Below are 288358 nucleotides of genomic sequence, written 5' to 3'. Positions count from 1 at the left end.
ATCCCAGGTAATCAAGGAGAAGCCCTTGAACAACCAAAGTGGAGTTTGGGAGCAGGTAATATCTGTGTAGACAAAGTCTCAGTTCTTACTGTGCTGGTGGAGAACAAGGACTTGTTTTCCCTCATGCAGCACTAGTCTCTTATCCAGCAGTGGTTCCTTGTCCCAAGTAGTCTCTACACCTTCACCTAAAAATGCTAGTCTCCTTACCCCTTCCTAAGCTCCTCATTTATACCCATAGGACTAATTTTTATCCTGCTTGGCTACAAACTGCTCTTTTATAGGTAGGTTGGGCCTGGCAGTTGTGTTGTTTGGAGCACAGATGGGAGAAGTTTTCTTCCTTCATTCTTATTTCAAATGCTCAAGCTGCAGCTGGTGCTGATCTGCAGTGCTAAGAAAGGTCTTGTTCTGCCTCCAGATGAGCATCCTTGGCTTGAGTTGGTGCAGTCAGAGTTTTTGGGGAATGTAAATGCTAATACTGCATAAATTTCTGCTAGGAATTAAATTGCTGCACTGCTAGGAGGTGACCAACTTTGGGCAGTGCTTTTGTGTGAAAGACTGACAAACTACTTACCTCTTCATTCCCCGTCTCCAGATCTGAAGTATCTGCTCCAAAGCAGGAGCAGTTAAGCTTTTCAAATGAAAGACTCTGTTGGTTAAAACAATATTCCTAAATGCCTCCTCAGAAACTCAGTCAGTTGTTCTAAAATGTATTGAAAATAAAAGCAAAAATTCTATTCAAGATAAGTTAGACAAACAGGGCACACTAAAGTTTTAGCCTAGATCACTGAAATTAGGCAAAGTTAAGGTCAGGCAGAAGAAAGATTTGATGTCAGATGTGAAGAGGAACTTTAACAGTAAATTGTGCTTTGAACAGAGAATATGAGAGTAATGCATAAACAGGCAAAAGTGAGAAGTGCTAAGTGCATCCTATACTACTAGGAGTTGCTTTTTTTCTGGGTATAAAATAGCTAAGAAATGCCGAAAACATTATTGTTTGTTCTTCATCAAGTGCTGACAAAAAGTATTAAAAAATGGGGTGAGAGTCTAGCACACCAGATCTTTTGAAGGAATGAGGAGCAGGTATGGTCTGTGGAGGAGACAGGCTATAGTACAGAGTGGAATGTGTAGAAAAAAGCTGGAACACCTTGGCAGGTGGAAAAGCAGTGGCCCTTCTCCCTAGCTGACCATCCTCAGCTGCCAAAAACTTTTTTCAATCCCTTTTATGATTACATGTGCTCTGGATTTTCCTTTAAAGCTTTGCTGGGTTTTGACATGTAACAAGCTGGAGTTTCCCCTCTGCAAAATTTTTAGAGGGAGAGGTTAATATGGCTCAGTGCCACAATTCACTGGTCTCTCAGTGTGCATCAGATAATAGAAGGCAATAGTGTTGCATTGCTTACAAGTTTCTGGCACACATTAGGCAAAACTAACTCTCTCTGACAAAATTATTTTGTTTGGAAAACGTATCAAAGCAACCTGAACATCAGGAGCTATACAAAACTCTTAAAAACTCCTTTCAAGCTCTCCTGGGGCAACTCAGATTTATTCAGCTGACTTCAAGTACGGCGGAACAGCATCTGAGGTAAAAAGCACAGGCTGTTTGCATTCACTTTGCCATTGTGTGACTGTGGGGAGATCCTGTGCAGATAAACTGATTTGTGCAACAGAGAGTTTGCAAACAAGGTGCAAATCTGACATTTAAATGTGATTAATGACAAGAAAACAGCGATGTAATAGGGAGTGCCAAGAAGTTCCTATCTGGAGCTGATTGACTCTGTTGCTGATGAGTGATAGCCAGGAGGACTGTCACCTCTGGCTAAAAAACACAAACAAGGCTTTCAGGTTCTACAGTGCCACACTTGCACTGCACAGTGAGTTCACTCCTGAGGGTATCTTAAATGTCCCAGGGAGGGCAGAAGGCCCCCAACTGCTCCTCTTGGAAGCATGATAGAAAATCTCCTTTGTGCCTACACTGAGCAACAAGTACTGCTTCTCAGCTTGTGATGTACAGCCACTGGCTCTTGTTGCCCAGCAAGGCTTTTAGCCCATCTCCCCCTGCACTGGCCTATGGTCCCTTGTTGCCACTTCACCTCAGGGCTCTGCCCACCCATGACCACCAGCACAGGTACTGCAGAGGGTAGGCAGTGGGCTGGATGAGGAGTACTGCCTCCTGGGCAGGGTAGATATATATAGGATGACATCTATATCTTGCCTTCTCCCGAGAACAAAAGACACTTCCAGAGACTGAGCCCATTTCCAGAGATGTATGTTTGGAAGAGGAATGGGCAATGAGGAAGAAAAGCTTTTTGCCCTTTGTGTCTCTAGCAAGTTAGTTGGAGTAATAGGCAGTCTAAGGGCTCCCAAGACAGGAGAGTTTGAGGGAACACAGTCAATAACAGTGATGCTGAAAATTAATTGCTAAGGGCCAAACTGGAAGAGGCCAGTCCTTACCTGCTTTAGATTTTTTTAGCAGTGACAGAACTCTTTTCTCTATACTTCTAATTTCTTCATCCTTCCAGGTGTGTGTCTTGATGAACCATTTGTGGGAATGGCTAAGAAGCAGTATGAGGCAATTCAAGGCAAATAACAAATGACTGTTTTAATACTGGTGTTCTACCAGGACACTAACCATGCTGCTGTCCCGACCTGGGGTCAGCAACAGGAACAGTCTGGTCCCAAACAAAAGCTTTAAGCTTTTCTCTGCATGTGGGTCCTTTCAGGCTGCTAGTGGCATGAAGCCACCACTGAGAGCCCTGTGAGAACTACAGGATGGAGCATAGTCGAGGGACTGAGCCACAAGGATAGTTCTGGTGATGGTGGGAGATCACCAGGAACAATTTCCTTGTCTTTTCAGCCCCTGTTGTTGTATATTCAGACAAAATGCATATTCCTGTGAGATTTAACGTGCTGCACTTCTGAGACTGCAAATTCTGACAGCTGTAAAGCTCCACTGTAGGATGAAGAGATGTTGTTGACATGGATGGATTTAAAAGAAGATTAACTGAGAGCTGTTTTAAGAGCTGTATAATCTTTTTTTTTTTTGTTTTTGTTTTGTTTTGTTTTGTTTTTTTTTCTTTAATAGGGCTTTCAGTAGCAAAAGAAACCCCCAGAAAGGGCGGACATCTCATTGTCTCAGGCGTCATTCAAATACTTATTAAAGGGTTGCTTCATTCCAAAGAATTTACAGTCTAAGTAAGGCACACAAAGTGATGCAGGAAAGAAGACTACAGCTACACAAGAAAACAAAGTCCAAGAGGGCCTATTCTCTGGCCCTTCAGGCCAGTCATGGTGTGGGTTGTGTTCACGTGGCTAAGCACTCCCCCTCAGAGCCTGGGGAAGGGGGAACTCCTCCATCCAAGTTGACCACTGGGGCAGTCCCTGCTGCATGCTGTCTTCTGAACTGTGCATTGACATTGTTTGGGGGAAAACAAGTCAGCATGGGACAAAGCCATGTGAGAGAGTGTGCTAACAATTAAACAGTGCAGACAATCATGGGCCAGTACGTGAGTCCTTGCCTTAGCCTTGTTTTAATTACTATTTACATGAATCAATTTTTGACCAAGGGTTTGTGGGAAACCCATGACAAAGCCTGAAATCCCATCTATATCTGCTGAGTCTTTCTCTGGTGCTTCATATATAATTTCTTCCTTTCATTAATTAGCTTTTCATATTCTTTTTGTGCTACATTAGTGTTTGGAAACAAGTCCTGCTGAGCATATAAGATAGACATGATCAGTGGCATGGAAAACAATATCCCACTAGAAGTTAGCTCTAGAGTTAATAAGTAGTTTAATTTGGTAGCTAGTTTTACCATTTTAGGAAAACAGGAGATACCTTAACAAAGTAAGAGAGCATGTCAAGAGAATGTGTTCATTGACATCTGATTGCATTAATACATAGACCCTCTTCTTGATCCTCAGCTTGGATATAGCTACTCATGTCATATTTACAGATCATCTGTAACTACATTTGAAAACTCCAGTTTGAAATTATTTGTCTGTAAACTGAAAATTTGTCTCCAGACCATGTAGCTGAGATCTGACTGGGTTTTAGGATTGCCTCTTGAAAAAGCACAGAGAGCACACACCCCAACCCTTCCATTAAGCAGGTCAAATAGTGATGCAAAAGACCAGTTACAAAGTCTTTAGTCTCCAATTTTCCTGTGCAGATATTAAAGGGTGAATTGTCTGAAACACCTTAAGACAAGTGCTAGAGGATCTTTCTTAATGCTGGTCCAGGCTTGGGAATTAAGTTCTTTGCCCACTCTGAGGGCTGGTGACAGTAATTCAGAAGTTCAAGGTAACCTAGTTCAGAAGGCAACAACATCATCAGCAAGTTTCTGACCACGCAGGGCACACATGGAAATGTTGCTCTTGGAAAGAACTGTGTAGCCTTCTTGCAGTCTATGAAACTCCAAGCAAGCTTAGGGGAGTATGAGACAGTGACTGCAGTGGTTCTGAGGTATTTCATAGAAGGAGCAATCCTTTCATTTCCTGCATACATGGACTGTGACACTTCCTTGTCTTTGGTCAAGATAGAGAGGGGAGAAGAAAAGGATTATCCCCTTTCCCTGTTACATGAGTGTGTAAGGATCACTGAATGATGACTGGATTGTTCTCTGGAAGGTCAATAGTAATGTGCCCATTAACAGCTACGTGACTTTTCAAGCCTTCTGACCCATGAAATCTGCGTTCTACTCAAGAAACTGAAATAGAAGGACTGCTTTTACTAAAACGTGACATCTATCACATTACATTTAACATAGTTTCTGCAATATTTATATAATTATTGACCATCAGGAGAACAGGGTTCAGAGGAGAGGAACAAAGCAAATTACAAGACTTGTCTAAGGACATACATGAAATATATTGTTGAAGCAGGTACAATTGGCTGTCCCAAACTGTGTCTGGCATACACATCCCATAGAGAAAGAGTTGCCTTCTCCTGGCTTTCTGTGCTGACAGAGAGGGCAGTTGTAGGCACTCTTAGTACCAAAAAGTATTCAGCAAGGTCCAAGTGCAAGAATAGGATAACCTTATGCTAGAGGAGTAAAAGAGGATTCAGGGAATTAATTTGCTAAAGCAGAAAGGCTCCCCCTTGTGAAACACAATAATAAGATCTCCTTGGTCCCATCAGCAATTAGATATTAAACATTCTCACGTGTTTGTTGGATTAGTGCATAAGGTACAAACATGCAATAAGTAATTGCTTCTAACTTGGGAAGAAAGCTGCATTTTCTAAACTTGTTAACATCATTTGTTTCCAAAACCCACCCCATATTATCTAAATTTGCTTCTAGTTTACTAATTATAATCTAGCTTGCTAATTTTTCTCTTTCTGAACTGCAGAACAGCAACTTCTAGACTGCAGTCCCTAGTTAATATCACTGGCTGCTACTCCTGCTGCTGTTGTTTCATCTGCACAGACTTCTCCCAAACACTAATCATTTAATCAGTATTCAAAAAAGGCATTAAAGATGTGCACGTATAATTTTTTCTCCCTTTGTAAGAGGCAACAGTGGGGGTTACTCAAGGGAAAATCTTAAAATAAGGTCATTATTCAACTTCTATAGGCTGCTCTTTTCTTTCATCTTCAAGTTAATTTTCTAATATATTAATTGTTCATAGTAGAAAGTAGCAAGCAGACTGAAAACCAGTGGGATTGTTTCTTTGGTAAGTAGTAACATCACACTTGAAATTAATGAGACCTAGATAAGTGACTTGGAAAATATTTTTCCTTTTATTTATAGACAGAAATTAATTTTCTCCAGGAAAGACGTTCAGTGGAGGCAAGGATGCTCAGAAGATGTTCTATGAATGGGATCTCATGCTTATGCTTCATGAGTGTATATTCTGAAGATTATAGTTTTGTTCAGCTGATTCACACCCTCAGTCCATTACCTACAATATCAAGAGAGCCCTCTGCTAGAGAAGATAAACCACACTGAATACTCTGAGGCCATTCTGCCCTTCATCTCTCCACAGGAGCTAGTTAGTGCCCTGTGCCCATTGCTCTGTGTGCTTCAGGGTGAGCCCTCCTCATCCCCAACTTCTCTTCACAGGAGCACAAAAGGCATGCCCACTGCCCTTGGCCACCAATTCACCTGTGTCCAGCTGGGCAACTGCATCCTTCAGAAATGCTGTAGCAATATCATTTACAAATAGCTTGTGGGTTGTAGGCTGAGGAAATTTTAAAATACTATCTTAGCCCTTTCAGTCCATTTGTTGTCCAGGTTGCTCTCTTGCGAATTTAAGCAAGAAGCAGTAAGAGATGGGTATATTTTTCTTCCTTGCTTCTTTTTGTATGTGGAACTAAATTAGATCTCTATGCTGAGACCAGGCTATAAAAGGGGCTCCAATGTGGGCAGGGCAGGTGATTCAAAACAAAAGGCCTTGATTGAAGTGGTTACAATACACAGAACCACTAATGTTATTCTGGGCCACTCAGTGGTTTATAGCATTGTACAACAACAAACAAAGATGAAACTCAGTGTGCTTACTGACTCAAGAAATTTTTTCTTCAATTTATTTTTTCTCACTCATTTAAAGAATGTATTTTAAAGGTTTGGAACGTTTCTTTGACCCTTCAACACCCACCCACCCCAGCCCCCCCCCGGACCACTTTCCTGTTCCCAAAGCCCCTTTTATAAAAGATATCTTTGTAAATAACCTCTTTTTATTTCTGTACACTGGGTTGTCCTGCCAAATTAGCTGTGCTGCCATGGAGACATGGCATTAGCAATCCTTGTTCTTTTTCTGTAGGATTTCACTAGGCCCTTGTCTCAGGCCTTGCCTAAATTAGAAAAAAATAATGAGATATTGAATGTAAATGTTGTACACTTAACATTGTTGGTAACGGTGCTGTAAGAGTTGTAATATCTCATGATGTGTCAGCTTTTCTCTGAATACATGTATCTGTTGGGTTTAGTTTATCCCATGATTCAAGCAGAATATCAATACCCTTATTTAGCAAATAAGGGTGTTGGAGATATACTAACCTATATATGTCTGAACAGTGAAGAAAATAGATCAACCTTTTAGAAATGATGTAATCTGTTTATTTATTTTTCCTGTTTGACCTCTCTATAACAAATGCTTCAACATTTAGCAATGTAATAATCAAGGCCATTTATTTACAAAATGGACAAAACATTATCTCTGTTCTATCTATGGCTGGAAATAACACTTCTGTGAGACTTGCTGCACATACCCCATGAGATACATCCCATTGCCCATCCATATTTCTTGTATCCTGGGTACAGTCAGTCTTGCAGGAGATAGGTTGTTTCAGGAGCGTAAGAAAACCTTAATTTCTGCAGGAAAACTTTGACATTTCCTGACGGAAAAAGACAACTAAAACCAGCTCTGCCAAAACTTTTCTTGCAAGATCCAGAAGGGAGTTCTATAAGACAATGAAAAATGTTTTTATAAATATATTAGCAGCAAAAGGAGAGCTTGGAAGAATGTCCATCCTTTATTGGATACGGAAGGAAACATAGTGACAAAGGATGAGGAAAAACCTGAGGTACTCAATGCCTTCTTTGCATCAGTTTGTCATAGTAAAACAAGGTGTTCTCCAGGTTCTCCATCTCCCAAGTACACAGGAAAACACTCATGAGCAGCAGAATGAAGCACCCATAATCCAAGGGAAAAGGAACAGTAACCTACTACACCACTTAGGCACACACAAGTCTATGGGACCAGATGGGATCCACCCAAGGGTACTGAGGTAGCTGAAACAAGTTGGTCATCAAGCCACTTTCCTTCATTTGCCATCAGTCCTGACTCACAAGGGAGGTCCCAGTTGACTGGAATTTGACGGGAAAGTACAATGGTGTCAGCTTGACCTCAGTGCCAGGGAAGGTAACAGAGCAGATCATCCCAACTGCCATCATGTGGCATGTGCAGGACAACCAGGGGACCAGGGCCAGCCACCATGGGTTTATGAAAGGCAGGTGTTCCTTCACTACAGAATCACAGGACATGTTGAGTTGCAAGGGACCCACAAATATCATCAAATCCAACTCCTGGCCCTGCACAGGACCATCCCCAATAGCCACAACATGTGCATGAGAGTCCAAACGCTTCCTGAAATCTGTCAGGCTTGGTGCTGTGACCACTTCTCTGGGGAGCCTGTTTCAACAGGAAACCACCCTTTGGGTTAAGAACCTTTTCCTGATATCAAATCTAGTATCTAATATGTACTTTTTAGCTAATATTTAATTTTTTCTAATATCCAACCTGATGTCCTTCTATGCCAATGTGACCTGCCTGGTGGATGAGCGAAAGGCTGAGGATGTTATTTACCTTGGGTTGTTTTGGTTTTTTTCCCCCTGGAGGTTTTTAAGATGAGATTGGATGTGGCACTTAGTGCCATGATCACAGTAGTGTTGGATCAAGGGTTGGACTTGATGATGATCTCAGAGGTCTCTTCCAACCCAGTTTATTCCATGGTTCTATGAAAACCATTGGCTTGGACAGGTGCACCGTTCGCTGAATAAAAAACTGACTGAATAGTTGGCCCAGAGAGTGTTGGTGAATGGAGTTAAATTCAGCTGATGTCCAGTCACTGGTAGTGTTCCTCGGCTCAGTCCTGAGGCCAGTTCTTTTTAATATCTTCATCAATGATCCGGACGAGGATATTGAAGGCACCCTCAGTCAGTTCACAGATGACACTGAATGGGTGGGACTGTTGATCTACTGGAGGGTAGGAAGGCTCTACTGTCAGGTCTGGACAGGCTGGATTGATTGGCTGAGGTCAATTGTATTAGGTTCAATTGCCAGCTACTGCACTTGGATCAAAACAATGCCATGAACTACTATAGGCTTGGTGCAGAATGGCTGGAAATCTTCCTGGAATGAAAGAGGACCTGGAGGTGCTGGTTGACAGCAGCCAAGAAAGCCATAGTCATCCTGGCCTGTACCAGCAATAGTGTGGCCGGCAGGACCAGGGCAGTGATTGTACCTCTGTACTTGGCCCTGGTGAAGCCAAACCTCGAATCCTGTGTCCAGTTCTGGGCCCCTCACTACAAGAAGGACATTGAGATGTTGGAACATGCCCAGAGAAGGGCAACAGAGCTGGTGAAGGGTCTGGAGCACAAATCTTCTGAGGAGCAACTGAGGGAACTGGGGATGTTTAGCCTGGAAAAAAGGAGGCTCAGGGGCAATATACTGCTCTCTACAACTGCCTGAAAGGAGGTTGTAGCCAGATAGAGGCTGGTCTCTTCTCCCAAGTAACAAGACAAGAGGAAATGACCTCAAGTTTGCCAGGGGAGGTTTAGATTAGAAATTAGGAAAAGTTTCTTCATTGAAAAGGTAGTCAGACAGTGGAACAGGCTGCCCAGGGCAGTGGTTGAGTCACCATCCCTGGACTTATGTAGAAGATACGTAGATGTGGCACTTGGTGACATGGTATAGTGGTGGACTTGGCAGTGCTCAGTTAGTGGTTGGACTCGATGTACTGAAAGGTCTTTCCAATGTAATAAATCTATGATTCATGTGAAGGAGTCAGATTTTCAAGTAGATTTATACTTCATGTCTGGAGCATGGTTTTCTCAAGGTAGAACTTTATCTAGGAGACAGAGCAAGTACTACAGAAGGGATTCCTGTCCATGCATTACAGTAAAGTTAGATGAACTTCCTAGTCCAAAGTTACTCAAAGTTCATTGTTAAATGATGTACTTTCTCCTCTGAATCTGTACATCAGTGACAGAACTAATATTGAGCCATAGACGTTATCTTGAGAGTTGAAAAGTAGTTAAGCAACAATGGAGTTAGATAATGAGACTTTTTCCCCCCTAGTGTTTCCACTCCCCTGAGGGAGACTCAGGGGAATTTTTGCATGAATTAATAGGAGAAAGGAAAAAAAAAAAGTCAGAGCTGCATTTTGAAGTTTCAGTTTTCCAGAAATATTTTTTTTGCACTGCAGTGTCAGTTTCCTGTTCCTCCTCAAAAGATGCCAGATCAAAGGCTTTTTAGCAGAAATAAGCAACAGAAAATGAACAAAAATTCCCTAGGAAATTTCACCTCTCCTCCCCTCCCCACTGCTGACGCTGTATTTGCTAAATAGGTCAATGTTCACATTAAAGCCATTGAGTCTGCACAATCACTTCCCTTTTTGAAGATGTCACCTTATGGTATTGACCCCTTTCACAGCAGCTAGAAATTCCCTCAGTGTAACTACCTGCACAATGCCTGCATTACAGTGATCCTGACTGGAGACAAGATGACTTTGCTATGCAAATCATCATTCTTATTGCTAACAAGAACAATATAGAGAGTCTAGAATAGTAAAAGGTAAGAAAGTCCCTCTGAATGGTTTCTAGAGTAACTGTAATTTGTGTGTGAAGTTCCCTGTCTCAGTGGCACAATTCACAGATGGACCCTCCATGCACTGCTCTGGGGCATTACTTGAAAAAGTGCCTAAAATGGTTCCCAAAATGCCTAAAATAGCATTTGTTTTTGAATATCTGACAGACTTAAATGTACTGATTGGACACTAGTGCAAAGCTGATGTGTGTTAGCTGAAATCAGTGGTCTAGCACTAATGTGATGTTAAAAATTTTAAAGTCACAAACAGAAAAATTCCCAATAGTGAAGAGAATTTTCTAGTCCAAGACCTACTTTGCTGTTCAGTCAGCTTCTTCATGCTTCGATGGGTTCAGGATTCCCTGTTTCCTTCTTGCAGGTCTAACCACACATGACTCAAGCTCCACATTTGGGGTTGGACTTGCAGACACAGATCAAGCTCCAAGTTACTCTCAGGCTTGGAGGCTTGTTGGCCTTTCTGCTGCTCAGTAGCAACATCTGCTGGCTGTAAAGGACCAGCTGTTAGAAGTCCAGTTAGAGGCAACTGGAGAACTGTTAAAGAAACAGACTTCTCAACACAGAGATCTTGAGCAACATGTTGTCTGGAGGAAACAAGATGCTAGAAGTAATTATGGACCATTGGTTTGTTGGTCTGAGGTAAACCACTTTGTAGCAAAAAGGAGTCCAAGACTGCTGCAGTGGATGGGGTTCCTCCTCTGGCTGAGACAGCAAGGAGAGTAAAACACCACCTTTTGCTCCTCATTATTACATCCCTTGGTGGAGCCAGAGTTCGCGACTGTAACAAAGCAAAGTACTACTATTCTTAGTTTTAGAGGAAAGGATTTGTGAGACACAGGGGTGACACGAATCAGAACTGACTCCCTCACGTCTCAGCCAGACCACACCAGGTTATTCCAGGAGAAATGGCACGTTTCAGTACCATCCCCTTACCTGAGCAGCTTTTTTTGTACTCACAACTCAGCACTGACACAAGGCATGTGGCACAACTCTTCAGGTTGTCAGCGCTATAGTTATGTCCTTCTGTCTTTAGACTCCATGGTTTAGGAATCCCCCTTACTTTCAAGTGGTTGCTGCCTGTGTTGCTGCCTGTGTAATGGCAAGAGGGAGGAGCAAAATGTGCATCCCTCACCTCCTTGCAGAAATAGCCAACCAAATAATTACACATGGATATCTGAGACACTGTATAATTAAGCTGAGGTTTCCTGCTGCTAAATTATAGAACATCTGGAGGCGTTTGAGAAAAATTGAATATTAAATGCTTCATTGCATGTTCTTCCTACCCTCTGATGCTGGGTCAGAAAGTGATATTACATGACCCTAAGTCAGAAGTTGTTGACTGTATTACTGTTAATAGGACACAGTATCCATTCCCATCCTACATGGACCAGTTGAAAAAGCAAGGACTACCTTTCTTATGAAGCTGAAACAGTATTTCACCCACTCTCAAAAAAACCCAAAGGCAATATTTTCAGGGACATTTTAAGAAATGGTATTATTCTCAGCACAGCATTAAATTTTCTTTCAAAAGTATGTTTCTACAGCTGTTTAATTAAAATTATTATATATGTAAGCACATATTCACTATTTAAAGTGGTGATTATGAGAATTTTAAATATTCTAAAAGATTTTGGGAGTTTATATCAGTTCATGAATCACCTACTCTCCCAAGTTGTAGTTAACTTCAATATAAAACCAAAACTCTGCAACTGCAATATTTTGCAGTTTATTTTAATGTATTTAAATCTTGTTTACACAAGGGAGATATTCTTGCCTTAGTGCATTCAAGGTAAGAATAAACACAGTAAATACAACAGTTTTAAATAATCTGACACAACTATAATATGAAGATAAAATATTGGAATATTTTCTAATATTTGTCCTCTGAAGTGTGCACAAACATGGCTAAGTATCTCAGTATCTGACATTTCTTTAGATCCAAATAAGTCCCACTGCATTTTGCAATTCTCAGATCTCTAATAATATTTAAAATAGCCCAAAAAGTTGGCTTTCTTTCAACAAAAGAAGGCCTCAGTTTTCACCAGTAAGACAGGTGGCCCTCAAGACAACTGGCCTCTGGAGCTGGTGGAAAGGGAGAGGGAGCTGAATACCCCTCCTGTATTCCAGGAGGAAATAGTGACCGACTTACTGAGCCAGCTGGATCCTAACAAGTCTATGGGACCAGACGGGATCCATCCCAGGGTGATGAAGGAGCTGGCAGAAGAGCTTGCCAAACCTCTCTCCATCATCTTCCAACAGTCCTGGCTCTCTGGGGAGGTCCCAGATGATTGGAGGTTGGCGAATGTCACCCCAATCCACAAAAAGGGCTGTAAGCAGGACCCTGGCAACTACAGGCCTGTCAGCCTGACCTCCGTGCCTGGCAGGGTTATGGAGCAGTTCATCCTGAGTGCAATCACACAGCACCTTCAGGGTGGACAAGGGATTAGACCCAGCCAGCATGGGTTTAGGAGGGGCAGGTCCTGTCTGACCAACCTGATCTCTTTCTACGATCAGGTGACCCATCTGGTGGATGAGGGGAAGGCTGTGGATGTGGTCTATCTGGACTTCAGCAAGGCCTTTGACACTGTCTCCCATAATATACTCCTGGAAAAGCTGGTAGCCCATGGCCTGGACAAGTGTACCCTCTCCTGGATTAAGAGCTGGCTGGAGGGTCGGGCCCAGAGAGTGCTGGTGAATGGAGCTGCATCCAGCTGGCGGCCAGTCACCAGTGGTGTTCCCCAGGGGTCTGTATTGGGTCCAGTCCTGTTTAACATCTTTATTGATGATTTAGATGAGGGGATTGAGTCCATCATCAGCAAATTTGCTGATGACACCAAGTTGGGAGGGAGTGTCGACCTGCTGGAAGGCAGGAGGGCTCTGCAGAGGGATCTGGATAGACTTGAGAGATGGGCTGATTCCAATGGGATGAAGTTCAACAAGGCCAAGTGCTGGGTCCTGCACTTTGGCCACAACAACCCCCTGCAGCGCTACAGGCTGGGCACAGAGTGGCTGGAGAGCAGCCAGGCAGAAAGGGACCTTGGAGTACTAATTGACAGGAAGCTCAACATGAGCCAACAGTGTGCCCAGGTGGCCAAGAAGGCCAATGGGATCCTGTCCTGTATCAAAAATAGCGTGACCAGCAGGACCAGAGAAGTGATCCTTCCCCTGTACTCTGCATTGGTGAGGCCACATCTTGAGTACTGTGTTCAGTTCTGGGCCCCTCAGTTCAGAAAGGATATTGAGGTGCTGGAGCGGGTCCAGAGAAGAGCAACAAGGCTGGTGAAGAGACTGGAGCATAAGTCCTATGGGGAGAGGCTGAGGGAGCCTGGAGAAGAGGAGGCTCAGAGGTGACCTCATCACTGTCTATAACTACCTGAAGGGAAGTTCTAGCCAGGTGGGGGCTGGTGTCTTCTCCCAGGCACTCAGCAATAGGACAAGGGGGCACGGGCTTAAGCTCTGCCAGGGGAAATTTAAGTTGGAGATCAGAAAAAAATTCTTTCCAGAGAGAGTAATCAGGCATTGGAATGGGCTGCCCAGAGAGGTGGTGAATTCACCATCCCTAGAGATTTTTAAACACAGATTGGACGTGGCGCTGGGTGCCATGATCTAGTAAATGGACTAGAGTTGGACCAAGGGTTGGACTCGATGATCTTGGAGGTCTTTTCCAACCCAATCAATTCTATGATTCTATGATTCTAAGACAGTTTTGTCTCCTGAATTTGAAAGTTCAAGTAAAACTGGTTGCTATGTAGCAAATTCCCTTTCCTGTTCTTCTGTTTGGCATGACATGTTTTTATGAGTGAGTTACTTTAATGACAGGCATTGTCAGCTTGTAACTTATCTGTGCTTGAATGCATTATGTTATAAGCAGTTCTTTGTTCTAATTAAAGAATTAATTTTTAAAGTAACTTACCAGAATGTTGAAAACCCCTACAGATACTTCAGTCATTCTTTTTGATCTTTGTTATACAGTATTTTTACAGAGCTTAAAATTTCCAATTGGAGAGTCTGCTGAAGAAAAACAATTTTTAATAGTTCAACAATATTTTAAAATTCTTTCACTACATGGATAATCACTTTAGATTCACGGTACTCAGAATTTACATAAATTCAAGTCTGATGAAATGAAATGCCTGATACAGTTGGGGTTTTTTTTTGTTGGAGGAAGAAAACCGAAATGTTGGCTAATGGCCAAAAATTCAAGTGATAACTTATCTTTTCATATTTTGTTGTATTCTTTCAGCTACAAGTGAGTCATTAGCTTTAAGGAAATAGTCATGCTTCTGTTTGGAAACAAATTTCCACCAATTTGTTTCTGTTAACTTGGTGTGTACCTTGAAGTCAGCATCAGTTTCTCAGATAAGGATACCAATGTAAAAATTATGCCAAAATACAACCTGCTTGCTTTGTACTTTAAGAAATTTCTAAGGTAGCACATTCTGCTAGGAAATAAGGAGTTAATGAAATATGTGCTTTTCAGTTGTGTGTAGCAAACATCAAATAACTTTTGTAGGAGACAACAGTAACAACAGAGGAATAAAATACACTCTTTTAATCAAGTTCATAGTTGTTTTCTCAGTGAAAGAAGAACTAATGAATTGTTGATGAGACATAAAGATCTGTTTCTTCCAATATACATTTAACTGTGGGTGAATCTTGAAAAACATCATTTAATTACCTGTCATGGTCAAGGATCTGCATGAAAAGTGTAAATTGGAAATGATACATGGCTGTTTCTTTTGTAGCTTCTGCTTGAGTTTTTATCCATTTCCATCTTTCTTATGACCAAAAAAATGTTTTATGGAGTTTCTTACTATAAATCATATTGAAATTGTTATTAAAACCTTCTGTTAATAGTCCACCTCGAGTAAGTGGCAAATTTTGCACAAAATTCAGCAAGTTTAATGGTGAATATTATTGATTTTTCTGATCCATATGAAGCACACTTGTTGCTTGTCCTTGGACTGATCTCTTCTTCTTAGAGACTGGTTCTTGTTTTTCTGCTTTAGTGTTAAAATTGTATCTCCTTACAGAAAATACAAGCATAGTACGTCAGCACAGGCTTCGATCATGATCATTGTCTCTCCTGCCCCACCTCCAGTTGTCTATGGACAACTTTTCAAATATTGCTAGCATTTATCTTATCATAAACTTAAAAAATAAAAGCACCTTTAGACACCAAAATGTTAGATTTAAGAATAATCCTAGCCACAAGTCTTATGCATATTCAGATTACAGCTGAAATAATTTCTGCATAAAATTTTCCAAAATTATGGATTCTTTTGTTCTAAAGAAGTGACTTCATGTGATGGTTTGGGATATGATGCTTAAGACTGCATCTGAAAAAAATGTAGAGTTAGGGAAAAGGTTATTCTGAAAAAATAGCTCAGGTTGAGGGTGTGCAAGCACTCACAAAACTACATTTTATTTTCTAGTTTGTTGCCTTCCTTAGTCAAAGCTGTTTAATGCACCAGTGGAAGTTCCACTGCACATCCAGTGGGATTTCTACCTATTTTGAGGGATCTCTCCCCATATTCTTTATCTTTGTTGGACAAGGACACATTAGAGTAGGCCTGCCCTACCATCAGGGTGTCCATGTCTCTTCCAAACTCTCTCAAAAGTATAAATTTGTCCTCTTGGAATCCTTCAGACTTCCCAGCACCTCCAGTACAGGAGGATAGTTTGGCAAAGTTGCCTATGAACCCAACACCCCCTCTGAGCTCCCCCAAACCACTTCAAGGAAGCTTGGTTAAAGCTCATGTTTGGAAAAAGAACAACACTGCACAAAGGCTGTGTAGTGGTTGGAGTCACCACGCATTGAGCTTTTGCAAGAAAACATATTGCCAACTATCTACAATAGTTACATATTAGTCAAAGTCTCTTTCCAGAAGAAGATTTGTATCTTCTTTTCCTACGCGATGCAGAAGCAAAAAGCAGAGGACCAGGTTAAAAATGTGTTTTAATAGGCAAAGTCTCACATACAAACCCATATTGACAATTTTAGTTTCAGATGTGTAACTTAGTGCAGTCTTAGGACATCACAAAACAAAATCCCTTTTTTCTCCCTGCTTTGTGGTAAATGTTAGTTACAAGACTGTGACTTTAGGCTAAAATCTACACTGAAAAATGAGGTTTAACTAATGGTTATATTGTTAACTCTCACCCTGCTAAGGCTAGATTAATGGATTCACCCTTCTTGTTACTGGTATAACAAAACCAAGAAATACAGGCTGGTCCCTTCTAATTGCAGGCAAGTGGGATGTTCTGTGCCAGCCCTCCTCTGCCTTCCATAAGCCTGGAGCTCAGCTTGCCTTAGGAGCTCAACTTCCCTTACCCAGACCTAACATAGAGCAACCAAGGAAAGGAAAAATATTGCTTTCTCTATCACTGCTTTCCCAGCTGAAATGGGCACAACCTATCACTGAAGCAGCCTTATTCCAACAATTTAAAGCAAAACAAAATGCCTCAAAGAATCAAATTCTCCAAAATGAATGTTCAAGCACATTTTTCACAATGTTGTCTGGGACAAGTTCCCAATGTAAATTTAACAGCAAAAATCCTTTGTTGCCAGATTAAACCCTTGCACAATATATGTTTTTACTTTAGGAAAGTTCAAGCAAGGCTGAGAGGGAGGGTAGAGAGAGTTTGAAAGAATCCCAGACAGGTTGCATAGAAAAGGAAGGAGAAGCTGAGCATTTTATAAATGGGTTTGAAGGGGGAAGCCCAATGTTGTATTTAGTTGAAGAATCAACACATTAGAGTTGGAGCAAGTTTGAGAGCTGGTTAATGACTCCAGTATGAGTCCTTCAAAGCAGAGAGTCTTCTATGGATCAACCGAGATCGTCATCTGGTAGGGATGTACAAAATGCCCATGTGAAATCTAGTATGCTGTTGAAATCCTGAATCCTACCTTCTGACACTTTTCTGGTCCCTCTTGGGCATATTTCTTCCTGTTGCAGTCATGCTCCAAAGCTGACGTGATAACATGATACTAACCCTTTAAGACAATATCTGGAGAGTGTCACTGAAGACCACAAGATGTTTATAGCTAACTAATCAAAGTTCATAGCAGGGTAGAGCCTGCAGAGCCTCCAGCAGTGTCTTAGAATAACACTTGTCCTTCCTTCACAGACATGTTATTACTAATAAACCACCCACCTGTGTAATTCCACTAATTCGCCAATCTATTCTTAAAATGACTTCACCTGTGCTATGAGATTTGCATTGTTGCTGTAAGCCATTCCTTTTTTCATTCTTTTGACAATTATGATATGTCTCACTCCAGAAAGGAAATGAAGTGATAAAGAAACTTCTGCTAGTGTGAAGTATTTACTCGTTGGTCTTTCTATTAATCAGAAACTTTCAGGGTACAAATATTTCTGCTAGTCACTTTGGGTTCCTGTGAGCTTCTGTGTTTGATCTTTTGTCTGCGAAAGACACCAAGCTGCAATTTGTGCCTATCTCAGCTATATCGACTACTGCTTTCGCTGACCTTTGTTGTGGAGGAAGGTTTGTGAAAAGGAAATCAGGTCATGATTTCAGTTTCCCAGATAAATCCTGGCAACACAACTAACACTCTGAGCACTGTGAATTTCAGAAGGGCACTGGGAAGAAGAAAGCTGTTTGCAAAGGTGGGTGGGAAAAATGAGATAGACTGCAGGTTCACAACTGTTCTACTGCTATTTTATGACTGCTTTTTGTGTGTACCTTCAATATTAGTTTGTTGTCCATCTTTCAGGTTTGATCTGTGAATGATTTGACCAGTTCCTTCCATTGGTCTACATCTCATCTCTAGTGTCTGCTATGCTCTCGATGATGGAGGCGAGGCTTTGACGTGAACCTGCCTCCCCTTCCCCTCCTTGTCATGCCTTCCCCAGCTGCCACCAGGGTCTCACCCTGCTGCCTGCAGATGTTCTCACAGCTCCCCCGAGTCACACCAGCCCTCTCTGAGTGAAGTCAACACATGGACTGCCATTCCAGTAAGCTCAGGCCAGAGAGGCCTGGGAAAGGAGGGCCTAACACTGACCTCTGGGCCCCCAAGACTGCTCACTTGCCTCCTTCTTTAGGAGATGATGGCTTCCTTAGAGATGACCATAATTCACAGCTGTTATGTTGGCCCATTTCTCTTGAAAAGTTGTGAAAGATGCTCTTCAATTTCCATCAAGAACTTGTTCTGCTGACCACTGTCCAAATAGTGTTAAAATCCTATGTTTAGGATCCATCCAGCATTCATCTTCTACTCAGTTGTGAGGACTGAGTTTCTCTTCAAATCCAGTCTATGTCAGAGAAATGAGTAATGCATATTTAACCATATAACAAAACCTCCTTGAGTGTCCTTCCCGTATAAGTATGCTTTTTTCTGTCGCTCTGAATGTTTCCAGGAAGCCCATGAAAAAGTTTTAGCAGTATCACAGAATCCAATATTAGGACATTTTGCGGGACTTTCATCACAAATACTTGATTTTACTCAGTTTTGTAACATCATTCTTTAATCCTTTTTCTGTCAGTATGAATTATTCCTCTTTTGAAATTACAGCTCAAAGATGGCTATCAGCAGTCTCTCATGCACACAAAGGGATTCTCATCTTTCCCTCTCCGTAACATAGGCCTTCTACATAGGGAACATAAAAAAATTTAAGTTTCGTTTTCATTCTGTTATGCTACCAAAAGACACTGGTTTTATTATCTGATATTGCTATTAAGCACCTAGTAGCTCCTGCTGATGGTTCTGCTTTTTGTGCCCCTTTCCTTTGCGATATCTGCTCCTCTAAATGTTCAATGTATATTTAATGCAATTTACATTATTTCCGTTATGCACTCCACACATTTCAAACTCTTACAGGTTACATTTGGAGGTGTTTTTCTCTGCCTTCACTGCTGGTTTTGCCACCTCAAACTGGGTGTAACCTGTAGATGCAATGTGCAATTTATCTCATCCAGTCCTGGTGGCTTCCTGCTGGACCCGCTCTCAGCTCAGGACATTACCGTTTCTACTTTCCTGCTGTTTGTGTCATACAACCTATTCCTAGATTTTGGTGTTTACATCCAGGCTGGAATTAATTTGAATTTCACTTCTGCAGGCTAATTTTATAAGGCAAGGTATCAAAGGCTTAGGAAAATGCATCCACTGTACCACATTCCTTCTACTGTAATTAGATGTTAAAAACTACCAGCACTGCCAGGTATAATTGGATTTTTGGAAACCTAGTCAGAGAGGAGTGTGATCTGAGATGAGCTTTGAATGAAGTGCCAGTAACACTCACATGCTAATACCTGTTCTTACAAGTCACTCAACTTTCATACCTCTCTTTCCCTAAATGTGAAGAAATTGGAATTAAACTAAAATGAGACTTTCTGTGTTTACTTCTTTCTTCAAGGTACTAGAAGCTGATTAACACTCAAGAAATATGTAACATTGTTATTTTACTTCCTCAGCTTCTGTTGGAGCCAAGGTCCTTAATCTAGTGAATGCATTCATGTTTAAATGTCAGTCTTCAATAATGTTGAAGATTTCAGATCCTGGTTTTTGCTGCATTCTTATCATAAAACCCATTGGGATTAGTGAAAATAAAACTAAACTTTGAAGGTCATCACCAACCTCACCACTTTACTCTTTCTTTGAAAACAATTCTAATTCCCATTTCAACTTTTAGTTCAAAGTCTCTTTGAATTTGTGTACATATTTACTCAAGGTTCAGTCTAAGTTCATCAGGCTCCCTTAAAATTTGCAAACATTTCATCTTAGCTCACTGATCTGTGGATCTATAATTTTTCTTGTTGTTTTCCTACAATTGTTTTTACTCCACTGTTGCATAGGCAATTGTTTACCTGAAAGCTGCTGGGGTAAAATTACAGCAACACATGAGAATCCAGGAATTTTCTGGAGTTCATTGATGATAATTTTCTGATACAGGTGATGGAGGACCTGACAAGGGGGGCTGGACCTCTTACCTACAAACAAGAAAGAACTGTTATGAAGGATATGAAGGTTTGGGACAGCCTTAACTGCAATGATCATGGGATAATGAGGTTCAGGATTCTGAGGAGAGGGAGCAGGACCAAAGCAGCAGCATCACTACTGGCTTTAGGATAAGAGACTTTGGCCTCTTCGGGGGTCTGCTTGGAAGAAACCCATGGGAAACTGCACTTGAGAGAAGAGAGGTCCAGGAGATCTGGTTGGTTTCCAAGACTGATGGCCTCCAGGCTCAGGAATGGTCCATACCAATAGCGGAAAATAAAGCAAATATGGCAAGAGGCCTGCATGGATGGCCAAGGAGCTCCTAACAAAACTCAGACACAGAAATGGACTGTACAAGATGTAGAAGCACTACCAGGTGAACTAGCAGGAATATAGAGATGCTGTGGGTGTAGGGATGAGGTTAGAAAAACCAAAGGCCATCTAAAGTTGAAACTAGTGAGGTGTGTGAAGCAATATAGGACAGGCTTTTGTAGATACATTGGCTGCCAAAGGAAAAGGCTGACATCATCATGAGGCCAACCCTGACTGTCTTCAAGCTTTCCTGGTGGCTGGGGAAGGTTCCCAAGAATGGGAAGAAAGTAAATATCATTTGAAGAACAGCAAGGAGCAGAACCCAGAAACTAATGGTCAACTTTACTTTGATCTTGGAGAAGGTATAGTGAATATTCCTGGAAGTAATTTTCAAATATTAAGGATAAGTAGGCAACTAGGAAAGGTTAACATGGATTTGAAACAGGGTAACTGTGTTTGACCAATCTAATAACCTTCTATGATGAGATGTTTGGCTTGGTGAGTGAGGTAAGAGTGGTAAAAGTTGTTTATCTTGACATCAGTAAGGTGTTCAGCACCGACTGCTGTAAAATACTCATAGAAAAACTGATGAAATATGAAATAGTTAAATGGACAGTGAAGTGGATTGAAAACTGGCTGAATTTTTGGGCTCAGTATGTTGAGATTAGTGGCATGAAGCTACTGGAAGCTAGTCATGAATGGTGTAAATACAGAAGGTGATGCTGGAACCATTGGGGCTGCTCCCACTTTCAGCTATTCTGTGCTATTCTATAAAATGGATCTGTAGGATTCAATCATATGAGTTATTGCAAAGTGACAAGGTAAATCGTTTCACTCAGAAACCACATTTGTATCTTTTATGGCTATTTGTGTCCTACTCTGAATTTGTCTTGGTATCACATCTTCCCTTTGCTAAATGTGAATGTCCATAGAGTTTTGACCATCCACAGAACCTTGGCTCCAGTAAGTTGCTCATCCTTTATGCCCTTAAAGGGAAGGGATTTCTCTTGATTTTTTAGGGCAAAATCCAGAGAACTTCTATTGTTGATCTACTTCAATTTTGCTATTGTAATTATCGAATTTCCAAAAATCTCAACTCAGTTTATGCAAACATTTTGAATTATTTGAATTGTGTTCTCATGTCAGTATGTATCTCTACTGCCCCAAGAGACCCTCTGAGGAGTGTGCTGCTGCTGGTGCACTCTATCTCCTCCGATGTTTTGACATGACTTTGAAATGTTAGCAAAGAAACACAGGATTCTCTGCCTTCAATGTACTGTTTCCTATACTCAGCTGAACAAATTGATGTAGTGGAATAAATGACCCAGTTAGTACCAGTGATGAGGTCGATGGTTCAGCTGCACCATACTGTGACAGAGAAGCTGAAGAAATGAAGGCTGACACTGAAACTCCTGGCTTGGAGGCAATGCATCTGGCATTTGTAAGAGGTATGAAGTTAAGGAGGACACTGACATCTGGATAAAGCAGCTTCTTCATGGGAGCCTTGCTGTGGTAAAGCGGGGGAAACACCGCAGGTCTTCTGCTGTGAGCCTGTGCATAGCAAGCTGAGACCTGTCTTGTCCTCACACATCCCTCCTGGGTCCAGGCAACTTAATAAATACTTTGTGACACTCCCCTCATGTTCTATTTAGTAAGTGATGTTAGAGACTGTAACTGTGAACAGGACAGCCAGACCCTGTCATGTGCAGTTAGCAAGTTGATGGCCATCAGGATGTATGCATACCACATGGAGGGAAGTTAGGTATTACTTTTTTATGTTCTCAGAAACACTCAATGAGTTATCTTATGATCTGAGAGACCTTGAAGGGAGTTTCAGTTCTGTCATGAGTTGTTCAAGTCAGGCTGGTTCTAAATCTCCAGGAAAAGTCTGGAGTGAACCTGAATGCTGTGAAAAACATACACACACACTACACACTAGGGGTGGTTCTGTGGTGTAAAGGAGAGCACTCTGGACTCTGAATCCCAAGGTCCTGAGTTCGAGTCTCAGAGGGGACTGTCCCCTGGCAGTTCAATGCCTCCCTGCCATCCAATCCCATCAGATCTCGGATGCTTAGCAGCGTCATCCCCGGTTAGTACCGGGTGCTGTGACAGTCCCGAGGACTTCCCTGTCACTGTCCAAGCTCACTCGGCCGTGGCAAATGGACCTTAGGACTTAAACGGTGGGGCCAGTTCTGTGCACGCTGTGCCTCACCTAAAAAAAATCCACCGCACAGGCTGGAAGGGCACAGCCATGTGGGGAGAGCCCTGCCCAAATCTTTGTTCACAAAGTCTGGCCTTACATACACTACACACTCCCTCCCAGTGTATACTGACATACTGGTTTTCCCCTCTGCATTTCCCACTGGAGTTTAGGATTTTACAAGCATTGGAATACAAGAGGGGACAGGGGAAAACCAGCTCCTGCTGTGTTACTGTCTGTTGCCATTTCCTTTGCTAGCTTGCATATGTGTGCTGGTTCTTGTTTGGCATGTGGGATACTTTCCATTCTCTGGTATTTTTTGACTCACAGGCTTAAATGTTAGAAATAATGTTTGAAATGTGCTGATATGTTATATGAAGCATATCAGCATTACGCATCTAAAATGTGCCTGTGAGGGATCTGACGCTGCTTACCTTTGGCAGGGTGTTGAGACAGAACAGCCACAAACTGGTTGCAGCACAGTCAGGTGTGCTGTGGGGAGCCAAGAGCAGGGCAGGATGCCCCTCCAAGCACCAAAGAGGAAGTGCATTGCTGAGGGGGTGACACATTGCTGCTATAGTCTGAGTAATTGTGCCTTTGACAGTGAAAGGCAAATAAACCTCCTGAAGAAATATACATGGTTTACAGAGGTCATCACTTCCTCTTGAGCAAGATGCAGCCTCCAAATTCTGTTGTAACTTGTCAGGATTAAGTAAACCACATAGGTGGGCTTGGCATTACTTTTATTTCGCTCACTCCACAAGATCTCTAAGACTGTGTAGCAGGAAGGCAGCCACAGGAATAAGGGCAGGGTTTATCCCAATTGCAGGCAGAGAGGGGATCAGAAGGTACAAAGAAAAATTGCCATGGCTAAAACAAAAGTGTTAGAAGTAGCTGGAGACATGTCTCTACTGGTTCCCTTTTCTCTTGTTTGCATGGTTCGTGGCATAATCTTTCTTCTTGTCTTGATTGCTCCTTTTCTGAAAGGCCAAAAGAAAAGAGGTGGTGATAAGCAGCAACAGCAAGATAATATGGGAAGAGGCTACTGGTTCTTCCCAGCAGCTAGCAGCTACCTGAACATTTTAAATTTTCGGGTACTTTTCAGATGTGTGTATGTCTTTGGTATTGTCTCAAAACAGAAGTCTAAATTAACATTGACTAAAACACTGCCACTGATACTGACAGAGGCACAACTGCCTCTGCTGCCTTCTCTCTTCAAAGAGAGAAGAAACGAGAGTCAGAACTTACTAGGTTCCTTGTGTATCCAGGCTGTCTGGGGACACAGGAATATCAGATTATGCTGCGCCAAAGGTTCAAAGGTTATTATGTATCCCAAACAGGTCTGGTGCTGGCTGATAATAACAAATGTGACTTAGAGGAGGTAAGGACTTCACAAGTACTGATGACCTTCACTGCACAACAACATAGCTGAAGAAAACACAAGAATAACCTTTCTGAAGTATTCATTATTTTTTGATGCCCATTCAAGACAGCCAGGATTTGGCTAGCAAAGTGTGCAGAGCTGTATTTTTTGCAACACAACCAGGCACCTACTTTCTAGGCAGGACACTGCAAGAGCTTTGTAGCAACTGACCTCTTCCTGAAGAAGGTACCTAAAGTAAGTTAGATGATTCACTGTGTATAAAAGCATGTTTCCCTCCCTTGACTGTAAAAGGAGTTACTGTTCTTGGAAGAAGATGGGATGTCTGGAGTGATGTAACATTTAGTGCAGTTGTGAGGCCAGAGTGCAGCATGGGTTTTGCAAGCACAGATTGCAGTTCTCATCCAGCCATGCTCTCCTTGAACTCCTGCTCAGATCTCTGTCAGAGAACACGAAGACAGTCAGTGATCCCTGTGAATATTTGGATAGCAAGGCTCTTAGTAGGGCAGTAATCTTTTTTGTTGTGGTAATTCACTCTTTACCTTACTAGGGGGCTCTAACTCAGGTACTCATCAATCCCCACCTTCACAACACAGAATCCAGAGATTAAATCAGAAATGCCCATGGATCTACTGTGGATCTAAGCCTTTCATATGTATGGTGGAAAAGTTGAAGCAAAACAAATTGTTGAAGGCATCGAGTGGAGAAGTGTTCCCACAAACAGACTACCTGAGAGATTGGAGGCTGGCAGTAGCCCCTGACAAGAGAGGGATAGTGAGTGTTCCCAGAGGGGTTTACATCTGGCTCAGCTGAGCTGGGAAGAAGTCGTGCATCTGTGGCCTTTGGAGATGTAGCAGAGGAGTGGAAGGAAGGTCATAACCACCTTTTCTAGTGTCTTTCTCTTCTCAGACACAGTTGAAACGGAGCTGCCTTTTGAATGGCAGAGGAGACTGGCTGTGCTAACTGGGGTCCCTGGGTGGGCTAGAGGGTGTTTGATGCCAGCTGGGACAGGACAAGTACATGCCAGCTGCTTGCTGACTGTCAAGAAGTCCAGATTTTGTAGCAGCATGTTGCAGCTGTGCAATATTCTACCTAGAGTAAGTGTGTCTACAGATAACCTCTGTGTGCCCTTTCCCTCGCACTCAATGCACAAGCCCTTGGGAAGAGCGTGTGGAATTGTTTGTACCTGGTGTTCATCCCGCTGAGGGGCTTTGGAGAATGTCTGTCTCCAGCAATGGCCTCGGGGGATGCACCGGGGAGTTTGGCTTGCAGCAGAGAGCGGGAGCGGGAAGGAGCTGCCATCTGCTAACACTCTGAGGATAAACAGACTGTTTTTCCATTACCACACTGTTAGTGTTGCGGAAGTACCAGAGGACACATTTCCAGTCTACAGCCCGATCTGTTTACTTGTTGTGGAGGGGCTTGAAGGGGCAGCAAAGGCAGCGTGGCAAGATGATCCAAGGCGCTAACTGCTCCCATTAACTTTTACCTCGTCAGCTCCCAGAAGGACATGCAAACCCAGGGAAGCACGGAAAGGGCTCTGGAGCTGTACAGAAGAACACTGTCTCCTGCATTATCTCCTTACAGTCCAGCTTCCTCAACAGAGCCTTCCCTAAGCACTTAACTTACAGACGAACACCATGACAACATTTATGGCCCATCTTGTCTTGTTGAGTGACCATTTTCCTCTTAAAGCAGCTGTGGGAACCCAGGGAGAGGCTGGACCAGGCAGGACACACTCTCCATAGGTCCAGATATCCACTGGTGACACCTGACAGTTAAAAAAAACCCCAAACCCGCGATTCTTATTACATATTTTTTATGTGGGATGGGGACAGAAAGTGTTTGCAATGCAAATAACTTCTGAAGGGGAATAAATATATGTCACAAAGGCCCAATAGCAGTCACTTTCAAATCACAGCCTTCTCTTTTAAAACAGATGCTTATAAATCAGACAGGAAGTGTTTAGCTTTTTCTTCTTATTAAGTTTGTATCCCTTAGGTGGGTGACATGGATTTAAGGGATTTAAAAGAGATCAGAAAATCAAAATGGGCAGCAATAAAATTCGTTTATTTTCCCAATGCAGAAAATCAAATGTGAAAGTGTGTGTTAATATTGATTTCCTCTGGGTAAATTGCTAAAGTTTTGAGGTAAGTTAGATTTAGGGTTTTTTTTGATCTTTAAATGAGGCCTTATTTTGACTTTATACAACTTCTTGGTCTTCAAGGAAACATGACCCTGGGTTAGAAGGAGGAAAAGCCTCTGGAAATGCTCTGTGGTACTTCCTTTTACTTTGGAGCAGACCTTTCCCTCTGCATCACTGGGTGGTTGTTAGCACCAAAGGATTGCAAGATAAAGTTTGGGAAGATAAACGAAGTCAGGGAACAGAAAAAAGGGAAAACCTTCTGACTGTTGACAGCCATTTGAACTGTTTCTGTCAACAGCCAGTAAGTTTTTCTTTTTTTCTTTTCCTTCCTCTTCCCCCAAAGCGACCAAGCTAAAGTCTGGAAAAGGAAAGTCTTGCTATTTTTTTTTCTGTGAAGAGTCTCCACTGATATAACACTCAAGTGCAGCTAGAGGTACAAAGGGAGCTGTGTTAAGTCTGGCCCCAGAAGGAGGTTTCATGGGACTTTTATAAGGATCAGTTGATGCCACCACTCTTCTTAGGAGTCACCAAACCCTGGTCACTTGCTGTGAATGGTAGTTGCACCTCACATGTGATTGAGACCACAGGGAAGGAAACAGCTGTTCTCTTTGCACCTTTTGCTTTCTGTGGACACTAAAGTATCGTCACAGAGGCTTTTTATCAGGGGAGTAGATGGAAGCAGATTGGTCCAAGGTGATCTTTCAGAAGAAGGAAACCTCTGTTCCCTCCTGCACACCCACCACTGGATCATTCAGTGCTGATCAGCAGACTTGGGAGGAACCAGCCACAGTGGAGCATTCTCTTCCTGTTCACAATACTAGAGGAAGAGTACAGCTCTTAGTGCTGGCAGCATGTGCTTAGGAGGTGTGAATTCACTGACTCTTAGCTTGTCTACAATATAAAGGTGCGGCAGCAAAGGAGGAGAAGATCTCTGACCCAGCAGGATGTAAGAGAGTATTTTAAGATGGCAGAGTGCAATACCACATAATATGACCATGTTATGTTGCAACAGCAGGATGGACTCGACTATTGCCTTTGTGGCTAAGCATCCCTACTTCTCACCACATGCATTTTCTGCTTTTAGTTCAAGAGCAAACTGACTCAGAACTGGCTCAGGGATGATGACAATTTGGTGGTCAAGAAATACCAGCTTTCTGTCTGGTTACCTGTAAAAATGTATATATTGCTAATGAATCTAATGAAACCTCACACTTAGTTTTGTATGTGTCAGAATTCTGCTTTTAATTGGTAATCGCTGGATTTCTGTCACTTGATTATTAATACAAAGCTGGATTTATTTACTTGGCAGGCTAAACCAGTCTTAATAAAACAAGGCTTGGATGTAAACAATTACTAAAGTCCATCTAAATTCCAATTTATCATTAAAAACATATTCATTTTAGAATAATGCTTGTGTGGGACCCAACTATGCAACTTCTTAGTCATACAAATAAATGAACTCATACATGTAGTCTCAATTAATTCAGTGGGACTACTCATATGAGTAAGGATTGCTCAAATGAGTAAGAGCTGAGGGATCTAGCCCTTAGGGAAACATATTTATGACTTTGTTGTTAATTCTCATGACTTATGTTTTCAATAAGCAAATGGTATTAATTCCGCTCACAATAGCTTCTTAATTAACCTCCATACATCAGAGACATATTCAGGAATCTTAATTTAAAGCATTACTATCTAAGCATGTCATCATCCCTCCCATTCCTCAGGGTAACAATTGACTCTGTATACATGGCAAATGCTTATAGTGGGTTGACACAGTTCAAAGAGCTTCACATAATGAGTGGGAAAGACTCGGGGATGGTCTGCAAGGAGATACTGTATCAAACTGGTTATTTTTCTTAAAAATGTTCTGTGTCTACACAGGACACTTATTTAAACAAGTGTTTTGGCAAGTGCAATAATTAATTATTCCTATGACAGGAATATGTCTAGTTTTAGAGTGTTTGTCAACATCAGAATCTGGGTAGTCCCTTTTCTTTTAGTCTTCCACCCTCCATCTCAGTGCCCAGAGACCCTTGGCTTCAGCTGTCTTTGCTGTACGCCATCAAATCCTTTTCATGCAGGGTGGGTGTCCTCAGGGTACCCCCAGATCTCCACCTTGCCCCTAGGCAGTCTTTACTTGATTGAAGCCCAAACCCATATACAGGCCAGAGGGTCTATCCAGGGAAGATTTATGAGAGCAACCAAAACTGTGTGATCCATACATGTACCCTGAAAATGCAAACAATCAGTTCCTCCTAAAATTGGTGATAAGAAATTGGCTAAATAATCTCAAAAAAATTAGTTTCAATTCAGTAATCACAAAGGCAAGTAATTGTTATTTGAAAGGAATTATCTGCACAAATAGAAGCTGAGAGAAAAACATCTCTACAGCAGAAGACAGTACACAGTCCTGACTGATACAGAGTCAAGTATTGTAGATTGGACTTCAAGAAAGGTGTCAACTGTCTAAAAACCATCCAGAAAAACCCAAGGAGAATCTTGGAGAAAAATTTATTCTATCAGGAAAGATCAGTCAAAATGACTGGAGACTCAAAAGCAGTTGAGAAGACACAAATAAATAGAAGGCTGCCACAGAGGAAACACAGTTTTACAGTGCAGAGGATATAAAGTAATGAGGGCACATTACAGAAAAGAGATTTGTGTTCAAAATTAGGAAAAAATTTCAAATTGTACTGACAGAGAATCTCCACAAGCTATTGCAAAGACAGAGAAATATATAAATTTGAAACTATTGATTTACGACACTCAAAGTGGCTACACATATTTGTGTACACACAAGCCACACAGAGTGCAACTTAGTATCCATGGTTGTAGGAAAACAAGAGACAGGTTTGTGTTTACACCACAAGATGAAGTGAAAGGACTTTCTGGCATAATTTTTTTGTGTGCAGTGGGGTCAATTCCAACAAACAAAGTTTATACCAAGGAGAAACAAAATGAAAAGCCATAATGCTTGAAATAATAACTTCACCACCCAGGAGTACTCTAATATTTTCCTTTTAAAAAGTTTACTTTAAATACAGAGGAAAAATAGGAGCCAGAAATAAATGCTGTATTTAGCATTTTTATTGTAAAATGCAATTTGAAAAAGTGTTGTATTGATAATTGTATTATTCATCCCTCAAAGAATGGAGCCAACCTCACAAGTCTGGAATAATGAAGCAGAACCCCCCAGGTTCTCAGTCACTCTTCCACACAAAGCTTGTAGTTACCACAGCCTAGTTTTCCTTTTGTCCCTTTCTGGCTGGCTGTCTCACAGTGCTCCAGGTGCCTTATAGAGAAACTGTACAGAGTACTCATCCTGCTCATGTGTGAGTTGTAACTGAGACAGGACTCAGCTAAAAGTGGCCACACACGATACCATGAGATTGGAGCTCTCCAGGGAGTCTGGTGGGACAGAATATTATTATGAGACCCCAGAGGTACTCTTGAGAATTGTTTGCTTGCTCCATTAAATGTGTGATTTGAGAGGCAGATGGGGATGCAAATGCTTGCCTACCTTGGTACTACTTACACAGGGAGGCACTATGGCTCAGAAGCACAAAATATACCATGTGACATGTTATTTATCAACTCTATGAATTGCAAATATATTCAAATTGCAATTGACAGCTTGTAAACAATCTGCAAACCAAGAATTAGCCTCTCCAGGGCATCACGTCTCTTTCAGACTAACATATAAATATGAATATTTTACAATCTGGATGAAACAATTCACAAGTAGTTGAAACAGTAATGTGCATGAAACCCATCAAATAATGATGTATTTATTTTTGCTAATTACATGTTTGTCTTTCTTTAAGAGCACTTTTTTCCTTGTGTTTTCTGGTTCTCGTCTCTGGAAAAAAAAAGAAACAAAAAACTCACACACAACATGGTTGGCCTTAAATGCCTCTTCAGGGCAGAGAAGAGAGCTCTTGCTACATGCAACTGACAAATGTCAAAAAAGACAAAAGTCTTGCAAAGACATATTAGAAAGTGAGCCTTAATGACAAATAGAAACAATGCTTCTAAAAAAAAAAGCCAAAACAAAAAAAAGCAACAATTCCAGTCTCCCATCACACCAAACAATAACTGAGCATTATTGTATTTGTTTGAATAAAAGCTGTGCCCACTGAGTTAATCGAAGTGTTCAGAAAAAGCCAGTAAAATCTGGTAGGGGGCAAACCCAGAGCCCTGAGAGCATTCTCGCTCCCATCATCATCTAGTTAATAGATCCTCTCCTCGAATGAACATGCACACACACTAACCAGCCTTGCGTGCCAATGAAAAGAGCATAAGGAGATTCAGGTGGCTCTCCTCTCCTAGTCAGGCTGGAGTTGCTGGCCAGGCTGTGAGGACTCATGGTGCCCAGGTGGGAATATTTTTGAGCTGGAGTAGGGCTGCAGCTCTGACACTACTGCTTCTGAGCCCTACAGATTTCAGGCCATGCCCCTGTAGACCAGCCAAATTTCACCTCTGCAGCACAGTCAATGCTGGCCATTCTGGCTTGGTAGAGCCACCACCACAGAGATCTAATCTAGATGTCTCCAGAGAGAAAAATATTCCTGGTTTTCAATCCATGTTGTCAGGCATACCATACTGATGATTTATTTGCCTAGGAGATGCTGCGCGTTCTAAATCTGTAAGTTTCATGCATCAGTGAAAGTTGCTGTTTTGTGACAAAAATGTTGCATATATTTCATAGAATCCCAGAACATGCCAAGTTTTAAGAGACCCACAAGGATGATCAAGTCCAACCCTTAGCCCTCCACAGGACTATCCCCAAGAGTATTATGCCTGAGAGTATCATCCAAATGCTTCTTGAACTTTGTCAGGCTTGGTGCTGTGACCACTTTCCTGGGGAGCCTGTTCCAGTGTCCAACCACATGCTGGATGAAGAATCTTTTTCTAATATCCAACCTAAACCTCCCCTGACACAACTTCAGGCCATTTCCTCAGATCCTGTCATGGACACTGCACAATAGAAATCAGTGCCTGCCTCTCCTCTTTCTCTCATAAGGAGAGCCAGGAGTGGGCAGTACCGATGCAAGGCTTTGCTTGCTCTCTGTTACACCTCCAAGGTACAGCCCCAGATTTCAGCTAGTGTCCACATGGCTGAAGGTGAGGAAGAGGCCAGTTTTCCCTTCATGTATCTGATGAGAGCACAGGGTTTGGCAGCAGCATCCTTGGGCAGGGAGCTTAGGAAAGGCGAGGCACAATGTGCCTTCCTACATCCTCACTGGGTGCTGCACCTGGAAATGACAATTGAGGCCATCACAGGAAGCCTTTCCCCTGCCATTTCGCATGTCTCAGCAACATGTGAAGGACACTGCTTGTCACTGCAGGAGCTGACAGTGAAGTTGGGAGTTAAAGGAGTTCAGACAGAGGAAGGGAGGTGATAGCTATCTGACCTGATCCCAATCTGGAAATAGAATCGTATGATTTATTCCTTTATGCAATCTGCCCAAATGGGATTGGCTAATGCAAAGCACTTCCAAGGCTGTGAGTCTCCCTTAAACTCAAATGCTTAATAAGAAGATGAGCCAAGAATATAAAAAAATTTGAGATTTTCTAGTATGTATCTGAATTGATATAGTTAGATCAGTGACATGTATCATTCCAATGGTTGTGCCCTATGGCAGAAAGCTGCTGGCAGTTGTTCACTGTCTTCCTACAGACTTGGACTTTGACTCAATCTACCATTTAGTTTCATCTGCCATGAAGATGTTGCAGACCAGATCTTTACTACTCTGAAGTGTGTCAATGCATCCTAGGGCTTCATGTGAAGAATTGGATGATGCTATGGAGACCTCGAGAGACTTTGGAGCATCTGAAAAGGTTTTGAAACTTGGGCTTCATGCATAGAAGAATGTCATGTGCTTCATTAGGACTATGGACCTTCAAGGTGTTCCTGAGTACAAAGTCTGGGTTTTCAAGGCAGAAGCTTTGCTACCAAACCATGACAGTACATTGGTCCCACACGTGTTCTTTTAATTCATTGTACGTTTCAAGCATTTTGGCTCCAAGCTGGAAGCACTGACATTGATGTACGGCAGCCAAACAGCCACAGCCCTCACATAATTCTGGGCGAGAAATACCAATGGCAGTAGGATGATCTAGACCCCTTTTGCAGCAGCTATGCAACCAGAAAAGGACTGCCATAGCTCTTTCCTATCTTTTCCTTTGGCTTCAGAGCACCCTACAGTTGCAGTTCATGTGCTCTTCTGTGACAACTCACGTGGCATTGGCAAGGGGTGGCAGGACAGAGTCTGTCAAATGCAGATTTAATGGAGGATCCTTATTATCCCTTTTGTCCGTGCAAACTGGTATATGCTTGGGTGGATGAGATAGTTGTAAGCCGTCTCCATTTAGATGAGGGCTGTGTCAGCCCTGGAATTACAAGATGTAATTTCTACAGTGGGAAATTGAACTCAAGAGTGTGAATTTTGGTCCATTAGCATAACAGGCAGGAGCTCCCACATCTGTATATGAATCTCAGTCCATAAATGTCACAGGCAGGAGCCTCCACATCTGGAACAGCCTGGATACATTTCTTTTTTTTGCAATACAGGCACATTCTTTCTAGAGAGCTGGTAGCCCAAACACCAGACCTTAGAGAGGTTCAGACATGAAGGCCTGACCTCAGGCCATCCTGCTGAGCCCCAGACAGAGTGGGCACCACCAGCCAGAAAATTCAGCTGACCTTGGGCACCTTTCAGTGGAGACTGCCCTGCTCACAAAGCTTATTCTTACATGTTGGTGTTTGGACTTGGTGACAAAGAGCCTGTGTGTGCTTCTTATTATGTTTTCTTATTTGTTTTCTGAGATGAGTGTTTGGAGCTCTGGACAATGCTAAAGGTCTGGGCTGACCTCTCCTCTCCATCAGGGGCTGTCTTCTTGTGTGATCTTTGTCTGCTGAAGCAGGCAGGACTTCTCACCAGCTAAGAAACAACTCCATGGGATCATTGTTAGGCTCCAGGACCCCTCCACAGAACCAGGGAAGGGACAGCATTCACAGTGAAAGAGCATACGAGGCAATAAATTTGTGTGTGTGTGTAAGATGCCAAATTAAATCTGAGGAATTTGGAAAACCACAAGAATACTCCAAGGCCATGAACATTATTCCTGCTATATAACAAGAAAAACAGAAGATTCAACAGACCATAAAATGAAGGGGAAAATCATGTTTTCTTGCCTCAGGAGGGTTTGAAAATTCAGTGCTGCTGTTACTGCTGCTTACCACCACCACCATTAAGGATTTTTCATTGATGTCAGTCTGGGGACAAAGCTTAGGTGAACAATGGCTCAAGGGCATTTAACCCTCCAAGTGCTTCACAAGCATTAATTAATAAAGCTGGGCAAGTAATTTGCAGCAGATTATCCAATGAATTCAATGCCTGTCTCTGCTTGCAGAGAGCTAGTTTGTCCTCTGGTTTTGCTCTGCTGAGCAGAAAAATAATTCTCCTTTCCTCAGAATCACTCAACTTACATGTTATTTTGGGTTTAGTGTAGAGGGCAGACCCCTCCACCCAGGTGTTTTCCCTGTATGAGTGAGCAAATTGAGGGCAAAGATGTTGTCATACTCTCCTCATTTCTGTGGTCAAGCTAGATGCCACAGAAAAATAACAGTGCTGCTGGCCTCAGTGTGGACCAGACTGCTCCAAAGGGTGTCCCTTAGTGCAAGTGAAAAATATTGAGGCATACCAGAGCAAATATAATGAACACAAATAACTAATAAATAAGCACACAAGAGTGTGCTTAAAATTTATATTGTTTATGATTTCTAACCAGAAATCCTATGGAAAAAAAAAGAAAACCACAAATCCACAATTGTTTTCTGCAGGTATTTCTATTCACAAATGCATTTGTGATTGTGTTTGTGTGCACATACAGATGTGTATATGCCCCTTGGAAGTCTGTGAAGGCACTGCTGTACTGGAACAAAACTTAGCAGTGAGATAAACGGAACAAAAATGACCATGACAATAAATTTCATCTGCATTTCAGGACTATGATGTACAGCCCAAGAGACACCCACTATGTAACGTCCATGAGGGATTTGACGGAGATAAAAGCCATAGTGTGAGCTCAGCTCCCAGCAGACTTCAGAGAAGCCATGAGAGGGAGTGGGAGGCAGGCCTGATACTAATCCAAGGAGCCAGGAAAGCTTTGTTTGCAGCTGATATATGCCTAGTCACCAGTTTTAAACTACTGTGAGAAATATATCTGCAGAAAAACCTTTTCATGGAGGTTACAGGGAAGCATGGTTGCTGTGCACTCTCCATCCACAGAGGATTTCACAACTCAGCTAGAAGAGGCCCTGAGAGCTTAATCTAGTCTTGAAGTAAGTCCTGATTGGCCCTGGGAGTTGCAGTAGTGACCTCAAAAAGCCTCTTCTCACCTAGATTACTTTGTGATCCTATCAAACCAGGCTTCATTGGTAACTGTGTTCATGTAGCTCCATATTCAGCTCAGTGAGGAAAGCATCTAGTTAGTGTTTGTTGGTGTAAAGTTCCAGGCATGGCCTCAATAGAAGGCTAATATCACTCCAAGCAAGGCAAATCATGTAGATGAACTTACTAGTAGCTGATAAAATCATCTGTAACACCAGAAGTAGTGTGGGGGATTTTAATTTACTAGAAATTTCTTGGGAAAGGATGTGGAGCAGCCTAAAAGGTTTGGAAGTAATTAATGGCCTTTTCTTATTCAGAAAGTGGTGACAAACAGAATAGGGAACCTATTCTAGATTTAGTAAATGATGATTAATAAGAAGCATGTTAACTGTAAAAGGGAAACCAAGTAAATGTAGAATGATAATTTACCGGCAAACAATGGCAACAAAGTGTGTGCATTAAAGTCTCTTTTGTATGCACAAACAAAGAAAAATCAACTTTCAGGCAGTGAACACTACTATAAGCTTGAACTGGTGAAGGAATGGATGAGACAATACTTCGGTAAATTAATGCTTTCTATTTGGCTGAGGCTGCTCCAATTTATCCTCATATTTTGAAGTATTGGCTGCCTTAATGTGAGGGAGATTTCAGGTTTGTGAGCACCTGAACAAGACAGATGAGATATCAAATAACGGGAGAAAGGTTCTTCTGATAATAAAAGCAGGAGAAAAAAAGGTGATATAGACCAGTCATCTTGTCTTCAACTTCTTAAAGAGTACTGGAAGAAATAAATAAACAAACTTCTAAAACTTTAGGACAATATAAGATTCATAAAAGTCTACAGAAGGTCATAGCACACACTGTAGTCAGTAGATTGCATCTACCTTGGTTAAAAGGAAAAAAAAATATGCTGGCTTGTATAATTCCAATATGTGCAAAGACCTCTAGGGAATTGAGTATGGCTGCCAAGGGCTCAGAGAAGATTGTAATGTGAGCCAAAAATGAACAATAAACCCAGCTTTATTACAGACCATAAGACAAAGCTTCTGTCCTCAAGGACTGTAAATAAGCAGGAGGCAGTGATTTTGTGGGACAGGGAAGGGGGCTGGGCAGGCATGAGGGACAGAGCGTGGGGGACTGGGGGCAGGCTGCTCTCCATTGTGACTGGACCTGCAGTCCAAGATGGGCACGTCCACCCCCAGTGCCCGTCCTGATGGTCTCCCTTCTTCTTCTCCTGCTTTCAATTTAAAAACTAGTAGAGGCAGAGCAGCAGGTGAACAGTATCACGCTTTGCTCCTGCCAGGGAAAGAGAAAGTTTTTATATTTTTCAGAGTCACTCTGTAAACACATGGTCAAAAGAACAAGTCACCAGGCAAATGTGTGGAGTCAAGATTTGTCTTAAAAATTAATACATAAACCCCCCAACACGTGCCCAGTTATAATGTTTATCTGCTTCAATTACCCTGTTATACCTAGGGAAGACCTTTCCTCCTTGCCAACACCTTACCTTCTCTCTCCCTCTCTCTTCCCTTCCCACAGTCACTCAGAGATAGGCATGACATGGCAGATGGCACGAGGATGCTCCACATACCCCAAAGTGTAAAGCAGGTGAACACTTTTCTCCCAAACAGGATGTTGAGGGAGAGCATCTTTTTGAAAAGTCAGGTTAGCCAAGAGAGCAGGGAGAAGAGAGGGAAGAAGTTAGTTCCAAGGGTTCATCTTTATGGTAGCGACCCTCTGCCTTGGGCTGCATGCCAGGTAGAAGGGGGCACACAGGGATGAGTCTGGTGTGGTCAGGTGTTAGTGCTGGCAGTGCTGATACCCCTCCTGAGTGAGGTCTGGCCCCACAGCAGCTCTGCCTTATGAGATTGGAGCAACAAGGGACAGAAAAGTATTAGGGAGGTTTCAGACAGGGTCTTTGGCTTTTCAAAGACAGTTTTACAGGATATGCTATAGATTTGGATTTACTAAGTCCTTTGATACCACTGTCTCATGATGCAAGATTGCACACAAAAAGTAGTCCTGGTAGGCTTTGCACAGACAGAAATGAGGACTATATATTGTCAGGTGAGATTCAGGAAAGCAAGCATGGATGGTACAATCCCAGCATAGACAGCTGTAGGGAAGTATCTGTCAAGAGACTGCAATTGAAGAGATAATTCTGAGGACACATTTTGAGGTTTGATCTAGAATACATAAATATCAGTGAGAGATTTTATTTTGGCATGACTGAACTTCTGATCTTTATTCAAGGCATCTGTTAGTGACCCATGGAATTAATCAATTGCAGGTTAACAAATGAACAAATGATGTCTAACTGGAAGATACAAAAAATCCTGATGAGACCAAAGACATTACAAGGATTCAGAAAGCTGAAACTATGGGCAGAAAGGAATAAAATTACATTTTAGATGAGAGACAAATAAAAGGTAAACAAATTTAGAAAAATAATTCAAATGCTTAACCACATTGAAGTATGGAATATAGAGGTGTTGGAAAATAAACTGCAAATGTAATAATTCACCAGGTACTTTCACCAGCCATGTTTATTTAATGGTTGGACTCAATGATCTTAGAGATCTTTTTTCAAACTTAACAAATCTATGATTCTGTAATTTTTATTGCAGCTTTTTGGTTCAGACCTCACACTTGGGAGAGGGAAGATGAGGTTTTATCTCATCGGAGCCAATGACCAGCATGGAACATTCTGCCCTGATGTGGGGGCATCTCTGTGGGTACAGACAGAGAGCAGTGAGCCCATAAAGTCACAGCAGTGATCAGGGAGACAGGGGTGCTCCAGCACCCCCTTCTCAGCAATTGCCTGCAGAGCCTGTTAACCCAGAAGGGCCTCATCTGACAGGTTTGGGTTCTATTTTAAATCTTTACATCTTTTAGGTGTCGAATATAAAACTTCTGTATTTGATTTCATACATGTCTTCCCATACCCCTGCACTTGGGAGTGAAATATATAATGCACCTCTAGAAAACAGTCCTTTTTCTTATGTTGTTTCTTATCACAGACAGGTAATTTTCATTGTCCCTTCCCTTTGCCTAAAGAAATGAGATTGCTTCACACTTTGCCATCTGTATTTAGCTTCATATGCTTCTCCAATGAAGAGCAGAATTCTGAGGTCACATGAAGTGTCTCTGCTTTTGCCTTGGTTTGAGGGGAAAAAAACCCAAAATGTTTACCCACAAGCGGGGGAGGGGGCCTTCTCCACAATAATCACGCCACTCTTTATCAAATTTAAGAAAAAAGGAATTTTAATAGAAGAAGGAGAACTGTTCTTAACTGCTATATATAAACAGACTAGTGCAAACCGCTTCCCCAACACCACAAGAGAAAGAAAAAAAAAAACAAAACCAAAACCCAGCAGGTTTTCCTCCAGGAGGAAAGTTATACTTAAGCAGTGTCAAATGTCACAGTCCGGCTGGCTGCGGAGTGAGTTCCCAGTAATTCCCAGTCCCTCTCCAGCGAGACAGACGAGTGGTTAGCTCTCAGATGAACTCTGTGTCTCTTGTCCCAGATGAAGGAAAAAGAAAGCTGAAAGTGGGGAACCTCCACGTGTCCTGCAAAAGCAGCTGCAAACCTCTCTCTCTCCTGGGTCACTTCCCCAGCCGGGGCGGGCAGACTGTGACGGTGCAGGCGGTGGTCAGTGCAGGCGGTGGTCAGACTGCAAGAGGCCGGGATCCCAGATGCTGGAACCGAGAGAAACAGCCACGGCGAGGAAAAAAAAGCAGCAGCTCAGCCAGAAGCCCCAGCAGTGCCAGCAGAGCCATTTCTCTCCTCGGCAGCCACCGCTCCTGCCTTCCACGGAGCTAAGAAAAAAAGATGTCCCCAAAAAACAAAAGAGACAAACCTACCCCCATCCAAGTGATCAGTAGTTAACTGCTTCTTTTGTTAACTGCTGGCATGGGCAGTTAGTGGCAGGGGAGAGAATTTACATAATAATCCCAAACTACAACAGCTTTCAATGGTGGCATGGTGCTGATTATTCCCAGTTAGGATGCAGTCCCAAAAGCCTGCTTCATTTGGTGGCATTTTGGAGGTATTTTCCCATTTGTAGTGGCTGAAAGTGAGTCAGGTTCTGCAAGGATCCCATAAATGAGCAGCATGTTTGGAACTGCCTTTTTTTAACGTGGAACAAGGAATTTCATAAAAACAGAATAATCATGAAGTATCTCTGAGTTCTTAAGCTGCAGTTCCCTGAGGTCTCCCTACCTAGCTCCATGCTATAAATCTGAAAAAATAAAAATAGTGGAAGGCATGGAAATAAAATTGAACAGTGCAAATATTTAGTACAAATACAGAGAGAAAAATCACTGTATTTCCACTCAGCCCTCCCAAATGATACGCTTACTAACTTCTAGGTGGTTAGATCTAGACTGGTATGAAAATATAACTACCTTAGCCAAAAAATAGACTGTGTGATTTTTATTTTTCTAACATCCATGATATTAGCATGGTGACAAGAAACTTCCTAAAATCTTAGCTGTTACATTAAAGTCTTTGGGTTTATGTGTAACCATAAAGATCTGGGAGTACAATTTATTACAGGCATATTACAGGCATAACCAAGACATTTGAAAACAGAGGCAAAATAAGTTTTATGAGGAACTGCTGGAGGGTCAGTTTGAGTCTCAGTGACGGTAAATCGACTTATTATTTAGAACAGCAGAAACAGACGGGAACATCTTACCGTAGCAAACATTCCTAAGAGCACTGCATGAGCATGGGTAGGACTTTCTCTTTTTACTGCCTTCAGGAACTAGTGAGGACACTTGCATACGTAGAGTCAAGCGTGTGGATTTCCTCACTGATAACACGAGCATCCTGCTGCGTAAGTGCTGGCAGATCAGGGCTCTGGGTGGCCCCTCTCATTGGCAACTCTCAGAATTAATGAGTTATTTCTGGAGAGGCATACTCTGTCAGCAGCTCACACTGATTATAACAACAATAATAATATTAATAACAACACCACTAATAATATCATCACCTTATTCCATGGTTTCTGCCTGGAGTCAGGGACTACAGTCTTCATAATAGAGTTGTCACAAGGCAGTGAGTGCAGATGTCAGCTCTGTGAGCTGTGGTGCAGACCATAACCCCCTGCTTCAAATGCACCGAAAGGCGGAGGACACTGCTTCCCAAAACTGCTGCAGGGAGGGAGGAAAAGCATTGCTGAGGCAGCTTGCAGAGCTGGATGTGTAACCAGGTCACTTCACTTCTGGCAGCTTATAAAAGTGAGAGAGGAAATCTGCAGTGTACACTGATGTGAGGTAGAGGGAGAAACAGGGGTGAGAGAGAACAGCGGAAATGTGCACACACACATACAAATAGGAAAACAAGGAAGAGCCCTAATAGTGAAGTATGTAAGACCTCCTCATCTAAAGATGGATGAAGTAATTTCAAATTTAGGTCAGAAAGCAAGCACCTGTCAGCAGTGCTGACTTTCTTGCTATTTTATGCAGGTTTGCAGCCACTATATCCTCTTGCCTTTCGGTACTTGTATCTTGAAGTCTCTGAATACCTATGATCACAAATTCATGGGACATGCTGGCAACAAATTCAGACCAATGTCTGTAGGAAGGAGGGTAGAGCTCCCACATTAGGAAAAAGTTACCTGAAGGTTGAGTCTTCTCCTCAGGGGCTGGAGAAGATGATAGGTGTTGTTAGGCGTGGCATGTGCATAGAGAAGGGGTAAGCCCGGCTAGAGGTGACATCTGGCTGCATCAGCAGTTTTAACTCAGTGGAGGGCGTGTAACTCTTGCCATACTGGAGCACGGCCATGTCCACCGCAGCCAGCATCCTGCCACTGACCGGTGCAGGTGCCGGATGCTTCGGAGGAAGGTGACGCCCTTCCCTCTCACCTCAAATGATGAACACGTATGATGATTACACAATCCTCCACAGGGCTCAAGTGGGCCAGACAGTGACTTCAGCCCATAATGAGCTTCCAGCCTGGGACACAGATTAATGGCTGTTGCAGTATTTGTCCTGGTCAGCACAGCTGGAAAATGCCTCTTCACTGTATGAATATTTAACTATTCCTGAATCTCATCCCACTAATTAGCTAATAAGGCAAACAGAACACAGGCTGTCTTTGCCCCCTGCCTCCACCAAGTCAGGGTCTCAGCAAGGATGTAGGATGTCAGAGTTGCCACAGTGAGTCATAACAGAGCCCATTTGATGGGCCACCTCATCAAGCCCAAAGACACATGGGGTCTCATCAAGTATATCGGCAGCTGCACCTGGTGTGCCTGTCTGTGGTGTGGGCAGGAGAGCAGGGTGGCTGTGTTGGAAGCCTGACATTTCAGGTTGGCCAGCCCAAGGTGCAGACAGTTCTAGCCTCTCTGCTCAAGTTTTTAACACTTTGATTGGTTGAGGGGCAAACAGAGGGGAACAAAAGGAGTGAAAGTTCTGTGCTATTTAAGGAATAAGAAGCAATGCATTACAGGCTCTGTCCTACAGTGACAGGAAGCTTTCTCCTGTTTCTGATTTGGCATTTTGTGCTGTTGACTTAAAAATATATAGAAAATATTAAACTGAGCAATATAGTTTGCACTGAAATTGTTATCTTCTTGCCTGTTTTAGAAGAGTAAGAAATCAATATGCAGCATCTTTTCTGCTTACCTGCATTCAAGTGACAGTTATCTGCTTTTTCTCTGAGGAGTAACAACATGAAATGTGAGCACTTGGCAATCAGGGCTGCACCCTAAACAGTTTATCATTTACTTGCAACAGGTTACACATTGTAAAATGGTGGAACCAAGCCCTGTGTTAACATTTAACCAGATGTTAACTCCACCCTGGCAGCATTTGGAAAACACCTCTTGGACAGAACTGCAGGTGTGCTGCATTTCTGAACAGCTCTGATACTTCCGCTGTAGTGCACGACTATCCAGGAGGAAAAGAGGATACATTTACTTTTGCAAGGTATAGGATTAAGGCCTTAAAAAAGATAATTACAATAACACTATTTCCAAAGAGCACTTTTGCAACTAAATTTTAATTTCAACAGTAAAAATGAAATAATAGTCCTGACAGGAAGAATCCTGCTAGTTTTCAAAGAAATTTCATACTAATATAATATGCAATAGAGGCTTCTGTTTCAGAAGTACTGCTCTGCTTACAAATGGCACCAACACAGGTGGTCAGAACCAACCCATGATCAGCCCCAACCCCTTCTGACAGGGATTTCTGCTTTGGTTCAATATACTTTTAGTGTTCAAGCATACAGTGACTGCTACCCTTTTGGATTACAGCCAGCAGTGGAAAGAAAAAGCTTATGTGAAAGGCTGTTCTCCCAATATTTTTGAAGTCCTGACTTGAAACAGGATATACAAGATCAGAAGGTGTATAAGAGGTCTTTGACTCATAAGATTTCTGGCGCAATATCGCAGGTTTAGGGATGTTTAAATAGTTAAGTAATGTTAGGTCCACCACACCTAGATGCCATCTTCTGAGAATATGAATTGCTCTTTATTCACTTACACTACTTGCTACACTGATAAACTTTCTCTTAACGTATCTGTTGTATCAAGGGCTGCATCCATTGGAGAAAACTCTCGTCTTTCATAAGAAGTCTTCCAGGATGGATCCCATCCTAATCACATTCACTCTATGAGCAAGTATTTTCTGTGTCAGTCTTCTATTGTCTTTTACTTTTTGGTATTCTGAAAATTTATTCTTTAACCTTGATTTTTCATTCTGTGTATTTAGATATATGTACGATCACATTAACCCTGCCCATGAACAGGACAGCAAACATTTGTCTCTTTGTTCTTTTTCTTGGTATCAGGAGGATACCAGATGTGAGGGTGGGTTTTGGCTAAAATTAATGTCCTTTTCATCTGGGGAGAAGCAGAGTAGGATTTTCTTTACACATCACTAAGTTAAATGGAGGCTGGGAAAATTAATATGATACACATAATACTGGATCAAGCCTATCTAGGACCATCTGCGTCTGGTCTTCCATTTGTAAGATGCAGGTAACTCATTCTGCTTCTCAGGAATTTTGTGGTGAGAAAAAGATTTATTAAGTGTGTTCGGAGTTGAAAAAAGATATTTATTATTTTCAGACTGCAGAAGCACAAAAAGTCACCAGATCCATGTTTGGTGTATAGAAAATCCACAAAAATGCAATTTTGAAAGCTTTGGCTCACCTGAAGATGAACTTTTTCAGTGTGAAAGTCTTCAACATTTTGCCCTCTGTCTGGAGTTGAAGGAAAAATTCACAGCTCTTTGACTTGGCTAAACTATGCCAGAAAACTATATGGAGCACATGGATCTGCCTATGCCAAAACGCAGTGCAAAGATGCTGTAAGCAGCCACGTAAACAACGACAGCTTGTCTTGCGAACCATGCAGAGGCCAGAGTGGCAGGGTGGACACCTTGGCTTTCTCATTCCCTGGGCTTTCCCAGCATAGAAAACAGCAGCAACTCGGCCAAGTGCAATTTGTCACAACAGGATGGGTGAGAGGATGACCAACTTGCCCACTTTTTTATGAGGGCTAGATTTATATATACTTAAATATTTCCTACCACAGGGGCTCATGGGGCATTGCCAAAGGGGGTAAAGAGGAGGAGGAGAGCTGCAGCTATGTGGGAGAGGAAGCAGCAGTGGTGGCAGCCTGCTGAGGGCAGATTTTAGCAGGTACTTCAGAAACCAGTTGTGCTTTTAACAGCTGCTCTGCCTGCTGTACCAAGCACAACCCTGAAAGTGGCCAGCTTTTATGTTCGAGACATGTAAAGAGCTCTACAGCTTCAGCAAAATGGGATGTGGTGAGTGAGTTTATACTGGATATGTGTAGGAGGTAAGCAATCTACGGAGATGCAGCTGTCCTCCCTCAGCCCTGTGCAGAGAGCAGGGGGCAGACAGCAGCCCAGCAGAGTGACAGCTCTCTCTCCCAGTGTGATACCTCTTTATTGGTGCCAGCTGAGTCCTGAAATCTCTGCTTTGGAATGATGAAACACATGCTCATATATTGTGATGGGATAGCTCTAGGGCACAGTCACACTTGGCTCTGTTTATTTCATTATCTTTCATTTATTCTTTGGTGTTCACCCTACCAGAAATATAATAATAATCAGATAGATTAAATAAACAAGAATCTTTTCCTAAAGATTCAATAAAAATTGAGCTTAGCCATCTAGGAAGATTAAACAAGCAAAAAAGTCTTAATTAATTTTCCTTTTCATTTTCCATTTAATGAAATTAAAAAAAAATCTGGGTCCAGAAGTAGAGGATTTTTCCAAATCTTTTGGAAAAGACACACATTTCCAGCTCAAATAGAAAGAAGTTTGTGTTGTCTTGTGTGGGGACTCATGTTTTTGTAGCTTGCAGCCTGTTTTTGCTGTTACAAAGAGATGTCAGCAAGTGCCGACACCGGCAGAATTTCTGAAGCTCCCAAAGACTGTCTATTCCTATGAGGTTATTTTTGTTTAAAAATTGCAGTACAAATCCCCAAAATCCCCCCAAAAAGGAAAACAGAAGTGACCAAGCCACTCCTCCAAGCGGGATGCAGGAGCCCTGGCATGTCCTGGCATGCCAAGCTGCTGATGGACTGTGCACTCATTCCAATCAAATGAGTTCATTTAGTGAGTCTCTGTGTATGCAAGAGCATATATTAAAGCAAATTTATTTTGTTCACTATCACTGCAAAAACAGACCAGTCTGCCAACAAATAGCAGCATTGTCCAACAAAATTCACTTGCTCCTGTGACGTCCTGAACACAAAATCAGATGCCAGTGGTCAGAAGAGAGGCAGAGCAATGGCATGTTTTCTCCACATCACAAACCTGTGCCATCCATGCCATCTCAACCCCCTGGACATCCCAGACTTTTCTTTCTGGCAGTACTGATGTCCTTCAGGAAGGGGGCAGTCAGAGCATAAGGTGACAAGACAAGATCATGGGCAATGTAAAGTCTTCTTGTTCCCATCCTCCACTGCTTAACTCTTGCTGTTATAACAGGTACAATTAAGTCAAAGAAAAACCTTAACAGCTCAAAGCTGTATTCATGATTTCTGACACTGAAATGCTAAAGGCCAGTGAAAGGTATTTCTAGGAAAGCAATACCCCAGGATATCTCTAGGCAATAAATTATCCATTCCCCACTCCCCACCCCACTCATTTAATTTAAAACTGAAGGGTGCTGAGTTTTATTAGCCCCCCTCTTGTCATCACAGCCTGTGATTTGCAGTCCCAGGGCTAGACTTCTCTTCCTTTTTTCTCCTCAGCACCATGAGATCGCGTTACATTAGACAACAAGGTCTGCCAGGTCACAGCCCCGGTCACTGTCACCCACTTCCCATTTCCTGCAAAACCTATATGTGGGAACATTTTCCCTTCATTTATGTAACTAAGAAAAGAGAATGAAAAAAATAGTGGCCAGAAGGTTTTCCTGTGCAAAGGCTGGTAAACAAACACATTTGCTCTGTTTACGTGTGTATTGATGTAGAGGGCTCTACCCATGAGCTAGATGGAAAGAAATCCTGAAAGAGAAAGAAGGGAAAGGGGTTAAATCTGAGTATCTGGAAAACACATTTCCTACTCTTGTACCACTTGCCACCACCCCTCAAGCAAGCCATCACTGTGACAGAAATGTACTGCTGTTCAGCAGCATTCCCCTCACTGCCTGGGTACACAGCAAGTTGGTCCAGCTGCCACTTCAGGATTTGTCAATTATTAAACTCAAAGCAAAGTAAAACAAACTGACCAAAGTGTCAGGGACAGCAAGGAAGCAGAGTACACGCTTTCCAAAAAGCTTTATGATTTGAGACCCACAGGGACCAAGGAGAATAACATTTATGTCTATGCCTTTGCATGTATATGAGTAAATATTGTATTTATTTAAATTGTCAGACAGCACATACACCCAAGCCTTCAACCTGTGTGTATCAGCACATCTGGGCAGACAAAGAGCCAGGAGCTACCCAAGCCTGCATGTCTGTCTGTGGAGAAGCACTGTGTGGGTCCAGCAGAGGAACCATCAACTCCATGTCCTTCACTGAGCAAACACCTATGGCTGTGGAAACACTGGTGAGTGACAAAAAAGACCTTAGGGCTGGCCAGGAGAATCTGAAATTTTAGATGCTTTTGCTCCCAAGTGACTTTACCAACAAGTTATGAATTACAATCACTGCAGGGAGATCACCAAGGGTATCACTGCAGTTTTAGTTCTTAAAAACAAAGACAGTTCACCTCAGGAGAGTGGGAAAACCAAATAATTTTCTTTTTTCCTGTGTCTCTTGCATTAAACCTCTATGAACTGCCTGTTTTCTGTGCTAACATAGCCCACAGTCAGAGCTGAAATAGAGGGCTGACTTTATCAGACTCTGCAAGTTACCTCATTCTCCTTTATGGAATCAGTAATAGGAAGGAATTTTCTTTCTCTGTCTAGGAAGGGAACCTAAAGTTGCTTTTCCTCAGGCTTCTGTTTAGCTTAATGGTATTTGCCAGTAAGAAACACCAATTGTTAGCTGTACCAGAATGGGGTGCCTTTCCCTGGGAGGGCAATGGACATGGCTAACATCTGGATTGAAAAGATGGAAGTCACAGAAATCTTTCTCTTATGAACTATTTGCAGCACAAAATGGAGATGCAGGGGAGGTTGAATGATGTGTTTACCTACTATCTGAGGCAAAACCAAAATGGTGTAAATCTTCAATATGGCAATGTTGTGGTTTTGAATGTTTGACATTTACAGTGTAGGTCATACTGTATTCTGTAGTTTAGGTACTCTAAAAGTCTCTTTCATGAGGCAATATTAACAAGTAGGGATATTAGACTTCTTTGTGAAGGTAAGCTTCCAAGTCTTAAGACCAAAAGAAAATTTGAATATGTGAATCTCGAAGCTTCTCTAAGTACATGAAGCATAGAAGAATGTACTGGGCATGAGGACAGCCATGAGAAATCAGCCCTGAGCTATTCAAATGGGACAAGGAATGAGATGAAGCAAAAGCAAGGGAGTAGCCTGAAGGGAAAATATGTGGAACTTCAAGGAGAAAGAGAGACTTGACCTTACCCCATGGTGCCAGTGAGAGTCTGGGAGACTCACATGGGGAGTGATATGTCTGAGGAGAAGGAAAAGTTGGTGTTGTCAGAGAAAATCTGTGTGAAGAACTTCCAGTGCAGACAGGAGAAAGTGGCTAAAACCAAAGAAAGAGTTAATAGATGTCTGGGCAAGGGACATCACAGTAAGTGCAGGAAGGAAAGCAAATAAACTGTTGGAAAGGAAGAGAATACCCAATAGTTTTCAGTAGCAAGCCAGAGTGATGGAAAGAGAGGAATAAAATTGGACAGTGGAGATGCAAAAGGAGGTGACAGGAAAGTTAACATCAGTGACAGAGGCAAATGGAGCATTGCAGAAGAAAGCATTCAGTGATTGTCAGTCTGGCTCTGCACAGCTAGACTCAAGGGTGAAGGAACAGCCAGGAATGTCGAGTACAATACAAACTGAGAAACCCTGATAGGGCAGTGAATTGGTCAGCCTAGGTTTGGTTCTGCAGCTCAAGGTATAACTGAAGTCACCTTAGAGAAGGTTGAGAAATAAAAAAAAAGATCACAAGCAAAGGAGCTCAAAAAGCAAAAGCTAAGATGGTGCCTGCCAATAAGCAGCAAAAGGAAGAGGATATCCCTGGGAATGTAAAGATCTCAGGAGCTGAAGCCATGGTGTCCTGAAAAGAAATACTGAGCTAAATGGCCAAAAAAATAGTTTCTCTCAGCCAAATCTGTCACACAGTTGCAGAGCAGTTTCCCCTCACTACATAAAGACTCCAAACCAACATTAACTGCAAGAATAAAAAATAAAAATTTATGGAAGTATTCTGGCCTGAAACTCAGTTGAGAATGACTGGTTGGCATTTCACAAGTTCACAGTGTGAGGAAACTGCAGCTTTTCTCTTGTGGTGTGTGAAAAGAGAGATGAGGGTGTCTGACTTCTCCCTGGAAGAACAGGGCCTCTGTTGGCAGGACAGTCTCAGAAAACAGAACATGTCATGGAAGATAGAAAAGCAGCAAAGGTGGCCCAGGTGGACACTGAGAAATGACAGCAACACTTCAGATAGTGTGGAATTGTTAGGAAACAGCAGAGCTTTATACAGCTTGCTTGATGATCCTTGAGGGTTCTGTCCACCTCAGAATGATCTGTGATTTATCTGTGACAGCTTATAGCTTTTAGACCTGTCTACCCATGGTGAGCCACTTACATGTGTCTGATCAAGTATCATACAGTATCTTGACAGGAGACTTAGCTTGGACCTTCTCTGATTAAGAGTTACTAGCTGCAGCACTTTCCCAGTTACAGCAGATGAAGGAAAAGAAGGCAGTGCTTTGTTTCAACAGGCTCACCCTCAGCAGCCCTGCAATGGCAGCAAGAGGTTTTCCAGCCCACTTTATCATTTGGGCTTCTTTCACTCTTGCCACTTCTCCCTTCTCTGGTGTCTCAGCTCCTTCTCCTCCTGCCTGAACTTGACCCCACAGGACTGCTGATGAGCAGCAGCAGAGGCTGGCCAATGGGGAAAAGATGTTTGATCTGACAGGCCAGGGCAGAACACTGATTGCTTTCCTATTGTTATGCTCAAATAGCTAATGCAGCGAGTGAGAAAAGTCTTCGTGTAGGCTGCAAACAAGCATAAATGTATGGGGAGTTAAGTGGTGAGGAGCTGCCTCCTGGTGTGGCTTGTCTGCAGTGTTCAAGGTGCTTGAAGTTTGCTAGGAAGTGTCTTTGTGAGGTACCAGCACCACGCAGGTGATGGGCAGACACCGCAGGGAAAAGTAGTGCCTATTACAGGAGGTGTAAGCACACGGGGGCACCACAGCAGTGACACTGGCACAGCTGGTGATTTTGCCTTTCTCTTCACCATGGCACCAAGAAACCAGCTTGCAGTGGGACTCCCAGAGAGCTTTCCCTGGCTATCTGTGAGGAGGATTTATTCCAGGGTTTTGTTGCCTTTTCTGCAGCAGTTTTTCTGCTCTGACTGTATAAAGCATTTAAAGTGAGTCTGATTTCCCTGGCAGTCCCAAGGGGAGTGAGGGGAAGCCTCAAGGAGAGGCAGAAAATTGAAGATTTAATGACTTAGAGATACTCTGCTCAGCCCCCTCCTCTCTGGTAAGATTAAAAGTTTGATCTGCTTCCTATGTATCTCACTAGTGGATTTTTGTTTTATTTGAACAGAGCAATGCTGGCCCTGTAAGATCTGTGACTCTGTTTCTTCTGCTGGGAAATGCACCATAGGGAGTAAAGGTTCACAAGTCAGGCCTCTCTGTGTGTAAGAGGGCAAAGAAATGTGGACTAAATACTTTTAAAAGTAGACTTCAGAGTGGTAAATGAAACATTAAAATCTGATTGAAAATCATGTAAGCTGTGAATATCTCCTCTTCTGCACAAGCAAATGCTCTTGAGTCTCCAAAAAGTAGGACATGGGAAAAAGAATTCAGACTGATAAACTACCAGCAGACATATTTCTAAACAAATTTTCCCCAAACCCCTGTCAGGCTGGAGTGCCATTTGAGGAAACTTGTTTTCTTTCTCGTAATGAATTTCTTGAATACTAACCCTCCTTTCATTCTTTCCATTGCCCTGTAAAAGGCAAAGATATTGTTGGAAATTATTAGATCAAAACTTTTGGGTGAACTTTGAAGTTTAGACTCCCTAGTCTAGAATTCATATAAAACACCAGAACAACTGAAGTTGGTAAAACGTTTGGCCTAAAAACACACAACTCTCAGACAGAGCACTCTTGGACCTACTATATGTCTTTTGGATTAGTTGTGGACATCCTCCTGTCTCACACCAAAGCCCATTATTGAGGCTTTAGCCTTCATATTGGAAATACAGTCTTTTCACTCACATTCTGTCAAGTAAGTGAAGTCTAATTTCTCCACATAAAATTACCTCTAAATTTGAAAGCACATCTATAAAATTACAAGACATCAAACTTTAAAAAAGTTTTTACATGCACGAGTATTTAAAAGTCTTTCATAAAGGCTTCTTAAAACTCTTTCTTGAAGATTATTGCTCCTCCTAAAATTAAATTTTAATTTCTCACAGTAAACAGGGAAAAATTTTACCATAAGGATGGAACTTGGTTTGGTCTAGACTTTCACCCCAAATTAAACTGGATTCATAAACTTCTGAAATATGTACGGAACCTGTCCCAACTGTACAGTTTATGTTGTTATGAGATATTAGCAAAATTATACCTGTCTTCATTGTGAAAGGTAGCCCAATGTCTGATTTTTAAGCTTACAAGGCAGCAATAAACAGTAAAGCTAATGGTATTACTTAGAACTGACCATGACTCAAAACATGCTGAGCTGTTCATCTCTGAATTTAAAGTATACTTTAAGCACTTCATTATCTATGACTATTACTCTGTAGCTTGGTGTCCTTACAAAAAATCAAATTTACAAGAGAGTTAAAGAAATCAGCTATTTTTGCTTCTCAAAACAATGCCTGAGAGGGGATGTGACTGCTGAGTGTGAATACATCAAGGACCAGTAAACCTGGAGGAGGTGAAAAAAGCTGTTTAAGCTAAAAAGTAACCTTGGCACATGAACAAACAAATGCTAACTGACCATGAATAAAATTAGCAAAAGTAGAAGCAGGTTGCCAATGATCCAAACAATGAAGAAGAACCTTTCCAGGAGAAGTGCAAGAACAGTACTTAGTATTTTTTGAGGCGTTTAACTAGTTCCTGAAAGGAAATAAGGAGTTTCAACTTGTTGCTGTGGCTAAGCAGAAAGTCCTGGGATCACTTCCATGTCAGGTTGATATTCAAGTGAATACCTTCTTTCTCCTGTCTCCTTGCAACCTATTTGATATCAACAAAGCCTGCAAGTCCAGTAGTAGAAAACAAAGCAAGGAGGTGGCATAGTGTGACTCAGTCTTTTCCTTGAAATATAGGAACCTGAGAATTTAGTCAGTGCTACAGAGTGAGCCCTCATCCCAGCAACAGAAGGGAGCCTTTCTTTTTTTATCAGTTAATATTCTCTTGTTTTCTATATTTAGAAGATATTTAAACAAAAATGTCCCATGTTTCATATATAAAAAAAAGGCAAGATCTCTCAAACACTTTGTCCTCACAAAGCCAAACACACTAAGAAATACAGAATCATTGCAACACCTAAATAACTAATCTTTAAACTACTGTTGATAATTAAACCAAACACCTGTCTGCAAACCTTACAAGGATCTGCGTCTGTAGGACCTCTGACCCTTTGACTGGCACATGAGTATAACTTTTCATCTTTGAAGAGTGATTCCCTTTAACAGATTCAAATGTTGCTGAAGTGTTTGTTCTATTTCCTGATTTGACATTTATTCTTTCACTGTAAAAGCTCTTTAACCACTTTTTTGTTACATATAAAGAAGACAGCAACAACTTCCACTGTGTGGAATTGCATCAGGTAAAACTGAAAGACCTTCTAAAAAGTAGAGTTTGGAGTTTTGATATTTAATGTGACACATCTATTATTCATCTGCAGGCAATGCCATTCCACTTTTTTCCCCAAATTATGGACATAACCTGCTTGTACTGTAAAAAATAGTTAGATCTGAAATATGAAGATCAAACTGAATACACAAAGCTATTTTCTAGCTTTTTCAAAACTGCTAGATAGAGTTCTAAGTCTTAAATATTTCATAGACCATCTTGTACTTTCCTGTCAAACCTCTTGCAGGATGTTCCTTCATGTTCTTACCAAGAAGACTCAGAAACCATGTTCCCTAGCACTGGAGGATTCTACCATGAGAATGCTCGCTGCAACTTCTATGTGATGTCATTTTGTTTGCCTTTTTTCTGTCCCTCGTCTGAGTGAAAAGCCAGTTTTCCATTGGTCAATACAAGGCCTGAGTCTTCATTTCTTGGAGGAGCAACTCTCCTACCACCTTCAGACAAAATCTTGTGGAAGAGTCATGCAACACATTGCTTAGGTATTGGTGCACAGCCACTTGCCTCAGGCAACAAGTAGCAAAACAAAGTCTCACCATCATCATGAGGAAGATCTTTTCACTGTCCTTGTAAGCAGGTGTTGATTAACCTCATTTCCTGGGTGCAGAGTGTGCAGACAGCCTTTATTTCCTGGGAAGTGATCCGTGCACAATTCCCTCACTTTTCAGGGCCATTATCATCAACTCTTCCTCATTGCTGATCCTTTGAAAAGGGTATAATTTTTCCCAGGCTGTTCATTACTGTGAACAAGAGGAGGAGGGGCAGGAACAGCAGCCATAGTTTGACAAATGACCCTTAGTAACAGATTAAACAAATGGTAAAAATTAGCTGTTCTACAAACTCCCTTAACTCCCCCTCTGTTCGCTTCTGCACAAGCGCCTTCCTTCCCACCTGCATCCATATAATAGGCTGAAAGAGATCTTCTCAGGGTCCTTAATTAGCAGGAACACATTAATGGAGAGGAAGGATGACCAAAGCACACACAATTAGTCACTGAATATAATTGTAATTCAGGACAGATTCGGTGACTAATTGATTCTCAAGTCCAGCATTGCCCAGGTACTAATAGGAATGCCCAGCATGGAAGTGTTCTGCCCCCAGTAATCACTTTCACACTAAAAACTGTGTCACAATGAGTTATATCAACAAAAACAACCAGTGTGTGCAGCTGAGTCAATTGTTAACTTACCCTGCTCAATAGATCATCACATTCCCTAGAAAAGAAATGGTATTTGTGCAGACCTTCAGGCTCCCTTTTGGAGCTAAGAAGGTAGCTAGGGTTACAGCCTGATCAGTCAGTTTAGGAGCACAGATCTGACCAAATTCCTCCTAACTCTTTCAAAGCTTTTTGAAAGACTTCCTCTTGTAGCAGTATATTCATACCTGGAGCTTGAGTACAAAGATGGTATCTCCACATCTGTAAATCTCTAAGGTATAGAATAGTAGAGGCTGAGAAAACAGACCTGTGACCCTATCCAGTATGGTCATTCTTATGATCTGATTTTGGAGGCTGCAGAGACATCCTTGCCTTGCTGCTCAGCCTGTCCCATCATGTCTCCCATACAACCATCCAGCTGGTAGTGAAAGCGACCACTGTATCCTTTGCATGGTCATGCTGACTGAGGCTGTCAACAGGTTGCAGATAGCTGAGTAAGTTTGCTATAGTCGTGGTCAGAGATTTCTGTTGCTCTTCTGAGGTCAAGTCTACACTTAGAAGTGCTCCGGGGAAAGGAACTGCCTCAAAAAGGGCCAGGTTTCTGAAACAGTAAGAAACGAAGAACTGAGGCATTACGTGTTGCAAAGCCAAGTAACATTACTCCAAAGTTTTATCAGAACAAACACTTGGATTAATAGACTCATTTAGGATGGAAAAGACCCTTAAGATCATTCAGTCCAACACACACTGCCTTCTTTTTTACTTTAAAAGGGTGAAGCTGACACAAACACACTTATTTCATTGAATTAGCGTAAATTGTGATGCTCTTCAATCGTGCAAGCCAAGAAACTCACAAGGCTATTACTCAGTAAGACTTCCAAAACATTGTTCTTATATTTGAAATTTTGTGAGAATAGCCTTTTTTCCTGGCATATTGGTACTTTTTCTTCAAGTAAAAAGCAGAAGCACATAGGGCTCAAAATGAGAGGGAGAATTCCAGCAAAATTGGAGTCAAATGAGAACTTTCTAAAAGACTCAGTTTTGTATGAGTTTGTAGATGAAATGGTCAGAACTATCTTGTTTTTCACAGAACCCTATCCTAACTGGGTCTCTGTTCATGCTGGTCCAATGAGGATGGTGTGCAGAGTCCTATTCTGCCTCTTTACGAGGTCCTGTAGAGACAATCTCATTCTGTATGGAGAGACCAGCTGCTAACAGTTCTATGAGATCTGATCTTCAGAGACTTAACCTACAGCTCACCTCTGAATTTGACCCTGGGAAATAACACAGCAGCTTCCTTCAAACCCTTCTAGTATCTCTTTGATGATAATATTTTAAAACAAAGTATCAGAACGAAACTATGGTTAAAAACTAAGTGGTTTGCAGAGAGTTTGTCTACCCCTGCAAAACATGAAACTCTAAGTAAACATTTACAGTCTGCTTATTAGGAGTTTAGACAGCTCCCTTGTTTTTGACATAGCTGGCAGGTTGTTTTCTTAGCATAGTTGGAAAGTGAGGATGTTGTAGTCTGAAGCAGAATAATTTTGGGCAGTCATGAGTTAAGAATTAGTTAATACTAGTTAAACAGTGCTATTAGCTTTACCTTTCCAAAATGTGATAATAAAACAATAATGTAAGTCAGCAATTCCTGGCCTTTCTCCAATAGTCTGAAGTTTTGTTATGATTTACTGGATACAGCAATGTCAGGCAAATCTATTATCTTTCAGATGGCTGTTTATCTCAAGCCTGGTCTCCAGACCTGGCTTTTTTTGAAGGCATGCAGCTTTATCTTGAATTCACAGAGACTGACCTGTCTGACTTCTGCTAGAATATGCTGTGGTTACTTTCCAAACTATACACAAATATATATATATATATATATATATATATATATATATACATAAGCAAAAAAGAAGCATATGGTGATGCCAGAATTTTTGTTACATTTTTTGATTGGGCAAGTTTTCAATTTATTTTACTTTTTATCTCTCTGATGGAATGAAACTGGTGGTATACAATAGCATACCTACATCAAAACATTGTCAGATAATATTGAGTGATAACATTTTAGTCTCTGATTCCACTGACATAAACTCCAGAGTGGATCTCCTTCTCCTTTGTTACTCATTAAATGTTCCACTTTTGCTTTTTTTTTGCTGTGTTGATTTTTCATTTTGCTGTGTTTAAATCTGGGATTTGAACCTATTGCATCCAATGAAATGACACATCAGTAGGATTAGCTTCAGGCCCAATATATTAAAGGTGGGGTAACTGCAGTATGGGGTAACTTACATAAGGTGGGCAATAAGAGTGTGTGAAACCAGGCCTTGTGTAGATCAGTGTTCAGATGTCTAACTGAAAAGGACTCATTGCTAGATCTGAAAACGTTTATTGGAGGCTGTCTGGCTTCCAGTCTTCCTATCAGGTCTGACTATTCAGCTGTTATGCTTTCTCCTTCCTACTGCAGTGCCCAATGAATCCTTTCTGTCCATCACACGTTATTTCATGAAGCAGTTTATCACAGGATTGGCTGTTCAGTAAAAAAAAGAAAACATCTCCCCACAAGCTGCAGAATGGAAGGACTATTGTGTAGAAAAATTATGTTTTGCATTCTGTGGTGTAATTGCTTAGATATAAGCATGTCCACAGGAAAATAAAAAAGCTGGCAGCAAGCGGGAGAGTATTTAAAAGACTGGGTTCATGCGATACTCAGAATATGGCAAGGCTTTTTTGTTATTTTATTCTGCCAAGGGGTTGCTACTGCTTCCTGCAGCACAGAGGAACATTTTCTGCTTTCAGAACCAAAACTAAAACATAAGAGGGCAACAACCCCTCTGCTTCTTTGCAACACTTCAGCAAATTTGTTCTCAATCTAAAGCTGGGGTCATGTCTTTTCATCTCCTTTGATGTACCCTGCCACACACATATAGGAAAAAACTAGCTTCTGCAAAACTGCAATTATATTTTTATTTCATGACAACACATTGGGAACTGCTGATATGTCGGCCATGACAACGTAATTGTCTCATTCTTGACAGTGAAAATGTGAAGCAGGGTACTGAAAGGACATCTGTTTTGCGTTTATATTTACACCACTAAAACAGAGAGGAACTGTCCCAGAGAAGGTCTTGTGCTGTCTCCATGTTACACACACATGGTAGAGAACCATACTGAGTATGAACTCTGAATGAGTATGTCAATTTCTTCTCAATAGATTCACGACTTATTTCTTCTCAGGCAGAAAAAGTAAACACAATGATGAGGTTATAACTTGCTCTCTAAGAGAGATGTCAAACCATCCTCAGTAATTCATAGGAAACAGAGGTTACCCAGAGAATTTGTGAATGCTCCATACCTAGAAGTGTTGAAGGCCAGGCTGGATGGGGCTCTGAGCAACCTGTTCTGGTGAAAGATGTCCCTGCCCACAGCAGGGGGCTTGGAACCAGGTGATCTTTAAACAAAACCATTTTATCATTCTATGATTCGTAGCAGTGAGAGGCATAACCCAGAAGCTGACAAAAGGTATATCTGCTGCAGATGTTGCTCTTCTCAAGAACATCTGTTCTTCCCCAGCTCATTCAGTGGGGCTTCCCTTTAGCTCTGACCTGGCCAGTGAAAAATGAAATAGTCTGTTTGTAATGACATTGCCCAGTCATTTGTCCCACCATCTGTATTAAGCCAGAAATGTTACGGAAAATGTCAATATCATTACCTACTTTGCTCACCAGGCTCCCCTGGCCAGGAAAATGCAAGTCATTGAACATCCCAGACTGCACCTGAAGGTAGCTTCAACCTAGTCAGGAACCCCAGAGGCACTTCATCAAGTTCAACAGACACAACTGGCTGGTACTGAGGACCCAACCACTACCCTAACACAGAATTGTAGAATTATAGACTGTCTTGGGCTGGAAACAACCTCATCTCATTCCAAACCCACTGTCATGGTCAGGGACACCTTCAACTAAGCCTGAATATGTTCCATTAAAACCAGCAATAGATTCAAGATGAAGTATTACAATGGTTGTGGGAAGGACTCATAAAGAGATAGACATAAAGACATTTCCACTGATGCAGTCTTCCTTCAGTTCCTGAGTCCTGGTACTAGAACTAGTGTCACACTTGCATTGGGTGGTTTCTGGAGAACAACACAAAGCATTGCCTCTAGAAATGGAAAGGAGCCATAAATGGTATTTTGATAAAACTTGCTCTAAAGTACTACTAGCGGATTCTAAATTTTCAGGAAAAAGAAAATACTTGCCAGGCAATTAGGTTGGAGTTAAAAGTTCCCCTCTATTGTCATTACAAAGGTAATTTTCTCTAGTTTTCAATGAAGCCTCTGTTACCAACCCAGCAGCTTCCTGTCTTGCCTGTGAGATGCAAATGGCTGCCCTTGAACTCCAGTCTGACTACCCAGTGTTGGGTATCATGCTGCCATGTGCCTTTGCAAGACAGCTGACCCAGACTTACAACCATGTCTAGCTGTGGGTTCTGCACACCTGATCACACACCTTGAGGGGCATTCCTACTTCTGCTCCTTGAGCAGTTTACCTACAGCAAAGTAGCCCTGGATGAACTGCATTGGTTGCATCTTAGTCTATATTTTATTTTTTTTTTAACTGTCGTTCTCTAAACCAGTCAATATCATCTGGGAACGGCTGTGAACACCAACATTTTTTAATTATATGCACACATAATAGTGAACAAAGATTTGTCAGTGATCCTCCTGTTGGCACATCTCTGCTCTAAAGGAACGTCTGTTTTTTAACCATACCCCTCTAAGACTTTCTTTTATGAGGCATCCTGTTATGCAAGACCTTGGCTGCAATCCAAACCATATTGGGCCCCTTTTAAGCATCCCTTTTACAACCTATCCTTTACAGTAACACACCAGTCCCTTGTTTCCCAACAACAACTTTCTGTACAGAAAGCTTTCAGCACCAAAGAAGCCTTTAGACCCAGTGGTTGTGTGATTTCCACCATAAATAACAACTCTTATTAATCAGCAGCATTAATCTATAAAGGCATTATTCCAAAAACTAGCAGCTTTTCAGAATTTGCTGAGAATGTTACAAAAACAGTAACTCATAGAAAATCTCTTGGATTTAGTTAGTGTTGCATTTCTTTTGAGTTGTAGTGTTCAGTGCTGCTAAGATACTACCTCTCAGTCATCACTTCAGTTGACCTATAGACACTGTGTATATATTATCCATCTCTTGATCCCCAGAGAAATTCTCTTGAAGTAATCACCGAGCCTGTTATGGGTTTATTTCACAACAACTTAAGAACTGAGAACGAGCAGATCTCGATATTCTGTTACACACCCTCGTTGAGCTGCCATCTGGTTAACAAGTTGCTACCTAGGAAAAAATTCATCTCTCTGTAGGTCTCTATGAAGAAGGCAAAGAGAATGAATTTCTGAATAAAATCAAAACCAGGTTATTACTCAGATATAGAAGAAATCAGAAAAAAAAATAAACACCTTCAAAGGCTCAAATCTCTTGGTGTGGATTACACTGTAAAATTTAGCAGTCTACTAAAGACACATTTCTGTCCCATAGACAGAATGCCACCTGTTCATTACAGAGTAACCCACCTCTAAATAATGTGAATGAGTTTAAACTCTTAAAGTTTTGATTTTTCAAATCTTTAATTTTTGAAACACAATGCAGTAATAGGTGTATATATAGATGGTTTCCTAGGGAAATTATAGCTGCTGTCTTGCAAATTATGGCTCAAACATAAACTTGGAGGAATGGGTATTTTTGGCAGGAGTGTAAAATACTATTGGATTTTTACATTAGCATTAAGTATAAAGCTCAAACAGCATATTTTATGCCCGGGTTGGTAAATAATCAGGCCAATTTGAAAGCTGAATTACAGTACCTAGTACAGAAATTGTTTTTTGAATCCCACTAGTCCCGGTCCCAAGTGGAAATGTTAAGGTGTCTGTATTTAGGTACTGGGAAATAAACCATAATAGATTACTAGCAGCAAATGTGTTACAGTGAGAAGCAGAATGTCAATACCATGTTCACAGTCCTGTGACACACACACAAAAAATAAAATCCTTTGCTTGGACTTTTTTTTAGAGCTATGCTGGTATAATTTTGAGATGACAGGTTTGATGGGAAAAGAGAATCAGAATTAAACCTGACATTCCTTCCTCATACATGGCCACCTATACAAGTAGATTATGAATCACACTGATGCAGACATTCCTTTTGCTGAATCTCAGAATCACAGTATGAATCAGGTTGGAAGGCACCACAATGGGTCATCTGGTTCAACCTCCCTGCCCATCCTCAAGCACAATACATAGGTTGGTATCCAGGTGGTTCTTGAGTATCTCCAACGAGGGAGACTCCACAGCCTCTTTGGGCAATCTCTTTCAGGGCTCAGTCACCTGCACAGTGAAGAAGTTCTTCCTCACATTCAGGTGGAACTTCCTGTGCATAAGTTTCTGCCTGTTGCCTCTTGTCCTATTGGTTGGCATTACCAAGAAGAGCCTGGGTCCACCCTCTTGGAACCATCCCTTCAGATACTTATTTTCATTGACAAGGTCCCCTCTCAGTTGTCTCTTCTTGAGGCTGAACAGATCCAACTCCCTCAGCCTATCCCCTGTAGAATCACAGAAGATAAGGGGCTAATGTGTATGTCCCAAACACCGATAGTCAGATGGCTGTGGAGCCAGCAAAGGACTGTTGGTCATAACAGACAAGAATGGTTAGTAATAACCAAGAACTGTTGATATTAACATGCTGTGAGAAAGAGCAATTCCACTTACTCAGACAACCTCTCTGTATTAATTCCAAGTGGTCTGACTCTGCTTCAATTTCCTGTGTATTTCCTGCTTGAGCAATGAATTTACTTCATCTTCAATGTTGTTCAGAGCAGAATATCTCTTAGGTTTGGTTCTCTTCACCAAACTTAGCCGCTGGTATCTTCACACGCTGGGCCAAGGGCAGCTGAAGGGCTTGCCAAGGGCAAGGTGAAGAGGAACCTCCACTATCTTTAAAATGCAGATCTAGCGGGTAAATTGAGTTGGGCTCATTGATCCTACTTTAGGCATAGCCTCAGAAGAGTGAGACCCACAGCAGTGTGTAATGAGAAAAATTAAGCATTGCTTGTACACGCATTGTGCAACTCCAGGACCTGTTGCATTCCTCCCCAGACTCTTTACAGCCTCACCAAGAATGTGAAGTTTCTTAATTTGTGAGGCTAGCCTGGTCTGGCCAATGTATTCAGGGACAGTTTAAGTTAAATTATTAAATATATTTTTGGAAGGGAATGGGAAGAGAAACAAAGCATGGGCTTTTTTCCTATTAGTTCTTCATCTGAAGCTATCATTGTGCAAACATGACTGAAAAAAAAAACCCTGAAAGTAAATGAGTACATGACTTCAGTAGGGCTTTAATTCATTTGCTGTCAGGTATTAATTTAAGCCACAACTAAAACAATGGGCTGTTGGGCGCCATTGGTGCAGCTGAAAACCTGGTGCACATGACTTTTCCACTGGAATGCTTTCAAGGTCTTTTTCCTCTTCCTATCCTAGCTGTGAAACCTTTATGCAAACGGTCTTAGTCACAATTAGATTACATCAAAGAATGTTTGTCTTGGTTTCAAGCCTGCTTGGGATAAAACCAAGATAAATTGCAAATTGGCTAAAACCACCAACAAACACCCACTTTTTCTGGTCATTACAGATGAGGAATGTACAGTGTCATTAGGTCTTATATTTCCACCACCCTATCCTGTCCTTAGTCAGCAATTTGCTAGGTAATTGGAAAACAAAGTTCAATAGACTGTCTCAGAGTGGGTGGAGATTTTTTCTTTCCCCTTTTGGCTTTTGTGCGTCACAGAGTACTTACAAAGGAATGAACTCACAACCTGACCTGTGTAAAAGCAGCAACATGTGAAGCACAGAGAGGAGGCAAGCCTCAGTAAAACTTAATGTGACAAATGACAAGGGAAGTCAGTCTTTCTCTGCCTCCTCCTCTCCCTTCACAGTCACAACTGAGGAAAATAAAGAAATACCAATCAAACTTGTCCTCCTCTGGCACTAATATAAAATTACCACCCTCAAAATTGTTTATAGGCTAAAAAATGTAGACGAGGATCATTTCAGCAGCCACTTAAACAGAGATGCCTCTGAAGGCACACACCAGGACATGACACAGCAAAGCTGTGGAAGTGGAATTAAACACACTGCAAACAGTGAAGAAGGGATGTGAAGAACAGCTTTATGTTGACTCAACTGTTTTTCACAGGCCTTGCCACAAGATAGGCAATGGAGGAGGGAGTTATGGCTGACTCTGCCCTCCACATGCAGGAAGGAATGGAAAAGGCTTTACACCAGCAGTGACTCTTCAGTTAATGGGAATGAAAAGTCACTGCTGGAGTGAATGAAGATTTTGTTTCTGACAGCTGACGGGGCATGAAATCTCACCATCTCAGTGCTGCACTGCTCAGCACCTTGACAAATCTGCTATTTAAGTTTTAGTCAGTGTAGCTCAGTAGACTCTTATGCATTTATTCTGAACTTAGACCATCATTTTTTAATAGAAGAGGACAGAAAAAATAAATGAAACCCAGCTGAAAGTACAAAAATACTCCTGACTTGATATTCACCATGAGGAATATTTACTCCTTGACATTTGTGCCAGTCAGCCCAAAATAAGTTTTATAAGAAAACAGTTCCATGAACGTACATTTTCAGGGATATTTTTTGCAGATTGTTTCCCCTAAGTATTCCTGCCAGTGCTAAAGGTGGCTGTCATGGCTGCCATGGCTGCTAATGCCATGCTGAAATCCCTGCCATTTAATCATGTGATAGCATATAGGCTGTGCAGAAAATTTTTACAGCTGAAACTTCAGGATGTCAGACAGCAGTTGCAGCTGTGCTCTTCCACATGCAGACGATTAATGTACACCTCTTCAATGCAGAACAACCATAATTATCACTTAGTCCAAACTGGATGAAAAAAAGTGTTGTTGATAGTCAACTTCCCAGGTATCTGTAACTGTCTGCTTCTTCACCTTCCCTTTCTAAGCATTCTTCATCTCAGTTCCACATCCTTCAATGCAGAAGTTCCCCAGGTTTCAATTTTTCACACACCGCCATTCTTTTAATAGTAACAAGATTATTCTAAGAGTAATGCAATCCTTTACAGTCAAAGCAGAGATAGCAAGACAAGTCCCTTAGCTGGGATGGAAATTACAGTTTTAAGCATGACATAAAGAGACCCAGGTTTTAACAGATAAATGTGTTACTATGTTTTCATTGTGCATGAATGGTAACTGACATGCTAAAAATCACTTTGGACATTTCATGGTGCATTTATTCTAAGAGATTGTGGTTTACAAGGTGAAGTGATGCTGAGTTCAGAGAGGTAGAAAATGGCTCACACTGCTCCCAAGAGTAAATCTTCCAATAACTGTGCCAATATTGGCATACGACATGGCCTGGTCTGGAACAGTAACAAGAACTTCGAAATTGATGTTTTCATATTTATAGTCACTGAAGAGCTCACCAGAGACCAATCAAAAATGCAGTATGTCAAAAAAATCTCCAGAAGCATTTTTTGAAGATAAAATATTATTCCATCAGATTAACTGGATATTGGAGTCATTTACAATGAGTGTTGAACTACTCTGTATTGTCCCATTCAGATCTACTGTTCAACATGCAGCACAATGTTCCCAGGCATCTTGGCCACCTCCAGCTGTGTCGGGGACACAGTGGCGAAAGAAACCTGACAGAGGAGGACAGCTAGTGTGCAAATCTCAACTAAAAAACAGTAATTGAGGTGGGCTTAGTGCTGCATTGAGACTGGGAGACTGTCCTCCAGGTGTGAAAACACAGATGTGGTCTCGGACACCATGTATACATCTACTTGATGTGATACACACTTGAAGTGCAAGCTGATAGGTAACCAATCCCAGTGCATTACTTTTGATGGAAAAAAGATTTTCAGATTAATTCAGTGTCTTCTACAGATTTTGAAGGCCTTCATGATTTACTAACCACATGGCTTTTTCTCCAAAATCTTGAAGTAAGAGAAAAATGAAAGTAGCTCTTTAAAAAATACAACTAACATTTAAAAAACCCAATTGTTGCTATTATGAGGTGTTCTGTTTCTAAGGATGTTGGCAAATGCTTCTTCCCTAATGCTTTGATATTGAAGTAGAAAGTCAGATTTTCAAAAAGTATGGGTGGTTTGGGCTGAGTTGTGTCTGTGTGTGAGATTGGTGTCTGATTTCAGGCCTGATTTTCAGAAATGTTGAGAAATGCAGCTCTGAAAAACAAGCCATCTAATGCTGTTGAAACATCTTAGTGAGAGTTCAGATCCAAACATAGTTAAAAATTTCAGGAGTGATTAAGTCAGTGGCCTGTTTTTTATCCTTTACAATTATTGTGATGACTTATGAGGTTAGGATCTGGTTCCAGATTTCCCGAAAGCAGTGACAGTTCTGATCTGGCATGTCCTAAGGTCAAGTGCCCATTTAAATTACTCACTTGACTGAAAAGTGTGGATTAAAATAACATACTAGCTTTTTTTAAAAAAAGGCATTGGCAGGCTCCTGCAGCCTAGGCACATATGAAATTGCCAACCAGCAAAATGTTTTAGGACTCACAGACAAAGCAATTTGAAGGGTTTCTTATGATCGTTCAGTAAGAAATCTTAGAGAGCTCTCCAGGGTGAAAAGTTTTCACATTAATTTATGCATTGGACACATAGCTTCTGTCACACAAATATTTCCTGTTGCTAATGTGTCATTAAGTGATTTTATGGCCAGAACAGGGACCACATGGTTTTACTGCTGTGCTCTGCCCACACTTGCCTTCTACACACCATATAGCAGGGTATGCCTTCCTGTTCTGTGGCTGCAGCACACAGCGGTCTCATTCTGTGATCATATGCTTACGTACAGTGAAAGACAAACAAATGCATGTCTGGTATTCACTAGCAATTTCGGATGCTAATAAATGCATTGATCTCATCTAACACAACAGCTTGAGTCAGGTGTCATACAACATTCCCCATTTTGTAACCATACAGCTAACCTGGTTAAGCTGGTTGTGGTTGGGTCTCCTACACATAGCAAGGGCTGGTCAGGGAGTTTCTGGATGTTACTCTTGCCTAGAAATGCCTTGATGGGGATGAAACAAGCTCTCCTTGTCCTCTCTTGAGGGTATAATCCAAAACTCAAGGCAGTGGCAGTTTCTTCTGAGATTTACATCAGACAAGGTTTAAAATGCATATGTAAATCACAAGTTCATTGGAGTATTTCTGTGATAGACTCCTAACTCTAGGATGTCCCTGCCTACAGAATATATTTAGTAAGGCAAAGAAAACAAAATAGACCTAGTGAATATAGAACACATCATATTAGAAATAAAAGTAAAAGCCAGAAAATAATTCTGTTCAAAAAGTTGAACCAAAAAATTTCTGAACCATTTGACTTTTAGTGTACCTGATTTCTCCTTCCTCATGATACAGACCGATGAACCAACTAGATCTTCTAAAGAGGAAATGTTGACGATTAAGTGTTGAGTAAAAGATTATTAAGAGCTTAAAAATTAAGTTCAGTGTATTCAGCTACATTCAAATTTAAGCCTGAAACACAGTCAGTGGGCTACTGGGACAGTCCAGAACAATGATCAGTGATTCAGTCACTGGTTTGAGGACATTGTGGGAAAACTCTGCATTATTTGCTTTTTGTAAAGAATCATTAGTCTTTCTAATATCCAGCCAATAGCATTTGTTGTCAGAAGTAGAAAGAACCTTACCTGGGAGCATTTGCAGGTCTCCCAGGTCCTCTATATCCTGCAAGTGTGACCTGCATGCTGTTGCATGTTGCAACCCAAACATAATCCAGGAAGAAGAGAATGATCAAAGCACTTTTCCCTCCAACCTCTGTGTTACATCCACTTCCAGAGCTGTAAGAGCAGCAAAAGAGGCAGCTGCTGTTAATACTACACCGAATGGTGCGATTAGAAAGGGGGAAGTGATGGGGAAATGTTGGTCCGCGGTGGCTGTAGGAAGGCATCCAAGATTGAATTCCTGGCAGAATTGGGGTGTTTTTATAATTGTCTTACAGGTTGCCAGGGGGTTGTTTTTAATTCCTTTTCTTTTATTTTTTAAGGCACATTCCTCAGAGGGATTTTTTGTTCCTCTCCCTCACTTCTCTGCTAGCTCACTCATGCATCACTGCATGAATTTTCTGCCTTGCTTGGTGGTGTAATGGGGAGGGAAGGTGTAAGGGGCAGACAAGTCACCGCTCGTGACCCAACAGTGTGGCAGCTGTTGTGGCTGGTGGAGAACAGAGGGAAGGTTCTCAACAGAGCCATTGCTGAAGTTGGTTTTAATCAATTTAATTGTTAACGTTCTGTGGATAGAGGGAGGAAGCAGACCACAGACTAACACAGTGGGTTTAATGGAAAAAGAAGTGATAAAATATAACCTTACAGCCTGCTGTGCAGCAAGTCTATGAGAGATTAGAAAGTTATCAAGCGAGAGAACAATTAAACTGATTTGTAATTAACTCTGCAGAGAGTAAAACCAGCAGAGTTAATGGAAGGCAAAATATTGCTTGCTGAGTTTGTCCCTAAAAATCATTCCAGTCTATGACGCTTTTTCTCTGTCTCCCTTAGCAATCCCGAAAAGCTGTCCAGGGGGCTTGGGGTGAGCTCACCCTGGGTGGTTGCATGCTGGTGCTGTTGGGCTTGCTGCAAGCCTGGGACAGTGTTTGGCTTGTCGCCACTGCCCAGTGCTGAAGAGGATCAGAGGAACAGGGAGGCAGTTATCCCTGATGCTTTAGGCAGCTGCAAAAATGCCCACCACAGGCCTGGCAGGTGCAAGCCATGGCCTGCAGGTGAGGGCAGGGAGGAGGCAGCAAGCCCCTGTCCCACACCGGTGTGTGTGAGCAGAGCTGAATGGGCATCCTCCACTGAGCAGCCATGGCACTGAGGTGGACTGACAAACAGCAATGCCCTGTTAGTGATCCACAGGGGCTGTGAGGGCATGGGCAGTGTAAGGCAGATATATGGCCAGCATCTGCTCAGGATGGCTGTCCTGGCTTCCACCCTGGAAAGGATCTTTTGCTGCTTCCCTGTCTTCACAGTCACATTCCCTAGGCCTCACACTCATGGCTGAGTTTATTGGAGCACCAGTGTCCCGATTGCTTGTGAAAACATTAGTTTCTCTGGCTTAATGGGGATTTGAGAATAATCTTGCTCAGAGAGCAATGCCTCCTCTTGGAGATCTATGTTTCAGGATGAACCCTGGCTTACTTTAACCCAGCTCCCATCCGTGCCAAAAATCCCCTAACTCAAGACTACCTGTGCATTAAGTTAAGACAGTCATCCTGTCTTTGGTAATAAACTAAAACATCACTCAAAGCCTGTTTACTTTGTAGTGTGGCTATAACCTAAACCCCTAAACGCTGCCCCAGCATGTTCCTGCCTTGCCATAATTAGTCGGGTGAAGTCACTGCAACCACACGGCGGCTCTGTGGTGTGTCTCTCCTCCCCAGGGCACCATGTGTGTGGTGCTCACCACCGTGGCTGTCTGCAGGGAAGCCGTGCCATTTGTCTCAAGCTTCCCACTTATCTCTGTGCTCCTGGCTTACATGGCTACTTGGGCCATGGTGGTGGAGGAAGATACCCAGGTGGGGGGACAGGTGGGACAAATGGGATCATCAAGTAATTTGGATGGATGAGAGAGAATCCCACCTAACAGATCTTTGTTTAGTAGCCCTCAGTTTCTCCAGGGTGCATGCCTGTGCTTTGCTGTGCTTTGGGGCATGCTGTGTTTTTCAGTTGCAGTTTATTGCTCTAAAGCTGCAAATAAACTAAGAAAATAGAGGGTGAAGTTTTTTTGGTTTTTGAAATAATAATGTAACATGGGAGGAAACAAGGGAAGAAACACAGGAAAAGAGATGATGTGAGGAGACAGTTAAAATAGAGGGGAAGGGGGAAGTTAATGAACTTGCTCTGTCTAATAAACCGTTTCCTTCTCTCTCCCCCATGAATGCTGTTGTTTCACCATTCTGTGCCAGTTTCCCAGTGCTCCACGCCCTGGCCACTGGAGAATATGGTCCATCCACCACACACCGCTCGAGCTTTCCCCCTGCCTCAGCAATGCCAGAGGCAGAGGAGCTACCTTGAAGAAGTGAGTGGGGAAGCTGGTCTTCGCAGCCAGACAAACCCCGGTTTCTTTTTTCAGTGTGCCAACAGGGATGACAATTAATGCCAAGAGGGGTGGTGGCTTTAATGATGCGGACACCTGTTCCCTGAGAAATGGCCTCAGCTCTCTTTGGCACGAGTCACTGCCGGGGCTCCTAAGCCACAAATTGCTTTTCCATAAAGGCAAAGCAGATTTGTTTATAAACTGCTGTAGATAGGCTGGAGTTTTCATGATGAGAGCACAGAAGCAACAGTCATTACTGCCGTATAAATGAGTTTATTTATTCAGCAAGAGCACATCTGCCAGGCTGTCGTGAGGTAATCTGCTGCCGCTACAGCCCACAATTAATGGCTGCTGGGGACAAATGAGACGGGAGAGCAACTTGCCTGCGGGGAGGGGGGGCTCCACCAGTTTCACAAGGGAGCCTGTGCTGCCTGCCCAGGCACTGGCACCTCGTGGTGGCAAGGGTTTTCCCAGGGAACACGAGAGGAACCAGAGTGGCAGATCTGGCCCCAACCTTGACTCGGGCATGCACAGCATGCCTGAAAGAGGAAGGTGCTGGGAATGCAGACACAGCAGTTGAACCCCAAAATGATCAGCCTGAAGGGTAGGGCTGTCCCTGCTATTCCACTGGATGCTAAAACATGAAGTATGAAAAAATCTGGGCTGGAAATGGAGGATGAATTCAAGATTAAGATTTCAGATCCAGACTGTAAAAATGGTATTCTTCAGGGACCATTTGGATTCATAGCTTTGACTTGAGTCACCAAAAACATTGGAACAGTTTCTTGACTCTGTATCAGTTTCTTGGCTCTGATTTTGGGGTGGGGGCGAGTGTAAAAGAGGTGTTAATCCAATGGTTTGGTTTGGCCTCTTGCTTAGCTGGAAACAAATACCCTGCCTGTGGCACAGCTCCTGCGGGCAAGTTGCAGGGGATTAGTTGGCTGTCATCTGTTTGACCCAATGAGGCCTGAAGAATTTGCTTGCAATGCCACTAGACTGGTAAGATGCTGAAACATGAAGGACAGATGGAAATAACTGTAAAATGCTGTAACCTGGCATGTCACCAACACTTCACAGCTTTCATACTGACTGCCAGCAGTGGCAGAAAAAGGCATTAACAGGAAAAGTAAAAACCTACTGAGAGAGGTTGTGAGCTGTTCTGCACAGCCAGGTCTGTAATCTTCTGAATGGCTGAAGAAACATGGCAAAATAAGAGATGTCACATGCAAAGCCCAGATGGAATTCCCCCATCCTTTCACTTCCACCTCCAAGGTAAGGTAGAAGTGACTGACAGTCCCAGCTGATACTGCTGCTGCTTGTCTGGTCTCATCCAATGGTCCTGACAGATGTTTTAATCTACTGTTTGAAGAATGACTTCTGCACAGCTCTGCTGTTCAAACATCTGTTTCTGTTTAGATAGACAGAGGCATTTCAAACTGCACTGGCCATGCCACACACTGGGAATTGTTTAAAAGGCAACCCAAGTTGCTTACATTACTCAGTTACAGCATGAGGAGGATTTACTGCAGAAAACCTTGACATATTTTTAAGCCCTGTAAAACAGATCATTCACGAAAAGGGAACTGCTTTGCTTCCTAAATACATCCTTTAAAAATGGGTATTTACAGTTATAAACCCATAAAGGCATTGCTAAAAAGCTAAGACTTTTCTACTTGCATGCCTCTTCCCATGTCAAGGGAAGAAATGCTTGTTTAGTCATGATTTTGCCATCCTTAGCTTTGCCAGCTTTTGTAGTTGAGTGTGTGTGTGTTTTTGCTGTACCACTTCTTGCCTTGCTGCTGTCAACACCCTCTGATTACTCCTACTCCAAACAACCCATGACACACTACATGTCAGAAGATTCCTATGCTAAGCTTCCCAGTTTCTCAGCAGAAACAAGAAGCAGCTACATTTCAGACAAAGATGAGAACTCAGTATCACTAAGCCAGTAAAATTTAAATGACTCCTTGCATTCTGAGGTTCTGTGTACCTACCATCCTACCCTTGAAATTAAAGAATATGCTAACACCTCTCTTCTTTTCCTCTGACTTGCCTAGTTGTTCAAGAAATACAAAGCAGATGGCAAGATTTTCAGCTGGTCAAAAATCACTGTATATCACATGTGAAGAATGTCCTGATTGCTGACCATCAAGTGAGAGCTGCCATCATCCAGCCGTTTGCCTGCATTCTTGTAACAGGTGGAGAACTTCATTAATGCATTTGGCTGACTTTCAATGGTGAAATATCCCCCCAGGGTTCTGGTTTTAAAAATAGTAGAAATCAGAGCTTTGTCTAAAAAGTAATAGAAGGAGCACACTATGAGCTTTTGCCTCTTTTGTCCTACTGGGAATTGCTGGGATAAAACCACACGTTGAAGGATCATGCTGCTTGTTTTCTTTAGTGTCTTTCTCCCTTGTCTGTGACTTTTCAGATCTGCAAGTCAAGGAGCTGAGGTAGGAGTCTCCCTGGTTAGCTTTTCTTTTCTATTTGTGGGCTCCATTGACAAGCACCTCTCAAAATCAAATATACAACAATACTTTTGTCCTTATACACTGTTTCTATTCTCTGTGAGCAAAAGAATAGGTTAAAAGGAAACCCTTACATAAACATGAACATGCTGGTCTTGGCTGGCTGTGTCTGTGCACGAATGGTACGTGTGTGCTATGCAATACTGAAGGGATTTATTTTCTTTTTAGTGTTTGGTTATACAACACACCCTCATCAAAGTCCTCAATTACTTGTGCAACTCTAAGCTTGTAAATAATCCCAAGCTGGATGAGCGGCTCACCTTCTCTAAATTAGGCCTTCTCCCAGACGCTCCTCATTTGCGTCCTGCAGTAATTAGCCTGGAAACACCAAATAGCCAGTTGCATTGAGCTGAACTTTTCTTTCAAAGAAGTGCCAAAAACGATGGAAAGAGACTAATGATATTTCCTGAGATCCACCTGTTGCTTAGTTTCCCTTCAATTAGGCGACAGAGGGGAGGTGCAGGAACCATTTCTTGTTATAAACACAAATTACTATCTGGACAAATGAAGCTGGGAAGAGAAAGGCAAAGGCAAAAAGAAACAATGAGAGAAAAGCAGCCTCAGCTTTATCATGGGCTGACCATGTGCAGGGGTGCTCAGGAAGAGGCGCATTCCAATGCAGTGCAAAGGCTGGAAGAACAATGTGGTCCTTCCTCAATAAGGCATTTGAACAGGCTAAATGATCCCTCTGGACATTATATGGAAGTGAAATAAATCAAAATAAGAAAGGAGGAAGAAACACATTTTTGCCTTGATGAAGCACAGCCCATGATTTGCTGAGGCATGACAATGGACTTCTAGTAAAAACACCAAACAGAAGGTGAAGGTTTTTTTGGGGCGGTAATTGCCAGCCTGTGCTCTGCCACTGTGTGAATGTGCCTTGGGGGCACCAAGGTTTTGGACAGCTGTCTCTTCTCATGCTCCACTCCTGACTGCCTCCACATCCTTGTCCTCCACCCTGCAGTTCCTTGACACTGTTCCCTTCTCCATTTTAAGAGTCTTTGACACCTACGATCATAATACAGGTTTAAAGAGCTACAGCCCCACTTCAGCACTATAACTTTAATGCTTTTAGGCACAAAGCAGAAGATGACTAATTTATTAGTCTTCAGGAACTACCCAGCACCAAAGGGCACCTGTACAGTGTCCTGTTCTCAAAGTTACCCCTTCTATGAAGCCACTGCTCTGTTAAGCAGAGGCTATGCCTCTTCTCACTGCACATCTCTCCCCATGGCATGAGCACCGTAGTGCCTGTCAGGCAATTATGATCCCTGCTAGCACAATTGAGGAACCATATATTTACTGATAGCTGGCAGTGGGGGTTTAATGCCCTGTTTCAGCAAGGACATGCCCAAGGGCTCCCCTACCAGTTCCCTCTGTCCTGCTTGTGACTGAGAATGATGATTATGGAGGTGGTCCTCAGTCATCTCTCTGGTGAGCCAGAATAAGTCTCCTCTGGTTCAATGGCCCTTGCTTTTCCTTGGGTAAGGTGTCCAGCTCTGGTCTTAGACCTTGTAGGGAAAGCGATCCCTTGCTGGCTTCCCTGTTGCCATATAGGATATCCCAAGACCCCTCTGAGCAAGAACCAGGAGTCAGAAGGGATTTTGCAGGTACCCAGGATATTGGGAAAGAAGAAAAAATCCTTCAAGATGCCATCTTGTATCTTCTCCATTGCTGTACATCACCTGGACTTTGCAGAAGGCTTGACACTGTAGTTTTGACACAGTTATTCTCCTCATACTCCCTGATAGTACTTTCACATTGCTGCCAGCAGCATCACTGAGAAGCATTCTAAGTGTTTCCTGAACAGCAGGAGACCTGTGTCTGCAGTCCTGCCAGGGTGCCACATGCAGCATTCTCGCATCCTTAACCCTGCACATTCTCATCTACAGAAGCCTAGGTCTACTGTACCTCCTGCTTGACATCTGAGCAACCACTTCTGTGCTGTGCTCTGAAAAACACAGTCCCCCACTGTCATCACAGCCAGGATAAGCCATCCTGACATTTCTCCAAAGGTGTTATTTAGGACATATTTCATACCACAAGGTCATATATCTTCCAGAATCAGGTGACATATAGATGCTGTTGTGGGAACGCATCAAATTGGTAGAAAGACCATTTATGACCTTTGTCTGGGAACCATGACAACACTTGTTAGTGGTCTCCTCAAGAAATTCACTTATTCCTGAGTGGTTTGTAAATTCAGATAACCTATGTAAGGTCCAAAATATCCCTTCCTTCACTCCAGTTATCATCCCAGCACTCGGGAGACACAACAGCCAGGTACTTTCCCAATAGATCAGGTAAAGGAGCAAGTAAAGGACACTTCAGAGGAGGCTATTCTGCTTTCAATTAAGTTGTGATGAAATTACACTGGCGTCAATGCCTGTGAAGCATTCAGCCTTATTTAGCAGATGCCTCTCCTGGTCAGGTCCATTTAGGCAACTGTATCCTGCTTTGACATGAAAGAAGTTGCTGTCTAGGTGAATGTTCAATAACAAGGAAAATTAAAAACCCAACCCTGTCTTGTGATAAACTAAGGATCATGCAGGCTAGTCTAATTTGATCATGTTAATACCTGACTCAGCTGGGGTGGGTATGGTGGTGACAAGGACCTGGTGATGAGGCATTCCTGCGATGACTGTGAGCTGGGATAAAGTTACTTGATACAATATCTGCTAAAGTTGTAGCTCTGGCATCATGTTACCCAGAGAGAAAGTTTTTGGTATGTGTAATGTTTGTGCGTTTACATCCATTTGCATCATCAGACTGCACAAACGTTGTTTGTACCACTCTCAGGGCCTGTTGGCATCGTGTTTTCACAAGTCTGCAAAGTGTGGGCCAGCTCCTTCTCTGACCTTGGAGCAATTTGTGAAGTTCTTTCTTCAGAAGCAAAGCTTAATTTAAAACTGTGGTTTCTTGATTAAATGCACTTCAAGGCAGTTCCCAATTTTGCATGAAGGTGGAACACCACAGAACTATTGCTACAGAAAAAAAGATAAAGCTCAGACTGGATTACATTGATAAGCATATGCAAAAATGCCAACATTTATAGAGAATACAAATACCCTTGAAAAATGCCCATCACTCCAATTCTTACATTTGGGTCCTTTTTTTGTGTACACATACAAATATCATTTTGCTCAGGAAGAAAAAGCACCTGAGATAGACAGTTGATTTTGTCACTCATTCTGTAAATGACTATAATTTTAGCATGGGATTGGGACTAACATATGATTAGGAACAAACTGTTGATAAAGTCACAGTGTAACACCTTCACTTTTTTTTTTTTTTTTATGTTGTATAAAGCATGGCAGAGAACCGTGAGCGCTGGGTTGGGTTTGTCTAAGTGCCTGGTACCTGTTGTCCAGAATAAAGATCTTAATGTAGAGGCAACCTATGTTTTCAGCAAGATACACTGGTGACCTCTGCTTAGGAAGCAATGCACATCTTTTGCCTAGATACATACATACTGTTTATTCAATGGTGTTATGGAAGATATTTATTCCATCTGATTGCTGGAAGCAGAGCAGAGGAGCTATCTGCCAGGGGAGACTGCAAGGGGTCTGTGAGATGTACAGTCCTTTGTGGGGCTACATCAGGAATCTCTTTGCTGTGCCTCACACAGTCTTAAATCCCATATAAACTCAAAAAAGCCAAAGAGGTGTGTAAGTCTGGGACTGGAAAAATGGGAACCTTCCAATCTTCCCATCTTACCTTGGCTCAGTTTGACATTATTTCTACCCAAGTAAAAGCAACAGCTGATTATATATAATAAAGATAAATGCTACATTACAGTACTGTGTTTATTAAATCACTGCATTTGTAGGGGAGTTCCTTGGCATTGTTTGTCCGGGATATAAATATTTTAAGTCTGTGTTGGTAAGTGAGGCTGGCGTGTGTACATTACATAGTGTACTCTCTTATCCGGTTAAAAAAAGCAACAGATGCAAATTGTCCAAACAAACATTTTGTTTCTCTCCACAGCTGGCTTGATTGTCATCATTCCTTTCAGCCTCAGGCTCCTTCTCTGCTCTGGGTCAAACATGTTACTTTTACAGGTGTGGACTACACTGGTGAGGGAGAATCTGAGCCATGGATTTCCCCCTTTTCCCATTACTCAGATAGTCTCCCACAAATTCAGCACACAGCTCCACCAGAAAGTCAAGGCTGTATCCATCTGCAGCTCTCCAGTACAGCCCATTTTTCTTTTCCAGTCCACAGTCAATACAGAGAAGAGTTTATTTCCTCTCTTTGCAGCAACCACTTACATAACTGCATTTATGTTATTGCATGTCCTCTTAGTCCTGTCTTTATTCTAAACAACTGCAGTTCTTTCAGCCCTCCTTCATAGGTTATGTTTTTAAGCTCTCTTATTGCTATTCCTGGACTGATTCCACATTGCTCTTAAAGTGCGGTGCCCCAGCCTGGATACAGCACTCCAGCTGAGACCTTCAGGCACAGAGGAGTTCCTTTTCTTGCCTTATTATATTCAGCCCTCCCATTATACTTCATATTTCACGCTGCAAAAACATGGAAAAATTATTGACTGCTGAGGGGAAGGCAGACTTTCTTTGTGTCAGAACTGACTGTTTCCTTACAGAAAGCCAAAAGATTATACCAATTGCATCTGGACTAAATTGTCATGCTCTGCTATGGCTTACTTTAAGGTTCTGAGCACTACACAACTCTTAGCAAGCCACTTTCTGATGAAACTGGGGTTTGAGCTTGGCAGTTGGGTCTTATCCTGCTCTACAAGCAGGATAAGATGGCATTTCTGAATCCCTCCTCAGCTTAGATAGAGGTACCAATGGTACAGCTGAGAAGTAAAATCAGGGCTACCAAAATGATTGGCAAGTTCAGCAGAGATGGCTATGGGCAGTGGGTGGTGGCACCACAGCAGCTACCAGGACATCCAATTTCTGAAATAGACCAGAAAGAAATGAAAGAAATGTAAATTTCACTTGGCATCAAAGCAAATGCCTAAGAAAGGGTTATTTCTGATTTTGCCCATTATTGCACAGACATCATCCCTGTAAATATATATGGTAGAGTTACAGAAACCCTCCACCGGAGACTGACACAGAGTCCAGCATCACTGATGGATCCTTGTGCTTCCACATTATAATAATGTTCAATTCAACAGAAGAGATTTCGTGTTATCAAGAGAGGAAAAAAATAGTGGTACTGGAGGGATTTAAGGGTCTGAATGAAATGCATGTATGTACAGTCAAGGAAAGAGGGATGGAATCATATTTTTAATGGGTCAGTAAAGATGAGCAAAAACAGATGATTGGCCTGTGACACTGAAAAAAGTATTAGAACATTTTCTGTGCGTAAGACAAGACTAACATGGGGGCTGTAAGATGAGGAGTGTTCCTGGTGAGTAGCAGTGAGGGGCTCAGGGTCTGGGGTTCTGGAACCCACAACTGGGTCAATTGTCTCAGAATCAGCTCCCACAGCACACTGCAGCACTGCTGCACCAAGAGTACATATAGATAGTACATATTTTAACAGTGTTATTTGTTTTACAAATTGAAGGGCACCTGAAATAATTTGGGGCAAAGATGAGGAAGTGAATATTATTTAAAATTTAAAAAGGTAGCTGCCTTTCTAGCTGCTGAAAACATATTCTCCTTCATAATCCAAGCAACTGAGAATGCTCCTCAACAAATTTAGAAGTTAATTGCAACATGTTTTGCCATCTTATGTTATTAAAAAGCAAATTATTTTGGTAAAAAGCCAGCTGATATATTTACATGAATTTCTAAACCAGAATGTTTTCTATATTACAAGGGTGATTAAAAAAACTATTTGGCAGTGGCTACTACAGTTAGAGGCACAGATAGATTCAAGAGTTGCCAAAGGAGTGGACCAGGATCACTTTACTTAATTCACTATGATTTTTATAAAATAATCTTGATGCACAGGTGACACTCTGATGTATTAGGAAAGAACTGCATGCTGCTTCCATATTAAAAATCTAAACTGGATAACCTGGTGCAAGATAATGGAGTGGTTCATATAAGACGCAAACAAGAGCTGAAACTTCATGGCTGTTATTAACACAATCAACATGGGCTCATAGGAGACAGGTTTTACCTAACTAATTAACTTTTTAAACATCAAAGTTTAAGTAGCCAACTAAGGACTTTTAAGCAACCATTCTGATTGCTTAACAACCAAGGATAAAAGCGTTAATGAAATTAGCAATTAATTTCCTCATTTTATGATATCATTTTGAAGGAAGAAAAGTCACCCATCACATACGGATGGGTTTAGGTCTGTTTCCTTTTTCGTGTTACCAACTCATCTTATTTTACAACCTTCAGGAGACCCTGCTTTATTTCTTTGGCTGTGTTACAGTCTGCAATATCCAGCCGGGGCATAGAGGCTCAAATTGTTCTTTCTGCCTCATGAGAACATTATAGCTGCATTTGTAATGTGCTTTTGAAGTTTTCTGAGTAATAGTTTCCAAGGTAAACATACTACTGGCATCTTCAACCAGCCTTGACTCCTTGAAGGCAGAAATGTGGAGGGGTGGTGACGGGTACCCTGTGCACATAACAGTGCCTGCTTAACTGGGGCCAGTGTCCTAGAAACACAGAATTAAAAAACCCAAAACAAACCATAACATTTTAGAAAAACCAGAATGCTAAACTAGTCAGTCATTTCCGAAGTATTTTTCAGCAGATGCAATGTTCAGTGGATTAAAAGAAAGTAAGGCTAAAAATCAACTAAAAAATAAATATTTTCTTGGAAGGGGTAAATAAACTAATCCATCACCTTACACTTCCTTCTGAGAGTGACAAAAATACCAGTGATTAATAATCCAACACAGGATCACAAGACATCATCTCTACAGTAGGACTTACCATATGTATAATAGCATGTTGTCATTTGTCAGACCCTGAGATAATCTCATGGCTTTTGGTACTCATGCTTTTGGCAGTGACTGTGCTTCCTTTGAAATTTTGCCACTAAAGAGACAGAAAAAAATCAGATCGTGAAATTAAAAATATAGAGGTATGCTAGAAATAGATATGATGATGCTTTAGTCATGCTCATTATCCCAACTGTTAAAATCACTTTGGATACAATGTCTGTGTACAGCATTTGCTTAAAGGAGGAGGCAACACAACTTCACTGGTGAGAAGTGAGTGACTGCTTTGGGCATAACCTCTGTGAAATGTGTACCTGTGTGTTATAGCTTCTCTTTTTGAGAATTACCCTGGACCTGAATAATGCACAGTGTTAATGCACAAACTTAATGCATCATAAGCCAAAACAGCTGCACTATAATAGCAACTTAAAAGTTGCTGGGACCATGATCCTGAGGCCATATAATGCAGTGTAGCAAAGTCCACCCAGCTAAACTCTTGAGTTGCTGAAAGCTGTCAGCTGCATCTGAGCTGAAGGCTGGCAATGGCCTGTCTTCCCCACAGAGCCCAGGGCTGTGCCTGGCATCTGTCTGTCACTCCCAGCTGGACTGGGTCAACACCTTGCCAGGAGACATACTAAATATTTATCAATGCAGGTAGTTGTGTTCCAGTGGACCTACACCCTGAGTTGTTTAATTTAGTGGCATTGCTACCTAAGATCGTGGAAATATATATATGTATACAAATTTATAAAGTCCTAAGCCATCAATATAGATGCAGACTAATCCCAAACCCTAATGTAATTACTGTTGTGACTCGGAGCACTGGGGGAATGCAGGGATGGACAGTCCAGCAGCAAATGCAGCAACCCTCAGGATGGCACTGGTGTGAGGTGTTGCACTGTCAGCCCTTTCCTGTGGGAATGGCTGTGGAAGGAGAGGCTAAGTTAGTTGAAATGTAGTGAGGGAGAAAGGAAAAAGGGAGGACTAGAAACAGAGTGGGGAAGCACAGGCAGTCTAGGGGGATAAGGATGAGAGGGGACAGCAAAGAGGGTACCAAGACAAATAATCCCATGATGCTGGAGGCTGGTAGGAAAAGGGAAAAAAGTCAAAGAGACAGGTAACACACAGCAAAACACTTTGGGGTGTCCATTAATTTCAATGGCTCTCTGCAACGGTTCTGCTCACTTTGACTTAGTGTGATCCAGTCGGAAGTACATAACTAGATCCATTTTAACAGGGTGCAGACACTTTTTCATAAGGTTTTCAGGCCAGGCATCAATTGTACCAAGTCCCATGGAAAGATGAGTTGAGATCTGAAGAAAGGAAGGGATGTAAGGTAGCACTGGAAAGCCAGACCCATATGTGGTGAGATAGTTGCACTCTTGTTTAGTAAATAATTTGTCTGAGGAAAGTCAGTTTAGTCTTAGTGTGACTGAGTTCTCCAGTGTTGTTTCTCAGTTTGTAATACATTTATCACTGGTATTGCTGGTAAAACTGTTCTTTGCTTAATAGAAATTACAATGTTTAACAAACACTCTGATTTTTGTATATTTACTGCTGTTCTTCAGCTGATTTTATCCCCAGCCTATGTCAAGTCAAAAGAGATAGCTGATTTTAGGTCCACAATTTACATTTGTATGTCCAGTGTGAATTCCTGTATGTTGTTCTTGGCTCCTGGTATGACTCATGTGAAGAGTGTTGGAAAAGGTAGCCCAACCCATGCCCATGCCTATGGCTATGGCACAGAGATGGAAAGTTTGCTCCTCAGCCTCACCTTGAGCAGGATTTGGCCTGGTGTAACACCATAGGCATTTGCCAGAAGATTGGAGGAGGGGCATTCCATTTGCAGCTTGCCAGGAGGGTGAGGGCAGATCCTTTCAGCTCTAAGCCCTCCGGTGTTTCACTTAAACTCTTTAGGGCAGGAATGGTGATGAACAGAAAAGCTCCTTCAACAAGACCTCTAGCAGAAAATATAACTAATCATTTTTGATTTACATTTTCTATACATTTTGCATAAATTATGGTATTACCTAACACAGCCTTACATATGTGCAAATGCTGGTTGTGCAATATTTACATAGTTTTTCACTTTGTTAGCCAACCACGGTTTCTGAATCGATTTGAACACCTCCTATCCTGTGTCATTCTGTGGGATTCTTCAAGTTTTTAGATGAAAAAGAAAGACAGAGTAAAGGTAGAATATGATCAGGATCTCACACAAAGCTGCAACAACTGTAAATGTAAATAATCTGCTTCTACTCTCCTCCTCTGAGCAGTATTGATGTTACTCAAGCAGGTTGTGTATGCTGGAAAACTATCTTAGAGATAGTTTATTCTAACTTGGGTCTCACTCAGCTGCCTACCTGGGGAACATTAAATACCATGCAGAACTGCACAGTGTCTCCTTGAAGGGAAATGAGTGACATGTGCAGCCACTGCTTTTCTTGCTCACAAGAAATTTTAGCATTAGAGGTATCCAGTGTAGCAAGGAATGCACATCTCACCAGGCATTTTTCAAGAATATATTTTGTTCTCAGTGGATGGCTTATTAACAAGCAGAAAGCAGCTCAACAAATTTTGCATTCACATAAATAGACATAGGATTGTAACAGATGGGGTCTGTTTAGGTTTGGCTTTATTTAACAGCACGAAGAAGGGTTCTCAACCAAACTGCATTAGATGATCCATCAGCAAGAGGGTTCAGTCAAAAGGACTGAAAAGGAAAAAAAGAGTCCCATTCATTTACGTCTACAGACATCCAAGTTAAAGCCTCTCTCGCCTGACAGCAGCAAGTGGCAAACTTAGGGGACCAATGGGTCATGGGAAAGGTCCCATTAGATCAGTGGGACAACACACTAAACAAATACAGTCACATGGATGCACACATTTAAATACTGCCCAAGGGAATATGTGGACATATGTTCAATGTGGCAGCCTCTGGGCCTCAAGAAAGCTATGTTTAAAAAAAAAAAAGAATTCCATCAATCAGTCCCTGGGTCCTGTGAAGTATGAAGATGAAAACTGCAAAGGAAACATGTGCTCAGCTCTCTCCACCAGCTGCCCCATTAAGCAGCACTGCTCTGCAGTACTGCCCTGGAGACCCTGCAACTTCAATTCCACTCTCCGTTTAAGCCCGGATGTGTGTGTGTGTGTGTGTGTGTGAGAGAGAGAGAGAGAGGGAGAGGGAGAAAAAAAGAAAGAATTAAAAAGATAGACTATCATCATTTAGCTTTTTCTGTGACCCTTCCTTTCTGCCACTCATAATGAAATTTACTTTTTATGTTGGTCTCTGTCCTTTTGAATGAGCTGACTGAGGCTTATATGGTAATACAAATGCTATTAGCACAGCAAAGCAAGAAAAAAAAAAACAGACACAAACTTGAACATGATAATCTGACTGTGCCAACTCAGTTGGTGCCAGCCAGGGCTTTGTGATGCCATCTGTGGTGATATTGTCATTGGGGCATTTCCCTGCTTAGGAAAATAAGACCAAAATCAAACTAAAAGAAACAGCTCTTCTTCCCACAGCACTTGCAGATGATAATTAAACAGTTGATTGAGCTCCCTTGCTTCACACTACCCAGGCACATCACCCCAGTGTGTGCACAAAGCCTCCTTCAGCATCTGCCCTGAGGCAGGCAGGTTGGGATGGCCATGTCCAGGTGAAGGGTGGAAGGGGTGGCTGTGCCCTTGGGGCAGGTAGGGCAAGGTGGCTGTGCCCAGTAGTGCAGGGACAGTGTGGCAGTATCCACAGGTATGTGCTGGCCTCAGCCGTGGTGTACAGACATTGCTCGTTCCCATAATGAAGTGTCAGAGTGGCTTGGTTTGGAATAGCCCTAAACAGTTGGACCATCCAGTTCTGTATCCTCGCTGGTGCCTTTGGAAAAGTCATAGCAAGGACCTGGGATGTATCAGCATTGGTTTTTAGCAGTAGTTTCAAGAGCAGCCAGGAAACCTTGTTCTTAGCTAGCCTTGCTACACAAACTGGATTTAGTTTCTTAGCTTGTGCTGGAAGGAACACCACCACTGTAGCAGCATTTGCAGGATGATGACTGAGAATGCTTAAGCCACCAGGCAGCCGCCAGAGAGCAAAGGAACACTTCCAAAGGCTGTCCTCTTGCTTAATGACTCACCCACTCCCATGTGCCGAGGCTATTTTCCTTAGGAAAAGGAGCACTCTACCCTCTCTTTCCGGACCAGCCTTCTTGGTGGCTGTGAAATATTTCTTTCAAGAGTCATGCTCCACATCAGAGCAGGAACTGGGCACAGGCAAAGCTGGCTCTTAGGTCAGCACAGTGTTAGAAGCAGCAAAGTAACCTGTTGATCCATTTGTACCTGCCAGAATCTGCTGGCCCTGAGGTCACTGGGAAAAAGCAGGATACCTGCCAGGGCAGTGCTGCAGGGAAATTTTCTTTTCATGTCTCATAGGAAGAGAAAACCTTAACTTTATGTGGATATCCTGCAGCCTTTCAGATCCCTTAGAAAGCCGTGAGGAGTAATGCTGTAGAGTTATCCAACAGGCTCAGCCCACTGTGTACAATGTTGTCACGGGCCCTGACAAAAATAATCTTATCCTCTATGTCACATTTTCTTGCTCTCTGTACTGTGGACCATTGGGTATAAGGGCCAGATTTCTAGTTTTACTAGGTGGGAGCTTGTAAAGGTTGTGGGAGGTGGGAAGGCATTTTAAATGACAAAAAAACCTAGACCATGAAGATCAATGCAGTTTCCCTCTCCATGTGCTCAATGCTCCCTGCCAAAGAGACCTCAAAAACCTTCTTTCTGGGAGTGGCGGCTGGAAGCTGGTTAGAGGGTGAAGGAGGGAGAAGAGAGGTGTTTGGTAAGGAAGGTTTGGGCAGGTTAAAATTTGTCACTTGTCTTTATGCTGAAATCCCAAAAGGTTCCATCCCATCCTTCCCCTAGACTGGCCCCAGCTGCTCAGTGTCAGGGATCATCCAGAACTGCAGCCACTCCAGGCAGCCTCATGCAGAATGGACAAGGAGGGAGACAGCCCCAGTCCCTTCCATAGTGCTGGGTATCTATCTGCTCACTTTGGGAGTATCTAAAATCCCAGCCTAAGATTTCCCACTACTTGACATTTTCCTTTTGAAAGACAAGACCTTATATATTGAGAAGAAGAAATACACTGGCATCTACTAGACTGTAAGCTGAAATATGCACCTCACCTCACTACAGACTTGATAAAAATTTAAAAGAAATCAGTGATTTTAAATCTATCTATCTATCTATCTATCTATCTATCTATCTATCTATCTATCTATCTATCTATCTATCTATCTAGCTTTCTAGCTATCTAGCTAGCTATCAGCTCAATATATACTTAGAAAACTGCTTACAGATAATTATCACTCCCATTACGGATACAAAAGTGTTCCCCCCTCCCTCTCCCCATGCACAGAGCCCATCACACACAACAAAGAGGGAGGCAGAAGCCTGCATTTTATGTCCCTTTTGACCTACAACATGGATCTGTTCCAATCTAGCAGGTAATTAAGTGATGAGGCATCCTTTTAATCCACATTTTATGTTCACAATCAGGTCTTTGGGGTATCGATATAATTAAATCATGTGATCTCCTATAATGAAATCCTTAATTAGGGAAAATATAATTAAACTGGATTTCTTAAAAACTGAATGTCACAGTGCCTAAGTGTGTTTTTCTTTTAAACATGCACAGCAATCAGGCTAAATCTCCTGCTGATGCTTTACTCAATTTTCTGTTTAAAACAGCACTATCTATATTTATAAGTTTAAATAGCACAAAAGAATTTGAAACTAATGTTTAAATACAGCTTTTAAAATTAGCTCTTAATGCAAGATTACCAGATTCCAGACATTTTACTTAGCATAACAAGAAAAAATCCTACCAAAGCTGAGACCTGTGTTTGGCAAATCTCATGCTCGTAGTGTTCAAGATTTCAATCATGAAACACTGAAAATGAGACATATTTTTGGCTTTGTTTATTTTTTAGCATCAAACCATTTCTTTTTAAAAGTTTCCATGCAGAGGGGTGCTGGAGACCTCAAAGAGCTATTCCTTCCCTGGTCCTAACCTGTCACTGCAACATTGTTCAGCAGGTTTTTAGATGGGGGCAGAGGAAGAGACAGAGCAGGGGACACAGTCCACCTTTGACTCTTTTCTGTCTGCTCCTGTATGCTGCTACTTGTCAGAGTTTCAGTCTTCTGGGGGTAGAGTGGCCTTTTTGCCCTCTTTTGGTTCAGGCACCAGCACAGCACCACCCTGCTTTGTACTTAGGCTTTGTGGTTTTTCAGGTAGTGGAATCAGTGAGATTCAGACAGGATGAGGATCAACAGTCCCCATAACAGCAAACTGAAATTTTTGGTGTGTGCACACCTGACACACAGCAGATCTGCACTAGCAGGTGTGGAGACCTGAGGATGAGGTTCCCAGCATTTGTGCATAGCTGGCATGAGAGTACAGAGACATCCCTTCATGGTACCTGGCATGTTCATCTACTGTGCTTTCCTGAGAGGACAGCAGGAAGAGATCCCATTGTTTTCCATTTATGCTAATAGATGGTAGATTAATTAGAAAAAAGTTTTGAATATTGAAGACCCTCAGTGTCAGCACCTCTTAGCTGCTCAGGACTGCAGCATTGGCTCAGAGCCACTGATGCCAGGGAGGGGTTCGGGTACCACCTCAGCAACAGGCAAACAAAAAGGCTGTCCTGCCCGGATGCCATCAGGCCTTTGCTGCCAGTTCCTCCTCTGGGGGCTCTTGGCTGGTATGACGCTGTGGCTCCCTTAGAGTTGAACAATATCTTGTGCTGATTTAGGCAGGAGTGAAGAAGGAATGGAGGAACTGAGAAGGCAGAGTGTCTGAAACTGCTGGAAAACAGTCTTTCAAATGAGAGACAATTTAATGTATGGTTGTGCAGAAATCAAAGAAAGTTCTCTCTGTTTCTATTGCAGCAAAATCAGCAGTAGCAACTTTGGTAATGAATGACATAAAACATATTCTGTTTTAGTTTGATACCCAGTGAAATGCTTTCTCTTTTAAAATAATTTGTAACTGAAATGCTTTGCCACTTTAAGGCAGTGTTTGCCTTGCTGTTTGGGTGCAAGTCAATCTGTGAGAGGATAAACACCACATCTTAGACTTGCCATTGACATTTCCTGAGGAACTGAGTTAGAAGTTTCTTATCACTGATAGATTTTCAGGGTTCACATTATTCCTGACTCCTGGAGACAAGCATACAAAATGTTTGCATTATTTCTGGAAATAACTAACTCCCTAAGTGAGCACAAACTTCTGACTAGTCTCTAGAGGGAAGTGGTGAATGCAAAATTGGTAGCTGATTGAACCCAAAAATGGTGGCTGATGCTGACACTCCAAGAAACATTTTGTATTTTAAGATTCATTTTGCAGGAAAACATTAACAGTTCTGAAAATCAAAAAACTTAGCAGGACGTGTGATTTTACCCCTAATTACTTCTTCGCTGGAACTGGCAGTGAGATTGGCATTTCACCTATGTTTCCCTCCTCCCACAGATGGGTTACTTGGTTTTCCACTAACCTCCAAAACCACTGTACTCTACACCACCTGCTGTGTGTCTGGGTACTGTTACTATTTCTTAAGGAGCCTTTGCTAAGGGGTGGTGTTCAAGCACGTTCCCAACACCTAATAACCTTTGCAGGGCAACTGTAATGAGTCAGTTTTCCTAGCTGTCTGTCTGAGCCTCAGCTTCTCTTTGATGAAACAAGCATATAAAAGACCCAGTCTAAGGTGTCTAAGGTGTGTTCACATTTGTGTTTCCATTCTGTAGTGTAATTCTGAAGTGAATTTTGTGGTATTCCTCACTTACTAGGCTTCAGCTTGCACCAGAGAGCAGTCCCAGAGATCCCAAACTGGATTCTTTCTGTGCAAAATTATGCCACAAAAGCTCAACCTAATTTGCTCTGGTCATGAGTGGACATTCAGTCCATGGGATTGGGTGAAGGCTAGGGTCAAGAGAAACCTAAAAATGCACCCAGAGAGCCAACCATATCCTGGGCTGCATCGAGAATTGTGACCAGTAGGTTGAGGGAAATGATTCTCCCTGTCTACTCCATTCTTGTGAGACCCCACCTTGAGTACTAAGTCCAGCTCTGAGTTCCCCAATATAGGAAGGACATGGAACTGCTGGAGCAAGTCCAGAGGAGGACCACAAAAATGATCAGAAGGCTGGACCACATCTGCTATCAAGACAGGCTGAAAGAGTTGGGATTTTTCAGCCTAAAGATGTGCAGGTTCCTAGGAGACCATATAGCAGCCTTCCAGTACCAGAAGGAGGCCTACAAGAAGGCTGGAGAGGGAGTTTTTACAAGGACATGTATTGACAGGATAAGTGGAAATTGCTTTAAACTGAAAGAGAACAGGTTTAGATTACATATTAAGAGGAAATTCTTTACTGTGAGGGAGGTGAGGCCTTGGAACAGGTTGCCCAGAGAAGTTGTGGATGCCCTGTCCCTGGAAGTGTTGAAGACAGTGTTGGACAGGGCTTTGAGCAGCCTGGTCTCCTAGAAGGTGTTCCTGTCCATGGCAGGGGATTTGAAACTAGGTGGTCTTCAAGGTCCCTTCCAACCCAAGCCATTCTATAATTCTGTTATTCTGTGTATAGGGCAGTGAGTGGATGGGTCCTCAGCACCAGCCAGCTATGTCTGTTGGTGCACTTGACGAGGTGTCTCTCAGTTTCCTGAGCAAGCTGAAACTGCAGACAGTTCTTTCTCCTAGCCCTGAAACACTGAGCCATTCGTGCATCAGGAGTGACTGAGTGGGACAGAGCTGGCCCTGAAACTTCTGCAGTAATCACAGACATGGCACAAGGGTGCCCAGGACTGGGGAGGGACCTGCACTTATGGGATCTTGGCAATATATTCTTAGGAGGCTTGAGAGAAGGCAGGAGTGCAAGCCCAACATCACAGCATGATCTCCTGCCTGGCAATTGCATTACTTGCAGCAAAACCTCAGGAATCTGTGGTTTAATCTCTGAACCACAGGAAAAAAATTCTCTCATGGTTATATCTGCCTCTTAACACATTGTGTCTTGCCTGTAGTCCATAATAAGAGAGAAAAGTGCCTTCTCTACACACATAGATACAGCTGCCAGCATGAAAACAGACTCGTGATGCCAACTTTACCTTAGCACTGGCTCAGAATGGAGGCAAATAGCACACAGTAACATAACGAGGAAAAAGCCAAACACTACAAGGCCAGCACAGCTGAGTACCTGCTGCACACACAGCCTTCAGGCTCCCAGACATGAACCTGGGTCAGGGAGGAGCAGGAGGGCTAGCACCCTGCTCCAGCCCGACAGGGCAGCTGAGGCTTTCCACATCTTACTGAATGTCAGCAAGAGCTGGAAACCATGGCCACAGACCAGGCATGCAGCCCACACAGCCCTTCCCATGTGACAGCCCTGATTTCCCACTAAAACCAGAACTGCAGTGGGTAATTGCTGCTGGTGTCATTGTAAATCAGGATGCAAAATGCGGTTATTAAAAGGAGGTGAGGGCTAGCCTGCTTTGGCTTATGTGAACCACATGTCAGCTCCTCCCATAATGGCCTTGTCATGCTGTCTGCTGGAAACAGGAAAGAAAATTATTCAAGTGCACATATTGGGTAAGCAGTAGCATTGCTCAAAACACCTGGTAATTACAGCAGCCCCCAAACTGAGCAAGAAGCACCATGATGCCTTTGAGATTTTTTTCCCAGAAAGTGAAAAAACAGAACCTTCACAAGACAACACTTTCATTCTATGACAACCATTGAAAATATTTATTTCAAATGCTTCTGAGGTCTCAGGTAGGGTAGTGAGCTTGATACTAGATACTAGAAAGCAGACCAAAAATACAGAGTTGACGCACCATGAAAGGCTTCAGTGAGAGATTGGCAGAAATGGTCCTTCCTTCCCAGGAAGGAGGGAAAGTAAAAAGGACTGCAAGGAGAATATCCCATTGTATAAAGGGATGCTGTTTTAATGAGTAGGATAGGTCATTTCTCATCTCCTCTTCTGCTTTGACAAGATTAACTACATTATGAAGTAAGAAAGGAGATACAAGTAATGCAAAGAGAAAATAGGATCGTTAGGTACACTAGATTGTTGCTCATAACACTGGAGCAGGGGAGTTCATGAGACTGAAATTCCCCCCACTAATGTTTAAGCACAGGGTCAGGCAAACCCACAGTCTCAGGACACCAGAAGTGGAACCACTGCCAGGGATTCCAAAGGTCCTTTCTGACAACATTTCAACAGTACTGTTAAAATAAAACTGTACCACAACAACATCTAGACCATTTTTGTTGTCATGGAAAATGGTGTTGAGACAGCCATCTTAGATAGTGTACACCATCATGTATTAAATTAAACTACTTTCAAGCATACACTGTTGTTTGTCTATCTCACTGTAATTGTTTATGTTTAGCAAGAGGCAATTTGAAGGCTGTTTATCTTCAGTTCTGATTTGCAGTCTGAAAGAAGCAAAAAGGAGGACTCCTTTGGTTTTATATTAGCTTAGAAATCAACTATAAATGATAGTAAGTTAAGTAAGTGATTCAGCATGTTTCTCTGCTTCATAAATAGCGCTTTTAGCTGATATAACCAAAGAGAAATTGTTGCAATGTTCCTCTGTTCATTCTACTTTCCTTGGAAAATGAGTTTGCCTCAATATTAGGAAAATGTATTTTCACACAGCAATATTGTTGACTGTGGTTCCGCTAAGGTGCTCCACCTGCAGATAAATATAGTATCTGCTAGATTTAGGAGGAGTTTTTTGGAATTTTTGGGAGGATTGAGGGGTTTTGGTTTTTTTTTTCGTGATTTTTTGGGGATTTTTTGATTGGGTTTTTTGCAAATAATATCTCTATGAACAATTTTTTATTTTATTTGTTTTTTTACTGTTGACTTCTTTATGATTTCTCACATTTCTGAGGGTGATTTTAAGCATCTTCACTTTTCAGATATTTTATGTCATTCTTTCAAAGTAAGAAAATCAACTTTATTGTCCTCATTACTGTGTACATGCTGTGTTGCATTCAGGTTAATGAAAGAACTCTCAGACCATGTGCGTGTTTCACAACAGCAGCATCCTCCATACAGACATCAAAATGAAGCCTCTTGTTGTTTGCACATTTAAAGATTGTACAGAAAAGAGGAAGCCTTTTTTTCCCCAGTCTACATTTTCTGCCTTAGTACCATGAGATGAAAAGAGCATGAGACACCCAATAAGCTGAAATGAACGTGACTCCTAATGTTCACTTATATGATACTGAATTGTTGCTGATGTGCATTGTTTTCCCAGTGAGTGTATATCTCCCCAGATTGCTGTTTAACAGTGGGCCACAAACTGATGTTTCCATTGAATCCACACTTCAGACATTGGAGCACAGTTCCTACACTTAACAAATTTTGTGCAAAAACATTAACAGACAAGGCGGTCCCAGTGTCAGGCTTCCTGTTCTATCCTCAAGCTTCTTCAACAACCAGAGAATAATGGAAACTTTGCAAACTGTCAACTACTTGTTTGATAACTGTTATATGCTTCAGGAAGATGTATTGTCAATAGTTGTCATCTCAGAAGAAATGTTTAACAAGAATGTGTGTTTGTTTAGCAAAACTAATGAAGACTTGAAAATTGAGCCTTCTCATAACACACATCACACATGGAGTCCCACAGGACCTCACACACCAGATTTGTTTCACTATATGTATGTCTCAAGAACAGTGCTTTCAAGTTTTATGAAGTTTTTTCTCAGGGCTTAATTTGAAGCAACTAGAAGCTAATTTTTTTAACTCCCCAGAAATTGCTTGCTTTACAATTTGCTTCACTGCTACAATGTTTGTGGCTTGAAATCTTAATATCCACACTGTTCCTTTTCTTCAAACATTTGCTTCCAGCTCTTTACACTCTGTGTGATGCTGTTTAGTGGCTTCTCCACATGTTTCATTCTCACAAACTAGCTTCGTATTTAATTAAATGTACATATTTTTTGCATCTAAACATCAGGCTTTTATTGACAAGTTTGTTTTGGCAGAGAGGGAGCATGGTAGAGGAAAGCTAAGTACAAATTGCTTCTTAAGCTAGGAAAAAAAAAAAGCCACCACAATCCACCAGTGTCTTCTAGCTAGGAAGAATGGAAGGGAAGAGGATTGCATCAACGGAAAACACAGAGAAGCTTTTACTGGATAGTGTTTATGTTGGTCTTTCTCCTGGAGCACCCACAGTAATAGACTACATTACAGTACACTCAACTAATCTTATCTCATCTCGCCAATAGCCCTTTCTTCTAACCAGCAAGAAAACATCAAGAATGAAAGAGCTAAAGAGAGGATGTTGTAGGAACTCACCTTCACTGGCTATGGAGAAGGAAGAACACATTATTTGAAAGTTTGGCAGAATATGTCCCCTTCTATTCTCTCTTCTCCCGTTTTCTAAGCACACCCACTTTTCCATTGTGCTTCTTTTATCTTGTGGACTTTTCCATTCCAGGGAAGAAACACTAGTTAATTTGGTGAGCTAGAGCTATCTCTGTCAAGAAAGCAGATGTTGCCCATCCCTAAGCATCTTCCAACACCCAAACAACTCTAATTTTAAGCCTCATAGTTTTTTTCAAGATCCCTAAAAACAACTCACTTCTATTCTTTGGCAAGCTTGCAAGCTCTGGTCCCACAGCCTTTGCCTCCCCTAAACCTTTGCTACCCAATATGGTCCTCCAGCATGCAGACCTCTTTCCTTATTACTAAAGCCAACAACCTTGTTCTACTGATTACATGAAGATAACATCACAGATAAAAACAGGCGCATCTTTCTACTGCAGCATTGCCCTCCCTGGCATGGAACTTTTTTCACTTGCCAGGACATGGAGCCTTCCTGTCCTCTACTTACTTCCACCTGTCTGATTATTGCCTCACTAGGAAATGCATCTGCAGTGGCTTTACTTCCACCCAGCACACTGTAAGTAACCATTAACTTTCTATGGTATGTTACAAGGACAGCATCATCTGCTCCAAAGTCCCTGAGATTTTTTTCTTGCTTGTTTTTAGCTCTTATTTGAAAATTAACTTAGTCTGAGACTCACACTGTTATAAATACCTGGTAAGTCAAATTCACACCTGAGTAACAATGGAAATTCTTGCTTGTGTCCATCTGGCACTATGGGCTGTTTTGTGACTTGTGTGTATCTAGAACACAAACTATCCTAGTGCCATGTTGCTGGAAAGGAAGGAGGGATGCCATGTGGAGGACAAAAATGCAGGCACCTTTAGATAGAGCAGTGTGAAATTTCTTTTCCTTTGGACTATTTTCTAAGAGACAGCACTACTTTAAATTCACAGGCAACTGGAAAGGACAACAGTCCTGTATGATTAATCTCACAGGCAAAAAATAATTAAGATATTCTCTCTGTACTGCTAAGAACATGTAAGTAGAGTTGTCTCTGATCTTTATTTTGTTTTATGTTTTTTTCTAGTATAGCCTCTGAGAGGCAACAGCCAAGGGAATTCATAAGAGTAAAACTTGTGCCAGATCACATCACAGCTGACATCGTACCTCCAGCAGCGGCCTCCCGCTAGATGCTCCGGGCAAAGACAACAACAGAAAGTGCCAAACCAAACCTTGCTCCCTGTGGGCAGTCCCTCATCCTTTAGCTGCAAAAATACCAGGATCACAAAGAAATCAAGGGCACCACTATATAAAACTGTATGAGGACTGAGCTGATTGAAATTCTTAATAAAACTCCTGGTGTCTTTTATGAAGCAGACTTAGGCTAAGCTCCCAGTTAACTGAAGCAAGCTTCTCCTGCCTCTCAAGGAATTCATAGAGTGCACATCACTCTTTCTACACTACCTGCGGGAGAAATTTCTTTCATATCTTCTAGCAATTGATCTGTGCCCTAAGGCAAGTTCGGCTTATTGTGCAGATGAGCACAGGATCTTCTGCTTTTCTTTTACTGGGATCTAATTCTCAGAAATTAACTGCGTATTAATTGTTTTGTCCTTTACATAGAGAATTTTGCAGGCTGATCATCCCTGCATTAATGAGTGTCTTCTTATTTTGGGCCCAATTTTTCTCATTTATTTAACATGATGTTATCATTGTTTTAGAAATACATGTAAAAGGAATGAATTAACCCTCCTTCCATATTTATTTAGTATCCAATAATTATTTTATGATAAAGAAAACTGAAATAAGCCAAAGATAATTCAGTTTTTCTTTTGTTAAATTCTTTTTCTGATCAAACATATTCATAGGTTATAAAGCCAACACTACTGTGAACATCCTACCTGATCTTCCTTGTAACACAGCAAGTTCAAGTAGAACAAGTAAATTGAGTAAAGTATCTCTTTTTTTTTAGGGATGTGGAGGAAGAGATGAGAAAACTATGTAATTTAAAATCTCCAGTGATAGATAATCCATCATGACCCTCAGTAAGTCTTTTCAGTGGTTCATTGTCCTCTCTTACAAACCTACCCTTTAGCTTACATCTGCCTAATTTCAATTTCTTGCTCTAGATTTGTTGTATTCTGCCAGACTGAGGGCTGATATATTACCAGATTCACTTTCTCAGGGTAGGTGCTTGGGCAGGGCAGGAGCCCTTACTGTTACACTGGAGTTAGACATGTTTCCTTGTTTTTCCCTTCAGACTGCAGTTCTCCCTATTTATCTTCCCTGAAGCCTGTTCTTCCTTAAATACCTCCCTGGAAAACTTTGCTCCCTGACAGTCTTTGTACATAACATGGCTTTTATTTTTCTTCCAGATCACTGACAAAAGTGTTAAAGAACTTGGTTCAAGCAGACGTCCATTTAGAGCCACTAGAAAGATATTTTCTTCTTCCTATTAACTTTGGAGATGTACCAGTTTATTCCTGTCCAATTCTTTTACTGTGTTTCATATCTTTCTAAGCCTCTTCATTAACAAACCTTGCAAAGCCAAGGCTTCCATGAACAGCCCAAGTGCCTAATTCATCCAAATATATAAATTAATTTAAAGGAAGAGAAAAATCACATTGCTTGGATAAAATCTACTTCCTTACTTCCTAATTTACTGGCAGAAACGATATAACTGCCTTTTAATTCCCCATTAAGTAAATCTCACATTAGCAATTGACTCAATATTATTTGTTTGTTGTCACAAGAAAGCAACACGAAAAAATTTAAAGATCTAATGTATATAGGAGGCTGTGTAGAAGAACATCTCTTTGCATTAAAAGCATCAGTCTATTGCATAGCATTGATTGCTGGTACCAGGACAATACAGCAGTACTTCAGAGTGTAACCACCCAATGCTCCAACATTTTAACATCAGCACAAGCCTTTTAAACTGCTGTCAACAAAATGAAAGTGCTCATGATTCTCTTTGCCTGTGTGAATAACATTTCCTAGCAATGCACCTAATGCGGAAAGCAAGGGTGACTTCTCTTGGAAATTAGAGGAAAAAATAACCTTTTTCCAAAAATCACCCAGCACAGTCTTTTTCTTTTTTTCTTTTCTTTTTTTTAAATTTTCTTTTAAGGGGAGAGGGAAGCTGGGAGAAGGCTCAAGCAGAGACAAAAGATTTGTCTTCAAATAGCAGCACTTAAATGCTAAGCCCCAGCTACAGCAGGTGTTTCAATCCCTGATGAGCAGGTGCAGCAAACTGGCTATTGGGTCTTGCAATTCCCTCCAGCCAGATTAAACCATTCATTCACAGAAAGAAAAGGAATGTGCAAAGCCACTGGGGATCTGGCCAAACGCTGGGTGACTCTCAAGACCGCCAAGCTCCAAAAGTGCCCAAGGCCAAAATAATGGGAGCCTCCACTCTTGGTGCCTGCCTTGCATCTGTTGCTCTGTCTACCCGAGAAAGGGACAGCATGAGCCCAGCAGAGCGGCTGCCAGCCACCCTGAACCTGCACCGTGCATGGCCTCATCCTGCAGACTATCCCTTGCTAACAACACCATCTCCCCCTGTCCTGAGGGGGGAAGACTAGCAGGAGGGCAATGACGGAGGCATTGCTGGAATGCTTTCCTTCCCCCTTTGGGGGTGAGGGATGGGAGTTGGTAGGCCCAGAGGGTACCCCACATCTCCTACCCCATTGGAGGTGCGTATGGGCAGCAAGAGGAGCTGTACATGGGTCACTGGTGTGTGCAGGGCTGCACACACAGCTTGGCTCAACCTCTGCAACTTGCACATCTCAGTCCACCTGGAATTTTGCTGAGTTTCTCTTGGTTTGCTTCAAGCTTACAGTTTATACTGGAACAGAATCCCACCAGTGAGTGGAGTGCTGAAGGCACCCCCTGATGCAATGGTCATCCAGCCAGGGTGAGCACCAGGACAGGGGCTTCCCAGCAGCACCCCATCATCAGGCAGCTGGGTCCCATACCCCATGTGGTTGTGCTTGTGTCAGATGGCAGTGATGGGAGAGACACATGTTTCTCCTTAAACACTCTGCAAAATGTAAAACAGCTGAGTGCCTTCTGTGTGGGGTGGCCATGTCGCTGGCAGCTGGCCATACCCCACACAGCCCCATGGCTGCCAGTGAAGGGGTAGTGTGCCATATGCTTTCCTGGGAGGACACAGTGCCTCTATGCAGGTAAGGGGGCTGCTGGGAGACCATCACTCCAGGTGGGGCAGGTTGCTCTCGGTCATATCTGTGGACACACCTTTCATCCCTTCACCTCATCCTCAGCTACTGGCCCCCACACAGCCTTTCACTTCCCCATACCCTGCCAAAATGAGGTGACAGCAGGTGTGCTTTGGGCAGATCCCACAATCATTTGTCATTTGTGGATGGGGTATGTGGCTGCCCAAAAACCAGTAAAGAAATTGTATCTATTGGCAAAGGGAAGGGGTCTTCCACCTCCTGCTTACTGGCTCCATGGCTACTATTAAAACAGATACCTCATCAGTGGCTTGTAATGAGCACCAATAAACCACGTGCTGGTAAATAATAAGTATATGTGGTTATTTGATACAGCAGTTACAAGTGTAACTGATGCTATTGGATGACTCTGCTCTGGAATATTATGGTTGGGCAGGATTGCACCAGCTAGTCATAGTTTGGTCAGAAGGAGCCAGCAGTTTTACCAGGCCTTCCTCCCTGACAAAGAGTGCTGCTGGAACTCCTTCCATTCTCACACACAGCTCAGTGGTGTGATATACAGCACATTCTCTGATGCATAGTTGTGCAGAGAATCTTACTGCCTGTAATCCGAACCATGCCAACATATACCTGTAGAAACAATTTGTGCAAAGAGTCAAGCTACATGGCCAGGATCTGGGAAAGCTCTTGGAAACGTGATGAATTTTAGGCTCAATTGGAATGAGTATAGAAGTCAGTATAGTCTAAGTGTTTGCAGAACAGAGTTTGAGACTGCAGAAACACTCTGAAGCACAACCTAAGGTCCTGAACCCATAGGTATATAAAAATGGTGCTACTTTTTGTTCAGAAAAAGAACACAGGGAACTGGAGGAACTGAGGAACTGAACCACAAAAACCATAATGCATGGTATCTCAGCAGGGCTGAGCATGGCAATCAGTGATGGGGAGCGGGCAGGCAGCAGCATGGCTGCTTCCTGTGCTTGAGAGGCAGTCTACTGATGTTGTCTCCTCCCTATCTATTTCTTACCCTTATGGTGTAGCTCCCAGAGGTTTATTTAAAATTCAGCATAAACTCCTACAGTGTAATATGTGAAGTGTTGTTGTGACTGTGACTACACAGCAGAAGGAAACCCAAAAGACAATCTTATTCTGTAAAGGAACTCTCATGAGCCCCTTGCAAAGCAGCCACCAGCTGTGTGTCTGGCTGCCCTGATGTCACATGTTTCAGGCCTGTTGGCTTCACCAGGGACCAGAGCATCCTGCCATGTCTGCACAGCTGGAGAGCAACCCCAGGGGCTGAGCAAACCCAGGGCAAGGGTAAGCTCAGAGATGGCTTTGGACAGAAGCTGTTCCCCAAAACAGAGGTTTTGGATAATAGCAGTGGGAGCCTGGGAGGACTAATAAAACACTCCCACTGAAGCAATCAAGACAAGCACCTTCATGAAGGAGCATCTTACGCAGACCCAACTCCCTCCAGGCATCTGTGTGCTGTGAAGACTGCCCCTGGACAAGGCTCTGATGGGTGTGGAAGAGACAACCTATATGCAAGCTTCAATTTACCAAGACCTTGCCTCCACCTGACTAAATTACACCCATTCTGTCACCCATGAGATTACTGGCATAGAAAAGGGGTCTGAATTTGTCCCAAATGGTCAAAATGCTATTAAAAAAGCTCAGCGCTAGAAAAAACTCAGTGCTAGAAATCCCTAAAGAGCCTGAAGAACTGAAGTTTTTTGAAACTAGCTCATCAAAGGAAAGGCTTAAAAAAATTAATCATGGGCAAAGTGACCTACCTTATTCCCTCACATGCAAGGGACAGGAAACAAGGAATACTGGTTATTCTTGCAGCTGCCCTCCCAGACTGACCCCCAAGTTTGGATGGCCCCCTGGAAAAGTGGGCATGGGGCACGGGCAGTTCAGGTTGACATGCATGGCACAGCAGTGATTTACTTTGCAATCATAATAAGCATTAGGGGAAAGAGAGGAAATGGAAGATCAACAAGCTTTCATACAGCAAACATACACCCCACTCTGGCAGCAATGCATCACAGCCATTCTCTCTCAGGCTCTTTGGGTGGGCATGTTTACAGCACAGAGCACTGAGCACTAGCAGGGGCATGAGGAAAGCATCACAGCTGCAGCAAAAAAAAGTTTGGTTAGACCTCCTCAGTTCATCAGAGCATTCCTAATTTTGGGAGGCAGACGACACCTCCTATCTACAGCAGGCAACTCCTTGTACTTACAGGCTTTGGCAGAGTGTGGTCCTCCTTGTGTCCTGCACACATCAGCATCACCAAATTTGCCATCCTGATATGCTGGCTCTTCTGCCTTGATACATGGTCTAATGCACATCTCAAAAAGCTTTTCAAATGAGCTGCCTTGTTTCTGACACAGCAATGAATGAAAGGTGCAAGGCAACGTGTTTTCCCTGATTTTTCATGTTATGTAGATTATTTCATGGTTTACATTTTGGAGGCATCTTTATCATGTTTTCCACCCCTTTCACCTAAACAACTTTTCATCTCTAAGAAATCATTATTCAAAACTTCAAGAGTTTTTGTAGCTGTCCTTGTCCAGCCAGGCTGTGCTGGGGACAGGATGGGGCTAGGGAGAGAAAGGGGGAAACTCCCATACCGTCAAGTCACTCTGTCCCAGTCAGGACCATGGGGTGGATGAACACTGTCTTGCACATCTACAACATGCTGGCAGGCTGTGGGTCCAAGTGCATGATGCTATGGGTCATTTTGCATGATCAAAAGATGGCTCCCAAGAATGAGCTTGGATTCTTTTGGGGCTGGCTTGTATACTTTCACGCTGTTTCCTTATAAGCACTTTTTTGCCTCCAAAATGCCATGTCTAGAAAGTGAGACTAAAGCAACCTGAGGCTTGAAAAATCCTGACACACTACCATTTTCTCTACCAGTGCTGTGAGTGCCTCCTTTGATACATTCCAGACAGATGCATTATTCTGGCTATAATTTGGCATGGATTTTGCTCCCCTATTTGTACAGTGTGCCAGGTGTCTTGCTGCTCATGAACCCAACCTCACTGCTACTAAGCAGCCAGGAAAGCAAACAAGCAGTGGTGACATGCCAGTGGTACAAAACGCTCTCATCTCCAAAAGCCAGCAGTGAGGATAGGGGTGTAAGGCATGAGCTAATACCCGAATGGCAGCCAAGAGGTTGAATGTGCTTTCTCATTTCCTCTGCTTCAGGAGGTTAAAGGTGGGCCTTTCATGTTCCTTAAGTGTAAGCTTTGCTTTTGATGACTCAAACTAATCACACATGATTGGACACTATATTTATAGTAGATTGTGCCTTCTGGTAGCTCTCCCACCACTGTGGCCCACTCTACACTTTTAAGGAGGAGCTGTGACTTACCACTGAGTTGGTACTCATTTTGAATTCGATACTAATTTCAAAAGCTTCATCCCTTTTCCTCCATGTCTGCTTGTTGCTGAGCTCCCAGGACCACTAACTTCCTTATCTTCCATGCCCTGTTTACTTGTATGCTCTCACCAGCTTTTTTTATCAGCAAGCTCTGCCGACATAGGACTTGTCCAAGTCCTCCTCCCAGCTCTCCCAGTAACCCTTGCAGGAAGAAGTGTCCCATTAAATGTGAGGTGTTAACTGCTTTGCTGCTTACATATTCCAAGATGTTTCCTGCTCATATTTCAGGAGCGGTCTGCAATGTTGCAACCCCCACTGGGGCCGTTCTGTCAGTCCAAGCATTTAATTAGCTAATTACAACCTGCTGACATGAATACACAGAATATGGTGTTCGAAGACCAATTTTTTTTTCAATTCATTTATTATTAACCCCCAGTAAACATCTGATATGCTCTTCCCCGAGGGGACAGAGTGGTAATTGGTCCCTTGAACACTGAGTTCCCTTTCTAATCTGCCTGAGCTGGAGCCGAGTGTCACCATCTGTCAGTGTTTGCATATACAGCCCACTGTGCGTTTCACGTGGTGAAAGGGGAGAAAGAGAAAAAGAAAGCAGAAAAATCTCAGGGAAGGATTTTGAATGTAGTCAGGTCCCAGCTCCTCTGCCTGTCACCACTCACACATCTGCACCCGTCCCGGCAGGCGGTACAGAGGGCCCAGATAAAATGCCCTGCCCAGGGTTCTGCACTAATTGGGCTGGCTGCCATTAGTCCTGCTTTCTTCCCTGCTTCATCAAGCATCTGTATCATGTCTGAAGTAGCAGTGGAAATTACTCTCCCCTCCAGCATTCTGACCAAAGAGCCACAAAGCAGCAATAGCTGGGCTACAATTCTGGAGGGGACAAGGATGCCTTACAAACGTAAAATGGTATGGGCACCCGATCCTGGCTGAAGCACCATAGGGGATACTCTCTGGTAAGCACAAGATCTGTCAAAAAAGGCTTGGTTGATCCACTTGGTGCTCCTGGAAGGAAAGACACTGATGTATGAGTCCAAACAGCTACTCCAGGCCCCCTCGATGCTGTTTCATTTGGAGATATGAAAGTGTGAGTAGGGATGGAGAGAGACAATCCTTGCCTCAAAGAGCCAGGAAGGGCATGGGTAGCAACAGGGGAATGGAAAAGGGAAGCAAGAGGCAGGGCAGCCCCAGTAGGGCAGGGTGGCTGCTGCAACATGCCCAGCACACACAGCACAGCTTTCCCCTCCAGCTCAGCTGCCTTACTCCCTTCACACATAGCTGCCTCCCCAGCAGTGTTGTAAAGGCTTAAACCAAACACTTAAGTGTTTACATAAAAAACCCCACCCACCCAACCAACCAAAAATCCTCAGAAAAACTCCAGAAGATTTGTTTATGGCATTTTATAGCATCTGGACATCAATGGCATCCATGTTTCTCCAGTACCTTCTTTCTATGAATACAGCATTGATTGCCAAAATGTAGTAAATGCCAGGAAACATCTAGAAAAAGGAAAATTTTAGACTTTGATTTTCCCAGGAAAGATATTTATGCTTAATATGATGAGTGTCTCCAGTGGGTACTTTCTCTGTGGTATTTTCAGGATCCCACAGTGAGACAGCAAAAGCATGGTGGAAATACAGAAATCCGGAAAAACACAGGAGTAAGGGATCTTCGGTTGTAAGGAACAAAAACTACCTTATATTCTCACAAATGTTTTCAAGATTTCAACAACAAAAAATATGCATCTGTCTATAAAAATTTGATTTGCCCAAATGTATCTTGGGGAAAAAAGCAGCAGAATCCAGAGGAAACAGAAACATAAATAAATTAATAGATAGAGTTGAAAAAGAAATAGGATTTGTGTCAGGGGGTGATGGGGGAACACAGAGTACCTTGAGCTAGTTGGTTCAAAGTCAGATGTCTGACCCTAGACAGCTTGTCTCTGTGCCGTTCTGCACAGATGGGGAAAGCTGGTGGTTATCCAGAACTTTTCCTATGCAGGGTGAATCAAGCATGGGCAGGTATCATCATTGAGCCTACGACCCATGTGCTCAACCCTGTGAGGAGAAAAAAATTACAATGCAACGTCTGGATGGTTTAGACAGAGACTAACTTCTGGACAGACTTCTGTCTCCAAAAATTGACTTTTTCAGTGCTCTGAGTCTGACCTAATCATGGCTTTTTTTGTATGCAGACGTAACACTGAACCCATCACAAAGCCAGTTAACAGCATCCTCTACAGCAATGTATCAATTTCTCATTATTTCTAATATAAACAATATTAAAAAAATCTGCTTTAGGAGATGCTGGGGAGTCCTTGTTCTTTAGAAAGCCTTGAGTTGCAGTTCAGGTACAAGCTAGTGACATTTTGGCATCCTGAAGGATCATTCAAAGCTGCTAAGGGAAAAGTCTGTGCTATGCACAGATCAGAATTAGAAGGTCAGAAATGTTGGGTTTACAAGGTGCAAAAGAAGAGTTCATTTCAGTCTTTACATCTGGGAACCAAGCATGAACTTCATCTTGCTTCATAGACATTTGGTTGTTGGATCTGATTCCTTTCCTCCTGCAAAATAAAGATTCCACTCTGATACAATTTTTTTGTGTGTGGTCCAGTACACCACAGGTGTGTGCCTGTCTCCTTTTGGGAAATGTTTTTTCTCCAGATTCCTGGGGATGTGTAGAATGAGTCTCAGTGAGCAAACTGACAGCAGCATCTCCTGAGAGGAACCCTGTAAAACATCCTTTTGTACTTTCAGGGCATCCCCTTGCAGGTGCCCCATTTTGCCCTCCAGCAAAGCCTAATAGGACACCATTCCATGGGAAGAGGGAAAGCCTTGTGTTTCTGCCTTGAGGGGGTGACATGGCTGTTACAGTGGGTGAGGGCACAGGGCTGCTGGTGGTGATGCTCCAGAAAGTAACTGCTTTTTGTAATTCATCTAAACCTGCCCAAGGTGGGGAGACATCCCCAACATGGTCCCAGCTCCCTGCTACTGCTCTCTCTTATGTGCAGCTGCCCCTGTAGCTCCACTGCCCCTCAGAGCAAGGCTCTGGCAGGGACCAGGCACTTCCAGCTCACATATTTAAGCCTTCCTTCCATGGATTGGGGATTTTCATGCATGACCCTGGTCATTCTGGAGGAGCAGAAGACAGAGTCCTTGTCGTGGGCCTTGGAGCATTTATGTTAAGCAGGTTTTGGGTAGATGCCATGTGCAGATGGATACAGGACATTTCAGCTGTTCCCTTGTTTGCGGCAACAAAAGGACACAATAATTTCACTGAACCCTGCTGATAGTATAGAAAATGTTTCTCTTCTCTTTTAGCAGCCGTGATCTTTTCTGTGTTTTTTTCTTTTTTTTTCCTTTTTTTCCAATGCGATATTATTCAAACAGGTTGGCTACTGACAACTGAGATCAAGATGGCAAAGACAGTTTAAAAAAATATCATGAATTAATTATTTTTGCCTATGCCTGGCTGTATCACTTATCAGGCCTTCAATGGGAAAACTGGCCCAGCTCCCTTACCACGTGCACACTAATGGCTTGCTCCTCTATTATCCCTTTTGATCAGACACAGGTGGACAACAAGGCCTCGTCCTTGTCTGTTGAAAAAGGTGCACACTGTTGTCAGGGTGATTATATCTAATTACATCCTAGTTAATTATCAGACCTGAATAATTATGGCAGAGCTACTCTCCTCCAGAGATAGGTGCATCTTCCAGATGTCACACCACAGTCTCCACAGGGCAAGACCTTTAGTTGAGATGTGCTGTCTGCAGGAAGGGGCTGAGGGGGAACTGCAGAGACCCATTGGGAACCAAACAGTTCAGTGGTCTTCACTTGCCCTCCCTGACCTCACAACTAACTGGGCTGGATTGCTTTCTGTCATACTGCTAACAGAGTCATACATCCCTAGAGCCACGTTCAGTGCCCAAGGCGGGGCAGATGCATGAAAAAAATGCCTCCCTGCTGCCGTGCATATACTGGCATGCTGTTGGGTTCACTACCACCAGTGGCTTGGGCACAGTCACATCCCATCTCTGATGCCCCAGTGGCATTGCCCAACTGAGCCAATCACAAGAGCTCCCAGGCCTTCCTCAGAGTGGAAACCTTTCATTTCCCATCAGAGTCCTTACATGGGTCTAAAGATCCAACAAGACTTCTTGTAATCTGAAATATTGTGCTGGCTTGGCTATCAGAGCTGAGACACTTCTTGTCTCTCTTGGTTGCACTTACTGGTTGATAGCTGATAGCTGCTACATAGTTTCAGAGTATTATTTAGGCAAAACCTAAATAAGAAACAAATAGATACCATATAAATGAATATTAGCAATGCCTACCTCCAGTTAAAAAAGTTTAAGGTTGGGAGAGCTGTCACTGCCTGAACTTGTGAGGTTAACTGAAATGCAACCAGTTCGCTTTAAAACACAAACCTGTCTTCAAATGTGTTGCAGAGCCACCTACGGTGCAGAAACTGAGGTGCCTGTTGTGCTGCAGGTATTCAGGACACAGCATCGCTCCCACTCTAGTGACACTTGCAAGATGTATTGGGTTTACATAGCAACATTTGCGGGGGGGGGGGGGGGTGCTTCCCCTCTGTCTGACACTGCTAATGCCAGCTGGCTCCAAGATGAATCCATTGCTGGCCAAGGCCTTCAGGAGCAGTGGTAGTACCTCTGGGATAACATAGTTAAGAAGTGGGAGGGGAAGATGTGTTTTTGAATTTTTTCTCCCTGTGATACTCTTATATCACACTTTGGTTCACAGGGTGGAGTGATCATTTCTATCCAGTGCCTTTCCAGTGGATAAAAATAAACGACAGTAGGCACTCAAGGAGCACCACTGACAAGTTGCTGCCACTGAATGTTTGACCTGTTGGATCAGAGCAGGTCTAGTCATGTGTAAAAGCCCTGAAGACATATAGCATGGGTGGTGGGTCCCCAGCATCAGCCATTCACTCCACAAGCCCACTCCTATCTTGACAAACCATTTGCTGGTTCAGGCTTAACAACAGATGCCTGGTGGCACTGAGGCCAATGCTACATATGCTGAACAGTTTCTGTTCTTAATCAGCTCTGAAATTACTATTTTTTCACTTCACTCACTCCTCTCTCACTCCTAAATTGTAACACAGGTCAAGTAGGGTTTCTAATTGCTAGGTGTGGATCACAACCTACCTTTATGATGTTTATACAATATCACAACTTTTTTTGCCTTTTTTAAAAAGTGAACTATCCACTCTTTTCAGTCTTTTCTCAGTTGGGAAATTTCACATGCTCTTTTCCATTTCTGTCACCTTTCTCTGAACTCTGTCTTGCTTTGGTGCAGGTTTCTTGTGAAACTTGTCAGTATTGGGTCTCCAGTCCTTCATATGTTATTCCAAATGTAAATGCATCATGTACTTACATTATTAATTGCTTATATTTTATACATATTCTCTATTCTGTTCCTTTTGCAGTCTAACATCTTGCCTGACCAATAAATCAGAGCTGCGGTCTGCATCCAAATGATCACTGAGATATCCACTGTGACACTCAGCTGTCTTTCTCAAGCCAAGCCCTGTAAGGCATATGAGCAGATCCATTTTTCCTCCCCTTCAATGTGTAACACTTTGTCTGAATGGAGCCAAACATTTTATGACACTGTGACACCCATTCATCTAGTTGGATAAGGTGCCTCTAAAGTTTCTCACAGCATTTTCAGAATTTGGTTAATTCTGTATTCTTTGCAGTTTTGGTGGGTGCACAACCACCTTTTTTCAGATCTTTCCTGAATATCCTGAGCAACCCAGGAGGCCATATGGATCCTTAAATAACCTGAAAGACAAATTTTTGCCATGATGAAACATATATATATATAAACCTACTTTCTCTTTTTCCGACTTTACAGTTAAATAAAACTCTTCCATGAGCAAACATATGGGATTTTTTTTCTCTCCTCTCTCAGTACCCAGGGCTGTCTCACCCATATAGGTGAAAGTAGAAAAAACAAGAGTCCATTAAGGTCAGCAAGAGGAGGAATCTTGCCCTAAGACCACTCCAAAACACTAATGAGGGTTATGGTTCCCAGTGGTATCCACTAACAGCTCTGTGCCTCCTAGGAGTACTTTTCCTCTATTCTATTGCAATTAAAATAATACCACCATTTTCCTTTATTCTTGTGTCAGCCCATATTTGTCTGAGGTTTCAGGAGCATTGTGTATCTCTCTCTATTTTTATTTCAGTTTTATTTTGAGGGAAGAACAGTGCACGATATGGCATTGCCCAAGATTGGCAGATTCAAACACGGCATGGAGGAGAGGGACAGGAAAGGTGCCAAGCATGAATTAAGTCTGCATGCTGCCAGAACAATGCCGCATCATACAGACATGTCCTGAAGCACACAGCACCCTAGTGATAATTTCACAGAATTAATTTTCCCAAAATGACAAAAAAGGCAACAGTACAGAAAGGATGAGGCAAATTACCAACACTAATCAGTCTCTCTCTCTCTCTCTCTCCCCTTTCTCCTTGTATGATAATTATGATAATTAACAAGCTAACAAGCTTGTAGTAAAAACAGTTCCAGAATTTCAATGTATAATTAATATTTACATCCATAACAAGTTGTCATTTATGGTGCATGTTGATTTTCTTTTTTCAAAAGAAATTGCACTTTATACTCAGAAAAGCAAAATCTTTCAAGAACATGCACTAAAAAGGCATCCTAAATTCAGAAGTCTTGTTCTAATTTGTTATTTATTTATGCAGGGATATGCAAGTGTTTTAACATCTGGGTTTCTACAAATTATGAGCTCACAGATGTAAACAGAAGTTTCCTTCTTTTTTTTTCACAGAATGGCACAAATCTACCACCATACTCCAAATCACTTGTGTTTCAGATGGGTCCTCGCACATTAACCTTGAATCATCATTTAGTGATCTGTAAAATCAATTTCAGGTGGCCAGTCATTGGCAGAAATTATGGGTTCTTATTATGCAGAGCTACTGCTTGTTCCTATATATTTTCTTCAAAAGGGCTGGATCTGTAGTTTTTCACCTGCTGGAGAATATAGAACAGAAAGCAAATTCTTCACTAAAACAGGCTCAAACTTTGCAATGCTCATGATGAGGTGGTAGCCATGATCAGATATCACAGTGACAATGCTCAAGAGCTGCATAGAGAAATAACAGTTAACAGCCACTTCTCTTGGAGTATAAAAGCATCGCCCATGTGCGGCTGGATAAACTGGCCACAGCAAACACCTTAAAAGTGTAGCTTTTGTGTTACAGCTGAAAGATGTTATAACCTGAGAAGTAAGCATGGTACTATCTCCAGGACAGGAATTGACTGAGTTCCTTTTAACCCATTCATATGTGATGATTCTTGTCTCACCTTACAGCAGATGACTGTCCTCAGACTCTCACAACACACCGTTACAAGGAGTAATGAAAGGAGAAGGGGCAATGATTTACTTGGCATCAAAATCGAGGTTAAAGTTTGAAACAAATCTCTCCAGATATACAGAGAAGAGAAGCAATGGGAGACATAGCCAAGAAAAATTCTGGGAAGAATTACTGTTCTTATTCATTAATATTTGATCCAACAACACACATTCTTTGGTCAGTTGTTCTTCAGATTTTGTCTTCTCCACAAGTGCAATAACAAAAAAGAAGCATGGGTGGTGGGAATGAAGGGTTTGTTCCAACAGTCCAGCCCAACCGGAAGGACTATGCTGCTGTAGGATGGCAGCCAGCTCATCCTCCAGCTCCCTCCGGTGGAGACCACAACCCATGCTCCCAACGCTTGACGCAAGGGCTGGAAATCGGGAAGAAAAGGAAGAAAACGGGAGGGAATACACGCCTGGGAAAGTAGGGTGGCTTTGAGTCTCTTTAAGACACATGTATCCTAGAAAAGGAAAAGCACTACAAATATCCACGGCCTACAAAGAAACTCATAGAAGTAGCCAATTTCAGAAGGAAGTCAATACTTGATATTTAAGTTGGAACCAAAGACAGATTTATCTGAAAGTGAAGTTGGACCTGAATTCTGGCATTACTTCTTTACTAGATGAGATGAAAAATGTGATCAAGATACACAGTTAAGTCTACAGAACCTGAACTAATTTAAACATTTAATTAATCAGTCGCTCACATCCCAGCTGTGGAGCATAAGCATTCATCTACACAAGTCATCATTTTTTATAATATTTTCAAGGGGGAAAAAAAAGAGTCATGACCTTGTGCCTTGTGTCTCTTCCAAATTACTACACAGTCAGATCCCTGTAAATGTTGATAGTGAAATCATCTTGTGTCTGTTTCCCAAGCAACTGGCAAACTTCGAAGGAATTCTCTACAAAGGTAGGACACTCACCTTGGTTGGATACTTGCACAAAATTGATTAAGCATTGACACAAAAATTCAGAACAGAAATAGGCCTAGTGTCAAACCTAGAAATGCCTTCTAAGCCCTGACTCTTGTAGTTATTTCAAGCCTGAAGGTGGGTACTATGAAATATAGAAAAAGCATTGCACACAGGATGCTCAACAGCTGTTGGACCGTACGTTTGATTAATAAGGGCAAAATAATGACACAGGAGATTTAGATTTCTTCCACAAAGCATTTCACCTGGTACCATATGGCATTTAATTAAGAAACTAGGACATTGCACGATAAAAGCTCCTAGATTAAATTTATTAAAAATTAACTGATAGTTCTCAAAGTGCATTCTTTGAAATGGGAAATCTTTATGGTGGACTTCAATCTCCAGTAAGTGGGTGTGACTTTTATACATATAACATATATATATATATATATATATATATATATATATATATTTTATCAGTGGGACAAAAATGAGTTTTAGCATTGCAGGTGGCATGAGATAACACTTCTATTTATCTATGTGCAATTTAAGAATTATGGTAGAAGTTAGGCAGTTCAGATGACCTTCTTAAGCCATAAAATATTGTAATGGAAAGAAATCCCTCTTTTACTGTGGAAACCAAAGAATTTCTCTGCTGGAGAGTCAGCCACTTACTAAATGTGCACTTATCCAAAAGAGGGTTTATTTAGAGGTTGCTTAGCCTAGGAAATAAGTCAACAGCACACAGCTCCATAGAGGGAAATTAACAGCAGTAAAACTACTGTCAGTAAGAAGGATTAAGAATGACTAATTAATAAGCTTCAGATAAAAAGAAAAAAAATGGAAATAGGAGGGACACATTTTTGCAGGGGTTTCAGTTGAATCAAGAAATCCTTTAGGAACAGATAGAACAAGTCTATCTAGACATGATTCTGAATGAAAGCTACCCACTGAAAGAAGTTGAATAATTTAGAGAGCTTAGCTCCTTACCAGTTCTTCAAATGTTAAGAAATAAAAATAGGACAAATATATGCATGTTTGCCTGTCTGTGCCTCTGTATGCTTGTACAGGGCCTCTCTGCAGCCCCAAAGTAGCCCTAAGGATGCAGCTTTGAAAAGGGCTGGATGTGCAGCAGAGGGCAGTCCACAGCTCACAGTGCAAAGGCAAGACCCTTTCCTGAGGTTTCACACTGAGCTGTGAGAGATCCCATGATAAGAAAATTCTGCTTAAAGACTGTTTTGGCTCACTTTGGACTGATGCTGAACCTCAAACATAGAAACATTTCTCATCGGTGGGAAACATTGCTTCTTACTCAGTGGTGAAGTAAAAATTTAGCATGGTGTTCATCATATCTTGGGAGGATGCCCCAACAAATCTCCTCTTCGTAGACATGCATCTTTATTCTTAGCACAGACAACTCAGTTTTACCAGGGGAAAGACCACTGGCTGCTTTATTCACTTAGCGTCTTTTTGATAGCCTGGATTCAGGCTACGGGGAGATGACTTAGATCTTAAAATCAAAAGCTGTCACTATGCTGAGCATCCAGATTTTCAAAGGACCCCTGTTTGACTGAGTGCATTTTTAATTAGAGAAGAAAACGAATCTAGTCACATAATAAATAAAAGCCTTGACATTGGGTGCACAATGCAAGACTTGGAGTACCAAGAAGCTTTACTCATCTCAGAACATGGCTGCATTGGGGAAATAGTTCTAAGTGCCTACTCTGTGTTAACTTCCTGCTTGTACATATTCATTTTTCTACTGAGTACTGCCTATGTTTATTTGGTTCTGGAGGTGAGTTAAGAGGAGCAACCAATAGGGATTCTTTTGTGACAAACAAAGGCATCCGTTCAAGATGATTCAGAGCATCACTTTAAAATCACCCCCTCACACACATACTGATTTTGCAACAGCCTCCTCATGAGGACAGGTGCTAAGCCTATAGAAATGTAGGTGCTAAAGGAGATACTTTCACTGGGGAAAAACACGTAACTTTTCATCATGGTAGATGCACCAATGCTCTCCATTTTTCTCTTTTATTGATGTAATTTCATCAGATGTGTCCTCAGAAATAGGAGTATTGTTTCCATTAGTCCCTTTATGTCATTCTATGAAAACACTAGAGCACAAGGCTGTGTGAGTCAGGGCAGAATGGTTTTCCAGAATGAAGGAGGTGGGTGCACTCCAGCATGCCATCCTTCAGCCCCCAGAATGGCTACAGTGTATAGCTCAGAACTCCCGGCTTATGCCAGCACAATCCACTATCTCACAGCCTCGATGGCTAAAGCAGTAGGCAGCTGGAGAAGACTGGAAGATGTAGCAAGGTTTGCCCAGCCGTGCCAAAAGGTGAGTTGGGCAGAAACTGTTGGCAGTCAAGGAGAATGAATGGGCTTGACCCCCAGTCAATCTCAAACACTTCTGAAGCAATTGCATGAACTCTTGTGCCTGCTCATGGATGGCAATACCTGTAATGGGCATAGGATGCAAATGCATCACCACGCAGCTCTACCTCTAGACAGGATAACACAGTCTCCTTTGTGGACAATTCCCAGAACCTAGAGTGAGCTAGGAAAAGCCAGCAGCTCTTTATGATCTTGCTCTGCGTGGGATTTCAAGGCAATAACTCCCTGGAACTTCCCTTTTATTCCCAGGAAAACTTGACTCAGCCCAGGACCAACAGTCATCCTTTATTCTCCACCAGAGAGTCCTTAAGAATCAACATAAGTTTTTCATGTAAACGTGGGGCCTGTTGTGCTGGTTTAAAGGTGAACCAGCAGGGGAAATGAACTCACCACGAGAGAGATTATAAGTCAGACCTAAAATTTAATAATAATATTACAATAGCAACACTGATACACAAGGGAAATTGCTTTCAACTCACAAAACCCCAGCAGTATAACCCAGTGTCCTGGGGCACAAACCCAAGGGGGTTTGTTTGCCCTTGTGCTGAGACCCCTGTGGTTCCCCCAAGTCCAGAGCAAAAGGAAAAGAAAAACCTGTTGGTGCAGGCGAGGGCCGTGGTCTGTGCGAGAGCGGGGATCTCCTCCTGTCAAGGTCCTGCTGCTGCTCTGGATCCGACGAGAAGTACCCGAGGTCTTCTTACCCACCCCTTATGTACCCTCAGGGAGCTCTCAGTCCCTCCCCCTGGGCGGGGACTCACACAATGGGTGATTAACTCTGGGAGCCAGGGGGTGTTGAGCTGTTGATGGCCCATTGGCAGCTCCGCCCCCCTCAGGCTGGGTGTGAAGGTGATAATGGCTCCCTGGGCAGCTGCTGCTAATGGCCCATTGACCTTGGGGAATGAATAGAGGGGGTAGAATACACAGCTTTGATCACCCCCACACAGGGTTAGCTGGTCCCTCCTGCTGAACTAGGACACCTGTATACAACAGAAGAGGGAGAGATGCGGAGAAGAAATGAGGAGAAGTAAGTAAGCCCATACCAAGCATCAGGATCCTTGACTATACCCATCACAAAACATAACGACAGGGACAATTCTTCTCATTTTATTCACGAGAAAGTGAGGCCCTCCCTCAAATACTCTTTTTTTTCTGTCTCTTTTCTGAATCTTCTCAGAGACTTCTCTCTTCAGTCAGTCATCCTTGCTGTACATTTCTTTAAATTGGATAATTTTCCAGATTCCGGGGTGCCCTTTGTCACAGGAATTTCTTGATGTACAGCCCCTGTTTGGTGAAGATAAGAATTGGTAAATTAACAAAGGACCAACTAAAGACATGATTTTTTGTTCATAATAGAAATTCTATTTTAGCAGCACCTACTTTCAAGGAACTCTAAGAAAAAGTCATAGAATCATAGAATGGTTTGGATTGGAAGGAATGTTAAAGAACATTTAGTTCCAACCCCATTGACATGGGCAGGGACACCTCCCACTAGACCAGGTAGCTCAGAATCACATCTAACCTGGCCTTGAACACTTCTGTGATGGTTTAAAGGTGAACCAGCAAGGAAAATGAACTCACCACGAGAGAGATTATAAGTCAGAGGCTAAAATTTAATAATATTAAAATAAATAGACTGACACAAAGAGAAATTGCTTTTAACTCATAAAACCTAGCAGTATAACCCAGTATCCTGGGGCACAAACCCAAAGGGGTTTGTTAGCCCTTGTGCTGAGACCCGCGTGGTTCCCCCCCAAGTCCAAAGCAAAAAGAAGTGAGAAATCTGTTGGTGCAGGCGATGGCTGTAGCCTGGTCGAGAGCGGCAGTCGTAGTCCGGTTGAGAGCGGTGATCTCCTCCTGTCGAGGTCCTGCTGCTCCTCTGGATCCAACGAGAAGTTCCCGAGGTCTTCTTACCCACCACTTATGTACCCTCAGGGAGCACCCAGTCCCTCCTCCTGGGCGGGGACTCACACAATGAGTGATTAACTCTGGAGCCAGGGGGTATTGTTGAACTGTTGATGGCCAATTAGCAGCCACACCCCCTCAGGCTGGGTGTGAAGTTGATAATGACTCCCTGGGCAGCTGCTGCTAATTGCCCATTGTTCTTGGGAAATGAATAGAGGGGGTAGAATACACAGCTTTGATCATCCCCACACAGTGTTAGCTGGTCCCTCCTGCTGAACTAGGACAACTTCCAATAATGGGACATCCACAACTCCTCTGGGCAACCTGTTGCTGTGCCTTACCACTCTCATAGTAAAGATTTTCTTCCTAATATTTAATCTAAACCTGTTCTCTTTCAGTTTGAAGCCATTCTGCCTTGTCTTGTCACTATGTGGTTTTATAATGCTTGTACATACATGTTACTGTATTTCACTTTGTCAAACAAGAATCTGAATTTATGATTATCATGACCTGTCCATGTCTCTCATTGGAAATTTGAACCTTAGGCTGTATGCTTGCTACCCTCAAACCCAAAGAGTCCAAATGTGTAGGTACTGTTGGAACTGATTTTCCCAAATGTCTTCCATTTTTACACTCTGAGTATACACATGACTCTCAGTCACATGTAAAAAGCTCCATACAAAACAAGTGAGCTTCCACCACAAAGGGAGCACAGAGAGGTGCTGACATCATGGCCACAGCCCCCAATTCCATGGCTGCATTCCTCTGAGTAGGAGCATGGGCTAACTCTCTGCTTCTCCCTCTGGAGCAGGTTGTGCCTGCTGGCCTGTTCTTTGCACTTGCATGGAAGGAAAATGTCATCACCTTGCCTTCTTGCAGGCCATTCACATAAGGGAAAATCAGGAGCTTTGCCTTAGTCAGAACATGCCAGCATTTGAGTCAATGGCAAACTTGATTTATTTTTTCTCTCAGTAGGTAAGTATGTGCTTCTGTGCAGAGTAACAGAAGATATCCCCCACCACTTCCTCCTCACTGCCTACTTGTTTTCTCCCAGTTAAGTCTATGAGGAAATCCTCGTGGTAAAGCCAGTTAATAAGATTAGATAAATGTCTTTGAAACCAAAATGCTGATATAAAAATCAGCACAACAGAGCACCAGCTGGCTTTTCTTTTGTTCATTCAAATGCAGCTGGAATGCCACAACCAGTAACGTGCAAACTGGGAGTGATAATCAATAAGCAGTGAAATAGGAGCAAGATGCCTGCTGAGGAATTTTCCCTTGGTGAGAAATATGGATTAACTCTAATTCTCAAGGCAACTGAACAAAAAACATTTGCCTAAATTCAGTCATAGTTTAAATACTGCTCCAGAGACCTGTGACAGCCTGAAATAGCACTGAAACAAGATCTCCAGTCACAGCCAATGATGATATTTAATGTAAGCACTGGCATTTTTAATATAAGGTAGCTGCTGCATTGTATAATAAGGAACATATAATAACAATGTACAATGATTAAAGGCTGTTTAGTTAAGGACACAAGGTGAGAGAATGATATTGCTGACAATTATAGTTCTGTGCATACAGAGGCATGCAGTTCTGGGCAGCTTATCCAGCAGGGTGCTGTGTACACAGCAGGCTAAAGACAGAAACGTTAACTAAATCACAAGATTCGGATCATTTATCTTATTGTTGCATGGGGGAAGAGTTTATCTTTCAAGCAGGCACACCTGCTTTCCTTGTAAAACTTTACTCATGCCATTACTAACTGTGTTCTTTTTTCTTGTTCAAACATGCTGCTGCATGAGCGAGGTGGAGACAAAGGTGGGTGTCCATCCCTCTTGAAGTGAACACTCTCTGCAACTGCACATCCTGACTCGCACAGGAACACCTTCCCCATCTCGGGGCATTGCGCATGGCAGCAGCAGACAGGCTCCCTTACCCACTCACATTACCTCCAAGGGGGTTGCTGAGCTGAAATTGAAAATACATTAGAGGTTTTTTGCAGAAAAAACACAAACTTCTCATTTGTGCTTCTGCCCTATGGAATAAAGTGAAAGCAATTAAATTTGGGAAATTAATTGAATTTGAGAATTTCATGGGATGTGTTAGTCTGGTGAACTGAGTTGAAAATCTCATTGACCTGGATTTCAGATGAGACCTGTAATGTTTTCCAAGAAAATTTTATGTGAAATGTCAAACCTCTGGCCAAAGGGAGAACTCTTTAAGGGTGGCATCAAACTCTTGTGGATGAATGAACACCCTTAAAAATGCATTGAATTACATAAAGAACACATAAATACTGCAAATCTGGACCAGGATCTGAAGAAGTCATGTTAGGACAGAAAAAGTATGCCACTGAAGTTGAAACTGTTTCAGTTAATCTGACCTCAACCTTACACAACAAAAAGAAGTAAAATAAAAAATCAGGCACTAAATATAATGGAACCACAGAAAATTAGGATCTTCTGACATTAAAGATATCACAAATGTTTCATCATAACCTGAAATCTAGATGCAGGCTTCACCACCACGCCTTGAATAAATGCATAGTATTGTTCTAGAGGTAAAAACCCACCCAACCAACCAAAAAAAATACCCCAAAAACCAAAAACCCAAACCAAACTCTGCATGCTTACTTAAGAAGGCCATGAGAAAAAAGACCTTTATTTGTTAGATGATCATAGAATGACCGGGACCCATCAACGGGAGATGTTGCAAAGGCAGATGTCCTAGTGTGTAGCATGTGAAATAAAGCCAGAGCAGGCAGCAGGTATTTCTGCCATTTTGCTAGATGGTGGTGCAACCTTCTCTGCCAGACAGAGAGTTAGGCAAGACCTATGGATGAGGAACTAAAACAAGAACAGGTGCAAGGAAAAGTTATGGGTAGAGCAATGGAATAACAAACCAATTTTATGAGTGAACACTAAAAAAGCTGGGCTTGTTTAACATAAAATTATGAAGTCTGATAAAGGATATGGTTCCTTATTAGAAATACACTGAAGTGATATGCAAACACTACAGAGAGAAGAGCCATCCAATTAGGGGACAATATTGGCACACTAACAAACTAATATGAATGGGCTGTGAAATAAAACCTTGGATACTAGAAAAGGGTTTCTAAGCAACCTGAACAAGATTCTGGTGCAGCAGTACAGCAAACAGATAAGTAGGAGAGACAAATTATTTCCGATATTTGATAGAGCTGAAAAAGATAGTGTGCAATCTGCTTGACTGTACCACTAGCATACAGCACCTAGGAGGTCCCTTCTAGTCCTATTCTTGACATTTTTAAATGGTTTTCACTAATTGGAGGGGAAACTACATACACAAAGGTCAAACTCAGGATCTTTGGAAAATTTGTATAAAAACACCTGAATAAATAGAACTTATATTAGGCCAGTTTGTAAAAGTCAAAAGGAAATGATAGCTTCCTCTTGATTGCTACCAGCTGCAATCCCTGCCATCCAGCAAGGCTGTTGTGAATCCCCACAGATCCACTGACATATATGACCAGTGCACTTGCGTTGACACCCTTTTTGCCATGAGCCTGCAGAAGTCACAGCTATGGATCATCACGCTGCAGATGCTGGGCTGCAGGGCTCCCTCCACCATGCTTCCTTCTTTCCCACAGTCAGGACTTCACCTTGCTCAAATGTTAATAGAAAGAAACTCTCAAAATATCCATAGCATAGCTTTGACACGGTACAGGTTAATTAAAACTCTATGAATTGAGTACACATATTTGCAGATGTGGTTGCTTTTTCCTGAGATCAGTGATATCTCTCTTGCCTCAGTACATTCACCTGCTTTAAAGTAGGGAATGCTAAGAATCTCTGTTGGGCATTATCTCATATTACTTGGTACAGATAATCAACCAAAAAATCCTCAAACCCCATGGCAACAATAATTTCACCCCACCTCCTTTACCCTCTGGCTTTATACATATGCAAATCACATGGGAGACTTCAGCCAAGATTTAAAAAAAAAAAAAAAGAAAAAAAGAAAGGTTACAAATCAGGTTAAATTGATCAGTATTTCCAGCATGAATAATAGACTGTAAATAAATAAACAATGGTGTGCAGTAAAGCTTTAAAGCTCACAATGTGATTCCTCATGCCAAGCAACTACTGATTAATTTGAATAGAAATTAACAGCAAACTGGAAGATAATTGTGTAGAAGCTCTATATCCTGGATCCAGGGCGCAGGTGCTGGGCCACATCTACCCCCGAGGATAGCAGAGAGACCATTATTCTTAACAAGAAAACACCCTGTCCCACTTTTACAGCAAAAGACTCAGGAGGACAGAGAAATGCTATCAATTTGATAGCCATCAATTCTGTAATCATCCCACAGCCATCTCCCCAGAGATGTATTTGGTATCACATGCATTTTCAACCAAATAAATATTCCAGACTTCAGTGTTAATACACCATTAAAATGACACCATCATGTTACTATGGAATGGAATACTATAAATTAGACCTTGAATATTACAGGCGAGACAGAAATAGCTATTACTCTCTCCACTGACCCTTTCTCCGTCACTGCCTACCCTCCCAAAGGAAAATATTTGTAAAGGAAACAAAAAAATTGCTTGCTTGAAACAATGCCTATGTCTTTGAGGCACTCTTTCTCTGCTGATGCCGGTTCCTAAATATCAAGACGAGCACTGAGAGGGTCAGCCACAGCATATTTTCAGTTCAGAGCATGCTGCTGAAGAGGTGAGCTGGATTTGCTTTATCTTCTCTTCTGTCTCTTTTTCTCCTCCCTCTTCCTTCACCTCGTCTCTCCCTACCCCTTCCCTTTGGCACTATATAAACCAGAGGGCAGGCCATCCAGCTGCTTCCACAGCAGAACAATGTTTGGGCAGAGTCCATGTTGACACAAGTGCATTATATCCTGAAGGGTCAACTGCAGATTTTTTTTTGTTACTTTTTTTTTTTATCAACCGTGTAAAACTAACCTTCAGCTTTTGCACAGATGCCATTAGTCCAAAATGTATGAGGTCATCTAATTGCCATTGCCTATCATTGTACTATCCTGCCAGTTTAAGAGTAATATTATTTTCCCATTAAAACTATTAGAAACCCTCCCCTTCCTTAACATTTCCTAAAAGGTGCCTGTAGAACTGGTTAGACAACCAAGACTCCATTCTCCCATCTTGGGTTTTTCTGAACAAGGAGTATTAGGAGAGAATAAATAGAGCGAAGTATTAGTTGCTCTTTACAACTACCTGAAAGGAAGTTGTAGGCAGGTAGAGGTCAGTCTTTTCTACCAAGTGAAAACCAATAGGACTAGAGAAACTCAAGTTGCACAGGATGAGGTTTAGGTTGGACATCAGGAAAAATTTATTCACAAAACTGGTGGTCAGGCATTATAACAGGCTGCCCAGGAAAGTGGTGAAATCACCATCCCTGGAACTGTTCAAAAAATGCATGGATATGGCACTCGAGGATATGGTTTTGTGGTGAACAGGGTGGTGTTAGGTTAGCAGTTGGACTCAATCACAGAGGTCTTACTAGCTTTGATGACTTTGCGATTCTCTCACCCAAAAGTCAAACACAAACCTACAGTATAGCAGCCCACGGTCCAAATGCTGGCTTACTTGGTACCTCAACATCTACCCCATGTGCAGTGAAGAGTTGTCCAAGGGCTTGGCCTGCTGTACATAAATCCTCTCCACAGCACACCTATGGTTCTCGGCCTTATGGTTCTTTAGGAATGGTAACCTTGACATGGGAGAGCCTACAATGTACATCCAGTTCAAGAAGTACCTTAGTAAATGCACAATCCTGCGGTTCTGAAGGGGCAAAACAGCTTTGGCCGCCCAGAGGCAGCACACAGCCCAGCAAAAACACTCTGACTGCTGGTTTTGGGAAGCAGAATTGTTACTCACCTTTTCAGAAAACACCCCAATTCCACAAAACACTCTTAAAATTAAGTTCAGCCAGTGGAGTTGCTTGCAGAGAGGAGTATCTGACACAATTCCATTTATTACACAAAGAAGAGGCATTACAAGTAAACTTCCTCACAGATTAGAGACTGACATTATCAGGACAAGCAGTCTGATTCTTCTAGCTATTCCAGGCACATTTTCTGCATGTATTAAGTTTTTTTCTTGGTGGGAATATACTCCACAATCTATGAGAAATGGACTATCTGATGGTGCTTGAGTTTTCCTTCTTTAATGGGATCTTTACTAAAATCAGCACAACGGAACATATCCCTACTCACCCCACTTCTAAATATTGACTGCAAGTCAATAGTTCAACATCCAAATATATTTCAAATACAAAACAATCAAGCAAATTAAAGAATTTTTTTTAAGGAAACTTACACCATTATTTTTTCTGGGCAAAGCCTTTGTGTGTTCACTCTTCCAAAACACAATGATGTGGTACCTCAGAGTTTCTGAAGTGGCAGTGTAGGCACTGTACTCTTATGTTTCATTGAGTACTCGTTCAAAACAGCTGTATGTTCTATATAAAACATGTTTACATAGTAAATGTACTTCCTGTAGACACAAAGAAATGTTAATGAATAACCATTCCTGCATTTCAAATTTTGCAGGGCTGTGGGAAGGATCAGTGCATGACAAAATAGTTAATGTTCACCCACTTTCTGGCACATGAAATCTGTTACTACAACTAATCCCTTAGAGAGAAAAGAAAACATGAAAAACAAACTGGTGCTGGCTGGTTATACTATGCCTTTTTTTTCCTTTTCCTTGTGGAGAAACTGTGAGATGCATATACATGGGAGAGGAACAGAGGAGGTATTCAGTGGAGAATGCCAGAAGGCATGGACTCCTTTTGGTAGGCAAGGCTGTTGGCTTTAATTGTATATATTGTCTTGGATTCTCACCTTCAGAAAGAATGCCAGTTTGATCTCACACAATGTTCAGTTCCCATATTTACATCCTATTGCCTGGGGCCCAGGGGAAGACAAACAACCCGCATTTTCCTTTCAATTTCTATCTGAAAATCTATATGGATTAAAAGACTTCTTAAATAATAGATCTCCTATCCTTGAAAATTTTTGAAAAGCAAGAATTAGGTGTTCTAACCTATAGCACAGTCCTAAAAAAACCTAAAAAAAGAAAATTTACTTCTCTTCTAGGCAAAATTCTTCCTGAAACACAAAAACATTAAAGAATAAAGATTTTTGTTTGTAACGCTGAAGTCCCACATGATCCCTACTTCCCTACAAAATAAGTCACTAAATTAATTAGACTTTGCTATACAAAATATTATCTGAAATACATACCTCTTTCTTCTAATCTCCTGAAAATAGACAAGCCTGAAAAAGATGCACAGATAGAAACCAACCCTCTTCAACGGAAATCCAAACAGCATGGGGTAGATCCTTACCAGAGTAAAGGATCTGCACTGAAGAAGATGGGACAGGAGTAGTTTACACCAGCTAGCAATCTGCTCTGCATCTGCATACCAATTTATGAAAATTAGGTGATATATCATACACAGACCATGTAATGTAAGGCAAAAACAAGTTCTGCTGGGGATGTTCCAACATTTCTACACAAGATTTCAGAGTGTACAAAAGAATGAAAATATTTTCTGACTGCAACCTCTCCGTATGGTTTCAAAGTGCTACTGTGAACAAGGTTTTCAAAGGCCACCCAATAAGCAATGCTCAACTAGATCTTCTTTGCGGGGTGGCATACGAATAGCACATTTCAAGTTCGACAGCCTAAAAAAGCATTACCACAGCAATAAGGCTGAGACCTTAATGCAATCTTCTCAATAAACACATCTCTTGACAATTATTATTTTTGTTCAAAAGATATATATTCCTTTTGAGATGAGATTTTCTTTTTGTGATACCACAGCAATTAATAAAGGACAATCTGAAATTTTTCTTTTAGTAATATCAATACTTATTTTAGTAAAAACCCAATAATTTGTTAAACTACTTTTTAAATTCAAAGAAGTAATTCTCTTAAACTGCATAAGGAGAGGGGGAGTTGATGGAACTCTGGCAAATTTGAAATGCCCTCAGCAAGAAGTGTGGTAAAAGTGATGAACTTCCACCTAATTATTAAAATGGTTGCAAAACTTTTTTTTCAAAGGTGTTCAATTTCTCCAAAAGTGATCTGATGATGACAAGAGAAAAAAGTTTCCCCAGAACATACAATTAGAGACACATATAAACAAAGCTGAGGAAATCAGAAGAAAACTTGATTTCTTTATACACATCCTAAGAAAAGAGGTAAGAAAGTGAATGTCAGCATGGAATGCTACTTTGAATTACCAAACACTGCCATCATGTGTTTGCTTCAAAGGCTATCACGCTGCTTCAAAACAACTAAATGGAAATTATTAAAAGATAAAATAAATTAAATTTCTTGCTCTATCTCTTACATTAATATTTCCATATAATGCAAATAGTGATGACAACCCCAAGAAGGTTTAAATTACTTTTAGCCAGTGGTTTCACATTTGTATAAGAACACATGGTTCTGTTTCTAACTCCTCCTTATTGTCATTGTGGAGAGGACCAACTAGAGAATGACAGAAAGAACATAAAAGACAAGCTTTGTTTCTACACACAGATGTTTCATTGTATTTGTGCAGTGCTTGCCCCAGTAAACTTCTATTTGATCTTGATGATCCTTAGACGGTACCAAAAGTCCAGTTCACACAACTACAATTTAATTATTTCAGAGATCAATTTTTCTTCAAATATTTATGCATATTGAATAAAAATATTTATGTAATGATGCAGACAGTGGATTCAGAAGACTTCCGACAACATTAATTTTCACTAATTCTAAGCAAAAAAGGATCTCTACCTTTACTTGAAAACTACATCCATGCCAATTTGAATTAAGAGTACTCAATTTCTTATTATTTAGTAAAAGCTCCTGCCTGAAAACTTCCTTTGAGATGGAAGGCAGGTAGAGGAACTATGTCTCACTACTGTAAAGCTAAAATGATTAGAGATGTTCCTCTTCTGATTTAGATGAGACATTCAAGAAGATGCAAAGGAATTCCAATGACACAGGCAAGAAGATGAATACCTGATTTTCTTCCACATTTTCCGAACTTCTGTCATAAATTCTTTGAGTTGGGATGGGACCAGGAAGTATTGGACAAAATTCTAAGTTATTTTTAACGAATACACAAACATACTACATATATATATATTAACTGAACTCAGAAGTACTGACAGGAATCATCAGTCCCTCATCAGCATTATCCAGATAATTGAAATATTTCAACAACTTTCCAGCTTTCCTCAGATTCCACATCTATGCCTGTATAGATACACTGAGTGAATACCTCAAGGAAAACATAGACCTCAGGGAGCAAGGCCAACAATTAAAGCAGATCCAAGTAATACTTGGATTAAATGCCACATTTGCAAGAAAATATTCTTTGGTACAATTTTAGATATTTGAAATTTCCAGAATTTTGACAAAAGACTGAACAACTACTTGAATGCCTAATGGATGACTATGCAGTCTTGGACAACTCAAATACTGAATTAATTCCCTTTAGGACAACAAAATCAGATACTTGCATTTAAATGTGCTGTGTTTTGTCAGCATTACTCGTGCATGTACCCACTGCATGTCTTAGGTTATTCCAAGATTGCTTTGCTCTCAGGAATACTGAGTGTTCAGAGTTAAGACTCATTCTAATATCTTAAAACTCAAAAGGGACTCCAGAGAGATGGCAAAGATGAGTAACTGAAGTGCAAAAGTAACTAATTGATAAAGAACAAATCCAATGATCTCTACCATATCTCTTGCCATTTGTTCTTCAATGCACATTATAGAATATACATTTATTCTACAGCTGTATTCCACAAGTCTTTTAACAGCAGGAAGAATCCATAAACCCTGCATGCATAAGACCTACTGGAAAATGATAGCATTAAGTCAGAACAAATAACTGATTGTCCCAGCCTGTTCTGGATTTGATAACAATAGACAGTAGTAGTGTTCCCATCAGAAAGGTTTAGAGGTAGGAAAACAAACTGGAAAAGCATCTTCAACAAAATTGCACTGGAAAGGTGCCTGCCTTTCTTCCTGTTCTGCCCCAGTCCCTGAGTCCCTATTGGTCAGTTCTCCTGTCATTTGACAAATGTTTCCCCATTGGCTATCCAGTTTGTAGTTGTCCACTCTGCCCCTCCCCCTCACCCAATCGTGTCCAAGTTCCAAATGCCTCCCCCCAGAATTCCTTCCTCTTTCCAGGACCCTGTTCTTGTTGGATATTTAATGGTTGCCAACACAACTTTCACCCAATCCTCTTTAAGTTTCCACCCAGTTCTGAGTACCTCCCCTAACCGACCCTTTACAGGTCAGCTTTTTCATTAATAAAGCGCTTCTTGGTTCATCCCATGCTGAGTGCGGAGTGTTTACTGGGGAGCTGTTTTTCTCTTGGTCAGCAACCGTTATAAATCTTAAATATTTTTTGCCTTACAATACTTAACACCATCAAAGCAAGTGTCATCATAATGTCACTACTGAGCCGTTCTTACCCGAAGTTAACACATCTGAGCAAAGTCAAACTACTTCACAGACTTTAGTTTCATATCAGTAAAAGAACCCTTGGCAAGTGACATAGCTAAATTTCAAACACCCATAGCATTTCAAGAGTAGCATAAAGGAAGCAATATGACCTTAGTGTATATCAATCCACCACACAGAATAAACCAAACTAGTAATTCTCTCACTGTGACTTCCAGTCAAGAAATATTACAAAGAAGCTTATTAAAATGTAATTTGAATCTCTAATCCTTTGTGGAGCCAAACATTCTCCAGAGATGACCCTCTGGTTTTACTCTCCATAGGAGAAAACAAATGGATAGACACTGGTGGTCTGCTATGAATCTGTTCTTCAACTTGCGTGTCTTTGAAATTCTACACTTCGGTGATTTAAAAAAAAATAGATTATTCAAATTAATGTTGTGTGGAACGAGAGGATAACTTTCTGAACCACAATAAATATGTGATTCTGAGCATGTGCATTTGAGTGTTCAATAATGTTATGGGTTCACCTAGGTGGGCCTAGATTTGGGCTCTGAAGTCTGGACTAGGCCGAAGCTGTCAGCTGACTTGAGCTGGGCTGAGCTGACAGCTGACCTCTTCTAGCCAGTAATTTTGTATTCCATACCACATTATGACATCATCTCCAGGGAAGTAGGAACCAGTGTGGGAGTGGTTAAGGCAGTCGCTTCTCAGCCCTCCTCTTGGGAGGACGCACGATGCTGTCCCAGGGGGGATGGAGAGGACCAGGCCCACCACTGGCTCACAGGGTACCTCAGGAAAGTAAAATGTGTTGTTCTGGGTCTTTCCTTTCTGCTTGGGTTTGTCTCCCTGGGGAATAAGCTTCTTCTTAAGTAATGTGTAGTTAGGACAGTAGAATTTGTGTGTTCGTTAAGAAGTTGAGGTGGGGAACTTGTTGTTGCAGACTTGTGTGAGTGTATATTTGTACTCTCTTCTAATTGTTATTGTCTCTTTCTTTCTGTGAAAAATATATGTAGATTTAGTATAAATGCAGTTTGAAGTGTTTTTTTTCTTTCCCCTCTCTTTTCCTCCCTTTCCCTGGTGTTAGGAGGGAGGCTTTTCTCTCTGTGCTTGGGGGGGTTGGCAGTTGCTTATCTCAAACCAAGACAAATAACTAACTAACTAATATGTGTTGGGAATGAACAGATGAAATTAAACAAAAACACATGTTGTGCAAAAGTTATTTCACCTTGTATCCTTTAAATCCTGATATATAAACAACTGGTTGCTGTGTGATCAGCTCTACATCAGTGCAAGATCAGACTGTTTAGAACTCATACCAACAACCACAGCTGGCAAGGAGCACTATTTTATGCTGAAAGTTCATCGTTTCCTAACCCATTGAACAGCATCTGACATAATTTCCAGTGTCTTGCAAAGCAAAAAATTACTTCTTGAATTTAAAAATTTCAGATATTTTATTCATACTCTTCTCTTAGATATTTTTCAGTACAACAGAAAACTACAAAAAAATCCCAACAATGTACAAAACACAAAATATACTTACAGTAGAACCCATATCATCCTAATTTAGTTCACAGTGAATTTTTTCAGTGAACTTGGAAATCAATTCATTCCATGAAAGCTTGACCATTTAGTCTCAACAGTTACCTTCTAATAAAAAGACTAAATTTTGCATCTAAACTTTGACAATGGCTGATGAAGTTTGTCTTTGAATTAGACTTGTCAAATATGAGGACTCCAGACATCTTCAGATATAACAATGCCCAAACAATCTTAAGCCCGTTTAATTCATGTAGCTAGATGCATTAACATTAGCTTTCTGTCACTGATTTTTCTTATTTTTATCAAAGTATTGTGTGTAAGTTCCATGGCTTCATCCCACTTGTTTTTCTCAGCACTTGTGTACGTCACCAAATTTTCAGTGTACTGCAAGACTGACTTCAAAAACCTATGAGAACACCAAAGAAGAAAAACTCTTTAAAGGATTTAAAAAGAAAGAAAGAAAACAAGAAAAATATCTTAGTGCCTAATTTAAAGCTGCTAATGTCTTCAAATATCCAAATCTCCCTCAAGATGATCCATACATTACACCTTGTTCTACTTCTGTAAAAATATCACTCCCTCACTCTTACAGTAGGATGCAAAGATTTTTCAAACTGCAATTAACACTGCCATGAAAGAATATAGTGACAAAATGTGATAGAATTTTCCCCAAATGTCTTCCTTTCTTTTCTCAGTCAAATATTTCACAATGTGTATGATACTCAACCATATGTTAATTGACACATGGAGTAAAATCACCCACACCTTAAATACAGCTTTTATGAATTTGAGTGTATGATCATTTTCTATATAAGGTAAAGTCTAATAAAAATTAAAACTGTGAATAACTGGACCATATAATTTCAACTAAGTTATTTTAGTTCAGGAGAGAACATTGTCTGTGGTATAATTATGATTGCAATGATAGAAAATCTCTACAGGATTTGTATTACAGATCAAAAAGGAATATGTACAATTCCTGTTTTTATAAAGTAAAGTTTAGATACTCACTTTAGATACTGCTGATAATCAAAAGAATTCTTCTTACAAACTGAATGAACACTAACTAGTTCCAGAGTAATCAATATTAAGATGAGCCGCAACACTGGAGACAAAAATTTAATGCTAGAAATAAAAAAAAAAAGGAAAATTAAAATAAACAAACTAAAACCAAAATAAAAAGAAATCACTAACATAAGGATATTTCCAGACTTCTGCACCCATCCTAAATGGCTGGATATTGCATAGTGGAGGAAAGAAAAAAAAAAGACAAAAAAAAGACTATGAAAAATCCTTCAGCAAAAAAGCAGTGCAAGTAGCAGAACAAGAAACAAAGACTATAAATGATGAAACATTAAAGGCGGGGTGGGGGCGGAAGAATTGAAAGATTCCAAAGAAAATCTCATGGGCATCCATTATTCCACAGATAATAAAGCAGGGTTCAACTGAATTGCAAATGTGTATCATCAGTTTCAGTTTAAGCTATGTTTCTTAAAAAACATGATTAACAGTTTTAGGAACATAATCTGGCCAACAATGTAATATTTACAGTTTTCCCCATTTTTAAAGTAGATTCATAAAACCCTGGAAAGCACTTATGAATAGGAACAAAAATTCTAGAATATTAAACAATCTCTCTTCTATCTACAAAGATGCTGACTCAGTTATAATGATAAAACCCCAAAAAGCTAAAGTAGATAAAGTCTTCAAATCAGTTAAACCTATTGCATTCAGATAAACCTTGAATGGCATTTATATGCTTAAATAGGAAAAGCTAGCAACTAAAAAACCGACACAGTCTAACATTTAAATGATATCTAATTTGTAAGTCTATAATTTAAAGTGAAGCAATCTAGCAATGCTAAAAATACCCATTAAATTATTCTCCAGTTTGAGATTTTCTTGTTATTTCAATATTGCTGCTTAACAGAAATCTGGGTTGACACTTAACTCTCAAATTTTTAACAAGAACATGTGAGCACTGTTAACTTTAAGCTCTTAAGACAAACCACTGAAAGCCAGCAGCAGCAGCAGCATGCCACCAATCTCTCATAAGTGTAACCAAAGAGCAAAGGAAAACCATCAGGCAACCTGTTCAACATCCGTAGATAGTTATGCCTCTGGCGAGAACGTAGGGTCTTGTTCATCCACTGCATGTATCTCACCTCAGCGCTGGCAATAACTTGTTCGGACACTTGATGGCACTGTGTGCTTATTTTGCGGAGTATCACCACTATTTCCAGCACAGGTCGTGGAGAATAAAGTGTGCAAATACGTGTATCGCAAAGTCCAACCAACAACCTCCAAAAAAGGAAGGGATTTTTAATGTCAATCTTTCATTAGCTGGATTTAACTTGAGATACATTTCATATTCAGTGTGGTTTGATTCATAACGTTTTAAGTCAGAAAACCTGGAAACAAACGGCCCTTACCTCATAACTGAAAAAAAACCAAGGACCTGTGGTAGCAGGAGTAGTGATTGTGTTCTCTATTACTCTACTGAATATAAATGCAAAACTGCTGGTGATGAATATGTTTCCTATTTCAGATCAAAGAAACAAAACCACAATAAACAAAACTGCCTGGCTGAAATGATATACTGAAGACATCAAATCACAGCAGGACTGTGGTTGAAGCCTCCCACCGTAGTTCAACTCATAACATATTAACATTCATAATAAAACTCACTGAAACAAATGGTATTAATTAGCAGTCCCATTAGTGTGTGGTCCTTCTGGGCATAACAAGAAGCAGACTTAACATTTTGTAAAATGCAGGTGCTGAGGCCATTTTTTTATCAACACCACACCAAATCATGCTTTGATAAAGCACACAAATATATTTCTGCTGTCATATTCTAGTCTGCTACCCTAATATGTCACACATCACTTTAAACGTTGTTTTTATAGAAGTGTTTCTTAATTTCCCTCATGCTCAAATTATCTCTGAGACAGCAAAACAACAATGACTAAAAGTGATAAAGGCAGAAAACTCCAGAATAAAGTTTAACACTTTAGTAATTATGCTTCTTTTTCATAAATGAGAAAATTGCAGATTGGTGGGTAGGAAACAGCAGGCCCACACATTATGGAAGTAAAGCAATAGGTAAAATCATCTTTGCACTATCCTGCTCATGCCTAACGGGTTTGATTAGGAGTGTTTTCTTCTGACATTCATTCAATCATGGAGTCTTAAGGCTGCCTAAGACTGGCAATTAAAAGTCATTGTTTTGAATGATTGGAAGTAACGCACCTTGAAGTCTAACACCAAATATTACAAGATATCTTATATTTCTGAATCTTGATATTAAAGCAGGTAAGAAAGAATTATTTAGTGGTGTATTACCATTTTGAATGCCACACACAGCTAGAACACCAAGCACATTGAAACAAACTTCTGAAGCAATTTTAGCACACAAATGAGATTAAAAGCAACCTAATCTAGTCAGTACATAAACATTTAAAATATTTTGCTTTCCCAGTCTGAAAGAAAAATGGTTATTTTTTCATGTTCATTTCTAAGTAAAATTGCTACTGTAATTCCCAAATCTACAATGTCCCATCTTAATTTTGAAGAAGATGCTCAGATGCAATACTAAAATTTTCAGATTAAATCAAAAGCAACATTAGAAAAGTGCATGTAACATTTCACATATTGTTCTGAAAACAGGGAAGTTAGTAACTTAGCTTTGAGAATTCTTATGTCGGGCTGCATGTAGAAGCTGACAGCAGGAACCAGGAGGACGTCAAACTCACCTCTCTGTTAGGACACTGTTGATTGGGTCATCTGAACTACAGTAATTCTGGGGTATATATTGCAGTAACTGAGATGCAATTTCAGATAACATCAAAATTAAAGTACTAGCTTCAGCATTTTCTTCCAACCTTAAAAAAGAAAACAATTAACATTTGAGATGATAAAACTGTGTAGTACTTATTATTTCTCAAACAGCATAGATCAAGATGCAGATTTGCTTTGGATAGCAGTGTATTCAGTTTTCATTCTCTGATATTGTGGTTATTTTCCCTCCATCTTATAAGCATAATTTTATTTCTCCAACTAAATCTAACCTTTTCTCAGTCTCAGCAATCTTCAGAACGCCTCAATCAATTCTCAATTCATCAAAATCCTGTAGTACACTGAATACATGATAGATGCATTGTATGTTCATCTCTCAGCTCTAAACAAGTACAATTTTCTCCAGTGATATTAATGACTTCCTCTTTTTCAAATAAGAAGAGTGTTACATTATTTTTTTAACTAATATCTTATGTAAAGTCTTCTACTGTTTTGGTTACCAAGTGCTTTTCAGAATAAGGCATTATTTTCTGTTTTACATTTGGTGACCATTTCTTCTGAAACAGAATGTGGAGTCACTAACACCTCTGTGTTTCAGGTATCTTCTCATTCCTTCCAATTAGCACACTGTTTGTAGATTTTACAGTATCTGTACTAATGTGCACAGTACAGATTTAGCTAAAGAGAACAAAGGGGTCTTCTCATAACTCCTCTAGTGTCTGTCATCTTTCTGGTAAAGTATTTGGAGAGATATTTCACCATCTCAAATCCCATTCTTCATAACTATCTAGAGAATTATCTTATATAGCATATACATACCCTTTGATTGTTTGAACTTGTTCCTCAGGCACTGTTAGCAATTTAGACCATGAGTGAATGCTCTTCATACATTCCAGCACCTCAAAAACACATCATGAAAAATGTTTTGTAAAGTGTTGCCTTTGACAGACAGGCTAGTGTATTTCACTATTCTTGGCCATTTTAGAAAAAAATAAGTAGTCATAATTGCATAAGCCAACATCAGTTGTTAAGGTTTATCTTAGGGGAGAAAGTCTTGATTACATTTTTGTGCTAAAATATTATCTGAATAAACTAATTTACATTTATTTCTACTGTATTTAAAAAAAATTTAACGAACATGACTTTGAAACATTCTGTTTGAATGCTGTTGAAAAGTAAAAGTACTGCAAACTCCAATCAAGAGAGGAACATCCTCAAGCAGTTCATTACACTGATTGGCAGAGAACTACCATAACAATGCAAAGCAGGTTTTGAAAGATAAAGCAAAAAATCATTAAAAATATGTAAGATTTAACATTTTTTAGGATAATCAAAGCTCAAGAAAACAATCAGACTAATTTTAAGGATTCACAATTTTAACAATGAAAATGCTTTCACAGATGGAAGTACCTACCTGTTTCTTGAGTCGTGAAATTGGATGAAATCGAGACTGGTAGCAACTTGCACAGTCCATCAGTGGGTTTATGACCATGTGTTCCTGATTTACAAAATCACAGACAATACACAGCAGTTTCTTTAAAGTGTTCTAATCATACACAGACCTAGACTTATACTTCATTTTATGCAAGCCACCTATAGCACTGACATCAATAAAGACTTCCAAATGTGTGACAATCACTGACTACTTTAGTCTTCCAAATGCAGACAGAAGTAATCAGCACAGTGAGTGGTTACAGCTTAATTTCACACATTTTAACTATGAAACCTGCCAGCAGCTGACAGAAAAGCAACAAAGTAGTCTCAATGTAGCAGCATGCAGTACATCTTGAGAAACTAAAAAGAGCTGCAATTTCTGAATGAAAGATTTATCTCACAGGTAGCTGTATGCTATTGAAACAAGTAATCCCAAATATAAATAGGGAAATGGGGAGAGCAAATATAATAATTGCTAATGTTGAGAAATATATTGCTAGACAAAATGTGTTTAGAAATTTACAGTATAAGTATGGATACAAATAACATTTGTGAGCCACCACTATTTACAGTGTCTCAGAAAAAGCTCTCAATAACTATGTATCTCAGTGGATAAACTGCAGCTGTTACATGTACCTTTGGGATAAGTCCGCAGATAAACAGGATACCACATTTTGACAACATTAAGTGGAATGACTATAATTTATGGATTAGCCATGTGACTAAGGACTGGTTAAGCTAACAAATTAAGGTACAGCAAGAAAGGGTAATCTTTTGGAAAACTTTCAGTACTTACTTCACTACAAAACTAGGCAAAACATACTTTCAGAACTTTTTACTTGGATGAATACTTCATCTCAACAAAAAGCAGCTGCCAATAAAGATTGAGTCATAAAACTTTCAAATCATATTTGGTATCCAAAAGAACTGAAAAAAATAATCTTTTGAGAACATAGTACTGGTCCCTACCTTAAAAGATAACATATCCTCATCTGAGAATCTGCAGAGAAGAGTAATTGCAAATGCAACTATCTGATTAGCTACTGCTCTGGGAAATGCTTGTAGATTGATTTCTCCATGGCTTAAACGATCTCTTATACGTGGGCCCTCCTGGTGGTTCAAGAAATCCCAAAGAAATTCCTGTGGAAACACACATCAAGTGTACAGAATGATATTCTATATGTATTCACAGAGAATTGAATATATTCAGGGTATAGACTATCCCTGAAAGACAAACATATGATCATATCTATAGGAAAGGGGCTTTCAGATATTCAGAACAAAAATGCAAACTATACTTTTAACATAAAACAAAAGCGCAACTAATCCATCTTGGTAGCTTCTGAGGAAATTCAAACCCAACATACATGCTATATTCTGAGAGATAATAACAGATTTCCTTGTCCCAAGCCCTCCACAGCCCCACTGCCTCTAGCAACAGCCCAGTAACCTCAGATGTCCCCTACACTTCCAAAAGATCTCTAAATTCAACACCCCTAGTTTTCTTGTTCACTGTCTCTGGGCAGTAAGATGGAGAATGTGCTCTGGTAAGTCTGAGCTACGGTTTTGTGCCGTCTGCCCAGAGAATGCAAAATGTGTCCCAGAAGCAATCAGAAATAAGTTTGAAATTGCACTGTGTGTGGTAACAGTTCTTCTTCTGCTCCATTCAGCTTAACTTTATAATTCTAAAGAAAAGTACTTCTGGGACACCTATACTTCAAAAAGAAAGGTAGTCTTATATTCTAACTCAACATAGCTTGTACTTCCCAATGAAAACAGCTAACAATCTTCTGGTTCTAAGATGTTGGACAAAAGCTATATGAAATAAATAAATATTAGGCATGATCATAAAGATATTATTAAATTAAAAAACAAACTAACCCAAAAACCCATGAAAAACGGACAAAACACAAACCACAAAAACCACACAAAACTTTCAAAACACTTGCCATGGCAGGCTCCCCAAGAACTACAGGGAGCTGGTTGATTTCTTCACTATCCAAATACTTTGCTAGCATCTAGGAAAAAAAGCAATTTGAATAGAAACTTATTATATGATGAAAGCCAAATAATTAAAGAAGAAACACCAACTAAAGTTTTCCTAATTTTATGCAATTACTTCTCCCACTCTAAAATCAAGGTCCCTAATTATTACTGAAAAACCCTTTGAGATAATTCAAAAGACTTGAAAAATTGAGGATTTCTGCTTGCAATATATTTTTGTATTTGTTTTTGATAACTGAATCTAGGAAAAATGACAGAATGTTTTGTTTCTGTGGAGTGAAGAATTTCAAGGAAAAAACATTTAGAAGAAAATAGTCTATATATTACAATTTGCATTAATTTTTATATTTTCTGGATGATTCAAAATTTAAAATGTTTACTGTCCATCGTCTTTTATTTTGAAAAAAGTTAAAAATAATATCTTATCCAACACAAGAAAGTGCATTCTGAACTCTAGTAATGGGAAACATGCATGTGCTTAAATTCTGATGGTGATATATATTAAAAAATAAAAGTCACAGTACCTCATCAAAAGTAGTGTAGAGAGCAGAGGACTAGAACAAAAGATAATTACTGTAATTTGATTTCAAACAAAAATATATTAACCACACATGTATATGAAACTTCTATTTATTCATTTGCATGAAATACCAGAGGTGCATCAATAGCAATAAAGCCCCCTTAGGAATGAAAAAAAGGACTTTTGGATTTTGTGCTGAGCTTTTTAAAATAAATATATCATAGTCTACTTTCAAACCTAAACTACTGTTCCTGAACACTAACCTTCAACTACGTTTTCAGTCCCTTTTCCTGGCAGACATTTAAAAAAAAATTAAAGGCATTTGTGAATCTCAACTGCAAACTTGTAAATAATGTTCCACAATTGACTGAAACTTTTTGGGGGCATATCTGCAAATGTTTATAGACACTATGCTTCTAGAATAACTACTTTGCAAGTATTGTAAGCATTAAATCATAATTGACTTCAGACAGAACTTTTACCTCAGCTGTTAGCAAACGATTTGGACATTTATTAGTTGTAGTGAAGAGCAATCTAAGTCCAGCTTCCAGCTGAGGAAGTAAGAGAATCACACTGTCAGCATACCTGAAAAATTACAGAGATATCTGCAAGGTTTTTTTCTCCTTTTTAAATAAAATCCATTCAACTGTTTCTCAGTTACAGTCTCATGCCAAATGATCCAGAAAAAAATTTGTTTATAATGCACATTGTAAACAAACAATAAATGACTACCTGTGCCAGACAGACACTGACCACTGAATTCAAGCTCAGAGACTAGAATAACTTACAGAAAGGTGGAGCATGGGAGAGAAAAACAAAACAACACACTTTTTCCTTTTTTAATAAAAAATGTTAACATGTGGAGGTTTATTTTCCCCTTCTTTTTTTGCTCCATCTCTAACAGGTTTCATTGGGTTTCAAAATACACTCAGTTGGCACAAAACAAAGTTGTAAGTAGAGAAATTTTCTGAGACATCACCATAACAGTGCATAACTATATGTCATTAAGTAGCAGATTCAGTAAAAAGCTTTGGAATATGCAAATGCAGATATATAAACATAGAATATATTAATTTTATATTCCATTAGAAAATAACTTGAAGTTTGACTTACCTGCTTTGCTTGAAAGCTGTTAAAGCAGAAATCCAAAATGGTAACATTGTTTTTAATACAAAACTGGACAGTTTTACAAGTTCTTCAGCTAAGGAAACTGTTTCATTATTAAGATCTACAAGTTAACAAAACAACATCGACTTAAAAGTTATTCAATTTATTTTAACTATCCAAGTACAACAGTAGCCATATTTAGGATCAGAATTTGAGTACGTAAGATTGCATTTGTGGTGATAATAGAGAATCACAGAGTAAAAACAGTTAAAAAGTCATGTTTGGTTTTAATTGAGATTAAAAGACTAGACAGTAATTGGACCCAGCTTCTGTTGCCTTGTTCTCCACCTATTTCAAATACTTTAAAAAAGTGTAATATTAATTAACAATTAATATTCAGTCAAAATCTGTACAGTAGGATGAACATTTGGACATAGGCACATTGTTCCTACTTCATCAGTTTTCTGTGTTGACTCAGCATGATACATTAACACTTCATACCTCAGTGCTACTACGTAATGAAACTCACGAGTTCACATCCAAAAGAAAGCTTAAAATGTACGTGTGACTTTATTGCAGTATGTGTTTTTTTCAAAGCAAATCGACAGCTTAAGCATTTATACTACATAATTATCTGAATGTTATCAGCTTGATTTGGTTCCCAAAAGCCCTGTCTCAGTTCCATGGACAGATGTTCCACTGGCAAACTCATTATGTAGCACAAATTGACCATGACCACCACTAACATCAAGATCCCCCATACGGTGCTGTTGCTTTAAAAATAGTAGAAATAAATCAAATAAGTTCTGCAGACAGAGAGATGAGACAGTTTTAATGTGACTTCAAGCCCTTCCCTGAGAAAAGCATTAGCATACTGAAAGATTATCACCATCCTTTACTCTGTTTCAACACTACCTTCCCTGTAAGACTCAGAGCATTTTTGCTGGGAACCTTGCAGCTGGAACACATTGATTCTGGAAGAAGTTGGATTTTAAAAGGCAACTCTCATAATAAAAAAAAAAGGAGCATAGAATTGAAGTCTTTTAGAAGCAGTCATGTTTCACATTTCAACATGATACAATTATTTTAGAACACTGTATTTTTTGATTCAATAGTCAGTGGAACTGCCTATCTTACTAATGTTTAAATACTTGCCTGGAAATACATCAAGCTCCTCTAAGCTAATGAAGATCACATAAGGTCGATGGACTAAAATGCATTCAGTTTGCAGAAGATAAGTCTGCAATAACTGGCCCAATCCTGCAGTTAAAAACAGCAGCATAGCAGAATATCTAGGGAGAATACCATAATATATTAGAAAAGCTTATACAAAGAAACCTTCTACAAAGAATCAACATTTGTGAATTAGGGAGAAAGGGTTTTTTCACTCTTTGGAAGAACAACCAAACCCTACATTTCTCATCTAAGCAGGGACACTTAATAATTAACTGCATTCACAAGCATGAAAGAAAGAGTGGAATTAGGAAAAAAGCATCACTATATTTCATATAGGCTACTGTTGTTTCTCCTTCTACCCCATTCCTCTGTCTGTTTTTCCAAGCTATTCCTCACTGAAGTGACAGGACTTCAAAAAAAGTTAAGCTTTCTTGTTTCCCTGATAGTACAAAAGCATCTGGTCCTGGTAATGGCTGAACTGTTCTATAGAAATCCATTTCCAAAAGAAGAAACAGCAGCAGGGGAAATCTACCAGGATACTGACAGAGACCTTTGGACAATTTTTTTGTTTTCCCCACGACAGAAGCAAGTTTTACTAATGATTTTTCAAGCACTCACAGGTCTAACTGGTAGGAAAATGAGATTCTTTTTGGTAACTTACTTGGTAGGAATTTCTTGTGGGGATGCAAATCCATGCCACAAAACATTACGAAGATTCAGACCATATGGAGATCCAATGAATATTCTAAGCACATTCATCTAATTAACAAACAAAGTGATTACTGCATGAAGAAATCTATTAGTTATTATCTTTCTTACTTTGATTATCTTTTCCTGACAGAAAACTTAAGAAGTTACTGAAAAACTACAATGTCTACTGTCAAGATGACTGGCCACAGTTTGTCACAGTAACAGAAAGTCACTATTTGCAATTCCCAGCATTCTCTGAAAGGAAATCATTCAGCTTACTTGTACAGGCTATAGAATATAATGTGGAATGAACAAAATTAGTTATTGAACATTCCAAACAATTATAACAGGCAAACAAATGAGAACAAGTTTAGCTCTTACTTCTTGCAGTATAAATCCACCGTAAGTGAATGCAAATTCACATGAAATACAGAATTTGCATTCAAAGCTGTATTCCCAGACCACCATCAAACAAAATGGGAAAATTTGGTTTATTTTTCAATTGTTTGAATTTAAATATTCCACATGCAATCAAAATTCAAGAAATAATCCTTATGACACTAGTAGACTGGCTAGCAGCACAACTTCACACCCAATATTTTGTCCTAACAAAGAATGAGCACTTGTAAAAATGCGTGTGCAAGATCCACCAACTTTGTTTACACAACAGTGTAAATGTCACCAATATTTTTGGGCTTTCTTGTTTGGTTTTATTTTTTTTTAAATTAGTTTCCTCCCTTTTGAAAAATTCCAATATAGTAAGTGTTATAAAGCATCTTACTACATTGGTGGTGAAGAGGAACACAGCTTATTAGAAACAGCCAGTGCAGGGTGTGTATTTTTGAGCAGGGCAACTAAGAATGAGGCAGGTGAACTCTGCAGCTTGCTCGTCACCTTGGCAGATATGTGAAGTTTTACATATGTACGTTTTTCATATGGAAAGGTAAATAAGAACTTATGACCTTGCCTTTAAAACTATTTCCTCTACAATATTCACTATTTTTTTTAATCATATACCCACCACACCCCCTCTCAGATTGTGATATTTATAAAGCACATACAGAATTTGCAAACTCTTCTTCAGTACAAGTAAAGGCTATGCTTGGTAACTTTCCATTTTGCAAGAAGTAAACCAGCTTGGTATATATTATTTATTTCAAAACTATGCACTTACTACAGGTTGTCCAAAGACAACTGCGAGCTGCTCAGATGCAAGCAAGTCCCTTAGAAGGAAGGGGCAATCATTACCCTTAAGTAAATATACCTATTTAAAAAAGAGGGCAAAACAGATAACATAAATAATTTAGTATACTTCTTCATATTTGAAACATATAACTTGACTACTTCACCCGTTAACTATTTTCATTATTGTAAAAACACTAATCAAACACAACCCATTAAATCCTTAAAAAGTCTTTAAATTCTGTCATTTCATGACAAATTAAAATTTAGGCAACATAGCAGAAAAGAGTAGATATCCTACTTAATGTTCCTATGGTTAGGCTTTTCACAGTGTCTGTACATGTAATGTTCTACACTTCCAAAAAAAACCCAACCTATAAAAAACAGTAAAACACAACAAGAGCATGTAATTATGGGAACAAACTCTACTGTAAAGGACACCATATTTCATTCTTACGCTAGAAATCTATAGGGTTTGTCATTGTTAAAGGAAGGAGACTTGTGCTTTGTCTTCTGATGCAGGCTGTTCCTTAAACTAAATTTTATCCTTATTGGGCAATCTCAGCATCTCTAGTTTCAACTGCTATCATGCCTTCTATTCTTTTTATTCTCCCTGACAGTTTTTTTCCAATCTTTGGTAGTTTTTTGATACTTCAAATTTACCATGCCCCATACTTGAGCAAACTTGTTTGTGAGTTAGTTCATTTCTCTTTCTGTCCTTCTCCAAAGCTCCTCATAGGTATCTAACAACCAGCTATTTTAACTAATCTGTGCATAATATAGCCCAGCAGCAAATACTCTTTGAGTAGCTGTTGCTCCCTCCTGCCTAGGAAGAAGGCCATTTTTTCAGCGGCATGCCTCTCCTCACTGAAGTCACTACATCATCAGATCTTCTGTGGAAGCTAAGTTGCTCTCTGTTTCAGTTAAATAAATCAAAGTAGCAAAGATCTACTGATCTGCTGATTAATCAAACTCTCCTCTTTTTTTAAATAAAGTAGTTAGTACCAGCACTCACAAAAGCAACTCTACCAGGACAGGTGAAGGATCCCCAGATGATGCTTTGATTAGTACAACTGGATCCAGAAAAGAACCTCTGTTCAACTCAAAATGCACCTGGGCTATTAGCATGCTACTGCAGTAAAGGCTAATTTCACTTTGTCAATATGCAATTAAATCCAAGAGCTCACTCCCATCTTATAAAGCCAGATCTGCAAGAGACTCTTCATCCCAGCACTTACATCACCCAAGGCTCGCTCCAAGCATGACGTCAGTTTCATTAAACCAAGAGCAACTTCTGTAGTTTGAGTATATTGTAGAACATCAAATACTTCAAGAAATACCTGTATGATGGGGAGAGGAAGAATGTTGTGTTAAATATTCAGAAGGAAAAATCAAATGGTCAAAACCACAGAGAAACCCAAATATTTCTCCATGAGAGTTGCTATGAAAATGTAGGAAGAAAACTGCGCCAAGGAGATAAAAAACCAGATACCTGGAGACAAATTTCCCAGAGCATCTCTTGATATTTAATGCCCTACATCTAAAAAAATTATCCACAACACCTTTATAAGGTAAAACTTGATACTAGGCACACATTATAAGAAAAAAAAAATTCCTACAATCTTAGTTTAGAACAGGCCCAAAGCATCTTATGTTCTCCAATATGGAATCTAGTTACAAAGTCAGGAAAACTACAAGCAACTAAGTATCAGAGAAAAACAGTTAGTTATTGTTGTAGTTTGGGATTATTATGTAAATTCTCTCCCCTGCCACTTAACTGCCCAGGCCAGCGGTTGACAAAAGAAGCAGTTAACTGTGATCGCTGGGGTGGGGGCAGGTTTGTCTCTTTTGGTTTTTTTTGGATATTCTCCTCAGTCTTGGCTCGGCGGAACGGGGGAGTGGGGGCTCCAAGGAGGCAGGCTGCCCTGCTGGTTACTGCTGGGGTTTTCCCTGGCTGTCTTGCCGCTGCCTACTTCGGATTACTTTTTCCTGCCGTGCTGCTACCTGCCTTGGATTTGCTGCTGGTTGCTCGTACCTGTCTGCTTCTTGGACGGGGAACACAGGGGAAAGAGACTGAGTCCATCTGAAAGCCCACTGCTCGTCTGTTTCGCTGGAGAGGGACTGAAACTCACTCTGCAGCCAGCGGGCTGTGACAAGGACACTTAAGTATAACCTTTTCTCCCGGAGGAAAACCTGCTGGGTTTTGTTGTTGTTGTTTTTTTTTTCCTCTTATGGTGTTGGGGAAGTGGGTTGCACTAGTCTGTTTACATATATATATATATATATATAGCAGTTATCCTTCTTGTATTAAAATTCCTTTTCTTAAATTTGATAAAGAGTGGTGTGATTATTGAGGAGGAGGCCCCTCCCCTGCTTGTGGGTAAAAACATTTTGGTTTTTCCCCTCAAACTGAGACATTTCTTGGCGCCCAACGTGTGGGGCTTGTAAACAAAGAAGGATAACTGCTATTTTGTGGCACCATGTGGGTCTTGAGCTTAGGGTTCATCAGGACCATCCTGTATAATATATTGGCTTTTTGTTGGTACAAATTCATGCCAAAAGGAGCGGCAGGTTTAAGTCTTATCAACAAATCAATGAGCAAAACTCAAATAGCCGCAATTATTATTGAGTTCTTACTCTGGATTTATGGTGCCATGAATTCGATGCCTTTGGATGTCATGTGGGTGGTGCTCTCCAGGCTGTTTTCCTGCCGCAACCTAAGCTGCTACCTCTGGGGATTCAGTGATAATAGTACGGACCCTTGGGAAGGAACAAAGGGGAATCTCTTCTCCCAACCCTTTGTCCATTCCCCATTCAAGTCTGCTACAACAGCTTTTGAGATGTTTAAATTCTCCCTGGATGCCAGAGATATCTTGCTCTTTATGGTTTTTCTGCAGGGTTGTATCCCTGCAGCTTACAGAATGTTTGAAGGTAGGGCCAGGGTTTTTTCCAGAATGCATTCAGAAACCTAGCCCAGTGAAGGGGGAAAAGCGAGAGAATAAAACCCCTGATGCCACAGTGAAGGGAGAAAAGGATGAGGCTAAACCAGGAGGACAGGCCAAGCCTATGGAAGTTGCCCCTATTCAGAAAAGGAAATATAAGACCAAATTAGACCATCCAGCAGACGATGAGGGGGCTGCTGCACCTCCACAGCAAGCAGACCCAGAGCCTGAGATCATCACTGAGTCATTGTCATTTGATAATCTCCGTAGTTTGCGGAAAGACATTGCTCGACACCCGGGTGAGCCCATCCTGACTTGGCTGATCCGAGTTTGGGACCTTATGGGTGAAACCTTACAACTGGATGGTGCTGAAGCCAGGTTTTTGGGGGCTCTGGCCCAGGACGTGGCTATTGAACAGGTGTTCGTGAGGGAATCAAAGCCCCTTTCACTCTGGGCACGACTTCTAACGAGTGTAAGAGAGAAGTTTGTTTATAGAGAAATCCTGCAGGAACATCATATTAGGAAGACTTGGAAGACGATGGAAGAAGGAATTTTACGTCTGAGGGAGATGGCAATGATGGACGTGCTTTTTGGAAGAGGTGGGCAAGCCAATAATGACCCTGACAAGGTCAGATGCACACCACATATGTGGTGGGACCTTTCACGCTCGGGGCCAGCTGAATACACCGATTTCCTGGCATCCATGTATAGGGAAGAGAACCATGAAACAGTGGGCGCAGTAGCAAATAAGCTCCGGATATATGAAAGCATGACCCACAGCCCAATGCAGGCCCGTATTTCTGCTGTAGAGACATTGGTTGAGAGTCTCAAGACGCTGCCTGCAGAGGTAAAAGCGATCAGAGAGGAAATTAGGGAAAGTCTCCAAGTGGCACCAGTGCGAATGAGAACCTCTGAAGTCAGAGCCAGACGCCCCCCAGCCAGAGGAAGTGGACAGACCTCACGAACTGAGATGTGGTACTTCCTGGCCAAACATGGAGAAGACATGGGACGGTGGGATGGGAAACCCACCCGTGCCCTTGCAGCCCGAGTACAAGAACTGAAGGAGAATGGAAGAAGGTCAGTGAGAGTAAGTGCAGTCCCAGTTTCCCACGGGCAAGAATCTGACCCACAGGAGGGCACCTCCCAGGTGTACTCATCGAGAAAAGGTTCTGACCGCTATGACCAGGATCAGTGTTAGAGGGGCCCTGCCTCTAGCCAGGTAGAGGCACGGGACAACCGTGTCTATTGGACTGTGTGGATTCGATGGCCTGGTACATCAGACCCACAAAAGTATAAGGCTTTGGTTGATACTGGCGCTCAATGCACATTAATGCCATCAGGACATGTGGGCTCAGAAACTATTTCTATTTCTGGGGTGACAGGGGGATCTCAAGAGTTGACTGTGCTAGAAGCTGAAGTGAGCTTGACAGGGAGAGATTGGCAGAAACACCCCATTGTGACTGGTCCAGCCGCCCCATGTATCCTGGGCATTGACTACCTCAGGAATGGATATTTTAAGGACCCAAAGGGGCATAGATGGGCTTTTGGAATAGCCACTGTACAGACAGAAGGGATTGAACAATTGAACTCATTGCCAGGTCTCTCAGAAAGTCCTTCTGCTGTTGGACTGTTGAAAGTTGAGGAACAGCAAGTGCCAATTGCCACCACGACAGTGCACCGTCGGCAATACCGAACGAACCGTGATGCTGTGATCCCCATCCATAAGATGATCCGTGAACTGGAGAGCCAAGGGGTGGTCAGCAAAACCCACTCACCCTTCAACAGCCCCATCTGGCCTGTGCATAAGTCTGATGGAGAATGGAGATTGACTGTGGACTATCGTGGCTTGAATGAAGTTACCCCACCGCTGAGTGCCGCTGTGCCGGACATGCTGGAGCTCCAGTATGAACTGGAGTCCAGGGCAGCAAAGTGGTATGCCACTATTGACATTGCTAATGCGTTCTTCTCCATTCCTCTGGCACCAGAGTGCAGGCCACAGTTTGCTTTCACCTGGAGGGGCGTGCAGTACACCTGGAACCGACTACCCCAGGGGTGGAAACACAGTCCCACCATCTGTCATGGACTGATCCAGACTGCACTGGAGAAGGGTGAGGCTCCAGAACACCTGCAATACATTGATGACATCATTGTGTGGGGGGACACAGCAGAAGAGGTTTTTCAGAAAGGAGAGAAAATCATCCAGATCCTTTTGGGAGCTGGCTTTGCCATCAAACGGAGTAAGGTTAAGGGACCAGCCCAAGAGATCCAGTTCCTGGGAGTGAAGTGGCAGGATGGACGCCGTCAGATTCCAACAGAAGTCATCAATAAGATCACAGCAATGTCTCCACCTACCAGCAAAAAGGAAACACAAGCCTTCCTGGGTGCCATAGGGTTCTGGAGGATGCATATCCCAGCATACAGTCAGATCGTAAGCCCTCTCTACTTGGTAACCCGTAAGAAGAATGATTTCCACTGGGGCCCTGAGCAGCAACAAGCCTTTGACCAGATCAAGCATGAGATTGCTCAGGCTGTAGCCCTTGGACCAGTCAGGACAGGACCAGACATACAGAACATGCTCTACTCCGCCGCCGGGAATAATGGCCTGTCTTGGAGCCTTTGGCAGAAGGTGCCTGGTGAGACTCGAGGCCGACCACTTGGATTCTGGAGCCGAGGCTACAGAGGATCTGAAGCCAACTATACCCCCACAGAGAAAGAGATCCTAGCCGCCTATGAAGGAGTCCAAGCCGCCTCAGAGGTGATTGGCACAGAAGCACAGCTGTTTCTGGCACCTCGACTACCAGTGCTGAAGTGGATGTTGTCAGGACAGGCTGCCTCTACACATCACGCCACTGATGCTACCTGGAGCAAGTGGATTGCCCTGATTACGCAGCGCGCCCGTATAGGAAAATCAAATCGCCCTGGGATCCTGGAAATCATCACAAACTGGCCTGAAGGTGAAAATTTTGGTCTAGCAGATGAAGAGGAAGAGCAGGTGACACGTGCGGAAGAAGCTCCACCATACAATCAATTGCCAAAAGAGGAAATACGCTACGCCCTCTTCACCGATGGCTCCTGTCGCATTGTAGGGACTAATCGCAAATGGAAAGCAGCTGTATGGAGTCCCACACGACAAGTTGCAGAAGCTACTGAAGGAGAAGGTGGGTCGAGTCAGTTTGCAGAGCTTAAAGCCGTGCAGTTGGCCCTGGACATTGCTGAACGAGAGAAATGGCCAAAGCTTTACCTCTACACCGACTCATGGATGGTGGCCAATGCTCTCTGGGGATGGTTAGACCGATGGAAGAAAACCAATTGGAAACGCAGAGGGAAACCCATCTGGGCTGCCGATATATGGCAAGATATTGCCACCCGAGTAGAGAAGCTGATTGTGAGAGTCCGCCACGTAGACGCACACGTGCCCAAAAATCGGGCCAATGAGGAACATCTCAACAACCAACAGGCAGACCGAGCTGCGCAAGTGAAAGTATCACAGACAGATCTGGACTGGCAGCACAAGGGAGAGCTGTTCTTGGCTCGATGGGCCCATGATGCCTCGGGCCATCAGGGCAGAGATGCCACTTATAAATGGGCACGAGACCGAGGGGTGGATTTAACCATGGACATTATCTCTCAGGTTATCCACGACTGTGAGACATGTGCTGCCATTAAGCAGGCTAAGAGAGTGAAGCCCCTGTGGTATGGTGGACGCTGGGATAAGTATAAGTACGGGGAGGCCTGGCAGGTTGACTACATCACACTGCCACAGACCCGCCAAGGCAAGCGCTATGTGCTCACCGTGGTGGAAGCAACCACAGGGTGGCTGGAGACACACCCAGTGCCTCACGCCACTGCTCGGAACACCATCCTAGGCCTGGAAAAACAAGTGCTGTGGCGACATGGCACCCCAGAACGAATTGAGTCAGATAATGGAACTCATTTCAAAAACAGCTTAGTTGCTACCTGGGCGAGAGAACATGGCATTGAGTGGGTGTATCATATCCCCTACCATGCACCAGCTGCCGGGAAAGTTGAGCGGTGTAATGGACTGTTGAAAACCACTTTGAAGGCGTTGGGTGGAGGGACTTTCAAACACTGGGATCAACACTTAGCAAAGGCTACATGGCTAGTCAACACTAGAGGCTCTGTCAATCGAGCCGGCCCTGCCCAATCAGAACCCCTTCACACTGTAGATGGAGACAAAGTCCCTGTAATACACCTGAGAGGTATGCTAGGGAAAACAGTCTGGATCAACCCTGCCTCAGGCAAAGGCAAACCCATTCGTGGGGTTGTCTTTGCTCAAGGATCTGGTTCCACCTGGTGGGTGATGCAGGAAGATGGAGAGACACGATGTGTACCTCAAGGGGAACTTATCTCTGGGTAAACGACTCATATTACTGTATTTGTAAACACTTAATTATTTGAAAGAAAATTTAAGTTTAATGTAGAGTATCGGCATGGAAGAGAATTTAGGGGTGGATAATGTTGTAGTTTGGGATTATTATGTAAATTCTCTCCCCTGCCACTTAACTGCCCAGGCCAGCGGTTAACAAAAGAAGTAGTTAACTGTGATCGCTGGGGTGGGGGCAGGTTTGTCTCTTTTGGTTTTTTTTTTGGATATTCTCCTCAGTCTTGGCTCGGCGGAACGGGGGAGTGGGGGCTCCAAGGAGGCAGGCTGCCCTGCTGGTTACTGCTGGGGTTTTCCCTGGCTGTCTTGCCGCTGCCTACTTCGGATTACTTTTTCCTGCCGTGCTGCTACCTGCCTTGGATTTGCTGCTGGTTGCTCGTACCTGTCTGCTTCTTGGACGGGGAACACAGGGGAAAGAGACTGAGTCCATCTGAAAGCCCACTGCTCGTCTGTTTCGCTGGAGAGGGACTGAAACTCACTCTGCAGCCAGCGGGCTGTGACAAGGACACTTAAGTATAACCTTTTCTCCCGGAGGAAAACCTGCTGGGTTTTGTTGTTGTTGGTTTTTTTTTCCTCTTATGGTGTTGGGGAAGTGGGTTGCACTAGTCTGTTTACATATATATATATATATATATAGCAGTTATCCTTCTTGTATTAAAATTCCTTTTCTTAAATTTGATAAAGAGTGGTGTGATTATTGAGGAGGAGGCCCCTCCCCTGCTTGTGGGTAAAACATTTTGGTTTTTCCCCTCAAACTGAGACAGTTATGAACACTTCAGTTCACGGATATCTCTTTCTTGTTCTTACATTAGACTTTCAGAAAGGGTTCGTGTGCCAAAATACAAATTGTTAACAGAGACTTCTATACCTCTGTGCAGTTTGTCCAGTGGAACCACGATGCATACTGAATTATGAATTGCTCCTTGGTCAGAGATCTGAAGTGCAAATTAACAGATTCACATACAGGTCCTAATGATCGAATACTTTTGATATAATCCACACTTTGATCTTAAATTGAAAAACAGAAGGAGATTAGGATACCAACTTTCCCAAAGGTCCAATATTTTAAATCTAATGAGGAATAAAACCTGCTACAGCTTATGTATATATTTAGCACAGCGAATTTTGCCCAGTTTATTTTAGCATAACAATACACCACAATTTACTGTCTAAAACACCACACAGATATTGAAAAGTAAAACTGCAGTGCAAAATCACATAAGATCAACCACCATCTCCAAATAAAACAAAACCAAACCAATCAAACAAAATAAAAAAACCAACAAAATTCTAACACAAGAAAATATGGAAATAAATAGGTTAATTATGTTCTGCTTTTGTTGAAATGGAAAGAACCTACTAGAATTTCTACAGAAATTCTCCATAATCAAGCTGGAAGCTAATGCAGGCTCAGCAAGACCAGTCAAGTAGCACCACTTACACCCTTTAAAGAATGCAGATGGATGTGGTGGTACCTTACAGAGTGGTATCACTATTTCTTTTTGATGTGACACTTTTCATAGAAAAATAAATTCTTCTGGTTTACTGAAAGATAGTCCTTGAAGCAGAAACATGTACCCTTTTTACCATGTCTGTAAATTAATAACAAAGCTTGCATGATACAATTTGGAAAATTAAAATTCAATGAGTTCATTAGGACATAAATGCTTTATTTGGTTAAAAAAACCCTATAAACTATTCTACATACAGAAGAGAAACCAAATGGTGCTTCTGTACAAGCTAAAGTTGGGGAAACAAAACCAGAAGCAGCAGTAGGAATAGTGTTTTAAATTTACTGCAAAAGGAATATAAAGAACACAGAAGAAGCCATCTATGAGGTTGGAGAGAAGCAGAACTGAAACCTTATCTTACAGACACATTCAGCTGGGAACCAAGATGAAGGCAAAGTAACAGCTACAGACTACACAAACCTTAGGAGCCAGCAAAAGCCAAATAACAAATGTGGATTAAAAATTAAAGCTCTTTACAGATATTAACTGTATATACTCTAAACCACCAACAAAGCTAACACTGTACTGTAACAAAATATAACTAAGCTAGACTTGCTATGAACTGTACTGAAATTCTGCATTGGTCTTAAATGTATCATCAGTACTGGAGCAGGTGAACACCAACCTGATTCAAGGTAACACACATGTTCTGTAATAGCTTGCCAACACACTTCACCATTTCCAGATAAAATATTATTAATATCATAGGAGTCTTTCTTCTCAAATCCAAGTTTGCAAATTGCATAGTGCACAGGTTGAGAAAGACAAGTAGTGACTGAGTTTGACAATGCCATCTAGAACTAACACACAAAAAAAGAATCCCTGTATCAAGAAAGCACACGACAAGAAAGAAAATTATTAAAACATATCCATAAGCACAGATACACAGATGCATCTGTAAACACGCTGTTAAGGTAGGAAATGCAGGTTTCATCTATGCAAATGATGAAAGGAATTCTTGACCAGAACCACCCTGGGAAAGCTGAGGGGAAGAAGCACTCTGTTTTTATACTGTCAGGATGGTATACTTCAGAGTGGCTATATCTACCAAACTGATAACAAGATGGACTGAATCAAAAGATACCAGTTTATCTATAAGTGTTCTGTCTAACCTCTGAGCTTGCAGGAAAACTGATGCTAACTCAAATACAACCAAGAACTTCAGTCCTTATGACCAGCAAAGATCCTTGGAGGGGTTAGGGGAGGAACATGTGAATTCTGTAGTTACAATCTAAGCATTTATGTTAATTCCAGGTTAGTCTAAACAGAAAGATGGACTGTTTCAGAAGCACACATTTGAACTAAAAAAATTGCAAGGATAGAACTGCCAATGTTAATAGGGAAGAAAATGCTTCTGATTTAGTAAAAAAAAACCAACAAAAAAACGCCCCCTCAAAGTCTCATGCTTCCTCCCTAATCAGACAAGAAAATGCTTGATAATGAAATACCTCAACAAATAAAAAATATTCCATTAAAGTTAAATTAAAACCATTATTTCCTCTTTAATTAAGTGGCAGAATTGACTCTCACAGTACATAATTTCTGAATTCATGGATTCAAGGAGAGATGACATATTTACATGAGTATCAGCACTGAGCACGGGTAACAGTTCCTATCGGGAACTGGTATTAGCTGCCACCAGGAGTACCTACCCGCTATTTAAAAGAAAAAAAAAATCTAAAATGTTTATAAGGCATCATTCAGACCTTCACCTTAATTTGCCTCTTAGCTTCACCCCTCTGTCCCTGTCACCATCAGGGACAGGATGCCAGAGCAAGTCCTGCACTACCGCAGCCACCCTTTATTATCATCATTATTACTGTATGTGTATGGCCAGACTTCATGAACGAAGATTTGGGAAGGGCTCTCCCCACGTGGGTGTGCGCTTCCAGCGTGCGCAGAACTGGCCCCACCGTTTAAGTCCTGAGGTCCATCTGCCACGGCCGAGCGAGCTTGGACAGTGACAGTGAAGTCCTCGGGACTGTCACAGCACCCAGTACTAACTGGGGCTGACCCTGCTGAGCATCCGAGATCTGACTGGATGGGATGGCAGGGAGGCATTTAACTGCCAGAGGACGGTCCCCACCGAGAATCGAACTCAGGTCCTTGGGATTCAGAGTCCAGAGTGCTCTCCTTTACACCACGGGACCGCCCATTATTACTATTATCTATCTAAAACAGGCCAGGCACAGGGGCTTGGTGACCTTTGGAGGGAGAGGTCACCAAGCCCCGGGTTCCACTGGCAGCCGCTGGGCAGAACTGCCCGCTCTGCTCCCCTCCCCTTCTCTGCCCTCCCCGCCGCCCTCGGGCCGCAGAGTTTCCCCAGGCCCAGCGGGGCCCGCGGCGGCAGCCAAGGCGCCCATCGGCAGCCCGGGGCCCCCGTCGGCAGCCCGGGGCCGCGGCCCCGCTGCCGGAGCGGCCTCGTTAGCGCCGGTACCTCCGTTCCCGCCGGTACCTCCGTTGGCGCCGGCGCGGCCCGCGCTGCGTCACGCGCGGTGTCGCGGGAGGGCGCCGAGACCGCTCCGCTCCCGGGAGCGCGGCGGGGCAGCCGCGGGGCAGCGCTCCGAGCGGCCGAGGCGTTCCGCCCCCGCGGAGGGAGGAGAGCAGCCCTAGGACTTGGCCAATGAAGACACAGTGAGCGTCGGCAGGGCGAGAGGCGGCGCCGGGGGGTTGAGCCGGCGGGGCCCGTGGCGGTGCGAGGGCAGCGGGCGCGGGCGCGGGCGCGGGCCCGGCCCAGCGGGGCGATGCCCGACTGAGGCGATGCCCGACTGAGGCGGGGGCGCCGGTCCGGGACTGCAGCAGCGCTTCGGCTGGGAAGGAAGGAAGGAAGGGGCTTGGTGTCCTTAGGAAGGGGGTACAGTGCGTGGAAGAACGTGGGGCTCGGTGTGAGATTAAAAGGTGCGTCTGATCTTGCGAAAATTTGTATCAGGAATATTGTTCCCGCTGGATTTGTGTGTGGTTTGGAGTATCTCATCCTCTTTCTGCTTGGTCAGGTGTCATGTGCACACTCGCCTTGCAGCTGGCGTGCTGGCTCAGGCACCGGCAGGCCGAGCTGCTGCGAAGGTAAAGGGAAGGGGAGGGTGGTCCTCCTTTCAGTGGTTCAGTCCTTCCAATGGAGGGCACGCCTACTAACTTAGAGCAGCGCCCCTTTTGAAGAAACAAACAAGAACTGTTGTTTAATAGCTACTGTTTTGGGTTTTTTAGAAGCTTATCAACAAAGAGCATTTCTTTCAAAAAGCAAAAGCTTTTTTTCTCTTGGCATACTTACTTCCAAATATCCGAGGTTAAGCCACAGTAGTAGAGTCTAGTAACATAAGAACAGGCTTTTGTTAGTCAAAAGGTCAAAAGTAAAGTCAACTCATGAATTTTTGAGATTTTCTTTTCACAGAGGGTGCAAATATACAGAAATGTAACTGCAATGTCATGCTAAAACTTGGAATCGCAGTGTTTTTATTGTGGTATGCAGAAGTAGGCCTATTTACTAGCCGTTTGTGTAGAGAAATCAATAAGGTCTTTGGCTACCTCATTAGTAAATTTCTTCTTGCAAATGATTATGAAAACTTCTGTCTCTAATAACAGCAGATAAATTTTTAAGTAGCAGCATTGTTAGAAGTTGTGTGCTATAGACATGGATTTTCTTCTATCCCTAATTCAAGTGGCAGAAAGTGCTGTGACTTAAGCTGAACGATGTTAGCAAAGAATTGCTGTTTGGATTACGACCCTTTTCACAGCCTCTTTTCTACTCACATTAATTGGGGTGCTCATTTGAGCAGTTCAGCTGGAAACGAGGTGGGTTTTTTTTTTGGTTAGGTGACCTGTGATGAGCACGTCAGGGCTGTAGTCCTTTGAGATCTAAGTTTGCAGTTAGAAGACAGTAAGTGTCCACAGCCTAATGTGTTTGCTTCTAGCATTTTTCGAGTACTGTTTGCAGTTGGCGTGGTAGCGACAAACACCTACAGGCAATTTGCACTAGGGCTGCCAAGATCACTGGTTTTAAGGAACTGGAGGAGACATGTAGGTAATGTCCTTGGTGTTGACAGGGCTAATGTGTATGTGATTTTATAGAGAAGAAACTGCATTTCTTCCCTTACTCTTAAACTCCTCAGACTGAAAGTTTTGAGCCCCTAAGTAGCACATCTCTTCAAATGATTCCCATTAGACTTTTATATTATCCATAAGTGTATGGGGTTTTTTTCTGTACTTCTCACTGTTATGTGATGTTATTTCACCTTTGAACTGTTTTCTGCCCATTTGGGAAGGAACTGATGATCTTCTCCCATCTATGTTCTAGCTGTAGTCAGGAAGTGGAGCAAGAGACTGAAAAGTTTGCAAAACTTGAAAGTGGTTCATTAGGAGGTAGCTGGTATGGAAGCTCAGTGCCTCTAGTGTTTATTTTGGTCTCTTCGGTTCCCTGTGCTTTTCTGTCTCTGTCTTGTTTTGCTATCATTTTACAGTTCTCTTTTAAGCCAGCCTTGGAGAACAGCAGGTGACGTCTTTTGTCTGCAGCATCAGAATTGTTGCTTGTGTTCACAGAGGAACAAATTTTGTTATGTCTGTTGAAGAGAGAATACACGGCTGGATGGGGAGAAAACTGGGTCTTCAGAGATCTGTGTTTAAGTTCCAAGAAAAATTACAATGATTTGCAGATTGGAGCTAACTTTTTGTTTTCTTTTTTTTTTCTTATTTTCTTTTTTTTTTTTTTTAAAGCAAATAAAGTCATCAATGCATGAGCCATTTGTTTATTCATTTCACAAGGAATGAGGATAAATAAAATGAAAGGTGAATGAACCAAGTTCATATTTTGGTTGTTGTGTAGGCTATTTGTCGAAAAAGCTTGAACTTGTGATTAACAGTCTTGGATGGATATGTTAATATCTGTGTATTTTTACTTGGAAGATGAAATGGATTCAGGGTACTAGTATGGTGTGTCTAATTGAGTTTAAATGCAAATTTCAGTTGGATTTTGCTGGAAAAGAAGTCAAAAGTGAGTGGAAGTCAACCACTTCTTTTTTTCAGGCAAAGCAGTAGTGTTAGAACAGCCAGAAGATGATAACCAGTTTACAGCTTTCTATGGTTTTTTTGTTAATGTATTCCTAGACTTATTGTTTTTTCCCTCTTGACTGTACACCATAAGGCATTATTTAGAGACTGTTAAATTGTAAAATATTGACACGCGATGTGGACTTTTTTTATTATTTTGTACAGATGAAAGGAAGACGGTCACGATCACAATCCGAAACTTTAAGTGTGGCTCCAGTGGAAGAACAGGCAAAGACAATATCCATTAACACTTACAGACTAGAGTCACGTAATAAATTTCGGGATTGTTTAGTAAGAGACAAAGCTCAAGAAATACTAATGGTATAGTATTTTCTAAAAATTGTCTCATTTTATTGCAAAAGTAGGTTGTCTTGCAAAGGTATTTATGGAACTTTAACATATGCATAAATCTCTGCAGTCTTTGAGTTTTGGCAAATACAAATGTCATGTGAATGTGCTCCGTTTGGGTGAAGTGCAGAAGGGCCTATGCAAGGTCACTGCTGAGTTTGTTACGTGCTGTTTAGGTGGAGCTGAATCTTCTTAAGCTCTTGTCTTTTTTTAAATCAAATTGAGCTACAGTAGAGTTCAAAGTACCCTAACCTGCAAAATAGTCTGTTAGTCAAAGATCATCACCTCAAAATTTGAGGAATTCTATTAGTTCTGCTAATATCACATAAAACATACTTGGGGTCCATAATGGTCAGACAGCTACATGCATAAATTAGGTAAAAATAAAGGAAAACAGTCTGTTGAGATAATACATAGTTGTTAGTGATCCTTTGAATAGTTATAACCATCTCTTTTTAATTTTGTTTTCTGGAAGACATGCCTTGTATACTTGGAACTATTATTTGTAGCACTATTTTCCTGTGAACTGAACCCAGATGATGGAGAAGAATACACTCTTCATTGTTAAATGGGGATTGGCTGGATATGTGTGTCACTTTCAAAAAACAAGATAAAACAGAGTAAAAGTAGCACATCCTTTGCTGTTGGCAAACATTGTCAATATTGACTATTCTACTTGTTCTTTTCATGTTCTTCTAATGAAAACGACTGAAAAAAATATTTTTCTTTCTAAAAGACTACCAGAATGAAAACTAAGATCTTTCAAAATTGTTTTTTATAGAATAAACTGCAACAAGACAAATACGATGGAGTTTCTAGTCCCTTCTTGTGTGCTTCAATCTCAGAAGAAATATTAAAGGCTGTGAAGGAATTTGGCTTTGACCGCTATAAATATGTGGTATCAGTGCTAATTGTGGAAAAGGCAGATCAGGCAATGATTGTAAGCAAACATTATTTGTAATATGTTTTGAAAATGGAAAATAATATGGTGCAAACAGATTAGTGAAGTGGTCTGAGTCACCTTTTTTCTCCCTATGAATATGTTTATTCCCACAATCAGTTCACACAGTTTAGCTTTGAAAACAACTGTCAAAAAAGCTGAGAGCCCAGTAAATAAATGGTCACAAGTCACAGGACTAAGATGGAGGTGGAGGAGTGGGGGGACGTGACTTCTTAGTTGTATATGTTCCCAAAACTAATGTCTATTCACACAGACATGTTCTACTACTTTTTAAGAGGTGCTAAAGTGTAACAAGTAAACATGAGAGAGAATTGGAGGTTTGGTGTAGAGATTTTTGGATCTGTCAGGGTGGAAGCTTTACTTTGAAGAACATGTATTTAGCATCAAATAGGAATTAGTTGTTACTCAACTTTTGCATTGTTGTTACTAGTTGTAACTTTCATAATATCATTAGATTATCATTTAGATAATGTCATGTGTTCTTGGAAAAATAAACAGTAAACCTGTGCTGTCTATAGGTTCACAAATAGCTTTTTCTCTTTTTTCCCTTTAGGTTGCCAGCAGATGCCTCTGGGATGTTCAGAGAGACACTTGGATTTCAGCAAAATGTGAAACTGACACATTTATTGCTCTGGCTTTGGTAATGGCTTGTTATTACGACTAATACTTTGAAAGCCACAGATGGAGTCATGCATCACTGTACATGGTACATTTGAAAATTTTCAGAGCATCGTTATTTTAGTATTCATTGTTGTCCTGTTGCTGTTGGCACATTGAAACTGACATACAGTTAAGATAATTTTGCTCATCTTTTCTCTGTTAAAGAAAAAAAACAACCCCCCAAAAATGGTTTGGAATTGTTAATGGTTGAGTCCATATGGGTTTCATCTGTTGTAATGCTCTGCTGTGGAAGTGGAAGCAGCTGGTGTAAGGCCAAACATTTGAAAATTTTGAATGGTGCTTCTCTGTTGTATGCCTAGGACTGTTAACCAATGTTTACATGAAATTGCAGGTGTAGGTTTTCTTAAAACCATGCTGTTTGTAAGAAAAGACAGTGTTCATTTTTTTACCTAGTTTTATCTAGGATCAGATGCCAGTCTGCCTAGAAGCCTCGCTGGAAGGGAAGCTGCATTTTGCAGACCTAGAAACTTGTGTAAATTTTCAGTCCTTTGCCTTGAATGAAATGAAAATGAAGTCAATAGGTTCCCCGGGCCTTAAGCTTGGGTTTAAATGTCACCAGGGTTCGGGTTGGTGAACAAGTATGGAATTGAGAGTTTGGTCACTTCGGTACAAGGGCTTCAAGTGGCATTGGCAGGAGGACGATGGGGTCATTAATAAGTGGGCTATAATAACTGGCAAGGGCAGCAGTGATTGTATTTTGAGAAATAAGACACTGGCAGATCTGTGAAGTCTGTAAATACCAGCTTTTGGATCTGCCGCGTGTGGAAATCGAGCGCCGGTGTCTCTTCCACGTCCGTTGTATTGCCGGGAGTTGAAAACAAACGCGGACGGGGCGGCGGTGCTTCCCCGCGCCCCTTGGCCCGCTGGGGTCCGAGCGCGTCTGGAGCCGCGGACGGTGCTCCGCGAGGGGCGAAGAGCGGCGCGGGGTCTATGTGTGCGCCCACCCGCGGCGCGGGGAGCGGCTGTGCGGGGGCGGCGCCGGCTGCGGCCGTGCGCTTTGTTCGCCGGCGTGGGGGCCGTGCGCGCCCACGGGGCCCGGCTGGCGCGCGCACGAGGGAGTGGGCGGGCGCGCGCGCTCCACCCCGGCCCCCGCGCCGGCGGGACGAGGGTCTTTCCCGGCGGCAGGGCGGGAATGCTGCGCTCCGGCTCCGCTAGGCGGGAGCGGGACCGGGAGGGGGGCGCGGCGCTGCCGGCTTGGCGCGACCGCGCAGCGGCGGGAGCGGCCACGCGCCCTCTCTCCCTCCCTCCCTCCTCGTAGGGGCGAGCGCGCTCGTGGCGGCTCCTCCGAGTGCGCCCCCCGCCCCCCGAACCCCCCTCCTGCGGGGGCTGATGGTTCACAAACGTAGCTCGTCCCCGGCTGACGTTCCCAGAGACGGGAGTCTGGCGGCGGAGCGGAGCAGCCCGGCCCTGCAGGGTGCCGGCTCCCGCGCTCGGCGCTGACCGCCTCCGGGGCGATGCTGCCCCTCCGCGCCGCGCTGCTGCCCAAGCGCTACCGCGGCGGTTCGGCTCCGCGCTCGCGGCCGGGCCGCGCGGCCGCCCGAGCGGCGGCAGCGGCAGCGGCAGGAGGAGGGCGTGGCGGCAGCGGCGGCGGCAGCAGCGGCGGAGGCGGGTGCCCGGCGGCGGCCCCGCGCGGCGGCGCGGGCGGCTCGGGGCCGGTGCGGGTGCCGGTGCGGGTGCCGGTCCGGCGGCGCGGGCCGGGGTCGCCGCGGGCTGCCCGGAGCGGGGCGGAGCAGGAGCAGGAGCCGCCGCACCCGTCCGCGCGCTGGCCGGTAGGGGCCGCTGTGGCCCCCCGCAGGGCGCGGGGGGGCGGGGCCGGCGGGCGCGGCGCGAGGCCCGGGCGCGCGGCGGCGGCGGCGTCGCTCCTCCTGGCCCAGCCGGCGGCGGCCATGGCGGCCGTGCTGTCCCCGCGCCTCTGCGACAGCGACCCCGCCACGCCCGGCGCGCAGTCCCTCAAGGTGAGAGCGGGCGGCGGCGGCCGCGGGACTGCGGCGCAACAACCGCCCCGGCGGGAGGCCTCGCGCCGCTCCCCCGCCTGGACGTCGTAGCCTCCCCTTCCCGCCCTCCCCGGGCTCGCCTGCAGCCCGCCGGGGCAGCCGGGCGGCCTCCCGTGCATCGGCCGAACTTCAGGCGCGGGGCCAGGGCCGGGTGCCCGGGGCCGCCCAGCTAACGAAAAGCTGGTGCCCTGCGGGCGGCGGCGCGGACGCGAAAGTTTGGGTTCGGTCGCGGCAGTGTCGCGCTGTCCCCGCCGGGTTGTCCCCGCGTCCCGCGCACCGCGACACTTGTGGCACCAGCGTCTCGCGGAACAGACCGGCAGGCGCTCTCTGAAACTCATCTCGGGGAGTTCAGGCTTCCCGATCGCGTAATAAAGCATCCTGGCGTCGGTCTTACAGTTAATAGACTTCCCAGGAGTTCGTAACGTCACCGTGTTTCCTAAAGAAATTCAGGGCAGGAAGAGGCCGTTTTTTGGCCGTGTTTTGACTTCTCACGCAAAGTAAACCACAGAACTGTCGGCTTTTTTTTTTTTTTTTTTTTTTTTTAGGTTCTTGGTGTTTTTTCTTTTTTTTTTTGGGAACAGTAGGAGTGGTTGAACAGCAGTGTATCTTAGATTGCAGCACAAATGTTTCCACTTCTGCTCCGTCCTCTGCAACAAACTTACTCGTGAGAAAAATCACAAAGCGAAAGTAGAAACTGATAGGAGGCACTTCCACGAAACTGTCAGGTTGAGAGCTGTCTTGTAAAGATGTTTTGAAATCTCTTGTTAGCTTAAGTATACCAGAGCAGTGCTTTGGACTTGCTAGTGGTTCGGAAGGTTTGGAGTGCATTAATATTCTGTGTGGGAAGCAGAGATGAACTACTGGTGAGACATGGCTGTGTCAGAAACTACTCTAGTGCAGTACTGTTTTGTTTAGAGACTACTGCTTGGTTTATCTACCTGAGTTTGTGCAGCAATACTAGGAAATGGCATCACTAGTAATACGAGTGGAGATGCTGCATACCTGATTCTTTAAGGATGGCTGCATTACGAAAACTGTTTTATTAAATTCTGCTATTCAGTTTTTATTATTGCCTGAAAGATATTTTTCTTTCTCATTAACAAGAAAAAAAATTTGTGAAGAATTGTGAAAAACAAGGAATAAACCAAAAATACAGGAAACAAATGCTTTTTCCTCATGGCCTGTCTTGATTATAGCATTGTGAAATGTTATGTAACCAAAGTAATGTATTCTCATTTGCTGGAATATTTTTAAATTGATATTTCAAGTCATATGATATGTGAAACCTGCTAGAGTGAAAGACACTAGCAAATGTAGACCTAATAATCATTCTTGTCATTATTAATAAGTATAATTGGGCTTGATCCATTTATTTCTGAGAGGTTAATTCTTTTTCATAGAAGTCATGAAATGTGATTCCTTCATATTGCTTCACTTAAGAGATTCAATTACTTAAAGCCCTGTCTTGTTCTTGAGTCTACTACCTGTTACAGTAGGCAATTTACTAGAAACTTTCTGCTCTCTGTGTCTCAGTTATGATCAGACAGGACTGGTCACTAAATGATTTGAGAGTTGTTGATGATGCAGGTAGGAGTTGTATAACATTTTGGGACAACAAAGCAGGTGAAAAATGCAAGATCAACTGAGTCACTGGTTTTACAGATTTTTCAGAACTTTTTATTTTGGTCTTTTTTCCTCCTCTTTTGCCCTTCATTCTGTTTCTTTGTATATAGATCACATGAAATCTGAATAGTGACACCTGTAAGTTGACTTCTGAGTGCTTCCTTGTAATAGCTTTGTTCTCCTCTCTGTTTGTTGCAATATGTAGTTGGGTTCTTTCTTTCATTTATTGTTTCCTCACAAAAGACAAGTCTTTGCTACTTGCTGTAATGATACTTTTGTAAACTGTGTACCATTCCTTTAATTTTAGCTGTATGCCCATAAATTCTTGTGTTGCTTTAAGCATCAAGTCTCAGCAAGGTCTTGGTGTTATGCTCTGCACTTGCCTTTGTTTTTGAGAGTTAGTCTGATTAAGTTCCAGAGGTAGTTTACATCAGGAATTATCAACTTGCTGGGCAGAGCTACAGCTCTGTCTGTTCAGTCCACCTATGCAACAGGAGAGAAACCACCCAACTCTCCTTGTGTGCCACCATGTCTCATGCAGCTGGTTTATAGTAAAGAATAATTTGCTGTGTAAACTGTTCTATGAGTTATTAGTTAAGTGTCATACAACAGCTCAGTAGTTCAGGTATATTTAAATTGTGGATTGCAATATTTTTGGTGTTTTACATCATCTGCTGAATACTCTTAATTTTTTTAATATTTACCTTAATTTTCATTTCAGGATGACACAGAAGAAAATTCCAATGATGGAAGCCAGCCATCCAAAAGACGGCGTATGGGCTCAGGGGACAGCTCTCGAAGCTGTGAAACTTCGAGTCAAGACCTTGGGTAATACCATTTTTTACAGTTCCCACTTTTTTTATTGCAAGTGTTACTGTATTGTTCAGTATGTGTAAGTATAGCTCTTTTTTCTTTACTTGCATATTCTTCATACGTCTTGCTTACTTGAGGCGATGCCCTATGAATAACGAGCTGTCTTTTGCTCCAAGCATATTTTAAGGCATTTTATTTTAGAATGCTATAAAAAGTGCTACATCTGCTACAAAATCAGAAACACAGCTCACATGTTTTTTAAACATTGCATACTTCTTGAATGAAATTTGATGCTGTAGTAGTTGCTTTTCCTGGTGTTCTCATCACTATCATGAATATCACTTTCTTGTCTTCTGCCCTTAGCATGCTGATGAATGGTGATTTGGATATTTGGATATTTAAATTGATGATTTGGATGAATAGTGATATGTGAAGTTTGGTGTAACAAAGAGACAGGTTAGCAGGATACAGTGTTCTAAAGTGCTTGTCCAGCTTCATAGTTACTGTTCATTGATGTAAGTCCTATGGGGAGAGGCTGAGGGAGCTGGGGTTGTTTAGCCTGGAGAAGAGGAGGCTCAGGGGTGACCTCAGCACTCTCCACAACTACCTGAAGGGATGTTGTAGCCAGGTGGGGGTTGGTCTCTTCTCCCAGGCAACCAGCAGTAGAACAAGAGGGCACAGGCTTAAGGTCTGCCAGGGGGGATTTAGGTTGGATATTAGAAAGAAATTCTTTACAGAGAGAGTAATTGGGCATTGGAATGGGCTGCCCAGAGAGGTGGTGGATTCACCAACCCTGGAGGTTTTTAAGATGAGACTGGACGTGGCACTGAGTGCCATGATCTAGTAGTCACAGTGGTATTGGATCAAGGGTTGGACTTGGTGATCTCGAAGGTCTCTTCCAACTCAGTTCATTTTATGATATAAATAGGAATTATTGAAGTCTTAGAAATGTAAGTATTGCTTTTAAGGATTCTTGTGATTTGTTCTAACATTATTCTCATACTCAGATATAGTTATTTTCCTGCTGAAAATTTGATAGAATACAAATGGCCACCAGATGAAACAGGAGAATACTATATGCTTCAGGAGCAAGTCAGTGAATATTTGGGTGTGACTTCCTTTAAAAGAAAATATCCAGGTATTTATTTTTAAAGTTTTTCTTGTACAGACCTGTGTCTTTAAACAATTTGGATGTACTCTGTGTCTCTTTGATTATAGCAGGAGCCAACTGTTTGAGAAAAGACCTGACAAAAGCAGGCCTGGATTATATGTGTTGTACTTTTAATTTCTGTTACTGGCACGTTGAAAATGTATCCTATGGTTTTTAAAGGAGTATAAGACTTTTTAGTGTTGCCACTGAAAATTTGTAAAGGAGTTTGATTTGGGGGTTAGATCAGCAAGTACCTTTGAAAACTGACTTCAATTTTATATTTAAGCATTTTGTTGGTGATTTCTTACTGTATAACTATATATCTCTATATTCTGTTTTCTGAATTAGGGCAACATTTCTACACTGTGGAGGAATTTTAAAAAACTTAATTGTGAAGGTTCTAGTATTTGAGCCTTCATTATTCCGAATTGTCAAATCTAGTTCTGTCATGTATTTTGTTTTTAAAAGGCATACTAAAACTAAGAAAGACTGTACTTTCAGTGCTTGATAAAAATTTCTGCATCTGAATTTATATAAGAAGGTTTCTTTAGTGTTTCTGTAAATCATAACTATGGGCAGGATACTCAAGAGAATTGACCACATCCCTACATTGTGTATTAAATTTAAAATTAATTTATAAAATTGTGATGTTTGTTGATATAGTAGTATAATACAGGCTAGCTGCCTGGAAATACTTTGATACTGTTTGTGAGGAAATTTGAATAACTTCACATGTTTTTATTGCTCTTTCTTGTTTTCTCTGGAGATTTAGAAAGGCGAGATCTATCTCACAAGGAAAAGCTCTACCTCAGAGAACTAAATGTTATCACAGAGACTCAATGCACACTAGGTAAGAAAACAAATGGTTAGATTCCTTGTTACAGTATAACAACTATGATATGCTGAAAAAGTGGGTTCAGTTTGGTGGAGAACAATTGCATCGCTACCAACTGAAAGCATAAAATCTGAATTTAAAACTGATTTATTATTAATTTGGTAAATTGGTCATGAAGTATCGGTATTTCAGATTTATTATTAAAAATATATTTTGGATGCTAGTTACGTGTCTTCTAACTTAAATTCTAGAATCTTTTTCTCCAAGAAAGGAGACGACCATAATTTTTCAAATAAAAAGGTACATTGGTATTGTTTTGCTGCATTGGTTGGAGCTCAGCAAACATCAGTGTATCTTAAATGGTTCTGCTTCTACGTTGGAAATTAGAAGAGTGTATATTAAAGCACTTTAATGTACTTGGAATGGAATGATGTAGTTGATGAGACTTATGTTGAAAGAGCTTGTAGGATATTTCCCTTACTCTGCTAATATATGTGACTTGGACATGTTAGAGTTTAAATTATGCCTGCCACAGGTTTTTTTCGTATGTCATGGGTCTGTGTAAATGTAATGTCATTTTGTATACTAGCAGTCTTTGGGGTACTGCCTTTATTTCTCACCTGCCAGCTCTCTGTTTATTTTTTTTAACTTAACTATACAGAGGAAAACAATATCCTAATTTTATTAATAGAAGTAAAATGTTACATTATGTGTCACATATCCAATAGATATGTGGGCTGAATTAACTATCCATATTTTTAAGGTTATTTTGGTAATTCGTGGTAGTAACTTAAGTCATTACGTTCTGTTGTCTGTGTTTGGAGATTAGTTGTGTTGGAACATTAAAGGAGGAGTTCTGCACTGTAGCTGCAAACAGACATTCTAACTTCTGAACTCCAAATGCTTTAATTGGGAGTCAGGGGTTTGCGTGCAGTTTGCTGCTCTGAATTGTCCTCACAGTGTTTCTTTCTTGATTTGTAGGAGGCGTTATGTAAACCTCATAATTTCAGTTAAAGTTCTACAGGTTAATGGCACTAAGACTGGAAGCTGAAACTAAAGAGTTTATCAGGTCCCACCTAAAACAAAGGTTCTGCCCCACTTTATGGTTTAAAGTGGGTGGTCAGTCAATGTGAAGGGATCTAGCTGTAAGGAAGACATGACATGAGCCTTGGCTCCTTGGGTACAAGCAAACTCCTAATCAGACTTGAAAGATAAATGGCACAAGCTCACTCTCAGTTGAGAAGAGAAGCATTTTGCACAGCAGGTTGTTTTCCTTAGGTGCTCAAAAACTTGGGTTGGTCATTGTGGGATATAAATAACCTATGGTTACTTTTGCCAAATATCATCATTATTGCTTTTATCTATTTTAGGTCTAACAGCTTTGCGTAGTGATGAAGTAATTGATCTTATGATTAAAGAATACCCTGCCAAACATGCTGAGTATTCTGTTATACTGCAAGAGAAAGAACGTCAGCGAATAACAGATCATTATAAAGAGTACTCTGTAAGTAATTAGCATATAAGAGAACCACGTCTGTTACACCGAGTGTGAGAAAGGGCTGTTCTCAAACTGATAGTGAAATGTATGCGAATTAATAAAATTGTTTTTATTCCAGCAAATGCAGCAGCAGAACACACAGAAAGTAGAAGCCAGTAAAGTTCCAGAATATATTAAAAAAGCTGCCAAGAAAGCTGCAGAATTCAACAGCAATTTAAACCGAGAGCGGATGGAAGAAAGAAGAGCCTATTTTGATTTACAGACACATGTAGGCAGATTTAAATTTCTTACCAATGTTGACAAGTAGCTCCTTGCTTGTTCTAGTAAAGTTCTTTTTGATACCATTTTAATTTTTATCAAGGGTTTTGATTATTGTTTCAGTCATGTAGGGACTTACCCATTTGGCAGCAAAACTATGTAATACTGAAAAAAATAATTTCAAATATATTTAATCTGAAAACTTTTTTAACTTAAAAATACTTGTCTCAGAAAGCTCTAAAAATTTAATTGTTGTTTGTCTTTAATCTGATGGTAGGAGAATGAAACTAAGAGGATTGTTTAGACTACTAAGAAGCTTCTGTTGCTATTATATGTAGGCATATAACTAGCTCATTCTTTGGAATACCTCCAAAATTTTGCTGGGACAATACCTCAAGTAAAAAAGAAAACTTACTTATTCTCTAAAAGAGAATGTTATGTCAATGGTATGCTCTTTTTTTTGTTAGGTGTTACATTATTTTTACATTGTATATATTACATGCCTCCATGCTTGACTAAAAACAAAAAATAGCTGGCATTTTGACACAGTACTGTTCTGCTTTGTTCTGCTTCTATAAAGACAGTAAAGCAAAAATTTTCTCTAGAAATTGTTACATGGCAGTCTATTATGAAAAGTTTACATCTTTATGTTATTGATCCATATTAGAGGCAAGACAGTGGATGATTAGTTTTATTTCCTTCAAAGGGAAGGAAGGCTTCTATGTAAGCTTCTCCTTTCCACGTGTTTGTATTATTAATGAAGTTTTTTTATACTGCAGTCTGGTTTCAGACTAAGATGGACGTGTTCTTTCTACTGTCAACCCATATGGACCAACAGTGATAATTCATGCTAAGGATGCCACATACAAAAGTTTATGTTTACTGTTTCAATTGCTAAATTTTAATTTTAAAATTATTTTTCCTAATACACCGTTTCAAGTAGTCTTACCTGATGTTCTTTCAGTTCACTAGATACTTAGTAGTTGAATTTAATCCATAATAATATTTTGTGAGGAGGGAATCTTTTCCATTTTAATGAATTGAATTTCTCATGGGAGAAGTCGGGTGGCTCTCCCAGTTCATTAAAACTGGCTAGGTAAAAAATATTTGGGGGAATAGGTGGGGAGAAGGGCTCAACAGTTTGTATGTGAAACAAAAATTTCATTTGTTTTATATTAAACAATGCAGATTATCCAGGTGCCTCAAGGAAAATACAAAATCTTACCTACAGAGAGGACAAAGGTTAGTCCTTATCCAGTGGCTCTCATACCCGGCCAGTTCCAGGAGTACTATAAAAGGTATTTTAAAAGCATCCCAACTGCCAATTCTATTGCACTGATGTCTTTTCTCTACATGTAGCAGATGAAAAACATTTCATTGTCTTTACTGTAAGATTTTGAATTAATTTTATGTTTGAGACAGTTGCTAATCTTCAAGGATGCATTGTGTGACAGCTTCTGTCAACAAAACAGTACTGACTGCAAGAGTACTGTCTCCCCTGATGTATTGCAGTGCCTAAGATTTAGCCTGCTCAGATATTTACCATGGTAAAAGGAAACACTGATTTCAGTCCTGCCACTTTCGTGTTTACTTATCATCTGTCTCTGCACATCTACCAAGATTAATGTTTCTGTATCAAAGTGTTGTAATCTTGGCTTGTGATCACGTGTTTTCTGTGTGACAGTTTTTCTGTCCTTTCTTAAATTTTTAGAAACTCCTTAATTTAAAAAAAATTTGATTGGTCTTGTGGACTAAATTGTATATTGGATTTGTAAGTTAGAGACAAAGACATTACGAGCTCAATCTTAATATTTAATGAAAAATGTGTACTTCATTGTTTACATAAATTTAAGACTTTACTAGTGGCACACTATCATTGAACAAATATGTACTAATTTGAAGATTTTGTCAATGTGTTACAATTGTACAGGAGAGACAGCGTTCATCCTGTATATGCTTGGTGTTCCTTAGAGAGGCTCTTCATCTGCACGTGCCTTGCTTGTTCCACTGTGTGTTTGTACAGCCCAAGCCAAATTTACATGTTACAGAACATTCTTGAGGGGCTTCAATTTTATTAAATTAATTGAATTAAAATTATTACTTATTATGTTTATTTTGCACTGTTAAGCTGCAAGTGAAACTGCTTATCTATCTCAGTGAAAGACACAACCTTTCAAAATATGCATCAAAATAGTATCCCATTTCTTACAATGCTTGTCATCAGCAGTAAGAGGACTTTCACGTTTTTCTTAGTCTTTAAATAAGGGTTGAAAAAAAGGTAGGTTACAGATGTTAAGCTGTATCTTGCTATAAGCAATGCAATTAGATCTTTGCACTCTTCTGAAATTATATTTTTATATGTATTTTTTTGTTCTTCTTCAGTAATCAGGGAATTCAGATGTACAGCTGTATTCTTTGCTTACTTTGCTTTGGATGTATTTGTGTGCCCTGGCTTAGAATTGTACACAGGCTGTGTGGGCACTGTACCTTTATAAACAAAATGTACATCTGTTTGGCATAGTAACGTGGGTTAAAAATTTGTAGGGGTTCCATGGCCTCATGATTATGTAGTTATGGAACTTTGCAAATACACTCTCCTCTGTTCCATGAATATCTGCTTTACAAAGACAAGTACTAGGCAGTATCACATTTGGGAGGAGAAATTAGCATGTTTCCTTTGTTCTCAGAGCTGCATGTTTTTGTGTGCCTTCTTGTGTTTCTTACTCTTTATCATTCAAGTCCCTGTGTACTGTGTGACTTAATATTTCTGCATCAAGCACAGATGAATGAATTAATTTTATTTATTTAACTTCAGATACTCTCCAGATGAACTTCGTTACTTGCCATTAAACACAGCTCTTTATGAACCTCCTTTGGACCCGGAGCTGCCTGCATTGGACAGTGATGGAGATTCAGATGATGCAGAGGAAGGGCGAGGTGATGAAAAACGGAAAACCAAAGGCAATTCGGTGAGACAAACTGAAAATATTATGGAACAAAAAAATAATTTCCCTTCACTTCTGTTAGTTTCACTAGTTTCTTAGTAGAATCTTTTAACATTTGCAAAATGAAGGGAGGACGATTTTTAGTACTTTTCTTTATTTTGCCACATTGCCCTCCAGCTTTCCATTTTTAAAGTAGGTGGAACAAATATTTGAAATTTCAGGCCCTTTCTTCCTTCTTTTTTTTTTTTTAAGAAATCTTTAAGAAACTTCCTGATGCAGCTCTTCATTGTGCCCTTTTCCCCAAGGGGAAGTTGCTATCATTTCTGAGGTGAATGAACCCTGTAGTTCAGGGCAGAGTATATTCTGCTGCTTAGAATCCCACAGAATCTGTCCCTAAAGCAATGCTGTTAGTAACCTCATAACTTTCTTTTTGTGACATAGAAGCGGGAAGTACTCAGTACAGAAACAATGACTTTATTTCAATTTAAAAAGAAGGTAAAAAGCACTAGGTTCTTTTTTGCTTAGCAATACGTCTTTATAAAGAAATTTATATTCTCGCTACTTACACAAATGCAAAATTAACTGTTAGCTGAAAGGTAAGAGAAACTTTCACATACCTACTTTGACAGTGTTCAAGAGCAGCTGAGCTTCAAATGAGTTGAGTACAACTGAACCATTGGTTTATTGGTGTAGTTTGCATGTAGGTGACAGCCAGTTTCCAGAGGTCTAACCCTAATTTTAACACTATGGAATGTTACAGGTGCATTTAACAATTTCTAGCTTGCTTGATTGTCTTGGGTTGAGCTGGCAAAATGCCAACTGCCCAACACAGAGAGAAAGGGTTCCTCCCCCCCAGCTAAGGGAAAAGGAGGGAGAGGAAAAAGCCCCCAAAACCTGAAGTAGCAAGCTTCTTATATTATACAAAAGAAAGACAATTGAAAACAGAATATGATATAATATATATATATATATACAGATGTGAGAAAAGTAAACCAGACTAACAACAATAACTACTGAGTCACCCAACCAAACAGTACAGATTCCAGCCACCTAAACATCACAAAACCTCCCAAAAACTTTTCCAGAGAAACCTTCCAGCAAGAGAGGAGAAAATTAACATGAAAATGTTCACCTCTCTAGATAACACAAGTGCGGAGGGCAGCAAGGCCTAATCTCGGCAGAGCAGGGCAGTGTGTTCTCACCCTTCTGAGGCAAAACCCAAAAGAGACAGAAGTTCCTCCTCTCTCTCTCTTTATACCTCTTGACACTTCTTGATGATGTCAGATGATATGAAATACCTCTTTGGTTGCTTAAGTCAGGTGATGCTTGTCCCTTCTGATCTATGTCACATCCTTTGGGCCTGCTAAATTTAGGCCTAAGTGAGGCCTAAAGCCAAAACTACCGCATTGATGAACAAGTTTAATGGTGGGTATGTATCATTTTAAATTTTGCTATGTAAATATTTATTTTGTTTGAATTCGTAAGATACTCATAACTAAAGAAGAAAGGAAGAGGTCAGCTTGTAGGTTAACAAAGGAGGGCAAGCTGTTAATACACTGTTTCTGCTTGCATTTGTTTTGAGAAGAAATCATATAAACTCAGCATGCTAAATGTCAACTCAAAATTTCAATTTAATCGCACTCATGCTTATTTACAATTGGTCTTTAACCATTTTTTCCTGGTTCCCTATTCCACTGACAGTCATTATCATTAATGGTAAGGAAAAGTAACTGAACCAAGCAGGCTATTCTTTGATTTTTCAGGGAAGTTCAAGAGCCTTTTTTGGTGACAGAATGCAGCAGGAAAAATGTTCTTGAGTTTGAAAAGTGTAGAAAAATGTGGAAAGTTGATAATCAGATTCCTGTGGAGTGGACTTGGCTTGGCTGTGGAAGCAGGGATTCTTTGCTAGTCACTGAGAATAAGCACATAGTTCAGGAGAAAAGGTAGGCCATTGTCAGGCCTCTGTTTCTACATTTTGGGCTACCTACCATTTGTCAGATCTCCCTGGTGAGTCCTACAGTATGCTTTGTACTTTCTCCTTTTTCACCCTCCCCATTGTTTGGAGGCGGTAGCAGTTTTCTGTAATGTTGCAATGGGTCTGTTCTAAGTAATGATTAAACATAGAATTTCTTGTTGCCACATAGTTTGATTAGATTTTGTGTTACAGTCCTCCATTTGCCCTGTGTCTGTTTTGTCTGTTTTGGTTTTAGGCTCTGGGGCAGATGCTGATTGCTATTATGTTTGCACAAAACGTGTTTTAGTGTAGGGCACCATTGTTATTTGGCCTCTTGGGTTTTATTTTAATAAATGTGAATAATCATACTGCTTCCTTCTGGAGCTTTTTGGAAGCCTTTATTAACACTTTTCTGAGAAAAGTCTTGTGCTGCTGCTCTTAATTACGCTTGCATTGATCTCTCACCCTCTTTGAACATCTTCCCCTCTTTCTTGCCTCCTCATTTCTCAAAAAAACAAAAGCTTTAACTGCAACATAAATCCTGTGGTTTTGTTCTGTATTAAATATGAAAATGTGTTTTGCCATTGATGGCATTCTTCTGCTGCAGTTCAAATTAAATATTTAGATTGCTCCTGGTGAAAATAGTAGATGAGGGTGGCAGAAAAAACCTTCACATGTTTAATTCAAGGCAATGCTGTTTCACAGTATGCTTTAAATGCATGACAAGGGCACTTTTAACTTTTTGCTGGCCCTTTACTTTGTAAACAGCATTTCACATAAAATGGATTTCTTGCTGACTTTTAATGGAAAATGGTTCAAAGAATTATACTGTTGTGCTCCCCACTCTGGTGCCAAGACCAGCTGGAAAACATGACTGGTGTTGCTGATGGCAATATCTTAGCATGACAAAAAATAGATAATGAATGTTGTGAGCAAAGGTGTTCTAGATTGTGATAAAGCCCATGCTTTTGCAGAAGGAATGGTATCTCCTTCTCTTGCCTTTGTTGGCTCTAAGGGGCATACGAAACACTTGTCTGTCTATCCAAAAGAAAAATATAGCTATGGTATTTTTATTATAGGACAATTCGTCTGGCAATGTATCTGAAGGTGATTGCGCCACAGACAACCAGGAGGATTCTTTTCAGGGAAGACAAAAAACAAGAGACAAAAGTGCTACTCCGAGAAAAGATGGTTCCAAACGTTCTGTATTACCCAAATCAGTTCCTGGGTACAAGGTAGAAGAAAAGAGCCCCTGACTGAACTTTACTCACCAGCCTCTCCCTGAAGTATTTGGTTTTTTCAATAATATGGAACTTCTGCTTGCTGTACTTCACTAGCTGTTCTCCTGTTGTGTGCTCCATCTGTTTGCTTCTTTATTTCCTTTTTGCTTGTATTTTGTGTGGGGCTTTTCTTTACTCTAGCTGTACAGTGGCCTCTGTTCCTGTTAACTTCTTTGATTCCTAGGCAGTAACACTAGAAAAATCCATTGTAGATTTATCATTGAAAATCTAAATCTTTCTGTCTGCCTTAATATAGCAGTCAGAAGTATGTGCCAGTTTAAAACTATCATTCACTATCAGTTTGTTTTTTTCTACTATTTAGTATGGCAGCATACCAAGAGACCAGTGCTATAAAGTGCAGCTATATGGCTGAGCATATTGTTGTGAAATTCATTTTAAATACAGCCTTTTATCCTGCGATGTTACAATGCATAGGTTGGAAGGCAAAAAGCTTACTACAGTTGTATAGGCAACACTACATAGCCACTTTAACAGTACATGGAAAATAGCTTTTTATGTAGTTCATACTATGTAGAAACATTTGTGGGCAATATGCTTTTATCTGAGCTAAAACCTTGGTGGGGACGTTAAGACATTTCAGCTGTCAAACAGTGATTGCTTAACCTAAGACTCAAGTCTTAAGTATTCCTCGATAATAATTTTTAAAATTAAGATAAAAATAAGATCAAGATAAAATTCTTTTCAGAAGAAATGGGAATTGACATATGTTACTTATGTGTTTATTCAGTATTTTGCATACTGAGAGAGGATCTGAATATCCTGTAATACTTTGGAAACACGTAATTGTCTAGTCCTGTTCCACTGAGAGAAGTAAGAGTTTTCTATGAACTTACGTGGGAGCAGGAATAGCCCTTTAGAGAGGGAAAACACTATGTTAAGATAGGGTTGAGTATGTAACAATCAGGAATACTTGTTGAGAACTAAAGAACAAGGAGCACTTTTGTCAGTGAAAAGTTTGTACCTGCTGAGAAACTGTCTCAGCAAAAGTGAGCTGTTGATGGCTTGCATTTTATATTCACGAATATTTACCATCTGTATTTACCAAATTAATAGTAAATAAAATATCACTTATATCAAGAAGCTGATATCCAGGAAGAATTGGACAGCTTTGATAAATTTCTTCTACAGGCAGTATCTGTACAAGTTCATAACCACAGCAAGCTCCAGTTGCATCTTTTCTTTTCAGGAACTTACTAAGAAATATGTGAACTAAGGAGATTTAGACTGTGGTTACCACATGTATATTTTTATATGTAACTTTGCAAGATGCTGTAGACACAGAATGCATATTCATATTCATATTCCCATGAATATCAAATCCAAAGATGGAGCCTGAAATTTTGCTTTAGCTTTGTTTAACTTGACATTGGAGATTGTGTGCCACTAGTTTACAGAAGTTTTACTTAGCTGTGAGATGCCCAAATGTTTAGTCCAGTCTATTTAATGGCATTATAAATGCATAAAGAGAGAATCAATGGAGGGGAACTTTCATTAAACTTTTGAACTTCTAATTGCAGAAGAGCAATGTTAGTATACAGCATTGCATTTTGAAAATGGATTCCCATAGGAATTATTTATTGGTTCAAAATCACCAGTTCTGTTAGTAACAAGGTCTTGCTGTGTACTTAGTGCCACGTCTTTGTAATGTCAGCATGCCCTGCCTGCTTCAGCCATCTGATTAGTCAGAGGTGGTGATGTTGTGTGGGGAGGGTGAGAGGAATGGCTTTCTTGTTTGTGGGAATGTTTGAAAGCTTGCAATAAGCCAAATTATATGAGCTGTTTTTACTGATAAGACAGAATGATTCTTGTTTGTGAGTTTTTAAAAACACCAGATAACTATATGTCTACCATACGTGCCTAAATGTTAAGGCACTTTGAGCTGAAGGCTTAACTGATTTAAAATGTTTTCCCTGTGAATTCTAAATCTTTATAATCCTTTTTTTCTGTATTGTTCTCTAATATTGGGCTATTTTTGTAGAACAGTAATCTTTTGGTTACATGTAGTTAAAATTGAAGGATAATTGCTATGGCATCAGCATACATATACATAGTTATAGCCACATTATGAGTATTACAGGATTCCGTACATTTCCACTGAGTTATTTTTGAGTAAAAGAAATATCGTATTTTATATGGGGTCTTTTTTTACTGTCAGTTCTTTAACAAAGAACGATTAGCATGTTTTACGTTTTGTCATGTTACAAGATGCAAGTCTTTGTTGCTGCAGGACTGACTACTACAATTGCACACACAGGGTACTCTTAAAAGTACAGATTTTTTGCACATAAAACTGAAACGTATTGAGAATCTATATTTTGCAACACTTCTGTTTCAGGTCACTATATGAAAATGTAACATTTTGTATTCAGAATAGGACGTTATAAAATTGGTGTAATTTGGAAAGCTGAATTTGAGAGCTGCAGCATAGCAGCATGGAAATGAAAACTTACAGAACAGGCAGTCATTGTTTTGACCTTGCATTCATTTTCTTTCACATCCTTATCCCAATAAGATGAAGTCACAGAAAGCAAAATTTACTTCCAATGAGGTGGGGTGTTGAGACTTCCCATTTGAATTTGACAGACTTTTAAAATAGCCTTTCTGAAAGCCATTTATGATGGTAGAATTAAGCTAGTTTGAAATGTGAATAGCCTTGTTTTTTGTTTTTTTCCCATTTTTGTAAAAATACTTCCACACTGTTGGAACTTCATTATTGATAGGCTATGATTCTCACCCCACCTAACATGCACAGTTTCTAATGAATATACTTTGGTGAAGTAAACTAAGGGGAAGCATTGTTAATAAATGCATCTATATCAATGTCTGTCTTGAGAGTTATGTGTATCAGAGTGTGAACTGCACATACCCTAACACAGGTACAGAGCTGACTTTTAATTTGGCTCGAGTACCAGGGAGTGTGCTGTTGTATATTAAAGGCAGTAAAATACAAATCTAGAAAAATACAAAGGTAGAAGTCTGATTAGAAAAGTGCAATTGCTGTTCTAGAAAGGTTTGGTTTTCCTAGAAATAGATTGAAACAGAGTTAAAAAAAAATAGAATATAGCCTAAACAATAGAAGGGTAAATGCTGCCCCACTGACGAGGTTAAAGCATGTGCCACTTTTGTTGGGAGGAGCAGGGTATAAAGGTATACATGTAGGACATGTAGTATAGTTAACCGTAAAACAGTTTGTGTGGTTTTGCTTCCATTATATTTATTATTTTGTAGAGATGTTTGTGAATGTTAGACTTCTTTTATTGTTTTATTATATTTATGTATAAACCAGGTTGACTTTGCTTTTTTTTTAAATAAATAAGCAAAATAAAGTGAATGCCTCTGTCATCTTTTGAAGGAAGTTACCTTTAAACATCTCGTGTGGTGGTTTGCTTTCTTGAATAAAACTCTTTAGTTCAATCAATTTGAAGCAAGCTGTAGCCATGTTTTGACATAAAAAGCAGATTGAAAACTTCAGAAAAAAACTTGAAGCAATGTATCCTGACTAATCTAAAAATGAGTCAAGATTTTAATTACCTCACTAGGTGCTAGAAAAAACTGTCTTGGGAAATAAACACACTTAAAGATAAGTTGTATTGTAAAAGGTCTTGGTAATTATTTTTAAATATATATATATTTGCATTTTTGCTTTTCCATTTATTTTAGAATTAAATCACATTCTTCTTCCCATATGTGTTTGGGAGTTGACTGGGATTCTTCTTGCTTACTGACAAGCTGTTTAGAAGAGGATACGCCTTCAGCTCCCGCTACTTGCTGTCTTTGGAGCATCATTCTTAAAACTCTGGCACTAGTCAGTTTTATGTCAGTGAGCACTACGTTAATTGTCAACTACGTTTCTTACTAATTTCGTTATGCAGTTGTCAAAGCTCAACAGTACAATGACTACAGTGTTTCTGAAATTCATAATGCCTTATTTCTTCCTCAGTCCTCATTGGGATAAAACTATTGGTGTATCTCTGGAGTTGGGACACAGAATAGACACGCATAGACAACTGTTGCACTGCTATTTCTCTTATCCTTTAAATGGGTCTCCTGGACCCAGACACACTCCACATGATCACTTAGTAAAATTATGAAGGTAAATCTGTAGTTAAATGTAAAGCTGTTTCTTACAGTGATTATGACTGGATACAAGAAGGAATGGTAAGAAGGAATTAATATACCCTGTATGGTTGGCATAGCTAACCAGATCATTTGAAACTAGATAGAAAAAAGTCAACTTTATTGCTTAGCTAACCAGATAATTTGAAACTAGATAGAAAAAAGTCAACTTTATTGCTTTTGTAACTGATTTTTAATATTTAGAAGCAAATGTAGTGCAATTAGAAAAATTGTATATCATTTCCTCCATAAACAGGAAATCCACATGGAAGTTCATAATGTAGTATTCTATATTGAAAAAAACTGACTGAAATTTTTCATCCTTTGTCATGTTTAGTTTACATCGAGGAGAATGTTGGCTGATTAATTCATGGGAAGAAGAAAGTACATGCTTTTGATCCAATTTGATCTACATGTAACTCACTATGTATGACAAATGCCATATTTTATGTCGTTAATCTACAATTTTTTTCAGTGCTGCTTGTCAGTTTTTGTCACATACTTTAAGGTTCACACATCCTAACAGATAGTTTATTAATTTTAATAGTTAAGGAGATAGATGACATTTCCTGTTGAATCTGTAAATTCTTCTGGAATGAATTTATAGCCCTCTTCTACCCTTCCAGCCAAAGGTCATTCCAAATGCTATATGTGGAATTTGTCTGAAGGGTAAGGAGTCCAACAAGAAAGGAAAAGCTGAAGCTCTTATACATTGCTCCCAGTGTGACAACAGTGGTGAGTATCTACATACACTAAGTGGATTCCTAAGGGAGTTTGTTTGACAGATCTTTTTGTGGACATATTCAGTGTCCTACACACGTGCAGCAACAGTTCAGTTGCCTTTTCTATCCTTCGTTAAGACTCCATCTCTCTTTCATGTTGTATGTACTGGCACTCTTGGTGCACTGTGGGATCTCACGAGGAGGTGAGCTAAGCTTCAGCTTCAGTAAAAGCAAACAGTCTAACTAATTTTTAATTTCATTTCAGACATAAAAGTAATAATACTGGTTTTAATCTAGGCCACCCTTCTTGCCTTGATATGACCCCGGAACTTGTTGCTATGATTAAGACTTATCCTTGGCAATGTATGGAGTGTAAAACATGCATTATATGCGGGCAGCCTCACCATGAAGAGGAAATGATGTTCTGTGATGTATGTGACCGTGGTTATCACACTTTTTGTGTGGGGCTTGACGCTATCCCTTCAGGTAATAAAGTAAGAGTTACTTGTTCTCTTTCCCACCTCCTCTCAGTTCTGGGTGCTCTCTTTCAGAATTAATACATGGATTGCTTTGAGAGAATAGCAGAAATACTGTAGGAAAGCATTCACGCTGTAGGACCTGATTTTTTAATAAGCTTTATTTCTGTATATTTGGTTGTGCACAGTTTAACCTGGCAATTCCTGTATAGGAAATATAATTGGCTTTTACAGTATAATCCAAACAGGCTCACTCAGAACTCTTCTTTTCCCATGTCCACAGAATACTGAGGGTAATTACCTCTTTTCATAAAAGAAGCTTGTAAAAGAGACTGTATTGCTGCATATTGCTAGAGTATAGCTTTCACATTAATTGTTGGTGCAGCTATTTCAGCTTCTAAATTCAAAAGTAGTTTCAGTATTTGTAAACACCTCTTTCAACCCTTTTCTTCCCTTTTTTACTTAAACATCAAAGCCGTTAACTGAAGTACCTCTATGAAGGCAGGTGGCCTGTACCTTTAAATTACCCAGTCAGTCATATCATCTGGCCAGCTCAGGGCTGTGGAAAGAAAATAACAGGTGCTACTGTTGCTTTGCATTTAATACTAAATCCATGGTAAGTAAGTTCATGAATAAGTATTCAATGACAGTGACAGTATTCCCTGTACAGTACTTCAAACTTGCTGTACAGTCCCATTTTGAGCAGTGCTGCTAGCTGTCACTTTAGAACACGTTCTGTGGCCGATTTCACTCTCAGGTTGACCTAAGAATGTAAACAAAACAGATTATATGTCTACAAAACTATAAAATTACCAAAGCGGCCTTTATAATTCCTGCTGTTTTAATATAAACAGCTACATGCTTCCCCACCTGCCATTTTTGTTTTGGGTAACTTCCCATAACCTTGAACTATAGTCACTCACCTGAAATATAACTGGCAAACTCGAGCATTGTTTGTCAAGTTCTTATCTAATAGCCACCTCCTTAGTGGTGCTGGCCCTTCTTGAGGTCTGTGAAGATTTGTGTAGCCAGCGGTTACATGAACTGTCTATGCTGCTTCAGAAAAAAGATGCTTAAAGAAAAGCACTGATTTTTTGCATTAAAGATTGTTTGCAAATAGGTAAGCACCTATTAGAATGGTGAAAGGTGCGTAACTAGATGAGTAATAAACTTAGTTTCCCAATAATTGATAACTTTCTTTTCTTAGGTCGCTGGATTTGTGATTGTTGTCAGAAAGACCCTCCTGTACCCAGAAGAGGAGGAAGAAGGGGGAAAAACAGCAAGGAGGGCTAAAAAAACCAAAAAAACTTGCTGTCCAAAACTTAAATGCAAAAAATTAAAGTGATACTTTGGTGCTTTTTAACCAACCACTCTAAGGGGAACAATACCACTTTTTTTCCTTTCTACCAATAAAATTAAATTTGTCTATATAATGATTTTTTTGCAATGCAAGTCACTAATCATGTCCTGTCAGATGCTGAGATAGACAAAATAATTTCCCACATATAAGCCGAAGTCTTTTAGTAATGGAATTTAAATTGTACATCCACCATTTGTATGAAATTATAGTAATGTACTTGTTTATTTTAGTGCACTGATCAGTAAGCTCCGTGAAAAGAAAATTACAGAGCAGTTTAAATATACTCTATTTGCATAGCAACTGGTTATTTTGAAAGACTCTACCAAAACAAAAAATATTCCTGGGAAAAGTAACTTTATGGGAAGAGTGCGCATGACATGGCCTTCTTACAAGGTACTGCAAATTCCTTTCAGCAGAGATTTTCTTTGCAAGCTAATGGCTTATGCATAGGGATGTGCTAAAAAAAAATCAATCACAAAAAGCTATTAAGGGAAGTGTAAGAAAGCGCCCCTCAGGTTTGAGCTACTACATGCTGTGTTGTTTTTAACAAGATGAAAATGCCATATTGACAAGTAACAACAGCTGAAGGCTCCCTTTCCCTGCAGCAATAGCATAGAAGCAACATGCACTTGATTCAGGTCATGGATTTGCAGTGGTAATGAGTGACTGGACAGACCTCTCCTTGACAGATGGTTGATGTGATGTAGAGCACACACAGTCAAAATATAGACCATCTATTCCCTTACATGATTGATTGTTTTCTCCTTCCTTTCCCCTAGGCTCCTCAACTTTATGAATACTCTCAAAACCATTGCTAATTAGTTTTACTGGAGATACTTCCTTGAAAAGAAGGAGGTTTTGTTTTAAATATGCTCTGAATTGAGAGGGGAACTGAAGTGCAGGAGTTTATTTCATTTTTCTTTATAAAAACAATGGAAAATACTGAATTGGAGTTGATTTTCCTAAGCACCTATTTAAAGTGAATTTAACAACATCCCAACTATACATTCATTTTTAAACCCTGATCTCTGAAGAGCACTGCAACTACTGTGCTTGCTGCTCATTTTACATATAGAGGAGGATTTACAATATAAAATTAAATATGGCTTTTTCTCCCCACCACCTGTCTGGTTTAGGAATTGCAACCTGAATACCTCTTCAGGAAACATAGATTATTAAATAGTACAGCAAGTCATTCATACTCAATTTCACAGGCTGAAGTGTGACTTAGTCCAGTGTGTATCAATTTAAAAAAGAATTTCAAGTATTAATTTCAAGATTCCAATAAGTATAGTCCAGAAAACAGACTCCTCATCCTGAGATTCATCTTCTGTAGACTGTGAGTATTTCTGGTTTGCCTCCATCTCCTCAGGGTTATAAGAAGCTTCACCAAAGGGGTACTGTACAACTGTTCGATCATAGTACACTTTCATTTCAAACTCACTCTCCAGGTGAGAGGGGTGGCCGTAGATCCCTATTCCCACGGGGCGGCGGAAGTGCGCAGGCACATGGACGATGTCTTGGCCACAGGTTACAGACTGCAACTCATACTCGTCGAAGCTGGGGTGAAGTGTCACATCAGATACATACAAGTCTGCGTCACCTTTTAAACTCCGCATGTGAAGGATTATCTTTCCCTCATGATTTAGTCTCAAATAGCTGTAGTTTCCTGCTCCAATCTGACCTTGGACAACATGAAGAAGAATCCATTCCTCAGGTACATCCTCTTCCTCAAAGGCATTTACCACAAGTAGTACTTGAGCTGTGACAAATATTATCAGCACTTTTCTCCAGTGTGTCGCCATGGTCTTAAGCTGTATTTGGACTCTCTATGTTCTGTGCGCTACCTTGTGAATAGAAAACACAAACCAGATTTCAGTATATTCCTTCTTGGAAGGAATAATTTTTTTTTAATTTCATAATTTTTATAAATCGTCTCAAGACCATACAAAGTTAAACAACTTCGATTAAGTGTGTTCGTTAACTTTTATTTTTTAATAGTAACAAAAACCAGTGCTAAGATTCAGAGTTCTGTCAGATTGAAATGTCCTAAATTCCCTAAAGGTAAACAGAAATTAATCAAGCTGGTGTTCTTTCATACAGAACCAATGCAGAGACTTTAGTTTCCTTCTACCTGCATACCTGACAAATTTGACAGGAACCAGGAGGGATGAAACACAATAATTATTTTAGCTTCAGTTTGAAAAAAAAGCAAACAGAACCAGTTAAAAGGAAAGCTTTTGCATGCTTGGAGAAGCTTAACTTTGTATGAGGTATTTAGGATATCTTATTTATTTCTCCCATCCACTCATCTCACCGTCAAAAGACAGTAAAGGTGCTAATCTGGATGTGCGTATGAAGCAGTAGGCATTCTGACTTGCACTGAGAATGGAGTTAATAAGAAAAACAGATTATCTAATGAGGTAGTACATTAATTTATGATTCTGCTGTGTGGCTTGTTTCTTTGGCCAAATTTCAGGGAAAATGCCCTGAAAAAATGCATTTACTTTCAAGAAGATTTAGTTACTGTACAAATGTGCAGCCTTTTACAAGACTTGCTTACAAAAGAGAAGGCTGAAGCTACCAGGGCAAGGGGGAAATGGAAAGAGCTGCTGCAGGATCAAGGCTCTTATGCCCTTTTCCCTCCTTGCTGCACGGTCCCAGCTGGGCAGCCTAAGCGTGCCTACCATGCTCAAGTCCTCTAACACCTGCAATAAGCCTGCGTGTGCAAAGCAGCAACCTCTGAACCTTGCTGAAGGCTTCCAAAGGATACAGCTGACTGAATTTGACATGCAGATCACAGGAACCACAAGACTAAACACCTTCACGTTTAAGAGGAAGATCCTCATCCCCTCATTCCTTCCGTAAGGACACTATAGTTATCTTAAACATGAAAGCTGCCTGTAAGTTTTTTTGCACCCTGCTACCATCCAAACAAACGGCATTACTTCCACTGAGATGTAACTTAAACCTTAGAGGTCTTACAATTAAACAGATCTAGGGGGAAAAAATGTGCAACTCTTTCTGTAGTTCCAAGTTTTCTGCCCCAGAGGCCTCTCTAGTGCAAGGCCACAATTCTGCAAAGCCAGCATAAAAGAGGCGCAGCATTCGCAGACCCTGCCAGACTGACAAAACTCCCTGAACAGCGACAGAAAAAGACGGTCTTTTGTCTCTCCATAACGCGGAGCTGACTCTCTGCCACTTTTACATCGAAGTAGTGATGGAATACCTGAGCGGAGGCACAGGAGGACCTCCACAAGTTATGTAGGGACGAGCGAAAGCGTCCTGGCGCTGGCGCAGCGCTCGGAAGGAGTGAAGATTTCAAGAGACCTTGGACAGAGCCAGGCTCGAGCCCCTCTCCCGGCCCGGCTCTCCCCCGCCTGCCCGCGGGCGGGACAGCGGCCGTACGCAGCGGCGGCTCCGGGAGCGCAGGGCGGGCCCGGCATCCCCCGCCGGCCGGGGGCTGGGGCTCGGCTCACCTCCGACCTGCCGCGGGGATCCGGCGACGGCGAGGCCGCGGCCACGGCGAGGAAGAGCGGCGGGGACTCCGCGGACGTGCGGCAGCGCAGCGCGGCCGGGGCGCCGCGAGGAAGCCCCTCCCCGGGGCGGGCCCGGGACAGCGCGGCAGCCGAGACGCGGCCGGGCCTGAGGAGTCGGCGGGCAGGGCGGGACGGCGCTCCCCCTGCGCGCCCCGGGGGCCGCTCGGGTGCGCCCCGGAGAGCGCAGCCCGGGGGGCGGCGGGCGGGGATCGCTGGGGCGGGGGGGCCTCGGCGCCGCCCCCCGATCGCCGTCGGGACCGCCAGCGCTGTCGCCCCGCCCCGGCGCGGCCCTGATATCGCGAGAGCGCGGGCGGGGGCGGGGCCGCGCCGGGCCCGAGTGAGGCGGGCGGAGGCGGAGCGGCAGCGGGGCGGGCGGGGGCGGGCCCTGAGCGGCACTGGGGCGGGACGTGTGCAGGGGCGGGCCCTGAGCGGCACCGGGGCGGGACGTGTGCAGGGGCGGGCCCTGAGCGGCACCGGGGCGGGACGTGTGCAGGGGCGGAGCGGCACCGGGGCAGGCGCGGCACTGGCGCAGGACGTGTGTGGAGCCCGAGCAACATCCGGGGCGGGACGTGTGCGGGGGCGGAGCGGCACCCAGGGCAAGATGTGTGCGGGGCCTGGGAGGCGCTGCACAGCCACAGCCTTCAGCCAAAGAGACCCGACTTCAGCCGTGCTGAAAGGGGGTGTAATGGGCTTGCTGCGGGATGCGTGTCCCCTTCAAGAATTAGTGGCCGTTTTTTTGGCTGTCGGCATAAGCCTGGCCAAAGATCACAGAACGAAAGAACGCAGCCAAGAGAGGAAAAGGAAACAAAACTTTGCTTGTCACAGAATGGGTAATGTTGGAAGGGACCACAGTGGGTCATTTGGTCCAACCTCCCTGCTCAGGCAGGGTCATCCAAGAGCACATTCCACAGGATTGCAGCCAGGGGGTTCTAGAATGTCTCCAGTGAGAGGAACTCCACATTTTCTCTGGGCAATCTGTTCCTATGTGCAGTCACCTGAATGGTAAAGTTCTTCCTCACATCCAAGTAGAACTCCCTGTGCATAAGCTTCTTGCCCCTTGTCCTGAATACCCATTAATTTCAACAGTTACTTCAACTTGACTGAAGTCTTTAAAATCGTAAGCAAGACTGAAGGATTGAAATAAAAAAAAATATCTGCATGGAGTGCATTGTGTCCTAGGAGATTGCAGAGTCTGCGTATGTACCCCAAGGGCCCTGCATTAACTGAGTTAATGTTGTGCCTTCAAAGCCCTGTAATTTCATAAACCCCATATAACTTGTTTTGTTCATTCCTGCTTCAAACAAACTGGCTGCATAATCCTGTCAGATGAATATTCTGATAAATTGGAGCTTTTTTAAAATCAATCTCAATCCTATGAACAGACTACTGCTTAAAACATTAAAATATTAAAGCTGCTAAACCTCAGTGTTAAAGTTCTTAAAATGATTGAATATTGAGATCAATAGAAATATAATGTTGGCCACAAAAGCATGATATGATATATGATATGATATGATATGATTGCTATGATATGATATGGAACAACTATTTACCTAAAATGCCCTAAAGTTGGAACAGTCTCCCATTTTCCACATGGCTGTCAGTTCCATTTGACATGGGTGGATACCCAGGATGTGGGAACATGCTGGAGCCAAGGTCTTTTGGGGATTGTGGTGCACAGAAACAGGACATTGCCAGGTGTTTCATAGGGGTGTGGTGAGCTATAAAATTCTCCCTGCACACTTACATATTCTCATAAAACTGTTGTCTTGTCCCAACAGGCAGAAATCTGCTGCCTGTCGTGGTGCTGGATGCATGGTATCTCAGCCACTGAGAAGCAACAGCACCTATTGGAAGGGCAAAAAGCAGTGATGATCTGAGTTGGTCTTCATCACATTGACTCTACTGGCTCAGAGTGCACCTGCAGGAAAGGAATTGGTGTTCTAATTCCTGTTGGATCAGTCAAGAAATCAATCCAAGATCTCTGATACTTCCTTGGATTGCCACTAGTTCGCTAGTTGTTATGGGCAGTAGGTTGTTGGAAGTATTGTAGCTACACACATCGGAAGATGAAAATGAACTGTGGTGAAAATTGTACAAAAGCACATTAAACTGCCTAGAAGCAGAGAGACCCAATGTGTTTCAGAACAAGCTCTCTAAGACTCATGGGGGTTGTTTGCCTATCAGAACACCACCTTTTTTTCTGTGTCAGCATTTATCTTTCTTTACTGATTGCTAAACTGTCATAACACGTTCATGACTGTATCACTCATGAGAATTCTCACCAGCAATAAAATTTTCTCCTCTATTCCCAGCCATGAGTCACAGTTCAGAAAAACAGTGTAATGTGCAGTGCATTGAGTTACCTCTGTGAAGCTGATGCTCAGTACAGTGGCTTTAATCCAATTCACATGCACGCACAAAAGAGAAATTGCACTGGTACTTTGTCCACGCAAAACTAACAAAAGGAGATTGTGTTCTCAAGGATAATAGATGCTCATATAGGGCAAAAATGCTTGTATTCTTAATTACAGACACAGTAAAGATATTCCTATATAAAGTATCTGTTTGAAATGCAGTTGAGGCAGAACATTGAGTCCACAGACTGATCTGTATCAAAATGGTTTAAGTTGTCACACATTTAATCATAAGATCACAACCTGAGTTGAAAGGGGCCTCTAGACTTCTCCAGTCTAACCTCCTGTTCAAGAGAGTTCTAATTAAATCAGGTTGCTCAGGACCATGACATTTGACTCCTGGACAATTCCAGGGATAGCGACTCTTCAGAAACTTGTTCTGATTTTAGCCACCACTGTGATATGAAAAAAAGATGCTGACATCTAATTGGGTTTTTACAGGTTCCAGCTTATCACTGAGTGCCTCAGAGTAAAGTCAATCTCTGTCTTCCCTATATCCTACAGTTTTGTAGTGATAGGCAACAATAAGGTCTCAACTGTCTCTTCTCCAGGCTGCAAAGGCCCAGTTCTCTCAGCCTGTCTGTGTACATCACCTTCTCCAGCCCTCAATCATCCTTCTTGCCCTCTACTAAAATTGCTCTACTATGTCAATATCTTTCTTGTACCAACCCCCCCCAAACTGGACACAGCACTGCAGATCTGGCCTTACAGATGCCAAATAGAGGGGAGGAGTCACTCCTAGGACCTGCTGGCTACTCTCTATTGCTAATACAGCCCAAGCTGAGTTTGGCTGCCTCTGCTGCAAGGACGCAGTGGTGGCTCATATTCTGCTTGTCAAGCAGGATCTCTGGATCCTTTTTTGTGGAGCCCCTTTCCAGGAGGCCATCCTTCAGCCTGTCCTTTTGCATGGAGTTACTGTGTGACAAATGCCGGACTTCATTTACTCATGTTGGACTCCATGAAATTCTCATCAACTGGTTTCTGACTGCTCCCTCCAATTTGGCATCATCCATAAACTTAGTGAGAGCAGAAGGTTTGTTTTTTTTCTTGGTGATGCTGCTTCATGTGCTGTCATGGGCTAGTTTGTGCCATGCCCTCTGCATCACAGGACCATCAAATGGTTTGGGTTGGAAAGGACCCTTAAGAATCACTTAGTCCAACTCCCCTGTCATGGGCAGGGATACCTTCTAGTAGACCAGATTGCTCAAAGCTTCATCCAGCCTGGCCTTGAACATTTCCAATGGCAGGGCATCCACAGCTTCTCTGGAAAATCTGTTCCAGTGCCTCACCACTTGCACTGTAAAAAATTTGCCTCTTATATACAATCCAAATCGACCCTCTCTTTAACACCACTGGCCCTTGTCCTGACACTACAGACCTTAGCAAAAAGTTCCTCTCCATTGTTTTTATAGGCCACCTGTATATATTCAGGGACTTCTGTAAGGTGTCCCTGGAACTTTCGCTTTTCCAGGCTGAAAAGTTTCCACCTGAATATGAGGAAGAACTCCTTTACTGTGTGTGTGACTTTGCACTGGAACAGATTGCCTGGAGAGGTTGTGGAATCTTCCTCATTGGAGATATTCAAGAACCATCTGGACACAATCCTGTGCCATGTGCTCTCAGATGATGCTGCTTCAGCAGGGAGCTTGGACCAGATAGATGACCACTGTTTCACAGACTAGTGAGAAATTCACAGACTATTCTGAGTTGGAAGGGACCCACAAGGATCATCGAGTCCAACTCTTAAGTCAATGGCCCACATAGGGGATTGAACCCATGACCTTGGCATTATTACAACAAAGTTTTTTTAACAAACTGAGCTAATCTCTGTGGTCCCTTCCAGCTTGACCTATTTTCTAATTGATTCTGTGCAAAACCCCAAGTCTCTCAGCCTGTCTTGTGATAGGAGAGATGTTGGTATCCATCCTTAAGGACCATTCCGACAGGTCCCTCTGTCCGTCCCGCTCTGGCCGCAGCGCTCCCGCTGGATGAGAGGGGCAATGGCCTGCCTGGCCCTGCTGCCCCACTGCCTTCTGCGCTGCCAGGGAGGGGCACGGCCGCAGAGCAGTGTGAAAAAAGAGAAGATCTTAATGCTGTGCAAACAGTGATTATAAAATCCCAAAACATTGCTGTGTTATCATCACTGTGTGCAGGAGCGGGAGGAGCAGCGCGGGCGGCGCGGCCGTGGCGCGGCCGATGCCCGTGCCAGGGCACACCGCGCTCCGCGGCCAGCGGGGGCTGTCCCGCCCGGCACCCGTCGGCGCCGCCGCTGCCCTGGTGACGGGCCGGGGCGGGCAGGGCTCTCCCGGCTCCCCGCGGCAGGGTCCGCCACCCCGCGCCGTGTGAGCCCCGGCCCCCGCTCCAGGACGCAGCCCGTGGTCCGGCTCTGCTGGGAGGCCGCTCCCAGCCGCGGGATGGAAAGCGCCGGGGCCCGATGTTCCTCTGGAGGAAGCCGCGATCCCGTGGTCGTCCGCGAAAAGCACTTGTTTAAAGGCGAGCTGCCAGAGCCCCTTGTTCAGCTGGCGTGCAGCCACCGCCACTGTGCTTTCCCTGTGAAGGGCAACGAGTTATGCGTCTGGGACACAGACACCACTCAGGTAAAGCCAGAACATAGCCCTTCACAGGCTGCCGCTTCTAACTAAGAAAGGTATAAATAAAATATTTGAGGGGAATGTAGAAGTGTCAGGTTTAGCTTTAATGCTGGAAAAGTTACTAGCACTTGTAAGATTTATTGTATGTATGGCCAGATTTCGTGAACGCAGATTTGGGCAGGGCTCTCCCCACGTGGGTGTGCCCTTCCAGCCTGTGCAGTGAATGTTTTAGGTGAGGCACAGCGTGCACAGAACTGGCCCCACTGTTTAAGTCCTGAGGTCCATCTGCCACGGCCGAGTGAGCTTGGACAGTGACAGTGAAGTCCTCGGGACTGTCCCAGCACCCAGTACTAACCGAGGGTGACCCTGCTGAGCATCCAAGATGTGACGGGATGGGATGGCAGGGGGGCATTGAGCTACCCAGGGGAGAGTCCCCACTGAGACTTGAACTCAGGTCCTTGGGATTCAGAGTCCAGAGTGCTCTCCTTTACACCATGGGACCATCCCGTGATCTTTATTATTGTGATAGGAATAATATAAGCTGCTGTGGTGTGTTGCCCCTGGCTGGCAGTGTCCTGCTTGCTCCTTCCGAGCGAGGGGGCAGAGAATGGGATGGGTAAAAGTGAGGATGAGTCAAAGGCCAAGTTAAAGATAGTTTAAGGAGTGAAGGGAAGACAAAGAAGAAGCCATATGAAGACAGTCACTTACCACCCCCTACAAGCAGACCAGTCCCGGTACAGGCTTTGAGCAACAACTAGTTTGGAAGAGAATCCCCCTCAGGCCCTCAACATCATCTTCATGCAATACCCCAGTTTTGTTGCTGAGCATATTATAGGGTAGGGAATATCCTTTTGCTGGTTCAACAAACTAACAAAGTTGTCCCAACTGTCTCCTCTCCCAAGCCTCTTGTGCATCTTCAGCGTATTATTGAGATGGGGAACTGAGAAAAAGTGTGAAAAATGAGAAGACCTGGTTTTGTCACAAAATCCAAAGCACTGTGCTGCTATGAAAAAAGTTATTTCCATCCCAGCCAAGCCCCGTACAGCTACATTATAGTTGGTTAAGTGATTTTGAAACAATAAATAAAAACCAGTTATTGTTTTGTTAATTGCATGTACATTATCCATTTGTAGTTTTGTATTGTTCATAATCTTTGTTTGAAGAGATTCATTTAACTTTTCTCTATCTACATTTGCCAGCCATTATTTTTGTCAGGGCATTGTTACTCAATCTCTGCATTGTCATTTGGAAGTAACATCAATCCACTTCTTGTCTGCTCTGCCTCTCATGAACGTGTGATAGTGTGGAACCTTGATGAATGTACACAGAAGGTGCAAGAAGGTAGAGTGTTATTTATATAATATATATCCGTAAGAATAGCTGAAGAATCACAGAATATTCTGAGTTGGAAGGGAGCTACAAGTGAATGGCCCGAATGGGGATCAAACCCACAACTTTGGGGTTATGAGCCACATGCTCTAACCAACTGAGCTAGTGGTTAGTGTCAGGGTCTATGTGTGTGTGTATGTGTATATATATATATATATGTATATATATGCACACATATATATGTATGGCTCGGCTTCACAAAGGTTTGGGAAGGGCTTTCCCCACGTGGGTGTGCCCTTTGAGCCTGCACAGTGGATTTTTTAGGTGAGGCACAGTGTGCGCAGAACTGGCCCCATCGTTTAACTCCTAAGGTTCATCTGCCACGGCCAAACGAGCTTGGACAGTGACAGTGAAGTCCTCGGGATTAGAACCTACAGCCCCTGGTATTGCCAGGAAGTCTCCCATCCAAGTATTAACCGGGACTGACCCTGCTTAGCTCCCAAGATCTGATGGAATTGGATGACAGGGAGGCATTTAACTGCCTATATACATATATATACGCACATATATATATAAACACACACACGTATATATAAAAGGGAGTGATGCAAAGGGAATCGTTCACCATGTCACTCAGACCAATGCCTGGTCAGACTCTTAGCAATGGCCACCTTGGAAGACCACCCTCAGCACCTCCTTCCACCACTCCTTCTATCACAAGATTGTTGTTTTTGAGAAGCACACCTCAGCCACTCAAACTCAGCAGCCCTAACAGCGATATTAGTTCTTTATTTCCCTGTCGCCCTTTTTCCGCGGCGATGCTGTGCTGGGGCGGCCCCGGGAGCTGACCGAGGTGCTGTGCGGGAACAGGAGCCTGCCGTCAGCCTCGGGGGAAACGCAGGGAAGCACTGCCACTGCACTTCTGCCACTGTGGAATAAAATGGACAGAAAAAAAAATTAATCATAGCAGCACTGCATGCTTAAATATGCAATGCTGAAATAAATAAATGCTACCTTTTCTGGAATATCTGTGGAACTAGTGTTTTGCATCCTCCTCTTTCTCATCCTGCCTGTCTTGTCTCTGGAACGCTGTTGTCATGTGTGTGTGTGAGCAGTGGTTTGGGAGGAAAGTGCATGGGTGAAAGAGAGTTACGGTGACATAATGAACATAAATCAGGAGTTTTAGTATCCTGACCACCATCTTGATTTGGAGACTCAACCAATGGAATTAGATTCTAGGGAGGAGTTCCAACTTCTTTACAAGATTAAACAGATTGGAAAGTAGAGGAATAAGGAAAGAAAGAAAAAAAAAAGAAAGGAGCAGGACCCCCATAGTTATGATTCTCTGAAATCCCAGTTACACCCTGTCCAAAATATGTTGTTGTGGCATAATAACTGAGAGACATTACAGTCCCTCTTTGGTGTCAATATTTAAAGTTGCACGGCATTGTCCAACCCTATTAAAAGTTTCCTCTTTCTTACCTGTGTTGGAGATTTGCCTATGACTTAACATGACCTGTTCTCAAAGCTCGTCTTGTCTGACTCTCTAACACTATTTAACTTCCTATTTCAGCTCTTTGCCACTGATGAATTAAAAGTAGAGAAGGGAAATCTCCCTTACTTGTTGGCTGAGTGGCTGGCATATTCTCACAGATGTATTTTTCAAAGCCCTGTTTTGCTGGACTTCAGTCAGTATTTCTTTCCTCCAAAAGGAATGTGGCTCTGCCGGGTTTGATAGGCACATCACCCTATTCTAAAAATCCTGTCTGTGGCAATCTTCAATGGAAGCATGACTTGATGGGAATTATTAATATCTCAAAGAGTACCAGATCATGTCTGGGCAACAAGGCAAATGGAGGAATTCGGCTGGTGCATAGTTCTATGCTCTGGTGTAATTGAACAGTGTGATGTTCTGTGTATCTTCTTGAGAGAAAGTGGGACAGCACTGTGGTTAGATAACTGCTATGCAAGGTTTCCAAACATCTTACTGCACAAGAATCTTATATTTCATTTGCTCTCATTAACAATACAATTGCTGCAGGTCTTACACCTCATGGAATTGTCATAGGAACTCTTTTGGGAATGGTGCTTCATGTAAGGTTTAGCCCAGATGAGCAACAAGTGGCAGTATGTGCTGGAAATCAGATCTACATGTTAAGTGCAAAGGTGAGATACCATTCTCTGTAGCCATGGTACTGGTATTTCTTTAACTGATTCACTTTTAAATAAAATCATGATATAGAAATGTTAGTCTAATTAAGCAAAACCATTCATTTTATCTCATAAAATAAGTATTAATTTGTGCTTGACAATGGAACATATATGATATAGAAGACTAGATTAAAAAAAAGTTGAAATGAAGCAATATCTCAGTAACTTAGAAGTAGAAAACATTCTTAGGTCATCTGAAGAATTATTCCTGTATCATTCATTCTGAAGAAGCAAATGTAACGTGTAGCAACTTTGCCAGTAGGATGATATACAGGGCTTGAGTTTCAATAACAATCTTATTTCTTACTTTGAAAACTAATCTGACAATGGTTAGCAACAGTTATTGTTAAAACATTTACTTAATAGTCAATTTTAGTTTGAAATCTAATCTGTTTTTATTTTTGACTTGACTAATCACAGAACGAAGCTATACTAGCTGAATTGGATGGCCACTTGGCTCCAGTAACTGCTGCTGAGTTTTGCACATGGGAGAAAAGTATGCTCATATCAGTGTCAGAAGACAGAACCTTTAAGGCAAGGAAATTGTAGAGATAAACTTAAAAAAGAATAATTTAGTGAATATTTGAAGTAACCTTTTTTTTCCTTTAAATATTTTCTGAGGATGAAGCAGAAAACTTCTTTGACTTTATAGAGAAAAGGACAATGTTCTTAGAGTTGCTTGGGAAATTATTGTAAAAATTAATTTCTCTCTTTTGAAAGAACAATGCAGGTTTTGTATATTGAAAAATTTCCACAGGGAATTGTTAACTTGGTGATTATTATCATCTGGCAAATAAAAGTAAAATATTTTGATCAGTTTGGCTTTAACTGAATTGAATGAAAATGTTTCACTTTTAGTCTGCTGACATTGATTTGAGTCTTCCCTTTTGGGAATACTGGCTTGAGTTATTGTATACAATGGCTGGGTTATTGCTTATTGGTAGGATTTTTTCCAGACAATATTTTAAATGATGACACCATGGATTGCTGCTGCTTTGCATGATGACAATTGAAGACACCATAGACAGTAACAGGAAACAAGGAATCTGAGTGAACCCAGATGTATCTTCTAGGAGATATTGGGATAGATACCTTGATTAGATGCAGTGTAATCTACTACTGATTGCCCCCAATAGGATTCTAAATGTAGCCCAACATTTGGTTCTACAAGCTAAAATAAATATCAAAGGTTGTAGGTCCCTTCCACTCTCCTCCCTCCTCTTCCCACTCCATTTCCCCATGAACCATTTCTGGTTCATGTATGTTTTTTCATTAATTTAACTAAAACCACTAAGGTGTCAACCTAAACAGAGATGATAAGTACTTCTAATTACTTTGTGTATCTCTATCATGTGAGTTTCACCTTTTTCACCATGGATGCTTACCAAATAAGCAAAACCCTTTGTAGCTGGAAACAAGAGTTTCAAAAAATTCTTACCTAAGGACACTGCTTTCAATGGCTACATTTCTCTATTTCCACCATGTAATGGCTGTTAAAAGATGTGTTTGTTTTTTTTATTTAAAGGTGTGGGACTATTCTACCAGCCAATTAATATATCAGTCAGGAATAATAACTGGTGAGTTTTCTATTTTTATGTGTATTTTTTTCATAGCAAAAACCTCCTCTCTCTAAACAATGGTCTGTAATTATTATAGAAGTTTTTAGTTGATTTAATGAAAACAATTCTGGAAGACTAGGTAATAAACATATTATCCTTTAAAGCCAAGAGCAAATGTATTTTCCTTTAAAGGGTACTTCTCAGTGGATAGTTGTGAGAGTACACAGTAGGTCGTGGCGGCCAAAGACAAAGAGGGCACAGCTCACAGGTGTCACACACAAGAGATAGTTTATTAAATCACTCCCTGAAGAAAGGAAAAAGGAAAAAATAGGTAAAAGTTAAAGCTAACACTAACTTAAAGTTACACAATATATAACGTAAAATCTGACCCATGGCCACCTCCCATTGGTTGAATAGCCATGTCCATAAACTTTATTACAGCTTCCAATTGGATGCCACTCTTTGTCCAGATGTTCTTTCTCCGGTGAGAAGCTTATCTTTTCAACATTCTTTCTCATGGCAACTTGACCCAAAACCTCCTTATCTCATTTTTGTTTTTGCTAACTTGCTGTTTTTTTCTCACAGAACTAATTGGATTCTAAGTGTTCACATCCCTGTACCAAAAGGCACCGTCAGGTCTCTGACACTGCCAAAGGCCCTTTCTCAACTCAGAAAATCTTTTTTATCCTTACAGATCGTTTTAGTGTACTTTCATAAGCAACTCTTTTTGTGCAGGGTGTGCAGGTAACTTGCCACTTACTGAGATAACCAAATGGAGCTCTCATTTTGTAGGTAGAATTTCACCATCTGAGTACTGTGTGCTTGTTTTCCTTCAAGTTTTGTGCATGACTTGAAAGGAAGTACTACACCATATGCAGGTTTATTACCAGCATCTGCAACTGATGGCACATGTTGACTTTAAACATGAAAGCTATTTTTGTGGGAAAACAAGAGCAAAAGGAGGGAATAGGAAGAGGGCAAGCATTGTCTCCAGTGTAGCAGGGACTCCTCCTTCAGTGAACTTACATACAGTTTTCAACAGAGCCTGCTCAAAACTCCCCTTTTGTTGTTCTTGTTTGTGGTGCTGTTAGTAGTGATTGGAGCACACTCTGGGGACATAAGTTGTGTGAAGATGGTTGTTCAGCTTAGTGCATAATGTTTTGCGTGATGACCTCATGTATGTATGTATGTATGGCCAGACTTTGCGAACGAAGATTTGGGCAGGGCTCTCTCCGCGTGGGTGTGCCCTTCCAGCCTGCACAGTGTTTTTTTTAGGTGAGGCTCAGTGTGCGCAGAACTGGCCCCATTGTTTAAGTCCTAAGGTCCATTTGCCACAGCCGAGCGAGCTTGGACAGTGACAGTGAAGTCCTCGGGACTGTCACAGCACCCGGTACTAACCGGGACTGACCTGGCTGAGCATCCCAGATCTGACGGGATGGGATGGCAAGGGAGGCATTGAACTGCCAGGGGACGGTCCCCACTGAGACTTGAACTCAGGACCTTGGGATTCAGAGTCCAGAGTGCTCTCCATTACACCACAGGACTGCCCCTGACCTCATGTAAACTAAAAGATAAAAACTCATGTTTAGGAAAGGAGAGGAAGAAATAGCAAATCCCTCCATTTTCCTGTGGCAATTGTTTCTCTGGAAAACCTGTCATAGCAAAAAGATTTGTAGCTGTAAGGCCGTGAGAATAACTCCATGGGCTCCACAAGAGAAAGCTACTGCCACAGGGACTCAGAAAACCATGCCACAGCAGCTTAGGTAAAAAGCAGTCCACAGACCTGAAAGTGGGAAAACCCCCAGCAGCACAAAGACTAAGGCACACAAATCACTGTGCAACTGTAAGAACTGTAGTAAGGGTTTTCTTCACTGTCTTTATGAACAGAAGGATTGAATTATAAATAATTTATTTTAATTAAATGTATTTTATTACATATCTGATTTGTGTCTAGTCTGGAAATATTTGGGGGTTTTTTGTGTTTTGTTTTTTTTTTTAAACAGCATTTCCTTTGCTAAGTCTGCTAATTGATGAAGAAAACAAACAACTTATCACTGGGTGTGCTGAGGGACAGGTAAGAATTGGCTATTAAACTATGTCAAAACAGTCAAATATTATTGTTTCTGTCTATGAAAAACCTTCACAGACTGCATAAGAGTTTTGAACTTTTACAACAGTTATTTTAGCAATCCTAATTCAATGCTTTGAGCATAAATAATATATGGTATATAAGTCCTCTATTACAAAATTGAAACTTTTTCCTGAAAACTAGAAAGTTTTAAAGAGCACAATCAATGATTATGTAATAAGAGTACACTGAGAGGCTATAAACATACCTGTTTTAAAGCAAAAAAGATGAAAAATAGGACTATGGTTTCAGCATGCTGAAATTCTAATAAAAATGTGATGTGTGAATATGTATTTCACCTCTTCTTTAATTTAAAGTATACATTTTTATGAGATTTCCCAGCTGTTTTCCTTCAGTATTACAGTTCAGTAAATTCTGAGGAAAATTAAAAATTTAACTATGCCTTTGTCTGAAAAGATAAAGCTATAAATGAAATTCATATACATGACCCAGTGAGTCACCATGCAGGTTACCTCTGATTTTTAATTGTGGGAAATAGTCTATGAGGAGTTTTTTTTAAAGACATAAACATGTGGGAATTTGATGTGCAGTTCCAATAAGTTCATTAGTTACATCAAAAGTTTTAAATACTGGATCTTAATTTGTATTAATGTAAGCTTTATATTTAGTATCAAAGGATCATTGCAATTGCCTTTTCTTTTTCTTGCAGCTTTGGATCTTCAGTTTAATCCGTGATCATAATTATCGTTGTGTAACACATATCAACTTAAAGAAAGAGCAAGAGAAATTCTGTAATAAACTGTGGAAATCTGGAAAAGAAATAGGTAGCACAGTGCTTGTAGAATGCTGTTTGTAGTATATTCTAGTAGTTAGTGGCTACTGAGTGTGTGCTTTTTATGCCATGAGATTTTATTGTAAGTGACAGTTAGGAATCTCAAACTGTGGCATGGAATTCTTACTGAGGCTGGTATGTAGTTGAGTATTGGCCTATCTGGAAAGAATTATGCATGTATGTCTGTAATAAAATCTTGGCCAATGCATTTGCTTATAAAACATTGGATGATGTGCACTATTAAGTAATTTGTTTTTTACTAAACTCATTGCCAAAGACTTCAGTGAAAACAGAACCAGTGCCTAAAAATTAATCCTTTGTCTACATGGAATACCATTTCTCAGTTACCTTTGAAGTGTTTCAGAATCTCTTTATTTTTCTTACTTTTTGTTTTCCTTTTTCCCCTTTATCCATACCACTGCCTCCGTGATATCATATTTCTCTCGCTGTGGTATTTCTTGTGTTATAACCCAGAGTACTTACAAGTCTTTAAAGACTGCACTTTAAAGATATCAGACTGGTTTGAAAGTTCTCTTGTTCTGCCTCAGGGTGACCCTGAGCAGGTAACATCTTTGTTACCATGAGAGGTAACCCTCTCCCCGGGGCAGTGCCAAAGCAAATGCCCATCCCCTCAGTCCATTTCTGTTTCTTCCTCAGAATTCTGGAAGTTCTTTAGGGCTACCTGCCCTGGCCACTGTAAGCAGCACAGCCATACTCAGTCACAACAGACATGCTGAGTGCCTGATTGTCATGTAATGGGCATGTTTGCTGTGTAATTGCTGTGTGATGGGCACGGGAATGGTGTGGGATTGCTGCCTGCCACCCTCCTGCTGGGTCTGCCTGCCACAGCAGTGCCCAGGCATTGGGAGCACCAGGGAGAGGGTTACCTCTCATGGTACCGAGGCTGTTACCTGCTCATGGTGACCCCAAGGCAGAACAAAAGAACTGTCAAACTAGTTTACACCTCTTAGGCACTTGGTCTCTCGAGGATCCTGCATCCTGCTTGAATCCCTGAGGATCAGACATTCAGACTATCTGCACACCAGCTGAAGTGGGTTGAGGTTCCTCAAAAGGCAAGCAAGAGGGAGATTTCCTAGGGAAAGGGACATCTGACTTCCTTTGCTTGCTCTTTTTCTAAATCAATGACTGTTATATATCAATGACCTGCCTAGTGGTCCAGCTTCCATACTCCTAAGGCCCTAAACTAAGGAGAAAGACTGCTGCATTTCTTATTATTTAAAATATATGGATGTCACTTTTATGTTTGAAAGAGAGTGATGTTATGTCTGTGCTTAGTGTTGAATTTGATGCTAATAGTTCTTAGATGTGAATGCACATGCATAATGGATTGGAGTCTTCTTGGGAAGATGAAACTGAGGTGGACTTTCTGCTTTGGGATTATGTTGTAACTTTAGTGTCAAGGGAATTTTCAGGCTAAGTGGAAAGATGCCCAGCATATTTAGGCATATATGGCTTTCATTGCCACATTTTGAGATGAAAACCTAAATTCTGCAAACTCCTTTTCACTCCATAAGTAGGCTCTTTGGAATTTATCTCTAGATATTTGAAAAGAAACATTTGAAAAAAAACCATGTAAGAATAAGGAAAGCAATTTCAAGAAAGCTAGGATATATCCATGTTTTGAAACAGAAGTTTCTTGAGTGTGATGCTGCTTTACTACTTCCCATTCTCTCTTAAACCCTGTTTCCTTTATTTCATTGTTTTTTGATAGCTGGTATTGATGATTGTCTTTCTTAGGTGAAGGGCAAAATGATTCCAAGGTTTGCAAAACAGACAACATGAGACCAGAAGGATCAGTGGAAACATCATTGCCTATCCTCTTAATTGAACATTGTGACTTTTTAGTATGCTTCGATAATGAAGAAAACATGTAAGTCCTTTAAAACACCTCCTAGTATTTGGCTTGAATTTATTCCTAGGAGTTCCTGTTGATTCTCAGATTGTTTTCACTGCAATTTACAACTTTTTAAAAAGTGCACTAGGAAAATCAAATAATGTCTTTAGTCATCTGCAATTAGTTTTGACAGCCTACTCTTAGGAAGATAATATACACAAACTGAGAAAAATTTCAAACTGTTTCTGTTTTGAAAAATAATTCTATAAAAATGTCATTGGAAATAACCATTTTAGCATCTATTGATACCAGATGATCAGTACAGATGAGTTAAAAAGTAATTAAGAAATAAAATTTATTTCGAGTTTGCTTTCTTAACGAAATGTCTGATGCCATCACTTTGTTCCTGTGTCAGTTTGCCTTCCAAATTTAATTAATTTTTGTGCTACATAACCTGCTCCAGTCAAACTTCTGTCATAGAGACAGGCATTTCAGAATATGATGTTCTTACTCCTTACCGTGAGCTGGTTGGCCAGGTAGCATCAATCCTTATATTGCATTTCTTTCCTTGAGAGAAGTTTAACCATATTACCAGGCACCTGGGGATCTGTCCAGGACACTCCTATAAGAAATGTCTCATAAAACAACTTGTTTTCATTGTTATTTATAGTTGTCATTTGGATAAATTTCTCAGCTGCATCACATTTTAGGAATCTCTTGTCCTAACCTTTGCCCTGTGGTGGGTTATACAGATGTAATTGATTAAACTCTGTTTAGATGCATAAGCAACTTCTGATTAACAGAGAAGAAAAATATCCAGCAGTCCTGGATAATTTTGGTTGTCTTTATGTCAGATTTAAGTAATTACTAACAGTTATTTGCATGATGCCTGCATTTTAAGAAGTATTACCATTGAGAGAGAAGAAGTGGTGATTTTCAAGATGCACACTCAGACATACTTGAATAGAATGACAGCACTTTGAGGCCAGCCAGATGCTGAACTATTACAGTCAGTCTTATTGTTTGTATAGTATCAGTGTCCAATTATCAAAACTTTGTCTTCATGAAAACTACAAGTTTGATATGAACTACAGCAAGTCTTTAGAGATGACTAGTTTTCTAGTGATAAAGAATCCACCATGTCCCTAATTAAGTTGTTCTAGGAACTGACTCATTCCATTTTACTTCTAGTCTGAATTACCCTCCTTTGATGAAGTATGATTTTTATTCTGATAGTACAGGGCCAGCCACTGTCAAGTTCTGCCCTTGGATGGCAAATTATGGCTTATAAACAAGTTATCTCTGCACTTCTGGATAAAACAGCTTGTTTCTTGTATAAGGCAGGTTTTGTGTAACACCTTTAAACTTTTTTCTGAAATTCAATCTTTTTTTTTTCAATCATTTCTTTTTCAATCTCCTTTGGAACATAGGTGCCTGAAATGGATCCATAGTAATAGGTTATTTGAAATGCTTTTCTGAATTGAGGTAACATCACTTTCCAATACCCATCTGTTACTGCCTCACACTGTACATCTAAGGACTATTTGTTCTTTCAGCTATCTCATCACAGTTGAAGGTTTAGTTCTGCTTATAAACTGTCTATTCCAGTCTTCTTAAAATATTTGACTGTATATGTTTGGGGATTTTTTTTATAACAAATTTTTAAGCCACTGTGGTGAGTATTTTCATACCAAGTTTCAACTTTATATTTTTCCATACTCTTATTTTAACTCTTGTGGTCTGACTTTACAAATAAATCTGGTAAGTCTACTCACTCCTATCTGGAAAATTCATTAAAATGATGTCAGTTTTTATATATTCTGGCATTAAAGCATTTTTAGTTGGATTTTTTTTTTAGAGTGACAACTATTATTTTGTTATAATTATCTTATGCTTGAAAACATTTTTCTTCTATGGCAGTGTTGACTGAAATGTACCCAGCTGATTTACTCTGTGGTGATTGCAAAAGCTGGATTTCATTACCTAACTGCAGTACTGCTGCCACTAAGCACAGCCTGAGACAGACATTCCAGGCTTGGCTGGTTTTTTTTCCTCTTAGTTTGTGTAGGATTTTCTCTTATACTTTAATTATGTACAAACATACCTGAAATTTCACTTCCTTCTGAGTGTTCATATAGAAGTGGCAAAAGTAAGACTATGTGTGGATTTGCCTCTTGGTTTGAATTTACACTTTGTATACAGTGCTTTTACATCATCTCCCAACTTGTACAAGCAACAGTAATTTTTGAAGGAAAGTATTTCCTACGTTAGTTTAGACTTGCTATAAGCACTTAGTAAAATTAAGGGTTGTGTCCTGCTCTCTTCTTAATTTTCAAAACTTCACCAATTTCAATTGAAAGTTTTTACTTTGAGCTACAGATTTTTTAAAAAGAACATGCTGTAAATTAAAAATATTTGTTTTGGTGTGGTTTATTAATGTTGTACTGGGACTTTGTAACTTATATTAAAAAACCCAATTGCTATGTGTTGTATGGTAATAAGAAAAGCTTCTTTATCCTTCTCAGAGATTTTTTTTCAATGTTTTAATAGATATTCTGCCATGAATACTAGATATTTTTGGATAGGAACCTCCACTGCCTTATTAATAATTAATTTGGCAAACTTTGAATTAGAAGCTTTTTTATCTTACAAAGGTACGTTCTATATTTTACTACAGTATAATGCAATTGCTTTCATTATCTGACATAAATAGTATAAGAATTACTTTGTGAAATAGCAGAATAAAATAGAAACTATGTGCTTCTTAAAAATCTTTTTTTTTCCCCAATTAATTTTTGTATGTTTTCATGACCCTGATGACTTTTCTCGGAAAACATGTTCACACATGAAAACATGTTGATTTGTGTAGTGACTGCAATGAATTTTATTCGATTTTGCAGTTCATGAGTGTTAAGTACAAGGGAAGTTATTCTACTCCTACTTAATAATGTGAGGGTAAGCTAGAAGGATAAACACTGTAGACAGTGGATTAAGGCCCTGTCAAATAAGTATGAATAATTTTTTTTACTTCCTTAGAAATAGTAGGTTTTTCTTCTGAAATACTAATATAAATTTATAACACTATGTTCTGTTTTGGTAAAGATTACAGTGACCTCAGCATACGGTTTGCCAGATCATGTGCATTGACAAGGCAGACAGTTAATGGAAAGGTGAGCATACAGTAAGCATTGATTTAATGTATGTTTACACTTCCAGTTATTTTCAATGAATAGTAATCATGCATTTTGTTTAGACATTAATGTGCACATTTGACTTTATGTGAATTACACAATAATTTCTTTGGAGCAGATTGGTTCTACTGTATGAATTCTACTAGTTTAAATAGCTGGGTAGTATTAAAGCTTTCACAGCCTGTATATAGTCTATAAGGATTAATAAGGACAAGGTGAATTTTTATAGCATTTTGAGTGTTAAGTATTTTATAGTATTTTGAGTGTTAAGAATGACCACAGGGGAAGCAGAGGGAATCTTTTAGGGGAAAAAAGTATAAGCATTGATATGCCTTGTTTCTCTGACAAATGTCTGGATGAACTACTTCTGAATTCTTCCAAGAAGTCTGTCAAAATTATTTGTGTTTTGGAAAGTCATTAAAAGTGATTTTAAGGAACTGGAAGGCATTCTTGTTTGTATCCTCCATTTTTGATATTGCAGTTTGCCTACAGAACTGAGCTTAGTCTAGGCCTTTCTATATATTTAACATAGCACTGTCTTCCTTTAGGGAAGCATTTGGTTTTAAATTCAGCCCTTAGCATGTTCTTTTCATTTTGCTGAAACCAAGCTTTCTTCCATGTGGACTTCCTTTCTCCTAAATCTTTGTGCAGCAATATTTCCGGTGTAGAAGGTTGTGGAATTCCTGTCTCTATTATGTATGCAAGTCTGTTAAGACACTTAAGCAACATAACCATTTGCTTGAAGGACAGCATTAACCACTCTTGACTGCTTAATGCTCTTCAAGACTAAAACCATGGATATTTTAAACTAATTTTCATAAATGACAGAAAGTGATTTAATTTTTGATTATAAATATTTCGTTTGTGCAGTTTAAATTATTAAATAAATGGAGTGTTATTTTATGGTGTAATTGCTGCAGGTTTTATGCTTGATCACCTCAATGTTTGAAGATATGATTGCTGTGTTGGAAGTTAACCTTGATGCATTGGTGAGAACTCAGCAGAGTGGTTTTCTCCCATGTGGAAATGAGAACAGTCTATCAGTTATTGCCAGGTACAGAATAATGAAATTTTTTTTCTCCCTGTTGGATTTTGTTTGTCTGACATATAAATAAAGTGTATCACATGGTTTTGTACAGTGCTATTTGTTGACAGGGGTTTATTTTGCTTCTTTTCCTGTCATGCTTGAGAAACCACAGAATCACAGAATGGTTCAGTTTGGAAAGCACCTCTGCATGTCAGCTTGTCCAACTACTCTGTTCAAACAGACCCGCTTGGAGTCAGTTGCCCAGAGTTGTGTCCAAACAACTTTTGAATATCTCCAGGGAGGGACACACCACAACCTCTCTGGGCAACCTGTGCCCAGTGCTCAGACATGCTTACAGTAAAAAAGTGTTTCCTGATCTTCAGGCAGAACTTCTCGTGTTTCAGGTTTTTTCCATTGCCTCTTGTCCTGTCACTGGGCACTGGGTACAGAGCCTGGCTCAGAGTGCCTTACTGGTGCTGTAGGGTTGTTCCTCCACTGGTGCAGGACTTTATATTTCACTTTGTTGTACTTGACACGGTTGCAGCTAGCCCATTTCTCCAGACAGTGAATGTCTCTCTGGATGACAGCATGACCTTCTGCTCTTTAAGACACTCCTCTCAGTTTTATATCATTCAGGAAACATGCTCTGTTCCTTCATCCACATGATTAATACAGATATTAAATGGAATTGGACCCAGTATTCACCCCTGGTGTACTCCACTAGTTACTCTTTTCCAGCTGGACTTTGAGGCACTGATCATCATTGTCTGGGTCTGGTTGTTCATTCGGCGTTCAATTCACCTCATTGTAGTCTCACCTAGCCCATACTTCATCAGCTTCTCTATGAGGATCTTCTGGCAGACAGTGTGAAAAATGTTGCTGAGTCAAGGCTCTCCTCTCATCTACTGAGCCACTCATCATAGAAGTTTATCAGGTTGATAAAGCATGAACTCCCCTTGATGAATTCCTGCTGGGTAGTACCTTCTTGTCCTTTATGAGAAAATACTGCCATCCTGAAGATGAAAAACCCTGCAGTATACACTGGAGTGCAAATTTTAGTGCTTAAAGTAAAATCAGATCAACATTAAATGGTATCTAACATGTATATGCAATTATCTGTGAATCTCCTCAGGGCAAAAGCTTGTCTGTGCTCATCATTATCTCAGCTGCTAACTGTTTTAATAAAATTTCATTGCTATTGCACTTATATATGCACATGTGCAGCAAAATAGCTAAAAAGGGGGTTGACACCTTCTCCTAATCTGTCTATTGCATTGTTCAATTTTTGTGCTTGTTTTGTAACTTAGGTGTTCTTTATTGACAACTTCTCCATTGTGTAAAGGTTTAAAGAAAAACATGAAAGAATCTTCTAGTAAAACACCTGGTATGTATAAATTAATTCAGCAAGTTATATTTTTAATAACAGTAACTGACTTCAAACTAGCTTGTGCCTAATACAATCAATATATTTATTTCAGTTTTGAATATATATTGCATTATATATTTACTTTAGTAGGAAGAGTTTTATACTTCTAGTAATGTTACATATCCTGTGTATGTATTTCTAGTTGAAAGTTATGGTAATAAATATTTTTCTTCTTTCAAAAATGATTCTCTAAGACCTTTCTGTGGATTTTGTGTTAGAGTGCAGAATGTTTATATTTTCATGAGTCATTCTTTTTCTGTAGCATGCAGTATATCTTTCTGTATAATTTGTCATTTCTTTCTTAACTTTGGTTACCCTTTTTGGTCAATTTTATTGTCATGAATAGTCTTTTGTCAATATCTGCAAGTTTAGGAAATTAATTTTTGCCTGAATGTCCTACTGTTTAAAAGAAGATCTGAATTCCATTAGATGTTGAAGCACTTGTAGTTTGTTTTTTTGTTAGCAACAATAAAGCAAAGTTCAAAAAATACTTACAAAGTATTGATTTCATGATCACTTTTTATTTGGGAAAGATGTAAAAATGTTGGTAGCTGTAGACATGTAGAAACAATCTACTTTTGTTATATTGACTGCACTTGTTGGACCTGTTAGAATGTCAGAGGTGATATATTTAGTGGTTCATGATATCCTGAGAATGCATCTACAGTGTTTTAGCTAGAATTCCAGGCTGTTTTGGACACCTAGCAGTGACACCTCTGCTACCTTTGTTGACATCTCATGATCAGATAAATAAGGTGCTGTAATGTATGGAGATCCTTTGGTCTGCTAAGGCAAGTGAGACGGGGAGCTTCTCAGGAAGGACCTTTTTCTGCCTCATTGCTACATAAAGAGAAAGGACAGTGGGAGTTGAAGGGAATTCTATTCTTAGCATAGCTAAATGTGTCCATGAGATCACTTCCAATGCTTCTGAAGTTTTTCACTGGGATTATCAACAAGATTTCCCCCTTTACAACATTTATTTGTTTCATTTGTTTCTGCTGATGTGAAAGACTCATATTCAGTTTGGGTTTGGAGACTGCCCTTCAGGCTTCCTCGTATGGCACTCTGAACACAAACATTACCAATGACCTAAGCCACGCAGAAACACCAATAGTTCTATGTACCCACCAGTCACTTCTTTAGATGATTTCCATATTCTAGATATAAGGTGTGAATATATTACAGATAATGCATGCACATTCTAAGCATGAAATAGACAGCTAGAAAACGCATTTGTGAATGAATGATGAAAAAAGTGATTCAGAACAATAGTCTTGTTACTTGCAAATTTAAAGAAGTTCCTACTCATCCATATTTTTGGAGAAGGGATGTTATACAATGTAGCAGTTAATATTTCTTACCTTTTCTCAGTAGTCATTATTTTAGAGGGATTGGTCAGAAATGTGTTTTATAATATAAGGAAACATCAAATAATTCTATCGTGCTAGCCTATCTACCTGAACTGTAAAAATATAATGTTAAAAAAAGTTTTAATGTAAATTAAATTATTTTATTATAGGAATGAAAAAAACAGTGAAAGATAAGCCATTGGTTTTCCATAATAAAATTAAATCATCAGGATATACAGCAGCACCACGGTGAGTATATATATTACTAGTTTTACTGTTCTACTGGTTTGTGATATTTTTTCACATATTAGAGCCATGTAGTCTCATGACTGTGAAATTAATCACCTGTGAAACACAGTTATCATGTTATCAAAGAAAGAATTTAAAAAATATGAAAATATATTGTAAAACAAAATTTCCTCAACTTCTGGCCATTGTTCAATTTCCTTTTGAAATCCAAATTAGGCATCCTGGCTTGTCCATCCCTTGCTTCTTCAGCTTGCAGGAAGAGTTGTCTGAGAACTTTATTTGAATGGATTTGACCTTCAAATGCATTACTCAACAAATAACTCCAAGTGCAAACTTAGGCATTAGATCACTAGAAAATTATATTGTCATCAAAGTGCACATTCTCTTACTTACTGAGGTTATCACTAGACATAAATAGTAAGAAGGAAGTAGGGTTGCTTTTGTTTGAAATAAACTATTTCTCTCATTGCAATGTTTAATGTTTCATTTAGGAAAGTCTATTTTCTCTTTCATAGAATGACCATGTTTACTCCAAATATTAACCTGAAAAAAAAAGAGGTATCAAAATGGAAGACCAACTGTAAATGGTAGGTAATCTAGCAACTCCATTGAAGGAGGAACAAATTGAAATGAGCTAATTACATTTCTACTGATAATATGGTTTGTCTTTACGTCTCTCATTTGAACTTTTTGGTTAGGGGTATCACTGTAACTAAAAGGCTTTTTATATTTGATATAAAGGACTGCAGCTAGTGATTTGGATTATCAGACTATCAATTAAATATTAGTATTTTATTAAAAGAAAATATATGTCTCTATTTTCTTAGATTTGTGTTGGTAGAAAGATGAACAGATGCTAAATGTGGTTGGAAGCAAAGTCCCAGTATGTTCTTAAGCTGCAGTTCCAGTCAGAAAAATAACTGAATGTGGCACAGGGAGATACAGTGATTTCAGATCATGCACCTCATTCACCCCTAAAATCATGTTATCTTAAGCTAATAGAAGATAATGGATTTAAACAGAATATACATAATGGTATGAACTGACCAGTGGAATCTTCATCCCTGTGGACACAAAGAACAAATGATTTTTTAAAGCTCACGCTTTCATGTTAATTTGTGTGAAATGTTACATAGGGATATTGCATACATTTTTTCTCTTTACCGCTATATAGACTTTGCTCTATGTAGTATGAACATAAAAATAAAGAATGATTAATGACATCATTTTTTTCACTTTAAAAGAGCTGTTAGCGTATTGAGAAAAACCACTTAATAGCTCAAGACAAAGTTTTTATAATTCTTGCACACGTGAGCTTTTACATTAGCACTTCAGATAATTTCTACTTAATTTCTACTTTGGTTTACACTGTTTTATGATAGTTTAAGCTACTTAGTATTTTAAGTTCTGTGTGGGTTTTTTTTTAGTTAAATTGCTACTTTTTACCTGATATTGGGTTTTGTCACAAAAAGGTAGATTTTGCAGTCTTTAAATACTTCTGTTAGATGGCTATGCAACTTAAGAAATTTGATTTATTTTACAAGTCTATATTAATTCTTAATCTCATGAATTCATAACCATTGCTCATAGGAGTAATTTGAAAATGACAGTTTAAACTTGAATTGGCTCTTATCTTGGATTTAACAGAATTTTCCAGGAAATATTTATATAACAGTATTTACAATCATTCTCAAAACACATTTATTTTATAACTGAAATTAAAATGTGCTGCTTTCTTTCCTTTTTACTTCTTTGAAGTAAAAATAAAGAATATCCTTTGGAAAGTGATCCTCCAATCAAATATGAGAAAGAGTTATCTGTTACTTGCAAGCCAACCCCAATTTTTTCTGTTCAGTATTCTGGTAAGTACAAACTTTATTAAATGTACAGTTCTGTCAGTGTGCAGAAAGAAAAACAAAATTTGTGTGGCATCGTTTATAAAGACCATGGATTTAACAGATAAATTCCCAGAAAACTTTATGGCATTACCAAATACTGTTTGACCATAATTTTTTATCTTGCAAAACCATGCAAGTTGTTAACATGTGTGAAAAAGGATTCCACTTCTGATTTTATGTCTTGTTTCCATTTGATTTTATTCTATGACTTTAGACTACAACTTGAAAATGAGTAGTTCTTTCACTAAGGAATTTATTTTCTGAGACATTTACTCTCATCAGGGTGTATTATAAGTTGTGTCTCAAAAGACTCAGAATACTCTTATTTCTTATATAAATATTATTCAGTTTTTATATGTTGAAATATAAAAAAAAGGAATTCTTTTATGTAATCCAAAGAAGGGTATTTTTCTAACTGCTTTGGAGAAATGACTCTTGCAATAGGTTTAAGTCCGTTTCAACATAAATATGAATAAGCAGAAGCCACTTCTTAGATTAGCAATCAAGCATTTTACCAAGTGTATAATTATGTCAATGTACACCTTGCAAGCCACAATGTTTTCAAAGTATTTAAAAATTTATATCTTTGTAAGTATTTTGAGGACAAGAGCAACTTTCATCCTTAAGGAAAAAAGTAATTAGATGCAATCAGTAGCTGTTCTAAAATATATTCCAGCCATCTCTCTGTTCTCTGGAGAATGGGAGGAAGTTGTTATTTAAGGTTCCTGAAATAAATTGGTTGCAGAGAGCTTATTTCTAGGAAAGTTACATGCACTTAAAATGAAAAGTTCATTTTTAACAAAGAAAATCATTGCTACAGTTTTGATAGTACATTTAAAGCATAAATCCTCTTTTATTTTTAGGAAGAAACATCTTTCTCTGGTTTTTGTCTCTGTCTCTTGTCTCTCACAAAGACACGCATGCACAGGCTTAACCACAGTTTGGCAAAAATTGGAAAGATCTTTTTCCTTGGAGTAAAAAAAGTTATATTATTGCAAGCTTGTAAGGAGGGTTTCTGTTATTGGTGTAGTCTGTGCTGACAAATTTCCTAGTTTTACAACATATTTTCAGTTGCAAATTTGCAACTTGGAGTTCCACCTTGGAACAATCTTTAAAGTAGTCTTTGCAAACTATGAATCACAATAATTAATATTTATTAGCAACTCCAAACATAGTAAAAAGGAAATTAAATGGAAAACTTAAGTAAAACTTGGGTTATAAAGTTACAGTAATGAGTTAATGCAAACTTTAGTTATTAAACGTCTTTTTCTAGTATTGGACATGTTACGAGTTATGACTTGTGGCTCTCTTAGAAAAAAGTTTTATTACGGATTTGAGATGATATCCCATTAAACAAGACTCCAAAATGCCTTACAAAGTTATTGTCTCTTATTCTTTCTGCACATGAATATTTATATATTATTAATTCTGTGTGTGTGTGTGTGTCTATGATTTACCTTATATACATACCTGATATACTTACCAAGCCCTTCCTTACTTTCATCCCTTAAGCTGAAAATCCACACTGACAAAATTTTAAGAAAAGTGGGAGGAATCTTCTGAAGAGCACCTCTTTTTACCTCAAAGACTTCATACTTTTGAGTTTGTGGATCATGAATATTTTGTAGTATTTTTTTCAGGACTACTTATTTTTGTGATGAAAATATTGAACTGCATTATTTAGCATTTGCAATTGCTAGTACTTGGAGAAAAAGTCAACTGCTTGTCAGATAAAAATGAAGAGTAATTCTTTACCAGTTTAGTATAATGGTGCATTTAGTAACAGAAAACATTTAGATTACAGAAGAAAGGATTCTGATATGTCTCTTAGCATACATGTCAATACTATTGTGTTTTTCACTTAAAATTCAGATTTAGTAGGTGACTCTGAGACTAGAAATATGGATCTCTTATCTGTTTATATTACCATAATGTGGGAAAAATTGCATTGTGGAATATAGTATTCTGAACCTACTACGTGGATGGTACTTGGACACTGGATAGCAGTGCATAATGTTGGTGAAGTCGAGCATGACTTTTATTCCTTCTCCCTTTGTAAAGACGCTCTGGAGATTTGAGGAGACACCCAGGTGACGCCTTTAAATATTCACAGGGAACCTTGTAACACTGATTTGAATTCTGTGTATCATTTTCTTTTTCTCTCTCATTACTATCTTCTCTTGCTCTGCCTTCCCTTATTTTACCCCATTGGTTCATTTATCTACTCTTTATTACTTTATTTTTTTTTCAGTGACAGTTTTTGAGCGAACACATAAATTTCACAAATCTCTGCCATTATGTAGACATTAAGAGAGTCTATCCTGTCATTGTGTGCCTCTGCTGATTATCAATATATATATATCTAACTGCACTTTGATAGTTTTTAGGATTACTTTATGAAGGAAATTGATCATCTATAGGAAGTGATACAGAAAGATTTTTATGTATTTTTTTATTCTAATATATAAGAAAGTGATATAACTTCAATAGGAAGATATAAAAATGAATGTAAGAAAATAGATTTAAATGACTGCTAAAAGTTTCTGCTCTTACATTTTGTAGCATACTTTTTGTGAAAACTGAATTACTGTTTTGTGATGAAAACTATTTAGAGAATATGTCAGGACAAGAAATGAGTTGCATACAAATTGCTACCAAATTCTCCAACATGAAATTGTGCTGTTCATACAAAATCTGTGCTAAACATATGAAATGAATACCTGGTTTGTGTTTTGTTGTAGTGACATATGTGATTTTTATGCTTAAAAGAAACAGCGTATTAGGTCCCTGTTGCTCTCAAATATAAATATTAGACACTCTTCCTTACAGGGGATGGAGAGATGCTGGCTTGTGGCCTGGCTGACAGAGCTGTACTGATATTCAACTCCAATCTCACCGATATGTATAATGTTTTTTCAGGTAAATTTATGACTTATTAAAGGTATAGTGCATGATAGAGTTTGATCTAGAATGGCATAGTAACTAAAAGATTCCACTTACATCACTTAGAGAAGAACAAGGGAGAGAGAGAGTACTTATGGTTCAACATGTAGAATTTATTTCTCTGATTGCTTAATTTTGTTCTAGAATTAAACTGACTACCAGATTTTCCCATTTCTCAGGTTTTTGGGAGATAAGTAATAATCTATCATGACATATATATTGCAATATCTGATGTGTATGTATGGTGCAATAATTAAATAGAAGCAATAAAGGCAATGTATTGCAATGATTATGCATGTTTAAGTTGCTGTAGCATATTGTAATTGTTTATTAGCCAAAAATTTGACTGTGATGATTTGGTAAAAGATGTGCTTGGTTTGCAACTCCAGATTTCTAAAGAACAATTATTTAAAAAAGAGGGAGTATTGATGTGGGGAAATCCATATCTGCAAAAATGTGTGCATGTGCAAATACATACACTTTTAAATGAGTCTTAAAATACAAATTCTTTCTAAATTTCTACAAGAACTATCTGTTAAATTTTTAATAACAGCAAATTTTTAACTTTAAATAAGTCCTGCCAAGTCAAATTTCTGTGAAAGTTCATAATGGAGGATGACTGGTTTTTACTAGTAGACACTAAAAAGTACTAAAAATAGGTTATATTATTTTAGAATTTTTTTCTAAATAAATAAATCTGAAAACTGACTGCTGGAAACTGGTGGTTTTTTGAGTAATTTTCTTTGTTTTTAGTGAAAGAAGCTGTGACATTAAAGAGGCAACATTACTGATATTCTCCTTGTGTGAAGAAATTTATGATAATATGCTCTGTGGACAGAGTAATAAGGTCTTTTTCTTCAACTATAGCAAAATCATAAATTTTGAAAAATATTTTTCTTCATGCATCACTGACTAATTTGAGCAAATTCATAACGCCAGTTATATAAACTTCAGTCAAGAGTAGTGTTTGGAGGTTTTATTGCCATACTTTTGTTAGGTAGGTAGAACTACATAACAAAACCAAAAAAAACCCCCAGTAAGTTTGTCCAAAGGGAGCCCATATATCTGGAAGATCAGGATTTCTAAAAAATGCAATTAACTAAAACAGATCACAATTCTGTATTTCCTTCCCTTATTTTTCACATGCATCTTTAAAAATAATAATGCAGTATTGCTACAGTTGCACAATTATTCCACGGGGCTCTAAATTTTCCTTGTGCAGTATGTTTTCTCTAGCTGTTCTTTGCAGTTTGTGTTCTGCATTGCGGATCCAGCTTCTCTCTGTGAAACACTATCAAGGCTGTTTTTACTCAACTGTATATAAAGATTGGGCTGCAGAAACTGACATTTCAGTTCAGTTAAATACTCATTTTTTTGGATATTTTTGTCACTGAAGTTTGCTGTTATGCAGGCCTTATTGATTTTGGACTGGTAACAGCTGGGTTTTGTCTTTGTTGTGTCTCAGGAAAAGATAGTAATTTCATTGATTTCATCATATGTACACCTCCATATACTTGCTACATAATAAATAATATCTAAGGAATTATTCAATACTGGAAATAACAGAAAGCACAGACTTTAATAAGAAAAAATATTCTGATGACATGTTTGAAAGCAGAAAAAAGATTAGAATTGAGAGGTTTCTAAATTGAAAGAAAACCTTGGTTCATATTTCTTAGTTTCATGTAAATCATGAAGGAAATAGTCCTTAGGTTTTGACACATTATTGATGAAAGGCTTTGACTTTCCATAAGATAAAATTAAATATGATGGTTTTATAGGATGTTTCAACATTCAAAACTCCCTAAAATACTGCAGTAACTTGCAAATTCAGGCCAATTTGTTGTGCTGAGAAGAATAAAATAACCTGCGTCAAACTTCATGCTACTACAGAGAATATTTTTCTTGTGCTAGTTAAGGCGTCAAGTTAATTCTTTGTCTTGCATTACAAAAAATTTGATTTATTGCTAAATTTTTCTTCTGACAGTGGCTTTGTTCTATTAGTTTCTTAGGTTTTGCAATACTATCAGATTTATTTCATCGATACCTTTAATCCTTCATGTCTTTTTTTTAATGATACAGAATCTGAAAAGCAATGTAAACCACATTGCGCTTCAGGCTCTTTAGGGAGCATTAGAATGAAACCTGTGAATGTAGTTCTTTTCAAAAGCAATATAAATGTGAAACTGCCCGATTCTGTTCCAAAGGGGAGTAGGAACATCAAACCATCAGTTAGTAGCTGCTTATTTCATTCACATAGCAATTCTGTGCAGTTCAGATTATCACAGTATCACCAGATTACTTTCTACTTTTGATGCCCTTGGTTTAGAAGTATCAATATATGTGTTTTCATTAAAATCCATGATGCATGCCTCTAATTCAGAGCTGCAATGAATGGTAATGCAAAACTCTTTTTTCAAGAAATGGCAAATATATCTGTTCTATTAAAAAGATTCAATTTCAAGGAAGCGTTAACATCTGAATGTAGCTGCATATCAAAAATCATATTTTTATATTGCAGCAGAAGAGAGGAGTGATATAATAACAGAAAATTTTCTATAAATGTAAATGTATCCAGCTTTGTTCCCTGGAGTGTTTGGTTACAGTTTTAAATAGTTTTGCACTCCTTTTCAGTGGTGGCTCCTCAGGTATCTGTGTCCTGTAAGTTAAACTAATGTTGACCAGCTGTAAAGAGTTACAGTCAGCATGGCCTTTTTGAAGAAGTCTTTTTACAAAACCAGCTGCTGTTTTCAATGTGCTTCAGGACTGGGGAACCCTGAGGAATGCCTGCTTTGAAACTTACTGGGCTCTTGCAAGCCAGCTGGCATCTCCTTCACCGTGCTTTGGGACTGGGGGGCCTGGAGCACAGAGATTCTAAAGATTTTTGCGTGGCTCTTCCAATTTTCCAAACCTCAGGTTTTCCTAAAGTTCTCATGTTCCTTGCCACTTTGGAAGTCTGTTTTGTATATTCTGTTGTGGTAGTTTTTGGTTTGGTTTGGTTTTTTTGTTGTTGTTTGTTTGGTTTTGTTTGGTTTTTCTTTGTTGTTTTTGTTGTTTGATTGATTTAGTGGATTTTTTTCTTTAATGCAGATAATTCGAGTCTTCCAAATGTTTTTAGAAAACTAAAGCCTCTAAATGAATCTTTATGTCATGAATAAAACAAGTATTGTGCTTACTTATGTTTTTATGCAGTACCTACGCCGTTCTATGATTAAAATGCTGTGAGTGTTTGGTAACCGGAAATTAAAATATCTGATTTACAACTCTTTTTATAAACACATCATGGAAGATCTCAATTGCTGAGATAAATTGAATAACCTGCCTGTAACTTAAAACAATTTTTTTTAATATAAAACTTCAGTTGAGTAAAGAGAAAATGTACACAAGAGGGCAGCAAAAGAACTTTGAAAGTTTTTAAGCTAGATGGAATTCATCAGACTTCATCTGACAAATTAGGACAATATGGGTCAAAAATTGCTAAATTTGATTGAAAATTGTTCTATTTTGTCCTTTTGGGTAAGCATCAATATAATTTTAGATCAAATGAATAATTTTAGCTTTTGGATAATGTTTCTGGCTTTTGAGTTCTTTCTTTGTAAGTTTATAGTCTTGTTTTTAACTGTGTCCCAGCAAACTGGAAAAGTCTGTTTCTGGTAGATGCTAAATGCAAAAATGCAAAGGTTTATAGCAAAAGGTATTAACCGGACATTATAATACTTTAAACTATGATCTTTAAACAGACAGTTACATTTTTTAGTCTAATAAGACAGTCCCACAGAAGCCTTCGTAGTGGCACATTCACTGTGTTTTTACAAAAACAACTAGCTCAGTAATAAAAGGCTAGTGAATAAAATAAAGTATTTCAACTATTTTCAAGGTCTCAAGGGGTTTTCTGGTCATGTTTAATATAAAATTTCATTACAGTATAATACTCAGATTCTCTTTTTGTATAATACTCTATCTTGGCTTAAAATTAATTTCTAGGATGTTTGTTGAAAATGCCCTTTCAATGATTTTGAAAAATTAAAGTTAGAATTGTCATTGTCTGATTGTTAATGAGAGACATTCTTCAGTGTTTTTGGGTGGAAGAAAAATTCAATAGCTGATTTACTGTCAGCAGTTTTAATTCAGCTGTTTGAAGTCTATAGTTAAAATGTATTTTGATATTGTGCATAATTATATTAAAACAAGACAATTAATTCTGGAGAAATGTATGAATGCAAGTGAGCAATATGATATTTCCATTATTGTTTTTATTAGGTCATGATGGTGCAGTTAACTCTGTTGGCTGGAGTCATGACAGGAACTGGTTAGTTTCTGCATCACAAGACAGAACTTTAAGGGTCTGGTCAGTCTGCAATAAGGAACCTGCCCTAATTCTGGTAATTAGAAACTTCCATTGGTTTGGACACAGAGGACACTGTTCTGCATTTTCATGTACTTCCATTTTAAGAGCTCTGTAGACGTAACATACAGCCTAATTTTTAGAGCTAGTGAGTGGTGACTCCAACCCATATAATGATTTGGGTGATCTCTGCTGACTTCAAATTAGGTTTTCCTAATGACAGTTTGTCAAAAAATCAAATTCAGTCTCAGCAGAAAAAAAGTAGTGGGCATGTCTGGAAGTTTTTAGTTTTATTGTCTGCTCTGTATATTCTGTTTTCATTGGCTCAGCTTTGCTTGACTTTATAATCTACTCCCCAATTCAAATGGAAGTTTAGAGTATGAAACTAGATTGTATTATGTTCAATTGACTACAGATTCTATTAAATTTACTGCCAACTAATTTAAGCAGAATAAAAACTATTTTGAGATTAATAGATGTCAAAAATAGGAAGGATCACTACACAGTACATTTAGCTCCTGGCCTATGATCAGGGTAACAGGGAGACTCTGCCTTAATACTAGGAATCTCAGACAAAAAGTATTTTTTATGTTTGAATCCATTCTTAATAAATTCCTTTGCATTTCAGGGTAAAGAAAAGTTCGATAAGACTGTATGCTTTGCACAGTTTTATTTTTTAGATACATTTATATTGCTGTGTTGTGGAGCTGAATTTCATCTGTTAAGTTTCCATCCAGACACAACCAAGGATGACCTCAAACGGTGGGTACAATTTCTCAATGACAGACCAGTGAATGTACTTGTGCTATTTCATCTGTGATTTTTTGGGTGGTGAGGTGGGCTGGGGGGGCAAAAATATTACGCAAGAAAATATACTGAACAGATTGTAAAAGCCAATTGCAAAATATTTTTGAGTGGAAGGATTAAAAGAATTAGGGCTAAAACACTGAAGTATTAGTTGATATTATGAGTGGTATGTCCTCTCTGTTCATTAAACAGTATTGGGCTGCATCCTTAAATGGGAAAAACTGGTCTATTTCCTTGGTAGTTTTGCTACTGCACAGAAAAAACATACTAAGCACAAGCTTTAATGTGCTTTTGAGTAGTACTGCTTTCCTGGATTGAGGCATTAACCTGGTAGGTGCAGCTTCACTGGTCAAGCAGAAATGCTAAGTATCTTTCTTCATATTCTGATTACCTATTTTCTGGGTTGCCTGTTAATTCTTAGTTTATTGAGATGTTAATAAGCAATAAAAAGGTAACCCAAACTGCTATATAAACTTTAATCTCTAATAGACAGGAACTCAGCCCTGCTTAGTGTGTACACTATGCCTAGCTGAATTTTGATTGACTTGCACTTTGAATTGAATGTGTATAGAACATGTAGCAAATGCATTATGTAAAAGAAGAAACCCAATAGTAAAAATAAAAAAAATTCTTACATATGCTATTTAATTTTTCACTAATGGGTAGTCCTTTTTTCCACCCTGTTACTTTGTTCCAGTTTTATCATAACTTGGATTTGATGAATCTCAATTTACTATTGGTTGATTTGCTATGTGAACTTCTACCTGAGCAACATCCTGTGAGGTGTTTATTTGTGTGTTAGTCCACTGTGTAGAAACAAGATACTTCCTCTAACTCAAACAATGATTCTTGCATTTGGAAGCAATATAACTGTTTCAGTAAGCCTCTTTTAGCAGGGTAAATTAGACCAAAGGAAGCTTCATACTGCATTCTTTAGATTGTTCTAAGTATCTCAGCTGATTTAAAGTTATCTTGGATATCTTTACCCAAAAATCGAGATCATTTGCTCCTGAAGTCTAGTGCAGTTTATTTTTCAGTTTGCTTGAATAAAGTACTTGTGGAAACTACAAATTGTTCTTGGATTAATTTGCAAAACTCTGTATTTTACCTTCTGTTTCACCATTACTGCTGAAGTAGCTCTAATGTCTACCTGAAAACATCAGCAGACCATTGTTTGAGGGTGACAACAAAAGGCGAAAACAAGTCACTAATCATTTTTCTTTTGATCAGATCTGGCTGATAAACATACTGCTTTTGTCAAATGATCTCAGTTTTGCAAACTTTTAGCCTTGTTGGAAAGAAACAGTAATGATTCCTACAAGCCTGTCATGCATGGACTTTTGTACTGTCATTGGACAGATGTGCTAAAATGCAAGTATAATATGAACTATTGCAGCGGAATTATTTTAACACTATAAAGACACTGTTCAGCAATAGCTAAAACCCTGGTGTGTTATTAACACTGTTTTGGTTACAAGCATAAAATTTAGCACCGTACAAGCTACTATGAAGAAAATTAATTCTACCCCAAGCAAACCCAGTACAGTTCTTATTAACTCTGTTTATGTTTCTTAGGTGACTTCTATGAAAATCATGCTCTTTTGCCCCACATAGCCATATGCATACACATATTCATTTCCATAGCCATGGAGTAATTGTTTTCTGTTTACTTTAAGAACAGATTCATGTTACCTGTGCTGCTATATTTCAGCAAACAGAAAGATCTAATTAGATTGATTAGCAACAGTCTTATGTTGTGTAATATCAGTAAGTCAGAAGCCATTTTAGAGGTCTTGGTACGTTTGCGACATCTGCATGGAGCTGGGAAATAACCTACAGGACATTATAGAGTTCTGTGTATGCTGGGAAGCAAATTTCTTTGGTAGCGTGTTACTAGACCCTGGTTCAGGTCTTAAGTGGAAATTATTCTTTCCTCACTGTTTTCTCCTCATTTTCTTTCTCATTGCCCTCTGAGCAGTACATTGAAATGCTATACTGAGACTAGTGGTATTTCTGCTTTTAGAACATAGGTAATTTACAGATTTTTTTTTCTCTTCAACATTTTCAATATATATACTGGATTATTTTAGTGTTTCATGTTGATGGAAGATCAATCCTATGTATATGAATATCATGTTTCTTTTCAGCCAAATGAGTTTGGTTACCAAGTTTAGAGTTCGACAATAAGTCAAAGATCTGTGGTTTTAATTTTTAATAATTAAAGGAAGCATTTTGATTTGCTTTGTGATTTCAGTGGGATTTTACTGGTGACCACAAATCATAACTTATTTCATTAACACTAGCATTTATTTTATATTCTTTGTAGATACAAACAGAGAAGTGTTTGCAAATTGGTACAGAAATTTCCCATGGCTTCAACAATGGAGATTACAAGCCTTTCAGCAGTGAATGATTTCTACTCTTGTATCCTTTGCATTTTCTTTGTAGCTCTTTGGACTTAATGACATGCACATAACTTCAGTTAAAATAAATAGCTTCTGATTGTTTACTACTCCTTTTCTATTAGAGTAAAAAAACTACAATATTTTGTGGTATTGAACTTCCTCCTTGAACATAAGTTTTTTAGTGCTGTAAGATTTTTGGTGCTGCTCATAGAGCAATAAATGCAACAGAATTTTGATATATATTTATCTCTATTTTTTCTATCTATATGCTTTAGATCAGTTTAACTTTAACACAGAGAAATGTACAGATGTTGTACTTACAGCTGGCAGTAACCGAGCATTGGAAGTTTTTGACCTCAATGCAGGCTGCAGCACAGCAGTGATGCCAGAAGTTCACACGAGATCAGTCCATCAGATCTGCCAAAATAAGGTATATATTTTTTTAATTTTATTTGTAGTATCACTATAATACCATCAACAAAGAAATTGGAGGGTAAAAATCTAACTGATAGTAATCAATAGGTTTTTATATGTTGGGGAGGATAGGCAAGGACTTGAGTCTGTGTGATAAAGGCATACATTTCTAGCGTAAAGGAGGGAGCAGTGAGAGTGACTGAACAAGCTTGTTATTAGGGAAGTGTTTATTATTCTTTGCCTTACTTGTGCTAGTCTGTGCTACTGTAGGTCAGCAGGAACTTTTCCTTAGGTAACTGTTCTCTAAAGTTCAATCTGACATCATTTTATACTGAAACTTCAGAAACAACAACAGAAAAAGCAATTGTCAGTACTGCAATAGAATAGATGGCTAAAACCCCCTCATTCTTGCCCTTTTTTCCCCCTTGAAGACTGATTTGAGTGTTTAGAGTTTTTATGGTATCATCCATTCTGGAATACTTACCGTGTTAGGCCTGGTTGAATGTGGTTCTTGATTCCCAGTTGGAAAGTTCTGGCTTCTGTGGGTTTGAAACAGTTCCTTATTATTACTGTTGTAGATTTCTCTGTGGGTTTTCCTTATAGATACAATCTGGTAAAACACTTAAAATTGTGCTATTTCAGTACTGTTTGTAACACATATAGGCTTAAAGTTCTGGCTTTTATTTTTGCTTGGTCAGCTTAGTGCCTTCAGGTTATTTAATCAAGAAAAGCATTAAAGCTGTGGGCAAGTATTCACTTGGGAAAAACCCCAAGATGTATGTGGTATAGCAAAGAAAATTGCCCATTTGGGGGGAAAGTTATACATGAAGGTTCTCTATTTTTTTCAGTTATATAAAACTAATACTTTAGTTTAAAGCTACTGAAGTGAATATAACTCGGCGTTTTCATTAAGATGATATACAAAAATATTTTACAGATGTATAAAAACATGCAGAATGCTGTGTGCAAACTACATCCTGTTTAAAGTATGAAACACATTGAAATCTCAGGTTAGCTAATGATGAAAGGTGATGCACTAGAAGCAAGTCTGTGAAGTGAAACCATTGATGCTGAAGATACAGTGCCTACATCCCAAAATTTATGAAGGTTTTCCTTTGGACTATTTCTAATCTCACCTTGTAGAGTGAATGCTCATTAGTGATTGTAGTATATTCATATATTCTTAAAGTGCATTTTCAAGTTTATTTTCATGAAAATCAGTTCTCATGTTTCAAGACTGCTTTATGAAGCTACCTGGACAGTAGTTAAGTGGGAATAATCAGAAAATTTATTCCTTAAATAAATAAAAAAAATTCTATTTAGAAGGTCTTTGGAAACTTTACATAATGTTTAAGTGTGGAAGAAATCTATTAGCAAATTATTAGATCCATAGGATATCCTAGAAATGTAGATGACGAGCATGACATTGTGTTATTTTTGGATTTGGACAGAAGCAGCTGTAAGCAAGTATATATAATTTGCAATGTAATTATTTGGATTTTAAATTATCCTTTTGATCTGTTCTAGAGATTGCTTGCAAGAATTGCCAAGTGCATGAAATTCATCTCAGCCTGCAGTGTACCTGATTAAGCTTATTATATCATTCCATTGCTTTGCATACTAGCTTTTAAGCAATGTAGTAAATGGAATTGATTGAAATATCAAAATCATGTTCCTGTCTTAGAGTTTCGGAATGCCTGAGATACAGAAATAGGTGGCCATTTGAGATCAGGCCACAAAGATTCAGAGCTTTAGTGTTAATAACACACTTAAAATGCTGAAGAACAATCTTTGAACAGGAACCTATAGTTGTGAACCACAAATATGTGGATGGTATTATATTCTGCTAGCACAGTTACAGAGTACACTTATTTTAACAGAAATAGCAAGGTTTTCAGTTTTCTGCTCAGACACTTTTTTTCAAAATTCATAGTTCCCATTAATTAGGAAAGGTATGTGATGTGAAGGCTGAAAAATATAATGGGCAACTCAGAAGTTTCAAGTAGTTACAATGCTGTCTAAAGGTATGTGCCTGCCTGGAACATACAGAGTGCTTTCTCAGACATCTATTGATCAATGCCTTTAACATAAGCCAGCTACACTGTTTGGATGACATGAATGGTGCTCAAGTGGAATTAGTAAAAGATATAGGGTTTCTATTGAGCCATGTCCTTTTTGAGGCCAAATGTTATATGGAAAATTCAATGTAGTCAGTCCAGAGAGAACCTGAGAAGGGATTACAGTAGTGTATGAGGAAGATGATGGGGCAGAGGCAAGTGGTTTGTCTATCAGAATGAAAGAATATAGTTTCAAGAGTGTTTTTGAATATGCTGCTTTTGGCATCAGATTCTCGTAAATAATAGGTTATCATAAATTAAGGGACTATAGAAACACAAAAGGATAAATAAAACTCAGATTGTATATTGTCCCAGCTAGTACATATTTTCTTGACTTCTATAATCAACATTCAGTAGCAAATGTAGTTTGAAGATACAAGTATAGCTAGGTATTCGTAAAGTGTATTGCTGGGAAAATGTCAGGGCAGGTAAGGAACAAATGGATTACACTCCTTGCCTAGTATATTAGTTAGTGTACTCTGTAGTAAGGGAGTTGTGCCTGAAGTAAATATGTATGTGTCTGTAGAACTTTTTTTTATTGGACTCTGTGATCATTGCTGGCTGAAGCAAGGGATGCTGCGTAAAAGTTTCAAAAGCACAAAGAGTGCTCTTTTAATGAATACTATCCTTTTAGGCAAGTACTGTCTTTGCCTTTTGCATGACTCTTTTTTTTTATAGTAATACACAGCTAATGTGAGAATTTGTAGACTTTGTTGGGAAATCTGTTGCACAGTGCATTTTAATTCACCTGTTAGAGCAAGCTGTACACCAGCTTTCATAACAAATAGAAGATTCCTGGCAGTCAAACATTGATTGTGGGAAATTACCTTGAGATTTCTGTGATGTTTTCAGCCAGAGCAAGAACATGAATGGTAAGGAAAGAAAACAAAGAGTTTTAACTGTTTATATTTAGTTCCTTGGAGAAAGACATTTGTAGCCAGCAAAAGGGCTGGGATTTGCCAATATGGATGTTAAAAAATTGTAGGTTTTAGACTGGATTTAATTATTTAAAGGTACAAAGCCAAAATGAGTCTTATTATGAATGAATGCAATTGCTACTGAAGTCCCACTGTGCCCACTTAGCCCAGGGCTAAACATGTCTTAGAGTTAATAGTTGAACTAATCTTTGATCCCTTCCTTTTCATGCTCTTGTTTCCACCCTTAAAGATCCCATAATGTCTTGTGCAATCACACAAAGATCTTCCCCTACGTCACATCGTGGATCCCATATCCTGGTATTTAATAATCCCCATCAGTCTGTCAGATGACCCAGAGATCCTTTCCCACTGACTCATCACGGTGGCTGTCCTGGGACAGCGCTGAGAGGATTTGAGGCAATGCTCCATTTCTCTGACTGGCTTATGGGAGTTCTTCCACATGCTGAATTTCTTCTTCACTCCTCTATGTATGTGCAGCCAAGCTATTTTCACATAACTTAGCAAACATTTACTGTTTATTTCTTAAATGGAGTCCCCAGGGAAGTGATCCTGGCACCAAGCCTGTCAGAGTTCAAGGAGCATCTGGACAATGCTCTTAGTCATATGATGTAGTTCTCCAGGGAGCAGGGAGTTGAACTTGATGATCCCTATGGATCTATTCCAACTCAAATATTCTATGATTCTATAAATCATAAATGTATCTAAAAAACACCATGAGAATACTTACCTGAAATTGAATTACTATTTTACAGGGATCGTCCTTCAGCACTCAGCAACCTGAAGCTTACAACCTTTTCATGACCACAGCTGCAGGTGATGGCATCAAACTGTGGGATTTAAGAACACTTAGGTAAGAATGAATTAGGTACCTTGGAATAAAAAACCATGCTTTATTTTTATTCGTAATTGTCATACTTGCTGTGATATGCCAGTAGAAATTGGGATGTGGAATCAAATCTACAGTCAGGCCTTTAAGAGAAGATAATGAAAGGCTGATTTAAATTTACTAATTTTAAGAGGCCAAACAAAATTTTCATTCCTCAATCATAATATGTGGAAGCCTTCAAAGATTTGAAGACTTTATTGAAGGTTTCTTGTCGGAGGAGACCCAGGGTTTATACAGTGGCAAAAATACTACAAGAGATGGATAGACGAGGACACCGAAGTCCAGGAACCCGGCTCCCCGAATATGGAAGCTCTGCGACAGATTTATAAGGACTCTAATGTTCACACCCTATATTGATGTTTCCCCAGTTTGAATTTTATACACCCCTATGTGTCTACCCTGGTTGTTTTTCCCTTGGTAGTTCCTTGTCCAAGTTCCCTCTTCCCACAAAACCCTCCGGGTCGCAGCCCCCTGTCCTGGCCCGACCCGGCCATGGGGGCGGTTGCCGGCGGGGCCGCCCACGTGGCGCCGCTGGAGCCCGGGCGGGGGCTGTCCCTGCCTCGAAGTGCCGGAAGCCCTACGGTAGACTTTCCCCGCCCATCTCATTCTCCCATTGGTCCTTTTGCCGCTCCTCCCCTCCCTCCTTCCCTTCGTTTGCATGTACCCAATGAACGGTGTTACTCCTCCCCGTCTCCGCCCCTCTTCCCCGCCTACATCCGGGGAATTCCCATGCTCTCCTCAAAAGCCAGCGCGCGGCAATAAACTTGGCTTTTCCTCGTGGACTCCTGGCAAGTGCGGGCTTGTTCCGTTCGGGACGGTCGCCGGGCCGGGGGCGGGAGGAGCCATCCCTCGCTTCTAAGGGGCCTGATCCTAGGGAGCCCTGCTTGTCGCTTTCCTAGCCTGGCTCCTGGAAGCGGAAACCTCTCCACCGTATCGGTGGCTATTTTTTGCCCGGCTAGCTCAGTCGGTAGAGCATGGGACTCTTAATCCCAGGGTCGTGGGTTCGTGCCCCACGTTGGGCGCCAATTTTCAGCGGATTAAAAATAGCCACCGATACGGTGGAGAGGTTTCCGCTTCCAGGAGCCAGGCTAGGAAAGCGACAAGCAGGGCTCCCTAGGATCAGGCCCCTTAGAAGCGAGGGATGGCTCCTCCCGCCCCCGGCCCGGCGACCGTCCCGAACGGAACAAGCCCGCACTTGCCAGGAGTCCACGAGGAAAAGCCAAGTTTATTGCCGCGCGCTGGCTTTTGAGGAGAGCATGGGAATTCCCCGGATGTAGGCGGGGAAGAGGGGCGGAGACGGGGAGGAGTAACACCGTTCATTGGGTACATGCAAACGAAGGGAAGGAGGGAGGGGAGGAGCGGCAAAAGGACCAATGGGAGAATGAGATGGGCGGGGAAAGTCTACCGTAGGGCTTCCGGCACTTCGAGGCAGGGACAGCCCCCGCCCGGGCTCCAGCGGCGCCACGTGGGCGGCCCCGCCGGCAACCGCCCCCATGGCCGGGTCGGGCCAGGACAGGGGGCTGCGACCCGGAGGGTTTTGTGGGAAGAGGGAACTTGGACAAGGAACTACCAAGGGAAAAACAACCAGGGTAGACACATAGGGGTGTATAAAATTCAAACTGGGGAAACATCAATATAGGGTGTGAACATTAGAGTCCTTATAAATCTGTCGCAGAGCTTCCATATTCGGGGAGCCGGGTTCCTGGACTTCGGTGTCCTCGTCTATCCATCTCTTGTAGTATTTTTGCCACTGTATAAACCCTGGGTCTCCTCCGACAGTTTCTCATCCACATTTACTTACCTTTGAGATCTCATTGTATATATATATATAATAGTATATTGAATTGAATGCTAATGGTATTTCCAAAAAGGCATGTTGTTACTGCTAAAAGAAGTAAAATTTATGATCCATCTTTTAAAATATAAACACAATTGTAACAACATTACTATAGGTCATGTATATAGTGTATATTTTAATTTGCGTAATACATTATCATAAACTCAGAATTAAATGCTACACTTTTTCAAAACACCTTTCAGTGTGGTATTTGGGAAATCTGTGGTACAAAGGAATAGTGTGTTAGGGAGGGAACATTGCTCATGAAAATGAATACTTGGGGCAATCTCTTGTGCAGGCTGAAAGAAGTATGTTTAAAAGAACAGGGGTTTGGCCAGAAGGATATTTAAGCTTGAAAGAATAATTTCATATTTTATTTCTGCATATGTGAACATGTATTTATTGAAAGATGTAATATAATTCTTCTATTATTAAATCTTCTATTTGGGCAATGCTTAATGAGTCTTTTATTAATTTTTACCTTTCTATGCTAAGTATACATTAAATCTATAGGGGGCATATATGTTCTTTCCAAAAGCATTGCTGTATTACCTGCACTGAATGCCAGAAAGTAATGAAACTAGAGACTGCTGAGGTTGGAATCTGTTACCTTCTTATGTTTTTCTAATAAGCTGCTCAACCGTGTTGCTGAAGAGTAATGAAAAACTAGAAAGCTTTTCACAGATCACTTATCTGTCTCTTTGTTTCTAAATACTAATATAAGTAAGGTAGGTGAATGGTAAAATAGTTAAAGTGTAAAATCTGGGCAATCAATTAAATGGATATGTCTTGGGAAGAAAGGGCTAATTTATGTATGTTCTTACTCTCTATTTAATTTGGCTAAGTCAGTATATTCTAGTGTCTACTGTGTTCTACTAGCCAAACTTCAAAAAAGTAATTCAAGTCCTTAATGACAGATATTTTAAGCGTGCTTATTAGGTATTATGTATATGTGTGCATTTGCTGTAAATTAGACAGTGATCAATGGTATCAACTGTTGTGGAGAAGAAGTAGAGAAAATGAATCATTGCTAGCAACTTTCAAGGAAAAAAGTAAACTTAATTTTTTTAAATTAAATTTTCTGTCATTTCTCAGACCAGAGACTGAATCTTCTATATTTTGAAATCTTTTCTTGAGTACTCATAAGGAGGAAAACTGTTCAATTTTTCCTATGTGTTCACCAGGTGTTTTTCACATAAATAAATTTGAAATGTCTGAGTTTGGAAAACTCTATCTGAATTTGGAACAAGTCTCTGCTGAAGTGTTAGGTCTACTATGGTTACACAGACTGAACACTTTTGCTTATTTTTTTGGTTCATAGGTCCTGTCCAATCAAATCCAGTCCATCCCCTGCACTGTTGAGTACTTACAGGAGAGATTAGTTCCTAAACAATCTTATGGTGGGCCAGTACCTTTAATCTCTTAAAGCTGTTGATATGTAAAGTTAGTGCATCAGCAACTGTGTTTTAAATAGTCCCTTTGGAATGACCTCTCTTTGTTTCTGCTTTGAGTCTTGCCAGAGTAGGGTTTGTTAAGTGAAATCTTTGTCCAGTGTTCTTGAAATATAGCAAAGGTAAGTCCACCTTCTCATTTATACTGTTTGCAGTGTTGTGCATAGTAACACTAACTGCAAGATCTCAACTTTATTGTTTGTTTATTTTGTTCTATCTGCCCTAGACATCCACAGTGAAAATTTGATTTTCTTTAATCTGCTTCTTGCCCTTAAGATCTCTATCTATTGTTATTTTAATTAATAATGCGTTAAAGTAAAAATTTCTAATTAAGTAGGAGGAAGAAAAACCCTCCAGCACAGTCTTCTTCTAACTGCTGTTCAAAGTATGGGAAATAATTTACAGAATTACTCTGCACAGTTTTCTTAGGACTTCTATGGGTTTTTTATTCAGTATCTTTGATGATTGTTCCTTCTTTTATTCTTATGACATGCATTCCTTTTCTCACAATTGACTGAGGAATCATTGCAGGATGGTCAGGTTCTTTTTTGAGTTTTGCTCAGATTAAATCTTCAGACAAGTTATTTGGCCTACAGCTTAATAAGTTTTGAATATGTTGATATTTTTGTTCTGAACTCCACAAGAATTTTTCTATTCAGTCTGTGTTATCAAACTACATTTTTTCCCAGTGGAAATTCATTTAACTTCTCTTTTCTTTTATTCTTGAAGTTGGTGGGAGTATTTTGCAGCTTCAATTTTATTATCTTTTCTGGATAAAGCTGTGAATCTGTCTGTATCTTTCACTATTCATGATTGGCACTCCAAGATTGCTTCAGAGGTGCCAAAAAGTCTTATAGGTTCCTCTGAAGGTGGTACAAGAAAAAGACGTTTTAACTTTCTGATGTTGTCAGCCAGCCTCACACAGCCAGGTCATCTTGCCAATAAATGAGGGAATCTTGGACACTGCTAGTGGGTTTTGGATTTACTCAGTCTTCTGCTTTATTTGCTTTGAAATGCATGGATTTGTAATGTTTCATCTGAAAATTTTGAATATTTTTATACTTCTGCATGCTCCTCATTTATAACTATAGCTAAGAAAAGCTCCAGACAATCTACAAAGCAGACTTGGAAATAAAGAAGCAAGGAAAATAGTTTGGTTTCTTTGGAGAAGAACCAACTATGGCTATTCTTCTTCCAGGTTAGGGTAATGAATTATGGGGCCTTATGGAGACAAGCTTCAGGGTAAGATAATGACCTTTGACCAACGTCCAATATATTTTGTAGAACAATTAAAGTCTACCTTGTCTAAAAGAATGGCTACTTGCAGAACTAGTAAAATTGCTTTCTCTTGTGAAGTCAGTGAACCCAGGAGTTAGACTGTGGTGCCATGGCAGTCTGATTACCAGCTTTGGGATTCCCAAGAAAGACTCAGGCAAGCATTTAGTGTTTAGAAGGTACAAAAGGCTGATACATTCTTACATTTTTTTGAAGGAGTTGAAGTGTTCTCTGTGATGAAACATTGTAGACTCTTATTTCACGTGACAGTTCTTAATTCTGCATCACTGTCTGGATATTTTCAATTTCTCACTTCCTCCCACTTGTAGATTAGATAATTCTGTGCATTAAATGTCCAGAAGAAAGGAAATTTCTTTCATTCATTATGTTAAGACGAAACTATAAATTCAAAATGTCACCCTCTTCACTTTGTTAAATGCATTTAGAATATTGACTTAATACTTAGTAGCACCAGCTCACGCTCACTAGGAAAGTTTCATAAATACCCATATCTTCATGAATGGCTGATATTGAGAAAAATGGTGTGTCCAGAGTTCTGCAGCTTCCCTTGTGTGACTCATACCAAAGAGGCCCTTTGCTATAGAGAGGTTCTAGAATGTGAAGTAGTGTAAAATTCCCGCCCCCTCCCCCTCCCCCTCCCAAGGTGGATTTCAAATCTTTTGTAAAGCTTTTAGGCTCTGATGTGGATCTTCCTTGATTATCAGTAAATTATGGCTAAAGCCATAATACCGTAAAGTTTCATCCTTCTTTGTGTGGTCTGATTGTGTGGCCTGGCTTGGTCTCAGATAAGCAGAGAGAGAGATGGGTTGAAAACTGTCTGAATGGTAACCTTACTGGGTGTTAATCCGGTTTAGAGATCTGGGGTGCTACTGTGGTAGGTGTGGGGAGGTACATGTGATAGCTTCTAGATTATTGTTGATCCCTGAAGATTACTGACATTAATAACAGGGACAAGGCGTTAGGGGTAGCTCCCAACTCTTGCCACAGTAACACCTAAAGTGGCAGAAGCAGCCTGCCTCTGACTCACTCTGATCAGTTGAGAAATAGAAGTTCCGCTGCTCTAATGCTGTTTGCTGCTGAAGTAGCCATTTCTCATCACTTTCTGCAAAAAAAAAAAAAAAAAAAAAGGCAGTGGGTGTTCTTTGGATCACAATGAAAATTTGAGTAATATCGTACTACTTGCACATTCTGAATACTTCTGCAGAATACTCAGCTACATGATAATACTTTAATCTATCATCCCAGGAAAAATCAGTTTCACCTTCTTTTAGCCTCTGAAAGGATTAACCAGTTGTATAAGGATAGTTTTAGGCGTTGAGGTAAAATCTCTACCTAGTATTACGATCCTGTGCAACTCGATCATAAGCTACCCTGGCAACATATTTTAGAAGAATTCCCACAGTCACATGGAACTCATCTCATGCATTTTCTCACAACTGTACCTTGAGAGCCTTAGGGTCAGACATACAGTTTGAATGAGTGACCCTTCAATTTTAGGATACTTTTCAGTTTGCATCTCCATTGTGAACTAACTGTTTGACATCATCCTAAGCAATATACACATATACACATACTCAGAATTTGATTACTTGGTTTCTTTGAAATGTGAAGATCCCATTATTTATCACATATCTTTTCCTTGGAGCTTTTGAGTCTAGTTCTCTGGATTCTGAGGGATAAAGCAGTGGCTGAAGTTCCTCCAAGTTTGGGATTGAAGATGCACGAAATTATAGAGGATAGATCATGTGATCCCTGCTGGATGCTACAGGGAAAACATGCTGAGCTCCTACTTCAAGGATTTGGTTTGTCTTTAAAATGAAACCCATGTTTACAGTGCATCTAAGGTAGCTACTACTACTGTCAAGTTATACTTGTATTTTGCAGAGCCTTAATGGATCTGTTGGTACTGAAGGGTCTCGAAACACATGCAGAGCACTGGGACAAAGTAATGAAATAAAAGAGAAGGGGTTAAAAAAAAAAGGAAAAAAATGTTGATTTGCTGGTAATTTTTTTAAATGCATCAAGTAGAATGAAATAGATTCGTGAGAGTATTATTTATAAAAACACACACTATCCCAGTATCTTTCCCTTACAAAGACACAAAACACTACATTTTTTTCTAATATTGTGCAAGTTGTTTTCAATGTAAAAAGATACATATTTTGGAATGTAGACTAAAAGATGTGAAATGGAGAACATAGGGAAAACTTGGCTTTTTTTTTGTCCCATGCAATTACCAGATGTTTGTCATGGTAACCCCTGAAAAGCTCTGACCAGAAAAGCATTCTTAGGAGACTGGATAGAATGCCAGCTGGCCACGTAAAGTCTACAGTATCCAAAATGATTTTGTTCACCACCTGTTGCTACTTAAAAAAGAAAACAAACAAAACAAAACAAAGAACCCCCCCCCCCAAACAAAACAAACCTCCCAAACCTAAAAGATGAAGAGAACCCCTAAAATAATACATATAGTATCTATCTCTCTTCCTGCCTGGGCGTGGAGTCATATGTGTTAGAATGCTGGATATGAGAGGAGACTGAGGGAGTAGTATTCTCCTTTAGGGTCAGTAGAAGCTTCAACAGAGGCAGGTTATTCAATAGACCGAATTTGGCCATTGGTTATTGAAAGTCTCTGAATATTCATGAGACAAAACTGAAGTCGAAAAATGTTTTTACATCTTAGTCACAGTAATTGATTGTTTTTATTGTTGCTTCTCTTGAACTCTGGTGTTCTCTTAAATTGGATTATTTACAGCAGTTTTAGGGTAGAACTAGTCTGAGGTGAAAGGTCTGGTTGCAGTATACTCAAAATGTCTGTTGGTATCAGTAGCTTTGTTATACAGGAATTCAGCCATATACATACTATAAAGTTTGGAATTAGGCCCTGTAAAAATATTTATTTTCATGCATTCAAAAGCGTCTCTTTTATGCTTTATAAGGGATAGCAATTAGATCAGTCACAAAGTATTGTTTTTGTTTGATTATGTCTGTTTCACCTGGGTGAGGGAAACCAAGTTGGCATTTAGTGCATTCTTACTCATGAATGAGTGTCTACAACAGAACAACATGGTATAAAAATTTAGAGCTTTCTGCACATGGCTTCAGTCAATTGAATTTACATAGCTTCTGTGCTTTCACTGGCCAGGAAAAAGTGTGTATCACAGATGTTGGCAGGAGATTTTACTATTTCAAATTTATTTCTAGGCCTAGTATATATTAAAAAAAAGAAGTGACAGCTGCACTATGATGAAGTATGTGAATCTGTTTTGTAAGGAGAAGGGTAGGTTAAGAGCATTCATAATAAAGGCAAAAGAAGAATACAAGTTATTATAAATCGGTTGTGAAATTAAACCTTGTGGATATAAAAATAAACCTCTGACTTGAGATACACTTATGTAAATGGCAGTTCTGAATGGAGCTGAAACTTCTATTAAAAATTCTTTTAATATTGAGGAAAGTCTAAATAATATTTTTTTCCTTAGTTTTGTATTGACTGCAAAAAAGGTTCTTTATCATCACGGGGTTTTTTAGATGGATATTAATCTTCTCATTAAAAAAATTATTATTTTTAAATGGCCCAAGTGTCCTCAGCTATCAAAAGCTTAGTCCATAATGCTACTTGCAATATTAACATGAAAAGTAGGAAATTAATTATTTGAATTAATTAAAATGCTTTCCTTCCTTTAGGCTATTATCGCAGACAAGTAAGAAGTTATATACAGTTATAGGCTAGATATAGCTTGATTTATCAGTTTTGAATGTCATTTGGATATTGCCTTTGTTGAATTACCATATACGATAAATTAATGTATCGAGTAGGAATGTAAATAGAATAGCAAAGTTTAAATATCCAGATTTGGTTGTGAGAAAAGCAAGGAATAATTATTTGTGTTCTGATTCCATGTACTGTATCTTCATTTGATATAAAATACTTGTGGTAGAATTCTAAATTTTCATAGAGCAGACTTTCCAACACCTTCCCCTTAATGCGGGAATTAGGCTTTCCCTTCTGTGATGGCTACCAAGGGAGAGCTTAATGGAAGGCATTACAGCTCCTCATTTCTAATTACTAATGATGTTTCTGTGTCTGTAAACTAAACAAGGCCAAAGCATGGGTTTGGTCATTGTCCTGGGGCAGTTTTGTGTGTTCATCATTGTTTTTAGTCATTAGTGTTTAATGTCTTTCAGTTTTGTCAAAATTCTGCTGCAGAGATATTTAAAACTTAATTTGTGGATTTTGCCTAGTCTAAGGAAAGCAGATGAGACTTGAGCAGGACCTCATGAAAAGGGCAGTAAAAGAAGTAATTTTTAGTTGGTGTTAATAAAGCTGAAATTTCTCTGTAGGTGTGAGCGTCGTTTTGAAGGGCACAGTAGTCGCTGCTATCCATGTGGGATTGCAGTATCTCCTTGTGGGCGGTTTATAGCCAGTGGATCAGATGACAAATACGTAAGTAATGTTTTGGTTATTTTTCTCTTACACTATAGTAACTACTCATATTGTACACATAAAAGTCTTTTAAAGCATGTTTCTAGGATTCATCTTAATGTGTGAAACTGAGTTCTATCATACTTTCATATAATTCATTTGTTTACAGTTACATATGATTCACGACCTTTTTGTCTGAAAAAAACTCAAATAGCTAAATCTTAGTGCTAAAAGTAATTGTTAAAGGCTTGTTTATACAGGTTTTCATAATGCTTGACTCTGAATTGTCATGTGCCACCAAGGATGAGGAGAATGGTGTTCCTTGTAGAACAGCTTTGTCTGTTGTGTGCATGTCTGACTATTAGGAACTATGTAGCAACGACATATTACTTTCCTTAAGCTTCCAAATACAGGATGGCAAATCTTTTTGTATGGATTTCTTATGAACTGGTCACCTGAATACAAAATGAGAAGTCATTCAATTGGGATTAGAACTTTCCACACCCTTGGTGTGTGTTTTCTTCCCAGATAGCATTTCTTTCCAACCAATGTCAAGCATATTTAAATTATTACACTTTGAAAAGAGTCCTGAGTAAACATATATTGGTACCTTTTTCAATATGCACCTATTTTAATTCAGCTATGCCTGCATTGTTGGCAGAATGTTTTCCTCAGTGTTTGCTAAGAGATAGGTGACTGCTAGCTTGTAATATGTAGGCCTTTGAAACCAGACTGGGATTGGGTTCTTTGCAAACACATCCTTTCAAAGCACGTGGGTAGGAAAGCTTTAGACTTTCTTCTAGGTATTTCTAGGTGAGTCATCAGAACATGACACAATTTCTGGTCAACTTCAAAGTCAGAATGAGAGGAATTTACTGTTGTATCTAGTTTTGAAATACTGGCTCAAATTATGTATGAAGGTTGGAGATTTTATTGGAAGATTTCTGGAGGCCTGGCCATAGGTGTTGTGTTCTTGACATTTCCACAATAAACTAAACTTCTTAAGTTTCTGGTAAATTCCATTTCAAAATATAGACTGCAATACAAAAGAAGGGTTTTTTGCTTTGTTTGTGAAACAAAAGCATTTAATATTCATCTCAACTCATAATGTATATGATACAAATATATTTATTTGAGATTACTAATTAAGGCTCCTTTCAAATGGTATAAAGAGAGGTGCAGTCACAAGACCTTTTGTGATGTCTTTTCCATTAAGGTATTTGTTTGGAATTAGTGCTGATACAAGGCAAAAAAGACAGCATAATTTTGCCCTCACTCCTCAAGTCTAGGCACATGGCGGTTCATCAAATGATGCTGAAGAGCAGGACTGCATCCCGCTCCACTTGGCATGTGATGCCTGATGAGCACAGTGCCAGTCAATAATTTTTAGTGTGGCTCTTGGGTTAGAATTCTTTTTTGCATGATTTGCATCCTGTCTCTGCAGAGAACTTTCATTGTTCTTCTTGCCCCCTCAGGGAAACTGAGACAAGTTTTGGAATCGTGCTTACACTGTACTTTTAGGACAAAATGCAGTTTTTGGGCATTTTTAGGAGTCTATCCCTTGAAGTTTTGAGGCTCAATATACTTTTATGTTTCCCTTTGAAAGAGAAAATTGAACATGACACTAAATAGTCCATTCATATTTAATCAAAAACATCCTGACAGATAGGCTAAGGTGCAACTGGGACAGTTTTGGTAGTATCAAGAACTCATGTATTTTTGCAGATTCTATGAGTCAATGTCCATTGGAATTTAAAAAGCTGCCTAAAAAATAAGCACCGTGGATGCAAAGCACATCCTGTAAATAAGTTCTCTAACTTTCCACTGAGCAGCAACAGCATCTTCAATCATCTTGGAGTTTACTTTATCAAGTGCATTTCTTGCACCCTGTGGTTAACAAAAGTGATTGATTTTAGAGCCAAAAGAGGCATAATTGGAATATAATTGAGAGACATTAATCTTAAACTGCCTTTTATGTTTCACAATGTCTGAAATATTTGACAGAAAGGAAGATGTTGTCTACATTGATTAATAGCAAAATCACATCCCTACAGGGCATAGAAACAGGAAACCAAACTGTGTTACTGTAAAAAAAAAGAGATGAAAATTGTCTGCCTTTTTCTTTACTTGGAAAGCGTATGACCTATTTTATTTAAGAAGAGCTTGGTATTGCTTCTGTGTGGCTGAAGTAGCCACTTGGTTTTATTTGACCTGTTTCTGTGTGTGTTAGTGTCAGATTTGTAGATACTGTTTTCCATGTAAAAGGGGGGAGTATGCCTGACCCATAAAGTTATGTTTGTCTGTTAGTGTCCCAGGGAAAACAAAACCATGTAAATCCAATCTAGTCTGTCTGATATTCTGCACAGGAACCCTTCACCAAAGAGATTCACAAGATCATGGTAATTTGATCACCCTTTTCGGCGACTGTCACCTAACAGTGAAAGGGAAAATCTACCACAATTTGTTCTGCTGTCTACAAACTGCTAGCACCTTTATAAAGGACTCACTCTAGCACTTTATGCTTTTTATTAATACAAATTTTGACAAGTTAATAGGGGTTCATGGTTGTTGGTGATAGGGTCTAGCTACAAAAACACACTTAAAACCTTGTAATAATAATATAAATCAAAGCACAAGCACAGACTTTAAAGCAAAGCAACCTACTAAAACACTGGGAAACAAAAGCAAACTCTAGTTCTTTAAAAACAGAATAATTATCATGCATAACTTGAAATTTCTCACCCAACCAACATCACAGGGGGAAGGAAGGCAGGTACAACTTGTCAGTCAACCCCAGCAGTTGTGATGGAAAACTTCCTTCAAACTTTTCCCCATCTTAACCTCCTTTTTATCTTTTTTTTTCTTGGAGTTTGTGTGACTTTAGTCATAATAACTAAATCAGGGTCTACTCTTTCTTGATGGATAGATCATCTAGGTCAAAAGGTCACCACATTCCCTGTCTGCAGAATGTTGTAAATAAAGGCTGCAGTATCTTAACATTGCCCCATCCTTCAGTTTGTTCATTATGCTTAGGGAACTTTTCGAGGCAACATGACTTTTATCTGAAATGGTAGCTGGAGTCTGTTCTTTTCATCAGAAGGTGACAGCTGGTCTTTCCTCTGTAATTCTTACTCTATTTTAACTTTTGACTATCCATTAGTCCACACTGTAAATTGAGAGTTTAAAGTGTTTCTCTAACTGATTATTCCAACTAAGAGAACCTCTATCAAGACCTGTGTAGGGCCTGACAGTCTGATTAAAGTAGTTAACCAGTATCCTGTTTTTGAACTGTGATTGTCCTTTCCATAGTTCATCATGATTAGAAAATACAGAAAGTTAACATTTCCAGTATCAGATCTTCTCTTCATTTTTAATAGCCTAAGGTTGCAAGTGAATTTGGGTGGCTTTTTGTCAACTCAATTAATTTTGTCAACTGAATAGTTTAAGGTTTCTGACTATAAAACAATACTATTAAAGATGTTGGACAAACACACACTAGTTTGGTTTAGATTTCCATTCTACTGGGCTCTGTATAAAAATATTTAGCTAAACATTTGTTGAATAAAGAAATCTTAGTGTAAAAAGACAAAAAGTATCTGGGGAGTGTGAAATGCTGCTTTTTATAATAAAAATACCTTATTTTCTTCTGTGCCTCAGGTTACCTGTTTTACTTCATATCTAATTAAGTACTTGTTTTTTTTCTTGGAAGACCTTAGGGCTCTCAATAAATTTCAAGTTTTCAGAAATGAGGTAGGGAATGCAGAAATAAATATTTGGCTCTTTAATTGTTTTCAGACTTACTCTTGCTAGCTCTCTTTGAACTGTAGACTCTGAGGCACGTTTTGACCCTACTGCTGAAATGGAATTTTCTAACACAAAACTCTGACTATGTCAAATATCGAAGTCTGGGTTCACAGTTCACATGAATTGACCCATACTGCAAAACCCAGAAGTTTTTCAGCATAACAGGTTGCTATATCAATAACAAAAATACATGGGTAATGTAGGACGTTGTCTTCCCTATTATTTACACTTTTAAACAGCCTGGGATTTTGCCAACTGCATTGTCTTTGAAATACATTGTAAATCCAAGATTTAATTTATGCCTTCCAACTGAGAGAGTAGGAAGATTTTTTTTCTTCTTACCCAGAGCGCATCAACACTTAAAGGTGTAACAGAACACAGGATAAAGCAATTTGATTCTTATATATAACATGAATCTAATAACCACTTATTGATCCCTGAACGTTTTGTACAAAATTTTATTTAGAATAAATTCCAATTATGCTAGTGATACTGGAAAGTGATGCTGGTCAGGGGGCATATCCGGAGAGTTCTGCAAACCTGTGAGCAGTGGCTGGATGCAAACACAGACCTGATATTGCTTACAGACTGAGTTGTTTCCAGATAAAAGTTTCTGCATCAGTCCTAACACAAACTGTAGAATTTGTTTGCAATTGACATCTTAGTGTTAAATAGCTATAGAGGTTGATATTCCAAATAGAGTATCAGTCCAGGTGAGCAATTTGCTGTTATGTTTTGCTCTACATTTGGAGGTTGGGTTGTCAGCACTGTATTGTTCTATACATCTGCTCTTCTTGCACTGCACTACTTTCTAATGTAATCATTGCCATAGAAGTTTATGATATATTTCTTGATTCCCATAAATATATGTTTAGTCATTTTGGTCTTTCTGTGGCGCTTCTCTGATTTATAAAATGGAGATCAGCAATGATCTGTTTCTTCTCTCCTTTTGTCTTTAAAAGGAGAATTTAAATGAGGCCTGTCTCAGTTAGTTCTTTCTGTGATCAGTTGTTCTGATCTTATTTATAAGAAATACTTCCACCCTACTCTGTCCGTGGTGTGGTAACCTTTAAAATTGCATCTGATTAGGTCCAAAATTCCATCAAATGGTCTCGATATCAAAGAAGAAGCACCTCAGGAATGCCAAAATGTGAATGATAAAATTATGGCATTGTTTGTTCTCCGTTTGAGACTCCAGTTCACTAGAACTTTTTAGGTACTTATGAATGGAAAGTAAAAGACTACAGATGAGGGAAGAGACAGGGGGTTGTGAAAGATATTCTGCTATGGATGTATGCAAGTATAAGAGACAGGACTTGTTAATTGCTCAGAATGTTTAGTTCCATATCTCTTAGGAGTGTATCTTGGAGGTATCACTGATGTTTAAATTAGGTATCTTTAATACTTGGCTTGAAAAAAATAGGAGGATATTATCTTTAGTGGAGTATTACTTGTAGAAATCTGTGATAATGGTATTTATTGTGATGGCCTAAGCTTCATATCAGAAGGCTTGCAGAACAGAATGTATTACATGAAGCAGTAGTAGCAGCTATCTGAAGTATTTTGGTTATCATTGTCATTGGTATCCCAATTACATATTGTTCAAGTTTTGTTTTATGTGTCCAAACTGTTTGACTAAGATGGGTTTCAAGAGAAAACATCTGGATTAAATAGCATTAGCAATGTTTACTGTGGAAAAGGCAGAACTGACATTGTTTGGCAGAACAAAATGCAGAGAATAATGACAGTAGAAAATGAATGACAGAAACTGAGACTGCCTCTCTGCCAGATATTGCTGGAGAAAATCTATCACTTTCCAAAGAACAACCAAAATTCTTGTTACTCTTGAACCTGGGTTTCTTGGATTATTTGGTAGTGTGCTTGACTGTTAGGTTAATTGTCCTAGAAACAAAGAGATAAATATTGCTTTCTTATTAATACAGTCATGACTTTGGGTATTCTGTTACTTCTCTGTCTTTTTGGGTATATATTTGAAGATGACTGAAAATCTTAGCCTTGATAGATTATCTTATGAACCATGGAGTTATGTGAGTATGAGCACATTAATTGCTCTTGTGTGCTTTTTGGTCAGCTCAGGTTATTGCTTTATCTAGGCTGCTACACCTCAGACTTGACCACCACAAAACCAGATTGGCAGCTGAGAGAAGTGAAGGATTTTCTGCTGGCAACAGATGTGTTGTTAGTTAACTACTACAAACCACCTCTTTTTTGTTCTGTCAAACTGAATTTTATGAGTTGGTAACGTGTTACTGTGTTAGCATTGAAATTTGGTAATGTTTCTGAGACCTGAGCAGAAGTATGACAAATTAGCCTTTTTGCTAAAGAAAAATAAATTTATAGAAAATAACCCATGTTATTTTTTAGGCAAAATGGGAACTCAAAGTAGATATGAATACAAAATATTCATTTTGGGATGCATGCAGCAACGAGGTGCTAAAACTGGATATGTATAGTTTTATACTCACAGGGCCTGTGTTATCTATGTGTGTACCTTTTGGTGTACAACTCTAACAGTTGTGGGGAAAGGTTTGTTAAGCCCCGCATGCACAACCCACGATTCAGGGGCTGACAGGCTAGCCAAGGTCAGTGTAACCTTGAGGCAGCCTGAAGAAGAGGTAAACAACTTCAGACCCAGGTAAACACAGCCTCGCTGGTGCCAGGAGGGTCCTGGCTGCCTCATGAACACCGGTCTTTCCAGCAATCAGAGCAGACCACTGCGGCGTGGACAGCGACCCTCACCCTATCAAAACTTGTTGTTGTCCTCGTGTTCTGCCCAAAAACCTATATAACCTGTTTACCCCACAATAAAGTTTGAACGTTCCTGATTTTAACCATCGGAGTCAAGGCTCTATCTCTATGAGAATACACCTTGATATTCATCGCTGAACCCGGGGTACCATGTGGGGTGGGCCGGCGAGGGCACGAAGAACCCTCTCACTAACGCACCCTTTTCCCCAACAAACAGTAGTTGAATTTTGTGTATCAACAGTACATATGACTGGAATAATTCTAGTTAATTGCATTGTGCTTGCAAATTTATTGAGGGCATAATCCTTTCTGGAGTTAATAAAATTCCTTGTTGTGCCTGATTAAAGATTCTTTGCAGCATCTGAATCAGACAGTCAACACCAATACTCAAACAGGGAATGCAATTATTGGTACAGTTGATACAGAGAAGAATCTTAGCAGCAGTCAGTAAAAAGCCATTTCCAAAGTAGGTGTGATCCAACCACACTGTTTCATAATGAGAGGGGAGGTAGCTTTTCTTACAAAAAAATCTTCAGTTAATAATTCTGCACTCTGACAATACTGAGTATGTTGTAAAAGTAAAAGCAACCTAAGTTCAGCAGTGTTTGGTACTACATAAATTTCATAGACAGACAAATGAAAACAATCATATACATGAGACCTTGAAATTGGATAGAGAAATAGAAACTAAAATCTGCAAAATTGCCATTTGAATGCCTCAAAGAAGGGTAACTTACAGAGTCGGAGGTGTGGTTTAGATCTCTTTATGTAGATCTCTCTTTTAGTGAAAAAAAATCAAAATGTGTTAGTTATAACTGGCATCAGACTGATACATTTGAAAAGTATCCCCTGCATCTCGAAAGATGGCTGATCTTGATAATATTAACTATTTTAATATTAAAGGGCATTTTCAAATGTTCACTGTTAACTCCTTTTATAGTTATGTAAAAGGAACTCCTATGGAAACCGGGATTGTAATATAGTGGGAAATCTCCTGTGACTGCCACAAAGACAGTCTCCATAAGTGGCACTGAAAAGGGAAGGGTCTCTGAGAGGGCATACTGTGCTCAGCATGTTGGTGCCAGGCTTGATTTGACTTTCCATGCTACGATGTGGCAAGTGTATTATAGGATATCTTGGGACCAAAGAGCATTAATCAGTGCTTAGGATACTTGTGAAATCTGTTTTATTATGTGTGGATTTGGCACTGATATCTATAGTCAAGGTAGTTTGACACTTTCCACTATAATTCTGTTTTCAGTTGCTTATAGTTGAGAACATTTTGGGCTGAAACTTTCCATGTTGGGTGTCTGCTTCAGGCTGATTGTCATTTTTCTTTAGTATAAGTAGTTTAGGAGTTTTTCCAGCTTGAGATTGAGGAAAAATATGTGATTCAGTAGGATATGTGCCCTAGTATAAACAGGGGGTGATGGAGTTCAAGTCAAACAATTATGGATCAAGTGGGATTATGCATCAAGTCTGATGGTACTGATAGAGGCAAATGGAGAATAATGCCTTATTAATAAATGCAGGTACCTTTTGTAGAAACATAAGTGAGATTATTTATTTATTTTTCTATCAAGGGGCTTTAACACTTCTATCTTCTGTAGCTCATTGGAAATATTAGAAAAAACAGTCACAGAAAAGGGATGACTGACCAATCCATGCAGAACGTGTGAAGAAGAAAAGAATCTCTATTTGCATAAGGCCAAATTAGGTATCTTAAATAGCAATGTCTTTTTTTGTTTGTTTGTTTTGTAGTTGTTTTTTTCCTGTGATCTGTTTGTGAAATATGTATTTTTGTACTTCAACTTGAAGCCACAGCAGTTTCAAAGGGTTTTCCTTGAAACTCATGCTGCTTTTCTGATCCCTGTGCAAAAGCTGATAACAAAAAGAATTCTGCTATTCTTCAGTGTTTCTGATTTGCTTCCCCCTCTTTCCCATCCCAGGAGGGGCTAAGAGTGTAAGTAGTTTGACACAAATGCATATGGCCATGGGTTGGACTAGGGGGCAGTGGGAACAGATGGGGACAAATTTCCTTTGAAGATACCATGTAAGAAGACAGAGGGAAAAATTTATAGTGAAACTCTGCAGATAAAGAGCCAATTTATTTAGCACACTCTCTCTACCAATGCAGTAGAATTAAGTAGTTTTCCATTTGGATACAAATTTCTCCACTCGGAGAGGGGCCTTCACCCTTCTTCTCGGTCTCTAGGTAGAAATCTAAAGAATAAAGCACAAGCTTATATATGCATGTAAGGTGTTAAATACACTGTCACAAGCTGGGTTAATGAAAACTGACTACTGCAAAATTTCTTCAAATATCAAGTGAAAGGAAAGACAAGTAAGTATGTGGTTATAGGGGCAGGAAACTTATTTGGAAACTATTGGTACAGGTAAATTATTTTTACTTTTGGCTGACCCTCAGCAAGAAATGGAAAGGAAATACCAGTATCTACTGAATCAGTATTTTTATTAGAAAAAATTGGTCTTAATATATAAAAAAGGAATTGACTTTGGCTATAGTCTACAACAGATTATATGCACATATGTATTTTGGGTATTGCTGAGTACTTCCTTGACTGTTTTGTTTTCTTTTTTGTGTCATTTGGTTTGCTGAAAATTCTGTTCTTCCTCTGTCATTGGTTTCATATTTTCAAGGGTTTTTTAATTTCATGGCTAGTGTTATGGTATAATTTACAATTCAGTTACTGTCTTTTTGGTTTTTTTCTTTTTCTGTAGAGAGGAAAATCTAGTAAGTATAGAAGAGGAAAAGAATTTGAATGACACCAGAAAATATACTAAAACTAAGATGATGGCAAACTATAGTAGAAGAATGTTTATATTGGAATTGCTCCTCTTCTTATAAATGTTATTTCTCTTAAAATACAATTCTACTTTGGTTGGTTTGGTTTGATTTTTTTTTACTCATTGAAGTTAAAAGTAAATGTACTGAAAAATTTATTTTCTCTCTTGAACCAAGTTAAGTTTTATTCTCAGAATTTAAATGGCCACTGACTAGTTTAAATATGTGTGACCAGACTTGCTTAAACAGAAACTGGTTTTATACATATTTATATGAGGATGTTTTTCTGTTAATCACATTTTTTTTATTATATGTCAAAATTACTCTGATTGAAAACTATTATTACTTTGCCTTAAATCTGTTACTAGATTTTTGTAGCTATTTTTGTAGCTGCCACAACAAAATAACTATTCTTGGATGTAGCTAAACTCTCTGCTCCTTTTTCTGTTGAAGTTGAACCATGACACCTAAATATTTAAGATTTACACAGCTAGAAATACAGTATCAGAAAGATGTTTAGCACTAGTTTTAATAGGATAGAATTATAAGAATGAAGAACAATGGTCAGGTTGTGTTCCCAGCCATGTTCTGTGTGTTTTGTGTACCAGCTGTTCAGTCGGAAATTAGTCTTTTTGGTAAAGGTCAGAGTAAAGGTCTTTCCCATGTCTTTGAATGCTTTGGTGGTTAGCTACAGGTGAGCTTCTACATGTCATTACTTTTCTCTGATCCAGTGAATCTTGTTATACAGTGTGATGATTCAGAAGAGTGCTGCATCCCAGCCTAATCTCTAGCTCAGGGCTTAGAATCATTTCTTGAAATGTGGGAGGTAAGAGTTTGAATGTTTTTTATATTGAGAAGTGTGATTAGACCACCAAATACATGCTTGCTATATTCTATGGAAACTTCACAACTGCTTCATAACATTTTTTGAAAGAAAGGTGTGAGCCAATTTGTTGATTTAGGGACTGGGTGGAAGAGCATAAATTACTAGAATACCTGAGTTTCACAAACTTTGGATTTGTCTTCAAAAAAATAGTGAAATATTATCACATGTATTTTACAGAGAGGAATGGGAACCTAAAGATGAAGCCAAAAATGAACGTGGTCCTTCCTGCATTAAACTGAGAATGTGGAATGGAAAATTAATTTTTATTGGATAATTTTGGCAAAGTTCTGTAAGCCACTAGATTATGATGGAAAAATTTCAGCTTTGCTAACCATGTCTCTCTGTGATACATTTTTAGTTAAAAAATGAGCATGTTTCTTCCTAGAAATTTTTGGAAAGCATTATAGATCTGTGAATAAGGGAGTTTTGTGCTCTGGACTCTTGCTGGCATTGACTTTGCCTCTTCTTTGTGCCTTCTTCTGATAAAGGGAAGGAGAGTAGGCTTGAAGAGGAAAAGTTGACAGTAAGGCAAATTGGAACCAGAAAGAGAAAATATGGTGAGTAATAGAAAGCATAGTCCTTTCTGCTGCCTATACCTTTCTGCCAAAGACTGGTCTGAGTATATGCAGAAGAACTGATGCAGTTGCAGAGTAATTAACTAGTGAAGGAAAATAATTGCTTGCAATAGAAGTTTTGTAAACCTATTTTACTAGCTCCCCATATGTAAGTGGTGCAGAGTCCAGATAACTTACAGGACATACCAAGCACCTGAATTTTTATTTTATTATCTCCAGTACAGTTTTATTCTGTTTAAGTTCTTATATGTAAAAAAGTTCTGTAGTATATTAAAACCTGTGATTTATTTGTCCTGTTTTGGTCATTCCCATAGTTCTAAAGGGGATAGATGTGCTCAATAGCTGAGGAATAGGATTTGACTCTTTTATGATACAAACACTTTAAACTTTCATGACATTACTGAATATTTTGATACTGTTGAACCATTTTGACAAGTGGTCCTCAGGATTTTGGAGGGCTGTTTGGTAAGAGTGGTTTCTCCTTGTTTTCACAAATACTATTTCTTTAGTTAGTTAAATATGGAGGACCATCCAGTTCTGGAGAGTGCAGTGCAAATTGTAACACTTCTTGCTCACCTTCCACTCGATGCACTCCATTACTTTCTGGAGTCTCCCTGGAAAAACGACTTCTGTAGCATCTTACCTCTCCTTTTCTTGAGACTTGCATGTTCCAATTATGTGAGTATGACTGCTGTACTCTGCTCTGGAACTGTGGTGGTGGTGGCCAAGTAAAACCTGACAACAGTCTCTACTCCCCAACCTTGCTGGAGTACAAAGGTCCTTTCTAGCACTATGTTCATGGAAGAAAGACCTATTGGAAGTCTGGACAATATGACTGTCTGATATAGAGTGTGACAAAGGTTACTGTGAAGAAGAGAGCATGATGTTACAGGTACTGAGATATCACATAGGTGTCAGCATCTGTTAATTTTGATACCAGTTTGAATCATGGTATAGTATCATCAGAGTGAAGAATGGAAAGCTACTATGGAGGAAGGAGAATGGATGGATGGAGCCTTATGCCCTGTAAAATAAGGGAAATTTGGAAGGATACTATTATGTCAGAACTCTGAAAATATCTTTGTTTAAGCCTAATAACTGGCCAATACTGTAATCTGTTGAAGATATGAAGTCAATAACCAACACTGCCTCTTAATTCTTTGATGACAATAAGCGATGAATCATGTCTAACTGGAGGCATTTATAAAGAGCTGTTCTGCAGTTTCTGTAACAGCAAGAACTTGAGCAGTGCTGTGTACAGACTGATTGTACTTTCCGTTAGAGAAAGTACTTTCATGTCTGCCGATGCATCGGAATGCTTTCCTTGTGTAATTTTATCACTTTTATCTTGTTTGGATTCCTCTTACCTATCTGTTCCCTTGTGAACTGATCATGTCCCAGGTGGTGGAAGTCACAGTAGCTGTGTTGTAGTTATATATTTTAAAACAAATGAAAAAAAAAGTAAATGCCACTTTTATAATACAAGCAGTGACTACTCATTATTATAACTGGGTTCCTGAGATGTTTTAAAGCAGGGAGAAAGGTCTTACTTTTTAGGGTAGTATTTGCAATTAACAAGCATGTGCTGTATCCTTTTTTAGGAAGGACAAAATGATTTTAGCTCATTGCTAGAGACCCTGCTATGTTAGTATGGCAATATGTGTGTGGAATTCTACAAAAGATGCAGAGTTTAAAAATAGGTACCTACTTTTCTATCTGTATTTAAGTACTCCATTTATACCAGTAGATTATTTTAATTCCTTATCCTGGACTGAGTCCAGGGTATGTGAGGTTTGTAAAGGACATACAATTAAGTAGATTTACATTTGTCCTCTTGGTTTGCTTCTCATGGTTGCGGTGGAATACTTGATACTGAGGAAAATCCAGTGTTTCTTCAGTGATGGTTAGGACTAGAGAATGTTTGGTGTTGAATGATACTTGTTTTCTAAGTGGAGTATTAAATGTTTTTCAGGACCTGCATTAGTCCATGATACTTTTCATAAATTGAGAAGACTGATAAATTGAATCCATGGGTTTCTGGGACATGTACCTTGTGGCCATTTGCTGTCTGCTAGGGAAAGCTCAGCTGCCTTGAGTCTGAATGATTTAACTTATTTTAGGGTACTATCAGCAAAAAACTTCAGTTCACAGGGTAATATACAGTTGTAATAACATCTATACACAGTTTGGTTTAGTTAATGTCAGTCTGTGTTCTAAATTTCATGTTCGTTAACTGCAGAGATTTAGTACAGTCAATGGAACTTTAATTTTTTTTAATGAATCTGTAAAGTTGGAATTATCATTTGTCTAGTTTTTGCATGCTTTACAATTTATTCTGTTTTGACATACACATTTTATTTATAATGTACCAAATAATTCTACATACATTACATGTCTGTTTTAATATGCCTTGTATGTGCATAGTATATCCCGCAAATAATTGTTATCTTACTAGATAAGGAATAGTCTTAAACAAGCCTGTGAGCCTGCATGTGACTTTCACAAGTGTGTCTTATGGGGAGGACCTATAATACAGGATTTATTTTTAAATCTTGTTTCTTAATGTAACATAATGCTAATTTAATGTCACAGTGCAATCATTTTCATAGTATCAATATACCTGGAACTTTCACTGAATTTTAGATTGGTTTCTTGATGCAGTTTTGCTTTTACACGTTTACATGATTAGAGGCTGTACCAATAAAAAATTAATTTTTTCCTTGGAAAGCACTTTTCCACTTTTTATTTTGAGAAACTAAGTCAGGCAGTATATTGTTTCTCATTGATGATACCTGCATCACTTGTAATACTATTGAATTGTTACTGAATTCTGTGGTGTTCAATTAAAAGCTGAAAAGACCTGTGTAGAAACTAAAAAAAATATTTAACAGAGGAGCTTTCAAATTTACAAAGGTCTTAGATTCTACTTAAAATAAAGGGTTTAAATTCCAAAGAATACCATTTAAAATATATTTTTAAAGGCTCATTTTTTAACCTGACTACTTGAAATATACCTAATGTTTAGTTCTTTATGGGGAGAAGATTGCATTACTTTTTCTAAATACTTTATTTTCATTTAACTTAAGTATTTGCTAAATGATCCCAATTATAGAAATCAATTCTAAGATGATGACTTTTTTATCTATTTAACTATGATTAAAGTTTTCTATCCTCTCTGTAGGCTGAATATTTAGTCTTTCTATACTACAACTTGCTGCTTCTAGAACATGATGAATTTTTTTATAGTGACAATATGATCTCATTGTGTTTTAGGCTTACATATATGAATTGCGTTCAAGCACTTTCTTACACAGGCTGGGGCGACACTCAGAGTCTGTCATCAATGTCACCTTTAGTCCCTCATCTCCACAGGTAAGTCATTGTGTTTTTCCCTCTATAAGTAAAACATGTAAAATCTTCTAACTTTAAAATTTTAGAGCTAAAAATTACCAAACCCCCCTCACAGTAATCTTGCTTTTTACTGCTCTTTTATTTAATTGCCAATGTGCTGTGCATCTGCAAGGCTGTTCACCTGTAATGGGGTTATTGTACCAGTTATAAACTCATGCAAAATGCCTCATGCTGCAGAAACAAATGCTCTGACTAAGGGCCTACAAAGAGGACTTCTGGCCTGGAACTATCGTGAACCTGAGTATGTTGAACGTTGGTAAAATGTGCATCCATGTCAAATTACCTGAATAGACTAATAATTCAGAGAATGTAAGAGAGAAGTAAGTAGGGACAGGGAGAGGACAAAGAGCTCAGGCTTGCTGTCATTACTCAAAGGCCTGAAAGATTTAGAAAGCAACATTATTTTAAGTGTACTGTGTCAGAATAAAAATTGAAATAGCTTTATCACAATATTTTGAAAAACTGTTAGTCTTGTGCTTTGACCCTTTCAGATATCTATAGATAAAAAGTACTCTAAAGAAGTCAGGCATTATGTAATAAAAGGTTCTATTTTTTAACTGTTCATTAATGTTGTGCTAACAGCATTATATTTCAAAGTAATTGTTTACATACAAAGGAGTTTTGCTGTTTTATCTTGAAACCCAACCATCCCTGCAGCTTGTTTATCATTCTTGGTATATGTTTTTAATCCTATGGATTTACCTTCTTTGTTTTTGTGTATTGTATCTTCATTGAAGTGTTATATTTTCTACTTTTTTTCCTTACTTAAAAGACACAACAGTAGTCACTATATATACATAAAAGAGTACACAGTAGGACCTGTTTACTTCACTACCTTCTCACCAATGGCTAAACTTCCTACTACAAAATATTTATGAAGTCAGTAAAATTTATGTACATGCAGGAGTATTTTCACATTTTCACCCATATTTCCTTCCATTTGTAAATAAAGATGCTAGCTTTTATGTGACTGTAGAGTTCTTGGAAGTTTCATTTGTTGTGTATATGTTGTTTTGACTGCGCAATTGTTGATTTCTGTCTTGTGGAGAACATTATGTGTTTTTTGTTTTTGGATTCAGCAATGCTATATTCAACCAAATGATGTTTTATTGAGGGCGGTCCCGTGGCGTAATGGTGAGCACTCCGGACTCTGATCACAGACTCCACATGACCGCACCAGGCAGTTAAATGCCTCCCTGCCATCCGATCCCATCAGATCTCGGATGCTCAGCAGGGCCGAGCAGAGCCGCGGCAGATGGACCTTGGGACTTAAACGGTGGGGCCAGTTCTGCGCATGCTGTGCCTCACCTGAAAAATCCACTGCACAGGCTCGAAGGGCACACCCCCACGTGGGAAAAGCCCTTCCCAAATCTTCATTCGCGAAGTTTGGCCATACATACATACATGTTTTATTGAATTTTGCACCCAGATTAAGATTAGTAAAGGATTGAGCACTGAACACATTTCTGCAGAAAAGATTTGTATTATAAGAGCAGACCTGACTGTGGTTTGCAGCGTCTTGATCTGTGGTCCAGCATTTCGGTGGAAAATGCCACCTTAGAGATCATCTGTTAAGAGTCTAGAGGCTCAGCTGCAGTGATACTATGAAACAAGACTTTGAAAGAACAAAGTTCAGGAAAATCAGTTGTTGTTCAAGGGGGGCAGAATCCATAAGTGTTGCAAAATAAACATTGGCTGTGGCCCCAAGCCAGACTGGTCTGCGAGTGTGCCTTGGAGCACAAGCTCTTTAATACTGTACTTTATGAAACATCACATGGTCAATTTAGTATTATGGTTAAGAGCCAGATATGGAGTTCATGGGCACCAAATCCTTTTCTTGAAGAGCTCTTTCCTGAGAAACAAGACCCGTGGATTTGAACCAGCTAATGGATCTCCCCATAGACATGGTTCTGGTGTAAGATTTTGAAACTGATATAAGGAACAGTTTACCAAAAGGCAAGTAACGTGCAAAACCTTTTCCTATAACGGATTACAGATTAAATGTAAATTTGATTAACCAAGTTATTATGCATAATAAGCACTTCAAAATGCTTTCTAAGTAACTGTTTTTGGGGGAGTTACAGAACAATGGTAAAAATAGTTACCTTGGCTTTCCAGTATAGGATTTAGCATGGAGTTAGATTCAAAGGCAATAGGATAAGAAGCTAAACAATGCAATGATAAGTTTCTAGAGTGGAAAAGAAGAAAATCACAAATGAATCAGATAAGAATAAGCCTTGAAAGAAAGACTTTTTATTAGGCAGCCAGAGTTTCCAATACAGGAAGATTGTTATACCTACTGCTATCACTACTAAGGGATCGAGTATTGACTCTATTCTTGTTTCACTGAATGTTTGAATTAATACAACTGAGAGTTACATTGGGTTCTAAATAGGCACTGTACAAAGCCCCATTGCATTCAAAGGGATACACTGGCAGGGGAAGGAGAAAAGGGAGAAAAAAGAAAGTGGCTGATGAGTGAAATTCTAACATTATGACTAAATTTTCTGCTGTGGAAAGATGCAGCCAAAAGTGAGATGTACTGGCAGCGCTCCTGTTCAGTCGTTTCTTGCCCAGCACCTGTCCGTAAGGTAGCTTGTTCCAACCAGTTTTATAACTCTCACTTGCATAAATGTTCTTCCAGAAAAGAGGGAAAAACCCTGAATGGGTATAATATTGATTTCTTTTACTGATGGGGGGGCATAGTTCTTTCACCATATGGTACTGTGCAATGATTTATAAGATTATTTCTATGAAAGTTGGAGAAGAGGAATAATGTAGAAATTTTGCATTTATCTTAATTTTTAAGGTGATTTCTCAGTTTTTGCTCCTTATTGTAATTTCTTGATTTTCACTCATTGTTCAAAACTTATGTAGGGAAAAGTGCTTATCTTACCAAAACCATTAATAGAATTTCAATCTATTTTAGGGAATATGCATCAAGGGGTATTATAGTGCTTAACTCTAATAGCTATAGTTATTAACTATAACACATTTGAGTCAGTCTACATTAAAAAACAGTAGGAGTCTTATCTTCCAAATACAGGAGCAATAAATAATCTCTGGAATGTTTTTTAAGGAGTATAAAAGCAAATAGAGACACCATTGTTGTCTGCTGGTTTTTGGTTGGTTTTGTGAAGTTTAGTGTTAGTATGTAGTCCGATGGATGTTACTTTTTTGAGACAGAATCATGACTTCGAAATCAGCATGCATTGCTACCACCCTACTGATATACTGAGAGGTAGTTCATCCTTTTGATGATCTGAGGCTACATATGCAGTCAGTCAGCTGGCTTGGCTGACAACCTTCTGATGCAGAGTGTAATAAATATTGGATGACAAATCAGAAAAGACCAAGAAAGAAAGAGACTATCTAGTATTTTTCCAGCATGTTCTTGTGTGTCTCAATATCAAGTCTTCAACTCTTTACTCATTTCAAAAACCTCTTCTCTCACCTTATACTAGTTTAAGCTCCTGAGGAAGAAATCTCTCAAGTTTTCTTATGAGCAGTAGTGTCTAGTAATGCAGTCTTTGTATGAAGACGGTCTTTGCCAAAGACTGTACTGCAGCTTATGTATGGTATGAAGGTATTCTCTTTACCAACATCCAGCCAAAGGAGATAGTTGCATTAAAACGAAAAATAAAAGAGCCTGCTACTGACCTCATATATGAGATTTCTGAGGTTGAATGTATTTGTCTCCTTGTCTTCTTGAACTCAATCTATGTATTCACATTTGTGTCATCTCATAGAATCACAGAATATGCTGAGTTGGAAGGGACCCATAGGGATCATCAAGTCCAACCCTTAGCCCTGTACGGGATCATCCCCAAGAGTCACACCATGTCCCTGAAGTATTGTGTAAATACTTCTTGATCTCTGTCAGGCTGGGTGCTGTGACCAGTTTCCTGGGGAGCCTGTTCCAGTGCTCAACCACCGTCTAGGAGAGGAACCTTTTTCTAATATCCAACCTAAACCTCCCCTGACACAACTTCAGGTCATTTCCTCGGGTCCTGTCACTGGTCATCACAGAGAAGAGATCTGTGTCTGCCCCTTTTCTTCTCACAAGGAAGTTGTAACTGCAATTTGGTCTTCCCTCAGTCTCCTCTTCTCCATGCTGAACAGATCAAGTGACCTCAGCCACTCAGGGAATTGAATGAGGATTTTGAGTGGATATTTCTTAAATTTAATGAACATATCTGTTTAATTTTTCTATCCAAATTACTGAAGCACCAGTCTAATGAAATTTTGTTAATATTTTATTTTTATTCACCATCATGTACAATATGGTTCTTCTTTGATCATCAAATTTAAGGATTTATTATCATGGTATTAATTGAGAAAAAATGGAATGGCAGTGAACGCAATTTGTCTTAATCTTTCATGGTCTGTTCCAGTTGATCAACTTGTAAGTGGTACCAAGACATTTATGTACAGTAGACCAAGGCAGCTGCATGTTCCCTTTCTTATTCTTATAAGTCTCTAAGACTTATGAGAGGGAAATTTTGGGGTAAAAAGATCTCTTAAAGTAACAGCACCCAGAGTATTGTTGAGCAAATGAATGATTGTGACAGTGAGTAAAACCTTTGGGTGTTTTTATGAAAAAGGGTGCTTTTTAAAAAAAATATTAGCGGTCATTGACTGATGCAACAGTGTAGTTTACAAGCCTACAACTTGTTAAAAATCTTGAGATACTCTTCAGATTTAGAGAATTGCATAACCATTCAACTTTCAAACTTTCAGCAGTTAAATGGATTTAGAAATTGAGCCCAAACACAGAAGTGCTAGTCTAAGTGACTTGGAGGAAAAGAGAAGCTTCAGCTTTAGCCACCTTTGGGAGATTCTCAAAGTAGACTTGATGTCCTACAGTGCCTAGTTTGGCTGCTGCCTTTTAGTCACTGGTTATGTTTGCAAATCTTGGCCTTCGTTGTTTTAAAAACTGCTTTGATGGAAATTATTGTAGAGCTCTGGACTGTACCACACTCCAGCTACAAGTGTGGTTGAACCTGGGGTGACACGGTAGATAGTCCTACTGAGTTTATTCTAATCATTGAGAATTCAGGATTAGAGTTCATCACTGCACATGTATGTCTCTATTTATAGCAGAAACATAATTTCTTTTGCAGTTTCTTACAAAGCCAAATAATACTGTGTACCAATATTGTTTCGTAGGAAAAACTGTTTATACCAAAGAAATTCTTTCAAGTATATATGACAACTCTGAAGAAGGATGGAAGATTTTAAAAGAAAAAGAAAAAGCCTTCCATAAGCTAGAAAGGATGATATAATTCAGTTTAATCATTGAATACTCTAACCATTCTAAGTGTGTTGCCAGCAAGCAACATCTGTCCACCACATGATTTTAAATAAATATGATTGGAGAGGCCAGCTTCTCAATTCATAGCATGTTTGTCATAAAATCTTTATGATACTTCTTACAAAGGTAGATACTTTATTTAATGGCACTACTAGGTTGAAAGGGGTGGTACAAAACAGTTGGTTATTCAGCTGTTCAATGTGAATTCTGTTTACTAAGTATCTAGACAGGATTCCCTGTAGACTGGAAAGAGAGAGGATTGGCTGGGAGTGGAAAGGAAAGGCATTAACTGTTGTCATAGGAATAATTTGGAGAACGGACAGCTACTTGGAAACTGTCAGATAGAAAGTGAGAGGGAAGAGAGAGTGCTGGAGACTAACTTTAAGAACTGGAGGAAAAGAACATATGTATGGGGAAGTGATGATATTGGAGAGATAAAGAGAGTGCCTAGAGGGAGGGAGTGAAAGCCCTGAGGAGAGAAGTAAGAGATGATAGCTGCAAGGTTAAGACTTTTAGTTTCTGCACTTCTAGTTAAGCCTGTTTTCTGAAAAAGATAGGAAAAAGGAGGTGCAAGTGGACTGGTTTTCAGAGTTGCTGAGAACCAGACATTACTCTTAACAGTTCTGAAAATGGGTGTGCTCAATGCCTCAGAAAAAACCCTACTTTTTAAAGGTCATGACGGGAAGTTTTCAGATGAAATAAACCTCTCTTCCTTCCTTCACACAATACACAACTGTCTTCCAGGAGCCAATAATAAAATATTGAGCATTCTCCATGCTCCATGAAGGGGCACGGAGAAAAATATTTTGTGAAGTGTACTTTGAATACAGTCTCCTTCTCAGTCCAGAGAAGCTGAAGTGAGGAAGCTTTGCCAAACAGTAAGAACTAAAGAACTAATGGTTAGGAGTTTGTTCAGCTATGTTTTTTTATATAGAAGTTATTCTATAGGAATTAGAATTTAATTATCTTACATAGCCCTCTATGAAGCTGTCAAGGTGTCTTATTTCTTTTTCTTGCCATCTTGAAAGGTGTTGCTATCATGCATTTAACTCACTCAACAAACAGTATTCATAGAATTCAGTTGAGCGTTTGTTGATACTAGAAACCATTCTGGGGGAAGCTTCAGGTCCAAAATTCCTGGGCTCTTCATGCAGAACAGGTACAAAGCTTCTTTTCCTACTTCAATTAAAATTTAAGCATTTGCATTCTGAGAAGATTCTCTCTTCTTACGTGATCTTTGAGTAATTTAAAGCCAAATCAATTGTCAATCATGATGCAAATGTATAGTGGATGTATAACAAATCAGAGTTCATCCATTATTAATATATTTAGATGAAGTACAAGGAAAATGAAGTGTGAAATAAACTTCATTCTAAATGAGCTTTTGGAAAAGGGAAAGCTAAGTCTTAGCTAACAGATTAAATATGAAAAGAAAAACAGACTCAACTTCTGTCTTAAATTAAAATAGCAACATAAAATGATTCCAGTTGTCTGATGGAGTATGATATAGCCACACCAAACATTTTGGCCCAGGTCCTGGCTGTATCTGAACTGTGTACAGCATAGCAGGGGGAAGGCAGGAAGCAGAAATTCTTTAAAGCTGCCTTTCGTACCTCTTTTCTCCCAGTTCACTGCATAAAGTACAGCAGCCTCAGAAATTCTTGATGCTGCACTCTCTAACCTATCCTTGTGAGCTGACCTGGCAGCTGGGGCACTTCTGCTTTACCTTCTTCCTTTCAGGCTTGTGGTGTGTGCTGGAGTAGGTAGGCAAGAGTACATGTTCATAAGGGGATCCTGTGCCCCTTTTTCTTATCTTATAGAAATATTCAACACCTGCAATCACCACTGTTCCTAGCTGCTGTGCTTCTGAAGAGTGGTATTTGAGATGTTTAAAAATTATGGTAATACATGCATTAAAATGCTGACATTGTCATCTTGAAGGGATTGGCTCATCTATGCTTTTTCATAAATCATTCACGTCTCTACTTGATCTGGAATATCATAGTAGCTGAGACATACTGTGATATGTTTTTTTACAGAACTGTAGCTGTAGTCTCTCCAGCTAGCTCCTTGCTCATGTAAGAATATTTCTTAAAAGAAAGAGTTAATTTCCCCATTGATATACCATGTCATGCCATACTGTACAGACTGATACCACACCACACCACAAGCCCATATCTGGGACTTATTCCAACATTTGCTTTCTTCATTTCAGCTCCTCTGCTAACATCTGGAGAGAATAACATTGATTGTGCCACAAACTTTTTATTTTCTAACCAGGTAATGGGTCATCTACACTGTTCATTGAAGAGAGTAGTTAGGTCTGGAGAAAGACAAATTACAATGATGAAGACTATCTTTTAAAATTTTACCTCAGTGTATGTGTCATTTTTTAATCTGAATTATAGAGTGTTTAGGAATGGGAGGGGCATTAAATACCATCTCTTTCCAATCCCCCTTCCATGGGCAGGGATGCCGCCCACTAGACCAGGCTGCTCAGGGCGCTATCCCAACCTGGTCTTGAACCCTTCCAGGGATGGGACATCCACAACCTCCCTGGACAACCTGTTTCAATGCCGCACTACTCTCTGAGTAAAGAATTTCTTCCAAGCATCTAATCTAAATTTCTATTCTCTTAGTTTAAAACCATTCTCCCCCATGTCCTATCACTATCTGCCTGTGTAAAAAGACATTCTTCTTTTTTTGTAAACTCCTTTCAAGTACTGAAAGAACAAAGTAAGATATTCCTGGAGTCTTCTCCAGGTTGAACAACCACAACTCTCTCAGCTTGTCTTAGGAGAACTGCCCACTCTTCTGATAATTTTGTGGACACTGTCCAACAGGTCCACAACTTTCTTGGGCTGAGAAATCCAGAGCTGGATGCTGTCTGGGCTGAGAGTGCACACTGTTGTCTCATGTGCAGGTTTTCATTCAGAAGAACCCTCAAGTCCTTCTGCACAGGACTACTCTCAATAGGTTGTTCTCCCAGTCTGTACTTATGGCTCAGATTTCCTGGTGTCAAGTGCAGCATCTTGCACTTGGATTTGTTCTCACAGGCCTACTTATCAAGTTTGCCCAGGTTCTCCCCCAAGTACTCAGCTTTGTGTCATCTGTAAACTTGCTGAGGGTGCACTCAATCCCACTGTCTTTTAACTGATAGAGAAATTAGAGAGCACCAGTTCAGGATGGAACCCTAAGAGACACAGCTCCTCACTGGCCACTGCTTAGACGTAAAGCTATTAGACTGTGCTCATCCAGCCAGTTCCTTGTCCAACAAATAGTCCACCCTTCAATTCCCTGTCTCTTCAATTTGGAGATAAGGATACCATGTGGGACTGTGTGGGAAGCCTTACCTAAATCTAGGTAATGAAAACAGTCAGTTTTCCCTTGTCAACCATTGCAGTGACTCCTTTGTAGGAGGCCTCCAAATCCTATGGAGAGCTGCTACGGACTTTGAACTTGTCTGGGTTGGAGAAAAGAGGTTGAGAGGTGACCTCATTGCTCTCTATACCTTCCTGAGGAGGTGGCAGAAAGAGTCTTTTACCTGGTATCCAGTGACCAGACATGTGGGAATGGCTCAAAGGTGCATCTTTCAGGGGAGGTTTGGAATTGATGTCATGAAACATTTGCTCATAGAGAGGGTGTTGAAACACTGAAACAGGGTTCCTGGATAGGCGGGTAATGTCCCATGCTTTAATACCATGCTTTAACTTTTGGTGAGCCCTAAAATAGTCAGGCAATCGGACTAGATGGTCCTTGTGGGTCTCTTCCTGCTGAATTCCATTCTATTCTATTCTGTTTAATTCAAATTCAAATTCAAATTTGAATTCTGATCCTCCTATCTCCTCCTTTGCCTAGCAGTACAATCTAAGATCTCTGACAGTTCTTCCCAGCCCTGCATTAGCAGAAGTCACTGAATGGCTAATCATGTCCCACCCTAGGCATTGGCTCTGTCCCTTTGTGGAAATAAGGTGTGTACCTTCTCATGAGTGTGAGAGCTGGGGATCCTCTTGCAATGATTTGACCAACTGAACAAATTTGTAAAAAGCATCTATGAAGTGTGGATTTTTAAAGTCTGTGTTCATCCAGTTTAGCTGGGTTTCCACAGAATGTCAAACTCCTGCATCTTTGACACTACCAAGGCTCAAAGATTAGGTCCTCAATCTGAAGCTGGGTGTGCTCCCAAACTAAACACTTGCAAATATTTTTAAGGTGAGCAGTACCTGTTCATTTCCCTGTAGACTTTTTTTTTTCTTTTAGTAATCAATTTTAGAGATGCCTGAGCTGTTTTCTGTGGGAAAAATGCTAAAACAAAAGAGCCTGAGAACAACAGTACTCATCAGAGCAAAGATCCATCTGGCCCAATACTGTCTTTCCCAAGTGGTCAACCATCATTTTCTGAAGGATGATATGAGCTATGCAGGTGTCCTCCTGCCAGGCTCCTGAGAGTGCTTGTAGGCCTCAGGAGCTGGGACTGGCATTCCCTGGAGCCTCCACCCACACTGTCTCCTGCCAAGAGGCTGGGAGATGTGTCTCAGCTCAGCCTGAGACCTTCAGTCCCTGCCTGAGCAATGCTGTAGATGTGTCTGTTTCTGACATTGTTTCCATGGCAAGCTTGGGATCGGCACTACAGATTGTTGCCCTCTGGGATGGACCCCTCAAGTTGGGTCATAGCTTGTTTGGCATAACATAATTGTTCTATTCTATTCTATTCTATTCTATTCTAGTCTAGTCTAGTCTAGTCTAGTCTAGTCTAGTCTAGTCTATTCCATTCCTTATGCTCTCCATGAGTTCAGTAATAATGACACTGTCTTTTCCCTGAAATGCTGCAGGTTTTCCAAATCTGAAACCGCTTTCAAGGACACATGTCAAAGAATACAAGTGGAAACCAGATTTTTATTTGTTTTGTTTTGTCTGTCTGGATCTGTTTCAGAGTTAATGCTCACGAGAATTGACACTGTCTCATATTGATTATTCAAATTTTCTCACAGCTAATGCAAACATGTCAAATCTTATCATTTAGTGGTCTTTTCTGAATCCAAATAATGTGTTAAAGTCTATTGGTTCATTTTAAGTACAAGAGTACAATTTTAAGATAAAAATTATTTTACAAGCCAATTTGTCTGTTGGCATGACTCCGCAACTTTGCTTTCGTGAAGCCTGTATTTTGTGTCTTAGTGAAGTAAAGGAATTATTTTTGCATCAAAAATGCTTAAAGAAGAAAGGGCTATATTTTTTATTTAGAATTGTAGGGACGAAGTGAAGCCTTTTGCTTACTAACAAGTTGAAACTCAAGCTTTCATTTAGAAAATTACTTAACTTGCTCAAGGGAAGTACAATTGCTGTGATGTAAAGATTTTGGGAAACAATAAGGATAGCTAAATCCTAAAGAAACATTTGAAATTCTTCTCTATCTATATTTGTTTGAAAGGATGTATTTATTTATAATCTGTGTACTGTATCCATCATAACTAGATACAGCAATAATGCATTTAAAAATAATGAAAGAAGCACTTCTCTGTTAAAGTGTGAAAGCTGTGAAATTCTACATTGAATTATCAGTGCCAGAAAAAAAAAGTTGCCTTTATGTCTAAAGAAATTTTGACCTTGATTTGAGAGAACATTTTTATTATTAGTTTTAAAATATTTTATTTTCTTTACTTTCGTATTTAGCAGTTTAATAAAACATGAATTCTTGAAACATGGAAAATACTATTACTTTGTTGTGCATCTTTTACTAGCACAGGTTTTAAAAAGTGAAATATGAATCTTGTTCATCACTCCTATGCTGACATAAATTTCAGCCAAAGGTTCTTTATTATGGTATCCAAAACCAGATTGAATGCTCATAGTTTTAAATCTCAAACTATGAATTTGTATATTTAGCAGAAATAGATTTGGTTTTTTCCTTGCCTACAGTCAAGACAAATTCATCCATGTCCTCACAGTATATACTCAGAACTCATGGCCATAAATTCAACAGTATTTATTAGAAATATGGACCTTGCATTGTAATTATGTGATAGGAAGGTTCCTGAGTTGCAGCAAAAGTCTGTCAAGTATGGCCTTCTCAGGCATAAATTGTATGAATCATATAAGGATTTAAGGAACCTCCTTCTTCTCTGTCTTCCATCATTCAGTCCTGTTTTCATGAACCTTTGAGTTTTTTGTTGGTTTGTTTGGGTTTTGTGTTTTCTTTCCTTTTAAGCCTTTGAAAAAAATTTAGAGAGGGACCTTTCAGAATATTGAAATTTGCTGGAGATATTTTAACATCAAAACCTTTATGGATAAGGTGAAAATTAGTAGGACCACTATGAATGTGAAAATCTGCTTCACTAGTAAAAACGTTAAAAGAAAACTTACGGATGTGCTAACAGCCTATTACACCAGGATGAGTGATGGACTCCACAGGGAGAATTGTTCCTGTGTATCTGCTGCAGTTCAAAAGTTTTCAAAGCCAGCCTTTCCACACCATTTCCCCCCCTAGTTCTATAAGGTCTGGCATACTGCAGGCAATGAAAAATTGTATATATAGGAAACCTTTTATTACAGGCAAGGAATTCTGTGATAGATGCTGATCACATGTAGGCAGTTTGAGTCCATTAGCCTTTACTAGCGCGGTCTCAGCAGTAGCCCTGCAAAATCACAGCTGGTCTTCACTGGTTTAAAACAGTTTATGCTGAAGTGTTATATGTGCCATTGCAGAATGAGTTTATGTTTTTTGCAATTAAAATTCTAGGTTTGAGATATAATGATTGTACTACAGGAGCCTTTGTAGAGCAGAAAAATTGGAATTTAATTACCCACTTTGAATTTGGGCACAACACTTGCGGTGAAAATTCTGCAGTAGTGAAAAACATCTGATTCCAGTTATCAGATTTTAGCTAGCATTCCTATATTAAAGATTTTTTTCAAATCAATGTATAATGCCAAATATAATAAATAGAATAATAATGAAAAAAATCATAGAGCTATCATTCTAAGAAAAGGCATGAGGTAAGATTTTAGTTTCTGCACAGTATGATATAAATGGTACTCTTTCAAGAATACATATTTCTATTATAATTTCTTAAGAATAATACATGTAGAGCCAGCAGATGAATCTTGAGATGAATCTGCCAGGAAGATGTTCTGTAAACTAAAAGCCCCGCTATGTCTGGCAGCATTTTATTGTATCTGGAGAACATTTTCTCCTGTGATTTTAACTAGAAATTGAATTCCTTCCATTGTATTTTCAGGACTGTTTTGATGTGAAGTCTGATAAAAATTGAGAAATATAGTTTTTTGGGTTTGTGTAAGAAGCAATCCAAAATTCTATAGGAATACAGTTAATTATGACAGTAGATTCCTATAAATGCCTGTCATGTCAAGTAATAATAGTTACAAAAAAAGTGCTGTTTTGGAAAAACCACTTTTTTTTTGGGCAGTTTAAAAGAAATATCTATTAGTACTCACCTTAAGACAACAAAAGTACCTAATAAGGGTACCCAAACTCTGATTCATTAAAAGATTCATAAGGATCTCCCAAATCCCTTCTCTGCCTTACAGAATAGTGTTTTTTAGTGTAACATACGAACATGGACTACCTTTTATTTTGCTTGTAATATAGATATGATCTGGAAGTTTTGTATAGGTTCCAGCTAGCACCTGAAATGTTGGCATCTGCTCTGAAATGAAACTTTTGAGGTTTTTCCATCAATAATTTATATATGCAGTTATGATACTTATCGAGAGAAGTGTTTGTCACTTTAAATGCCTTCTCTTTCCAAATTTCAGACTTACTCTGTATTTGAAGGTTGGAACAAATTCTATCTATGAATGACTCAACTTCAAGATGTTTTGTTTGCACTGTAGAATATGATACACGCTCCATTGGGAAGCTGCTAGTCTGGCAGGTTTAGCTAGTTTTCCCACTGGCTTACCAAGTGTTATGCAAGCACTGCTATCCCATGACTTGAACAGCTCCTGTTACTTTTTACTTTAGATATGGAAACAGAGCTTTAAAACATCTTATAAATAATAAGGTCCTTCATGAAAGTCAAGAACAATATTTCAAGATACAAAGGTCTGTATGAAATAAATATGATTCCACTTTCTTTAAGTGGGAGTTATATGCCTTTATTATTTTAAAACAGAATATCCTTTTCCCCTGAAAATATTTAAATATGCAATATATTCATTTAAGATCATGGTTTGGCTGTTTGATTTGCTATGATCTGAAAAATACTTTCCTGAGGAAAAGGGGGATTACCCAGCAAGAAAATGAACTTTCTTTCTGCAGGCATATAGATACAGGATGTAATAATCCATGAATGAAATGTATTTTGAGTCCTAGGCTGTATCATCCTGGCATTTACACATTATAAATCTCTCAGTCACAGAGGATGAGTATGATCCAGAGGACAACAAAACCCTTTTACAAAAAAGAAGCAAGGCTGAACTAATAAAACCAGTTGTTACCTAGGTCATTCAGATGGAATGATGAGGTTGTTTAATAGGGAACTGTGGGGTGTGTTAGAATGACAGAAATAGTTCTTCCAGGTCCGTAATTTTAAAAGGCAAATCACTATTAAACTTCCATGAAAGTCTGCTTAATATATAACCAATCTATTAAAATCAACCAATAGGGTGGAATTTTATAGAGTGAAATGAGTCATATTATATGCAAGGAGAGGTAAAATAGAATTAGCTAAAACTGGCATTTCTAGCCTCTTCAAAAAGGAAATGCAAACAAAATATATCATGATGGACTCTGAAGAAAAAGGGGCTGTTCTCCAGAAGCAGTTCAAAGGAAACCAATGTCAATGTATTAATTTGATTGCATAATGAAGACTTTTACTAGAACAGGGAGAGGCTTTTTGTTAACCTATTATGCTACAAGGGAAATTGTAAAGAAGCAAGAGATTTTTATTTATTTCAGTAAAGGGTTTTGTAAATTGTGTGGTATCAGGTCTGGAATCTATTTGATTGACATCACTGCAGCTGGCCAGCCTATCATAGTGCTTACAGCTGAAGTGAAAAACTGTTATAGTTTCTAAACTCCCACTTCTGTAAACATCTCCTGTTCCACTGACTTATTTTTGGAGTTTTACTGTGCAGGGGTTCCAAAGAAGTGGTGCCAATGAGTAGAGTATAAAAGCAGTATTGAAAATCACTTACTTTAATGTAGTACAATATTGTGTTTTAGATGGCAAAGGGCCTTTCAACTTAGCTATGAATACCTTTATTTCTGACATTATTTGATTTATTAAATGTTTGCTGTTTTGTGCCTGATGGACACAAAATATGGCCTTACAGTTCAAAAGGAGAACAAATGAGAGAGTCCATCAGAGTTATAGACGAGATGTAGAATGCAGGGCTTCCTAAGAGCTAAATTTAACTTATAGGGCGTTAATGGACAGTATTCAGACCATATGCAATGTGCATCCTTTCATTTTCATTTCCACTATGCTTCTAAGTTAAAATTTCTAGATTTAAAAATTGGAAAGATGTAAAAGGAAAATAAATACTGCTACAGTTAGAACATCAAAGTGACAGATTTATACAGTAGTTGGGAGGGACAATATTCTGTAGGAAACAGAATTTTGGAGTGCAGCTAGATCATACAGCAATGTTCATTACAGAGATGCTTGCAAGACAACAGTCGTTCTTTTTTAATAGTCATATTGGAGTCTGGAAATAAAACTAGATTGCAAAAACATGCAGCCCATATTAATGAGTCTGTTTTTGTACTTTTCCAGGATTTCATGCAGAAGAGTGTGAGGTATCTGCTACAGATGTTGGCTTATGGACTAAATAGTAGGATATGAAAACAATGAAGTGATTTAGGCTTCTGAGAGCTTAGAGATCCTTTTTGAAGATAGAATTGGAATTTGCTCTTAAGTCAGTTATTTAGTTATCATTTATTCATTTTTTAAATCTTTTATTCAGGGTTTGGGCTTTTAGTCCTTTAGCTCAACTCATGGAGGGTCTTACTGTTGTTGTTGAATGGCCTGAGTCAAACTCCTCAAGCAAACCCACAATGGCTGGTCATACTACATTGGCAGTCTGGGACAGTCCGTCAATAACAAATAGCTCCTAAACAGGTTATATTGTGGGTGGTCCAGGAGTTTCCTAGGAGGGACAGTTTCAGGAAGACACTGGATTGAATGGAATAGTGCTCTCTCTTTCTATTTAATTCTGCTAAGCATAGCTAATCGTGTGACAGCCAATCCTATGGGAAAGGGACATTCTAAGAAGAAGAAGACGCTGCATATATAATAACTCCGTATGAAACAGTCTCACAGGTTGCAGTTTTGTTTTTAGGCATATTTTGGTTAACAGACTTTTTATTTTTCAGTGAAGAAAATCATAGTTTACAACTCAGTATGTAACTATAGAGGCAGGTATAGCTACTAGATTGTGGTAAGGTGAAAGATCAGAATATCTGATTACACATTTGTAATATCTTTATATTAATTGGTATAGTTGCATTCTTCTGAAAGAATACAGTTTTATTTCAGAATAGTGTGTACAGTTGCACCATTGTGCTGCTCTCTTGCCAAACCATGGAATTTTTCCAAACCAAGCTGAAAGGAATTTGTGTGCCAAAATGCTGTAGGGAAAAGTTAATTTGAATTATGTTTGCTTAGTATGGAAGTGAATCCCTTCAATTACCTTGTTCTTACAACAGTTTCTTTTTGTTGACTCACTCAAGAATGACACTATCTCCAATGGTACAACTCCTTTTGTTTCAATCAGTGGTGCTATCACTGATGGTTTGAATGCCTTCCATGGACTTCCCATATACCAATGCATTTATAACTTCTTAGTGGTTATATTAACATATTTATATCAGAGGTGCCAAACTGAAATTTAGCCATGACAAATCAGCAAGCCACTGTTTTCTTTCCAGTAATCTGGGTAGTATACGCTTATACTTCATTAGATGCAGTTTTATGTCCTTCTTTTTATAAAATGCAAATTCTGCAATAACAAAACTTTGTTTTAAGGGGAAAAATGGAGAAAAACCAAAAGAAGCATGTTGCTATAAACAGCTATTAGGGTTGAATCATACTAGAGTTTTGTGAATGTTTTCATTTTAGCATGTCAGCTGTTCATTAATTTCTGATGTTTTTTACTTTTTGGACAAATTATTAACAAATGTTTTTCTTCTCAGCTCTCAAGAAAAATGTTTTCATACTTTTAAAGTAAAAAGTGAGCAAAAAGACATTATTTGCACTTTTTGTGTGCTTGTTCTTGTCTGTATTGAAAAACAAATACTTCAACAACAAGAAATGTATGCTAAAATCATAAGAAGGATCTAGTACTTTCATAAAGTATCTTTCATTGGTTTAAAAGAAGACATTGTTGCAGTTCTCTACTGCATTATGTTGTATATGTGCAATAAGCCTGCCATGAGTCTTTACACTGCTTAATTTTTTTTGTGGAAAAAAGGGATCACAAAGAAAGAAACAATAAGCCACATTACATTAACATTGGTTAATTCTGACACACAAAGTAGCCTTTAAGACCAGTTAGGAGTAATCTGTTGGTAATTTTAGGGTTAGTTATGCAAGCATATAAACCAGTCTATTTAGCTGTTGAAATCTGTAACTCAACTCCATTTGTTCTTATTCCCCTACTTCTCTGTTTAGAAATCTGTAACAGATTACGCTGCCGAATTGAAAGTTTCTTTCAAGATAAACATTGATCACTGAATTTGCAAGTGCAAATTTGACAACACATTTTAATTTGCTGCAAGTTTGCTTGGGGAAAATATCAGAAAAACTGGCTCTTGGTTTCATTTGTTTCCAAAATTCATAATGTCAATCTGAAACCATCTAGTGCCACACAACAGTTTGATCTCACAATTGATTTCTTGGATAATATGGTCACTCCTCTGTATGTTAGGGTTCACGAAAAGAGTAAACTTCCACTCTTTGATTTTGAATTCACATCACTGTTGTTTGGCACATGAATAAGTAAGACTTTCCTGTGTGCAAATGCTAGTACACATCATCAGAAAATCTATAATTTGCCATCCTATTCTGAAGAAAACTTCAGGTCTAACTAATATTGCCAAACTACAATAAACAAAAAATAAATGGCAGAGGAACTGGACTTCACACCAATCTATGAGATTCATAGTGAAGACATTCTATTACTCAAAGCACACAGTTTATATGGGGTTAGGACTACAGCTTACTGGCTACAAGAGTTACACACCACTACGCTAGAAACTTCAGTTGGTTAGAACCTCTCTCTCACAAGTCCCATGTTTATATTAGTTTTTGCTGGCTGCTTTCGTGCACCTGCAGAGTCCTGTGAATTCCTACTCTGTGAATTCTTGGGGAGTAAACCTCCTTCCTACCAGCCAGCAGCAGCTGAGCTCTTTGCTGCTTCTGGCTGATAGCTGTCACAGGGCTTTCTATAGATCTGAATTGCTCACTTTTGATTTTACTGTGACTACACTACAGAGCCTCAGCCATGTTCTTACATATTCTTACAGAGTTCTTACATGACATTTAAATGTCTCTGGTCAGCAGAAATATGTGTCTCTTACTGAAGATAGTGAAGAAGGGTTGGGAATGCAGTCTTGTAAACTAACATTTGTTGTAGCAGGCATGCTAATAGTATGGAGGAAAAGCCCTGTTATATACCTTATTAATGGCCCAGTTCCTTTCCAGATCCTGAAAGTGTTGACCTGATCTATGGTGAAATCATTATCATAGATTTAAGCACATTAATAAAATTATTGTTTACCTTGTATACTTTTGTGTACTTGTGTACCTTGAACCTTTGTGCCTGTCATTGCAGTGTGCTTATAATTGTGATGCTATAAAGAATATCACTTGCTATTTAGGAAATGCAGATATTTTAAAAATGCTAATTAATTATTTGGGAAAAATGAAAACTGTTTTTTCTGATAGGTAATGGCAAAGAAATCTTTCATGGGATTGCAGTAAATGAAAGCATATTAGTTATCTATTTGTGCTTTCACATGTGTTTGAATATTTCTAAATGGGAGTCAATTCAGGCAACAACCTTTTCCTGTCAGTACAGCTGAAAAAATATTTTTACACAGCTAGATCCCATATATGATCTGATACCATGTGGAGGTAATCAAATCCTGTGTAACTGTTGACAGCACTTTTTGATTTCCATGTGTCCTTATTCAAGCTGCTCCACTGTAATTTCAAGGAGTCTCTTATTTGTAGGTGGCTCTGCTGGACAATATGTAACCTTGGCCTGAGCACTGCTTTGCTTTGGAAATTGAGCAATGATTTTTAGCTTTCTTTTGCAAGTCATTGCAATGCTTCCAAATACAGTTGAAAAGAATGTATATGTTGCCTTAGTTAACAATACAGATCCTGATTGTAACTGTTCTTATTAAAAATCAGCTTATTATTAATCTTTCCTATGACATGAATGTGCAATATTATATTTCAAGAACTGCTGATGAAATCTCTTACCAGTTTAGTAGCAGGTTTTGAAAGATTTCATGCTAAGAAATTTTTCAGAAAGTGAAATATCTACAGAAAAGCTCATGTGGCTCTGTCTCATACTAATGTACTGTGAATGCTGAGGAAGAATAATGAGTGGAAGCCTGATGCTATCAACACAATGTAATTTTATTCTTTGCTTTATATCAAATAATAGAACAAAATCAGTCATAAAAGTATTTGCAGCAAACCCAAACTGTTAGTTCAGTCTTTGCTGGTTTGTTTTTTTATGACTTTCTGTGTAAAAGTTATGATAATGAAAAACTGATGAGTTGCTGATTTTCTTAAGAAGTTGTTATGTGTCCAGAGTTGCATGCTGGTCAAAAAGTATTGACAGGACAGTGACATTGCCAGAAATATAGTCACCATCTCAGCTTTTGCATAGCATTTGATCTGCAAGGAAATTGTGTCCTTTGGAAACTACATGGCTGCCAAGTCAGCAATGGAGCGGGAGGGAAGTTGGAAGGAAGTAGGTTGGTGAAAGTGAGTTAAATGTCGGTAAGGAAACAGTAGCAAGGGAAAGAAAACACAGGAAGCCACAGGGAAGAAAAGTGAACAGAATTACCTATTTTGTAGAATTCTAGACATTTATTAAGGATGTATTTCTTTGTGACAAACACTAGAAAATTTTCTAAACCTCCAACAGATGAGCCAGAAAGTTTGCAACAGGGCAAAAACATATGTATTTTGAAGAAATGGCTACATTTTCATCCATTGTGTGTCTGCTTAATTCAGAAAGTTTTTGTTACAGCATTCAGGGATTGCTTATCCTGACTTGTTATAGGTTGTCTGGTGCTGTAGAGGAATTCTATCAATGTGTAGATAAATGTGAGTATTGGACTTTCACATTAGCTCCACATTCACCATGCCCAAAGCTCAATAGTTCACATTCCAAAGAAACTTAATGTGGGTTTGACATTAGCAATTTATATTGAATGTCCATTTTAAGCTATTTTTGAGACATGCAAGTCATATTATTATAGCTTATGTAATATGGTCCTGTTTTTAACTAAGAGATTATATAATGGTTACATGTTATATGTAACTATATATGAAATGTTTTGAAAATAGAAAATATTTTCAATTTGAAGAACTGTGATATTAAAGAATAGTAGCTGTCTGTCAGAATTTTTAAATCACAGTTTTTTTGCTGCACTTGCCTGTGAGTATTCCTTATGTTGCTCAAAATAAACGCATAAGAATTTCTCCATATATAAATCTGTATGGAGTCTTTGGTCAGTCTGTGAAAGAACTTTACATGGACATTTTCTATTAATAACCTTCAAGATTTAATACTCTGGAAGACTAACAGTATACGTTATGTCTTCTTACTTAATGCTACCATAACAGTAAACCTCAAGGATTATTACAATTATGTTTATAAACTTTTCAGAAGTAATTGTCACTCAAATCATCTTTTTAGTTTTCCCATTGTAGCTATTAATTTAGTTTTGAGTCAATAAGATTAATTTCTACCCATGCAAGTAAAAATACATTGTTACAGTACTAACAAACACTTTGCAGCATTCCAGAGCAACTGTTTGGTCCTTTTAAATGGAAGGACAGGCTAAGGAATTACTCATTGCAATTATGTCTGATGCAGATGAGTTGTGCTTCTGTGAGCAAGATGCTCAAAGCTTCATGCAGAAACAAACTTTGAAAATTTGGTAGTAAAAATGGCTAACTTAGGTCTGAAGCAGTGAAAAAAGAGGGAAAGTTTTGTTTTGAATCAAGGTGTGATAATAGTCAAAGAAAGGAAGGGTAAAAGCAATTAACAAGCTGAAGTAAAGGGAGATTGTTGCAATTGATATGTAGACTTAGGTAAATATTTTAGCTATTTAAATGAATGTGGAAGATCATAGCCTTGTGATGTTAAACAGAAAGAATTTGTAGGAGTAACACATAATCTAGAGGTGAAGATGTAGGAGGAAACTGAAGCTGCAGGTAATCTTCAATTTTTCTGTCCCCATGACAGGTTACTGTCTACAATGATGGAGAAGGTTTGAGAAAAAATTGCAGTTAAAAAGAAATAAGGATCCTTGTTCTAATCTTGTTGGACTTGAAATAATGGTGAATCATTACACTGGTATGGAGTTTGGTCTGGAAGAGAGGTTTAACTGTGGCTCATGCTTAGAGAAAATGGTTTGACATTATCTGAAGTTCAGATGTAAGGGAGGCAGGGAAAGAGAAGAACAAGGACAGACTTTTGTGAAATGTTGTTGGGAACTGATTGGGAAATAAGAATGCTCCTATGAAGGATTGATAAAAGATAATCAGGACAGAGAAGAATCAAGAAAACCAACAGATCTAAAATCCAGGAAAAGCATTGTCAGCTGTATTGAAGGCGGCTTTATAAATGGAAGCAAGTAAGGAGGACACATTTATTGTCAGTTATGTCTGGGAACAGATCATTAGAAAGAATGTCAGGGATCATTTCTATGAAATTCAAGGGCAAAAGGTACATTAGATAAGAGAACTGGAAAAAACCACCACCAAACCTGACTGCAAACAGCACATACTTTTTTATTAAGTAAATGAGAGATGATCTGGAACTGGAGAAACAAATGTAGACAATGGCAGGCCTTTTAAGGACACAGAAACTAAGGAATGTTTACATTGGAAGGGGGAAGAGTAAGATGACATTGATATGTTAATAAGTAATGGAGAGAATAAAAGAAATAAATTATTGTGTGAGACTGGGCCTCTGAAGCAATCAAAGGGAAACAAAAGAGAAATATCGCAACTGACAAAGAAGCACTGCAGTAGGGGAAAAGGAGGACAGAAACTGGAAAACACTGTGGACAAATAAAGATGGTTTATTGCGGTCACCCTTTATAGGGTTAAGGGAACTATGTTAATGATGGTCAGAAGAGCTCTGGCACAGCAGGCATCAGAAGGCTTGATCAGAGGGCTTACAAATGAGAGTGTTTATTTTTAGGTACATCTACTCTTTTTATGTACTCTTATACCCAACATGTCATGACACTATTGGTTAATGAATTCACCTAAGATACATAGAAGCATCCTATTGGTCACAAGATATCACACACTCTACAGGTAGCTCTCTGGTCCTTAAGGGTGTACTCCAAACTACTTCCTTCAAGAATACACTCTGAACTGCTCTCTATATCAATCTCTTCATACACACACACTGTTACCCCTACAATAGTTAGGAAAGAAACCATGAAAATTACAGACATAACATTTCTTTCTAGAAAAGAAGCATTATTTAGTCAATGTAGTAACCTCACCAAGAGCAGAGAAAGAAATTTCTCAGAATCATAATTGAATTGCTTGCTGGCTGTTCCTGCAGTTAGACATTTTCAATTCCCCTGCTCCAGTGAAGCAGCACAGTTATCCTGGTCATACCTGGAACCATATACATACTAAACCAACTTAATCTGTCATTAGGGCAGGGGTTTGTTGAGTATTTCTGTTGCAGTTCCTGGTAACCTCTATTTTATCTTCAGTTGAACTTGTCTTTGAGATCTGTGCTCATAGATGTAGAATCATAGAATCATAGAATCAATTGAGTGATCATCAAGTCCAACTCCAGTCCATTTACCAGATCATGGCACTCAGTGCTACATCCAATCTCAGTTTAAAAACCTCCAGGGATGGTGAATCCACCACCTCTCTGGGGAGGCCATTCCAATGCCTGATTTCTCTCTGTGTAAAGAATTTTTTTCTGATATCGAACTTAAATTTCCCCTGGCAGAGCTTGAGCCTGTGCCCCCTTGTTTTATTGCTGACTGCCTGGGAGAAGAGACCAACCCCCACCTGGCTATAACTTCCCTTCAGGTAGTTCTAGACAGTGATGAGGTCACCTCTGAGCCTCCTCTTCTCCAGGCTAAACAACCCCAGCTCCCTCAGCCTCTCCCCATAGTGCTTGTGCTCCAGTCCCTTCACCAGCCCTGTTGGTGTTCTCTGAACTCGCTCCAGCACCTCAATATCTTTCCTGAACTAAGGGGCCCAGAACTGAACACAACTGACAGCCTTTCATAGAATATGCAGAAATCTCTACAAATTAGTCTTTTTTGGTATTGCATGTCTTCATGCAAAGTGCTGTGAAACTTATGCTTTTGGGGAAGAGCATGGAGTAGAGTTCTGTTCTTTAAAAGTCTTTAGAATGATTTCCTCTCAGTTTTAACATACATCAGTTTCAGTCTTAAAAAAGTTTCTTTATTAGCTATGTAGGGCAATATATTATTCCTTATGGACTAAATTTTATAGGAATTATGGGAACTCAAGGATGTACTGTTTCAAAGGGATTCATCAGTTTTACAACACCTTTAAATTTTGACTTTTTCAAATTAAAAGGTAACCAAGGGAAAGGATTTTTCTTTATGGATATAATTCTTACTAATGTTAGCTTATGTCATTAATGTTTAGATATTTGGATGCCAAAATAGTTATACTTTATGTTCTCCCTTATTAAACACTAGATTCTTAGAAGGCTAATTGCACCATCCTACCCTACATTTATGTATGGAACGTATTATTAATCTGATTGCTTAAGTTTATTCAAAAGGTACCTTTAAAAGGTGAGGCATTAGTACTGTTTAGGCCTTTCAGACCTTGATAGTTTAATGTTCTTGACTTTGTACTGGTGCTTTAAAAAAAGAAGAGAAGATTATTTGTTCCCATTTGCAAATTCTTTTGTTCCTGAAGGAAATATATCTATTGGGTTAAAATGTAATAAGATTTCTCTGTTTCTCATCTGTCTGTGAACTAAAGGAGAGATCTTACTCAGGTAAAACTACAGAAAAAAATATATAAGGATCACAAGCTTATTCTTTAGAATATATTGAAATGTATTTGACTGTGACTTGAGTAAAATTTAACTTTGAAAGAAGTATTAGCAATTTATCATAGCAGAGTACTAAAACATTATGTATAATAATTGTATACAATTAAACTCACCAAACATAACAATAAAGAAACAGAAGTAGAACAGCACCCCAGAAGAAAAGAAACAAAGAACAATTGTGTATTCACACCATTTTAGTTCAAAGCCTTAAAGTTGCATGAAACAGGAGAACTGACATTTATGTTTCTAAGGTGAAAAGTTCTTAAAACAAGTAAGGACAATGAAAAATACTAAAAAGGATCAATAAATACAAGGTGGGTAAAATAGAGATATGCCTTGTATTTGCAAGACAATGGCATTAGAATGCAATATACTTCACCAAGAATATGAAATAATAAGTAATTATATTATAAATAATATCTTTATATTGTTATTTGAAATAACAACAGCAGTATTAAACCACAATTAAACAGAAATAGAATTTTCTCTGATAGCCATATGAGAGAAAATTCGTGTTATGCAGCAGTGGATTCTCATGTTATTGTTTGCATGTAAAATGCAAAGGATTTTCTGGATCACTGAACATAAGTAGTTTTAGTTTTGCATGTACTTTTGTGTACATGTACATGTAGTTGTAGTTTTGCATATACTTTTGTGAGTGGATCCAATTTTCCAGACTTATAACTCAAAATAATATATTTTTTAAATCCCAGTGTTCTGGGAAGGAAATTGTTTTAGCAAGTATTTTATTTTTTAAAGATATAGCATATTTTTAATTTATACCAGAGCCATTTTCCAATACCTGTTAAAGAAAAACTGGAAAATAGCTTAATTAATTATACAAGGAATTCCAGTCCTTTATGACATACAATATACTCACAGGATTGAAAACTCTGGGTTTGACAATTTTTCATCAAATGTTCATAACAGATCCACAGTGCTATTTTATTTGGCTGTGGAGTCTGCTTTTCAGGCCAAGAACTTTAGGTCTGATTGGACTAAATAGGACATCATACAGTATGTATGGTAAAAAATCTTGATATTTGGAGACAGGATCTCTTTCTAAGTACAGATCTTCGTTTAAAGTTTAGTGATTTTAGTTATAGTTAATTTGACAGTGATTTTAAAATATAAGCAAGAGTGGTTTTTTATGTTTGTGTGCTTAAAGTACAGGATTGAACCTATAGACCTTGGTCTCATTGGCATTAGTGGAAACACACTGTTTCATTTGGAGCAATATTGTGTCTGGAGGCTGTCATGGAATGACAAATAGTAGCAAAGCTCCCTGGAGTTGTACCCAGAGCCACAGTCAGGATGTTATATAACATTATAAATGGAGAACCCAAAACAAACTGATGCAGCTTATTGTGGAAAGGCTCATATACAATAGGTTTTATTTCAGAACTTATTCAAGAAAATGTTAACATCTTGAAAATCTGAAGAAAGATTTTTTGTAATTATTTTCTGCATAAGTATTTCACACAGGTGAGTGTAACTGTTTTCCCAGTTTTCTTGGGCATCTCTGAATCTGTAAGGATAAAATTAAAAACTAGCTCCTCTGCTAAGGACCACCTATAGGAAGATCCCAACTTTTCTGCTCTAGGACCATTTAGGGTTCCCTGTTGGATCTATATTTTGACTTTTTTTGAGATTCTAATATGTGTCCTTTTGCTTCCACTTTTTCAAGCTGTTTTCCTTAAGTAAATACAGACAAGAGCAAGGCAGCATGTTTCCAAGAACATTACTTCCCATGCATGGTAGAGATAAATCATTATTCCAGGACCTAATCTGCTTACGAGTGCAGTATTGAACTTCAGTGATGTACTTGCTTAATGGGTTGGAATGAATCTTCCAAACAAACTTTATAAATCTGCTCCAAGGAATATTGAATGACTCAGGGTTAAATATAATTAATAACTTAAAGGAACCTGAAAATATATAGCGAAGTGGACATGGCCCCCCTTTATCCTAGAGTAGAGAGAGGCATCCCAGCCCAGGAGTCCAGGATAAGGGAATTTTAAAAAGGAAGAGTTTTCCTTGGTCAAAGAGGATTGGATTTAGAGAATATCCAGGCAAACTTAACATCTACAAGGCTGTCACTGTCCACAAGAAGGTGATCAGGAGTAGTCAGCATGGATTCACAAAAGTAAATCATGCTTGAACAACGTGATGGTCTTCTGTGATGAAACAAATACCCGGATGAGTGGGGGGAGAGCAGTGGATATTGTCTACCTTGACTTCAGCAAGGCTTTTGACACTATCTCACAACATCCTTATAGGCAAACTCAGGAAGTGTGGACAGTGAGGTGGATTGAGATCTGGCAGAACAGAAGATCCCAGATGATTGTAATCAGTGGCACAGGCTTGATCTGAAGGCCTGTCACTAGTGGTGTCCCCCAAGTTCAATACTGGGCCCAGTATTGTTTAACCCATCCATCAATGACTTGGATGAAGAGGCAGATGCCTCCTTGGCAAGTTTGCTGATGACACAAAGCTGGGAGGAGCTGCTGATACCCCAGAGGGATGTACGGCCCTTCAGAAGGACCCCAATAGGTTGGAGAGATGGGCAGAGAGGAACTATTTCAACTTCAACAAAGGCGAATGCAGAGTCCATCACTTGGGAAGGAATAACCCCATGCACTAGTACAGGCAGCTCTGTGCAAGAAGGATCTGGGGATCCTGCTGAACAACAAACTAACCATGAGCCAAATTGTCCAGAATGCCAAAGGTATCCTGGGGTGCATTAGCAAGAACATTGCCAGCAGGTCGAGGGAGGTAATCCTGCCCCTCTGCTGAGCCCTGATAAGGCCACATCTGGAGTAATGTCCAGTTCTGAGTTCCTCAGTACAAGAGACATGGAGTTCCTGGAGCAGTTCCAGTGGAGGGCTACAAAGATGACTGGGACTGGAGCATTTCTCTTACAAGGACAGATTGAGGAAGCTGGGATTGGTGAGTCTTGAGAAGACATGACTGAGAGGGGATGTCATTGGTGTCTATAAGTATCTGAAGGGAGAGTGCCACGAGGATGGAGCCAGGCTCTTCTCAGTGGTGCCAAACAATAGGACACAAAGCAACAGGCAGGAACTGATGCACTGGAAGTTCCACCTGAATATGAGGACAAGGGGGCACAGGCTCAAGCTCTGCCAGGGGAAATTTAAGTTGGATATCAGAAAAAAATTCTTTCCAGAGAGGGGATTGGAATGGCCTGCCCAGAGAGGTGGTGGATTCACTGTCCCTGGAGGTTTTTAAACTGAGATTGGATGTGGCACTGAGTGCCATGATCTATTAAACAGACTGGAGTTGGACCAAGGGTTGGACTTGATGATCTCTGAGGTCTTTTCCAACCCAATCGATTCTATGATTTTATACTGTGTAGGTTGCCCAGAGAAGTTGTGGATTCTCCCTCACTGGTGATATTCTAGAACCATCTGGACACAATCCTGTGCCATGTGCTCTGGGATGATCCTTCCTGAGCAGGGAAGTTGGGCCAAATGATCCAACCTTATCAGTTCTATGATTCTGTCATTTTGTGATATTTATGTAGGTCTGCAGGAGGGATCCAGCCTTGTTGTAGTCACGTCAGACTTAAAGTCATCAGTAGAGTTCTGACAAGCCAGTTTGTGGCCTGGGACAGTTAAACTGTTTTATTCCAGCACTGTAGATGAGCTAATGACTCTTACCATCCTTACTCTCTGGAAGGTCACACCAAACTAAGATGTCTACATTGCCTGTGAGCTCACACAAGTAAGACTGCACAGCACTGTGCTAAACCATATGGACGTATTACTGTGATTCTCTGTTGACTCAAGGATAACCACACCATGGTCCATTTCACAGTACAGACATGCCCTAAATTTCATGTCTTGACATTCTTTGTTTTTGTTTCTCTGATGATATAAATAGGAGACTTCTCCTTATAAGACTTGCAGTTGTTTTAGAACTTGGGTTTGAATTTAATATATTCAGTCTAACCACACCACCCACCCCTCTCTCCCCAAGTTACTTGATGCAAATGTTTTTATATGTATATTTGAGGTATAGCACATTGAATGAGCTGGTTAATTGACATGCTACATTTAAACTTCTCATTTGGCTGTACAAATCATGCACTTAAGAAAAGCATGTTTTAAGAAAGCTATTAATCTAATTTCTCTACTATTTTTCTTTTATGATCTAAGAAGTTCCAGGAAACTATCTCTGGTTAGCCTTTAGTATTCTGAGTATTTTTTTGAATGTATATTATTTTAGTAATTAGTTTTGTTCCAAATTGCACTGTGATGTTGCATTTTTTTTTTCTGCAGAATATTTCTCCATATTTATAATTTTGAAAAGTTAATAGAAATTGGTAAATATTCAGTGCACTGAAAATTAGAATATTATTGAAATTGTGTGTTCATTGTGTTGCTAGCTAAAAGAAACGTTTATCAAGGTGCATGTTTAGGGCCTTTCATATTTTATATGGTTATAATAAAAAAGCAGAATCTGCATACTTGGCAATTATATAATAGAAAATAAATTAAAATTTTATTTAAAAATAATATAATTTTGCATTTTTGCACAAAGATATTTTCATTTTAATTTTCCATTGTGATATATAGGCTGTCCAAATGATATATTAATGAGGAACTGACAAAGTTTATCACTTGTAGGAACTTCAGATATAGTTCTTATTTCCCAAATGGCAGCAAGCAACATTAAATAATTTGTAAATAATTTTCATCTTACAAAAGAATTCCACATATAGACCCTACTGTTGCATAGTCAAATTATAATGATGAAGAATCTTGAAATGATGCCTTTGATGAATTTATTTCAGCTACCAGAACGATTAAAGTTCCTAATTTAACAAAATTAAAATGTAAAGTATTGTTTTTCTATTCCTACTTGCTTTTGTGGGTGGAGAAGTGAAAAGTATTCCAGGTGTGATGAACTACTCATTATGAAAGTGCAAGGTTATAAGGAAAAAAAATATGTACATCCTCATCAAGTATTTTGCACATGAATAGGAAGCTATTGAAAAGACATTTAAGTATCATTAAGACTTAGAATATGGATCTAAAAAAGAGAATCCCCTTAAGATTTCAATCATCTTAAAAATTTCTTTTTAAAATTAAATTTTATCAAAACAGGACTATAATTTTTTTCATATTCTCTATTGTATTGCGTATCTTGGAATATATTTATAAGTTCAAGAAAACAATACTTCTAATAATATCTTTCCTATATAACACACATAAATTTTCCCTCTTTCTTGCTTGTGATATCTTAAGTGGTATACCAATTCTTTTACTCTATCTGCTTTCACATCACCCCTAGGTGGTAGGAAAGCCTTCTTATTCCTGCTTTCAAATTGGATAAGAAACTAAGAGGCTGGTTTTTGCACTTGGTCATGAAGTTTTGTTTTTCCTGATGAGAACTAAAAAACAACCTGAGTACACATAGTGGTATTAAAATAGACCTATTTCCTAATTTGACTAGTTTAGCACAGCCCTGAAGACACTCATGAGATGGTGGCAGGAGAGTTTCATTAGGGTGGTTCTGAAGAATGGAAGTGTTTTTTTGACACTGTTCAGGAAAAGAACTATGTATGGACCTCAGAAAATGCATTATCTGGGACAGTTTTTTCACCTAAACTGTATAAGAGAGAAGGTGTGCCTATGACATGGCAGACCAAGCCCCACTGGCATTTCGGTGCGCAGGCTGGTAAGTTATCCTGTTCTCATAGCGCACTGGTGATTGCAGTGGAGGCACCATGAGCTGTGCTTTTACTCGACAACAGACATGTACAAAGTGTAAGCACAATGAATCAGCCCACCCTGGTGGGCTTTATTTTCAAACTAATTGTCAATCATTAGTCTGAGCTTTCATCTAACAGTCCAGAGTTTTGAAGATAAATAGGTAATTTCCATTCTCTACCAGAAAAGCTAGAGGCAGCCTGCATTGCCTTCAGATACATGTAATATGTGCTCCTTGAGGAGTTCCACTTAACAAGAGTGATAAACATACAAGTGTCCACAGTTGTGCCCTATTTTGCCATTAAAATTTTGCATCTCAGCACACTTCTTGCAATAGTGTCAGCAATTATAATTGCAAAATATAAGAGTATTTGAAAAATTTTAGAATAGTAATCTGTTGAATGGCACAAGTGTTAACGAATGATGTCCTTTTCTTTAAGATGATTATATGTACTGTGGTGATCCTGAATGGAAAATTCATGCCATGCAGCTGATCCTGGCTTGGAGTCATTTAGCTGTCTGACAAGAGAACTTTCCCCTTTTAAGGAAGGAAAGCACTCAGATTTAGGGTTCATCCATGTTTTTTAGTGTGTTAGATTCCAAGTGACAATACCTCATGACTCTCAGGGCTGTGGAGACTATAAAGGCACACTCATGTTGCTACTAATGAGTCACCTGGACTCTTTCATGTATAGACTGTTGTCACGAAGTAGTGGGAAGATAATTTTTTCTTGTAGTGATGTCTCATTATGTTTTATGGTTTTTGACTGGCAACAACTGTACTGCATTATACATAAAAAAACAAATTTGTCTTCTCCTTCTGTTCAAGATTCGTTTTAAGAGTTACTTTCAGCAGTTGCATCCAGAAGTATTTTTGACACAGTGGAACCTGTTTCATTCTTTGGGAAGGTAATAATATAATATTAGTGCATTGATTTTTTTTTATGGAATTGCATTTCCATTACCTTGATCAGGAAGGTACAATTCTGTAGTTCACGTATAAGGTTGCATTTTAACCTCCGGTTAAACTTTGTTGCATACATATGTTTATGGAAGATACAAATATAAATTTCTTTGTTTTCTACCATTTTAGGCCAGATCTGTAGACATCTGGAATTCTTTTTATTTAATCACTATCCTTGCACTTTAATAAATTTCCGAATATATATGTATTAGTCTGTCTAAAGGCCATTGGTAAATATCACAGGACTTTAGAAAAATTAACTTACATAAAAAGATCAGCTATATTTTGTAGGGTTGGGCAGAACTGAATTTTTTTAACATTTCCATTAAATTAATATACTTTAAAAATTACATTGGTGGTGTTTTGGGGAAAAAATATGTATTTAAGCAGACATACTACATCTCAACAATTTTTTTGGTATAAGCATATAAGAACATTAATAACTAATAATTGTTTGTTTTCTTTATTTAAGTTGTTAACCCAGAAGTAGGGTAAAACTCAGCAACAGTTAGCTTGCCTCCAGCCACTGTGGAAATTGTTAAATGTTTTAATTATCTGTTTGCTTTTATACCCCTTTCTTTTAAACAACTAATCTGAGAAATCTTCTATGAATAAGAGATCTTTTTATATTTTAAAATCTTTTAAACTATTGTGACAGTTTGAACCCTATATATAGGTACCCTGAAGAAATACATCCATTTGCAGTTGCTTTCAATTGGGTCTAGCTCTGCCAGGCACAAATGACTTCATTATGCTACTTTTTGCCTATGGATTAGTACTTAACACCTACTTGGAAAAAAGTGTTGCTCTTTCTTAAAGCTTTTGTAACACACAGACTTTATGCCACTTGGAGAAATTTTGTTAATACCACATGGGGGTAGAAACAACACTGTTCAAGATGAATCAATTTGAAAATTTCCTTTTACTCTCACTTTTTGTTTTGAAAATGTTGAATGCAGGTAGTAATAGAAGTATCTTGAAACAGAAGGTTTACTCTTTTGATAGGTGTCTGTCTTTTGTGATACATTATTTCATGATGAATTGACTATTTTAAATATGGAATTTGCATGAGAATATCTGGGGTTTAGGGAAAGAAAAGGCATTATACTCTAAGTAAACATGTTCTGTTGCTTGAGTGTGGAATAATAAAAGAAGGAATGTGAGCCTGTTAAATTCTGATACAAACTTCAGTTTTAGGAAGAAAAATCCATTTCTCTGGAGGTTCGAGGATAATTAGGGATATAAAACTACTACTTTGAAGAGGACTGCCTGACTATGCTTGTGTGGCTAGGTTTGCTTGAAAGAGTTTTGGTTTTTTAGTGTATTTTGCTATGAGCTAATGTCCAGATTTTGAAGAGGAATTTGAAATTATACACCTGAGTAAGATGCTAGTAAAACCTCTTTTTCATGTGTCTCTCTTTTTTTTTTTTTTAGTTACTGAGTGAAGAGACAGGATTGTAATGACAGTGATGTCATGCAAACATTAGTAGCCTCAGAGATTATAGCAGGCTTTTGAAGAATGTCTGAGATTATATTTAAGATGTTTCAAACCTATCATTAAAGCAAATGATCTGGAAAACATTCCTGATCATTTGTCCAGTCATGTGAGTTCCAAGTGTATTTTGCAGACTTTTAAAAATTGCTATTGTAAGAATATAGTGTATTTTCTACATTAAAAATACCACTATTTTAATTTCTTTTAATTTAATTGGATTTTTGCTTTGATTCACTCAAGTTTGAGTAATCTTGACACTGTCTTGCTCATAGAATAATTATTGAAGCAAATAACATACTCTACTGCACTGTACTCTTTGTTGTTCCTCATGCACCATCTTCAGATCCCTGCTTCACCAATCTACTATCACAGAATCACAGAATGGTTGAGGTTGGAAGGAATGGCTGGAGGTCATCTAGTCCAACGCCCCTGCTCAAGCAGGGCCACCTACAGCAGGTTGGTCAGACCCATGTCCAGTCAGCTTTTGAATATGTTCAAGAATGGAGACTCCACAATCTCTCTGGTCAAACTGACAGTAATCTCACTGCTCCAAGATGGCCTTCAATATGCTGCAATTATGACAATTGTACTACAGTGCCCCACATTTAAAGTGGAATAAGCAGGAGATATGTCTGGATATGTAGCTTAAGAAATGAGCAGCCAGATTAGCAACTGTCCTCTGATTTGTGCAAATTTGTGTCTGTTGCACAGAATGTGAGCTAGGGAACTATGTGGAAGGGAGAATTGCATGAAATTGTGAAATAGTGAAATATTGTAGAATGTGGAATTCCTAGTAGAATTTAGTCCACCCATGAAACTTTCAGAATGTATTCCTTAGAAACTGCAATCATGGAAAAACTTAAAAACTCTTTCCTCTTTTTCTGCCTAACAATCAAATGAGTGTGAACCTGGAACAGATTTATAATTGGAAGAGCAGAGACAGAAAAATTTTAATTGCAGAATGGATCTTGATTATATATGAAACAGATCAATATTTCTTCATCTAGAATATTCTTTTCATTCCATGTCTTATACCCACTTTGTGCGGAAATGTCAGCGCAGGTTATTATTGAGATCATCTGGAGGTGAATGACACTGCCAACTCCAGCACATAACTGCAGCCATGTGCTGTAATAAATAATGGAGTTTCCCTTCCTAGCATCAATTTCTCTTATGTGGTATCAATTCTTTGATTGTACTCCAAACCATGAAGGTCCTTGTCTAAAATAGTTTGCTGTTTGAAACATATTTATATCTCTATATTTCTGAAGTAAGTATTGAATAAAACATAAAATCCCTTGTGAATTGCAGCAGTGAGCCAATAGTTACAGCAATGCAGGCCATAAACAGTCATTTTCAGGAAAGTGTTCTAGGCTGCCAATCTTGAGTGAAGGGAGCTTCACACTGCCGAGTTTGTGGTAAAGAGCAAACCCTGGGAAAGGATGGAAGCTAAGGCACATCTCTGATTTCATCATTCCTCTGCTGTATGTGTTGGCAAACATCTCCCTACTCAGCATCCTGCTCTTATGGACTCCATTCTGAGGTATATACCTTTTCTTGTGCTGTTTTATGGAGAGCTGAGGTGACCATCTAAAGAATTAGTTGCATGGTCAGATTTTGTGGTAGAAGGACCATTTGCATCTGAGATGTAACTGATTATGATATCAGTCAAAACAACAGAAAAGTGGAGTTATAACATGGAAACCGGTAGAATTATGCAGTTGAAATCTGGTCAGGAATGAGAATCTATTCCTAAGACTCTCATTGTTCTTACAAATGAAAATAATTTGGCATTCCTATTCTACATGTCAATCTCCTCAAGATTTCTAAGCTCTCTGAGTCTCTTTTTGTGACTACAAAGCAGATGTAGCAGTTAATATGAATACCTAAGGCAGAAGTGGTAATCTTTGTTGGTGGTATAAACCACAAACTCCTAGAGATTATTTCCAGGTCTTTGTAGTTGCTTTCCTCTCAATTCCAGTGGGAGCAGGGCTTTATTCAGGAATATGGAAATTCTTCAGCTTTTTTGTCTGAAAGCAAAGAAGCGCTGACTCTGAGTAGGAATTCTCAAAGAAAATCCCACATATGAATGCTTACGGGGTTTAGATACTGTAAATTTAGAACAAATTATGTAGGTCCAGGTTGGATTATTCTAACAATGGGTTGGTTTATTCCTTCTATTGTTTTTATGTACACGAACCAGCAAAGTAAGACATTTTAGATTTCCTCAGTGTAATATCCTGAGGCAAGCCAGCTGTATTTTAAATTGTGTTGTGTGTTTTTATATGTAGATTGATGTGTATTTATAAAGACATGGTATACTAACACAGCACTCTTGTTTAAATGTAGCTTCCTGAACCTTTGTGAGTTCAGTAAGAAAGACTCTGAGGTATTTTTTATCTGAAACATAACCAGCACAAAAAACAATTTTTAAAATTTGAAGAAAGTAAACATAAATTCTGTGTATGTGTATGGATATGAACTCATGCATAAAGGGCCATAAAAACATGCATTTTTAATGTTCAGCATTATTTTACCAGTAGGACAATAAAGCAAGGTTGTAGCGGAAGAGGAAATGTTTATGGTATGTTCTTAATTCCTTATTTATGTTGATGTAATTGAAAGAAAATGGGAACCAGAGAAAAATTAGCAGTGGTAATGAGACACTGTTTATTACCACTCATAGGAGTAGAAATTATTTTATCTGTGACAGAAATAAAATTGAAATAGCTTCAGGTAATTAGCATGACTCCTTTAATTAAAGTAAATTAGAACACCTTTTCTTAGAATACAGACATAATTGGCATATGAAGTCATGCATTTGGTTGCCAAGTTTTGTGCTAAGTGCATTGAATGAGGGATGGCAAAATATTAGTGTGCACATCAAACAATTTTTGCAGTTTGTCCAATCTACATCATGTGTGACAGTGTAGCAATTTTTAGGCACTGCATTTTAAGAAATGCTCTACTGGCCTCAAGAAATGGTATCTATTACTTGACTCCAGTAGGCTTCATGCAAGCACAGTTTAGCCTTTGCCAAGGAGAGCCAAACTTCTGTGTAAGGTGGCCAAGAACCATATTTGGCAATTTGAGAAATAATATGTGTAGAATAATATGTCACAAAGTACATCACTGATGCAGAGTGAAACCTCAAAATCATTTGTCAGTTTTTACACAATGAGGGAAACCATTGTGATTCTTCTTATGCTGTCTGCAGGAACTGTGTCTTAAGCATTGGGAGTGCTATGGTGCCTTCTCTTTGTCCCTCCAGAAACCCTAACCCTAGGCTAGATTTGTCCCTTGTCCAGGAATTAGCTGTGTTGTGTGTGGATTCCGTGACCAGGAAGGATTGCTGTGTTGCTGTGCTACAGTCAGACAAGTTGTCATTTGCCCTCTGCTGTAAGAATCAGCGTGAACTATCCTATTTGGGACTGGACACAAGATGGGGTATCCCACCATCTCACTGAGAGAGAGTGTGGGTCCCCAGGGAGTTGTATAGAATGCTGGCCAAGCTGGATTGAAACCTCGATGTCTGCAGAAATTATAGATGTCTTTGCTGCAAGATTTTGTCTGAGATTTGTTTTCCTTTTGTGTTCTGAGCCTGCTTCATCAGCTATGTTTTTCAAGCAAGTCAAAATACTTCAAACTCTTATTTTGATAGGAAATTTGTTAGTTAATGTAGTGGAAGTATAATTAAGTAATCTGATGTAACTGTTGGCTTTCTGTGCATCTGTAGTCTGGCAGAAGAAGTCAGAACAACTGATGAGGTGGCTAATATACATGTACTGTAAATTAGAGATCTTAATTACACCCCTGGCTCCCAGGAAGTCAATTGGAATTTTACCTTTATTATACTAAGGGTTAAAATCCCTACATTATGTATGGAGGCCCTTTTTTTTTATTTAAATAAGGCTGAATGCATTGTAAAACAGTTATAGTTTGCCTGAACTTCTGGGGTGAGCATGAATTAGACATAAATGACTTAGTCTTGTTTTGCAATTGCTTTTCCTTTTTAACTTGAACACTTTAATTATTTGTGTTTTATTCCTGTTCTCTGTCCCTTAACCCAGGAAATTATTAAATACATTATTCCACTTTTCTAGGTTTTATTCTTTCCAGTTCTTCTTTACTAAGCATTGCTTCTGTAGTTCCTTGAGACCTGAAATACACAGTAGGACATTTACCATGAGTGCCTTTTGAACAAATGTTTAGACAACAACTAAAGCTATTATTTTTTTTCCTGTACTGTTCATTACATTATGTAAGATTCATTTCAAATTATGTTCATAAAACTGGAAATACTGTTCTGTTTTGCTTTTTTTTGTCTAGATTTCCTCGCCATTATTTCTTTCTCAATCTAAAGAACTCAGAAAAAAATTTGCCAGAAAGGGATTTTCAGTTTGTAGTAGACAAACTGAATGATACATCAATATATGTTTTTAATTAAAAATGAAAAAGCTGAAATGTGCATCTGAAAGGACTGGATAATTCTGATGAAAGGCTACATTAAGAGTCTATACGTAGTGTTTTTACCTACTTCCATTGCTGTTGCCTTGTAATTGCATCAGTGACAGATGAAAGAATATATGTTTTACGCTACAAGTTGTTTTAGTGATATCTGTGATTCAAAAGCAAGGGACTGAGCTAAATGTCTAAACGGGTTATGTGTAAAGCTTACATACTTTTGTGCTATGGGAGGTGAAGTGTGGTGTTCTGTTATTACAGATGTGGTCTGTGGAGAGCTTTCTCTTTTAGTCACAACAGATGCAGAATGGCAAAATCACAGAAGATGCTGAGTTAGAAGGGAAGCACAAGGATCATTGAGTCCAACCCTTAGCCCTTCACAGGACCATCCCCAAGAGTTACACCATGTGCCCGAGAGCATCGTGCAAATGCTTCTTGAACTCTGTGAGGCTTGATGCTGTGACCACTTCCCTGGGGAGCCTGTTCCAGTGCCCAACCACCCTCTGGGTGAAGAATCATTTTCTAATATCCAACCTCAACTTCCCCTGACACAACTTCACGCCATTCCCTTGGGTCCCATCACTAGTCACCACATAGAAGAGATTAGTGCCTGCCTCTCTTCTTCCCCTCACAAGGAAGTTGTAACTTCAATGAGATCTCCCTTCAGCCTCCTCCAGGTTGAACATACCAAGTGACCTCAGCCGCTCCTCATAGGGCTTCCCCTCAGGTCCTTCACCATCTTCGTTGTCCTCTTTTGGATGCTCTCTAATGGCTTAATATCGTTCTTATATTGTGGTACCCAAAACTACACACAATGTCCAAGGTGAGACTGCCCAGAGCAGAGGACAGCAGGACAAGGGAGGTCTTGACCAGCTGGCGACACTTTGCCTGATGCCCTCAGGACATGGTTGACCTTTCTGGCTGCCAGGGCACTGCTGACTCATTCAACCTGCCATTGACGAGGACCCCGGTTGCCTTTCCCATCACTGCTTTCCTGCATCTCCTTCTCCATTCTGTATGAACAGCTAGGGTTGCCCCATCCCAGGTGCAGAATCCAACCCTTTTCCCTTGTCAAGGTCTCTCTGCAGGCCCTCCCTGCCTTCAAGAGAGTCATCAGTTTCTCCCAATTTTGTGTCATGTAGAGTAAAGAATTGCACTTTCCTTTATTGCTGTGTTTCAATACCTTGACCCTTTCCTGGCTGTATTATTTCTGGAAGGGAAAAAGTGTAGTTCACCCTCTAATCTCACATATATTTTCTCAAAACAGCCATTTGTGATCTGTCTTTACACAGTAGAAACACATTCCATTAGCCATTCAAAGTGAATAGTATGCTGTGTGTGATAAGTACCATTTTGAAATGGAATTAACTTCTTCAAAGTGTCAGATTGCATGCATCCTGTGAGCAGTCTTCCAAGGTGTTAGGCCACCAGGATAGAGTTTCTATTTAAGATGGAACTTTATGCTGGAACCAAATTTAATAAATAAAACATTGTTAACCCAATTGTACTTAATGAGTTCTTTTCCTAGATCACGTTTTACTGCAAAGGTGAAGGGGGATTTAAAGTAACTAGTCTTTTACTCTTCAGCTTTCTGCTTGTAGTGAAATCAATAACAAAATTAATAATAGTTTTTGACATAAAACCAGGTATGATGTTGTAAAGCAAGCCAATATAATGGTATCATTAGAAATTAAAAAAATTGAAGAAAGAGAACATATGTAGTGAGCAAAGCTCACACTAAGGAAATGACAAAATAATTTATTTAGGTTCATGGTATAAATTTTTTTAAAGACACTTTCCCAGTAGTTCTCCTGTCAAATAACCCTTCATATATAAGACTGCTTAAAATATGAATGTTATGTTTCTTGAACCATTCTCTGGTGTTGCCCACCCCATCCTGTTATGTCTGACTTATTTTTATTTTCAGTTATTTTTTAAGTTATTTTCTTTCATTTGTATACTAGAACTGGGATCTGATGTACTAGTACGTATTTAGTTGTGTGAGGAACATTTACCACTACTTTTCCCTAGTGCTCTGAAGAGATGAGAGTCCACTGCCAAACTGGCATGTTTTCTGGAGTGGAAATATCTAATATGGACTATTAAAAGAAAAGCAGCCTTTGGGGGCCTATGCATTGCTATGGGATTGACCTGTCTTCCAAGAGTGGTATAACCATTATAACTACCTTCTCTCATGTATTTATTTCTCCATTAGTTGTAACAACAGAATAATATGAAGTGGATCATATACTTTTAGATTAGTGTATTTAATTTGTTTTTTATTATCTTGCTGCTTGAGTATTATTACATACTTACACAAATTCTTGCCTATGTTTGAGAAAGCTAAGTAAAAAAGTCAGAAACATTAAAGGAGTTTGCAGTTATTTGGGGTGGTTTATTGCTTCAGGTTTTCTTCATCAATATCATATTTAAGTGAAAAATATTTCTGAATATCAATATGGAAGCATTAAGATGGATTTAAGATTGTTTGACATATTTTGATCAAGCAATTTTAACACATCAAAAGACTTACTGGGAGTTACTAGTTTTATTTACCTATAAAAATGTCATGTTAGATGTAGATGAGAATTTTTCTTTTATTGAGCCATAAATAATATTTACTAAAGTTGACAGCAAGGAGATGCAGGTGCTGAAATGGGTAATGTATTTAAAATATGATACATTAGGGAAACTTCCCAGGAGGTTCCAGGAACATCTGTTCAGAAGATATTAATTTAATCTGAGTCATAAGGGAACTAAGGTTTTAAAAGTGAAGGCCAAGTTTTGGATAACACTACTGTGAAAGATGAAGATGCAGAATTTATGTATTATCAAAGATATGTCAGAGGGTAGAAATAGTCAGGTAGAAAGCAGAAGTTAAGCTGCCAAGAAAGGAACTAGTGATACACTTGTGAAGTTGGCTCTGAGTGATCTGTTAGGCTTGTCACATGTTTGATGAAAGAGGAGTAATCCGTGAGGCACAGTGCATGGTTACAAAGTGTACAAGGAACATAGACTACGCCTTGCTGGCTGTGGAGGTATGCTTTATGTTAAAGACAGCATAGAAGAGAGGCAAATTATAAAACCTCAACAAGTAATGAGTCCTGTAGAGGCTGAAATTCCAGTCCTGTATAGGAAGAAGACAGTATTGAATTTATATCCTAATAACAAGGTCAGGATGGCAACACTGTCTGTGTTATGATAGATCAGTGAGGGCAGGAAGGTCTGCTACTCTGCCATGTCAGGGTGTGTGCAGAGATCAGACCTTAGATACTAGAAATGATTGTCTCATGGTGAAGGTGGTCACCAGAGTCAAAACTTGGCTACATATCACGAAATATGTAGAAACTGTATTTCACTCAGGAAGTCATAGAATCATGAGTCATTTTGTTTGGGAGACCCTTAACTTCATGGAGTACACCTGTTAACCCAGCACTAGGTTAGATTCCCCTAACCAAGACTATCTCACTCTTTTGTAGATAGTTGTTTATAGGACTCTTGGAGAAAATGCCAAGGTGAAGCATAGCTCCAGATCTTTGCTCAAGTTTATCTATTCTTCTGCTCCAAATAAAAGTATTAGAGAAGTTTGGATAGAAATTTCAAGTAACTATGTTCACCTGGTGTGGCTTTGTCAAAGTATCTATTTGTTGTAACCTTTTAAAAAACTTTAAATAATAAGCACAGATGAGGTAATAAAAATAATTGTTGCTTTCAGAGCTGTGTTTCTTTAATATTTTATTTAGAAAGAAAGTTACAAATGAAAATAAGAGGGTTTAAAATAAGGGTTTGCAATGAAGATTCAGTTGGAGGCTGAGTTAAAGGACCTCTCCAGATTGCATTGTTACCTTTAAATGTATCTGTTCATTTGCTTGAATGACTAGTGAAAATATTGTATATAGTGAATCTGTTACATTATTCAGTAAGTTTTTGTTGGAGTTCTGCACATGTAGGTGGTCTGGAGTAACATCTTTATTCCTTGGCCTCTGTACAACTTACTCTGAGATGTTGTTTGCCTGTTATAGCTTCAACCTGTTGAATAATTTGTCTTTCATTACAATTATCCTTCCTACCAATTCTGGAAAAACTTTCTCTTCTTTAAGGCCAGAAGCCTACCTAAAGCATCAGTATATGTACATCATCGGTAGGTCCTTTGACAGCTCTTTTGATGTCATATTCAACCACTGAACTTGGTTCCCTCTACCAAACCATCTCTGATGTGCAAGACATATCAAACACAGATACTGCAGACACTAAAAGTTAAATAGATGAATTCCACATGATGTATCAGTCCTTCTGATCTAAGCCATTTGGAATTTTATTTAGATATGCGTGAATTAATTTTTCTGACAATCTTCTGTTCATTAATGATTTCTGCCTGGAAATCAGAGGTATGGATTCTGTGTTTGAGAGAAAGAGAGAAATGTACTCAACCTACCCTATCCATGCACTGAGCATAATGAGAGGGAAAATGTGAACATATCATCTATACATACTATAAAAACTGAAGTTCTCAGCTCTTGAGTGACACTACATGTACTTGCCCCCTATATGGTTATGTGTGTATGATACACCTGAAGGAATTACAGTTAAAAGCTGCTAACCTGTTTTTATATTTTCTCCTGAGTTCCCATTTCTGCAATAGGAGAGCTATCTTAACAGTAAAAGCTTCTGTCCTCTGTCTGTGAAAAAACATATGGCTTTGATCTGAGTGATTGCTTAGAAAGCAGCTGTCAAATTAAACAATCATCTTTCAAGAAAACAAATCTTTCCGAAGTGCTACTGACATGTCTTCTGTTCTTGACTTAAACCACAAAATCAGAGTGGCTAAAGCCTTCATGTACTATAGCTCTTCAGGAGTAAAAATGGTGAATTCTATATTGCCTTAGACACCACTTTCTGAACAGGAAAAATATAATAAAAGCCAGTTACATATTGTCTCCTTTTCTTCTTGCTCTTGATTGTTGCTAACTGTGAAATGAACGCAAGATTCAAGAGCATTGCTTCTACTTGTGGCCTCTCATTTTCAAAGAATAGTTTGAATAATGAAAGCTGAGAATACTAAACCCCTGAAAATTATATTCCTATCTGTTCTGCTGAGATAGTGGACTTTTGGCAAGATGATACTTTTTGCTGTGCAGCTAGGAGACCTTTTCAAAGTTTGTATCTCTACTTGCATATTATGCATATTTATACTAACTAAAAGAAAGCAAAATTATATTAGGTGCCTCTAATGTGAAACTATCTGAAATTGCTTTGATTCTTGTTATTTCCTGAAATAAAGTATGTCTTGAGGCCTGCCATGTATCCATAGATATATGTGTTGTGTGAAATATTATAACAAAATATTAGTTATATGCATTTCTATGCAAATCCAACTGTTCATGTTTGTGGCTTAAAAACTTCCATGTCTCTAATTTACAGCATATTTGGAGTTTCTTTTGTTTTAATGTGCCATCACTAGAGAAACATATTTCCCACTCACCAAAGGTAATTCTGAAAAAATATATATACCCTGTGTTAATATAAAAGGGAATGCAGTAGACAGTGCCTTGAAATTCATTCTGTTAGGTAACTGACAGCCTTCCAACACTGCATGCCACTTTTTAACTTTATTGTCATAAACCTTTGTACTCTGGTGAACTTTTATATCTTGTACAGCCCATGTAGTAAAAGAGAACTGTGTTCAAGAACTTGTTCTCCCTCTTCTGGCACCAGATGTCAGAGGTACTTTCTAAACCTTGAATTTTCTGTCAAAAGCTCTAAAATTTACAGAACTTCAATCTTCTCTGCCCTACTTGAAGGTCTTTTCTTTACTCATATATCCATCAATAATAAAAATAACTCACGCTTTCATGTATCCTCTAGTATTCAAAAATGTTGTAGTGTTTGTCCCATAGGAGACCTTTATGTAAGTTTCAAATTATTCACAGAACCTCTGTTAAAATTTGAATACATAATAGTAAGACATGATTACTTTGGGTTTTGTTTTTTGTTTGGTGGAGGTTTTTTTACTTTTTTGTTTGGTTGGAGGGGGTTGATATTTTTTTTGATTAGTTGGTTTGGTTTTGTTGTTTATTTTTTCTGCTTTGGTTCTGTGTTTGTTTGAGGGTTTTTAGTTTTCTTTTCTTTTTTTTTTAATTTTAAGTGGTATGTCGACTTAATTCCTATAGAGATTTCAAATATAGTGTAAAACAGTTTCAGAGCTGCATGTTTGGGAGCTGAGGAGTTTGAATGAAGTAACATGCTTGCATTATTTGGAAATGTAATATTGGCATAAGTTAAACATTATTGTTTTCTTTAAAATCTTGCTGAGATTTCTATAGGTTCTAAATATAGCTTAGAATATTCTGCATTAATCAATTTTAATAGCTCTTAGATGTTAGAAATCCAGAATTTCAAGAGTCTTGCAAGTTAGATTTTTAGTAGCTCTTTTAATCTATGTTAATACAGATTACAATTAGCTTTCTACTGTTACTCTATTACTATTGTACTAGTAACTGAAATTTCTATATTGTCTGAAATGTAAGAAACTGTAAAACTGTTGTTATGGGTGTTCTGCATATATCTTCAGCCACTTCTGAAAGAAGAGAAGGGAAGACAGAGGAGACCTCATAGCCCTCTTCAGCTTCGTCACAGGGGAGGTGGAGGGGCAGGCACTGATCTCTTCCTTCTGGTGACCAGTGACAGAACCCAAGGGAATGGCCTGAAGTTGTGTCAGAGGAGACTTAGGTTGTCTATTACAAACAGGTTTTTCACCCAGAGAGTGACTGGGATCTGGAACAGGCTCCCCATGGAGGTGGTCACAGCACTGAGCCTAGCAGAGTTCAAGAAGCATTTGGACAACCTCTCAGGCACATGGTGTGACTCTTGGGAATGGTCCTTTGCAGGGCCAGGAGTTGGACTTCAGTGATTCTTGTCGTCCCTTGCTACTAAGGAGTTATCTATATTTCTATGAAGTATATGCCACTTACACAAGAGAAAATGCTTTTCCCCCAATCAGACATAGAAATTTATTCTAAAATCTGAGGGCTAAACTGGGCTCCCTATGACTGTATATTTGCAATTTAGTTTGGATGAGAAATGTGCTTTTGAAGTGAACTTACCAGCTGTCCCTACTTACCCCACTCCACTTCTGATTGCTGTATACTTTGTGAGGATGTATGTTGGGCTTGTCTCTGGTAAAGCCAAGCCAGAAAATGAACTCCAGGGATGTACTCAGTGTGCTAACAGACTCAATCCATTGAACCAGAGCAGAGCTAGTTTACACTAACCCATGAAATGTCTAGATATAACCCAAGGGAACCTCAGACTGAGAAGGAAGAAAATCCCCACTCTATAGAAAGAACTCAGGATGCTAATTGAGCCCATCCAAACCTCTATTTTTTAATGAAATATTTCTTTAATGATTTTGTAATTTTTGGATTATGAGTGTTGTTTGAACTGTCTAATAACTGGTTGATTTTTATTAGGCTTTTGAAACATTGGTTGGATGAAGTAAAAACTACTGGCTCTGTATATTCCTTTTCTTAATGGCAAGGTATTGAACATAACACTTCTCCAGAGAAAAGCTTTGATGCAGACAAATTTTGATACAATAAAAGGGCAACCTCATTTTATCTACTGCCAAAGAAAACAGGTTGAAAAAGCAAGAGAAAGGGAAAAGGAAGGAGAAGGACTTGAGAGAGCACATGATCAACAAGGAGAGATCTAAAAGCCAAAAGGTGGATGTTTTAATTCAGTCAACAATTCAGTAATTGGTTTGATGCTGCAAAAGTTGTGAAGGTGGTTAAATGGAGTGGAAAGATAATTTTTTTAGATTAGTGAAAACAGAAGGACTGGAAGAACGTAATAGCAAAGTAGCAAATACATTTAGCAGGTGGCAGCCAAGCAGTGTTACAGTACTGTCAGAGGATCTGATAGGAGGATTGGACACACATTGCAGTTTTTGAGGTTCCAGTTGGACATTACAGAAAAAAAAAAGACATCAAGAGAGCAGTGCAACACTGGAATGAGTTGCAAAATCTCCTTGCAGTTTTTGAAGATTTAGGCAGACAAAGCCATAGCTAAGCTCTTCTAAAATTTCCAGGGGTTGCACCTAGAGCAGGAAGATGGACAAGATGACTTCCTTGGGTCTTATAAAAGTTCAGCTTGTTTAAAGTTATTTTATATTAGATTGAAAGCTAAAAAAGGTTTCTATATTGCCTTCTGTAATAGAAAGTCTTCACTATAGAATAGAATCCATCTCTGATTTCTTAGGTTAGAACTGTTGTCTTCTGATAACAAGAAATAATAATAAAAACATTTTCTTTTTTTTTTCTTCCACATGATAAATGGCTACAGAAATTTAGAAAGGATACATGACTTAGATATTTTATAGATATGTCTTATTTCCAATGCATTCTGGTTTTGCCTGTGATGGACTTAATTTTCTTCTTATTAGCTGATGTGCTTTAGATTTAGTATGAGAATAGTGTTTATAACACACTGATGTTTTAGTTGTTACTAAGTCGTGTTTATACCAAGTCAAGGATTTTTCAGCTGCTCATGCCCTGCTAGTGAGAAGGCTGGAAGGGTGCAAGAAGATGCGAGGGGACACAGCCAGGACAGATGACTCAAACTGGTCAAAGGGATATTCCATATCCTATGATATTATGCTCAGTATATAAACTGAGGGCAAAGCTGGCCTGGTGTATTTGCTTGAGAACTGGCCAGGCATCAGTCAGCGAGTGGTGAGCATTGTCCATCACTTGTTTTGTATGCTATAATTCTTTTGTCATTATGGTTATCAGTATTGTGATTTTCTTTCTTTTCTGTCCCATTCAACTGTCTTTATCTCTTTTATTTTTCTGATTCTTTCCTCCATCCCACTGGTGGTGGAGGGATAGAGTGAGTGGCTTCACAGTGCTTAGTTTCCATCTGGAGTTAAACAAAAACACAATATTAAGTTACACAGGTAGATAAGGAGATACTGGAAGTCTTTGGAAGTACGTGATGGTCTTGGAAAGCTGTAAAAGATAGAGTTAGAGGAATTAAATTGGACAGTTCTTGGTAGTCTATATTTTCAGGTTACATAAGTGAGAGTGAGAAAGAACAGAAAAGAACAAAAGTCGTGGTCTTGGGAGATAAAAGTTAGGAGAGATTAGAAGAATTGATCATTGTATATGTTGAAGGTGGGAATACGAACCCAAATGATAACTTATTGACCACAGAGGCTCTTTATCAAAAGGAATAAAACAAATTACTGAAAGTGTCAAAGACAGAACAGATCAAGAAAAATGAGGATGTGAAAAGTTAACAAAACTGAACTGGTTGGAGCATGAGATGCATGTTTGGTTCTAGCTCTTCAGATTTTCATCACTGGCATAAATAACTGTAAGTCATAATAAGCAAGGATTAAACATCTAGAATTTTTAGTGGATAGTAAGTGGTGCCATTTGTAGATCACCCTTTTCTGAGATACAACAGGTTTTCAAGTCGCTTGTAGAAGTAAGTTCAGAAAATAGTATTTCCTCTTATTTTAACTAAGATCTTCTGAGACTGGTAAAAGAAAACTAATGCAGTTGAAGGCTTTTTATACATGTACTCGAGTCTTGCCTCTTCATAAAAGTTTCTCAACATACTTTCTTACAAAGGAAATTCTTATTCTACATTTAACACCAATAAAAATCAGAATACTGCATTTGTTGGTATGCCTGATTTAATTCACAGTATTTTCCATCTTCATTTATTCCAGCTCTTTCTTATTTCTTCCATACTCCCTTTTTGAGTCATACACCGTGAAGTCTGTTTGACTTTCTATGTGGTTTAAACATATGCTTCAGTTTTACAGACTGTTGATGTGTTAGTGGATGTTGACACAAATTTGAAAATAGTTGGAAAAGAAAAATCTAAGTAAAATGGAATTTTCAGATTAGTTTGATTGAGATGAGTCTATAGGTTATGTTGTTCCTTTATTTTTTTTTCTAATGAATCCTGGACATCTTAACATAAAAGTAATTTAAATATCTTAACGAGATTCAATCAGTTTGTTGCTCTAAAGCAAACTGTGTTCACTGGAAAGATCTTTATTAAAGCCATGTGTTCTTTTCTTTCGAACTGCAGCTCACCACCATCACCTTGGATGGCAAACTCCGGTTGTTTCTACCCTGATACTTGACAGCCTGTGGAGCTTTGGCCATGGGACTCTGAGAATAACAACTTGCTGAGAGAAAGGAGACTGGTAACTGGCCACAAGCAAGGGGCATAATATTCCCTTTTAACTACAGTTTTCTTCTGACTTTATTTTCTGCAAGTTCCTCAAGCTGTTCTCAAAGATCTTCTGTTTACCTTTATTGCAAAAATAAGAGTGAAAGAATAAGAAAAAAAGGAGGCTACTCATTCTGACTTCATTCTACCAAATCACCAAAGAGGTGGCTTTCAAAGGGCTGATGTAATGCTTATATTTAGGTGTATTCTGTAGTACTTTGCTAGACTTGGACCACTCTAGTCTAGACTGAAAATGCAAGTAAAATAAAAAGTATTCCATTTTTAAAGATAAATCTGTCTGTGACAAATTTTTAAAATTAATCTGAAAGAAGGATTGTATGTCTTTCTGAAATGCCATGAGAGTCCATCTGTTATATTTCTTTGGGGTTACTGGAATTAGCGTGGATGTTGTTTGAAGGCAGAATTTTATTAATTTATTATTTACCCTACATTCTTTAAATTTATAAGGGAATATGTGACAAATATCTTCTCTTTAGAGGGAACTACTTCTGTCTTTTAAATAAATGTTGAATATTTTCAAAAATGTTAAAGTAAGATAAAAATAAAATTATGGGAAAATATATTAATTTATTGTATTCTTCCTAGTTTACTTGTCTTGATCTTAGAAAAGATTTTTTAGGCAACTGTTGTTTTTTTTAAAGAAGAAAACTCTAGACATTCTCAATGTTTATTGACTCTAGGTAAGAATAGAAAGCACATAAGTGACTGGGGAAAGGAGACAGATTTTTTTTCCTTGCAAAATTGTGGTGCCATTTCAGTTAAATTTTCAGAAAAGAGTTTATTAATTATATATCTTTTTTTAAAAAAGGAAAAAGTTGGAATTACTACTCCCACTTTAATATCAATCAGTATGGACAGATCATTTTCAGTACTATAAAATATATTTAATAGACATCCCCCGTTTATGTATTTAATCTTTAGTATAAGTAGATAAAATTATTTCTATTTGCTTAGTTTCCATAAGAAATATTCTTTTATAAAGGGTTTAGCAGTATTTTGCTGAACAAAGTCATATATTGTCACTATGTATCATATCCAGATATTCTCCAGAACACAATGGCCTCATCAATAAAGAGGGTAGTCCAGCCAGGTCATATCCTGCAGGACTCTGAATATCAGAATCAGGTTTGGTATGATCAAAGCAAATGTGGAATAAACTATTTCAATACTTTGTAATACTTGTTCAGTTTAAAATCAGATTAACCAAGAGATCACCTTTTATGCTGCAGCTGCACACTGGTACCTTACACTCACAAATTATTAGGAAGATTTAAATTTTTGTTTCCACCGCAGAGATCCTCAGGATGGTCTTCTTCAGACTTCATTTAGCCAACTTTTTTGTCTGTGTGCTGAACTCCACATCAAGTATCACTATTCAAATACAGAAAAACAGCATGGCTCATAGCTGCATTTTCAAGTAAACTGTCTCTGAGCCATGGATTACAACTTAGTAGTGACTGGCTTATCAGAGAGGTTGAAACATCTGCTGAGGAGGTGTGAACTGTAATTAATACTTTTTTTTTTTAAGGAAGCCTTTTTTTTAAAATTCTCAGATTAAAGGCAGAGGACACACTTAGAAAAACTATGAATCCTTGCTGCAAGCATGGAGGTTGTAACAATCCCCTTGGAACTGAAATAAAAGTGAAAGACTTCCATTTTCTGGATCTCCTACTTTCTGGAGACTAACTGCTGTCAGTCCCCAGTGTATCCCCCAAAACCCCTCTTAATTTTGGGCTAGTTAGATCTCTGCAGTAGGAGCTTTTCTTCCAAATCTAATGTATTATCTTTCTTTCCTTTAAGTGAGATTTAGCTGTATAGTACTTTTTGTTTACTTTCATCAAGGACTTTTCCTGCACAGAAAAGCCCTTTGGGGCATTTTGGCCATGACTACAGGATCATCAATACTTGCTGAGTAGAGACGTTCATCTATTCAGCCCTTGCAGAAGTGCCCAAGAATTTGTTACCCCATTTTTTCCTGAGGGGAGAGAGAACCCTACCACACAGGCACTGGAACTTTTCAAATGGAAATTCAGTATAATTTTTTCTGTATCTTAAAAAACCCCCCCACAAAATCCCCCCTGGACTCCTCATAAATGCTTGAATGCTTGTGGTTTTGAGAATGGAAAACTTTAGCTGACACACTTCAAGTTTGGCAAAATTAAATGCTTGAAAGCAGGTCTTCTAATGGCAAATGGGAGAAAAAAACTGTTGTGGATAGTATTACCATCTTGTAGTCTTATATTTAGAATTTTCATCACTGCTAGGTTTTCTTTCTGAGATCTCTTTGGTAGAAGGACACAGGAGTTTCCACTTAGTTGCTAAAGAGTTACACTCACAAAAGATTAGTCTTCGACAGAAGAGTGTATCCACAGAAGCACTATCTACATCTTTGTTTTTTAACAGCACACTTGACAGTTTATATATTCAATTTTTGGCATAAAGACAAGATAATTATGAAGTAGACAGTTCCAAAAGCAGATAGGAAACATTCCTAGGTGGATAGCAGATCTCATCTATAGAAAATTGACACAGACAGCTGTGTGTTTAATAGGTCATTGTGAGGAATTCTAAGTATGCTTCCTGACTATTTTTGGAAAAAAAATAACTTCCAAATATCTTAAGAAAATTAAAAGTCTTGCTTTGAAGGAATGCATAGCAATATGTAAGGAAAACAGTTGGCTGAAGAACAGTCTAATTTCATTAAATATTTACTGTTTCATCTGTCCTTGAATGTTCTATATTGCTGGGAAGAGGAGTTATGTATTTTTTGGCATTCTATATGCTGTTATGTGTGGAACTTTCCCAGCTGAACCTCTTCTACCAAATGCCATAGATGTCTTAAAATGGATTTGCACAACAGTTCTGGTGCTCTAAAGGCCAGAGAACATAGTGAGGTGGCCTTCACTGTTGTGAAGTGGATGCTGTTAAGAACTGCTAAGTTCTGTTAAGTTTGGGATTAAGTGGTACTATTTAGTTTTCTGTGTAGAATGAAAGATACAGGCAAATTTGGGTTGCACTGTCAGGAGGAGGGGAAGAGAAAGCCCACAAATGAACTCTGCTTTCTTTTGACCTTTTCTATTTCCTTAATTCATGTTGAAAGAAGTGCTTTTTGGATGTATTCTTCAAGACTATGTTGTTTTCCATTGTACATGATGATTGCATTTAAATACAAAATTATATGCGCCTGGAATATCTGGAGTTAGTCAGTGGCACTTATTCTTTTCTTTCTACCATTATTTCTTCAATTATCTGTTTAAAAGTGTGTCTTTACTCATATTTTCCCTTTTAAACAATGAATGGATCTATTTTTCTTATGATATTTTATTGCAGAAAGAGAGAATATCAATAACAATGCATACAAGTATTTTAAAAGATTTTGGAATATGACTAATAAATAAAAATGAAGTCATAAAGAATTTCTCTGAAAATATAATTTAGAAAGTCTTGCTTCAATGCATGAGCAGCAGTTCAAAAGTATGGAGGAAAAGAATTTAAAGAGTAAAATAGTATCTTCTCTGAAATCCTTGTGAGTTTGAAAATGCATCTTATTTATGGACAGTAAGGCACTGTTCTGGGAGATATTACTGTTTATCTTATTGTCTACATTGATCTTGTACCCAGCTGCATTCCCATAATCACTTAAGCCAAATTCTGCTCTTCAGAATTCCACACTTCAGTAAAGCAAAAGTAATTATACTGTTTTTTGTGAACATGGTATGCCCAGGAGTGGATTGTCTCAGGCATTTTAATAACTTTCAAGGTAGAACAGTATACCTGTGTTAATAACAAATTTTTGGTGACAAAACATGTAAACTGGATACACCTGAGAAGGTCTCTAGAAGTTACTGATGATAAGCAAGTTATGTGTTAAGTGGTTTATATTAAATCTTTATGTGTTTGGTGTGAATATAATATCTTTAACTGAAAAAAAAAAGACTTTATCCTAAAGTTAGTGTTTAGCTGAAGGCCTTTCTTGTATATATTTTCATGAAAACTAAATGTTGCTAAAGGAAGGTATTGGACCAAACACAGAGTAAATTATGTGGCATGATTGAGAATAATTATAGCTATGATGAATTTGATTTAACAAAGTGATAGGTATTCCATTCCCAGATTAAGATCTTCCAGATTAATTTTACATTGTGGCCAAAGTTAAATGGAATCACAAAGAAACATTTGTATTGTCTTCGTTAATATAAACAAATGAACTTGTGCCTTCCCCTCTGTCCAGACAAGAGAGTTTGTGATGTCTTGGGGTTTGTTTTGTTTATTGCTGGATGAAAATCTCTTCTGACTAGAAAAATATTGTAAGATAATGGGACAAAGAACTTGATTTTGTATCCAGTCACAGAAGAAAGATGAACCCTTGGGAAGTCATCTCCAAAGACCAGTCCACCAGCCCCAAACAGTTACTTCTAAATCATTGATGACATATTTTTCTAAATGGCCCTTCAAAACCTCTGGTGACAGAGATTTCACAGCCTTCCCAGGTGGGAAAGCCCCATGGTGCAATTTAAACCCATTATTCTCTGTCTTAATCCTTTAGGTACAGGGGATTGCATTCTTGTTGCAGCAACTCTCTGCATACTTGACAGTTATTCTGTCTCCCCTCAGACTTTTCTTTTCTACTGTAAATAAAGCCAGGTCTTTCAATTTGTCTTCATAGGTCATGTTTTCTAGACCTCTGTTAATTTTTGTTGTTCTCTGTACTTTCTTCAGTCTTGTGTTCCTCTTGCTGGGAGTGCAGTGCTCTCAAAAGGTTATACCACTATATGCTATGCCAGTGGTGTGTAGGCTGAAGTCATGGCTTGGTGCATCTAAAATCTGGCACTTATGATTTGGCATTCCACTGTGGTATTGAGCTTGTCTACAGACATGTGGCATTACTGACTTATGTTTGGCCCCTAGGTTTGCTGGATCCTGCATTTCAGCTCATTTTTCCAACTGTTCCCTACCACACTGAATTCTGATCCTGTGTTCCCAAATGCCTCCAGCCCCTCCATTATTACTATTATTCTTTTCTGTAAATTGGGTAAGTGATGATTCCAGAGGGTGGAGGAAGTGAATTGCCTGATACTTTGGCTCCTAGATTATATATTTGCTGCCAGAAAAGATATTCTTTCTATTGCACTCACTCTAGATGGGACTGGGGGGAGAAGATATTCAGTGAGACATTTAGCTGAAATTACTGCTTTCATTGAAGGCAGGACACTTAAGCTTTTTCTCTGTTGCTGAGGTCAACAACATGTAAGTGTCACTGTTTCTTTACTATGTCTCAGTGCAGATTTCTTGTTCCTTCACTCATCAGGACTCTGTGTAGATGCATTAGTCCTCTGCTATGAAAAATAACCATGCACACATTTTAATTTTATCCAAAGGCATGGGCTTTGAAACACCTTGTTGGTCTGACTCTCCTTTAAAGTTCAAGGAAGTTCAGAGAATCATAGAATAGTTTAGGTTGGAAGGGCCCTTTAAAGGTCACCTAGTCCAACTGTCCTAAAATAAGCAGGAACATCTTCTGGTAGATCAGGTTGCTCAGAGCCCCATCCACCCTACCTTGGATGTTTCCAGGGATGGGACATCCACCGTCTCTCTGGGCAACTTGTTCCAGTGTTCCCACCATGAGAAAGACAATTGGCACATGGACCAGCTATGTTGGCCACAATGACTTCACGATTGTTTTACACCTAATCTCTGCATTTATTTTCCAAGAGCCATTCCTCATTTTCATTGATAGAATTAAGAGAAATTAAATCTCTGACTTAACTTTCCTCCAAAGTCCTTGTATTGAGGTAACACTAAATGCTGCTGCTTGGCTGTGTTCAGTCAGCCTCAGGGAATTTGCATCTTTTGGAAAAGGAGAGGGAAGGTAAAAAAGGCTACTACTCTTGTCTTCAAGAATGTATTTTCTGGTGTTTTTTGTAGCTTTCTTGTCAAGGCTACTCTGTGCCACTGCAGGAACCTACTGGACCTACTGGAGGCTCCTGACTGCTCTTTCTCTCATTAGCCATGTAAAGTACAGGGAGCTTGGATGTTATTGCATAATATTTCTCTGAGCAGTTGAATTAACAGAATAAATAAATTATACAATTTTCTTAAAGCCAAAGGAAAAATGACAATTATGTGAAGTATAAGCAATTTCCCTATTGTTTCAGGCTTTTCATGTGGCAATTAATAGCAATAAAAGCAAAGGATTGAAGTTAACCTGATTTTGCTATGCCTTATTTTAATTTTAAAATAGGACAGTATTTCAAAGTTCTGAGCCTTATTAGCCTTAAAGCCCTGTTAATCCAAAATTTTTTTAGTCTTGATGTGAAAGAAGTCTTCTAATCATGTACAAGCATCACCCAGAGTCTTTCTGCTTGGGGACTGAGGTGTGGGAAGCTGGGCTGTACAGGGAGTAAGCTTACACTATGATACATTCCATTGTTTTAAGCCACAGCGAAACAGTAAATAAAAAAGTCTATAGGTTAAGTATAGACTCAAATGAAGGGTTCACTGGAATATTGTTTGAGTATTTTGAATTTGTTTGTGGGGTCTGTAAGGGCAAACGTTTCCTAGAGCTGACTTGTAATGTGAGCACATAGTAATGTAGTTGTGGTTCTGCTTTCATGCTACTACTCAGAAGGCCTGAATGAAGCACCTTCGCTTTCCCAGGGCAGCACCTACCCCAAATTTGCC

General features: G+C 39.6%; 5 protein-coding genes, 2 long non-coding RNA genes and 1 other non-coding gene across 31 annotated transcripts; 5 read left to right on the top strand and 3 right to left on the bottom strand.

Annotated features, from left to right (window-relative positions):
* Positions 1-37999: 37999 nt before the first annotated feature.
* On the bottom strand, positions 38000-41436 carry LOC139668399 (uncharacterized). Of its 2 annotated transcripts, XR_011697048.1 has the most exons (4): positions 41356-41436; positions 40346-40683; positions 39719-39878; positions 38000-38420 (listed from the first exon to the last, which is right to left on the bottom strand). It is a non-coding gene; the product is annotated as an uncharacterized lncRNA (long non-coding RNA). The 2 variants fall into 2 exon arrangements; XR_011697047.1 differs by lacking the exon at positions 38000-38420 and having other exon boundaries at positions 39088-39878.
* Positions 41437-45477: 4041 nt separating this feature from the next.
* On the top strand, positions 45478-102912 carry LOC139668398 (uncharacterized). Of its 3 annotated transcripts, XR_011697044.1 has the most exons (5): positions 45478-45765; positions 89429-89856; positions 90314-90386; positions 101396-101498; positions 102773-102912. It is a non-coding gene; the product is annotated as an uncharacterized lncRNA (long non-coding RNA). The 3 variants fall into 3 exon arrangements; XR_011697046.1 differs by lacking the exons at positions 101396-101498; positions 102773-102912 and adding an exon at positions 91649-91857; XR_011697045.1 differs by lacking the exons at positions 101396-101498; positions 102773-102912 and adding an exon at positions 90471-91316.
* A 17607-nt stretch (positions 102913-120519) lies between these two features.
* On the bottom strand, positions 120520-143989 carry ERMARD (ER membrane associated RNA degradation). 7 transcript variants are annotated; one of them, XM_071549486.1, is made up of 18 exons: positions 143830-143987; positions 142018-142214; positions 140750-140889; positions 133776-133877; positions 132530-132619; positions 131327-131424; positions 130645-130781; positions 129496-129610; positions 128865-128967; positions 128387-128416; positions 127808-127876; positions 126828-126998; positions 125839-125922; positions 125244-125323; positions 124382-124510; positions 122718-122927; positions 121638-121751; positions 120520-121032 (listed from the first exon to the last, which is right to left on the bottom strand). In XM_071549486.1, the coding sequence occupies exons 2-18, from the start codon at positions 142184-142186 to the stop codon at positions 120873-120875; spliced, it is 2001 nt and encodes a 666-aa protein (XP_071405587.1). In that variant the 5' UTR covers positions 142187-142214; positions 143830-143987; the 3' UTR covers positions 120520-120872. The 7 variants fall into 7 exon arrangements, with proteins under 7 accessions (XP_071405587.1, XP_071405588.1, XP_071405589.1 ...); XM_071549487.1 differs by having other exon boundaries at positions 143848-143987; XM_071549488.1 differs by having other exon boundaries at positions 142018-142192; positions 143848-143987.
* On the top strand, positions 143886-149151 carry DYNLT2 (dynein light chain Tctex-type 2). 4 transcript variants are annotated; one of them, XM_071549495.1, is made up of 5 exons: positions 143886-144026; positions 146100-146171; positions 146598-146753; positions 147562-147720; positions 148295-149151. In XM_071549495.1, exons 3-5 carry the CDS (start codon positions 146598-146600, stop codon positions 148403-148405), a joined length of 426 nt encoding a protein of 141 aa, XP_071405596.1. In that variant the 5' UTR covers positions 143886-144026; positions 146100-146171; the 3' UTR covers positions 148406-149151. The 4 variants fall into 4 exon arrangements, with proteins under 4 accessions (XP_071405596.1, XP_071405597.1, XP_071405595.1 ...); XM_071549494.1 differs by lacking the exon at positions 143886-144026 and adding an exon at positions 144047-144290; XM_071549496.1 differs by lacking the exon at positions 146100-146171.
* Positions 149152-150225: 1074 nt separating this feature from the next.
* PHF10 (PHD finger protein 10) lies at positions 150226-170462 on the top strand. 3 transcript variants are annotated; one of them, XM_071549481.1, is made up of 12 exons: positions 150226-150377; positions 152761-152867; positions 153860-153990; positions 154775-154852; positions 156208-156341; positions 156454-156603; positions 157782-157891; positions 159409-159562; positions 162572-162727; positions 167536-167644; positions 167929-168117; positions 169315-170462. In XM_071549481.1, exons 1-12 carry the CDS (start codon positions 150309-150311, stop codon positions 169398-169400), a joined length of 1473 nt encoding a protein of 490 aa, XP_071405582.1. In that variant the 5' UTR covers positions 150226-150308; the 3' UTR covers positions 169401-170462. The 3 variants fall into 3 exon arrangements, with proteins under 3 accessions (XP_071405582.1, XP_071405581.1, XP_071405580.1); XM_071549480.1 differs by having other exon boundaries at positions 154769-154852; XM_071549479.1 differs by lacking the exon at positions 162572-162727.
* C2H6orf120 (chromosome 2 C6orf120 homolog) lies at positions 168251-173303 on the bottom strand. 3 transcript variants are annotated; one of them, XM_071549484.1, is made up of 3 exons: positions 172697-173303; positions 170912-171314; positions 168251-168870 (listed from the first exon to the last, which is right to left on the bottom strand). In XM_071549484.1, exons 2-3 carry the CDS (start codon positions 171270-171272, stop codon positions 168782-168784), a joined length of 450 nt encoding a protein of 149 aa, XP_071405585.1. In that variant the 5' UTR covers positions 171273-171314; positions 172697-173303; the 3' UTR covers positions 168251-168781. The 3 variants fall into 3 exon arrangements, with proteins under 3 accessions (XP_071405585.1, XP_071405583.1, XP_071405584.1); XM_071549482.1 differs by lacking the exon at positions 168251-168870 and having other exon boundaries at positions 170360-171314; XM_071549483.1 differs by lacking the exon at positions 168251-168870 and having other exon boundaries at positions 170360-171314; positions 172947-173303.
* A 4411-nt stretch (positions 173304-177714) lies between these two features.
* WDR27 (WD repeat domain 27) lies at positions 177715-282164 on the top strand. Of its 8 annotated transcripts, none has more exons than XM_071547971.1 (25): positions 177715-178020; positions 179214-179355; positions 181385-181509; positions 181975-182088; positions 183080-183131; positions 185117-185187; positions 185912-186026; positions 187793-187925; positions 190440-190543; positions 190992-191059; positions 192001-192134; positions 193415-193491; positions 195053-195131; positions 195647-195718; positions 196890-196993; positions 199859-199948; positions 204233-204354; positions 204985-205079; positions 207451-207548; positions 207838-207959; positions 211751-211848; positions 220813-220915; positions 235008-235106; positions 265318-265397; positions 281513-282164. In XM_071547971.1, the coding sequence occupies exons 1-25, from the start codon at positions 177838-177840 to the stop codon at positions 281565-281567; spliced, it is 2535 nt and encodes an 844-aa protein (XP_071404072.1). In that variant the 5' UTR covers positions 177715-177837; the 3' UTR covers positions 281568-282164. The 8 variants fall into 8 exon arrangements, with proteins under 8 accessions (XP_071404072.1, XP_071404069.1, XP_071404070.1 ...); XM_071547968.1 differs by having other exon boundaries at positions 204946-205079; XM_071547969.1 differs by lacking the exon at positions 281513-282164 and adding an exon at positions 267291-267342 and having other exon boundaries at positions 204946-205079.
* TRNAK-CUU (transfer RNA lysine (anticodon CUU)) lies at positions 212834-212906 on the top strand. Its single transcript has one exon. It is a non-coding gene; the product is annotated as a tRNA-Lys (tRNA).
* Positions 282165-288358: the final 6194 nt, after the last annotated feature.

Source organism: Pithys albifrons, chromosome 2, assembly GCF_047495875.1.
Source record: "Pithys albifrons albifrons isolate INPA30051 chromosome 2, PitAlb_v1, whole genome shotgun sequence".
Classification (NCBI taxonomy): domain Eukaryota; kingdom Metazoa; phylum Chordata; class Aves; order Passeriformes; family Thamnophilidae; genus Pithys; species Pithys albifrons.
Note: the sequence above shows the minus strand (reverse complement) of the source record. Positions and strands in the feature narration are given on the sequence as shown.

Bases quoted from the DNA above. Each gene is read 5' to 3' on its own strand.
- ERMARD (XM_071549486.1), bottom strand. From the start codon at position 142,186: ATGGCATTGTCAAACTCAGTCACTACTTGTCTTTCTCAACCTGTGCAC. The intron at 140,890-142,017 runs GTTGGTGTTCAC...TTTCAATTTAAG, and splicing joins TGTGTGTTACCTTGAATCAG to ATCAAAGTGTGGATTATATC. The intron at 122,928-124,381 runs GTGAGTTTGACG...CCTTTTTTGGAG, and splicing joins AACAGTGTCCTAACAGAGAG to GTTGTTGGTTGGACTTTGCG.
- DYNLT2 (XM_071549496.1), top strand. From the start codon at position 146,598: ATGAAAGGAAGACGGTCACGATCACAATCCGAAACTTTAAGTGTGGCT. The intron at 146,754-147,561 runs GTATAGTATTTT...TGTTTTTTATAG, and splicing joins AAGCTCAAGAAATACTAATG to AATAAACTGCAACAAGACAA. The intron at 147,721-148,294 runs GTAAGCAAACAT...TTTTCCCTTTAG, and splicing joins AGGCAGATCAGGCAATGATT to GTTGCCAGCAGATGCCTCTG.
- PHF10 (XM_071549480.1), top strand. From the start codon at position 150,309: ATGGCGGCCGTGCTGTCCCCGCGCCTCTGCGACAGCGACCCCGCCACG. The intron at 156,342-156,453 runs GTAAGTAATTAG...TTTTTATTCCAG, and splicing joins ATCATTATAAAGAGTACTCT to CAAATGCAGCAGCAGAACAC. The intron at 157,892-159,408 runs GTATTTTAAAAG...ATTTAACTTCAG, and splicing joins TTCCAGGAGTACTATAAAAG to ATACTCTCCAGATGAACTTC.
- C2H6orf120 (XM_071549482.1), bottom strand. From the start codon at position 171,272: ATGGCGACACACTGGAGAAAAGTGCTGATAATATTTGTCACAGCTCAA.
- WDR27 (XM_071547968.1), top strand. From the start codon at position 177,838: ATGGAAAGCGCCGGGGCCCGATGTTCCTCTGGAGGAAGCCGCGATCCC. The intron at 195,132-195,646 runs GTGAGTATATAT...TCTCTTTCATAG, and splicing joins GGATATACAGCAGCACCACG to AATGACCATGTTTACTCCAA. The intron at 199,949-204,232 runs GTAAATTTATGA...TGTTTTTATTAG, and splicing joins TATGTATAATGTTTTTTCAG to GTCATGATGGTGCAGTTAAC.